This window comes from Gymnoscopelus braueri (assembly GCF_963280865.1).
Source record: "Gymnoscopelus braueri genome assembly, chromosome: 14".
Classification (NCBI taxonomy): Eukaryota; Metazoa; Chordata; class Actinopteri; order Myctophiformes; family Myctophidae; genus Gymnoscopelus; species Gymnoscopelus braueri.
Window position 1 is genome coordinate 48,312,110 of NC_137619.1, and position 288,358 is coordinate 48,600,467.

The following is a 288,358-nucleotide window of genomic DNA, read 5'->3' on the forward strand; positions in this document are numbered from 1 at the left end:
TCAATATGTATTTGGCCCCGCATGTGAAAATATTTTGTGCCAGTGAAAACGGTTTCGACCAATGGGCTCCACTCACAAGCTTACGCCCGAGCTTGCGCACGGGTCTGCGCACCAAGGTGACGCAAAACGCGTCACATAGGACCTGGGTCCTATGGACTTGGGTCCTAGGCCCCGCCCGTCACCTTTCCAAACCCGGAAGAAGGGGTGGAAAGGGAGTATGTGCTGGGTAGCTGGGCAACTCCATACAAGTGGATGGGCGGGGATTTCCGGTGCCCTCTCTACTATTGTTTAACTCTATGCATTCTACTCAGCCTCAGAGTGAGACAGGCTCCTCAGAGTGAGACAGGCCCTTCAGAGTGAGACAGACTCAGATTGAGACAAGCTCAGAGTGAGACAGGCCCTTCAGAGTGAGACAGACTCAGATTGAGACAAGCTCAGAGTGAGACAAGCTCAGAGTGAGGCAGACTCAAAGTGAGACAAGCTCAGAGTGAGGCAGACTCAGAGTGAGACAGACTCAGATTGAGACAAGCTCAGAGTGAGACAAGCTCAGAGTGAGGCAGACTCAGAGTGAGACAGGCTCAGAGTGAGACAGACTCAGAGTGAGAAAGGCTCAGAGTGAGACAGACTCAGAGTGAGACAGACTCAGAGTGAGACAGACTCAGATTAAGACAAGCTCAGAGTGAGACAGACTCAGAGTGAGACATACTCAGATTAAGACAAGCTCAGAGTGAGACAAGCTCAGAGTGAGACAGACTCAGAGTGAGACAGACTCAGAGTGAAACAGACTCAGATTAAGACAAGCTCAGAGTGAGACAAGCTCAGAGTGAGACAGACTCAGAGTGAGACAGACTCAGAGTGATACAAGCTCAGAGTGAGACAGACTCAGAGTGAGACAGACTCAGAGTGAGACAGACTCAGAGTGAGACAGACTCAGAGTGATACAAGCTCAGAGTGAGACAGACTCAGAGTGAGACAAGCTCAGAGTGAGACAGGCTCAGAGTGAGACAGGCTCAGAGTGAGACAGATTCAGAGACAAGCAGCAAATGTCTGCTGTCTGCATAGATGCTGCAGCTCTCCCAGGGCCCTTGAACTCCAACAACACACACAGGCCCACGCACTTGAACTGTGTGTGTGTGTGTGTGTGTGTGTGTGTGTGTGTGTGTGTGTGTGTGTGTGTGTGTGTGTGTGTGTGTGTGTGTGTGTGTGTGTGTGTGTGTGTGTGTGTGTGTGTGTGTGTGTGTGTAATTGTCCAATAGCCTCTGTAAGTGAATGCCTGGTATGATGGTTTCATTCAGAATGGAACCTCAAACATCTCCCCACCACCCTCTCTCTCTCTCTCTCTCTCTCTCTCTGAAGTTCAGGGTTGGTTTGGCAAGAAAACAGAGAAACATAGAGAGAGAGGGGCTGAGAGACAGAGCTGAATGTTATGTTTATCGTGGGAGACAGCAAAGATTCCAGAGAAGAGAGGGATGAAATATGGGAGAGAGGGATATGAGAGAGAGACGGAATGTCTGTTTTTCATCCTTCTCCACAAATGTCTCCTTCCTTCCACATCCCATTTCCCTTAAACCACTTAAACCCTTTATGCTTAGTAAACTGGACCTGAGTCGGCTCTTCACCGAAATCCTGTCTTTCTATCCCTTTCTTTCAAATTTAAGCAATGTTTATCAGAATCTATTGTATCTGTTTGTACCTTAAAAGGTAGAGTAAGTGATATTTTGTGCTGTTGTAAGGCAAGTTGATGTAGTGACAAAGTCCTGTACTTCACTGGTTGCTGACGGCCGGGAATGATTGTTTCGACGTGTGCTCAATGAAACTGATGCCCAAACGCTGACGTGCAGTTCATCATTATTATAGGATTTATTCTCTGTTCCACAGTTGTCCGTCACTTTCAGTGTGCAAAAATATCAAGGGAAAAAAACCAGTCCACAGATCTGACACAACACAGCCACAACCTTTTGTGGATCAGGGCCCACTTGAAAACCTTGGGAAAGTGTTCACGGACCACCAATCTGACCACGTAACACGGCAGCCATTCAGCTTTGAGTTTAGTGGTTCAAATAAGTGTTAAATAGCTCTCAGACAGTAATCATTGCTGTAGAGTGTATGTTGCAGTAACAGGGGTCTCCCTGTCTCTCCAGCTCTTTAGTAACCAGAAAATCAGGTCGGGATAATATCTCACAATCAGGAGAGAGAACTCACATAGGATACAGGATAAACATGTGAAATGGGAAATGATGACACGAATAAATGAGCAGACACAATTGAAACTGGAACACTATCAAATTGAAGCTGGTAAATGGGTACTCTCTCCTGCTTGGCAAAAAATGGCAACCCACCTAAACAATATATATTTTCTATTTATTATAGAGCTGGAGACCCCTGTTACTGAACAAACACTCTATAGCAATGATTATCAATTCTTATCTCATCAATGATGAGCAGAATACAGTGCTTTACACACACACACAACCTTTTTGTGTGTGTGTGTGTGTGTGTGTGTGTGTGTGTGTGTGTGTGTGTGTGTATGTGCGTGTGTGTGTGTGTGTGTGTGTGTGTGTGTGTGTGTGTGTGTGTGTGTGTGTGTGTGTGTGTGTGTGTCTCTCGCTCTCTCTGTGTCTCAAAGCTTCAGTGTATGTTTTTAATGTGCTCTGAAGGACTACAGTATGTTACTGTAACATAAACAGCAGCCCCGGTCCCACATGAAAAGCTTGGGAGTTGAATAACAAACAAACAGACAGACAGACAGACAGACAGACAGACAGACAGACAGACAGACAGACAGACAGACAGACAGACAGACAGACAGACAGACAGACAGACAGACAGACAGACAGACAGACAGACAGAGAAGACACACTTATTATACATATTCCTCAGGATCACAGCACAACCTAATGGTAGGAGGCAATTAAACATCAAAGGCTTATCAGAGCGAGGGCATGAGAAATAATTCAAAGTGTGCATGCGTGCGTGCGTGTGTGTGCTGTGCGCGTGTACGTCTAAGCCGGCACAGGCCACTATTACATAATGGTGCACGAAGCGGAGGCAGGAGGCAGGACCCAGAACAAAAAAGGAGAACAGGGAAGAAGTATGCATAATTAAAATAACGGGTCAATGTTTTACACTCTGTGAGGTAAATGAACACAGAGGAGAGTGTGGTCGGCAGACTCGGCAGCAGAGAGCCTTCTCACCATGCTCAGTGGTGGATACTTAGGGTACTTAGATTTGTTTTCCATTTTTGATACTTGATACTTCTTCTCCACTACATCTCAGAGGCAAATGTACTTTTTACTCCACTACAATTTTTTTTTTTACATAATTGTCTCCGCCAGGCCGAAGGCATGGCGAGAGAGTATGTTTTACCCCTTGTCCGTCCGTCCGTCCGTGTGTCCGTGTGTGTGTCCGTCTGTCACCAGCTAATCTTCGGCACCGTTGGCCCGGTCGCTCCGAAACTGTGCACACACACTCCCTGGATGCCAATTCAGAACCTCTGCCCCAAATCTTTCACATGGGCCTGTTATAGCGCCACCAGGAGGCCAATTTGGGCAAAACCCATTTTTTATATTACTCCTACAAATTTTATCCAAACGTCATGCAAATCGGTACACAGTATCACTATAGTCATGTGAACACGGGTCTGTCCGATTTCCCATATTCCATCCTCATTGCCTAAGGTTGGCTTCCAAAGTTTGCAGGATTGGTCCGTTTTGAACAAAAAGCCTCAAAGTATACACACAGCTTGGGATTTCCGTGAAATTTCACACGCACATTCCCACTAGGCCGAGGAAGAAATGCCACCCTTCTCACATTGGCCTGTTATAGCGCCACCAGCAGGTCTAATTTAGCAAAACACATTTTTGGAACAAAATGCCTCAAATCATGAATGCAGTGTCAATGCAAGAATAAATGGCACGGTTGGCACCCTTTTCACATTGGCCTATTATAGCGCCACCAGGAGGCCAGAATAACGTACCTGGCCTGGCGGAGACCTGTGCTCCGAGGAGCACTTTTTCTAGTTACTTTAGTTACTTAGCAAATTTAGATTATTATTACAAAACCCTATTTTATAACTCAGAGATATTCAAAGATAGCTGAGTTAGGTCCGCTATTTTCCAAAAAAAGATTTGACTAATTTGCCAATACTTTTGTTCTTCTACTGGAGTCAAATTGTGAATTCAGAACTTTAGCTTGTAACAGAGTATTTGTACATTGTGGTATTTGCTACTATTACTCATGTAAAAAGTGTAGTACTTTTCCCACCACTGACCACACTGTATCAATAGGGGACAATTTGAAAATGGCCTCATTCACACTTCAAAGAGCAGTTAACCAACTGTTTATGCATTATATACAACTTAAATCTGCTGTTTATGGATTATATACAACATACTGTAGCTACTTATGTGGCGTAAGTGATGGGTTTTTCTGTTGGTCGTTTGTTTGATTGTTTGTTTGTTTGTTTGTTTGTTTGTTTGTTTGCTTATTGTTAAAGCGCTATAATCTGATTAGTAATTGTTGCCATGTTTGTCCAGTAGCCTCCCCATCTGTTCAGCTCTTTGTGTAGAAAATACATTTTCAAGTCAGGATATTTATATATTTTCCATCTCTTCCAATGCCATTGTCCTGTGTCCTGTATGGGCTCTCTCTCCTGATTGGATCACATTGGAACCTCAACCTGAAAATGTAGTTTCCTATTAAGGGCTGGAGAGATGGGGAGACTCCTGTTACTGAACAAACACGCTATTACAATTTACAATGTAGACATTTAGCAGACACACTTATCCAGAGTGACTTACAATAAGCAAGGTAATCACATGCATAGAGGAACTCTGTACATTGAAACTATAGGATACCAGGTAAATTGATCTAGCAATGATTATTATCAGAATATACAGCTATTTAACACCTGTTTAAAAAGAAAAAGAAAGGCAACTAACAAACAAAAGTACTCTTTAACCACCTAAAATCCATACACTTTGTTGTATCGTACACCAATAGCAAAAGCTTGTAGATCTGCTATTTTCACCAAATGTTCACTTGTTATGACATGCTCAGAATAAGTAGGCCTACGCCAGGGTTCATGTGGTTGAAGCTTGTGGAATGCAAGTCCCTTCGCCTTTAGGGAAATTGACCGATTCTCTCTCTCCGACTCTGGCTAACTGAAACATACTGTATGATCTTTTTCTCAAAGCCAAGTTTCCTTATGTTTCTTGTTATGTTTGCCATGGCCATGGAGGAATGGCTAAAACCCAAGCATGTTCGTGTCGCTCCACCCAAATCCTCAGCTGTCCTTCCTTCTGTCTCAACAATCCTCTGGTTGTCCAGGGACTCGTTGGCTCCATATGACCTCAACATACTGCATTATGTCATTCTGTGTATTACGATGCATAATACTATGTCATATCCTGCCTAGGCAGCCATAGCTAAGTGGTTAGTGAGCCCGCCTGGGAAGCCAGAGGCCCTGCTTGTCCCAGGTTTGATTCCAGGCGAGGCCGGCAATGTCTTGATGTGTGTCCCTGAGCAAGACTCTTATTACCCCTAATTGCTCCCGAGCGCCGTAGAAAGGCGCGTATGCTACTATTTGTTATAGGATGGGTAAATGCAGAGGCCAAATTTCACGTACGTGACAAAAAAGACACCCCAATGAGTTCTATTCGATCTTCATTATTATCACACACACACATAAAGGCATACTGTAATAGACTGGTTCTCGAAGTGGGGTCCAGGGGGTCCCCAGCTACATGATTGATAGTAGGAACCAAATGGACCCTTATGGGTCCGTAACTCTGACAGTGTCCAAATGGAACCAAATGGACCCTTACGGGTCTGTAAGACAGATTTAGACAGATGCTAGGTTCATTTGTTTACCTGGCATCCTATAGTTTCTATAGATTCAATGTACAGATTATTCTTTTTTTTAATAGTTTATTTATTGTGTAGACTGATGCTACTTGGTTTACCTGTGATACTACATTACTGAGGCACTCCACTGTCTCTCTGCATTCTATGTGTTTACCCTGCTTATTGTAAGTCGCTCTGGATACAGACTGTCTGTTAAATGCCTCAATTGTAAATTGTAGATGGAATCTAATGGACCCTTACGGATCAATTTGGACACTCTCAGACTTAACCATGGGGGATTGTACAGTGTAGCCTGGAGTCCCAGATATAAGAAAATGGTTTCAAATGGGGGTCCGTGGCCTGATGCATATCCAACTGGGGGAATAAAACATAATAAAAAAAAGGTTGAGAACCACTGCTGTAATGCATCCAGTTGGTCTGCGGTCGGTGTCCACCCCAGGGTGTGACTGTGACACAGATAACAAATGCTGAACCACTAGAGCATGAAATCGTACTTGTGCAACATTTACTGTAGGATTTGACATGGAGGCTAAAGTTCATCCATTCCTCCACTGGGCTTTGGGACAGAACAGACACACAACACAACATTCCTGTGTTGTTCTTTAACTCATTAAGACCGGGAACGCATCTCTGTCATTTTAGATTTCTTTAGCTATTCAAAAATAGCAGCTATACAAGCTTATAGCTCATATATGAGCTTGTAGATCTGCTATTTGCCAGAAGCAATTTAGAGTTTTTTTTAGTTCAAAGTGTATATATATTAAAAGATTTGACATCATCAGGACTAAAACAACCTACTATCAGTAAGAAGTAATACTGTACGTGTTTCCTATTAGTGAGATACGCGGTCCCTGTTAGGGAGATATGATACCAGGGGGTCCCCGTCTAAATGAGTTAATATAGAATCACAATCATTTTAACCACTTTAACCATAGTTTATACTTTGGCAATTCAAAAATAGCAGTTATACAAGCTGTACAGCGCTGTGAGCGCTTGTACATCTGCTATTTTTGAAAAATGTTGAAAAATATCTTGAATATTTTTTATACTTTTCTAACATAACTCTTCTCTCCTGGGGGTCCCTAGCAAAACCTTTTTTCAGATGGGAGGGTCAAATTAAATTTTGTGGGGTCCTTCACATGAAAGACTTTGAGAACCACTGCTGTAGATGTTAAAATGGGCTATTATACAGATACACTGGTCTTGCCGACAGTATAAGGACACTACAGTACACCAGTCGACTCATGATAACAGATACAAATACAAAGTAAACTGTGACAACTGGATTGATTAAATGGAGTATAGTGTCATGCAGGACATTCATGCAGGACACTGAAGTCATGCATGCTATCAGCTGATCAGCTATCTGCTGATATACCATGAGAGTAATAGTTGACATATAATAATGAGGTCAATTAACGCCTGAGTTGTGCCAGACTCAGGAACAAGAGTCTTTGAAGACAGAGACCTAAAGACCCAGACACACATCTCCTGGTCTACACAGAACCACGGACCACCTACAGCAGGCCCCAGAGGTCAGAGGTCATCCAGCCTTGTTGCAATACCACCAAAGATCCTTAAAACATTATTGTCAGATCACAGGTTTACAGGTGTAAAGAAGTGGGTGAAACTTGATTTTGTGCAAGCTCCCTTATTGCTGTTATTTTCTAAAAGATACAGTAAAAGGAGAGGGAGGACAGAGAGTGCAAGGAGAAGAGAAAATATATCGACATAGTACATACAGTGTGTTAAACACACAACATATGATATCCAGCTGGTACAGTAGCTATGCACATGAGGTAATAGACATAAGGTGCATGTACATAGCAGCAGCAACATGGCACCTGAGGATCAGCTGGAAGGTAGGACAAACACACAGGGTTGGATTTGCTGCTGGAGGGATCCATGCCACTGCATTTGATGGCACGCAGGAATAAACCTGTTCTTTAAGGAGCTGCACGTCATGAAATGGAACTCCAGCGCGCTGCAGAGACAAAGCGAGCGCTCCAGAAACAAAGCGAGCGCTCCAGAAGCCATCTGAAGACGTACACAAGTACACAACGACCCAAAGTACACTATTTATTGTGTTTTAATATGACTGTCTCTGATCTAGGGAAAAACAATACAGAATATACTATAAAAAAACGTTTTTTTATCTCATCTGCAGCAAACGAGTTTCCTCGTCATCTGGCGTGTGTGCAGGTGCCCCCCCTACTTGATGCTCCCTCAGTGAATGATATGGTTCAACATCTTAATCTCAAATTAGAGTCAGCTCTCGACATAGTGGCTCCTATGAAAACTAAAAAGAAACTTAACTCTAGAGTAACACCCTGGATTGACGAGCACATGCGCTCACTCAAGAAAGAATGTCGTAAAGCTGAGCGAATTTGGAGAAAAAACAAACTCACTGTCCACCTAGAGATCTTTAAGAAGTCAACAGTGGCCTATAACAAAGCACTGCGCTTGGCAAGGCAGGCATATTTCTCACGCATTATCAATGACAACAAGCAAAATGCCAGAGTCTTATTCTCTACCATTGAACATCTCTTAAACCCCCCCCAGGCTTACAAGGAGTCGCTCCCTGCTTCTAAAGGTAAGTGTGATGAGTTCGCATCCTTTTTTGAAAACAAAATTTTTAGCATTCGAGCTGGTATTATGAATGCTGCTGCTAGCACTGCAAATGCGGCAAATGGTGCATGGTGCAAAAATGTAGATCCCTCCAGAGGAAGCCTAATATCATTCTGCGCAATTAATGAAGAGGAACTCCGTAAAACTATATCACAGATGACATCATCATCTTGCTCACTGGATGTAGTACCCACCCCGTTTCTCAAAGAGGTTTTAGACAGTGTTATTGGAGATATCCTAAGAATTGTAAACAGCTCTCTACTTTCAGGCGTCTTTCCAGACTCACTGAAAACGGCTGTAGTCAGGCCGCTACTCAAGAAACACAACCTTGATCCATTGGTGCTGGGTAATTATAGACCAATCTCAAATCTGCCATTTTTGGGCAAGGTCTTAGAAAAAACTATCTTTCATCAACTGGATGTGTTCCTACAGAACAATAAGGTTCATAACAAATTCCAATCTGGCTTCAGGAAAGGTCATAGTACAGAAACAGCACTTGTAAAAGTAATTAATGATCTTAGGGTGTCCGCTGACGACAAAAATGTATCTGTTCTCCTACTCCTTGACTTAACCGCTGCTTTTGATACGATTGATCACACAATTCTACTACAACGTTTGGAGTACTGGATTGGTTTGTCAGGCACAGCCCTGTCTTGGTTTCACTCTTACCTAACAGGCAGAAGCTATTTTGTCAGTCTAGCTAACTTTGACTCAGACAAACACAACATCTGTTCTGGTATTCCACAGGGCTCAATTCTGGGTCCCTTATTGTTCTCCCTGTATATACTACCGCTGGGAGAACTCATCGCCGATCACGGAGTGAACTTCCATTTCTATGCTGATGATACCCAGCTGTATCTTTCAGTAGCTCCAGACGACCCCTGCGCTCTAGACCCATTGTTGACCTGTCTGTCCAGTATAAAATGCTGGATGAGTGAGAACTTTCTTAAGCTAAATGAGGATAAAACAGAAGTTCTCATAATTGGCTCCAGTGAGCAGAGAGAATCAATAACAAGTAGACTTGGTAACCTGGCTGTAGAAAGTAACACCACAGTAAAGAACCTGGGGGTGATTATCGATTCTGAATTGAATTTCAATACACACATTAATCATGTCACCAAGATTGCTTTCTTTCATCTTAGAAATATTGCACGAATTAGAGACTATCTGTCGTTAGACGATGCAAAAACGCTGATCCACGCTTTTGTTTTCTCTCGGCTTGAATACTGCAACGCACTCTACTCTGGCCTGCCAAAGAAAACAACTGACAGATTACAACTTGTTCAAAATGCGGCAGCCAGAATTTTAACTAAAACCAGGATGAGAGAACATATCACTCCAGTTCTAGCTTCACTACACTGGCTCCCGGTTGTTTTTAGGATTGATTTTAAAATTATTTTAATAGTTTATAAAGCTCTAAATGGTCTGGCACCCTCCTACCTCTCCGACTGCCTAGAGAGATATGTTCCAAACCGGGCCCTCAGGTCTTCAAGTGCTGACCTGCTCGAGGTGCCTACAATGACATATAAAAAATACGGTGAAGCAGCATTCTGCTTTTACGGACCGACAGTGTGGAATAAACTCCCATTACACTTAAGACAGGCAGCCTCTGTCGATAGCTTTAAAGCACAGCTCAAGACCTATTACTTCACTCTTGCTTTTAGCTGATTCTTTGGTTGATTTTTAATTCCTCACTGTATTCTCTATTTTAATGTTGTTTTATGCCTTTGCTTTTGTTTTGTGTGAGTGGAAGAGAGAGTCACGGTAGTTAAAAGACAAGAGTCTGATAACTCCATCCGGAGGATTTAGTGAATTATCCTCTTGGGCACGTCGACACGTGGTGGACCCTCCAGGGCAGATCCTTTTGTCTATGTTTAGTCTATATATCTTGTATAACCCCGATATCATTCTCAGGGGTGTACGGTGTGTGGTTTGGATGTGATAAGTTAGCAGATCCCCTGGGCTAGTCCACACGTGGTAAACATGGTGAAAATATATTACTAAGGTGTAATATTACTAAGTGAAAATATATTACTAAGGTGTAATATTGACAATTGTGTGAAGATATATTACTAAGGTACACAAGGTACACATGTAATATTGGCAATTGTGTGAAGTGTGGATATTTCTTTAGCTGTGTTGTAGAGGACAGTGGCCACTACATTTAAGTTATATCCATTTGTGTTGTAGTTGTGTAGTGGCGAGGGCCACTGCATTTTACTGCATTTTACTGCTTTTATTTTATTTTTGTTTGCTTTATTGTTAAATTGGTTCTAACTGTAATTGTATTCTTGCTCTGTAAAGCACTTTGAGCTGCATTTCATGTCATGAAAGGTGCTATACAAATAAAGTTTATTATTATTATTATTATTAAAGGAGAGGACAGTCACACTCGCGGCAGTGGCTCAGGGTTAGAGTGGCCGGTAGAGTGGCTGGATGGGCCTATGAGGTTCCCAGTTGGATCTCGGGCTCCCCCAGAGTTAGTGTCAAAGTGTCCTTGAGCAACACGCTGAACCCCTAATTGCTCCCGATGAGCAGGTTGGTTCCTTGCATGGTTTCCTCCGCCATTGGTGTTTGAATGTGTGAATGTAATGCACAATCTATGTAAAGTGCTTTGGATAAAAGCACTATATAAATTTACCATTAACAATCGCTTCGAGTTGAGTGACGAACAGCTGACTTATATCAACCAATCTCATTCAAATCCAATCAAACTTCAATCAAAATGTTAATTTAAAACAACTGTGGTTAGCCAAAGTGCTGTACATGTTCAAAATCTATAAAAAAAAAAACACAACAGAAAACATTTACAGAAATATGTAAGGTAAAAACAGGTTACAGCAACAACCAGGGTCAACTAGGGGTGCAGAAGGCCAGGGAGAAAAGATGGGTCTTCAGTGTGGATTAAAAAACGTCTATAGACTATCTCTCTCTGATCTAATATGGAGGGGTAGGCCACAGCTGTACCCAGGAGGCCCCTCCATTCAAACCCCATTCAAGGCGGCACTGTGTGTAGAGGAAAGGCCATGGGGTCACCAGAATCAGTAGGGGTCATGGGGATCATGAAGGTGCACAGCTCCATGTTACTCCAGCCAGTAGTTTTGGATATATATATATAGGTGTGTTTATGCTGTACAACATGCATTACATTCACACCCATTCACACAGCGATGACAGGCGGAGGGAACAATGCAAGGCACCAACCTGTTCATCGGGAGCAGTTAGGGTTTCACTGTCTTGCTCAAGGGTGTATAGGGTGTATACATCTGCATAGTTTATTCGTATGTGTTTGATGGTGTCTTTATTGTCATGTACCCAGGAGGCCCCTCCATTCAAACCCCATTTAAGGCGGCACTGTGTGTAGAGGAAAGGCCATTTAAATTAAATGGGTTAAGTCCAGCACACAGGTAACAGGTGAGTTCACTAACGAAAAATGTTCTCTCCTACAGATACTTATCATCTCTCTCTCTCTCATCTCCCCCCCCCCCCCCCCCCACACACACACACACACACACACACACACACACACACCACACACACACACACACACACACACACACACACACACACACACGCGCGCACACACACGCACACACACACACACACACACACACACACACACACACACACACACACACACACACACACACACACACACACACACACACACACATTGGCAATAAACTCATTAACCGCCCCCCCACTGGCCAGACACCTGGCACTACAACTGCTTATCAATCATAAAGAGGCTGTGCCTCGAACAAGATAATAGAGTCTGCTGTACACTTAAAACATTAAGCTGCAGGACTACAGTCTGTGCATGTGCATATCTTCACATTCGGGTAGATGTCCTTGTATGTTTATATTTCAGGAAATGGGAAAAACAGAACCTGTGTTCCAATGGATCACCTTTTTTGCTCCTTTCATTGGTTTAGTATTTATAAAATCCACAGACACACTTACTTTATTAATTATTTAAAAAATAGCAAAGATAGCAGCTCATTGTGAGCTTGTAGATATGCAATTCTTTGGTACGTTGGCATGACACTATTGTATGACAAAGTTCGACATCCATCTACGAAAAAGATTGAACAAGTTGAAATATGGACATATTTTCTGCCCGACATTGTATGGTGTGTATATGACCATTTCTGTGTGTGTGTGTGTGTGTGTGTGTGTGTGTGTGTGTGTGTGTGTGTGTGTGTGTGTGTGTGTGTGTGTGTGTGTATGCCTGCGTGCGTGCGTTTAACTAGGTTAAACCCCTGTAGTGCCTGTCAGAAAAGTATCGGGAGATAAACACACAGAGAGAGAGAGAGAGAGAGAGAGAGAGAGAGAGAGAGAGAGAGAGAGAGAGAGAGAGAGAGATGAGCACTAATCCCGGATTGCTGCTGGATCCTCTAACTCAATTAAACATGTAAATCTTATAGGATATACATATGCATGTATCTACATTTAACTAAATTTATAGGATACACAAATGCACATCTACATCTAACACATGCATTTACTTCACTTGGGACTCAAACGCCTACCTGCTACGTAAACTACTGTAATGCCTGCCTTAAATCCTATACTCTCACTTTAACTTAACCCTAAATTTAAAGCATGCATGTATGGATACCCACCGGTATACACACATTCACAAACCCTCCCTCCCTCCCCGCACGCACGCACGCACACACACCCACCCATGACTGATGGGTATTACACACCCTACCCATTTCAGCTGCGGCCCATATTATAACATTATGTAACTCCCATATGCTGCATATTGTGTCTTTCAAGCACGCCTGCATTCTCAGCACATTATCAAAGTCGTTTGATGTAAGAAAATAATAAATCATAATAATAATTATTATCATCATAATGAATGAATGAATGAATGAATACAATTAAAGTCATGAATAATAAATGAATAGTTATGCAGAAATGCACTTTCACTAGTAAGAGACCACACCTTCTGCTTAAGTTAACGGGTTTTATTGAACGAAAATGGGTGGACGTGGAACCCGGGCGGGGTGAGACTCTGGGTGGGGGGAGTATGTCTCGGGAGCGGACGGCCATCGTTGCTCTACTCGGGGAGCGGTCGGTCGTCTAGGCTCCGTCACTGTCCCCCCCCGGATTCCTGGAGAAGTAGAGACAGAAGGGAGAAGAGCGAGAATCGAGGGGGAAGGAGGAGGTTGGGGTGGAGGAGGACGAACTTGAAGGCGATGAAAGGCAGAAAGAGCCGATCTACAAGCGCAGTACTCGCGATCCATGTTTGGTCTGTTGTGGAGCAGAACAAACAAGAGTTGAGAGATCGCAGGTGTATTTATACTGTGGTGATTGCAACAAGGATTGGCTGAGGTGAGTGGAGGCAAGTGTAGTGGATAGGGGTGATTATGAATGGGGAGTGGCTAATGACTGAAGGTAGTGTGGTAGACAGGGAAGCGATTGAGGACGGGGAGTGGCTGTGATAAGCAGAGGGTGGTCTCCACTCCTGAACCTACGTTGTATACAACTACATTAAAGGAACTGAATCGCATTTATGAAGGGTATGCAATGTAGCGATAAGTGTCACCTGGATACATATAGGCCAGTTATATCAAATGGTAAACGGTGTGTTTATGCTGTGCAACATGCATTACATTCACACCCATTCACACAGTGATGACAGGCGGAGGGAACCATGCAAGGCACCAACCTGCTCATCGGGAGCAGTTAGGGGTTCGGTGTCTTGCTCAAGGGTGTATAGGGTCTGCATAGTTTATTCGTATGTGTTTGAGGGTGTCTTTATGGTCATGTTATTCTTCTCTACCTACTGTACTTCTATGCCCTGTATGATGTATCTGTAACTTTTCCTGCTAATCAATAAAGGTATCTATCTATCTATCTATCAAGGACACTTCGACACTAACCCAGGCGGAGCCAGGGGATCGAACCCGGGAACCTTCCGCTTCCCCAAGCGGCCGCTTTACTTCTCCTGAGCCACTGCCAGCCCACATCATTTGACAGCCTATCGATGCGATGGCGCTGTGCACCGCCCATACATGACACAGTGAAATGATGGAAGGTGGGAAGTATACAGCTCAGCAGAACTGAAACACACACACGCACACACACACACACGTATATGATGTGCATGGAAACGGACACACGTGCATGTTCTCACACACACTCATGCATGATTTATGCTTAGTTGTACACAGTGTAACGCAACGGAAATAGACAATTCATAAGCTCACAGCGTGTCGCACCATCCCAGTTTGTAGATCAGATATTTCGGTGCGCGACACACATCAGGATTCATACACACTCCTATACTGCACACACACCCACACATGAGACACATTTGTGCACATGCCCAAACACACGAGTGCACATGCACGCACGCACGCACGCACGCACGCACGCACGCACGCACGCACGCACGCACGCACGCACGCACGCACGCACGCACGCACGCACGCACGCACGCACGCACACACACACACACACACACACACACACACACACACACACACACACACACACACACACACACACACACACACACACACACACACACACACACACACACACACTGTATCATTTCTCCATCCGTCCTAAACCAGACTGACACTGAAAAACAGATGTGTTTTCACTGCTGAGGCCTGAAATTGCATTTTCCTTTCTGCTGTTGATTGTGTAACCATGAGCATGACACATTCTATACCTGTGTGTGTGTGTGTGTGTGTGTGTGTGTGTGTGTGTGTGTGTGTGTGTGCGCGCGCGTGCGTGCGTGCGTGCGTGCGTGCGTGCGTGCGTGCGTGCGTGCGTGCGTGTGTGTGTGTGTGTGTGCGCGTGCATGCATGCATGCATGCATGCATGAACACGTGTGTCCGCGCTGCATTCCCTGCTTAATATTTTTTTTGCAATCTTTGCAGGAACTTGAAGGAGATTAATATGCATTGATATGCTGCTAGCATGTAGTACTCCACAAGAAAGAAAACCCACACCAACCTGTTGTTAGTTCAACTAGGCCCATGCCCCTCCGGTTATGCAATACCCGTTGTACCCACTGTCCCCGTCTGTCTGTCTGTCTGTCTGTGTCCACTTTATGCCCATATCCCTGACATCTAGGGTTGGGATCCTTTAGGATTTTAACGATTCCCTCTCAACGGTTCGATTCCTTAACGGTGCCCTTTAACGATTCCTGTTGTTGTACACTTTCGTTTTTGTACACTTTTGTTTTTGTACACTCTCAAAGTCATGGTGGTCTTTGAAACGAAACAGTTTCAGAACCACCGGTATTGCAATTGTATAGCAGACGTGAAGTCCACATACCAGCTCTGACACTGTGCTAAACTTGTTCCGGAAACGGTTCCACATGTGATGGAACCGATTCGGTTCCATCACATGGTTCCTCAATGTTGGATCCGGTTCTAACAAAAAAAGGGGTATTTACTGGTGACCCATAAAAATGTGTCTGTGACCCACATATAGGTCCCGACCCACTGTTTTGGAAACAGTGGTGTGTAGAACAACGGTGTCGCTTGTTCTTTTCGGCAAGAAATGGTGCAATCCGAAAACTATCACGTCCTAGTACCCGAGATTAGAACCCCAGTCTGCCTGCTGGCAGTGTGCACAACACATCTGCATTGATCGGTCCAGTGGTTTGTGCGATTAGCTCCGGACGCTAACCCTCTTCTAGACCAAGGGTTCCCAAACTTTTCACAGGCTGTGAGCCTCTAAAATATTCATATTTGAACTGGGGACCCCCCACCCTGACAAGCACTTGGAATTGTAGGCATTACATTTCGGTTGACTCGCTTCCACAGATAAATATTGTGAAAATATTGTACTGTACAATACTCAATACAATACTCATAACGCTGTGTGAGCTTGAACATCAGCTATTTTCACAATGTTTGCCTCTTTCTTACGTAATATTTGACAATTTGGCCAATTTGGTATTAAAAAGGTCTTAAAAGTTATTAAATTGTCACTTTAGAAATGTGCAATTACCCTGTATCATACACATATGCTGTATGTTGGTTTGTTTACTGTTGAGTGAGAAAACAATGTTGGACATTAAGCTAATCATCTGGGGACCCCCCCAAATTTATTTGGCGACCCCCCGGCCCCCAGGGTCCCGACCCCCAGATTGGAAACCACTGTTCTAGATGACTCGACTCCTGCAGAGCCACACCATAACTAGTAACAACAACCTCATGAAACTTTTAAATGAAATGAAATAACATAAAAAAAACAAGTGTTTGCTTCAAGTTGGTGGCAGGTTTTTTTTTCTTCTCACAACACAACTGTAACTGAAAGTCTGGACAAACACGTGAAAGGCACGTCAAGGTTACATTAAGCAGGTACTATTCGCTTTGACGACTTATTATAAGAGAACCATGTGATTCATCCTCATCAATCATGGTAAACCCCACCCCCGTAGCACTCCAATCAAGTTAAAACACAAAGAATGATTTGCAAATACCGGCTGACCCAGGTCTGAGCTTCACAATCCCCCCTCACCATCATAAATATAGAAAGGTAATCCTGTCACCCAGATGTTATCCAGGCAGCCAGAGGTTTTATCAGCCGCCTCTGAGCTGTTAGCTGAGAGAGAGAGAGAGAGAGAGAGAGAGAGAGAGAGAGAGAGAGAGAGAGAGAGAGAGAGAGAGAGAGAGAGAGAGAGAGAGAGAGACACCTTGCTGTCAATACTAAGGCCTAGACAGGAATATTTTAACTCAATTAGATCGCTTACATCTTAGTGTGTGTTGCTGTCTTGAGATTATCCCCCCAGCTGTTAGGGTTCAGAGGCAGATTCTGTCAGCAGGGTTAAAGAGAGAAGTCATAGCTTAAATACAAAGACATTGTGACCAGTATTATATGAGCAAAATTAATAATACTATGGCCAAAACAGGTCATATATTTTATACATGATTACTTTAGAAAATATTTCAAAAGTAGCGGAAATAGCCGATCTACACATTGTGAGCTTGTAGGTCTGCTATTTCCGCTATGTATTTATTTTTTGAAAAATGTCATACGATTTACAATTACAGTTCTCATACATTCAGTCATACATTTCTAATCCCATGATTGTTTAAAATAATTGTGATTATCTCAAGTAATTGTGCTCAGGCCAAGGCTGGGTAGAAGTGTTTTTTTTAAATAAACGACCTTTGAGAATTAGATGATAATATTAAATGCTTATGTCCTTTACCCAACTGTTTCCCAAACATTGGGCCGGGACCCATGCTTAGGTCGCGGACCAATTTGTATGGGTCGTGAGTAAATATCCCCTTTTTTGTTTCCTACATACAGTATGATTGGAAAACCAGTCAGATTGAAAACGGTGAGCTCGTTTTCACCGTCGGAGGCGCGCCATCTGAAGGGGACTTGAGCCACCGCATATATATATATATATATATATATATAAAAAATATATAAAACATTCAAAAGGGTCCCGGGCAAACATCTAATTTCTCTTTTTGGGTCTTTGAGCTAAAAAGTTTGGGAACCACTGCTTTACACAGTCGGAATGCAATTGGAATGCATACAGATGTGCAAGCCAAGGTTTTCTATAAGCAGGTTGCGTCCTCTAGTGGTAGAGTAGTGAATTTACATTTTATGTAACAGTCTGAAAATAAATAGCAGTATAGATACAGTATGTGTCACCATAACTGCAGGAATGATACCTGCCAGGCAGGGAGTAACATACATATCCACAATAAAATCAGCTGTTACCTCTGAAAATTTACCTGTAAAGGTCAGTCTTACATGTTCAGAGCTGAATTAAAACACACTTTAACAAGTCTAGCTCTGATTCATAGTGTTATTTAGTGAGTTCTATACTATAACTATAACTATAACTATAACTAAACAATGCACTTACAGAAATCAAAGACGCACACTGGCACTGTAGTGCTGCACAAATGATACGGTAGTTTGTAGCAGGTGAACTGGGCTGGATTCACCGTTCTCTCTGCTGCCACTACTGCAATGAATGAAACACCCACAATGCATTGCGTACTTAACGTGGCAGGTGCATATTACTCTGAACACAGTTCTTAAGGTAGTACATACTAGTCAAATGATAGTCAACTTATATTAGGCTTGGAGCCTTTCTAACAAATACACATACAGTATCTACTTGAGTGAATAACAATTCAATGGAGGTTTATTTGGCGTGAGAAAACATACGTTTAGATTGCAAACGCAAGTTGAAGTGTTAAATACCAAATAACACGACACCAGTGGTGTAAAGTAACTAAGTACATTTACTCAAGTACTGCACTCAAGTACATTTCTGAAGTATTTTTTACTTTACTTGAGTATTTCCAATGTCCAGTGCTTTTATTTCTACTCCAATACATCTCAGAAGCAAATATTGTACTTTTACTCCACTCTAATTATTTGAAAACTTTAGTTACTATTTACTTTATTGATTTTTATTATTACAAAACATACATTAACCTCTTCAGCCCTGTACATTTCGTCCATTCAAAAACAGCCCATCTACAAGCTCACAATGCCATGCATTGCAAGCTTGTAGATCTGCCATTTTCAAATGATTTTATACATTTGAAAACTTGTGTAAAGAGGCGTTCTGCATAAGGATGTTTTTAGTTTTGGTACTTGAAGTACATTTTTATACCAATACTTTTGTACTTTAAATCATGCACATTTTTAATACAGGACTGCTGCTTTGGTATTTGATACTTCGATTGGACATATCTATGACGAAAAAAGATTACAACCAGTGTCACAAAGTGCGCATACATGTCTTCAACCAAAGGAAAGAGAAGTGACTCTTTAGATGACATAGTGTGTGGCTCTTAAAAGAGCCTTTGTGGGATTTATTCAGTCGAATTAAGGAGATTTATTTCTTGGCGGCTTTCTCAGTCTTCTTGGGGAGTAGAACAGCCTGGATGTTGGGCAGCACACCGCCCTGAGCGATGGTCACTCCACCCAGCAGTTTGTTGAGCTCCTCGTCGTTGCGGACGGCCAGCTGGAGATGACGGGGAATGATACGAGACTTCTTGTTGTCACGAGCAGCGTTTCCAGCCAGCTCCAGGATCTCAGCGGTCAGATACTCGAGAACAGCCGCCAGATAGACCGGGGCGCCGGCACCGACACGCTGGGCATAGTTGCCTTTACGCAGCAGCCTGTGGACACGACCCACGGGGAACTGGAGCCCGGCACGGGATGAGCGGGTCTTGGCTTTTGCCCTGGCCTTTCCGCCGGTTTTGCCTCTTCCAGACATGGTTGTATTATAATATTAGAGATAATGCAGCTCGAAGAAAATCAAGAAAGAAATGCGCTGGAGGTGAGGAACACAGGACTATTCATGTAGGCGGGGTTACGTTTGTAAATGCTCTGCTCCAATCGGTGCCGATGACGTACGGTTCCTCCCCAAAAAAGGAGGTTCCTGACCACTGACCAACCAGAGAATTAGTATCACATAAAGCTCCCTTGCACACCATGCACATCTATATTCTATCATTATGGTTATACGCTCATATGCTCGCTATATATTTATATATTGATAAATATATTCGCATATAAAATACATAGGCTACCTATAAATACCATATTTATTTATCACCCTGGGCAGTCTTATCTGTATTTAAAACTCACGTCACACCCAATGCTTTTGGCTGTTTATTTTTTTAATATTGTGTTGTTGTTTGTTGCACTGTTGTTTGTCTAGTCTTTAGGAGTTGAATGTTTTAAATGGACCACAATGGATTTCATCCATTTGGTGCTTATTGATGCACTGTGTACTTGAAAGATAGGATACATTCAAGATTGTTTCATATACGTATCCATGTCACTGCATGTCAGTGACAACCATGCACTTGAAACTGTTTTTAGATATCATGCTGAATGTGATTTGAGCATTTCTGCCTTCCGTCGTTCTGTCTGGACAATGCAACGAATGGCTCGTTTAATGTTATGCTGTTCTGATGATTTGATTTCCCCTTATAGGGCGCGTTCGAAAATACAGCACTGAGCGCACTGGCCAATACAAACTAATAGGCGAGTGTGCTCCGGTGCGTAATTTCCGAACGCGTAACGTGCTGTGCGCTTCATACATCTTATGGGGATGGTAATATAATAATCACATTTGTTTCCGTGATGCTGAAGGATTTTGTTTCCCCGAAAGTAATAATCACATGGATTTGGCTCAGTTACAACCATGGGTCTCAATTTATGATTATAACCAGAACCAGTGAAGTTTCTTATGTATTATACTGAAGCTAATCTTGAAACAGTTCTTACTGCTGCCAACCATTTCGTCATTTCCCCTCACTATGCCTATTACATGCCATAAACACTAATCTGTTCAATGCCAGGTAATAACATTACACCACAGCCCCCTTACTTGAAAAGCTGCATAATAACACAACTCTCTCTATATATATATATATATATACATACACACACACACACACACACACATACATATATAATATAAAGGATTTCTTTAAATGAAGTTGTGGGTGGCTCTTAAAAGAGCCTTTTTAGAGTAAACAGGCTACTGTGTGGGGTGTTTACTTCTTCTTAGTGGCTGCCTTCTTGGGTTTCGCCGCCTTAGACTTGGCTGCCTTCTTTGCTGGTACTTTCTTAGAGGCAGCGGGCTTCTTTACCTTCTTGGGGCTTTTGGCTGGTTCCTTTGCAGCTGCAGGTTTCTTTGCCTTCTTGGGGGATTTCTTGATGGCAGCTGGCTTTTTGGCTGGTACCTTCTTGGGGGATTTCTTCACGGGTGCTACTTTCTTTACGGGCGTTTTCTTTACGGTTGCGGGCTTCTTAACCACCTCCTTCTTGGGAGATTTCTTAGCGATTGCGAGCCTAATGGCTGCTGTCTTCTCTTTCTGAATGGCCTTCTTGTTGAGCTTGAAGGTTCCGGTAGCACTGCTTCCCTTAGTCTGGAGCAGGGTGCCCTTTTTTACCAAGCTCATCAAACCGATCTTGACGTGTCGCTCGTTCTTCTCCATGTCGTATCCGCCGGCGACCAGAGCCTTCTTGAGAACGACCAGCGACACGCCGCGTCTGTCTTCGGAAGCGGCCACTGCCTTAAGAATGAGCCGGTTCAGCCGAAAAGGTCTGTCGGGGGGCTTTTTGGCTGCTTTAGCCGCGGCGGCAGCGGCCTTCTTGGTTAGTTTAGCCGGGGGGGCGGTTGGAGCTGGGGCGACATCCGAGGGATCTGGAGCCGAGGCGGCATCCGAGGCAGCTGGAGCCGAAGCGACATCGTCTTCATTGAGTTTTAAGGCGGCAGGGGCGACCTCGTCTTCATCTTCAATGGGTGGAATGGCGGCGGAGGCGTCATCTGCCATTCTCTCTGCCTGTGAGTAGAGACTGGTAGTGAGAGCTGAGCAGGGGGTGGAACTTAAAGGATGTGTGAGAACCATGTAGACTCAACCTACCAACTCAGTACTATGTGCTGCAGAATACTGGGACACTTGTGTTTTCTCCACAACTAAAACCGACTAGAAGACAGACAGGGAAATGGATTAAAGTCAAACAACAAATGGAGCACATAGTAGACTTGTTTCACTTCATAATAAAATCATGTAGAGCACTGAGGATTCTTTGGAGACGTTTAAAACATCACCTATACACCGTTATACTGAGAGTTGTTTGACAACTTTCCCCTGTCATCTGTCTTTTAAAAGTGTTTTAACATACACAATGCCGTGCAATATTTACTGCATATCAAACCGAGATGTCTGGCTATGTAATAAAAGTAAAACGAGTCACCTGTGGCAAAGCGTTTGTTTTAAAATCAAAAGGTTTTCTGTGTCTGCAAACACAATCTTCTGCTGTTGGCCTGTGGCATTACAGCACACTGTAGTTCTTGTGTTGTGATTGAAAAGGGATAAATATGAAATATATTACATACTCTATAAGGAACCTTATTCGTAATTTCACATCTATATTTAACGTTGCACATATTCAATGAGGGTTGAATACAGGCAATCATTGATGGCTAGATATAAGTTAAGTTCAGTTGATGCATTAATGACTGGGATCATGGGATGGGGGCTTACTGAACCACAGAAAGCAGGCCCCGTTTTCTTTTTATATTGTTTTGTTGTTTTTGTAATGTTCTTACATATATTTTTCATATTGTTACTATGTATAGTGTACTAATTGCTGTTTTATTAAGAGTACAAAAATTAGGCATTTTAACATAGTAGCCATACTGCTGATATGACAATACATTCACGACTTTCATAGATATCATTGTATAAATGTTTAACTGCTTTATGTATGGGCTAAAATGATTACTTATGAACCCATTGAACGTGTACAATTTGCGAAATAGACTCTTTAAATATAATGTGGGTGGCTCTAAAAAGAGCCTTTGGGTTGTTGGTAGGAGTCAGTTATTTTAACCTCCAAAACCGTACAGAGTGCGCCCCTGTCTTTTCAGAGCATAGACAACATCCATGGCGGTCACAGTCTTTCTTTTGGCGTGCTCGGTGTAGGTGACGGCGTCACGGATCACGTTCTCCAGGAAAACCTTGAGGACACCACGGGTCTCCTCATAGATCAAACCGGAGATACGCTTCACACCGCCACGGCGAGCCAGACGGCGGATAGCGGGCTTAGTGATACCCTGGATGTTATCACGAAGCACTTTGCGATGACGCTTAGCGCCTCCTTTTCCAAGACCTTTGCCTCCCTTCCCTCGGCCGGACATTTTGTTATCGCTGTTGATTAAGAACAGAAGTAATTCCAACAGTCGAAGCCATGCTTATTTATCTGTGTTCTGAGGACGTATAGGAAGACAGACAGCCTGCTCTGCACTGGGCGTTGCCTAAAAAGCTGCAGCCCACCCCCTTTATGCTGCGTGACAATAACATCTCCAACTCCAACGGTTATATTGGGCATGGTTATAAATCAGAGACTTGGTGGTAGTAATTGACTATTAAAAAAGCTACTATCTATCTATTTACACTGCTATTTTAAAACATTGGTGAAAATGGAATCCACGTTGACTGTGTGCAAAAGTTATATCTGATCATGTTTTTATAACAATATATGTTACTGTTTAAACTTTGTGGTGCTGCTATTCTTGTCTCCCTTATAAAATAGAACATTTCTTTAAATGGGACAAACATGGATAATCTATTCTAGATATTCATTTTCACGGAGCTCTAGAATATTTCAAATGCATCACCTGGGGATGAAGTGACTAAAATAGGCTACCTAATTAGACCTTAAATCAATAAGACATTTAGAAAGACCAACTTAAAACAGTGGACTGGATAATACAATTATTATTTAAAAAAATATTATATTATAAAAAATCAACCAGTCACTCTAGTTTTTGTTTTCATTTGGAGACCTGGCTCTATTTTAGTTGGTTTGTTTAACTAATTAGCGTTCATTTTTTGGGCTTTCATCTGTCTCGTCTCCCTTGTCTTTTGTAATGGCTTCTAGGTAAGGGTTATAACCATCTGGTTATACTATTTCGGTTATAACAGCATCCCTTTCTGAGTTTGTCCTTACCCTTCACAGAGTTCACACTTGCAAGTAAGCACAAGCACAAGTGTGCGTGCTTTTTGTAAAACATGTCCATCTTGTGTTTTTAAATATATATATATATATATATATATATATATATATATATATATATATATATATATATATATTTATATATATATATATATATATTTTAAATAATTTATTTAGGGGATTATGTATGTGAATAAATGTGGATATATTCTATGCATTGCTGTGTATGCATTACTTTGTTGTACTTCTACATTGCGTTATTGCTGCTTTTATTTAAAGGGCCACATCAACCATTTTCATATAATTAATAATACTTATAATCAATAGTTAGCTCAAGGTTATTGTTGGGGGGGGGGGGACATTTTCAAGCCGCAAGCCTTTACTCTACAGAGTGCTGACGGTGGAGACAGGATCTTAGACGCAGCTAACAACAAAACATGTTGCGAATGGTTTATGGTCATTAAACAAGTGAAAATGAGGAAATGAAAACTCTTATAAAAAGTTGTGGGTGGCTCTTAAAAGAGCCTTTTGTGGATAAAGCTGGGACAGGTTTATAATAGTTTACTTCTTTTTGGGAGCTGCCTTCTTTGCTGCCTTGGGTTTGGCAACCTTCTTGGCTGGGGCTTTCTTGGATGCTGCAGGCTTCTTGGCTACTTTCTTGGGGCTCTTGGTGGCCTTCTTCGGGCTTTTAGCTGCTACCTTCTTGGCGGCAGGCTTCTTGGCTTTCTTCGGCGATTTCTTAGCGGCTACAGGCTTCTTTGCTGCCACCTTCTTCTTTGGCTTTTTAGCCGCGGCGGGTTTCTTGGCAACAGCGGGCTTCTTTGCTTTGACAGCTTTCTTAACAGCAGGCTTCGCCTTCACTGCTTCTGATTTCTTGTTAATCTTGAAAGATCCAGATGCGCCGGTACCTTTGGTCTGAACCAGAGTACCTTTTGCTACCAGGCTCTTGACGGCGATCTTAACGCGGGCCTTGTTCTTCTCCACATCGTAGCCGCCGGCAACCAGAGCTTTCTTGACCGCAGCCAGGGACACACCGCTCCGTTCCTTGGAGGCGGACACGGCCTTGATGACAAGCTCAGCGACGCTGGGGCCGGTCTTCTTGGGTCGGGGAGCTGCCTTCTTCTTGGCGGCCTTGGCCGGAGCCGGAGCTGGAGCTGGTGCAACTTCTGCCATGATTCTATCAGATACAGGTAGCAGCTTGGTATGGTAGACTAGACTGGTGAAGAACACGCTGAAGGGGCTGGACTTAAACACAACATGAGAACCATGTAGAGTCATCGCACACGGAGCCCCTCTTCTCTAGGAGGCTTAATGTGCCACTTGTGTTTTCTCCTAGACAAAAACAAGATATTATAAACGACTGTGTATATTATAAAATATAACAAAAGGCAGACCTGTTAGCACACTTGTGCCTTTTTGTCATGAACATTATCTGAGACGCGAAGAACGCTCTCGTTTTGTATTGATAGGCTCAACATCTGACCCTTCAATGGGCGAAACACAATTCCTCCATAATTTTTCTTCTAAAACGATGTTAAACTATGTTACATTAACACCAACCCTCTTAATCCTCTTAGCAGACATACCCGACGACAGGATAACATAAACTTTACTCTTGTTTTATTATCCGTTTAATTATAAATAGAAGGTTTTCTGACCTTAGTAAACACACTCCAGTTGATGGCAGCGACTCCCATTGACAGCTATTGAATGGTGGAAATCTTCCATTTGTGGACGAATAATTCTAATATAAAAATCTGATCAAACTAAAGTAAGAAAAATAAAGCTTATTATTAATAAGGTATTTTTTACTTTACTGGTATTTGCAATTTTCTGTACTTTTACGTCTACTCCACTACATCTCAGAGGCAAATATTGTAGCCTACTTTTACTCCACTACAATTATTTGAAAACTTTAGTAACTAGTTACTTTGTACATTTTGATTATTATTACAAAACCACTTGCCCTATACATTTCGGCCATTTGAAAATAGCCGATCTACAAGCTCGATGCTTCACCATGCAACATTGTGAGCTTGTAGACCTGCTATTTTCAAAAGATTTTCATACATTTTAAAACTACTGAAATGGGGACATTCTACATAAAGAGTACTTACATCCTTTTGTACTTTTACTCAAGCAAATTTAGAATTCCGGACTTTTTAACAGAGTATTTCTACATTGCAGTATTAAAACTTGTACTTAGATAAAACATGTGAGTACTTTTTCCACCACTGACTGTCTGTACCTTGCTTAAGGAGACGGACATGCAGGTACACAAGCCAGCATATACCCTTCACATATTGGGTGCGTTCGGAAATACAGCACTGAGCACACTGGCCAATACAAACTAATAGGCGAGTGCGCTCCGGTGCGCAATTTCCGAACGCACCCTTTAAAACATCATGATGCAATTTATCCTGCTTTATGATTAACTCATTGCGTTCTGTATGAAAACAGTGGGACTGCCATAGAAACAACAAATATGTCCATCCCCATATCAATTAGGCCTATACCTTTATAGAAGCATGGGACAGAACTGTACAGCAAATATATCACAAGTTAACTGTTGCTGTAAGTTATTTTCTTTGGTATAAAGCTACCTGGGAGCAAATATGTATTACTCATATATTTGAATTGACACATCGTCTGATTTTGATTGAATACTTTATTAACAGTTTGCAAATAGCACAGTGGTACAATTTTACAATGATGCTAAAATGATAACACAAAAAGCCCTATAGGGCCTTGTTTTATGATACAAGAGAGAGAGAGAGAGAGAGAGAGAGATAGAATTCCATGGATACATGGTTATCTGTAGGTGTCTTAATATTTGTACTTTTGCAATTCCATATCCAATAATGTTAATGCTTCATTACATTCGGGTGTTCTCTCCATTCTGTTGCATTTTGTTGCATCAACACCCTTACTGAGGAAGAGCGACCCAGATGAGCAACTAGATCATTCTGTAGTCTACAAAATACATGAACAATGGTTCTACAGACAACTATATTCCCTTTGCATCATATAAATGTAACAGGATAATGCATGTGTGACGGGGATACAAATCGATTGTTTTATTTTCATTTTTAATTAAGAAATAATTGTGTGAATGCAGTGTTTTCTACTGTTGCAGACAAAATGTCCATCTCTGGTCATTGTAATATGCCTGTTAATTAGACCGGTGACCGGCCTCAGGCCTACTCGGGAACAATGCCAGTTGGGATTGCATCATGCCCCCACCTGCAATGACCGTTGGCATAATACCCGAATACCCGCCTGTCTGTGTCCGGGTCCTATAATGCCTATGCAGATGTCGTAACCCATTATAACTCAATTGAGAATGCTATACTCATTGAAAACACACATCCATGGTCCTGGTGACTGATCTTATTTTTTCATAAAATATATGTTTGAATTGGGGAGAGAAATTTTTTTTATATAGCAGTCACCAGAACCAGGGGAAATAATGGTAATAAGAGGGCTCTGATTGATTGATTGATTGATGTACTTTTATTTAGTAAGACATGAGAATCACAGTACATGGAAGTACAAAATTCACAATACAAGGTCTACTAAACTGGAAGACTCAGTTAAGCACGCAGCTTGTTTAAGATGAGAACCCCATGCACACAAATCATGATGACATATATGAGACAGACAGATATACACACTACTATACAGAATGTCATACAATCACCAATACTGGTATGAAGAGAGAAAAAATATATATACAAAAGAGGAAAATGAAAGAGGGGGGGGGGGGGGGGGGTAGGGTAAGACTTAGACAGGGGCCATTTTCAAATTGCAGCCTCCTGAAGGTGTATCTTTAGGGCAGTTTTGAAAGTGAGTAGGGTTTTACACTCCTTTACTCCTTTTGGTAGGGCATTCCACATTTTTGCTGAATAGCATGAGAACGAGTTCATTCCCCTAGTTGAGCCAAATCTGGGTTGAACATGATTTGTGGAGCTGCCTCTGGTGTTATGATCATGGACTTCATTAACATTTTGGAAGTATTTTGACAAATACAGGGGGATCCCAATGTTGTGGTGTATCTTGAAGGCCAGGCCCATAGCAAGTTGCTGTACTCTGTCCTCAACCCTAAGCCATCCAATCCTAGCAAAATGAGCAGGGGTTAGATGGGTTTTGTGATTGAGGCCAAGAAGTAGCCTTACAAGTTTGTTTTGGGATGTTTGGAGCCTTGTTTTTAAGGCCTTGGAGGTGTTGTGATACCATGAAGTGCATGCATAATCATAATGACCTTGAATGAGGGCCCCTGCAAGAATCTTCAGAGTATTCTTACTGACTAGACGATCAATCCTCGACAAATAGCGTGTTGTTTGGTTGACATTTTTGATCACTTTTTCGGCGTTTTTGTTACCAGAGAGGTTTGCCTCCAAGATAGAGCCCAGGTAGGTAATTTCATCCTTTCTTTTGATGACATCATCACCCACTTTGATCGTGAAACTCTCTACATTCCCACATTCCTGTTTCTATATTAAAGGAGCATTACACCCCTGGAAGAACTTGCAGTCACTCAATGTTAATCATATATATATTAATGATCTATTATAATATAGTAGATAACAGTAGCAAAATTTCAAATTTGCACCCTATGGCCAGAAAAATATAGAAGTCTTGACTTTGACTGGATGACTGGGGTTTGGCTGCATTACTACAATGACCACAATGCTTTGGGGCACTGCACTTCCTTGTGGGGAGGAGGCTGCGTGGGGGCGTGGTCTACGTTGTAACTTTCCCCTCCCAGTTCTCACTACAACAACATCAACAAACACATACAGCACATTGCATTGGCCAGTGTTGCCATGTCTGCTTATTATAAGTGGCTGGTTTCTAAAATGTAGTTGATATTTGGGCTCGTTTCCAAATGTTTTGGTTGTTGTTTAAACCAGTGGTTCTCAAACATGTTCATGTACTTTTCCACGGACCCTCATCTGTGCACTGCGCGCCAACATATTTGCCAGGGAGACCCTACCAAAAATGTGTTGTTAAAATGTCTAAAAAATATTCCACATTTTGCACTTTTTTCCCCTCAAGATTTTTTGGAAAATAGCAGATCTACAAGCTCACACTGCGTCACATCGTTACGCGTTGTGAGCTTGTAGATCGGCAATTTTCAAATAACCCATGTCTAGGTTTCAAGTGCTCTTGGCACAGGTATTTTCTTTTGGGCTTGTTTTCATATACCTGGTTGCTTATTTCTCTCACAAGATCTGGCAACACTGAATGTTACGTTCCAACTTTTCCGACTTTTTTGTCTACCTTTGGATCACAAAACACGACATCGAAGCCATGTTCTTTCTTGGATCACGTGAAATACCCATTGCAAGTTTGCTATATCTATACCAGGATGTCAGTCCCATCATCACCGTGTCTTTGTTGCGCCAGCAAGCCAAGGTGAAACTATTAGTCTTGGCTGCTGTTGTATTGTGTTCTGTATTGATTTGATTGTATCTTATAGTAAACTAAATATATCATGTATAAATTAGCATAGTAACACTAAACGTGTGTGTCTGTGTGTGCGCGCGCAAGTGCATCAATTTTTTTTCTACATTCCATCCCACCATGTAGACAGTCCGGTGCTGGTGACATGACGTCCATCTTCTACTTGGGAGTCGGGACATCCATGGACATGCAGCATAGTCAACGATATAATAATAAAACAAAACGTTTCATACTCATGTCATGTGTGACTCCTTATTTCTGAGAGCATAATGTTTCACTGTCATTTCCAGTTATATTGTTTGGACTAAACTTATAGAAAACATGGGCATTACTTTAGAATGACATGCTAATGTTCAAATACTCTTGTCATACACACAGCCTAATCGTTTTTTTTCTCTTTTTTCAAATGAGACCGTTTCATGCTTTCAATTGGTGTATATGGATAATATTAGGTTTTACTATAGCCTATTGTATCTAAGACCAGTAAAGTTGAATCCAATGTGCCGGTCCCCAGAAAAATTATGATTACATGTAGAAGTAAATACTAACAGAATGTACAAGAGTTTTTCACTATTATATCTGTAATGCAATTATGTACCATTCTGCCAAATGAAAGACCATCTCCTATCATGAAACAGTTCAAAAGAACCCTTATAGAATTGGGGTTCACATTTTGTCATTATGAATGCTTATACAATGTAGAATGTACCGTGATCAATGAGTAGAGCAAGCAGGGTGTAAATGTAATCGTTTTATTTAGAAAAAGAATATGGTTGTATCTCAAAAGGCGAGTCCCAGGGGTCTTCATCAGCCGAACGTTACTCCATTTCCGCAGGCAGGCGAAACAACATTCTGTCCTGTTGAAAAGAACACATTAGATTACACTTGTAGATTAAATAGATATCATCCCACGTGAAGCCTAATCTATACTAATATTGCATGCAAGCCGCAAATAGCAGACCTACAAGCTCACAAAGTGTCGAGTCTGACGCGTTGTGAGCTTGTAGATCATGCATAATGCGCTTATGAGGTCTGATCACTCGTATTTAGCAAAACTAAACAATAAAGGCCCGGAGATCGAGGCTAGATCACTCGCTATATGCGTGTGTATAATAACTACATAATGTACATATAGGTGCCTTTAGCTTAGACTTATTTTCTGCAACATTAGTCAATAATGTAATTGCATTAACACAATAGGCTATAGTGTACTGAGTCATGCACTCATGCATCATATGCTTATGAGGTCAGCTATATGCCTGTGTAACTACATGTATATTTGAAAGTAATACATATAGGTACATGTATGTATTATAATATATAGGCCTACTCATTGGTAAATAGTTAATTTGCCCACAATCACCCATTGCATGGACAGATCTAAACATCAGATCATACCCAATACTTTGAAATGTTTTAACGTGTTTGTCTAGTCTCTTTTAGGTGTTGAATGTTTACACATTAGATTATATCCATTTTGGGTGATTTTTTGCACTGTGTACTTTAAAAGTGTATCCATGGGCTTGAAAGTGTTTTTATATACATTGCTGATGGGATTTGCACGAGGAGCATTACTGCCTTCTGTCGTTGTTAGGACAACGCCACTAATGGTCATTTATATGCACTTCATACATGGGGATTGTGGTGTGCAGATTCACATGGCTCAGTTTCCGATTATAACTATTGTCAGGTTTCTCACCTGATAATCTATACATTAAGGGACTCAAACCATTCATTGACATAGTTCTCACTGCAGATACACTAAGGAACTTTCCTTTAATGAAGTTGTGGGTGGCTCTTAAAAGAGCCTTTGTGGGGTAAACAGGCTGTTATGTGGATGTTTACTTCTTCTTAGCGGCTGCCTTCTTGGGTTTCGCCGCCTTGGGCTTTGCTGCCTTCTTTGCTGGTGCTTTCTTGGCGGCAGCGGGCTTCTTCACTTTCTTGGGGCTCTTGGTCGCCTTCTTGGGGCTCTTGGCTACTGGTTTCTTTGCAGCTGCAGGCTTCTTTGCCTTCTTGGGAGATTTCTTAGCGGCTGCGGGCGTCTTGGCTGCTGCCTTCTTGGGAGATTTTTTTGCAGCGACGGGTTTCTTGGCTGCTGCCTTCTTGGGTTTGACTGCCTTCTTAGCGGGTTTCTTTGCCTTCTCTTCAGCCTTCTTGTTGAGCTTGAAGGATCCGGCAGCACCGGTACCCTTGGTCTGAAGCAGGGTTCCCTTTGCTACCAGTTTCTTCACAGCGGTCTTGACACGGATGTTATTCTTCACCACGTCGTATCCGCCGGCAGTTAGAGCCTTCTTGAGCGCGGCCAAAGACACACCGCTCCTTTCCTTGGAAGAGCTCACAGCCTTGACGATGAGCTCCTGGACGCTGGGAACAACCTTCTTGGGTTTGGCGGCGGCCTTCTTCTTGGCTGCTTTGGCTGGGGAGGCTACAGCTGGAGCTGGGGCGACTTCTGCCATTCTTTTCTGGCTCGTATTTCAGATGCACTGAACTAGGTCTGAGCAGACTGGTGGTGTTGGAGAAGGAGGGGTGGAATTTAAAGGACATGTGAGAACCATGTAGACTCAACCCACTAGGTCAGCGCTCTGTGCTGCAGAATACTGAGACACTTGTGTTTTCTCTCCAACTAAAACCAAATAAAATACAGACGGAGAAATATATTGAAGTCAAATAACAAATGGAACAGATAGCAGGCACGTTTCACTTCATAATTAAATCATGTGGAGCGCTGAATACTCCTGCGTTTTGTTTGGAGATGTTTAAAACCTCACTTATACTGCATTACATGAGGAGTAGTTTGCCAGCTTTCCTCTGTAATTTGTCTTTTAAAATAGTTTTAATATAGAACACACAGTTCCCTATTTGCTGCAGAGCAAGCTGAGATGTCTGGCTTTGGAATAAAAGTAAAACAGGTCGTCTGTAGCAAAGCGTTTTGTTTTAAATGTAAAACTTTTCAGTGTCTGCTAACACAGTGCTGCTGTTGGCCTGCCATGTGGCATGGACACTTATGAGAGGACATTGGTCATTTATCTGGCTCTGCTACGCTCTTGTTTTGTGAATAATTATGAAAAACCTGACATGTTTCAGTTAATTTCACACTTACATTTATTATTTATATTTATTCAAAGATGGCCAGTTGAGAGCAAGCTCCACTTTTCCAATGATGCCATTTACAAAACATTTGGCATACTGCTCTACACAATGTAAAATTGATAAACACAACACACCACACAGTATATAGGCCTACCTAAATGACCTATATGGAAATTAATGCCATTTTCAGTTGTGTTCAGCTGTCAAAATGACTGCTGTGAAAGGGGTCTGTCTGCTAGTAGCTCTGACTATACTACATACTAAGTTTTAATTAAAAAGTATGAAGTAAAATGATGCCATCATCCCAATCCCATCTTCCTTTTGCCTATGCATACGATTGCTGAGTAAATCGACATCCAGGCCAGCCAACATTAATAATCTTTAAGGTATTACTCTGGCATCAAAATAAATTGAGTCAGGGTATTTTTTTTGGTTGATGCTTCATTGTCACAATTACCTGACAAACAAAACAGAAGTTATCATAACAGTTCAATAGCGTTAGAAAATAAAGTATATATACATGTGTAGTGAAGTGCAGTGAGCTGGGATTAAACCCGAGGCTCCCACTCGCCAGTCCGACGTGTTACCAGTCATGCCAATAGGGCTGAGCCCGATTGGCAGGTCTTTTGCACGCCGGTTCTGGCTACTATGACTGTGGGGGCTACAATCACCCCCCTGATCTTTGGAGCGCGTCCTCGCGCTTCGCACTTCACGCCGCGGACCACCGTGCACGACGTCCCTCATGTTCCTCACGCAAGGATATTACGCTCCTCGTCCTGCCGACTACGCCAGATTGTAGTGAAGTGCAGTGAGCTGGGATTGAACCCGAGGCTCCCACTCGCCAGTCCGACGTGTTACCAGTCATGCCAATAGGGCTGAGCCCGATTGGCAGGTCTTTTGCACGCCGGTTCTGGCTACTATGACTGTGGGGGCTACACATGCATCTCTATAGGGTGCCCATGTTAAAATGTCAATTTCAAACTCAATTATTAAAATACTTTTGATTCAAAAAATAATTGGCTGGTGATAAATGCGGATCAACTCTTTCTTGAAAAGATGGGTGGCCCTTAAAAGGACCGTTGTGTTTATGAAGACTAGGAAGTTTATTTGGAGCTGGTGTACTTGGTGACAGCCTTGGTGCCCTCAGACACGGCGTGCTTGGCCAGCTCACCTGGGAGCAGAAGGCGGACGGCGGTCTGAATCTCCCTGGATGTGATAGTGCGGCGCTTGTTGTAGTTAGCCAGTTTGGCGGCTTCACCCGCGATACGCTCAAAGATGTCGTTGACAAAGGAGTTCATGATACCCATGGCCTTGGAAGAAATACCGGTGTCAGGGTGAACCTGCTTCAAGACCTTGTACACATAGATGGCATAGCTCTCCTTCCTGGACTTTCTACGCTTCTTGCCGCCCTTCGTAGCAGTCTTGGTGACGGCTTTCTTGGAGCCCTTCTTGGGCGCTGGTTTCGCAACTTCGGGCATTTTCTCAATCCTTGTGAAGGGATCAAAGACGATGTAATTTGCAGCCGGTGTTGCACCAGTATTTATACCAACCCCATGCAAATGTGGTGTGCTACTCCCACCACATGATTGGGTGATTCTGCCACAAGGAGGTGTCTTTGTTCAGTGATGGAAGAAGTACTCAAATGTTTTAATTAATTAAAAGTATCAATACTGCAATGTAGAAAATAAATAATCTTATTTACAAATCTGTTAGTACAAGTCCAGTATTAAAAATGTACTTGATTAAAAGTACAAAAGTTTGGCATCAACATGTGCCTACTTAAAGTACCAAAAGTAAAAGTAAAAGTTTTCAAATGTGTAAAATGTATTTAAAAAATCCTTATATAGCAGATCTACAAGCTCATAACTTCTGAGCAGGCGTTGTGAGCTTGTATTTTTTTCTTTTTCTTCAAATAGCCAGAGTAGGCTATAGGGCTGAAACATTAATGTATGTTTTGTAATAACAATCAAAAGCTATAAAGTAACTAGTAACTAAATATTTCAAATAATTGTAGTGGAGTAATAGTGCAATATTTCCCTCTGAGATGTAGTGGAGTATGAGTATTGAAAATACTCCAGTTACGTAAAAATACCTAAAAAATTTACTTGAGTACATGTACTCCATTACTTTGCAGCACTGTCTTTGTTTTCCCTCCTATATGCTCTATTGTCCCTCTAAAAATGAGAGGGACAAAGTGTATTACATGGGTCCACATTCAGGGTATAATTATAATTTTCATCATTTGATTTATCACATTTGTATGAAACATAAAAAAAACATTAAAATATATAAAGGAAAAATGCCAGGGGGCATAAAGCCCAAAGGTCATTTTGGGGGTGAACTAGCCCTTCTGTGTTCTGAGGACGTACAGGAAGACAGGCAAAGCGAGCTGTGTGGGCGTTGCCAAAAAGCGCACACAAGTGTGTGCACAAACACGCGCGCACGCACGCACGCGCACACACACACACACACACACACACACACACACACACACACACACACACACACACACACACACACACACACACACACGCACACGCGCACACACACACACGCACGCGCATGCACACGCACACCCACACTGCGCTAGTCAACTCCTCTACTTCATATTACATTAATGCTGTTCATGTTTCCCCTAATATCCTTGTCAATTCAAGACACTGATGCAATCATTTATTTCCAACATTGGTTATATTATCCATTTACAATGTTCTGGGCCTTATGTATCTTTTAGACTTTCAGACATAAACATACATAATTAAAAGTTATTAAAGGGATATTTCACTTTAAAAAAACTTTGGGTAATTGTATCGTCTACTCAGGCTTTTGTGAGCCCCCCCAGACCGTTTTTAAGTTGCTTGATTCAGTATTTAGATATTTGATATTCATTTTATCAGACACGCCCCCTTCCTATGCAAACCCATTATAACTTAAAACTACATTTTTAACATGTTAGATTCATCAAAAACACCCATCCTTGGTTTTGGTCACTCACCCTGCCCTCCTAATACTCAAGGGGCCATGTTTTTTTGAGAACCTTTTTAATTTATTTTTTATATTATTTTTGGGGGGGGGGGGGGGGAAATGAAAAAGTAATCAAAAAAACACGGTCCCCTCGCCCTGCCTTGGCTCCTCATAAAAGTATAGAGGACCTCTATACTTTTATGAGGAACCAAGGCAAGGAGTTCCCGAAATACCATCCTCAATGGATCACCTCTCAACTTCACCTCTCTTAACCCCCCCCCCCCCCCCTTAGTGGCCCATCTGCTATTAGAATGTGCTGGGGGGGGGGGGTTAAATATGCCTGCATTTAAAGTAAATATAGGCATATGAATACATGAAAATGAATGAATTGTATCTGAGAGAGAGTTTACACCAAATGACCTCGGCACGTAGAAATAATGTACAAATCAACAGACTAGAGCAACTGCCTTTAATTACATTTGAATAAATTGCTGCTATTTTTTGCTGAGGTTTTATACCGAGTGAATGCAAAGCATTGAATTACTGCTGTCAACTGTTCAAAAGTGTATACCAAGCTAACCTTTCCTCTATGGATGTACAACTATTTCTGACAGAAAATTTACAATTTTCATAGTTTTGTAAGATGGTCTTCCCTCTAAGTTGCAATGTAACACAGCTCTGTTTACACTTATATTTATTCCCATTTATATTTAATTGTACATACATTTGATTGTTTTGTTCCACTTTTGCTTTGCCAATGTAAACATGTTTTCTCATGCCAATAAAGCTCATTTGAATTGAACTGAGAGAGAGAGAGAGAGAGAGAGAGAGAGAGAGAGAGAGAGAGAGAGAGAGAGAGAGAGAGAGAGAGAGAGAGAGAGAGAGAGAGAGAATATAGTGCTTTAACTTTCTTCCAATTTTTGTTTTAGTTTTTAATCAAGGAATATCACTTACAGCACATTGCAGGCATTATTTGTCTTCTGAAAATACTCATGTGATTTTTGAATATCTTCCAGATCGACGACCGCAGCCACAACCACCCTTGTCAGTGACATTTCATCACACATTGACACACATGGGTAAGAGTATGTACGTTATGTCTTTAACATGAGTTTGTACTGTACTTGTAAAGCTATATGACAGCGACATAAATCATCTTTATGGGTTTGTGCTGCAACATCATTATTCATAATTTAAGGGGTATGTAAGGAGTATTTTGCAGATAGAAACTTATGTCACAATCCTTCACATTTCCTACACAGCTAATAGTGATGCTGTCTGCCTGTCTTAAGCTAGCTAGCCTGATTATCAGACTGAAGCTTGAAGCTTCAGTCCACTCAGAGAGTGGGCGGGGTCTATGGTCTGGAACCAGGCTAGTCTTAGGCTACTGTAAATTGGTTTATTTCAGAAACAGACCTAATATAGGCCTACTGAAGCCCTTCATTAAAATTCATAACATTTAATAAAAATGCATCTAATTCCTATTTTCTAATCCTTTAGTGGAGACATCTCTGTAGACCCTAATGATGACTACTAATATGAAGATTACCCTGATGAAGACTTTGGGAGATGTGAGTATGGACGTCATGGTTCATACTTTCCCCCAGTGCTCTATTCTCTGTTCTTCATTGTGGGTCTTCCAGGGATTGTGCTGGTCTTCTGGGTCATCATATTTAGGGAGAAGCTCCGCACCATGATTGATGTGTGCCTCCTCAACCTGGCCTTTGCTGACCTTCTCCTAGTGTGCTCCCTTCCCTTCCTAGCCCACCAAGCCCGGGACCAGTGGCTGTTTGGGGATGCTATGTGCAAGGTGGTCCTAGGTGCTTACCACATTGGCTTTTACTGTGGGATGTTTTTCATCACGGTGATGAGCGTTGATCGCTAACTGGCTATAGTGCACGTGGTTTACGCTCTGAGAACACGAACATGCTCCGTTGGAATGGCTGTAGCTGCTGTTATATGGGTTGCTGGAATCCTCGCCTCTTTTCCAGATGTAGGTTTTCTTCAGGTACAAGAGGTCCCAAGGTCAAGTAATGAAACAGTTTTGTTCTGTGCTCCCTTATACACCGGACATCATGAGAATGGCACCGCGACACACAACAGGCACTATCACTCTGGAGCATCTTCGGCCTTTTCAAAATGAATATTCTTGGCTTACTGATTCCGATGGCCATCATGGGTTTCTGCTACGCACGCATCGTTAGGAGGCTCCTGTCCAGCCAATCATCCACGGAACAGGCCATCCTCTCCAGCCAATCATCAATGGAACAGGCGATCCCCTCGAACCAATCATCCACGGAACAGGCGATCCCCTCGAACCAATCATCCACGGAACAGGCCATCTGCATGGTTGGCGTTGTTGTACTTGTGTTTTTCTGCTGCTGGGTGCCATATAACGTCGCATCGTTCTTCAAAGCATTGGAATTACTTCAATCAAATTTACTCTACAAGTCACAGAGGCCGTCGCTTACTCTCACAGCTGTCCCAACCCCATCCTGTATGTTTTTGTGGAGAAGAAGTTCAGGAGGCACCTCCAGAAGCTGATGTGTCAGGTTATGAAGACCCTCATCTCTCAGAACAGAGACACGGGGTCTGTTTGTTCACAAACCGACAGTTTGGATGAAACGTCCACTGTTGTGTGAAGTGACAGTTGTGGAATTATTTGGGCGATGATAGTAATCATTGCTATTATAGAGTGTTTGTTCAGTAACAGGGGTCTCCCCATTTGTCCCACTCTTTAGTAAACAGAAAAAACATTTCAGGACAGGATACCAATTTGATTCAATCAGGAGATATAATTCATACATGATAAACAAGTCAAATTGGAAGTGATGGGACAGGAAAACAATTGGAACTGTTACGCAATAAAACTGAATCTTATGCATGATTTATGTGGGGTTCTCTCTCCTGATTGGATGAAACTGATGGATGGAATAGCAGCAGATACTTTACCCCCCCCCCCCTCTCTCGCTCTATATACTGTAGGGCATATAGAGTATATATTTACATTGAGATTTTTTTAGATGTCTTGTCTGTGTTTACTGTATGCATGTTGCACTGAGGAGAATGACAAGTTGCTCCTACATTAATGTTCTATGGGAATGACAATAGCAGCCACGGCCTCAAGGTCTGGAACAGCAGCCTGTGTGACAGCTTTTAACACCAGGCAACCGGGTTCATGAACACAGCCTGTCTGACAGACAGATCTGCGTCTGCAACGCATCACAATGTGATGTGTTGTGAGCTTGTAGATTGGCTATTTTCAAATAGTCGATAGATAAAGTATAGCCTACAATATGGTTGAAGTGGTTAAACTGATTTTGATGCTATATGAAAAAGAAATCGCTAGGGACCCCCTGGAACCTCCTCAAGGAACCCTGTAGGGTCCCCGGACCCCACTGTGAGAACCAATGATTTATGTTACTACTTTATGTTATGTCTCTTTTACTTCTAGAGCACAGCATGTCCTTTCAGAGGTCCATACTGACTTTGATAAAGTAAGTGTAGGGCCACACATTGGACAACTGAATTGAAACTTGAAATGTTGCTAAGTCGTGTTCGCTGTCTGTCTGTCTGTCTGTCTGTCTGTCTGTCTGTCTGTCTGTCTGTCTGTCTGTCTGTCTGTCTGTCTGTCTGTCTGTCTCTCTGTCTGTCTCTCTGTCTCTCTGTCTGTCTCTCTGTCTGTCTCTCTGTCTGTCTGTCTGTCTGTCTGTCTGTCTGTCTGTCTTTCTCTCTCTCTCTCTCTCTCTCTCTCTCTCTCTCTCTCTCTCTCTCTCTCTCTCTCTCAAATACAGGTGAAATGCTAGCCTCGCGTGGCCAGACAATATCACACGACATACTGCGTGGATATTAGTCTGGTCCCTATCAACGATAGATTTTTTTCCAAGGGGCGGTTACAAAAAGATCCAAACGGACTCTATTGGTTAGACCTAAACCAATCAGAGCAGTGCTTCCTTGTTCACGAACTAATCAGAGCAGTGCTTCCTTGTACGTCATTGCTCCAAATAAGGTGATAAGCCCGCCCACATTTGGATACTGGGCCCTGGTTGGCTCCACACCACTGCGGAGGGAGAGAATTGGAATCTCTATGGAGGGGGGCCAGACCTAATCTGCCGAGGGCTAAAGTGCGATGCGATTTTGCAAAGGCAGATTCGGCTGGAACCAGGCTAGTGAAATGCAGCAAAAGATGTCTAATCCCACGATTGTGTAAAATAATTGTGATTATCTCGCGTAATTGTGCTCAGACTAGAGTTGGGTAGAAGGTGTTGAATAATAAACAACATTATGGGAATTAGATGATCATAATAGTAAGTATAAACACAATGATTTGAACGCATACAGATGTGCAAGCCGAGGTTTTCCATAAGCAGGATGCGACCTCTAGTGGTAGAGTAGTGAAGAACATTGTACTGTCACAGTCTGAAAATAAATAGCAGTATTATTAAATACACACCATGAAGGAATGTTAGTTGACAGGGAGTAACATAAATGTCCACACAATCAAATCAGATGTTATTAGTGAGTTCTCTCTCTACGGTATGCCACACACCTTAGCATCTGTTATCTTCTGCTATTTAACTGACATGGCCTCATTCTCCATGCATCATATATTTTACACGACTCATATTACGATTATTTTACATAGCCTGCCCTAGGCTATATCTGAACCCGTTTCCCCTGTTCCCGTCAACCCCGTGTTTCTAGTATTTCACCCACTTTTCACTTTAAAAAAAACACACACATGTGAATTATTGGTTATAGGACTATAATGGCAGAATAAATTGTATTTTATTTTATTTAAGTAGCACTATTATAAACATACCAGGTTTAATGTTTCAGTTCTGCTATCCTAGTTGCTTTATAATACTAAGTTTGTAGTAACTGTCCTTTATTTACGCGACCATTTACTAAGTCGTCTCTGATCATGCACTTTGAAAATCACACTGGATAAACTGAAAGTTATAGACGCTGAGAAGAAGTAATTCTCTGATTGGTCAGTGGTCAGGAACCTCCTTCTCTGGGAGGAACCGTACACGCCACTAGTAGTGATTGGAGGGGAACTCCAGTCCACACTCACCCCACGCTCTCATTCACATTTATGATTGGTGGGGCGCTCACAGACAGTACTAAGTTGAGATATAAAATGCACTGTCACTGTTCCCCAGCACATATCTTTGTTATTAAACTCTAGAAATATAGCTAAATCATGAGTGGAAGAGGTAAGACCGGAGGAAAGTCCAGGGCGAAGGCTAAGACCCGCTCATCTCGTGCCGGGCTCCAGTTCCCCGTGGGCCGTGTCCATAGGCTGCTGCGTAAAGGCAACTATGCCCAGAGAGTTGGTGCTGGAGCCCCGGTCTATCTGGCGGCTGTTCTCGAGTATCTGACCGCTGAGATCCTGGAGCTGGCTGGAAACGCTGCTCGTGACAACAAGAAGTCTCGTATCATTCCCCGTCATCTCCAGCTGGCCGTCCGCAACGACGAGGAGCTCAACAGACTGCTGGGTGGAGTGACCATCGCTCAGGGCGGTGTGCTGCCCAACATCCAGGCTGTTCTGCTCCCCAAGAAGACCGAGAAAGCCGCCAAGAAATAAATCAGCTTCTTTCGAAAAAAAACACAAAGGCTCTTTTAAGAGCCACCCACTATTTCAACATAAAGAGTCCATACTCCATTCTAATGCCCTCGAGGGGAGGGGGGGTGGAGGAAACGTGTATATGCTAATACTAAATAAAGGTGCCAGCATACTCGGCATGCCCATTTCTAGACACAACAATGGCGCACGGACAATCTAAGTCTGATAATTAACACTCCATTCACAATATATTGTTCCCATCATCTTCATTTTAACAAGCTTCTGAAGTCTCAGCCAAAAGCAGAATTTCATATGCCTCCATTCTGCTCCTCCATTTTGCACACTGTAGATGAAAAAGGTCACGTTATATAACAATTACTAAAAGTAGCATCAGGTGCCAGGTTTCATATACACCTTACTCCTGCTCCCTTACTTTGTAGGTCATCTCTGATGCAATGTGTAGGTCATGTCATGACATGATGTCTGAATGACAGTAATGACAGGAAAAATAGTTTACATTTGCTTTGTATTCGGATCAACTCTCACTTGAAAATGTGGGTGGTCCTTAAAAGGATCTTTGTGTTTTCTTAGCAGACTATGCAGTTTGTTTTTCAAAATAAAAACACTCACAACATTCACATTATCATCATGGTCATGAGTAGGTTCACAGTAAAAAATAAATACAAAAAAAATGATATCCAGACTTCAACATGAATATTGAAAGATATACATAATATACAGCAATAGAGAATATACAGTCATATCATTTATACTATTTGCTAATGACAAATAAATGTTACAAGTAGAGTAATTAGTAGCTGAAATGATGTAGTAAAGACAGACTTCTCAGACAACGGCACAAAAACAGTATGTATCTATCTATACATCTATTTACACTGCTATTTTAAAACAATGGTGAAAATGGAATCCACGTTGACTGTGTGCAAAAATCATTATATGTTTATATCATATTTAAACTTTGTGGTGCTGCTATTCTTGTCTCCCTTATAAAATAGAACATTTATTTAAATGAGACAAACGTGTCATGGATCATCTATAGATGTTCATTTTCACTGAGCTCTATTTCAAATGCATCACCTTGGAGCCTAAAATAGGCTACCTAATGAGACCGAATCGATAAGACATTTAGAAAGACCAACTTAAAACAGTGGACTACCACCCTAAAATGTAATTTTATTTGAAGACTGGGCTCTGATTTAGTTGGTTTGTTTAACTAATAACATTATGTTTGTCTTTCCTCCGACTCCCTTGTCTTTTGTAATGGCTTCTAGGTAAGGGTTATAATATACGAAACACGTTACCAATGGTTATGGTCAAACATGGGAAAATGAGGAAATAAAAACTCTTGTAAAAAGTTGTGGTTGGCTCTTAAAAGAGCCTTTTGTGGATAAAGCTGGGACAGGTTTATAACAGTTTACTTCTTTTTGGGAGCTGCCTTCTTTGCTGCCTTGGGTTTGGCAACCTTCTTGGCTGGGGCTTTCTTGGCTGCTGCAGGCTTCGTGGCTACTTTCTTGGGGCTCTTGGTGGCTTTCTTCGGGCTTTTAGCTGCTACCTTCTTGGCGGCAGGCTTCTTGGCTTTCTTCGGCGATTTCTTGGCGGCCACAGGCTTCTTTGCTGCCACCTTCTTTGGCTTTTTAGCCGCGGCGGGTTTCTTGACAACAGCGGGCTTCTTTGCTTTGACAGCTTTCTTCACAGCAGGCTTCGCCTTCACTGCTTCCTTGTTAATCTTGAAAGATCCAGATGCGCCGGTGCCTTTGGTCTGAACCAGAGTGCCTTTTGCTACCAGGCTCTTGACGGCGATCTTGACGCGGGCCTTGTTCTTCTCCACATCGTAGCCGCCGGCAACCAGAGCTTTCTTGACCGCAGCCAGGGACACACCGCTCCGTTCCTTGGAGGCGGACACGGCCTTGACGACAAGCTCAGCGACGCTGGGGCCGGTCTTCTTGGGTCGGGGAGCTGCCTTCTTCTTGGCGGCCTTGGCCGGAGCTGGAGCTGGTGCGACTTCTGCCATGATTCTGGTGGTAGCTTGTTTTAATGTTAAGTCTCGGTACGGTAGACTAGACTGGTGGAGAACACAGTGAAGGGGCTGGCCTTAAACACAACATGAGAACCATGTAGACTCATCGCACACAGCCCCTCTTCTCTAGGAGGCTTAATGTGCCACTTGTGTTTTCTCCTCAACAAAAACAAGATATTATAAACGACTGTGTATAATATGAAATTTAACAAAGGGCACACCTTCTAGCACATAAGTGCCTTTTTGTCATGAACATTATCTGAGACGCAAAGAACACCCTCGTTTGTATTGATAGGCTCAACATCTCACTCTTCAAAGGGCAAAACACAATTCCTCCATCATTTTCCTTCTAAAACGATGTTAAACTATGTTACATTAACACCAATCCTCTTAATCCTCTTAGCAGACATACCCAACGACAGGATAACATAAACTATACTCTTTTTTTATTATCCGTTTAGTTATAAATAGAAGGTTTTCTGACCTTAGTAAACACACTCCAGTTGATGGCAGCGACTCCCATTGACTATTGAATGGTGGAAAGCTTTGTTCATTTGTGGACGAATAAATTACTGTGAATAATTAACATCTGATCAAACTAAAGTCAACAAAATAACATCTGATCAAACTAAAGTCAACAAAATAAAGCTCATCTTGTACAATCAACTGTCGCTGTCTGTACCTTGCTTATGGAGACAGACATGCTGGTACACAAGCCAGCACGTACCCTTCACATTTTAAAACTTCATGATGCAATGTATTCTGCTGCATCCCGTTGTATGATTAATTAATCAGAAAACAATGGGACTGCCATAGCAAATATGTACCCATATCAATTGGGCCTATACCTTTATAGCAGCAGGGGACAGAACTGTTCAGTAAATATCTTTGGTATAAAGCTACCTGGGAGCAAATATGTCTGATTTTGATTGAATATTTACTTTATTAACAGTTTGCAAATAGTACAGTGACCAGTACAATTTTACAATGATGCTAAAAGGATAACACAAAAACGCTAGGGGCTTGTTTTACGATATACAATTGCATCATCGGGGCGTCCTTATTTGTTTTAGCTCTTGCTCATTTGATTTTCCTATTTGTCTCATCTGTTTAAGAAAGTAGGTAGCTGATATATTGCACTTTTACCTTAGCGCTAGTGAGGCTATACTCTATAATTGCTGGTTTTAAAAGAGAATGCACTTAAGACTTCTGGTAATTAGTAGTTTCGTTCCCTACCTGTGTTGAATGCACTTAGTGTAAGTCGCTTTGGATAAAAGCGTCTGCTACATGACTGTAATGTAATGTAATGTAATGTCAGTGGGCTTCCCTGAATAAATAAAGGAAAAAGAAAAGATGCAGACTAGGAAAAAGTAATTCGCCTTATTATTACCTATGTCACCTAATCACTTTCTGATCAAAGTACAGTAGAGAGAGAGAGAGAGAGAGAGAGAGAGAGAGAGAGAGAGAGAGAGAGAGAGAGAGAGAGAGAGCGAGAGAGAGAGAGAGAGAGAGAGAAATATGTGTGTGCGAGAGATTCATTTAGTATGCTAATGTACCAACGTGGGACTTTGACTCTTTCACTAGTTACAAAACACAATCTGTGTGTGGCTCAACATGGTTATCCTCAAGGATTGTTTTATTTTCATTTTTAATAAATAATAGTGTGAATGCAGTGTTTTCTACTGTTGCAAACAAAATGTCTATCTCTGGTCATTGTAATAAGCCTGTCAATTAGACCGTCGACCGGCTACTCGGGAACAAAGTTGGGAATGCATCATGCCCCACCCTGGTTATGCAATACCCGTATTATACACATTACCCGTTGTACCCATCTGTCTGTGTCCCTATAATGCCTATGCAGATGTCGTAACCACATTGAGAATGTTATAGACTATTAGAGTCAGTGAAAACACACATCCATGGTCCTGGTGACTGATTTTATTTTATATAAAATATATATAGTTTTGAATTGGGAAAACAAACTATATAGCAGTCACCAGAACCAGGGGGAATAATGGTAATAAGAGGGCTCTATATTCCTTTATCAATCATTCGTTTTCTTTTGTGTTTACCAAGGGCTAGAGATGGAGAGGAGAACCATGTCACTGATCCAATAGCCCAGTAGGGCGGACCATTGTAGTCATTACATGTTTACCTTTGAGAAATAATAAGAACACCAGCGCCGTTTAAAATATCATGAACTAATATACTAAACTTACTAAAGCCTACATTTTCACTGCTATAGTTTCAGTCATAACTTTATGATGAATGGAAAACAGTTTTCATAAATGGAAATCTTTTGAAGAAAAAGTGGGTGACTCTTAAAAGAGCCGTTTTGGGGTTTGTCAGTGATCTACAAGTTTAAGCACGTTCTCCACGGATACGACGGGCCCCACAAAGGCTCTTTTAAGAGACACCCACTGTTTCTATATTAAGAGTACATTCTTGTAGAAAATAAATACTGTTACACAAGTACAAATACAGTATTAAAAATGTACTTGGTTAAAAGTACAAAAGTTTTGGCATCAACATGCGCCTACATAAAGTACCAAAAGTACCATTAGTTTTCAAATGTGTAAATTGTATAAAAAATCACTTGAAAATAGCAGATCAACAAGCTCATTACTTCTGTGCAGGCCTTGTGAGCTTGTATTTCAGCTTTTTTCAAATAGCCAAGGTAGGCTATGTAGGAATGAAGCATTAATGTATGGGTTGTAATAACAATCTAAAGTAACTATTAACTAAAGTTTTCAAATAATTGTAGTGGAGTAATAGTGCAATACTTCCCTATGCGATGCAGTGGAGTAGAAAGTATTGAAAATACTCCAGTTAAGTAAAAACAAAAACAAAACTACAAAATGTACTTGAGTACATGTACTCAGTTACTTTGCAGCACTGTCTTTGTTTGCGCTATTTGTTTTCCCGCCTATATGCTCTATTAAGTTTATTACATGGGTCCACATTCAGGGTATAATTATAATTGAATGGAATCATTATATGTAACGCTCCCATTGAAAATTCCAGTTTTAACACAGTTTCTACCAATGCAGAACATATAATCTATTAATCCCATATTGTCTGGTCTAGCGGTTCGGATTCCTGGTTTTCACCCAGGCGGCCCTGGGTGAAACGTTTAAATATATATAGAAAAATGCCAGGAGGCTTAGAGCGCAAAGGGCTAAAGACATTTTGGGGATGAACTATCCCTTCAAAACCAAGTACATAGGATTTATATTTAAGTCGAGAATTAAAGTAGATATGTTTGTGTTAGATTCAGTGATCATGTTTGCAGCATACTTTTAATGCATTGTCGTATGACAAAAAAAAATCACATTTCTACTATATATATAGAATGTATTTGTTAGGTATCTGATAACACTCAAATTCACAATATATTGTTCCCATCAATCTTCATTTTAACAAGCTTCTCTGTCTGAAGTCCCAGCCAAAATGTGTTCATGCAAACATTGGAATGGACCCTGCATGTTAAAAACTCTTTTCTCGTTTCATAAGCTTCTACATCTATTCTGCTGCCACTTGGTCACACAAATACTAGACGTATTTAAGTAAGCATTACAGATGCCAGGTTTCATACACTCATCATCCTAATTAGTTATGGCCCCTTACCATGTCGTCTCTGATGCAATGTATAGGTCATGTCAACACATAATGATGACCAGGGTTTGCTCAGTATTCGGAACAACTCTCACTTGAAAATGTGGGTGGCCCTTAAAAGGACCTTTGTTTTCTTAGCAGACTATGCAGTTTACTTGGCGCTGGTGTACTTGGTGACAGCCTTGGTGCCCTCAGACACGGCGTGCTTGGCCAGCTCACCGGGGAGCAGCAGGCGGACGGCGGTCTGAATCTCCCTGGATGTGATGGTGCGGCGCTTGTTGTAGTTAGCCAGTTTGGAGGCTTCACCGGCGATGCGCTCAAAGATGTCGTTGACAAAGGAGTTCATGATGCCCATGGCCTTGGAAGAGATACCGGTGTCAGGGTGAACCTGCTTCATGACCTTATAGATGTAGATGGCATAGCTCTCCTTCCTGGACTTCCTGCGTTTCTTACCGCCCTTGGCGGCGGTCTTGGTGACGGCTTTCTTGGAGCCCTTCTTGGGCGCTGGCTTAGCGGGTTCTGGCATGGTTCTATCTTATTGAGTTGAAGTAACAAGTAACGGATAAACGGCGTCGCACCAGTACTTATACCAGGCCAATGCAAATGAAGTGTGCTACTCCCAGCACATGATTGGTGCCACTGCTTATGTGACCACCCACAGAGGGAGGTGTCTTACACCATCTTTGTTTCTGCACAATGTGTTCCCTCTTACACTTGCATCATCCATCCATTCCATTTGTCCCGCTAAAATGTAGACTAGGGATGAAGTATAATAAACGTTTAGGGTAAATCTACATTTTAATTGGAATCAATAGTTCTATTCCACGCTCCAATTTCAATCCAGTTGTAACACACTTTCTATCGATGCATAATGTATACAGTATAAGCTGGTTTATTTTCTTCGTAGCACCGTGAAAACTATAGAAAAAATATGACATAAAAATATGCATGAACGTCAGGTCTATAGTATCACAAAATACAATTAAGTCAACAATAAAATCAAACAAAAAATACAAGCTTAACTTGACAACAAACAAATAATATACTCCTTAAATGAGACGTCTTAGCACAATGAAACGACATTAGACATGAAATGAAACCTTTGTAAACAAAATATGCCTAGACATAATATATACCATAACATAATACATCTGATACATTTCTCATGGTTGGCACTGAAGTGGTTATTAAAGCAACAAAAAACAATATTTTTAACTGGAAATACACACACACTCTTGGCACACTAGGAAATGGTCAGCTCACAAACCTCATTCTGCCTTCCAAGGGGTGTGTTAAACATGAATTAGAATGTATTTATTCTCAAACAAAGGTTCGTTTTGAACTAGTTGTCGCCATCTTGGGTTTATATAAACTCTCGCGAAATTGCCACAACGTGACTATATAGACTGAATGTATAGAAAAATGGGGAAACACTGCCACTCAGTGGACCTTTTCGTAACCACACATACAAAATCAGTCTAAAAATGTAGCAATAAAACAGAACCCATGGCATCACAAAGGTAGACAAACAACCATCAATCAACAAAGATGAACAACTACAACTGTACAGTAAATATCAAAAAACCTTTGGTTGGTGGTCATATACAGTCTATAGCGGTTAGGATTCCTGGTTTGAACCCAGACTGGCCGGGTTCGACTCCCGTTATGGGAATCCATTCTATTCCAAACTAAATCAGGGAGTATGACATGATGCTGGCAAGTGGGTGTGAATTCAAACTGTTTTAGTCCCCAACAAAAAGTGTCTAGACTAGACAATATAGAACATGTTGGACCAATGGACATTGGTTTCCCTATCTTAACTCCAGTCCTTATCTTAATCTTGACTATATAAAGCGTCTTGCAACAACTACATTCGAGTTATATTACTCATCCTCCTGGAATGTATTGTGTAGCTTGCTGGAAGATCACAAGTTCAATGTGCAGAGTTGTACACCCTCAACTTTTACTGTCTTGATAAGTGGCATGTGCATGTTGAATCATGGCCACACCAGTCTACTTTCCTTGATCCAACCCTGCCCCCCACTGGCGACTCTGAGCAGCGCACATACAGAAGAAGAGACATGCTAGCTTGGCTGTTTTTAAGAGTTTATAAATGACCCCCTCAATGTGTTTGTATGACATTTTTTTTAAATAACACAATAAACGCATATATACTTAAATGTAATTATAGAAGTAAACTCTGTATGGAAAGTGTGGGTGGCTCTTAAAAGAGCCTTTGGGTTGTTGGTAGAAGTCTGTCAGTCATTTACCCGCCGAAACCGTACAGAGTGCGTCCCTGTCTCTTCAGAGCATAGACAACATCCATGGCGGTCACGGTCTTTCTCTTGGCGTGCTCGGTGTAGGTGACGGCGTCACGAATCACGTTCTCCAGGAAAACCTTGAGAACACCACGGGTCTCCTCGTAGATCAGACCGGAGATACGCTTCACACCGCCGCGGCGAGCCAGACGGCGAATAGCGGGCTTAGTGATACCCTGGATGTTATCACGGAGCACTTTACGATGGCGCTTAGCGCCTCCTTTTCCAAGACCTTTTCCTCCTTTCCCTCGACCAGACATTTTGTTACTGTTGGGTTGTTGATGGGTAAGATATAACTGCTGAAACTGAAGCCATGTCTCTTTATGTGTGTTCTGAGGACGTATAGGAAGACAGGCAGCCTGCTCTGCACTGGGCGTTGCCTAAAAAGCTGCATCCCCACCCCCTTAATTCTGTCTTCTGCATGACAATAACATCTCCAACGGTTATATTGGGCATGTTTTTTTAAAGCAGAGAGAGAAAAAAAACTATTTCCCGCCATTATGTATACCATGTCTTTTTAAGAATACCATATTATAAATCATTGTAGGCCAGTCATGGGGGTAAAGCGGTGAACATAACAAATACATGTTTTTGTTTATTGTGTACATTTATTTTAGAAAAACACTCACAACATTCACAGTATCACGGTCATCTCATGAGTAGGTTCACAGTCACAAAAAAATAATTTCCAGACTTCTACATGAATAGTGAAAAATATACATAATATACAGCAATAGAAAATATTTATACTATTTGCTAATGACAAATAAATGTTACAAGTAGAGTAATTTAAATAGTAGCTGATATGATGTAGTAAAGACAGACTTCTCAGACAACAACACAAAAACAGTATCAGTACAATGTAGGAGGATTTCTATGCATGTACAGACTAAACAAGTTCCATAGTCCAGTAGATTGCTACTATATCAATCAATCAGTAGATTGCTACTATCAGTTTCAATCAATCAATAGATTGCTACTATCAGTATCAATCAATCAATAGATTGCTACTATCAGTATCAATCAATAGATTGCTACTATCAGTATAAATCAATCAATCAATAGATTGCTACTATCAGTATCAATCAATAGATTGCTACTATCAGTATCAATCAATAGATTGCTACTATCAGTATCTATCTATCTATCTATCTATCTATCTATCTATCTATCTATCTATCTATCTATCTATCTTGCCTGCCTGCCTGCCTGCCTGCCTGCCTGCCTGCCTGCCTGCCTGCCTGCCTGCCTGCCTGCCTGCCTGCCTGCCTGCCTGTCTGTCTGTCTGTCTGTCTCTATCTATCTATCTATCTATCTATCTATCTATCTATCTATCTATCTACACTGCTATTTTAAAACAATTGTGAAAATGGAATCCACGTTGACTGTGTGCAAGTTATATCTGATCATTATATATTTGTTTATATAACATCATATGTTACAGTTTAAACGTTGTGGTGCTGCTATTCATGTCTCCCTTATAAAATAGAACATTTATTTCAATGGGACAAACATGGATAATCTATTCTAGATGTTAATTTTCACTAAGCTCGAGAATATTTCAAATGCATCACCTGGGGCTGAAATGGCTGAAATGGACCTAATGAGACCTTAAATCAATAAGACATTTAGAAAGACCAACTTACAACAGTGGACTCTGTAATTAATAATTACATTAGTATTAATGCATATAAAATTAATCACCCTAGATTTCATCCGTCACCCTTGTCTTTTGTAATGGCTTCTAGGTAAGGTTTATAACAGCATCCCTTTCTGAGTTTGTCCTTACCCTTCACACTTGCAAGTAAGCACAAGCACAAGTGTGTGTCCTGCTGTTCGTTTGTAAAACATGTCCATCTTGTGTTTTTCCCCTTTAATATATTTTTGAATATCTAAAAAAACTTATTTATTTAGGGGTCTATGGGAATAAATGTGTATGTATATTATGCATTGCTGTGTATAGTAATAGTGTAGCTGTACTCAAGTAACATTTTGAATGCATTACTTTGTTGTACTTCGACATTGCGTTATTGCTGATTTTACTTAAGCCACATCACCCATTTTCATATAATTGGTCCTCTATTGCTCATTGTGTGGTACAATTTTTGTCTCCGACTGGCACTACTCCATGTAATTTTGGATTTGATCCAAAACGTAGGCCTACATGTCATCAATAGCAAAACCAAAGCAGCCAAGAAGAAGGCAGCCGCAAAACCCAAGAAGGTCGGTCCCAGCGTCCAGGAGCTCATCGTCAAGGCTGTGACAGCCTCCAAGGAGAGGAGCGGTGTGTCTCTGGCCGCTTAGTCTGGTTCCTTATGCTTTGATTTAAAATGTTGTTGGATTTTTTTTTAAGATTTGCAAAACTATACATTTTTGGAAAGGTTATTGTCTAAGGAATCAGAAAATCAATGTTTCCATTTGCCCAGATGTGTATATGGCGGCCATATACACATCTGTGTATTACAAAATGGCCACCCTAAAATGTACGTTTTTTAATATCTCTGCCTCTAAATAAGCTGGAACATTGATTTTAACTCCTAAACCTACATTTTCAGTGTCGAGGAATCCAATGGTGGTAATTATAAAGCTACAAAACTTTACAACATTAACCCTTAGATGCATGACTGAGTCCAAAATGACCAGATGTGGTTGTTTTCTTGCAATATCTTTGTAATAAAAAAATATTTTATCAATTCATATTCCAGCTGTTTCTAAAAACATGTTTCACTTGCTCATTAAAATTAAAGAAAATGTTAACTTACCACTGATACTTTTAAAGACATTTTAGTTTTTGTATTATTGCTACTCTAAGCTTCCATAAGTGTGTCCAAAATGATCAAACTGTGGCTGATGTTTATTGCGGAAATTATTACAAAGACATGCACATCCCAATCCTACTAGGATGGGTGCTGAATCAAAAGGTGTAGCCTACACTTAGTGTATACTTGAGAGTAGATCCACACACCAAGTAGTTCCCGTTGCAAGCATTTTATTTGCAATGACTGTACAAAAGGCCAGTAATCATTGCCCTCGGACTGTATTTGTTAATTATTTTACGTTGTGGCATGTTCAGGCATTCCAGACCCCCGCGCGAGGGTGCCGGACAGAACAGTAATGATCCTTCCGCAGGTTCACCTACGGAAACCTTGTTACAACTTTTACTTCCTCTAGATAGTCAAGTTCGGGCGTCTTCCGAGCACTCCGCCGGGGCCGTGACCGACTCCGGCGGGGCCCGTCCGAGGACCTCACTAAGCCATCTGATCGGTAGTAGCGACGGGCGGTGTGTACAAAGGGCAGGGACTTAATCAACGAGAGCTGGTGACTCGCGCTTACTGGGAATTCCTCGTTCACGGGGAATAATTTCAATCCCCAATCCCCATCACGAGCGGGGCTCAGCGGGTTACCCGCGCCTCTCGGCGAAGGGTAGACGCACGCTGATCCGCTCAGTGTGAAGAATGACTGTATAACATGCATCCCACCGGGATGCACAATTACATTATAGAGCTTATATACCTGCAAGGTGTCAACAAACAGCTCCATGTCAATTGTGAGGTGAATAGGGCCTGCTGTACATGTCAACCAGTGACCATATCTGCTGCCTGCTTGGACACCTGGTTGGACGATAAGGTGCGAGAGAGACCTTGACCTGACCTGACCTTTAGCACATAGGCCAAAGACTGACCAGCAAGTCAAAATATAACATTAGAAATAGATTCTACACCTATGAATGCCCCCCCCCCCCAGGTCCCCATATGAATCACGTTCACGAAGTTCACAGATTCCCTCACACAACTGCAATATTTTGTTGTTTTTAACATAATTTAGTACAATGGAACATCACCATGGGATGGACACCATCTTTGATTTGGCAATAAAAAATTAACTGATGGTAATTTCACTGATTCAGCCATATTTCTTGAACCCTAAGACCTAGTTTTAGACACCAAAACCACCTTTCTAGGTTGAACAGTATCATAAAGCCATTTAAGCTCCTGGCAGTCATATTGGACGCCATCTTGAAAATGATGGCTTTATGAGAAATATAATTTCCTAGATTTTTTTGTATGTTCTTAAGCATGCCTAGACGTACCAGAACCAATTGAAAAACCTTTTGTATATTTTTTTGGGGGGGGGTTAATAGTATGTTTTCATATATTGACCCATGTAATTTTCGCCTAGTGTTATAACATAAAATGCATGATAGCACCCATAAAGCTACCATTGGTGCAAGGCTATCACATATTTTCTAACTCTAGACATGCATACCTTGACAAAAATCACTATGAGCATTATTCCCCTCAGATGGTAATGACCAACCCCCCTGGCTCACGGACTATTATGTATATTATCAGTTAAAGCTCATCATAACTCAAAAAGTTGTCTGGTCAAAGAAATAGTGTGGTTTAGATATCTGTTAAGTGTAAAGCATTTAATAAAATGAAAGTTTGTCTTTTGTCTCTGTTGTGTGTCCAGTCCACTGCAAGTTCCTGAAGGCAAAACGGGGGTGGTCCATAAATCCCCTTTGGATTTGAGGTACTTCATTTGTTTACAGCCCTGAACACCCAGACACACACTACACATTCCACTCATCCATGCATTCAACAGACCCCCCCCCCCCCCCAACGCACACACAAACACACACGCACGAGCGCACAGAGAGAGAGAGAGAAGTGAGAACTTTTGGGAACGCTGGTGGAGGAGGTTACGTTTTCCCTTTTAGTGGATGGCCATTAGAGGGCAGTAAAGTCAATCTTTTGAAGCCCCAGTGCAGTGTCCTTTGCGGACAATATTATTTTTAGATGCAAAGGGGCCAATTGCTTTAAAAGTTTTTAAAATACATTTAAAATCAATTCAGCAATCAATGGGTAACCAATGTAATGCCACTAGCACAGGTGTAATATGTGCCCTGCATCGCGTGTTGGTTAAAAGCATTCATAGTCCATGAGCCAGACAAGATTTGATTATCAAATGGGCAAAACCGTACCTGTATTAAATTGTTTATTATAGGGTCAATATAAGTAAATAAATATTTGATAACCTTTCCACAGGAGCAGCTTTTTCATATTTATCATACATTTTGTTATTTTCACCATACGTACAGGACAGGTGAAAAAAATTACAAAATAAAAAGTTATATTGAAACTTCCCAAGTGATTACTTACATGAACACAATGATCTATCGTGTTACAAGTTTTCTGAAATTGTATATTGAGCCATGATTATCAAATGGGTGGGCAAATCCAGGTTTGATTTTTTGACTAGCTGTACATCTCTAGTTTGGCATGATAACCATTGCAGACTAGTAGCTTAGTGGTAGTTAACCGTTGCAGACTAGTAGCTTAGTGGTAGTTATCATGCATTGAATATTTGGACCCCTATATTGTCACATTGTATGAACTTTTGAACCTTATTTGTGTAGAGACCTATGAACCCACTTTCCTGCATAGTTCAAGTATGGGGAATTGTTTAGAATGGTTATTTTATTTCTTCAACACTTCCATATGCTTAAATGGCCTTTTAATGCAATATTTCACACACATATAATAATTTCAAAATAAGGCTAGCAAATATCCCCATTTTGAAAGTGTGTGCTGAGAACTAACACCATTGCAGACTAGTAGCTTAGTGGTAGTTATCATGCATTGAATATGTGGACCCCTATATTATCACACGCAAATTGTTACAAATATATTATCAACTTTTGAGCCATTATTGTGTAGAGACCTAGGAGTACACTTTTATGCACAATTCAAGTATGAGGAATTGATTGGAAAGGTTATTTTACTTATTCAATACTTCCATATATGCTTAAATGGCTTTTTAATGCAAGATTTCACACACAAATTGAATAATTTGAAATTAAGTCTTGTAAATATCCAATTTGAAAGTATGTGCTAAGAACCAACATGTTCCTAATGTCTATTAAAAAAAAGAGGACCTGACTGTGCTTTGCCTCTGATGTGTCCCAGAACACCCAAACCTTCTCCTGCCATATCCCTCCCTTGGCCTCGTCATACACTCCTCCTTTGTATCCGTCTCTATATTTTTTGAAAAGTAAAACTGAAATGTTCACCAATACAACAGTCTCCGTCTGCCTTCTGGGTCCCCACTCTCCTTATACATTTATAACTATGATAAAGTGATCATTTGGTCCTTCAAACTCTGTGTCATATGAAACGAACTCATTAGTTAATTTTGACTTTGAGTATACGAAGGTAAAAGAAACAAAAAAAAAATAGAACTTGGCCTCCAAAATGTGTTTTTTTTTATGCCTGCTCGCAGTATTTTCTTATGGAGTGATACATATTGAATATTCCCTCGTTAAAAACCTTTAACTCCAACATGTTAACAAAATGAAATAAGAATGTTGACTCAGGCAGTCCAATGTGCCAATGTTGATTCTGGAAAGTTATGCAAATTCGAGCATATTTTCCTATATAATGCCTAATCTGCATATTTAAATATACAATTTCAGAAAACTTGTAATACGATAAATCATTGTCTTCATGTAAGTTGTCATTTTTTCACCTGTCATGTACGTATGGTGAAAATAACAAAATGTGATAAATATGAAAAAGCTGCTCCTGTGGAAAGGTTATCATATATATTTATTTACTTATATTGACCATATAAACAATTTAATACAGGTATGGTTTTGCCCACCCATTTGATAATCATGACTCAATTTTGGAGCTCTGGCTCATGGACTATCAGTAACAACTGGAGTCGACGCACCGAGGAGCGACTCAAAAAAATAACTTGCCACAAAAACGATTTATTGCAGTTATAGTATGAATAACAATGTTTTATTTATCAATTACATATATTAACACATTGGCAATGCTCATGGAGTTTCAACCCAACGGCGACAATATGAAATGTAAGGACGCAGAGAGACAGTAATGGTCTGTCACAGAGCAACACTGTTGGCGATCTTGTCAGGGGACAGGTAGGAGAAGGACAGCCTCTTTCCCTCGTTGCGTTTTTTAATGCCGCTGCCGATGTCTGCCAGCTCCCTCCTGAAGCTCTCCATGGCCTCTTTGACTGGCTTCTCTATGAAGTGCTCGTCAGGGTACATGCCTAGATACAGCTGAAAAGGGCAAACCACAAACGGACCTTATTTCGGGGCAACATGGAGGCCATTTTCCTTTTACGGTACATCATACCTGTACTTCTGCTCTTGATTCATACCCCCTGGGTATGAAGTAAAACAAATAGGCCTCTGTGTGAATCTTATCTATAAATGCACAAAATCGGTGTCTGTCTTGCGCCGAACTCGAGAACTGTCCAACCGATCGACTTCAAACTTGGCGTGTGTGTGACAGAGTACATGATCGCTGTGTTGTGCTGATTTTGAATTTGGTCTGTCTGGAAGATATTGCAGGTGCGCGTCCTCTGGAAGCTTTCATGAGCAGTGGTGGGTGCTCAGCCACAGGAACAGCTAGTTAGAAGTTAAGTTACCAAAATAAGAGAATGCGGGACAAAGGCTCAGTTGATCACTTTTTATTAGGGGCTAACGCGTTTCAGTTCATTCTTTACTAGGGGCACTTTTTGGCACCAGCCTTAGTCAGAGCCTTCTTTTTGCTCTGAGGAACTGGCTGAGGGGCACTGAGGGCCCACACGGCCCCCAGCTGTGTGTAGTGTGCAGTATTTATGTAGTGTGTACATCGTTGTCCTGGTACTGTCTATCGCAGTGTGCAGTAGTGTGTAGTATTTAGTGTGTACCTCGTTGTCCTGGTACTGTATATTGCAGTGTGCAGTATTTAGTGTGTACCTCGTTGTCCTGGTGCTGGCTGAGGGCCCACACGGCCCCCAGGTGCCAGCAGGAGCGGCCACGGTCCGGCAGGCAGTCTACAATGAACTGGACGTCTACTACCCCCTTCTGGGCAGGAGGGGGCTTGCGCATGGTGGAGGGAGCGTTGGGAATCCACGAATACCAGTCATACTGAGAAATACACAAACACATAGACGCCCATTATACTGAAATACACACAAACACCAGCCATACTGAAATACGCACGCACACTAAACATCAGTCATACTGAAATACTCAGTCATACTGAAATACACACACACACACAGCTGATGTAAGTGGTAAATGGTGCATTTATATAGCGCTTTTATCCAAAGCGTTTTACATAGATATTGCATTACATTCACCCACCGATGGCGGAGGAAACCATGCAAGGCACAAAACTGCTCATCGGGAGCAATTAGGGGTTCAGCGTCTTGCTCAAGGACACTTCGACACCAACTCTGGGGGAGCCCGGGATCAAACTGGGACCCTCGCGGTTCCCATCCGGCCACTCTACCCCTGAGCCAATGCCGCCCGATGTATATAGGGTTTAAGTGGTTAACTAATTTTGACATTATAAAGTACTGACAGTAGTAAGTAATTTGGCTGGGGGGACCCCATGAACCCCCTCAAGGACCCCTGGGGGGTCCCCGGACTCCACTTTGAGAAGCACTGTGGTAAAGAACCCACCTGTCCAGAGTTGACGGCTGCGTGCTGCGCTGAGACTGTGAAGATGGCCACCGTCAGGTACTCTGTCAGCTCCTCACGGCTTTTAAGCGACTTGGGGAACGCTACAAATGTTGACACAAAACCAATATTAATTTTGTCGACAAGCTACGACGAAAAATGTTCATCGACTACCTTTTGTCAGTGACAAAAACCAAATAAAAACTAAGTAAAAAAGCAATGAAGAAAACTTTGACTAAATATACAGTATATTAACAATTTTGTCAAATAAAAAAATAGACTTGGTTGTGTGCGGCTGTTACTCCAAAAATAGTTCACAACGCGTCACAGCGTTGTGAACTTGTAGATCGGCTATTTTCGGCACACACATACATAATTATTAGTCAATAATAAAACGGCTGAAAACACGTGACAATTCACATACACTGAGGTCAAGGTCAAATCCTTGACCATACAAATACCCTCTAAATCTAGTTCTCACACTTTCAAGATTTTTCCTAAATTTTCGAAAATAGCAGATGCACAAGTGAGCTTGTATTATCTGCTATTTCTGACTTGCCAACGCAAAAATCTAAAATGGCAGAGATGCTTTCCCGGTTTTAATGGGTTAAAAAAAAAAAAAGTTGCTTGATTCAACATTCAGATATTTGATATCCATTTGACACACTCCCCCTCCTATATAAACCCATTCAACTTAACTCAATTTTAACCATGTTAGACTCATTGAAAACACAATTAAGTCCCTGGTTGTCTTTTTAATGTGTGAGGGGATTTGTCCTCTGTCTGTCCTCATTGTACAGTACAAATCAATGATGACACATTGAAAAGGGAATGCAATTTGTTTAAATTAAAACCCACCACAGTAGTCGAAGTCCTGCATGCCAAAGCTGCACACGTCTTTAACGAAGGCTTGTATCTCCTCGTCTCCCACTACTGTTTCATCACTGTAGTAGTAGATGTTCACCACAGCTGACACGAAGCTGCAGGGGGCAAAACACTGCTGTTACATTCCCTGGAACATTGTTTCCCAAACACTGGGTCGGGACCCATGTTTGGATCGCGAACCAATTTTTATGGGTTGTGAGTAAATATCACCTTTTTTGTGTCTTGCATTAAAAAACTAATTTATATATTATTTCAAAAGATTAAAAAAGTTACTTTTCATCACTTAAGGGTTAGTTCAGATTTTTTTAGTATTTTCTGTAGGAAATACTTCGTTAATGTAGTGGTTGCAAAGGTATTAATTGATTGCCCGAGTCCCGTGGTCAGAGTTATGGTCCGGTTCTGATGAATATGAAGTAGTTCCGGTAGATTAGTAGATTTGGTGGGGGCCGCTCATTAAAAATAAATAAAAACTAGCATCATTTGTATTGTTGACCCATTTCTACCATATAGAGCAGGTTTCGTTCAATTTTGACCCCTCCGTCACATGGTACTAATGTTTGTGTCCAGAATCACTACGCCGCGGCAGCCTACTCACGCACAAAATATATGACACAAAAAAAATAGTACCATGTGACAGAGGGGTCGAAATTGACCGAATCTACAAGCTCACAATGCGGCACGAAGGAACGCGTTGTGAGCTTGTAGATCTGCAATTTTTACTAGTTTTGGGTCCCTAAAAGGTTTTGGAACCACTGCTCTAGAATATTCACTACAGCTGACACAAAGCTGCAAGGGACAGAAACTAATGTCACATTCTCTCACAGACTCTAGAACAGGGGTCTTCAACGTTTTTCAGGCCAAGAACCCCTTAGCTAAGAGAAAAATTAAGCAGGGACCACCTCCACAACATATTGTATAATATTGTGTTGCAGATTCAACTTTGTTTTATAGATTTCCATAGATAGCTTCATCTTGCTTCATCAATCAGTGTTGGAGTCATGTTAATATTAATATGTATTTTTCAGACATAATGTATTTTTCAGACATAACTAGGCTCTGTACTTGGTCAGCTCTCTCCCCCCCCCCCCCCCCCCCCCCCCCCCATCTACGTCAAACCTCTTCGCCAAATTAGATGATCTACAAGCTCTACAACGCATCACAGGCCGATGCTGAACGCAACCCCCTTTACCTGATTGCAATATGTTGGGTTAGAAAACGGCAAGATAAAACCATAGCATGATGCTATGAATACATGATAACCTTCCTTTTAAAAATTTAAGAATACAACATTTCAAATATGAAATGGTATGATATGAAAGAGTTAAGATTAGCGTCTCCTGGGCAGATTGATTTTAAACTGTTAAACAGTTTTCAGAAATTCCAGTTTTTACTTCAATATTGTCTAAACAAAACACCAGATTGAAAGGGGTTAAAGAGATAGTTCACCCCCAAAAAAAAGTTTTTCTATCGATTAGTCACCCCCATGGAGACCATGAATTCAAGTCTCCATGGGGTGACTACTTCTGATGGCATTTGATATCCTTTTAAAGCTTTAGTTATTACTAGTTGGTATTATAATAAGAATATGTGATTGCTTTAATTACTATTGTTTCATTGCTGTCCTAATAAAGACTAAAAAGAATATATTAACAACAAATGAAATCAATAAGATAAATATAATAAATGTGCTCATGATTGTCATGCACTTGAATCCATTTAATGAAAAGGTTATCTCAGAACAATGACAGTGGAAAGCCCCATATATGATTTAAATAGTAAGAGTGGCTTAACTTACAGAAATATAGAACTAATAACAGGATATGATTAAGCAACTTTAAAATGTCAAATGGCCCCGCCGTTGGGGTTAGGAGAGGGTCATCTGTCTGTACAAGTGTCTGCATTTGTGGTGTCTTTTCCTTGGTACTTCTCTAAGTCTTTAAGATGCAGGTTGCTGGAAGTTCCCTACCGATGGCTTGCAGAGAAATGCGGAACCAGATGGCAAGGGGCAGACAAGGAGATGGCGCTCCCAACTGGAAGAACCACCCATTATTATTCTATGTATTAATAAGGCTCCAGGGACATGTTAGTGGGGCTCAGACTTCGTGAACTGACCTCGATGCAACTTGTTGCTGATAAGGAAAGCTAGTGTGTGAGCCCAGAGATCTGTTAATTACATTACATTTCTATATTCAATCTGTATTACTTTTAACTTACTGCTTGATTAATAAATACACTTAATTTTACAGTCTTGTCAGCTCTTAATTTCACCATACAACGGACGCGCGGAGATGGCGTGATCCTAAAGGGTAACAAATTATCTCACTGCACAATTTGTCTGTTGTTTAACACATTGAATGCCAAAAACGGTCCGGACCGTTTTTGAGGATCCAAACAAGAAGTGCCGAAAACGGTCCGGACCGTTTTTGACCCAATTCTATTTTTATACATGTGGGCCACGTGGGGCGCTAAAACGAAACTTTGACATCACCCAAGGAGTTTCTGAGAAGAAGAGGCTGGATCTGGCTCCATGTCAAAAATCCTTCCGGTCGGCGTTTTCAATGTTATCTCCTTGACTAAAAGCTTAATATCTCCATTTCTTTTTAATCTGGTGGAAACGAGCCGTTTTCGATCGGCGATCACGCTGCAATGGAGGATCGCGTTAGAAATATTATTGTTCCAGGCGTTAGTCGGGACCCTCCGCCGTCTCGCACGCACGCTTTGTTTACATGCACTTCCGCGTCAGGGCTTCTTCAGCACGAAACGTATAACGCAAGTGGATGGAAGAAATGCAGGCACTCAACGTATAATATTTTAATAAACCTCTGGCACCCAATGTGTTAAATAGCCTTGAATCTCCAACACTTGATAGAAAAAAAGTCATTTTGGGGGTGAACTATCCCTTTAAGTCTGTCTGTGGGGTTTGAAAATATTGTAGTAACGGCTTTAGACATAAAAAGGTTTTCCCCAATAGCAATGAAATACTGAATAATTATTTTAAAAAATCCAATAATATAACAATAATGATGAGTACATCCTTAATTATTAAACTGTGAATATGAACACACCTCTTAATGGCGTCCCACACTTTGTATCCGTCGTCTCTGTAGAAGTAGGTGGGCAGCTCCTCGGTGTTGTCCATGCCGCGGGCTCGGATGGCGTCGGGGAAGCACAGCGATCGGAAGGTTAACGTCTTCATGGCCTTCTGGATCATCTGGACGTGACCTCCTCCACCTGTAGCGTTGGCCTGGATGGATGAGGACATGGAAAAGGATATCGTATTTTTCCAGGTGCAACAGTGGTTCAAGTACCCCCAAACTGAAAAGGTTTTGTGAGAGGGACCTCCAGAAGCAAAGATTTGAGTAAACAATTTTCGCTTTAAAAATATTATTATAATATATATATATATATATATATATATATATATATATATATATATATATATATTCAAATATAGCAGATCTTCAAGCTCATAGCGCGGCACGAAGGGGGGGGGGGGGCTGTGTTCCTATGGCTGGAGTTATGATTTATAGTCACAAGCTCTTGTTAATACTTTTCATTGGTTCAGTCACAAGCTCTTGTTAATACTTTTCATTGGTTCAGTCTACAGTATTCCAGATATGATTTTCACCTTTCCTTAGAGCCCTGCCACCACTGGTGAGGCTACAAATTATCAACTGACATTAACAAAGGCTTCAGGGCTGAATGATGGTCAGGCAATGCTGCTCCGCACGTCTACGACGCAACAAATGGGTGTAGACAAAGTCTACACATCCTCAGACCAGCCGTGAGATCTGAGCGGTCAAGTCAAAGTCACTATAGAATGATAAATGCAGACAAGCGCGGTGATCTCAGCGTATGCCCATTAATTGGTCTACAACACTTAGATAAATGAGGGCCATTATGTCTCTCTCTCTCTCTCACCTTGTCAAAGATGCCACCCTCACAGATGAGCTGATCTCTGGCCTTGGTGTTGATGGCGATGGAATAACGACTGTGTGGGATAAGTAACTAGAAGAAAGCAATTAATCAATCAGCAAATAAACCAACCAAACAAATATCTATGTGTAGAATAATATTAATCCAAGTGCAGTGGTGGAAGCAGCACTACAATTATTTATTTACGGTAAGTAAAAGTAGCAGTAGATATCTGTTACAAGTCCTGCAGTAAAAAATAGGGCTCAAGTTAATGTATGATTTCTATCTGTTACAAGTCCTGCAGGCAAAAATAGGGCTCAAGTTAATGTATGATTTCTAATAATACTAAACCTACAAACTTGTAACTCATGTTTTTTTTATATAGTAGAGTAAAAAGTACAATATTTGCCTTTGAGATTTAGTAGAACTAATAAAGTATTGAAAAACAGACAATCAAGTAATGTAAACTTCACTAAAATGGTTAAAACCGGGAAAGCATCTGTGTCATTTTAGATCAGCGCTACTCAACCCGCGGCCCGCATGCGGCCCCAACGCAGCGTCTCTGCGGCCCCTCATGGTCAAACCAAAAGATTATATATTTTTTTTAAGAACAGGATAAATACATTTCCGTTCAAATATATGGGTTGCTTAATTTTTTTTCAAAAACAAACACACAGACATATACAGGTGCGTCAATTGTTACAGGTATAATGCATAGTTTTCTATGCATTTCGTTTTTTGGGGGGGGTTTGACCCCCATTTTTTTTCGGCCGCGCGGCTTTGCCGCGCACCCAGGATAGGTGTCCCTTAATTCAATCTCTGGGAGTTGGCAACCCTAACCTTGCCATACCTTAGCTTTTGCTGAACTGATGCCACTGGATATACACACAAAATAAACAGCTACAGTGAAAAGAATATGATGTCAAAATGTACATTTTCTTATAACAATGTGTAGTGTGTTACAAAATCAAAAAATCCAAAATAGGACCGACATTTTTAGCTTGCAGCCCTTGGACTTTTGGTATTTTTCTGAGTGGCCCCTGAGCCATCTTAAGTTGAGTAGCCCTGTTTTAGATGTTAGCGTTGGCAATTCAAAAATAGGAGATACAGGCTCACAGAGCGCCACTTTGTGCCACGCTGTAAGCTTGTACATCTGCCATTTTTGAAAATCTGGAAAGTGTGAAAACTACTGATTTAGAAGGCATTTGTACAATCGGCCTCAAGTCTTTATGGGTTAAGTACTGTACTTGAGTAAATGTACTTAGTAGTTACTTTCCACTTCTGATTACCTTGAAAACGGGGTGGACAGCAGGCAGCTGCCTGAACATGGCAACAGCAAACACCTCAGACATGAGGTGGGTCCTCAGCAGGTGTGTGTTGGTCTGGTGGACGTGGTAGTCTGCAGAACGAACCCAGATCTTGGCCAGCAGCCAGTCACACTCATCGTCACTGGGCAGGAAGATGGGACTGTCCTCCCCTGGAGTCTGTCCCAACTGGGGGCAGAGGAAAGAGGGACACGCTTGATCGATTCATTCATACAAACAAACCTTTGGGGTTGCCCTCATTTACAGTGCTGAGATACAATACAATTTAAAATACACTTTTTTTCTCCCCTTCACACGATTAATAATATAATCCTATAACCCCAACGGAAACAAGTCCGCAAGGACTTTTTTGGTCGGACCTTTTAGACACATTATAAATGTAACCGTGTTGTTTTACATTATTTTGCCGAATACAAATTTAAATCAATCAATAACCACTATATTATAGGAGAATGTATCTTTAGTGTGAGCTGTAGATCCTTCCAAGAGGCTGGAGCAATAAAGCAAAAGGCAGCTTTTCCCAATTCAGTCTGCACTGAATACAACATCCATAAACATATCGCCTTCACAGACATATCAGAACCGTAAGAGGATCTTATACAGTTACCCTTTAGTGTGTGATACAACCTGATTTCCAAATTGATTAAGTTTTTTTTAATTTCTATTATCCCTTAGTCTGAGCCCACCTTGGAACGCTCAGCCAACTGCTAGTTCATGGTTTTCCATGACTTTACACAGCAGAGTAGTTTCCAGTGATGGAAAGTAACTAAGTACATTTATCTAAGTACTGTACTTAAGTACATTTCTGAAGTATTTGTACTTTACTTGATTACCAATTTCCAATACTTTTACTCTACTACATTTCAGAGGCAAATATTGGACTTTTACTCTACTACAATTATTTGAAAACTTTAGTTACTAGTTCCTTTTCAGACATAAATCATGCTATTATAAAACATACATTAACCACTTAGCCCTATTTTATACCTACTGTAGGCCATTTGAAAATAGCAGATCTACAAGCTCACAACGCGTCACATCGCGACGCGTTGTGAGCTTGTAGATCTGCTATTTTCAAATGTTTTAGTACTTTTACTTTTATGTATTTTAAATTTTGATGCCAATACTTTTGTACTTTTACTCAAGTAAATTTAGAATTCTGGACTTTTACTTGTAACTGAGTATTTCTATTTTGCAGTATTGGTACTTTTACTTAAGTATAACATTTCAGTACTTTTTCCACCACTGCAGTGATGTTCCATGATACCCACCTGTATGGCCAGAGGCATGATCTTGTTGTGAGCGTTCCTGTACAGCAGACAGATGGGCGCTGCCAGGTACTGCTGGGTTCTGGGGTCTGTGCAGTTGGTACTGATGCCTTCTAGCGCCTCATAGTCTGCTATGTACATGTTGCCTGCCTGGAAACACAGGATAACGTGAGTGTGTGTGAGAGAGAGAGAGTGAGTGCGCTTGCACATATGTGCTGTACCTCCAAAAGTCCATGTATTCTGATAGTTACCCGAGTCTGAAAAATGCTCAAATTGAAATTCAAAAACACCCAAAGTAAACCCCACTCTGTCCTATTGGAAAATAAATGGTTAATTACGCTAATTTCTCAACACTCAACGTTGAATATCATACACTAGGCCTATAGATTACATTTCATCAATACAAGTTCATAGAAAACCACATTTCTGGGTCCAAGACATTTCCACTAGTCTATTTTTGTAATAGAGCGGTATGGTAAAAAAATATATATATATAATATATATATACACACACACACACACATGCGTGTGTCAGAGTGAGAGTGAGGTCTACACAGTACCTCTATCTCCTGCTCCAGTGTCATGTCCCTCTCCAGACGGGTAGCCACCATCTCATGGGTGACGGGGAACTTGTCTGGGAGTTTGAGGCATTTCCGGATGATCACTGGGTTGACGCCATTCAGGAACTGGTAGCCAAAGATGAAGTCCTCCTTCCAGTGTTCCATCATATACTCTGTCATGATGATTATATGATTATAAGACCGACATCTCATGCTTGACCCAGTACACACATGTGTTGAATCACTCTCATCTGCATTTAAGGACAAGTCCGGACTAAAATAACATAGCCTTTTGTTCCTACTATTTGCAAAATTGCAGTCAAAAGTGAAGTTCCTCATGAATCTGTTATTAGTTGTCATTACACACGCATCCATGCCTTGGTTGTCCCACACGAGCCGCCACAGTACGATTCATAAAAACAAATAGCATAAGTAGCGATATGCTTATGGCTCTGCTCTACGCTATGGGGCCTGTTGTGTAAACTGGAAAACAGGGGCAATTCTGCAAATAGACCCCATGGGCAGTCATTTGGGATCAATATAAGTAGGGAAAAAAGGCAATATGTTATTTCAGTCCGGACTTGTCATTTAAGCACATACTGATACACTTGATACCATGACAATCAACTACTTTATCAGATGTTCTGATGCATTGATAATGCAAAGAATGGAAAAGCGGCTGGAATAGAGGGCCTTTATAATGAAGTTCTTAAGGCTCCCAATATATTACCAGTTTTGTTTATTTCAGACATGTTTCAAATATATTATCCCTTCCCTTTGGTATAAGTCTATCATTAAACCGATTCCTAAATCAGCTAAGAATAACCCAAGGGTCCCTTTAAATTATAGGGGCATTAGCCTCATGAGTACGGTTTACAAACTATATTCAAGTATCCTGAACAGCAGGCTCTCTTATTATTTGGAGGTATCTGATGCACTGGCTGATGAGCAGAATGGATTCAGGAAGCACAGGGCCTGTATTGATCACATCTATACTGTAACCACTGTGATTAGAGAAAGAATTGAAGAGGGAAAATCTACTTATGCATGTTTTATAGACTTTCAGAAGGCTTTTGATTGGGTTAATAGAGATTTGCTGTTCTTTAAACTACTCCAGAGTGGTGTTGATGGTAGATTTTACAAAGCTATTAAAGCATTATATCAGGTTCCTGTAGCATCTGTTCAAGTGAATGATTTTACTACTGGTTGGTTTTCAACACCATTTGGAGTGAAGCAGGGAGATATTTTATCTCCCTCTTTATTCGCTATTTTTGTTAATGATCTAGTCCAGGAGATCAAAAACTCAGGTTTAGGGGTAATCTTGGATGATATTGTTGTAAACTGTTTACTTTATGCGGATGACAGTCCTTCTGGCAGAGTCTGGAGATAATCTACAGAAGATGCTGAATATTGTTCAAGTCTGGTGCTCAAAATGGAGGCTTATGATCAACCAGAGTAAAACTCAGATCATGCACTTTAGAAAAAGAAAAAAAAAAGTACAGTAAGATCTTCTCAGATTTTCTCATTTGGTACCCTGGCGCTGGACTATACTGATGCATATAAGTACTTGGGCTTTATGCTAGATGAATTTATGTCTTATGATTTTGGAATTGGAATTTTGGCAGACTCTGCAGGTAGAGCTGTTGGGTCAATTATTAGTAAAATGAAATTCTGTAAAGATATTGGTTATTCCACATACTCACAGCTCTATGATGCATGCCTTTGTCCTATTCTTGTTTATGCAGCTGGTGTTTGGGGTTTTAAGGATGTCAAAAAAGTCAATTCTATCCAGAATAGAGCCATAAGGCGTTTCCTTGGGGTACATGCATTTGCCCCTTCTCTTGCAATCCAGGGAGATATGGGTTGGGAACCGATGGAGATTAGGCAAAAGGGAGAAGTGATACGGTTGTGGAACCGTCTCATTAATCTGCCAGAGGGTAGGCTAACAAAAAAGGTCTTCAACTGGGCTAAGGCTCACAATGACCCCTGGATAAAGGAAGTTTTTTCAATTCTCAGAGAGGCAGATTTGGCTTATGTTTCATAATATGCTTCGTTGTAACATTAACCTGTAATAAAATAAAATATTTTGTAATTACAAAGAGAAATGGTCAAACGACATATGGTCTAAGCCAAAACTTAGATCACATGTCCAGATTAAGCAGTGTTTTGGTACTGAGTCCTATGTCAAATCCTTTTTAACCAGAAACCAGCGGTCATTGTGTGCTCAGCTGAGAGCTGGTATCCTGCCTCTTGCTATTGAGGTAGGTCGGTTCTCAGCTGTGCCAGAAGAGAATAGGATATGCAATGTATGTGACCTGAAAGATGTCGAAAATGTTATGTTTTATTGTACTCGTATGACGATTTGAGGGTTGCTTTATTTGATGTAATGCAAAAACAAAGAACCTGATCTATTCTGGCAAGATGATGGCCAGAAGTTGGAGTGGTTGTTTAATTATGAGGTATTTAAGACGGTACATTTTGTTTCTAGTGCCTGGAGTAGAAGAAAATCTCATCTCTTCAAATAGGTTCTTGTCCGGTCCTCTGTTAAGATGTGAGGTAACAGGCCCAATGTTGTATTTTAAGTTGTATTTTTGTAATCTGCCATGGGCAGGAAGCTTGAGTGTTTTAGTTTGTTGTTATTGTTTTTGAATTATTATGTCGGTTCATCGTTTGTCAAATGAAATGCTAGTGTCCTGTAAGTCCATATGGGCTGGGCTTCCTTTGGAAGCATGACACTTTAATAAAGAAAAAATCAAATCAAATCATGTTCTAAGTGATATTGTTTTGTTAAAACATGAAGATAGATACTCATTGCTATAGAGTGTCAGTAACGGGAGTCTCCCTGTCTCTTTATAGCTCTAACAGAAAATTCATTTTCAGGTGGGACACCAATTTCATCAGGATAGAGGTCAGATTTCTCAGCTTCAATTTATAGCATTCCCGTTCCAATTTAATCTTCTAATTTATTTATTTCATAATTTCCAATTTCACTTTATCCTGCATCAGTTCCATCTCCTGATTGGATGGAATTGGTATCCCCGATCTGAAAATCTATCTTCTGTTTACTGAAGATATGGGGAGACCCCTGTTATGAACAAACATGATAGCAGAATCTGAATCATCTTTATCAATGATTACAAACATAACACATTTTAACAAAAGAAAAGCACCATTAAGAATGTTAATTAGACAGCCATGTTGTTTAGACAGTTGCTAGGTTCATTGTTTACCTGGTATTCTAGTTTATTTGAGGCACTACAGTACATCGTTTTCTCTGCACTCCACTTATGTCACTATTTAACTTGTTGTCCATTGATAGAGCTTACGTTTACTCTGCTTATTGTGATCGTGCACTTGTAAGTCGGTCTGGGTAAGAGGCTCTAAGAGCATAGATCTGCTAAATGCCTAAACTACAAACTGTATGCAACATATAAATGAAGTGTATAAATCTATAACTTTAGCTAAATACCTATTCAAATGTGAGAATGATTAGTATTTGTTTGCGTACATTGTCGACACCAGAATGTGACCAGAAATGCCTTATGCATAGTGATGTGAGACTGACCTAGGATGGTGTTTTCGATTCTGAGAAAGATCGATTTAAAGTCATCAAAGTCGCTCCAGGAGGACTGGAACATCTCCCAGAACTTATTCACGGTCAGGTTCCTTATTCTGTAGAAGAAGAATGATACCACCACCATCATAATCGTCATCATCATCATCAATCAAAAAGTGAGCTTGTAGTCCTGCTACTTTTGCCTTTTTCAAAATTCCCCCAACGTTTTCGCCTGCCCAAAATAGGGAGGCCAGGTTCCAACTTCCAAGTGGTTAAAATATAGTAATACTGTATATTCTGGTGGCTCAGTCAGCCATAGGATGCGGACAAACTAAAAACCAAAGCATAAAAGAGGAAAAAGCCCTTTATGTCCACACTCAATGTCTCTTTATGCCCTTTATGTCCTTTATAAATGCATTTGCCTCACTAACACAAAATCTGACTAACCGAGAGCTGGCTTATTGCCCTCTTTTGTTTATTTTTAAAATATTAATATGCATCTCCTGTCATACAGTAGGTGTGAAAAGGTCAAAAAATATATAGTGGAGCACAGGTCTCCGCCAGGTCAGGTAGGTTATTGTGGCCTCCTGGTGGCGCTATAATAAGGCAATGTGAAAAGGGTGCCATTTCTTCTTAAGCCTTGCATGGCAATCGGACACTGCATTCATGATTTGAGGCATTTTGTTCCAAAAATGTGTTTAGCTAAATTAGACCTGCTGGTGGCGCTATAACAGGCCAATGTGAAAAGGGTGGCATTTCTTCCTCGTTCTAGTGGAAATGTGCAAAATTTCACAGAAATCGCACGTTCATGATTTGAGGCATTTTGTTCAAACGGACCTATCCAGCAAACTTTGGAAGCCAATGTTGGCCAATTACAATGGAATATGAAATATCGGACACTTCCATCTTGAACACATGACTATAGAGATACTGTGTACCGATTTGCGTGATTTTTGGACAGAATGTGAAGGAGTAATAGCAAAAAAGTAGTTTTCCAAAAGTCAGCCTCCTGGTGGCGCTCTAAAAGGCAGATGTGAAAAATGCATGGCAAAGGTTTTTCCTTTACCTCTAGGGACAATGCTTGCAAAGTTTCACGCAGATCCGTGCAGTTATAGTTAAAAATGAAAATCGGCCTGTTATAGCGCCACCATGAGGCTGATTTGAAAATGTTCAAGTGGCATTTCTTCCTCGGCCTAGTGGGAATGTGCATGTGCAATTTTATGGAAATAAAATAAGCTGCGTTCGTTATTTGAGGCAGTTTGTTCAAAACGGACCAATCCTGCAAACTTTGGAAGCCAACCTTAGCCAATGAGGATGGAATATGGGAAATCGGACAGATCCGGGTTGATCACATGACTATAGAGATACTGTGTACCGATTTGGATGACGTTTGGTTGAAAGCTGTAGGAGTAATGGGAAAAAATAGGTTTTGCACAAATCAGCCTCCTGGTGGCGCTATAACAGGCCCATGTGAAAAACGTGGGGCAGAGGTTCTGAATTGGCATCCAGGGAGTGGGTGTGCACAGTTTCGCAGCAACTGGGACAACGAAAAATGCACCCATGAAAAAAATTTAATTAAATAACATAAGCCTAACCTAACCCTAACCCTACAACCGAAATAAAGTAACAAAAAACGCCCACAAAGCGCGGGTCGTGCATGCATGTGCCCTGGGGGGGGGGGGGGGGGGGGGAATATGTCCGTTGCCTAGGGCGCATTCTGACATTAACACGGCCCTGGGTTTATTGAATAAACAGCCTTACTTTAAGGCATAACAGGGGCAGCCAGAGACTCAATCCTCTGAAATGCATACTGAATAAACTTTATTCAGTAAGCATTTCAGAGGATTATGCGTCTCTGCCTGGTGGAAAGGCAGTTGCAGTGAAGATCTTGAGCGATACAGGCGCATTATAAACATACATCCGTCAAGCCGTAATTCCATCTCTCCTCAATATCAGACATGGGTGATTTTATTTCAATGCGAGTTATGGAGATTAAAATCATTCCAGTACCCGTGCATAGAGTGATATTAGTCTGTGGTTTGGTTGCTGGGGAGGTGGTGGGTGTGCGCCCTGAGTTGCCTGTGGAAGGGGTATAATCCTGGGTATTGATCTTGCGGTTGATAAATTGTGGGCTGAGGCTCCATCACCTACTGTGGTTACACAGGTTCCTGTATCGCAGCCTTTATTCAGAAGGGTTGAAAACAGAGGTGTCTGAACATGTGGACTATTAGGTTTTACAGACTTGCATGGTAAAGCACACTATGAGCCCTGGAAAAGGGTGTGTTCAAGGTAAAAGTCCATTTCCAGGACGACTTAGTTCAAGAACAAAAGTTTGATCCCTCTGTGAATGCTCTGTGTCTCCTGCGGAAGACAGGGAAATTGCAGCACAGGGCTATTTTGTGCACACTGAAGTCCTCTTGCGTAAATGGTGTGCACAGGGCGAGAATGGTGTGGGAACCCCCATTTTGCAAATTGTGGTGCCAGCAATATTCAGGGACATGGTGTTGAAAGCCTCCTATGATGTGTAGCTGGGTGTATGGGGGTTAGAAAAATCTACAAGCAAATCCGGCAACATTTCTTTTGGCCCCGGGTGAAAAGGGATAGTATTTGGTCTCATTAAAACATGACACACTTGTTCAATACGAATTACTAACCCATGCTTGCGACCAAATGCATATAATGTTGGGGGTCCTTGACATGAAAGTTTAATAATTTCTGTCTAATCACTCCGTCTCAGAGGGGGGCTGTGGACAGTTCAGAAACCTGACATAATTGGTAGGTAATTTCAAAGGAAATGTTTCACTTTTTTTTAATGCAAGAACAATGGCCTCTTTTTCAGCATGCTAACTTTTCAGAAAGAGAGGCTGTAGTTTCAGTTAGCTCGTAATCCCCATTAATGATGTCATTGGCTAGGCAGGTTTCTGAACTTGTCCACAGCCTACCAATGAGACACTGAGCGAGTGAATAGACAGAAATGGCACCATCTTATAATGAACAATAGCAAGGACCACTTATATGAAGAGAAGTTTGAAAATGGGCAAAGAGCTCCTTCAAGATGGTGTCAACTACAGACAGTAGGTACAGGCAGTACGTACGCTCTGCCGTAGTTCTGTGTGAAGTCCACTTCTTTGTCGTTGTCGAACTGGACGTCCTGGGGAAGCTCACTGTACGTCTTAGCATCGATGTTCATGGGAAAGCCTGGCTGCCACTCACTCCATCTAAAGTAGAGTCCACACTTTAGTCACAATGTTCACTACACCAGTGGCTCTCAACCTTTTCAGGCTGCGACCCCCCAAAATAATCATATTTTTTACTGGGGAACCCCCACCACAAGCACTTGGAATTGTAGGAGTTGAGGCATTACATTTAGTTTGACTCTGTTCCCACAGATACATATTGTGAAAATAGCAGATCTACAAGCTCACAACGCCTCGGGTGGCGAGGCGTTGCGATTTTGTAGATCGGCTATTTTCACAATTGTTGATGCCTCTTTCTTATGTTATATTATTTGACAATTTGGCCAATGTTTGACCAGTTTCAGTCAGGAACAGTAGATTTATTGCAACAAATGGAACAGTTAAGCTTGGCGTTAAAGGCTCCGCTCTTGGAGATATTCCCTGAATTTTGTCCAAGCAGCATGCTAAGCAAAACCCCCATAGGGATACAATATCAAACAATAAGTAATACATTGAGATATTAGTTTGAATTAGCAAATATAAATGATAATCATAAGTATTTGAATCAGGCAGCAAACAAGCAGCTGTGATTGGAGTATGAATGTGTGACGTAATGACCAGCAGAGCTGTGAATGGGGAAAGCTGATGTTCACATCAGCTGACTGACAGCTGAGGCGTGCAATACTTCCGTGTCCTGCATGAACTAACGCTATGCTTAATTTTTAAAGTATTAAAAAGGTCTTATAAGTCTTTAAATTGTCTTTGGGGACCCCCCCAAAAAAAACATGTAGGGACCCCCCTGGGTGTCCCGACCCACAGGTTGAGAACCACTTATCTACTAGACTCAACACTTTAGTTACAATGTTTAGCACAAAATGTACAACATTGTTGCTGCTGCATTGGTCGCCCCAAGCAGCAGGATACAACATCTCAAATGTGCTGTATGGAAATTGAAGGTGTCGTTTCAGTGATTCAACTTCTCTGTGAAGTAAACGTGGATCTTACCTGTACACTTTTCGCCTCCATTCGAGCTCCTTGCATCGGTGCTGTTTGACCTGCGTTGTCTTGTCGTCTTTTGGCAAACGTGCTAAAAAAAAACAGATAACAAACAAGTCAGACTAGTGGAGGAGATATGGATCAAAAAGACATGCAGACATACTGTCATGTAGGCAGAGACTAGAGCCCTACCAATGTCCGGTTTTGGAGAGAGTCCTAATGATATTTTGACCCATATTTTGTGAGAATTGCAACATTTTATAATCAATTTAAACAAAAATAAACATTGATTTGATTAAAGTTTCTATTTCAGAAAATGTGAAGTGAAGTTACTCAAAAGGTTTCAAATACAGCAGACCTACAGCTTGTAGATCTGCAATTGTTTGAAAACTTGCGAAATTTTAAACCTATAATAGCATTGAAAATCTGGACAAATCAGCTGCATAATTGCCGATAACGATTTAATAAAAAAAAAGTCTAATAATGGCCGATACAGCGGTCAGACCGACATACTATCTGCCTCTACAACAGACAAGGCAGACAGTCATGTAGGCAGAGGTGATGATGACTAAACCAGTGGTTCTCATGTCATGGACCCCCAAATTGATATGTATTTTGGCCGGGGACCCCCAGAAAATTGAATGAAATTCAAGAACATTCAAAATGTTCCAAATATCTTCGATATTTTTCATAAAATGTTCAAAAATAGCAGATGTACAAATTCGCAGCGCGGCACGAAGTGACGGCTGTGAGCTTGTAGATCTGCTATTTTTTAAATAGCCAACAAAAATAGATTAAGTGGTTAAAGGGATAGTTCACCCCAAAAAAATATTTTTTCCTATCGATTCGTCACCTCATGGAGACTTGAATTCATGGATACTTTTTTGTTTTTGTTGCATTCCTAAGCCAATAATTTGATGATCAGTGGACCAGTAGGAGACAAGGAAACTCAGTGTCTCCTACCGGAACCGCTGCCGGTCATCGAATTATTGGCTTAGGAATGCAAAAAAAAAAAAAAAAAAAAAAAAAACACGATTCATTCAAGTCTCTATGGGGTGACTAATCGATAGAAAAAAAGTCATGGGGGGGGGGGGGGTCCCTTTAAAATGACCCCCGGGGGTCCCAGGAACGACCCACTGGGCTAAACGACGCACCTCGCCCGTCCCGGAGCTGCACTTCCATGTCGCCCACCAGCCAGCGGAAGCAGGGGAACTCCAGGTATTCCCCGGCCGGGGTCTTCACCGCGATGTACCTGCAGTACCAGCCGTACTGCACCAAGAGCATCTTCTTCTTCTCGAGCCGCACCATCTCCACGTCGCCCAGGTCCTCCCCTACGCTCACGTCGTACAAGCCCACCTGCGCGTATACAGCCAATGGCCACACAGTACATAAAGACACACGTCGCGTTAGAACTTAGATTTACTTTGTTTGTTGTAGTTGATGTGGCTGGCTGGCTGACAGTGGTGGAAAAAGTACATTTTTTCTCTGACGTTCATAGTGACAGAACACTATGCAACCATTTTTTTTTCCACTGTCAAGTTCTCTCTAAAAAATAAAAAAAAATACACGATCTAACGCAAGGCCTATTGGCGCACGTTTTAAGCTGTGGCGGACCCGGGATGGAGTTATGACATTTTTCTACTGTACCATTCATCCTAAGATATCATAGAAAAGGTAAGAAAACCGTGGTAAAAAATTCCACGGTTTTAGTAAAAGTATCAATACTGTATTGTAAGAAATACTCTGTTACAAGTAAAAGTCCGGAATTCAAAATTTACTTGAGTAAAAGTACAAAAGTATTGGTATCAAAATGTACTTAAAGCACCAAAAGTAAAGTAATAAAATGTTTGAAAATAGCAGATCTACAAGCTCAAAGCTTCGCGATGCAACGCGTTGTGAGCTTATAGATAGTCTATTTTCAAATAGCCCATGTATAAAATATGGCTGAAGTGGTTAATGTAAGTTTTAAAATTGTATAATTTATATCTGAAAAGTAACTTGTAACTAAAGTTTTCAATTAAGTGTGGTGGAGTAAAAGTACAATATTTGCCTCTGAGATGTTGTGGAGTAAAAGTACTGAAATTGGACAGACTCCAGTAAAGTAAAAGTACCTCAAAATTGTACTTAAGTACAATACTTGAGTAAATGTAATGAGTTACTTTCCACCACTGCTGACTGACTGGTTGCCTGGTTGACTGACTGGTTGCCTGGTTGACTGACTGGTTGACTGGGCGGCACTGACTGGCGGCACGATCATACGATGAAGAATAGATCAGGCTTCCGTGTCAGGGAGTCACATGCTTAGTGTTTTTTATGCTGTTCAGACTTGAACTGCACATTCCAGAGGGCAGTGGAATGTGCTTATTTTATACAGTTTGATGATTTTTCCACCCACAGTGGTGTCAGTGTATTTTGTTGTTGTCCCGTATTCCCTGTAGTAAATCTATACTAGCATTTAACCAACGTTAGTTACACAAGCAGTGTTGTTTCATCAGTGTTGCCTTTGAGGTTACGGTCAGTTCTGCTCAACTGAAAAAAACATTCCAAGGTACTGCATGTAGACATTTGATCCCAAACTATAAAAGAGAAAATTCCAGGGTAAAGAAATATATATTTTAAAGATTTTAAGCATCCTTGCAGTGTCAGTGTAATTTTCTCAATAGGTAAAACTGTTCTAGGCGGTTTACGTTTTTAACTGTTTGATACTGTAATATGTTATGCAATGTATTTTCTTTGTGTGTGGACCCCAGGAAGAGTATAGCTGTTGCTATTGAAGTAGCTAATGGGGATCCAAATAAAATAAACAAGAACGGTGCAAGAGACCAGTGGTGGAAAAAGTACTCAAATGTTTTACTCAAGTAAAAGTATCAATACTGCAACGTAGAAGTACGCCGTAACAAGTAAAAGTCGGGAATTCAAAAAGGACTTGAGTAAAAGTAGAAAAGTATTGGTATCAAAATGTACTTAAAGTACTCAAATGTTTGAACATAGCAGATCTACAAGCTCAGTGCTTGTAGATCGGCTATTTTCAAATAGCCTAAGAATAAAATAGGGCTAAAGTGGTTAATGTATGTTTTATAATGTAATATATTTATATCTGCAAAGTAACTAACTAGTAAATAAAGTTTTCAAATAATTGTAGTGGAGTAAAAGTACAATATTTGCCTCTGAGATATAGTTGAGTAGAAGTAAAAGTATAGACAATTGAAATACTCGAGTAAGGTAAAAGTACATCAAAATTCCACTTAAGTACAGTACTTGAGTAAATGTACTTAGTTACTTTACACCACTGCAAGAGACATACTGTACATCATAACACTTCCATAACATAAACGTGCCAACTTACGGCCCCCCTATTGAAGTCTTTCAGAGGCATGCCCAGCTGTGTTCTGTCACTGCAGCCCTCCGTGCCCACCAGGGTGATGTAGACGGGGTTCTGAGTGCCTGCACCCGACTGGCTGCCTGTGACCACTGTCACGGTGTAGGAAGGCATGATATGGCACTACTGCTCACACTGCATAGACACACAATGTAGAAATACTCAGTTACAAGCAAAAGTTTTCAAAAGTACAAAAGTGTTTCACAATGCATGTACAATTATCTAGCCAGTCACACAATTAATGCAACTAATTAGATCTCCCCTTGTAAAGGGTATTGGAGCAACAGAGTTAGCGGACACAACTCAGACCCGTGTCTTTGATGATTTTATTATACTAACATTACAAACATACTCTACCGCCAATAGGTTATAAACCTAGTTCAGTCAGACAACTCCTGGATTAGATTATATATTTATTGAGCATATTTGAGCATATATATATATATGAAGCATATAAGAAGCATATATGAAGGATAGTTTGGCGTCTGAATCTATTCATTCCCTGTAAGCATGCACATTTTAATAAATGTTACATGCCAAATAGAATTTACAGGGAATGAATAAAGACCCCCATGGGGATCTGTGGGGAGAGCCTACAGGTGGATGCCGGGAAGGCGGTGGGATTAAGAATATTCATGGACAGCAGCATACAGCAGTTAAGCGACGGCAGCAGATACGGCAGGATATGACAGCAGCCCAACAGCAGCAGCCCAACAGCAGCAGTACAACAGCGCAGCCAGAATGAGCAGGTAGGCAGAGAAGCTTAAATAACCATCCAGATCAGGAGAAGAGTGCATGTGACTGGTCACCTGATCGGGATGGCGCGCTCCCTTGAGTTGCCTGCCTGAACTAGCTCCGCCTCATTTCAGTCAGACAACTCTTGGATTAGATTAGAATATATATTTATTGAGCATATAAGAAGCATATAAGAAGCATAGTTTGGCGTCAGGGCTCTGAATCTATTCATTCCCTGTAAGCATGAACATTTTAATAAATGTTACATGCCAAATAGAATTTACAGGGAATAAATAAAGACCCCCAAAACGGCTTGAGAACACAGAGCCCGACGCCAAACCAACCATCTGAGAATGGTGGAGCTCCATTAATAAGACTAAGCTTAATCCGTTACAATTAGCCTTACTGTAATTGCATTAGCAAAGCACTTTTTTTTTCTTTTTCAAATCTTTTATAAAGTTCATGTCACAGTGAAAAGTACTTGCTTTACACAAATCTTCACCCATGGCTCGTCTGTCTCATGATTAGCGAGTCCTTAGCGCCACTGCCATTTAAAAACGTACTTATCTGTTGACATGACCTTTAATCTAATTCTGAGAATATAAACGGTGTCCTAAAGAAATCTGAATCATTACCCAGCATTACCTGGAGCAGCAAATACCAGAGGTGGGGACTTGGACTCGAGACTCGAGACTCGACGTCCCGATTTTGATGACTTTAGACTTGCTTGACCAAATCAAAAATAGACTTGGACTTGCTTGGGACTTGAATGCCAAAGACTTGAGACTTGACTTGAACGCTAAAGACTTGAGACTTGACTTGAGCCCTCTTGACTTGAAAATACTTGAATTTTCAAGTCACTTAAGCAAGCCAAAAATGTTTAAAAAGTGTGCATCAACTATAATGTTATTAGTCAGAAATCCCGGCCGTCAGTGACACCTAGTATAGTGTTGCCAAAGCTGCTTATTTACCCTAACTTTTGGACAAACTTTGGCTTGTTTTTGGCTTGTTTTTGGAAGTCGGTTCGCTTGTTTCTCTCCCGATACTTGGCAACACTGGCCCACATGTTGCACGTTACCAAACAAACAACACACCGGCTTCACTCCTGCCGTCGCTGCTGGAACTGAAGCCAGGTGGAATAAAATGTCAACTCCAGCAGTTATAGCTTTCGGTTTTAAAGATTACAAGGTGGAAGACAAGACGAGAAAAGCAGTATGCAAGGCAAGACCTATACTTCACATTAACATTACGGCGTGCTAAGAGCAAACTACAGTATAACCAGTGGTGGAAAGTAACTAAGTACATTTACTCAAGTACTTTACTTAAGTACAATTTTGACTTATTTTTTACTTTAGTGAAGTATTTGCAATTTTCAGTACTTTACTTCTACATTACAGTCATTTAGCAGACGCTTTTATCCAAAGCGACTTACAGTAAGTGCATTCAACATAGGTAGGGAACGAAACTACTAATCACCAGAAGTCCTAAGTGCATTTTCTGCAAAAACAAGCAACCAAGAGTATACCTAGCGCTAAGGTAAAAGTGCAATATATCAGCTACCTACTTCTACTCAACTACATACATATCAGAGGCAGATATTAGCCTACTTTTACTCCACTACAATTATTTGAAAACTTTAGGTACCAGTTACTTTGTAGATTTTGGTTATTAATACAAAACATACATTGACCACTTCAGCGCTATATACATTTCCTCTTCTACCCCGGATTTGAACGCGGTTTCCAGTGCAATTGCTGAAATTTCACCATTGTGATAATAGAGCCTGCCTGCTTGATCAGAGGATACACTGAATTTGTGTCAGATCCTGTGTCTAGGTGAGACATGGCCTTTGACATTATCGAAATGTCTCAATAGAAGAGCAGGGAGACAAAATACAACCACCCTGATTGTATAAGTTATATTGTAGTAACATACTCTACCATACAGATTGTACAAAATTACATTATATTCATTAAAAAGGGCCCTTTTAAACCCTGTCCTCAAGGAGGAAATTAAAAGTACAGTATCTGCGTTCTGTTGGCCTGGAAGAAACCTTGTTTTAAAACAAATGCAAATTGTGAAAAATGCTCATGATTTATGTAAATCTTTACATATCTTGAATTAACATTTTGACTTGTTTGGGACTTGAAACAAAAGGTTAGGACTTGTGTGGGACTCGAAAAAAAAGGTTAGGACTTGTTTGGGACTTGAAACAAAAGGTTAGGACTTGTGTGGGACTCGAAACAAAAAGCTGAGAACTTGGACTTGACTTGGGACTTGGCTGTGTTGACTTGGACTTGACTCGGGACTTGAGACTCGACTTGGACTTGCAACATAGGGACTTTGTCCCACCTCTGGCAAATACTAATAAGACTGCGCTATGATTAGCCTGACCGCATTCCCATAGGAATAACCCAATTTTTTTTAGCGCCATAGGAATAACCCAAAAAATTTTTAGCGCCATATCACCACCAAACTAATCACCAGCAATCCACCAGATCTGCAAAATCAAAGCAAGCAATATTGCAGCAAGCAGCATTTATTGAATTAGCAGCTTAAACAGCATGAGCACTCAATGCAGCTCAACAGCTTTTGAGCATGCAAATTTAATTCTTAATAAACAAATATATCTAACGTAAGCTCCTGAGGACCATCGCCCCAGAGATTTAAGAGAAGCGGAAGGAACAAGCAGCGCTGCAGTTGTATAGCTGCGCCAACGCGGAGGGAGTGCGCAGTGTAGACGCTTGGAGAAAACCTGCAGCTTGAGCAGATCTCGCAGCTTGCAGTGAACCAGGTTCTGGCCGCGACTAGGATCTAAAAGCATTCTATATATTTTTTTCCTGAAATCGGTACCCAGCACTACCTGGAGCAGCAACTTGGGCCAGCTTTGGCAACATATCAAGTTCAAGACCTACAGATGGAGAGACGAAACAATGTTATTGCAATTCTGGATTAGTCCGGCCATCCTATAACCAATAATATGCAATGTAAACACTATGTGACAGCATATTAGCATCATGGCAGTTGATGCAGAAAAAATACAGGTATACAAGCTTAAATTATAGCTTGCAGAGCTTGACGCAGACTAGCCATGTGTATAGTGGATAATACTGACTGACTGACACAGATATCCCTCTCCATCCATAGCCTAATAGATTTAGCACAATTACAATGCTATTGCAAGTAAGAAGCTGTACGTGATGCAAGTGTTCCCCAGAATTCCCATGACCAAAAGGATAGAGTGCCAGACACCAGAGGGTTAGCAGTATTGATTTAGCAGAGTTAGCAGCAAGGCTGTAGGCAGCGCAGTAGATGTTGCAGCATAGGTGATGTAGCAGTGCCGAGAAGACATTGAGAAGCCCACATCTCAAGCAGCGCTCACGCTGCCTTGAGAGCTCACAGTGCAGCCGAGAGTGTAGGTAGCCCAACATGGAATCTGATGAATCTCTTTAGAACCACTGAATGTCTTCTGCTGGGGACAAAAATAAGTGCCAGAGGCTGGGGCAGGGACAATGCTCCAGGCAGCGTGAATCACAGCAGATGACATCATGGGTTCAGAGTGCACTGCGGAATCTACACTGCAGTGTTAGCTTGTGCTAAAACAAGCCAAAGCCTTCCACATGGGAAGCAAGCATGCCGTGTTAGCTTGTGCTACAACAATCCAGAGCTTTCCACATAAGCAAGTATGCCGAGTTAGCTTGTGCTACAAACAATTTGATAGCTTTACACATGGGAAGAAAAACATGCTGCGTTTAGCTTGTGCTACAAACAATCCGAAGCTTCCACATAAGCTTCCACATGCTGAATTAGCTTGTGCTACGAAAATTCCAAGCTTCCACATGGGAAGCAAAACATGCTGTGCTACAAACAATCCAGCTTCCTCATAAGAAACGAAACATGCTGTGCTAGCCTGTGCTACAAACAATCCCAAGCTTCCACATAAGAAGCGAAACATGCTGCGATAGCTTGAGCTACAAACAATCCAAAGCTTCCACATAAGCAAAACATGCTGTGCTAGCCTGTGCTATAAGCAATCCAAAGCTGCCACAAAAGCAAAACATGCTGTGCTAGCCTGTGCTACAAACAATCCAACGCTTCCACAGAAGAAGCAAAACATGCTGTGCTAGCCTGTGCTACAAACAATCCAACGATTCCACAGAAGCAGCAAAACATGCTGCGTTAGCCTGTGCTACAAACAATCCAAAGCCTCCACATAAGAAGCGAAACATGCTGTGATAGCCTGTGCTACAAACAATGCCTCCACATAAGAAGCAAAACATACTGTGTTAGCCTGTGCTACAACAATCCGAAGCCTCCACATAAGAAGCGAAACATGCTGTGATAGCCTGTGCCATAGATATATATAAAGGCTAAATGACTCACCCGCGCTGCTGGCCAATGGAGTAAGACGTTGCCACATGGCGGCCATCTTGGGACAGTCATTCATAAGATTATGTCTATGGTGCATATACTTTGAAATAACCATAGCGTCCGAAGGCCTTCCACATGGGAAGCAACTGATGTGCCTAGCAATTCACCCTAAGAGGCACATGTTCAGCCTAAGTAGTAGCAGTAAAATACTTAAGTGAAGAAAAGTAGTTGTGGCATAAACACTAGAATGTTGCAGCATTAGCCATAGAACTATTGAAGAAGTATCAATAGCAGCAGCACATCACTATACGAAACATTAGTGTTAGCAGTAATAATAGAGTTAGCTTTGCTGCTGTAGAAAACGTAGGCTACATCAGATGGAAATAGCTATAGCCACCAATCAGCACATACTGTACTAGCTGCAACATAAAATAGATTCCCACAATATAATGAACAGTCTGCACACTATAGTCTACTTTAATTAATTATAAAACGTTTTATGTGCACTATGAGCCATAAATCTCTTTACAGCATATATTTTCTAGATTGAGATACTGCTGAAAGAATGAACACAAATATATATAGCCTATATATGTATTAACCAGCTGTAGACTTACTTGGAACATTAATTCCTACACTGAGATACTTGGCATTATGCTGCTTACTCAAGAAATCTGCATACTACTGTAACTGCAACACTAAAGCGAGATCAAGATAAATCACTTGTGACTTATAATAAGCAGACATGGCAACCCAAGCAGACATGGCAAACCAATTGCGGTCCCATAGCCCGGAGGGAACGCACTGAGATTGGTCAATGAACCACCACACTAAAAGCACAAGTTAACTAGCTCTTCATCCACAAGTGTACTTCCTTATTCTACTCAAGATGACGGCCAGACTGTGCTTTACTCGTTTTTAACCAGTACAAAATATGAAACGAGTTGAGCAATGCTCTACATAAAAGTGACGCTAACTAATGATCCTCAATCCCAAACGACTACACCCCAGAAGTAAGCCAAAAACGCAGCCACCAATATTAACAAGCCAAGCGATTTTACAGAAACCAGCCAAAGATGCTTATAATAACAGACATGGACATGGCAACGTAGGTAAAAAATACGTTGAGTTGAGGCCCCATAGCCCGAAGGGCCAACAGAAAACTCACCCTGAGCTAGTAAAGCTATATGTTGTTAAGAATATTCTTGGAAAGCAGCATACAGCAGTTAAGCGACGGCAGCAGATACGGCAGGATATGACAGCAGCCCAACAGCAGCAGTACAACAGCGCAGCCAGAGAGAGAAACCAGAATGAGCAGGTAGGTAGGCTTAAATAGGCTCTATGCACAGCAGCCATGCTATGAAGACATTCACAGGTGTTACCAATGATACTAATGAAGGCTCTGTTCCATTGTGGTCAAACAGAGTCAGGGTCCTGATGTTGTGCATGTTGGCTCACTGGAAACACTCTGCTACACCAGTGGGTCTAACATTTGGGTCTAGTGACCCTCATGGTTCCTTAAGGGGTTTTCAAATGGCCCCTTGCGGGTCCATTTGGTTCCATTGTATGATATGTTCCAATGCTCATGATATTGAGCATTGGAACACACATTGTATTTATTTTTTATTATGTCCATATGATTTCACATACTATATTCAGAATTTCAGTTTATCAGTTTTTAGAGCATCTTATGGGGACAGAGCATAGAGTTAAAATCTAATATAATAATGAAATATAATACAAGGGACAGAGCCCTCTATGTCTCGTCCGTCAGACTGCAGATGGACCGAGATGGACCCTTCAGATGAGATATCTCCCCAAATCTCGCGAGAGTGTGTTGCTGGGATAGAGAAAAGTCGATAACAAAGTTGATTTTCTCCTCATTTGTGTCACAAAAAAAATGCCATTTTAGTATGAAAATCTTGTACATATTGTGTGTCTTGTGACGATCGGGTCCGATATTTAGTTCAGTAACCATGGAGCTAAAGAATGGTTCAGAAGCTGTGTTCACGTTCACTCTTCCATTGGAATCAATAGACTCCAAGCTGCTTCCTGTCTCCTAAAAAGGCGTCCACCTACGTCACGCAGAAACGGGAAGTAAACCGGAGAATGCGACTCTTGCTATTTCCCTCTTGGCCTATAACCATCTAGATGGAGAAGTAGTCAGGGGATATTAGCAGAAAGATTTCCAATTTTGGAATAAATTCCTTACCAAAAAAAATCTTCACCAATGTGTTTGTAAAGGTGTCTAGTAACACATCTCACAAAGACTGAAATTCAGTTTCCCTAGGAGAATTTTTGACAGCTGCTGAAAGTTGGGGTACCCACCATTTCCATGCAGGGCAAAACAAATCAAATTTTAATTCTGTTTTAAGTAGCATGTGAGGGGTCAAACTAGGGTGTTTTTATGATTCTGAATCCATTGCAAGCGTTTGTTTTGCACCAAAACCACTCCTTGGGCTAAAAACAGCCCAATCTCAATCGGCTTTTTACACAAAAAGTATACCTGGACAAGGATGGCTATGGCCGTTTTTAGGGTTTTATTTTTTGGGTTCTATGTTCCCCTTTTACCTAAGAAAAGGTTCTATGTTCCCCGTTTACCCCAAAAAAGGTTCTATGTTCCCCATTAACAAAAAAAAAGGTTCTATGTTCCCCGCTCACCCAAAAATGCAGGAAAAATACATTTTTGATTTCCAATTATTAATAACATCTCTGAACACACACAACTGAACATAATGGGGAGAAATTACTATCAGAAACTTGCCCGCCCCTTTCCCCTGGCGGCCATCTTGGACAAAAATTGTACCATATGATAATAAGCATTGGTGAGGACCAATTATATAAAGATATGTTGAAAATGGGTGAAAATGGGTTGTCCTTTAAGCTTGCATAATTGTCTCCACCAGGCCGAAAGGCATGGCGAGAGAGTATGTTTTACCCCCTGTCTGTCCGTCCGTCCGTCCGTCCGTCCGTCCGTCCGTCCGTCCGTCCGTGTGTGTGTCCTGTCCGTGTGTTACCAGCTAATCTCCGGCACCATTGGCCCGCTCGCTGCAAAACTGTGCACATACACTCCCTCGATACCAATTCAGAACCTCTGCCCCAAATTGTTCACATGGGCCTGTTATAGCGCCACCAGGAGGCCGATTTGTGCAAAACCCATTTTTTTACATTACTCCTACAGATTTTATCCAAACGCCATGCAAATCATTACACAGTATCTTTATAGTCATGTGATCAACCCGGATCTGTCCGATTTCCCATATTCCATCCTGATTGGCTAAGGTTGGCTTCCAAAGTTTGCAGGATTGGTCCGTTTTGAACAAAATGCCTCGAATCATGAACGCAGCTTGCAATTTCCGTGAAATTTCACACGCACATTCCCACTAGCAGTGGCGGAGCGTCCGGGGAGGCCAGGGAGGCGGCCGCCTTTTTTTACCGATTTATTATCTGACGGCACGGGCCCGCGAGGGTCGCGGGCCCGTGCCGTCAGATAATAAATCGGTAAAATCAGGCAAAAATAAGAATTAAACAACATAACCCTAACCTAACCCTACCCTAACCCTAGAACCGAAATAAAGTGACAAAAAGCCCCCCAAAAAGTGACCGAATCCGCCGAAAACCCGCAAAAAAATTTGCGCGCGCAGGATTTGCACCCACGCACGCGCGTGCGTGGTTGCGCAGGGGGGGCCTGATCACTGTGCTGTGCCTCCCGGCCCGGCTTTCAGTTGTTCCGCCACTGCCCACTAGGCCGAGGAAGAAATGCCACCTATTTCACATTGGCCTGTTATAGCGCCACCAGCAGGTCTAATTTAGCAAAACACATTTTTGGAACAAAATGCCACAAATCATAAATGCAGTGTCCGATTGCCGTGAAAGGCCTAGGAAGAAATGGCACCCTTTTCACATTGGCCTATTATACCGCCACCAGGAGGCCACAATAACGTACCTGACCTGGCGTAGACCTGTGCTCCGAGGAGCACTTTTTCTAGTTGTATTTATTTTTGTGTGTAAAAAACTTTTTTTATATGCTTTATAAATTAAGCACTTTGAAACTGAAGATGATGGTCAATGTTGATGATAGTAAAAATTATAATAATATCGTATCGTGAGCCCAATATCGTGTATCGTATCATAAGTACCGTGAAATTAATGTATCGTGACACCCCTAAATAGATTTTGAGTCATGTCAAAGAAGTTTTCAAAACATGATATTTTGACACTTTAAAAACTGAAAAATTACAAATAACTAATGGGTATAAATACATGTATTTCAACCTTTTTAAATGTCTCACCATTTCCTGCATTTTTGGGTGAGCGGGGAACATAGAACCTTTTTTTGGTTGAGTGGGGAACATAGAACCTTTTTTAGAACCTTTTTTGGTTGAGTGGGGAACATAGCACCTTTTTTTTGGATGAGTGGGGAACATAGAACCCTTTTTTGGTTGAGCGGGGAACATAGAACCCGGGGAACATAGAACCTTTTTGGGGGGGAGGGGAACATAGAACCTGGGGAACATAGAACCTGGGGAACATAGGTACGGTCCCAATCAATCAACTCTCTCAACACTGAACACTCTCATGTGACATGTACAAAGTCCCCTGGTTTCAATAGTGTAGTCACAGCTGTAGCTTCTTAGAATTGCATATATTTGTACTTATTATGGCTAAATATCCTGAAACATTCTGAAAATAAGATGCAGGAATGAGCTAGAAGGCCACATGTGCAGGTAACATGCCAATACTAACGCCACCGTTACATCATAATAATGGATTATAATGGATGGAGAATGCGACTCTTGTTAATTTGCGCAATCAGCCATTGCATGGACAGATCTAAACATCGCTTTTAAATGTTTTAAGTTTATTTTTGTGTTTGTCTTGTCTTTTAGGTGTTGAATGTTTAAATTGGCAGATTTTAGACATTTGGGGTGCTTTTTGTAGGTGTAATCGATGTCACTTTAACCATGCACTTGAAAGCGTTTTTATATGCCTTACTGATGTAATTTGCACGAGAAGAATTCCTGCCTCCTGTCGTTTGGACAACGCTACGAATGCGCTTCATACATCTTGATTATGGGGGTTCATCTTTTAACGCTACCCTTTTCAAAGTGATTTAAATCAGAATTAATAGCTCATATAAAACTATGAGGATAAACTCTTTCTTGAATAGATGGGTGGTCCTTAAAAGGACCGTTGTGTTTAGAGTGTACTATTTGACAATGTAAAAAAATCCAAAACTATTGTATGTATCAGTATACAGTACATATTGTTTTCCTTGCTCAACAGAAAGGTCTGCATTGTTACCTTGATACGTTTTTACGCACACACACACACACACACACACACACACACACACACACACACACACACACACACACACACACACACACACACACACACACACACACATGAAACAAACACAGGCTGGTAACAAGTGTGGAGAGGACATTGCTTTCTTTTAAAGTCTCTTTGAATTTTTTTGAACTTTTTATCTTTTATAGAATTGAAGTACTTTGCTAGGTGTTTTAATTGTGGTGTTTATTTTTGTATTGTCTTGTTGAATGTATGCATTGACCTGAGCAAAACAATTTTCCCTTGTGGATAATAAAGACATCTAATCTAATCTAATCTAAATTACAATTTAACCTTTGCATAACACTGCATGGTCGTCAAGGCTATAGGTCAAGTGCTACGGGTTAAAGTGGAGTCTGAAGAGATGAGTCTTCAGATTACAGTGGAAAATTGGCAGTGAGTCTGCAGTTCTGACTGCAATGGGGATTGTTCCACAGTTTGGGAACCAGAAGGGAGAAGAGTGGAGCGCTGTCCAGGATGTTTTAGGGAAGGCTCAGACAGTGAGAAAAAGACAATTTAAAAATAAGGTTTAAAACGGTTAGGAATAGGTAAAGACACACGCTAACCCTAATTAAAACCCACGTAGGCTACCGTAGAAGCAACGGGGAATGTGCAATGGGGGAAAATTACAGGGAAGTAATGAGTATAATAGAATGCATGGTGAAGTAGTTTGTTACAGATAGTTACAGATGAATGCAGCAGCTTGTGTCATTCATTAATTTCCTTTTCTAGTTTGTTTAGTTTTTCCCATGTCAGTGTTCAGGGTTCTGACAGGTGCAGGGAATACATCTCTTCCTAAGCCCTAAGCATTCAAACTGCCCAAACTGTGGGACACCTCCAGTGATTGCTGAGACGTATGTGCCCCTCCCATCCTTTGTAGCTTTTTCAAAAAGCCTCCTTACCTTCTCTTTCCTGGCTTGGAACAGGGGGCTCTCAGAGACCAACAAGGCTAAGCTGCTGAGGGAAGGTGACCACCTTCGGGTCTGAGCTCTGTGGGGAGCAGTGCTCCTGCCCTTCAGAGTCTCCACGACCAGAGGCCAGTGAAGATCGCGCGAGACTTAACACACAAGACTCAACGCACAAACTTAACACCTGCTTCAAGGTCCTGCCTTGGGTAGGAGATAAGCTGCTCCTTTATTCAAGAAGACAAAGGGCAGTGCCAGTTTCATCCCCTCTGCCATTAGGCTCATTAATGAATAGCCTATAATCCCCCTGATTTATAATTTTTTTACTTATTGTCCGAGCAAAATGATTTTCCTTTGATAATAAAGGACATAGAATCTAATCTAATCAAATCATTGGAACAGTTATTTCCATACGAAACGGTGATGACCCCCATCAGGATGCTCTGGGTCAGTGATCTTTGGTGCCTTCCAAGGAGGGCCCGGAGCCCAGATTGAGAAACAGGGCTCTGGGTGGTAGTGGAGTAGAAGGCTCTCAGGACCTTCTGTGACACCTTTTGAGGTGGAACAGGCATTGTCTGGCCTTCTTTGCCACGGTCTGTTGTGCGTCCTCCAAGCCATCCTCACTGATGTGCATTCTGAGTGGCTACATAGACTGTCTGGTAATCTGAAGGTCAAACAACTACAGCGGACTAAATGTTTGTATTATTAAAAAGCAATTATTTTACAATTCAAAAATGAAATTCTAGTCTGTACAACTAGATTAAAACATGTGGATGCATGGAGATAAAACATGATAAAATACAACAACAAAAAATGTTAAAAATAATAATTAGGAGTATAGGTTTACTTTTATGTATAGTGTTGTATTTTCCATTTCAGGTTGACTAGATGTGTGAATGATAAAAGCTTAACTGTTAGAATGTGGGTGAGAAAACTGTGAGAAACCACAGCCTGAGGTGGAAAAGGTACTCGAGTACATGTACTCTAATGAGTACGTCAATAACACGTCAATGACACGTCATCTTCTTCATCATCATCATTATCATCACTTATTTATTTATTTAAAAGCTTGAAAACTCATTGAGGGTGAGGCATCATTTTCGATGGTGCCGACTCTGAGGTACAATACAGGTAATTCAGACAGAAAACCCTGGGGTGATGGAAGCCGTGAGGTTTCCATTTCGATCCCGGGCCAGAAGAGTCAAAGTGTCCTTGAGCAAGACACTGAACCCCTAATTGCTCCCGATGAGCAGGTTGGTGCCTTGCCTGGTTTCCTCCGCCATCGGTGTATGAATGTTACATAAATGCACCATTTAAAAAAAAACCACAATAGATTGCTGTATCAAATTAAAACAGTTAAAATAAAGCATTAATTAAAATTACATGGAAATAAAATACATTTAAAACAACTTATTGGACAACCAAACACGTGGAGCATAGTAGCAAAAAGCAAATCCAGATAATTCTGTAAATAATTATGAACCTACATGGTGAGCGATGTTTGGCAGCGAGTACAGTACAGTGGATAGCATAGCATCATTCCAGCTAAGCATTGCTGACAGATAGCAGGGGAACCTTCCTAAAATGGCTTCATAATTGTGTTTAACCACATGAACCCTAGGGTCCCTATAGTGGGGCAAACATTTGGCAAAAATAGAAGCTCTACAAAATCACAAGGCGCAGCAATGCAACTGGTTGGGAGCTTGTAGATCGGCAAAGATATTTGGTGTAGATGGAAAAAAAGGAGGGGGCCTCGTATGGACCCCTGGTGGACTCCGTTCAACGAAGTGTATAGGGTTTAATTTGTTTAGGGGTTAAATGGATTTGTGGCTTTATTTTACGTTGTGAACGCTTAAGTTTCAGCTCATTCAGGGCCGAACAAACTGTTCCCAGTTAAAACTAAACATGCGAGGCAGAATTTAGGGGGTGACCATCAATTATTTTCTTACTGATTATTCTATCAATTACCTTTTCGATTAATCGATTAATCAATAAATGTGGTTTTATATATATTTATTTTTTTATTATTTATCGATTAGCCAAGCATTATTTTATACTTCGTCATAACAGTTCATAACAGTCTTGAGCAAAAGATAATGAAAATAGCAGATCTACTTGGCTATTTTCACTAGTTTGGGTCCTGGGGAGACATCAAATTCCCCTTTTGGGTCTTGAGCTAAAAGGTTTGGGAACCAGTGCTTTATAGCAGTGGTTCTGAACCTTTATAAATTCATGGACCCCCAGTTTGATATGCAATAGACTACGGACCCCTATTTGATGCCATTTTTAATCCTCTGGGACCCCATTCTACACTGTAAAATCATCACTTAATTTCACTCTCAGAGTTATAGACCCATAAGGATCCATTTGGCTCCTCTAACTATCAATCATTTGGCTGGCTGGGGACCCCCTGGAACTGCCTCAAGGACTCCTGGCGGTCCCCGGACACCACTTGGTGAACCACTGCTGTATGCCTGTATGCCTAAAAACAAAATCAAATGTGTACATCATTTTGTATTGTCATGTCATCATGTCATAACATAGAGATATTGGGCCTCATGCAGCAATAAGTTCCTAATGTTTCCTCTTACATTTCTTCCTAAGTGAATTCCTAAGAGAAGTTGAGTCAGATTCATGAGACGTTCTTAAAAGGCAGAATTGTTCGTAACTATGTTCTTGATGATGATGAATCCCAATCCTCGTAACTTGAAGGGGTGTGCCAGTTCATCCTAATTACCATAGGGAGCCGCCCCACCAATCCCCATATAAGGCATGACTGCATGGCTCTGCCTGCAGTCACACCTGTGTGTGATTGCTGCACACAGAAATCACAGGAAATCACACACAGAAATAAAATTGAGAGAATGAAGTAAAGAATACCTAAACTATGGTGGAACACCAGACTCCAAACATAAAAATTAATTAATTAATAGTTATGTGGAGCTACTTCTGAAGTGAACAGCAAATTATTTTATTGAATTAATTAATGTATTTTATTATTTCTCTCACATTAATCAACATATCACCATTAGACATCAATGTACATTTGCTGAAATTAGCTGTTAAAAATGTTATCCATATTTCATGTTCAGGAGTAGCGTTAGTAGTGGATATAAAACATTTTATTACTGAAAGCTGGTGGGTGGATATGGAGGGTCTTTAAGGTAGCAGCTGCTTGGTATGTAATGGGGTGGAAATAGGGGTGTGGTGGGTGATATGGTGGTGCAAGGAGGGGTGTAGGGGGCTATGTGGGGGGGATGGGTATGACGGGTGGGTATAGGGGGGCTTTCAGGTAGGAAGGGGACTGGAAAATGGGGGTGTGGCGAATGTCGGGGATATGGGGGTGGGGGTATGGGGGGTGATGAGGTGGGGTGGGTGGGGGGTTATGGGGTAGGTATGGGGCTTGGGCTTCAACTCAACTGGGTCCGTTTGGGTTAGATTGTAATTTCAGACCCGTCTCAAACATTTTCATTTCAAGGACCCCCAAATTGACATGCATTTGGCTGCAGACCCCCACCTGAAAATATTTTCTGCCAGGGAAAATGTTTCAAGATTTATCAAAATGTCTCGAAAATAGCCGATCTACAAGCTCAAAATGGCCAGTAATGGGACGTGTTGTGAGCTTGTAGATCGGCTATTTTCAAACAAAGTATAAAATAGGGTTAAAGTGATTAAACTGTTCTTCGTTTGCTGTGGACCCCCTGAAACTCCCTGATGGACCCCTGGGGGTCCCCAGACCACACTTTGAGAACCACTGCTCTAAAGATATGATACAAATATTATTGTAATTTAAATCCTATATTATACAACTGTAGAATTGAAGAAACTTCGAGAATTAATTATTTTTGCACAAATATGTCACACTTAAGAACTCAAAGGCCAGCCTAAGAGTGCTCATCAGTGTGTGTAGATTCTGTTCTTACCTGAGAACAGATCACAGCTAAGAAAACATTGGAGTATACCTAAATCTTCTTAAAAACCTCTTAAATGGGTCTAAGAAAAAAAATCCTCTTAAGAAAGTATGCGTAGATTCTGTTCTTACCTAAGAACAGATCACAGCTAAGAAAACATTGGAGAATACCTAAATCTTCTTAAAAACTTCTTAAGTGGGTTTAAGAAGAAATGTCCTCTTAAGTACCGTTGCTGAATGAGGCCCATTGTTATTATTTTGGTCATGGATAATGTTGATATTGCCATGCCGTCTTTAGAACTTAATAAATAAATAAAATCATGTCATTGTAGATTTTGTATAATATTTCTTTGTTTATTTTTGTGTGACCTGTAATTGACCAGATGACTGTAGGGTTACTTATTTTCTAATATCTTGCACACAGTCTAATGTAATTTTGAGTCAGCGCAAATGAACTGATTTAGCAGGAACCATGGTGGTACAGAAGTTGAAGAGCAGAGACTGTGAAGGTAGTTGGTTCAAATCCACCGTTTGAATGTAGATCTGATAAGGCTAGGTAATTACCACAGTCATAACTGTTTTCCACATGTCTGTGGTGCAGGGGAAACATTTATGTTTTGTAACCAGAAGTTCCCACAAGTTTGTGCCTGGCTCTAATTCTTCTTGCACACTTTTCTAGTATTTAAAATGTAGTAAGAGTGGTGATTGAACTCTTAACCTTGAGGGCATCAAACATCAAAGACAAGTGTCCATTTGGGGATTTGAACTCACATTTTTCATGTCACTGGCAGCTGCACTAACCAGTTTGCTAAAGCACCAGCCCCACTGGCTGACATGCAGATGTTACATTTATACTAAACTCATGGAAGCAAATGTCATTGGGGATCCAGTTGTCAATCTCGACTCTAGTCAGCCTAGAAGGTGGTGGGACTTAAAATAGAGGAAGGGAGGTGAACACTAATATTTCAGTTTAAGTGCTGGTTATAAATTCAATAATCTGGTAAATGTTGTCACCAAATGAAGAGTCATGGATTAATATCAGTGTGGATATATCAGAATGTTTGTGCGTTTAGAGCTGGGTTTTCACTCAGTATGCCTACCATAACCTAGTCTGTGAGCCAGGCCCCCAAAATTGAGGTCATCAGTATCATCTGGGGGGAATAATTCTCATAGTGATTTTTTGGAAGGTACACAACCCTAGTGCTAGGATATATGTGATAGCCTTGCATCTGTGGTAGCTTTTCTGTCAGCCAGTAGAATGGAGATGTGCGGTGTCCTACCTAGGCTACTGATGTATCTGTTCAAATGTCTTTAGCCCAGTTGACTGATGCAGGCGGGAAAGCATTATGCCGAAACAAAGACAGTGTAAGACACCTCCCTCTGTGGGTCACATAAGCAGTGGCACCAATCATGTGCTGGGAGTAGCACACTTCATTTGCATTGGCTTGGTATAAATACTGGCGAGAAGACGCCACTAGGACACATATTTCTTTGTTTAAACGCTTCGAGGAAGAACCATGCCTGAACCTATGGAATCAATTCACTGCCAATACTCCTAACTTCAAATAAAGGTTTCAGAACCTTGAAAACCTTTTTTGCAAGACTGAAAACTCGTTTCGAACCTCTGAAAAAAGTGTTGAATCTCTGAAAAAAGTGTTGAATCTCTGAAAAAAGTGTTGAATCTCTGAAAAAAGTGTTGATAGGCCGAAAAAAAATGTCAAAACTCTGAACAAATATTTTACAGTGTTTCGCCAACACATTTTCAGAGTTTCAAATTTGTCACAAACACACTTTCAGAATATGCATTTTGGCACTGTTCTCCCTGGGTATTATTTTGTTTTACATGTGTGAAACCTTGTAAACTCCTGACTTAAAATAAAGGGTTCAAAAGGCTTGAAAATAATTTCAAGACTGAGAACTGGTTTTGAATCTTTGAAAAAAGTGTTGAATCTCTGAAAAAAGTGTTGAATCTCTGAAAAAAGTGTTGATAGGCCGAAAACAAAATTCAAAACTCTGAACAAATATTTTACAACGTTTCGCCAACACATTTTCAGAGTTTCAAATTTGTCACAAACACACTTTCAGAATATGCATTTTGGCACTGTTCTCCCTGGGTATTATTTTGTTTTACATGTGTGAAACCTTGTAAACTCCTGACTTAAAATAAAGGTTTCAAAAGGCTTTAAAATAATTTCAAGACTGAGAACTGGTTTTGAATCTTTGAAAAAAGTGTTGATAGGCTGAAAGTGTTTCTCAAATCTCTGCAAACACATTTTACAGTGTTTCGTCAACAAGTTTTCAGAGTTTCAAATTGGTCACAAACACACTTTCAGAATATGCATTTTGGCACTGTTCTCCTTGGGTATTATTTTGTTTTCCATGTTAGAAACCTTTTAAATGGGAATCGTTTTTGAAACTAGCAACTTTATTGTTGAAAGACTGAAAAAAAAAATCAATGGTTAAACTTTATTTTGAAACTGTGATTCAGCGTCACACACACAGCAGCACATTCTCCTCAAATCTCTGAACACACACACACACGCGCGCGCGCACACACACAGCAGCAGCGGCGGCAGAGGCATGCCATAAGTGTTGAAACTCTGCAGCATTCTGACTGCTACTCGAAACCTCGCAGGGAGGCGGGGGGGGGGGGGGGGGGGGGGGGGGGGGGGGCGGAGGCGGGAGCAGAGGGACAAAACTCATTGTGTTGTGTACTTTGTTATTGATGAATTGGTAACATAACATTTTTCTTGCAGGATGGCGAAGTCCGGAGCAAAGCCCAGGTACGATACTATACAATATACTTTATTGTCTCTGTGGGTAAACATGTCTGGGAGTGGACTCGTGCTGCACACACATGGCTACCTACATAGTAAGGGGAAAAAACAACTACACATAAACCAAGTAGCACATGCCATAGCAAATCACAACCATGAATTACACGTATAGATTAACCAGTGATAAGAATAACATGAAGCTGTCATACAATCCCTGTAGACTCCAACAGCAATAAGATTTTGATTGAGGTATGTCAAAATCAATTTTTAAAACTGTCGTTTGTTACTCTCTATTGTCTGCCGTAGAGCAAGAGCTCCTAATCTGTGTGGAGAATATGAGGTGGTCAATAACAAAATTCGAATGAACAGTCTGCCAATGTATTGTTTATACATCGAAGATGTAACAGCGTTCAAGTATATGTCAGCTTTTTATTTCTCTCCTGATTGTATGAAATAGTTATCCCTCAGACATGGGACCCTGAAGAAGGCAGCTTTTCTGTCCGAAACGTTGGTCTTTGTCTCGTGTCCACAATAAAATGCATCGGCAGCTAAGAGTGTATACTCTATTATTATTTAGTGTTTATTCCGTTGGCCGGCACCTCACAAGGACCGGTGTGTTGTGCACCTTTTTGATAATCCCTCAGACAAGAACATTTATTTTCTATCCACTCACTAAAGAGCTGGAGAGACGGAGCTATTCAACACTCATTTTAACAAAGCTAACACTTAACGGCCCATTTAACCTGATCATATACCTCAGTAGTTTAAAAAAATGTATAACACCACGCTTTTCAGAATTATGGAGTTGTCTTACATTTATTTAGCTAAACTATTCAGCTACTGTACATGGCATTGACATTAGAGGTCAAAACTATAGCTAAACTTCTGTAGAAGAACATGATGTAGCACTGAGCAGCCTCCAGCCTAAATACTTTCACTATGAAGTTGTACTGACTTCATTCATTTGTTCCTCCTGAGATGTATTGATCTGTCTTTTAATTTAATGTCAAATTTCTGTGACAACTAGGTCATGATTGAGCTCATCACCTGGCCATCAGCAACCGAGGATGAAGAGGACGAGGACTATCCACTTGAAACGAGATCAAGGATTGGAACCTACCTTAGGCAGTTCATTGAAACAGGTATATCATGTCCATATAGAAGATACGTTTTAAGAGGGTTACTGTCCCCCATCAGTGGTTCTCAAACGTTTTTGTCTCAGGGCACCCCTGTAAATAACGTTTTCATCCACGGCACCCCTGAATTACATTGTTACTGTGTAGCTCCTTACATTTGTCATATTACACTACGTAAATATTTCCCTCTAAGATACAATATGTCACAAGACAATCTTGAGAGAATATCTGTTTCCATTAGGATAAATAACTTAATACTTGACGTTTAACCACTTGAACACCAGCATCCCTTTTCTGGAGGGAACATACACCAAAATGAGCAGATCTACAAGTTCTACGAGTAGATCTGCTATTTTGGGGGAAGAGATTTGGATTGAAAAAGAACGCACAAAGTGCAACTCAGGTCCGTTTTTACTAAGTAGACCTTTAGAGGGTCTAAGTGGTTAAACTGAAGTGATATTGATCAATTCCAAATATTATCAAATTATTATGCGGCACCCCTGGACTTGGGTCACGGCACCCACTTTGAGAAACGCTGGTCTACATTATATCGTGCGGCTGGCGAGTGGCGACTTCGTTTTTCTTTCCCTCCTTTACATTGGCGCCCAGCTTAAAGCTACAATATAGGATTTACTATCTAATCTGTATGGTAGAGTATGTTAATACAATATAACAGACGGTACCCCGGATTGGACATTAGATGCTCGGCCATAATTACTGTACTTCAGATATCATTGCAATTACCTCTCAATCTGTAGATAAATGCTCTAGTTCTAAAGTTGTGATGAAATTATTAACAATTGTACCTGGGCTGAAACTTATCGAACAGCAACCAAGCCCATCATTTTCCAAATCACCTTGATCAGTTACCATTATATTACACACATGGTTTCAAAGATTTAAGTTTGTGATGGTTACTCTTTCCTGCAGTACAACTGAAATGTTGTTTCATTAATATGAAGGTATGATAATAATTAAACGCATATTAGTAAGCTTTCCTTTTTTTCGTCTAGCTCCAGCAGACTCTCTTGATGACCTTCTGAAGTTTTGGACTGGCTGGGGGGTCCTCCCTGGGCCTGGGGGGCTCATAGTGGAGGTCATGAGTAGGCAGTTCCCAACATCCCGTACATGCTTCGCGACCCTCCGTCTCCCAGGCCATTTCAAGACTTATGAAGATTTTGAAAAGGCTCTTCAAGCATCCATCAGCACAGTCAACACTGGTTTTGGAATGCACTAATGCCGTCTCCTGGTTGCTCTTAATGTCATCGTTCCCTCTGATTTAAGCAATGCTTTTATTTTTTCTTTAAACACTGCCTGGTGTATTTTGTAGTCCAGTTCACCCTGTCTCAAGCCTTGGAGGTGGAAGGTTACAAACCCAATATGCTGGTAGTCTCATCTCAATGTCTTAATTACAACACATCACTGCTGCCTAAGGACTCCTTCCCAAAGCACATGTGTTTTGCCTGGCTTTAACAGGACAGTTTCTCTCTTTCTCTGATCTGTTTTATTTCCCTATTGTAAGGCTAACACTTGAACTTCAACAGACAGGAACATTGTACTGGTCCCTTGTTTAAAATCAGATGCACTTTAGGGGAAAGATGTTTTTAATGTTCTCTGATCTGTTTATTTCCCTTTTACTGTTGCCTTGTTTACAAACTGTTGTTGTTGCTGAAAACCCTGGGTAATGTAGCCTGGGATCCAGCCTGATTCACTACGTTCGGCAGATTTCTTTTAAGCGAAGTGAGAGAAAAAGAGAACCAGCCGAACGTAGTGAATCAGGCTGGATCCCAGGCTACTGTTGTTAATACACTTTAGGGTAAAGATGTTATGGATCTGGAATGGTGCATAGCAGTGGTGGACATTTTCCATTATTCCAGACCCCATTCACTCATAGAGATTTCCAAAAATATTTATATCAATTAATTTAAGCCTATAATCAAGCCATCCAGGATCCTGGTGAATCATGACCATAAAAGGTTTGATTCTGTTAAGAAGGGGAAAAAATGAATATATACATTTTTCCCTCTTATTCACAGAATCAAATGTTTTATGGTCATGAATCACCAGGATCCTGGATGGCTTGATTCTAGGCTTAAAATAATTGATATAAATATTTTCTGAAAACGTAATGTGGTCTGGATCGCTGGAACCAGAAAATGGCCTGTTATGCCCTTAGCACTTTTATAGATGCACTATTTTTGAAAATTGGCTTTTTTGAAGGCCCTGACTGACTTGTTGTTTGTATTTCAAAATAAAAAAATACACTGTTCAGGAAATGTGTTCTGCTCAGCATGTTTTTAGTCACAGTATTTTGTTAGTTAGACTTCAAATAGCCAAAGTATGGCTGAAGTGGTTAATGTATGTTTTGTAAAATAGGAAATACTCCAGTAAAAATAACTAATTATACTTGTACGGTACAGAGTAAACATACTCAAGTTACTTTCCACCACTGAAAGTAAGCATGTCCTATCAACAGTGATATGAACATATAGATAAAAGTATCTATGTACACTGTTTACTTCTAATGACAACCAACAGCTACAGTGTTACTACAGTGACAGTGTGTATTGTACAGTCTCAGCTGCAACAATGTTATGACAAATTTGTCAGTATAGTCCAGCAGCCGCTGATCTAGTCCATTCCTATCACATTTTGTGATTTACTGGGCTGGGTGGGACCAACAGCGTTCGGCCAATGAGTGACACTCACAGGGGATTGGCAGACTGCTCAGCCAATAACAGCCACATTGCCAAGGCTTTATGTCATCACGTTAGCATGCACAGCAGACATTAAAGAAATAGGACAACTTTATTTACCCCTATTGCTGTGTTTTGTCTTGTGTATGTGTCAGATACCATGAAGCAAGCACATTACTGTTCTTTCTGAAATTCTATTTAGGGGTCCAAGCTTAAAATGCTTGTGTTTGTTACATTAAATCTCATGTTTAGGACCTGCAAAATCCAGAAATGGACTGGGAGGATGGCCTGATGACCCCCGAGACCTCTGTTGGAGTTCAGGTCCCAGAATTTCCGGTGCCCATCTCTGACGAAGATCTGTCAGCACTTCAGTCTGCAATTGACCCTCTAGCAGATGATGACTCAAATTGCTATAACCTTTATAACCAGGTGCTAGCTTTTGTCACAGAAACACTACAATATGACATGGATTAAAGTTCTCATTTCATTAATTTCGATTCCATACTAGAAACCAGCATGTCTTCAATGGAAGCATGTTGCGCACCTTAAATTTTAGACACATTGAGAGCTTGTAGGTATTTTTTTGTGATTATTTTAAGATTAGAGCATTTGAAGTGTTCAAACTAGCAATATGTTCAAAAGCATCTTCCATACAACTATAGTCTCGGATGTTTCATTTAAAAGCAAAGGTTAAAGCCTCAATCTGTGATTTCTTCACCTGGTTGGCAGTAGCCTATGTAGAACAGCAGGAACTATATTACTAGAACATCATAATTTCACATATTGTGTTAATTGTTTAGGAATGAGCACTGATGGTGTTGGGGGGCTCCTTTCACACTGTTTCACAAATCGCACCTTAGGACGTGTCCCCGGACCCCACTTTGAGAACCAATGGATGAAGTAGTACGAAAGACTGTAACAATAAGACTTTGTAAATAAATAAAAGCTCAAATGCAACATTGAATGTACAGTATTGTCTTTACCGTTCATTATGAATATAAATTTCAGAATCTGTTATCATTGTCTGTTTTCTTGGGTGGCTAGAGAGGAATTTTTGCTTTGTACACATGGACTACTGGTACTGGTGCTGCTACCTGTATACCTACAGGACAGTTACCTTCTTATGTTAAGTTAACTGGCAAAGCCAAAGCCCCTTTTTTGGCTGAAGTGGGAAAAATGGTATATCTTCTTTTTTTGTATTGGTCCAAAATATTGTCTATATATATATACGTTAATGAAACCACCTGCTGATCAGCATTGAGCAACTATATTTTAGGGGGGTATATGTGACCATACCTCTACTACAAAAGACATAACCATTTATTGGCCAATTAAAGTCCCAACAGGACCGATTGGGGTAACTTTGGGTATTCATTTTTTTCTAATGGTGGTTTTAAGTCATTCAATGCTTTAATAACAATAACAAGAATCAGGTAATTTTATTAGAATACATGGATGTTTGGAGGTATAAGCACAGCTTTCATTCCTATATGGTTTCTCTCATTTAGAAGAAAAACATACATTCCTGTCAAATATGACTAGGATGCTATTAAACAATAACCAGTGGTTGGTATGGAGATATCTAGTACAGTTTTATTTCAAATGAGATTTCTTTAGATCCCTCCCCTGAAAAAGACAAATTAGGTTATTCTGAATGGGAGTTAGGTGACAGAAGATTGATAAGAATAAGCCATAAGTTAATGATGGTCATTTTTGGGGAGGGAAAGTTCAAGTGGCAGTACTGTAATACATCACCAAACTTTCAGAATGTGAATAACGTAATGTAGTTTATCTAAAATTACTAAAACGAGCAAAACAGAAATGCCTTTTTACCTACTACTAAGTCTCCCATTCAAGTTGCGCACCCAATACATTCAGAAAGAGCAGAGAGATCTTTCTAGAGGGTGCAAGGGCAACATAATGCTGTCTGGCTTTTCAAGACAAGGTCTCATCTTGCTCAAACTGTGTTTGTAGTCAGGTGGCAAGTGCACATGCACCAATGAAAGGTTTGTTGATAATATCACTTGTGTACTTTAAGGGGGGGGGGGTATGGAATCCATATTGAAAGGCAATATGGAAACATGACCTTACATTCAAAAAACATGCTCTTTGCATGTTCTCTCTCAACACCAGGTTGGTCATGAACGCCAATGAGGGCATGGTTGGTTCTATAGTAGTCCATGTGCGCCAGAGTCAAGCAGAAGTCAGTAATCCCAAAGAACAGAATAGAATATAATGGGGGTCATACTTGGTTGTAGAGCCTAATGGCTTCTGGCACAAAGGACTGACCAAATCATATTGTGCTGACCTTTGGAGGATCACTTTGTGGTTGACTGTGCTCCTCATCCGCCATTCACAATCCCACCGAAAAGACAACCTGCACCAGACTTCATCATGAAGATAGTGTTGAAGAAGGCAAAACCAAGATCTGTAGTTTCACATCAGCCAATCTAGCTTGCACAATGTTTTGCAAATAGCAAGGTAGATCTGTGTGTAACAATGAGAAAACAAAGCAACTACAAGTCGAATATTCTGATGAGGAAGAAAGTTGATAAACGGTCGGTGAGCAATGTAATTTGGACAAAAATTACACACACTACCTAAAGAAAGGTTTATTCCATACCATAATACTATAAGTAATACAATATTAAATATGTGATGGTGCCAGTATACTGTATGGCTACTTTTTCATTCCATTTCCTTAGGTTGCCCTCAGATGAAACCTCCAGTGTTGTCTTCAGTCATCTTGGTTCTCCATGCATCTAGCTAGTTCATCACTACTTTCTGCTTATGCATCCTTCATCAGAATGTCTGGGTGCCTTATTTGAGTGTGGTGCAACAGCACAAATGTTTTGAGTTATTAGATCCACTGTCTTATCTGGTGGTACAGTACGCTACGAAGCATTTCTATTTTGGATTAAAACACAGGAAAACCATGCATTTCTGGCACCTTCATCTGGACACCCCCTTTGGACAGAGTATGTGTTGTCCCTGCTTGTCACAGCGAAGTGGCCAATGTCCACAGTTGTCATAGTGCACATCTGGTTGTGGTGGTCTTGTTTAGCGTTTCTTCTGAAAAGGCATGCACCTGTGCTGGAGAGGAAGATGATGGCTAACCAACTATGAATGCTGGCTTGTTGACTTGCTTCAAACTGTGGACAATTGCCAGCAATAACCTTTTGAGAGACATTGGTTTCCCGTTCAGTAGAACACAATCCCACTTGTAGACCAGCTAGGAATTTGAGATGCACAGGTCAAGGATGTATCCTAACAGGGGAAAGTACCATTGCCTCGACTTGCCTGGGACTGGGGTCTTGTACCAGAAAGACAGAAAGATCAATGTCTCCCATATGTTCCCCAGTCTCTTCTGCTTGTGAGAGTTGATCAGTATCATCTGTTTGGTCATCTTCTTCATCACTCAGATCATCAAAATGGTCCATTTATTATTTCAGCACCACTGCCTTTACCACTAAATGACAATTCACCATGTGTTTTTAGATAGGAATAAAATCGTACTAATACAATAATTTCAGCATATAATTAAATAACATTATATGTATTATATTAACAACACTGAATCACCAGAAGCCCTATTTATCCATAGCAAATACTACATTGTAATTACTTATAGTACATTACTATTACCATAAAGTGACAAACAATCCGTTTGGTAGAGTATGTTTTCAGAAATGTCTTAGACCATGATTAGATTTGTTTTAAATTGTATCAAGTTACATAATCATGTTCAGTAACACCTTTGAGATGATATGACAAAATAAATAATCTTACCTATGAAATTTCAACCAAAAAGAGCCCACATTTCAGGAGTTACTTTCTAAAAGGTGGCTACCTGAGAATCCATGTGACTGGGAAACAGTGACATCTAGTGGGCCATAACATACCTCAACCAAAATAGAAAGGGTTGAGTTAAGTTCAGCATCGTTTTCAATGAGAAATAGTGACTTAAACTGTGCTCTACCAATTGGTCGACCAGACTGTTAAAGGGATACTGTTACATTTGTCATAATACATTGTTGCAGCTGAGACTGTACATTACACACCTATGAACACTGTAGCTGTTGGTTGTCATTAGAAGTAAACAGTGTACATATTGATACTTTTATCTATATGTTCATATCACTGTTGATAGTTGGACATGCTTACTTTCAGTGGTGGAAAGTAACTTGAGTATGTTTACTCTGTACCGTACAAGTATAATTAGTTATTTTACTGGAGTATTTCCTATTTTACAAAACTTACATTAACCACTTCAGCCATACTTTGGCTATTTGAAGTCCATCTATGACTAACAAAATACTGTGACTAAAAACATGCTGAGCAGAACACATTTCCTGAACAGTGTATTTTTTTATTTTAAAATACAAACAACAAGTCAGTCAGGGCCTTCAAAAAAGCCAATTTTCAACAACTAGTGCATCTATAAAGTGCTAAGGGCATAACAGGCCATTTTCTGGTTCCATCGATGCAGACCACACTATGTTTTCAGAAAATATTTATATCAATTATTTTAAGCCTAGAATCAAGTCATCCAGGATCCTGGTGATTCATGACCATAAAACATTTGATTCTGTGAATAAGAGGAAAGCAATTTATATATATATATATTCATTTTTTCCCCTTCTTAACAGAATCAAACCTTTTATGGTCATGATTCACCAGGATCCTGGATGGCTTGATTATAGGCTTAAATTAATTGATATAAATATTTTTAAATCTTTATGAGTGAATGGGGTCTGGAACGATGGAAAATGTCCACCACTGCTATGCACCATTCCAGATCCATAACATCTTTACCCTAAAGTGTATTAACATCAGTAGCCTGTGATCCAGCCTGATTCACTACGTTCGGCGGGTTCTCTTTTTCTCTCACTTCGCTTAAAATACATCTGCCGAACATAGTGAATCAGGCTGGATCCCAGGCTACTGACTGTCCTGTTAAAGCCAGGCAAAAACACATGTGCTTTGGGAGGGAGTCCTTAGGCAGCAGTGATGTGTTGTAATTAAGACATTGAGATGAGACTACCAGCATATTAGGTTTGTAACCTTCCACCTGTAAGGCTTGAGACAGGGGGAACTGGACTACAAAATACACCAGGCAGTGTTTAAAGAAAAAATAAAAGCATTGCTTAAATCAGAGGAAACGATGACATTCAGAGCAACCAGGAGACGGCATTAGTGCATTCCAAAACCAGTGTTGACTGTGCTGATGGATGCTTGAAGAGCCTTTTCAAAATCTTCATAAGTCTTGAAATGGCCTGGGAGACGGAGGGTCTGGAAGCATGTCTGGGATGTTGGGAACTGCCCACTCCTGACCTCCACTATGAGCTCCCCAGACAGGACCTCCCATGCAGTCCAAAACTTCAGAAGGTCAACAAGACAGTCTGCTGGAGCTAGACAAAAACAAGAGAAAGCTTATTAATATGCGTTTAATTATTCATACCTTAATATTAATGAAACAACAGTTCAGTTTTACTGCAGGAAAGAGTAACCATCACAAACTGAAATCTTTGAAACCATGCGTGTAATATAATGGTAACTGATCAAGGTGATTTGGAAAATGATGGGCTTGGTTGCTGTTCAATAAGTTTCAGCCCAGGTACACTTGTTAATAATTTCATCACAACTTTAGAACTAGAGCATTTATCTACAGATTGAGAGGTAATTGCAATGATATCGGAAGTACAATAATTATAGCAGAGCATCTAATGTCCAATCTGGGGTACCGTCTGCTTCAAATAACTTTGATATTGTCAACCAGGTGTCCTACCGACTCCAGGGTACTCTAAATGTCTCAATGGAAGAGTAGGGAGACTACTTCCAACCACTGCACAATGCACATGTACTAGTTATATTGTATTAACATTCAATAGCATACTTGATTTAATATGTTGACAGTTATATTGTATTAACATATTCTACCATACAGATTAGATCAAGTAAATCCTATGTTGTAGCTTTAAGATGTGTGCTAATGTAAAGGATAATAAGTGGCCAGTCACATGATAGAATGTAGAGAACTAATTTGCATTTCCATTACCAGTAACCCTCTTAAACATTATCTTCTATATGGACATGATATACCTGTTTCAATGAACTGCCTAAGGTAGGTTCCAATCCTTGATCTTGTTTCAAGTGGATAGTCCTCGTCCTCTTCATCCTCGGTTGCTGATGGCCAGGTGATGAGCTCAATCATGACCTAGTTGTCACAGAAATTTGACATTAAATGAGACACAGATCAATACATCTCAGGAGGAACAAATGAATGAAGTCAGTACAACTTCAGAGTGAAAGTATTTAGGCTGGAGGCTGCTCAGTACTACATCATGTAGGTAGGTAGCTATGTGTGTGCAACATGAGTCCCAGACATATTTATCCACACAATAAAGTATATTGTATGGTATCGTACCTGGGGGCTCAACCCGACCATTTTTGGGAAGACAGTTTCAGCCACATCCTTCCGCCCCGTCAGTATTGGCCACACTCCAGTTTCCTTTAATCCCTTCCTCAGCTGTCGGACTTGAGTTGTTCTACCCAGAACCTGCATTGCAACACAATACACACATTTGCAAAAATGTTAAGAAAACAGAGAATTTGGGCAAACGTTAAAAGATGGCTGGTTCTGTAACATCACAGCTTCTGAGCTCCTTTGGAACAAACAAATAAAAATAGATTACATAGGTCATAGGACTCATAATGGTTTAATAAACTGGTTCACCATTGACAAAGAACTCACTTCAATCTCCATGATACCTCCCATGAGATTAAAATGACTGTTTAACTACCATCATCAGAAATGTGAATTGCAAGGGGGGACATGTTAACCTTCATGATACTTCTGTGCCAATTTCAAATGCATTCATCTTCTAAATACTGCAATTGGGAGTATTGCAAGTTGATAATTACTGTTATTTATACTACCACCAAGGCTGCACCATGGTGCAAAATGGACCAGTTACTGGCTAAGTAAGTTGTAATATTTCTGCTTTAATGTAATGGTATGTAACACAATACATTGTATTCTGTTCATCAAATTGTTGTATTTGACCTGTAATAAGTGTATTCTTTATACTCATGAAAAACTCATTCAAGGAGTTAAACTGTTGCAACCATTATCCTGCTCACAGCATTATTAGCCTCACTACAGTAGGTATTGAGTTAACTGGTTAGCTAGCGTGTCTTCTATTACTGTGAACACACAGATAATGCCATTTAGTGTGATTTCAGTGTGCTGTAACCAGATTTGTTACTGCTTCAGTTGATATTATTTCAGTGTGATGACAATGTTACTTTAGTTCATTTAAACCGTTTATGTTTAGTATTCATGTAGATATTATTTACAGTCGTCTATTTACAGTCGTCATGCTATAGTTAATATTGTTTATCAACATTATTCATGTTTCTTTCTACATTCTTACCACTTGTTGCAGAAGTGTCTGATGAATATACTTTCGGTTTTCATCAGTCAGTGGTGGCAGTTGAAACTGGTCAGTAAGGTGTCCGACATCCGATTTCTGGTCCTCCGACAGCTCCTCGTTGCCCTCCAGCTGTAGCAGAGAAGAAAAGGCCTCTGTTAGAAAGGCCACACTGAACCTACCTCATAATTGTGTTTAATACCTCAGGGTCACACCGACCTTACCCGATCTTTCATACTAGTTCACTCTGATCACAGGTCTCATTGAATTAAGCTAATATATATGTCACAGGGTGAATGGAGAACCAGGTAGATTGAAGACAGAGCGCTCGTTTTTAGGCACAGGGCTTCGGGGCGAGGCGGGGCTTTTAGCGAGGCTCGCGAGGAGGAGAAGGAGGACGCTGCGAGGCGGGGGTTTATTACGTGAGGCTCGCGAGGAGGAGCTCCTCCTCGCGAAATAAACCGTCCTCCTTCTCCTCCGAGGAGGAGGAGAAGGAGAACGCGGAGAGGCGGGGCTTTGATGTGCCGACGCGGACCTGTCTTTTGTTGTTCCCCCCCACATAGCAACCAGGAAGCTACGCTAGGGGAACGCTGAACACGCGTGCACACGCACACGCTTGTCCACGACGTAGGCGCGCCGACTTAGTGGAGCTTGAGGCCGAGGAAGCGCGCCCTCGCGCCTCCAGGCGCGAGTGCCCGCGCTGACCGGCCGATGCTCTACTAGTCGACTCAGCGCCGTTTGAGCTGTAAACCGATAGGGACAGAATAGTTCTTTTCATGGATCACTGTGTGTGTGTGTGTGTGTGTGTGTGTGTCAGGGAGAAAGTAAAACAAAAGCCAGAACACAATAAAAGTATCTTAACAGTCCTGCTTTCAATAAACCAAAAAAAGCATGAGCGCGTGCGCGTGTGTGTGCGCTTGTGTGTGTGTGTGTGTGTGTGTGTGTGTGACTGTGTGTGTGTGGTCGCAGCCATATACATGTTTGTGCACAAGCCTGGCTTGTGGCTCCCTCTAGTGTTGCTTCTACAGAATTGCTGGGTGGGTGGTAAAAACGAACGCGCCTTCTTCAATCTACCTGGTTCTCCATTCACCCTGTAACATATATATATATTTGTCACTCTCTCTGTTCAGTTTACCGTGTGCGACAGTACCCTTTATTATTTTGCTGTGCGTGAATGCACAAAAGGTATGCGTTTGCTGTTGTGGATTCCTAGACATTGCACTGTTTGTTATGTATAAAATGTATACGCCTTGTTTGTATAATATAAGAATTATTTGTTACTAAAGTTACCAGCACATGTTTGTTGTACCTCATTATATATTATATTTGTTGCCATTTTATTGTTTACATATTTAGTAAGATGTGCATTATGTGTTTCAGACCACAGCTTTAATGAACCCCCTCAACTGGGAAAGTCAGGTTTCTTCCCTGTCCTCTAACCGGGACACACCTCCATACCTTGCCCCACTCTAAACCACATTCCCTGGAGACCCCAGTCTCCTTTAAAGCCTCCATATTAGTCCTCTTTACCACGGACACAAAGACCTGCACAAAGACACTTCACTTTTTACCAGTGGTAAGTAAATACTATAGTATTCAAAAGTACAAATTAATCCCCCCCCCCCCCCCCCCAATGTTCAAAAACTGTGAAAATAGCAGATCACTCTGTGAAGCATTGTGAGCTTGTAGATCAGCTATTGTCACTGTATTTGAAACAGGGCTCAAGTTGTTAATTCATAATATATTTTTGTACATTAGTCTCAAGAGTCCCTTCCTACAATATTTCTATCTAAAATGTAGCAGTCATCAGCTTGGCAAAAAGAAAAAGTACTGAAGTACAGTACTCAAGTAAATGTACTTAGAGACTGTACACCACTGCTTCTTACCAACTGTATTGTGTTCCTCTGATCAAAATCAGGGCAATCCTCCAGCCCCAATGTTGCGGTCTCCAATGGGCCCCCGAGCAGAACATGGACGATGGCTGGACTGATCCCTGCCAAACCAGGTCCACCGTGAAGGAATGAATGGCCAAGTATTCTGCCAGCCATCAGGAAAAGGTCGGAATCAATGAGTGGTTGAGATGTACAGGGGATGAGGTGATCCTGCTGTCCCTCAAACAGCCTCGTTATATCAGCAGTGCCTGCGTGGGGACAATGAAACCATAAGATGTACCATAAGATTTTTACCAGAATGGCTTTCATGAAATTGCTCACTCAGAATCACTTCTTATGACCAGACACTGATAGAATGTCAAGCATACAATTGTGAAGGTGCTTCCTTACGTTCTAAGACAGAGCTGTATATAGCACCAACACTGTTCAATAAAAGCACAGCATGAAAACATTTGGCAGACTTGAAAGGAAAAGCACACTAACATACCAAAATTCATGTGTAATGCACTCTGCAAAATATGCATGGCAAAGCTGATGAAAAACTGCTTCACACCTTTACCGATCGCCAGATCACCTAAACGACAAATATAGTTAAAACAAACATGGTTGTGATCTGCTGTCTAGGACCTTGAAACAGTCAATTATGAGTAATGCAATTTATATGGTTTCTCAGACATTGGTTGGCCCACATGTTAAGGTTTAGTGGCATAGAATTTGATTTGGACAACAAAGCACCAATATTTATTTGAAGCTGTGTTTTATTTGCACCTGAAGGAAGCACTGACTATTTTATGCTGCCATCAGTTGAAATGCATGTGCTGTACATTGAAAAGAACAAATTGCTACTGGAATCTTTAGCGTGATACAGTACCTCAATTTAATATAACTAGCAAATGATTAGTGGCATAAATAACTGAACTGAGAATGTACCAACTGTGTACTTGGCATACTTGAAATAGCTGGTTCAATTACTGTATCACGGCCCATATACATTTATGTCTAATAGAGGATTAAATCAATACCAATTTCTTATGTGGTTTTGCCAAACTGAGCAAACGGCATATGATGGCTACATTGTCATATTACCAACACAATGTCTGCAGAAGCAGTAACCCTATAAATTCTTTCCCAATTTTCATGGGATCGCAATGTGTCATTTGTGACTGAAAGACCCCTTTACAAATTTGACCATATATTATATTTGAAAATAAATATTGCTACCTTCCAGCACACAGAAAAGTTCTGCAGCCCATTTCGGTCTCTTTCGCTTGTAGAATGCGATGACAGAGGATTCTCTGTGTGTGACATCGGAACGTAGATCCAGTGTGACGCGAAGAGCTGGCTCCCCCTGTTGCTCCCTGAACATGCGTGTCCTGAACAGTGCTGCGGCCCTTGAAGCAACTTCAATTTCCTGCCAGTCTACGAAATACACCAAAATAAACAATGTACAGTCAGTGATATTTAACATTTAAAGCTACAATCTTAATGTACTGACTAAAACGTGTTAACCAATCTGTAGAGTTTGTTAATACAACTAATGCATCTCAACATTTTCAAAGTTATAAACTGGTTGATAATGCCACCATATTGGATGGACACTAGATGCACCGCCATTTTTACTGTAGTTCAGACATGGTTGTAATTACCTCTTAGCAGAGGGAATCAACTGACATAACTATTGGATTGCAAATTTAAAGGAGGTTGGGTATTTGAGGGTTCTAATTAAATGCAATTAGCTGAAGATACAGATTGTGTAAAATGGCAATACCTTTCAATAACTGAAACCTGCAAAGTGTAATATAAGGGTGTGTTTGTTAGGTGTGACTGGTACCTGGAACAGCAGGACCAACCGATGTGTGACTGGGACCCGCAGCTGATGTGTGACTGGGACCTGGGGCAGCTGATGTTCCAACTGCAGCAGTGGGACTGGTCCTTCGTGGCACTGTATAGAACTTGGGGAACATAGATACTCTCCCACTTGAACCAAAGGGACTGCTGCCTGCTGAAATTCTAAAGATGTACATACACGTTTACCATGAGAACCTCTGCTGTAATTATTTCTGTAAAGAACATCACATTAGTGAAATGTAAAGGCATGCTTAAGTCAAATGTATTAGTACTAGGGGTGTAACGATACGTTTTAACAACGATTCGATACGTATCACGATACTTGGTTGTCGATACGATACATGAACGATACAGGTTAATTTAGAACGATACGATACGTTTCGATTCAGCGATTTAGTCGATACATGAACGATACAGGACAGGTTAATTTAGAACGATACGATTCGATTCAATGATTTAAAATCGATATAGTAACTATTTATTTACCCAAAAATTCTGTGTGAAAAATAAATACCTGGATACTGGATATAAACCCCTCTTTCTCTTTTCTTCTTCTTAAAAGTACTTAGTATTGATATAATTGATTATTTGCATTGCAGAACGATTCGATACGATTATTTGCATTGCAAAACGATTCGATACGATTCAAAGTCAAACGATACGATATTTAGCTGTTTGCATATCGATATAGTAGATCGTTGAAAATTCAAAACGATGCATCGATGCAGTTACTGTATCGTTACGGGCCTAATTAGTACCCATCTCCACAAGAGCTGGCATGCCAGGCTATGTCCTCTTTGGGAAATGGTTCACCACAGATTGGACATTTCCTGAAATGAGAGAAGTTTGTATTTATTTATTATTTTAAAGTATTTCAACCTGACAAGACATTGCGGGTATCAAGTAAAAAAGGAAATGTATAATACCTCAAGTGTAGCACTGTCTTCGTCTCCTCATATATAGCAAAGTCTTCATTCTCGTCCTCAATTATAGCAAGGTCTTCATCATCTATACTTTGTGGCACATCACTGATCTGTGAATAGAGCAAGAATGTATTTTAGGTATAGGCTTGGGTATGTAATTAAGAAACCAAGACAGGGTCATAGAACAGGGTGCTTCCATGTGGATTCTAGACTTCATTTGGCCTGCCACCTGTCTATGACGTCAGTACCATGATCGAATTATGTCATCAGTTATCTACATATTTGGGCCAAGTTTCAGTCCACTCTAAAATGCATTTCCTTGGCCTACAGGCACAAGACATTTGGCACCCAGCTTTTTGCTGATTAGCCCCGGACACACTGACAAAGAGACGACTCTGCCCCTACACTGCAATGAAGTAAAGAAGCCTACATACATGTAATCAACTAAACGGTTTTCTGTTACAGTGAATAATTTGAGTGTTACTTACCTCTTCAACAGCACATGATTTGATGTGTAGTGTCAGGAACTGCAATGGCATAACAACGCCACACCTTTTGCAGCAGGCCTTTGGCATTTTGGAAAACTCCTGAGCATCATGGGGAAGTGGCGTTACATCCAGCTCCTCTTGTATTGGGACGATGTACAGGATGTATCTGCCGTTACTTGTGACACTCTTCAAGAAACTTCCTGTGTAGCCCTCATCGTCTCCAGTCACCTGATTTAGTTTTCTCTGCCCTTGACCACCTAAATACAGAATCAGAATGTTGTCACAGGTTTATAGGTGTAAAACAGTGGGTGACATTTTTGTACAAGCTCCATCATTTACAAAAGGGGGGGGGGGGGGGGGGCAGAGGGGAGAAAGAAAAAAGAATAGTATCACTAACTACTTTAGTATTTGAGAAATGTGAAATTCCAAATAACACTGGCATGACATTTATGAAACATTATGCAACAGACAAAAAAATACTATAAATTAGAAATTGAGCCAACCATTATATTATTATTGAAAAAATAACATTAGAATTGCCACTTAAAGCATCATTGAATTACAGAAGAAACACTGACGATATCTTATGGACAGACTGAAGTAATAAGTGCATGTTTCCCTTTCTATTGGTTTTAAGAGTGAATGAATTCATTCGATGCATTAAAAGCTCCAGTAGGATTACCTGTCGCTTTGTGATAAAGCCAGGCTCCTTCCAGCTTCTTCAACTTGGAGTAATGCGCTTCTAGTAGGCTGACAATCTAAAAAAGGTTTCACATGAAAAACAGTGTTTAGGGTCATCCACACAGATAGTAACTATAAAGACAACTCAATAATCTACCTCTTGAGAAACTCGGATATAGTGTGTGTGTAGAGCCTGCAACAACTTAGCTTGGAATCCCTTTGTAGATATTGTTGAAGAATGTTCCTTTAATTAAACTGTTGATTAAATGTTTCTACTTTATCCGTGTCCGACTTAATACTGTTTATGATGTGGCAAACTGGATGTGGAAGTCCCTGTTATATAGAAATGAGGAGAGGTATCTGTCTAAAATTGTGTTTTGATTTGTAATCTTTGTCCCACTGCTTTGTTTTTTTTTTGGGGGGGGGGGTTGTATGTGTGTTTTATGTGGTCTTTGTATGTTATACCTATGTGTGTTTCTGTGATCTTTTTGTATGATATGCTATAACTTTGTGTATGTATGTAACATAAAAACTGTAAAATAAAGTTTTACTAAAAAAAAGCAGTAGTTTTAAAAAAGATATTATAGAAAGAGCAACAGGTCAAGGGTTAACCATTATACTCAAACTGATTAACCAAAACAAATTGGAAATGTTTGAAAACCTCTGTCTACTGCACATCATATATTAAGGTTACCTCATCATGGCCAGCATCCTCTGCCACAGTTCTTTTCCCCAAGCCTGCCTCGAGGAGTTTGATTTCTTCGCTCGCGTTTGGTGTGCGGTCGGTAGGACCAGGAACGAGAAAGAACTGAAGCCTGACGTATTTCTTGCAAATCGCTGGAGAGAGTTTTGACAGAGCAGCAGGTCGTTTCTTGGAGCGAACCACATTGCGTCGCAGATACGCAAATGAGCTACAAAAGGTACAAAGGGAGAAACAGTGTGCAATATTAAAATCACAATAAGCTTTAGTTCTACACTGCATTCATAAAACCATGCATATCAGTGAAAAAAAGAATATTAATAACAAGTGAACAAAATATATTTAAGAATTACAGTAACGCAATTAGGATGTTGTTTAAGTCTGTAGCAGACACTGAAGCTAGAAAGCATATGTAACGCCCAAGAATCGAACCCTGATCTCCCACGTGGAAAACCAACACCTTATCCACTAGCCCATCTACAAGCACACAACACCTGCAGTGCGAGGCGTTGTGAGCTTGTGGATCGGCTATTTCGGCAAAGAGGTTTTGGTGTAGAGGGGAAAAAAGAGCTGATCAAGTACAGCGCAACGGTCAAGTTTACTAGTATTAAGGGTTTCAGTGGTTAAATGTCTGAAATAAACACTGATAGTCTATGAAAAGGTTTAATCTGCAACACAATTTTATACAATATGTAGTGGGGGTCCCTGCTTCATCTCTCTGATCTATACAATATGTAGTGGGGGTCCCTGCGTCCCATCTCATCTATACAATATATAGTGAGGGTCTTTGCTTCATCTCTCTCGGCTAAGGGGTCCTTGGCATGAAAAACGTTGAAGACCCCTGCACTAGCCTAAAGGGGAATTCTCCCTTCTCCTGGCGATGTTAGGCTCTGAGCCACTACTGCTATACATAAGCAGTAAAGATAACAGTTGTAATGTTCTGCCCAAAAGACACATAAAGCAACTGACTGTATACAATGCAGTTCCAAGTCAGCAGAGTAATGATTCACATAAAGAGTAGACAAATGTTAGAGCTATAATTAATTGCATTAATGGGTGGCGGCCACTACCTCTGCATGTCTTGGTTGAATGCTTGTTGCTGGAATGCTGGTAACGGACTTGACACAGCTGATGTAGTGGGCAGAGTGGTGTGCCTACTGCTGGGGCTGGGGGACTGCAGACTTGGAGGTGGCCAATTTGTTGAGGCTAATCTTGGCACAACACTGTGCCCACTGCTGGGGGCCCTTCCTGGCGTCGGAAGTTGTTGGGGTCGTCCTCGTCCCATTCCTCCTTGTCGTCTTGCTGACAGATATCTCATGACATCCTGAGATGTCTCAGTAATATCGTCTATATCGTCCTGCAAGAAAAATGTTTTGTTACCAATTCATCAATAACAAAGTACACAACACAATGACACCAATTACTCAGAATTAGGGTCAGTTTTGTCCCATATAGAATAAGAGTTCACCAAAGGGCTGAAAAAAATTGAAACATGCCACAACAACATACAAAGGTATATTAAATGTAGTACATCATACGATTCATTTTTTCCCCACAGAATCAAATGTTTTATAGTCATGATTGACTGGCTTGATTCTAGGCTTAAAATTATTGATAAATATTTTTGGAAATCTCTACTGGGAAAAATGTATGTGGTCTGGAACAATGGAATCAGAAAATGGCCGTCACTGCCAGTGGTGGAAAGTAACTAAGTACATGTACTTAAGTACATTTCTTTGGGTTACTTTCTACTTTAGAGTATTTACAATTTACAAATATTGTACTTTTACTCCACTACAATTATTTGAAGACTTTAGTTACTTTGCAGATATAAATTATGATATTATAAAAAATATACATTAACCACTTTAGACCTATTTCATATATAGGCTATTATAAAATGGCAGATCTACAAGCTCACAAAACATCAAATCACGATGTGTTGTGAGCTTGTAGATCTGCTAAATATTTATATTTTAATTATTTTGTACTAAGTATATTTTGATGCAAATACTTTTGTACTTTTATTCAAGTAACATTTTGAAGACTTTCTATATTTCTATGTTATGGTATTGCTACTTTTACTTAAGTAAAATATCTGTTCTGAGTACTTCTTCCACCACTGGCTACTGCTATGCCGTGATGATTTCATAACAAGATCAGATGTGATTACAAACCGTGACAAATACAAAATCTTTGAAAACGGCAGTCGGCAGCTAATGTTTTTGTCAAGCTTTGCACTGGTGCTGTTACACCAGAACTGGTGACTTAATGAATTCTGTCACCGTAGTTTGAACTGCTTCACCGTCGCAGTTAAACTAATACTTAAAAGAGTTCAATTTCAAACACATGCTCAGTTAGGTATCGAGTACATAGATAATAGCTTTGTTGGTGGTTGATTTATACAAAATAGACATTGGTATTCGATCTATTTCATGCTTAGTTCGGTTGTGTTTCGAAACATAACAGGAAATGCAACAATGATGTGTTCTCTTCTGCTCTAGTTTTAATCAAAAAGCATGAATTTTAACGCATACAACACGAAACAAGTATTAAGACAATTGCTCACCTGTAACCCGGGCATGTTGAAATGAATTAGAATTATTTTGTGCGGCTGCCTTTCTCTCTCCCTGTTCCGTGCCTGCTGGTGCTGCTAATCAGCTGTTCTCTCACAACAAAAGACCGCGCATTCTTCTTTATCACGTGTCCTAACGTGATGACGTGTAGGCTATCTTGTAGCTGTCATTGGCTGAGCAGTCTGCCGGTCCCGCCTCTGGTCCCGCCTCCGCTCCCCCCCCGCCTCCCTGCGAGGTTTCGAGTAGCAGAATGCTGCCTGCAAAGTTTCAACACTTATGACATGCCTCTGCCGCCGCTGCTGCTGTGTGTGTGTGTGCGCGCGCGCGCGCGCGTGCGTGTGTTCAGAGATTTGAGGAGAATGTGCTGCTGTGTGTGTGACGCTAAATCACAGTTTCAAAATAAAGTTTAACCATTGAATTTTTTTTCAGTCTTTCAACAATAAAGTTGCTAGTTTCAAAAACGATTCCCATTTAAAAGGTTTCTAACATGGAAAACAAAATAATACCCAAGGAGAACAGTGCCAAAATGCATATTCTGAAAGTGTGTTTGTGACCAATTTGAAACTCTGAAAAGGTGTTGACGAAACACTGTAAAATGTGTTTGCAAGGATTTGAGAAACACTTTCAGCCTATCAACACTTTTTTCAAAGATTCAAAACCAGTTCTCAGTCTTGAAATTATTTTCAAGCCTTTTGAACCCTTTATTTTAAGTCAGGAGTTTACAAGGTTTCACACATGTAAAACAAAATAATACCCAGGGAGAACAGTGCCAAAATGCATATTCTGAAAGTGTGTTTGTGACAAATTTGAAACTCTGAAAATGTGTTGGCGAAACGTTGTAAAATATTTGTTCAGAGTTTTGAATTTTGTTTTCGGCCTATCAACACTTTTTTCAGAGATTCAACACTTTTTTCAGAGATTCAACACTTTTTTCAAAGATTCAAAACCAGTTCTCAGTCTTGAAATTATTTTCAAGCCTTTTGAACCCTTTATTTTAAGTCAGGAGTTTACAAGGTTTCACACATGTAAAACAAAATAATACCCAGGGAGAACAGTGCCAAAATGCATATTCTGAAAGTGTGTTTGTGACAAATTTGAAACTCTGAAAATGTGTTGGCGAAACACTGTAAAATATTTGTTCAGAGTTTTGACATTTTTTTTCGGCCTATCAACACTTTTTTCAGAGATTCAACACTTTTTTCAGAGATTCAACACTTTTTTCAGAGGTTCGAAACGAGTTTTCAGTCTTGCAAAAAAGGTTTTCAAGGTTCTGAAACCTTTATTTGAAGTTAGGAGTATTGGCAGTGATCCGATTCCATATGAACCCGCTAAGCCAGCGCCCAAGAAGGGCTCCAAGAAAGCCGTCACCAAGACCGCCACCAAGGGCGGTAAGAAACGCAGAAAGTCCAGGAAGGAGAGCTATGCCATCTACATCTATAAGGTCATGAAGCAGGTCCACCCTGACACCGGTATCTCTTCCAAGGCCATGGGCATCATGAACTCTTTTGTCAACGACATCTTTGAGCGCATCGCCGGTGAAGCCTCAAAACTGGCTAACTACAACAAGCGCCGCACCATCACGTCCAGAGAGATTCAGACCGCCGTCCGCCTGCTGCTCCCCGGTGAGCTGGCCAAGCACGCCGTGTCTGAGGGCACCAAGGCTGTCACCAAGTACACCAGCGCCAAGTAAACTGCATCGTCCGTTAAGAAAACTCAAAGGTCCTTTTAAGGACCACCCACATTTTCAAGTGAGAGTTTATCCGAATACTAAGCAAATGTCAAAACTATGTTCTCATGTTGACTAATCTATTATGACTTACAATGTGCATCAGAGACATGATAAGTAAAGTACAGGGGAGTATAACGTTTCTACATGTTTTCCCACCCGCATCATCCATTTGTCCCGCTAAAATATAGACTAGGGATGAAGTATAAAAACGTTCAGGGTAAATCTATTTTAGTTGGAATTCATGTTTCTATTCAATGCTCCACTTTCAATCCAGTTGTAACACACTTTCTATCGATGCGTAATGTATAGTATCAAAACATGTGTAATCTAGTCAGTCCACTAGTTGTAGGCTACCACAAAGAAATTTAACATTTCACCATGTGTGGGGTCTCTGACTTCAAAATTAAATAGACAGTGTTTAGAATTCCTTATTTTCACGCAGGCAGCCCCTGGGTTAATTTATTCCAAACTGGAGTATGGCTCCGTGTCCCTGTGATAATGGTAGAGAGGGCTCTATTCCTATAGCAATCATTGGGTTTACCTAGGGCTAGAAATAGGGCATTGTGGAAATTAGCCTTTAGTGGTTAAAAAAAAAAAAAACCTGTAAAATATTATGAATTACTAAAGTTAATATTTTCACTGCTATATTTACAGCCATAAAGGTATGGCTGATATGACTATAAGTGGAAATCTTTTAAAGAAATAAGTGGGTGGCTCTTAAAAGAGCCGTTTTGGGGTTGTGACAGTGACGGATGAGTTTAAGCACGTTCTCCACGGATACGACGGGCCAGCTGAATGTCTTTAGGCATGATGGTCACCCGCTTTGCGTGGATGGCGCACAGGTTGGTGTCCTCAAACAAACCGACCAGATAAGCCTCGGCTGACTCTTGGAGAGCCATGACTGCGGAGCTCTGAAAGCGCAGGTCGGTCTTGAAGTCCTGGGCGATCTCCCTCACCAGGCGCTGGAAGGGCAGCTTACGGATCAGCAGCTCGGTAGATTTCTGGTAACGACGGATCTCTCTCAGAGCCACTGTACCGGGACGGTAACGGTGAGGCTTCTTCACTCCACCGGTAGCCGGCGCGCTCTTACGCGCTGCCTTGGTGGCGAGCTGCTTCCTGGGGGCTTTGCCACCGGTGGACTTACGAGCGGTCTGCTTAGTTCTTGCCATGGTCCCTTTCTGCAAAACGTAGATAAGAGTTGTACTCGAAAAAGCGCAAACTGCAGCTCTTTATTTCAGCGGCTCTGAGATGCCGTCATCCTCTGATTGGTCTCTGATCAGGAACCTCCTTCTCTGGGAGGAACCGTTCACGCCACTAGTAGTGATTGGAGGGGAACTCATACACACTCACCCCGCGCTCTCATTCATATGTATGATTGGTGGGGCGCTCACAGACAGTACTAAGTTGAGGATATAAAAAGCTTCGTGTCACTGTCCTCAAGCATATTTCTTCGTAGTTTGACGCTAGAATTGCAGCTTAATTATGAGTGGACGAGGCAAAACCGGAGGAAAGTCCAGGGCGAAGGCTAAGACCCGCTCATCTCGTGCCGGGCTCCAGTTCCCAGTGGGTCGTGTCCACAGGCTGCTGCGTAAAGGCAACTATGCCCAGCGTGTCGGTGCCGGCGCCCCGGTCTATCTGGCGGCTGTTCTCGAGTATCTGACCGCTGAGATCCTGGAGCTGGCTGGAAACGCTGCTCGTGACAACAAGAAGTCTCGTATCATCCCCCGTCATCTCCAGCTGGCCGTCCGCAACGACGAGGAGCTCAACAGACTGCTGGGTGGAGTGACCATCGCTCAGGGCGGTGTGCTGCCCAACATCCAGGCTGTTCTGCTCCCCAAGAAGACCGAGAAAGCCGCCAAGAAATAAATCTACTTCATTAGACTGACCAAACCCCACAAAGGCTCTTTTAAGAGCCACCCACTTTCTATATTAAGAGTTCCTCCTTATTAGCCGCTTTCTCCTCTTTACACTTATTTTCTGCAACAATTGTTAATAATGGAATTGTATTTGTCACATCACATCAGTATTTCATTTATAGCGTTTACAATTTATTCTCATGCTTATGGGGTTAGATCACTCGCTGTATGCGTGTGTATAACTACATAATGTGCATGTAGGTAAATATATGTACTAATGTGTATACTATATAGGCCACTCATAGTTAAATTGCCCACAATCACCCATTGGCTGGACAGATCTAAACATCACATCATACCCGATGCTTTTTAAAAATGTTTGTCTTTTAGGTTGAGTGTTTACATGGAACACAGATTATATCCATTTTAGGTGCTGTTTGTTGCACTGTGTACTTTTTAAAGGTGTAAATAATGTAAGGTCTATTCTCCCATCGTATGGCAAATAGGCCTAGTTGCTTGTTTTGCTTTGGTTCGTTTTTTTTTAAATGTAAGCGTCATTGGGTTCATGAAAGGCGCTATATAAATTTAAGCTGTCGTTATGGCGGTTCCAGCAATGCATAACGTCATCGTACTGTCTCAATTTTGTATCTAAAATCTAAAAATGTCTCCACTAGATAAAAATAGACTTTTGCTGTCCACTACATTGTTTTAAGTCAAGCCTGGTTACATCAAGGTCTATTTTGACTGAAGGACAATCAGCCGAAACGATTCCAGTCAAAATCAAGACAATCAATGGGACAATAGAACATGCAAAAGAGGAACCCTGATGGGGGGTAAAGTACATAGATATATATAAAGGCTAGATGGCTCAAGGGGGCGTCGCAAGCGTAGCTCAACCGCGGCCATCTTGCAACAGTCATTCATAACATTATGTCTATGGTGCATATACTTTGAAATAACCATAGCGTGCTCAATTTTCATCCGATTTTCAAACGGTTTAGTGTGTTGTAAACACCAAAGATGTAGTTATGATACTGCATACTTATAATTATAATCATGTTTTTTTTATTTTTATAATATTAAGTATGCAGTATCATAACTACATCTTTTGTGTTTACAACACACCAAACCGTTTGAAAATCGGATGAAAATTGAGCACGCTATGATTATTTCTAAGTACATGCACCATAGACATAATGTTATTCAATGACCGTCCCAAGATGGCCGCCATGTGGCAACGTCGTACTCCATTGGGCAGCAGCGCGGGTGAGTCATCTAGCCTTTATATATATCTATGGTAAAGTAGGCCACTCAAATCCTATTATAGTACAACTACTGTATGCTAATTTTACTTAGTGTCATTTGTGTCAGTAGCCAATCTAGCCATCATGCAATAAAACTAGCTTCAACCGGTTCTTTCTACAACTCAGTGGAGACAACACTTTCATTATTAGAGACACCCTGCAGGCAGTGTCGCGAGAGAGAGCGAGATGATGTTTTAAAGGCCCAAAAAACGCTTTTGTGATCAGTTCAAACAAATCGGGGGGGGGTGCAGTAAATAGAACTAAATGGCACAAGTAGCTATTGAGCTGATCTCTCTATTGGCCCTTATGTCGGTCAAGTATCCACTGATAAATGCCCCAGTTGAAATCTATAAAAAAAATATGGATAAACTCTTTTCTTGATAATATGGGTGGTCCTTAAAAGGACCATTGTTGAGCAGACTATGCAGTTCACTTGGCGCTGGTGTACTTGGTGACAGCCTTGGTGCCCTCAGACACGGCGTGCTTGGCCAGCTCACCGGGGAGCAGCAGGCGGACGGCGGTCTGGATCTCCCTGGATGAGATGGTGCGACGCTTGTTGTAGTTAGCCAGTTTGGAGGCTTCACCGGCGATGTCTCTTTCAATTACAGTGTACTCATGCATATCATCCCTATGAGGTCGGATCACTCGCTATATGCGTGTATAACTACATAATCTACATGTAGGCAAATGTATACTGTGTATACCATATGTAGGCCTACCTACATATTTTTGAGACATTTTAACACAAATCTTGTATGGGGGGGGTCCCTGGCACAAACTATTTTCCGATGGGGGTCCATCGTCCGTGGCCAAATACAACATTTTGGGGGTCCTTGACATGAAAAAGTTTCAGAACCACTCCCCTAGGGGGTCCTCAGAGATTACAGGGGGGCCACCAAATCTATGCGTGATAGGAACTTAATTTTTTTTTATTTTCTACATTAACCAGCTGAACCCTAGCATCCCTATTCTCATTTGGTGTAGACGAGAGGGGAAAAAGAGCAGACAAAGTACAGAGCCAACGGTCAAGTTTACTAAGTAGGCCTATCGAATGTAAAATACATATTAGCACAAACTATAAAAATATGGATAAACTCTTTCTTGATAATATGGATGGCCCTTAAAAGGACCTTTGTTTTTAGAGCAGACTAAGTAGTTTACTTGGCGCTGGTATACTTGGTGACAGCCTTGGTGCCCTCAGACACGGCGTGCTTGGCCAGCTCACCGGGGAGCAGTAGGCGGACGGCGGTCTGAATCTCCCTGGATGTGATGGTGCGGCGCTTGTTGTAGTTAGCCAGTTTGGAGGCTTCACCGGCGATGCGCTCGAAGATGTCGTTCACAAAGGAGTTCATGATGCCCATGGCCTTGGAAGAGATACCAGTATCAGGGTGGACCTGCTTCATGACCTTGTAGATGTAGATGGCATAGCTCTCCTTCCTGGACTTTCTGCGTTTCTTACCGCCCTTGGCAGCGGTCTTGGTGACGGCTTTCTTGGAGCCCTTCTTGGGCGCTGGCTTGGCGGCGGGTTCAGGCATGTTTCTTTTTCAAAGTGTTTAAGCGGAGAAGAGTATATGATGAGGGGTCGCACCAGTATTTATACCAGGCCAATGCAAATGAAGTGTGCGACCCCCAGCACATGATTGGTGCCACTGCTTATGTGACCCACAGAGGGAGGTGTCTTACACTGTCTTTGTTTCTGCTTAGTGCTTTCCCGCCTGCATCATCCATTTGTCCCGCTAAAATATAGACTAGGGATAAAGTATAATAAACATTAAGGGTAAATCTATATTTTATATTGGAATTCTATTTCTATTTCACGCCCCAATTTCAATCCAGTTGTAACACACTTTCTATCGATGTATACAGTATAATCTAGTCAATCCACTAACTTTAGACTATTGCTGATGATACTTCTGTGATCCATGTCCCTGACCAGTTGTAGCACAAAAAGCAATCAAACATTTAATTTGATCATGTTCATTATAGCTGGGATGAGTGGGGTCTCTTAACTCCTTATCTTGACTATATAAAGTGTATATTTAAAATAATGAAATTCGTGTTATATTACTTATCCACCTGGAATCTGTTGTGCAGCTTGCTGACGATTTTCACAAGTTCAATGTGCAAAGTGAGTTGTACAGCCTCAAACTTTTACCGTCTTGATAGTTAGATAACCTGTTATAAAACAATAAGTGGCATGTTGCATCATGGGGACAACGGTCTACTTTTCCCTGATCCAACCCTGTCCCCCTCTGGCAACTCTTTGAATAGCATACATATAAATGAAAACACACCGTCATCTTGGCTGTTTTTAAGCGATTATATTCTGACCCCATTATAACTAACCCTAACGGCAGAATGATGTTATGTCGGAATCAAAGCGGAACACCACAATACACATGTATGGCATTTTATGTCCAGCTCGAGTATGCACAACTAGGATAGGATGTGTACATGTTGGGAGATATATTAAGACACGTTCACTAGCCTCGGGAACCCATGCCTTTTATTTAAGAAAAAACCCGTTCACCGACCATGCATCGGTTATACGAGGCAAACTGCAACTTATTTGCTAAAATAAGTAAAACCTTAAATTGCTCACAATTTGTCAGTCACAATGCAATAACGGAATAAACTCTGTAAAGAAAGTGTGGGCGGCTCTTAAAAGAGCCTTTGGGTTGTTGGTAGAAGTCAGTCAGTCATTTACCCGCCGAAACCGTACAGAGTGCGTCCCTGTCTCTTCAGAGCATAGACAACATCCATGGCGGTCACGGTCTTTCTCTTGGCGTGCTCGGTGTAGGTGACGGCGTCACGGATCACGTTCTCCAGGAAAACCTTGAGGACACCACGGGTCTCCTCGTAGATCAGACCGGAGATACGCTTCACACCGCCACGGCGAGCCAGACGGCGGATAGCGGGCTTAGTGATACCCTGGATGTTATCACGAAGCACTTTGCGATGACGCTTAGCGCCTCCTTTTCCAAGACCTTTGCCTCCCTTCCCTCTGCCAGACATTTTGTTATAGCTGTTGGTTGTTGAATATGAACAGAAGTAATTCCAGTAGCCGACGCCATGCTTATTTATCTGTGTTCTGAGGACGTATAGGAAGACAGACAGACAGCCTGCTCTGCACTGGGCGTTGCCTAAAACGCCTTTATTCTGCATGACAATAACATCTCCAACGGTTATATTGGGCATGGTTATAAAGCAGAGACTTGGTGGTAGTAATTGACTATTAAAAAAAGCTACTATCTATCTATTTACACTGCTATTTTAAAACATTGGTGAAAATGGAATCCACGTTGACTGTGTGCAAAAGTTATATCTGATCATGTTTTTATAACAATATATGTTACTGTTTAAACTTTGTGGTGCTGCTATTCTTGTCTCCCTTATAAAATAGAAAATTTCTTTAAATGGGACAAACATGGATAATCTGTTCTAGATATTCATTTTCACGGAGCTCTAAAATATTTCAAATGCATCACCTGGGGATGAAGTGACTAAAATAGGCTACCTAATTAGACCTTAAATCAATAAGACATTTAGAAAGACCAACTTAAAACAGTGGACTGGATAATACAATTATTATTTTAAAAAATATTATATTATAAAAAATCAACCAGTCACCCTAGTTTTTGTTTTCATTTGGAGACCTGGCTCTATTTTAGTTGGTTTGTTTAACTAATTAGCATTCATTTTTTGGGCTTTCATCTGTCTCCCTTGTCTTTTGTAATGGCTTCTAGGTAAGGGTTATAACCATAGTTATATTATTTCGGTTATAACAGCACAAGTGTACGTGCTTTTTGCAAAACATGTCCATCTTGTGTTTTTTTATATATATATATATATATATATATATATAAATATACATATAATTACATACATTTTAAATAATTTATTAAGGGGATTATGTATGTGAATAAATGTGGATGTATTCTATGCATTGCTGTGTATGCATTGTTGTAGGCCTACTTCTACATTGCGTTATTGCTGCTTTTATTTAAAGGGCCACATAAACCATTTTCATATAATTAATAATACTTATAATTAATAATTAGCTCAAGGTTATTGTTGGGGATCTTAGACGCAGCTAACAACAAAACATGTTGCGAATGGTTTATGGTCATTAAACAAGTGAAAATGAGGAAATAAACTCTTATAAAAAGTTGTGGGTGGCTCTTAAAAGAGCCTTTTGTGGCTAAAGCTGGGACAGGTTTATAACAGTTTACTTCTTTTTGGGAGCTGCCTTCTTTGCTGCCTTGGGTTTGGCAACCTTCTTGGCTGGGGCTTTCTTGGCTGCTGCAGGCTTCTTGGCTACTTTCTTGGGGCTCTTGGTGGCTTTCTTCGGGCTTTTAGCTGCTACCTTCTTGGCGGCAGGCTTCTTGGCTTTCTTCGGCGATTTCTTAGCGGCTACAGGCTTCTTTACTGCCACCTTCTTCTTTGGCTTTTTAGCCGCGGCGGGTTTCTTGGCAACAGCGGGCTTCTTTGCTTTGACAGCTTTCTTAACAGCAGGCTTCTTCGCCTTCACTGCTTCTGCTTTCTTGTTAATCTTGAAAGATCCAGATGCGCCGGTACCTTTGGTCTGAACCTTTTGCTACCAGGCTCTTGACGGCGATCTTAACGCGGGCCTTGTTCTTCTCCACATCGTAGCCGCCGGCAACAAGAGCTTTCTTGACCGCAGCCAGGGACACACCGCTCCGTTCCTTGGAGGCGGACACGGCCTTGATGACAAGCTCAGCGACGCTGGGGCCGGTCTTCTTGGGTCGGGGAGCTGACTTCTTCTTGGCAGCCTTGGCTGGAGCTGGAGCTGGGGCTGGTGCGACTTCTGCCATAATTCTATCAGATTCGGGTAGTAGCTTGTCTTTGACTCTCGGTAGACTAGACTGGTGGAGAACACGCTGAAGGGGCTGGACTTAAACACAACATGAGAACCATGTAGAGTCATCGCACACAGAGCCCCTCTTCTCTAGGAGGCTTAATGTGCCACTTGTGTTTTCTCCTCGACAAAAACAACATATTATAAACGACTGTGTATATTATAAAATATAACAAAGGGCACACCTGCTAGCACACTTGTCTCTTTTTGTCATGAACATTATCCGAGACGCTAAGAATGCTCTCGTTTTGTATTGATAGGCTCAACATCTCACACTTCAAAGGGCAAAACACAATTCCTCCATCATTTTTCTTCTAAAACGATGTTAAACTATGTAACATTAACACAAATCCTCTTAATCCTCTTAGCAGACATAGCCTACGACAGGATAACATAAACTATACTCTTGTTTTATTATCCGTTTAGTTATAAATAGAAGGTTTTCTGACCTTAGTAAACACAGTCCTGTTGATCGCAGCGACTCCCATTGACAGCTATTGAATGGTGGAAAGCTTTGTTCATTTGACATTTGTGGACAAATGACTTACTGTGAGTAATTAACATCTGATCAAACTAAAGTAAAGAAAATATAGCTTATCTTACACAATCAACTGTCTCTGTCTGTACCTTGCGACTATGCACAGACATGCAGCAGGTACACAAGCCAGCACACCCTTCACATTTTAAAACATGATGCAATTTATCCTGCTGCATTCCGTTTTATGATTAATTCATCATTGCGTTCTGTATGAAAACAGTGGGACTGCCATAGCAAATACGTCCATCCCCATATCAATTAGGCCTATACCTTTATAGCAGCAGTTCAGTGGGCCTATATCACAAGCGAACTGTTGCTGTAAGTTACTTTCTTTGCTATTAAGCTTCCTGGGAGCAAATATGTAGCCTATTACTCATATATTTGAATTGACACATCGTCTGATTTTGATTGATTGAATACTTTATTTACAGTTTGCAAATAGTTCAGTGGTACAATGATGCTAAAAAGGATAACACAAAAAGCCATAGGGGCTTGTTTCCATTACAACGATATACAAGAAAGACATCATCATCAACACTAGTTTTAGGGGGAGTACCATTTCTGGTGTTAGGCTTTAATAGATTACTTTTCTAGGACCAGTTAACTTTAAATGCAGACTCGGACAAAGCCATTCGCCTTATTATTACCTACAGCTAGAGAATGAGATCACTCTCTGATCAAAGTACACTAAGAAGTGTGTGTGTGTGTGTGTGTGTGTGTGTGTGTGTGTGTGTGTGTGTGTGTGTGTGTGTGTGTGTGTGTGTGTGTGTGTGTGTGTGTGTGTGTGTGTGCGCGTGCGTGCGTGCGTGCGTGCGTGCGTGCGTGCGTGCGTGCGTGCGTGCGTGCGTGCGAGCGAGCGAGCGAGCGAGAGAGAGAGAGAGTGTTCCATGGATTCATTTCGTATTTATGAGCAACTAGATCAATCTGCAGTCTATAAAATACATTACAAATTGTTCTACAAATAACTATATTTGCTTGCATGTGTGATGGGGATACAAATCCTCAGGGATTGTTTTATGTTCTGCATGTTAATTAGACCGGTGATGGCCTACTCGGGAACAATGCCAGTTGGGATTGCATCATGCCCCACCTGGTTATGCAATGACCGTTATTAGCACATTACCCATTGTACCTGTCTGACTGTGTCCCTATAATGCATTATATGCAGATGTCATAACCCCATTATAACTCAAATGAGCAATGGACTCATTGAAAACACATCCATGTGCGTCCTGGTGACTTTTCATTAAAACATTTAAATTGGAAACAAAAACGTGACCCTCTTTGGTCCTCACATTAGGATAGATGTCACTAGAACCAGGGGACATAAGGCATTTAGGGGGCTCTATATTCCTTTATCAATCATTGGTCTAGACTCTAGAGGGCTAGAAAGAGACCCGTCACTGATGAAATAGCCCAGTAGGGCAGACCATTATGGGAATTGCAGATTATCCCTTTAAGGGTAAAAAAAAAAACACCAACTCCCTTTAAAATATTATTAACTACTTAAGATTATATTTTCACTGCTATAATTAGTCATAACGTTATGGCTGATATAACCATTCTTAAAGTGGAAATCTTTTAAAGAAATGAGTAGCTGGCTCTTAAAAGAGCCGTTTTGGGGTTGCGACAGTGACGGATGAGTTTAAGCACGTTCTCCACGGATACGACGGGCCAGCTGGATGTCTTTGGGCATGATGGTCACCCTCTTGGCGTGGATGGCGCACAGGTTGGTGTCTTCAAACAGACCGACCAGATAAGCCTCGGCTGACTCCTGCAGAGCCATAACAGCGGAGCTCTGGAAGCGCAGGTCAGTCTTGAAGTCCTGGGCGATCTCCCTCACCAGGCGCTGGAAGGGCAGCTTACGGATCAGCAGCTCGGTGGATTTCTGGTAACGACGGATCTCTCTCAGAGCCACTGTGTGTGTGTGTGTGTGTGTGTGTGTGTGTGTGTGTGTGTGTGTGTGTGTGTGTGTGTGTGTGTGTGTGTGTGTGTGTGTGTGTGTGTGTGTGTGTGTGTGTGTGTGTGTGTGTGTGTGTGTGTGAGAGATCACTGCCTGGTAGAAAGCAGACTGTTTAACCACAGAGGAAGATAGAATGGTTTGGTTCAGTAATATTCTGACTCACTACAAACGTACATGTTTACAATTTAGGCATTTAGCATACGCTCTTCATCCAGAGTGACTTACAGTAAGCAAGGTAAGGGTAGTAATCTACGATCATAGGTAGGCCTAAACCAAGAACCTAGCATCAGTCTAAACAGTATAATATCAAAATATATTGATATTTCACCACTCCTTTTCTCACTGTATACCAACAACCTGAGGGGCTCGGACAGTGCGAGCATGGCCATGAAGTTTGCAGACGACACTGCTCTGGTCAACACCTCAAACAGCCTTGCTCACTTTGAGGAGGAAGCACAGAAGATGCACAGGTGGTGTGAGGAGCACTACCTCCGGTTGAACGTGAGGAAGACTAAGGAGCTCCTCATAAGCCCCCGGAGGAAGGATGACCTCGACCCGATTCCACAGCTGACACTTGGTGGTGAGTTAGTGGAGCGGGTTAGTAGTTACAAATACCTCAGGACCACTATTGACAATTAGGGGTGTGCCGATACACTAATTTCACCAAACGATACGATACTTGGCTCACAACTTCGATACGATTTCGATACGATACGATACACACTTTTTTTATTATGAAAAATAAATGGGGGAGAAAAAAAGTAAATGCAAACAAATAATTCTGTTTTTGCATTATTCAGATATGCGAACTTGCAGCTTTTCAGCTACAATAGCCGTTTTGAATCCAAATAGGGCAATAGTGTGACACCTGACCCGAAAAAAAACAACATGTTGTCACCCTTTTCACCTCGGGGCTGTTTGCATGCCTGATTATTATTATTGTAAAAAATAAATAAATTTGAAAACGATATTTTTTTTCTCCAAAACGATACATATCGTCACGAAAACGTATCGCGATATATCGCGGGACGATATATCGGCACACCCCTATTGACAATGGATTGACCTTTAATGACAACACACAGGCCATCTTTGCAAAGTGTCAACAGCGGACCTACCTCCTACGGAGGCTGACACGCATGGATGTGGCCCCTCCCATCCTCCGCAGCTTCTACATCTGCCATATAGAAAGCCTCCTTACCTTCTCTTTCCTGGCTTGGTATGGGGGGCTCTCACAGACCAACAAGGCTAAGCTGCGGAGGGTGACCACCTTGGGGTCTAAGCTCTGTGGGGTACAGTGCTCTACCCTTCAGCATCTCTACGACCAGAGGACAGTGAAGAAAGCAGGAAAGATCACGAGAGACCCAACTCATAATCTCAGCACCTGCTTTCAGGTCCTGCCCTCGGGTAGGAGATATGGTGCCTCTCTATTTAGGATTGCATTAGGCTTCTAAACAAACACAAACCCCCTAATACCTGATCCACCTCACCTGATTGAACTGGACTTGCTCGCTAATGCCCCCCCCCCATGCGCACACACACACACACACACACACACACACACGCACACACACAGGCACCTGGATGAGCTGGACTCTGTGCTAATCGCTCCATGGACCTACATACACACACACACACACACACACACACACACACACACGCACGCACACACACACACACACACACACACACACACACACACACACACACACACACACACACACACACACACACACACACACACACACACACACACACACACACACACACACACACACACACGCACACACACACAGGGAGAGCATAGGATACCATGCAAGGCACCAACCTGCTCATCAGGAGCAGTTAGGGGTTAGTGTCTTGTTCAAGGACACTTCGACAGTAACAACGCCCTGGTGACTTCGGTTCCAACGGCCAAGAACCTTGGTGTTGTCCTGGACAGTCAGCTCTCATTCAAGACACACATTGCAGCGGTCACTCGATCCTGTAGGTTTACTCTCTATATAACATTCAAAGGCTCAGACCCTTCCTCACACAGGAGTCGGCCCAGCTCCTTATCCATCAGTCATATCAATTCAATTAAATCTTTATTTCAGACCCAGGGAGATCCATATCACAATAAATAAAATAAAATAACAGAAAGAAAAATATATATATATATTTTATATTAAAAAATATATATAAAAACTTGACTACTGTAAGTCACTCCTTACTGGCCTCCCGGCATGTGCACTTAAGCCCCGCCAAATGATCCAGAATGCCGCAGCACGCTTGGTCTTCAACCAGCCAACATTTTCACATGTCTCCCCCTTTCTCCGCTTCCCTCCATTGGCTCCCAGTTACTGCACGCAGAGAGTACAAAACACTGATGCCTGCCCTGCACAGCAACCAAAGGTATGGCACCCCCATATCTTCAAAGCCTGATCAAACCCTACAACCCCTCCCGCTCACTCAGATCAGCTAACACAGGGAAGCTGTCAGAACCTTCAGTTTAGTTTAGTTTATTTGATCATCTTCACCAGTATCAATAAATTCATACATCAACATAAGCAAACTGTTACATAGTTAAAGGTGATCAAAAGGCATAGGCATAAGCCAAAAATAGTGTTGTGTCTCTCTAATACATTGGATATACGTGTGGTCAAGATTATACATTATCTGTTGAAGCTCATCATAACTCAAAAGGTTATGTCTGGTCAAATAAATAGTGGTTTAGATATCTGTTAAGTGTAAAGCATTTAATAAAAGAAAATACAAGTTTGTCTTTTGCCTCTGTTGTGTGTCCAGTCCACTGCAAGTTCCTGAAGGCAAAACTGGGGTGGTCCATAAATCCCCTTTGGATTTGAGGTCATTCATTTGTTTCATTTGCCCTCAACACCCAGACACACGCTACACATTCCACCCATCCATGCAATCAACAGACCCCCCCCTCCCAACACACACACAGAGAGAGAGAGAGAGAGAGAGAGAGAGAGAGAGAGAGAGAGAGAGAGAGAGAGAGAGAGAGAGAGAGAGAGAAAGAGAGAGAGAGAGAAAGAAAGAAAGAAAGAAAGAAAGAAAGAAAGAAAGAAAGAAAGAAAGAAAGAAAGAAAGAAAGAAAGAAAGAAAGAAAGAAAGAAAGAGAGACAGACAGACACAGAGAGAACTTAATCAAACCTGGTGGAGGTTACATTTTGTTACAGGTTTTTCCTTTTAGTGGATGGCCATTAGAGGGCAGTAAAGTCAATCTTTTGAAGCCCCAGTGCAGTGTCCTTTGGGGACAATATTTAGATACAAAGGGGCCAAGTGCTTTAAAAGTTTTTAAAATACATTTAAAAACAATTCTGCAATCAATGGGTAACCAATGTAATGCCACTAGCACAGATGTAATATGTGCCCTGCATCGTGTGTTGGTTAAAAGTCTAGCTCTGCATAGTAACAACTGGAGTCGATGCACCGAGGAGCGACTCAAAGAATAACTTGCCACAAACACGATTTATTGCAGTTATAGTATGAATAAGAATGTTTTATTTACCAATTACATATATTAATACATTGGCAATGCTCATGGAGAATATATTTTTGAAATGATTACTATCAGAATATAGAGCTATTTAACAATTCTTATAACAAAATATCAATTAACACCACCTTTAACATACATGCATGAAAGAACATCCGATATTATGCAACATAGCACAAAAAAACAGCTAAATAACATAATTGGAGGAACGTCTACAATATTGTTGCTGTCAGGCAGAAACCTTTGTATCTCCGTTTGTATCTCCGTATTTAATTTGTTTTAATGTTTTTTTTGTAAATTAACGCCCTACTTCCTCCTACTACAGTGTCACGCTAAAATATCCGATCTACAAGCTCACACGTTGTATCGCAATGGATGGTGAGCTTGTAGATCGGATATTTTTAGTCAAAGTCAAAGTCAAAGTGAAAGTGGGCACGTGTATTTGCAGGTTTTATACATATTGAATCAATGAAAACTACTAACAAGAGCTTGTGACTAAATAATAACTACATTGGATCCATTTGGAAATTAGAACACAGGTTTTTTTTTCTTTTTTCTTCCATTTCCTGAAACTATATTGTGGACAAACAAGGTTTCAACACGACGGCGACAATATGAAATGTAAGGACGCAGAGAGACAGTAATGGTCTGTCACAGAGCAACACTGTTGGCGATCTTGTCAGGGGACAGGTAGTAGAAGGGCAGCCTCTTTCCCTCGTTGCGTTTTTTAATGCCGCTGCCGATGTCTGCCAGCTCCCTCCTGAAGCTCTCCATGGCCTCTTTGACTGGCTTCTCTATGAAGTGCTCGTCAGGGTACATGCCTAGATACAGCTGAAAAGGGCAAACCACAAACTGACCTTATTTCGGGGCAACAAGGAGGCCATTTTCCTTTTACGGTACTTCATACCCGTACTTCTGCTCTTGATTCATACCCCCTGGGTATGATGTAAAAGCAAATTGGCCTCCGTGTGAATCTTATCTATAAATGCACAAAATCGGTGTCTGTCTTGTGCATAACTTTAGGACTGTCCAACCGATCGACTTCAAACTTGGCGTGTGTCTGACTCTGACAGAGTACATGATCGCTGTATTGTGCTGATTTTGATCGATTTGGTCGGGTCAGCGGGTGTCCAGAAAAAACGAAATCCCCAAATATATGTGTCTGTCTGGTAGATATTGCAGGTGTGCTTCCTCTGGAAGCTTTCATGAGCAGTGGTGGGCGCTCAGCCACAGGAACAGCTAGTTAGAAGAAGTTAAGTTACCAAACTGAGGTGGAAGTGGCGACACTCCAAAATAAGAGAATGCGGGACAAAGGCTCAGTTGATCACTTTTTATTAGGGGCTAACGCGTTTCAGTTGTTCATTCTTTATTAGGGGCTAACACGTTTCAGTTGTTCATTCTTTATTAGGGGCTAACGCGTTTCAGTTGTTCATTCTTTATTAGGGGCACTTTTTGGCACCAGCCTTCCTCAGAGCCTTATTTTTGCTCTGAGGAACTGCCTGAGGGGCAGTGAGGGCCCACACGGCCCCAGGTGTGTGTACTGTGCAGTATTTATGTAGTGTGTACCTCGTTTTCCTGGTACTGTATAATGTCTATTGTAATGTGTAGTAGTGTGTAGTATTTAGTGTGTGCCTCGTTGTCCTGGTACTGTATAATGTCTATTGTAGTGTGCAGTAGTGTGTTATTTAGTGTGTACCTCGTTGTCCTGGTACTGGCTGAGGGCCCACACGGCCCCCAGGTGCCAGCAGGAGCGGCCACGGTCCGGCAGGCTGTCTACGATGAGCTGGACGTCTGCTACCCCCTTCTGGGCGGGAGGGGGCTTACGCATGGTGGAGGGAGCGTTGGGAATCCACGAGCACCAGTCATACTGAGAAATACACACACACACATAGACACCCATTATACTCACTCACACACACACACACACACACACACACACACACACACACACACACACACACACAATTGACAGTAGTAAGTGCAGGAACCCCCTCAAGGACCTTGAGATCCACTGTGGTAAAGAACCCACCTGTCCGGAGTTGACGGCTGCATGCTGCGCTGAGGCTGTGAAGATGGCCACCGTCAGGTACTCTGTCAGCTCCTCACGGGTTTTAAGCGACTTGGGGAACTCTACACATGTTGACACAAAACCAATGTTAATTTTGGCGACAGAAGCTATGACAAAAATTGTTCGTCAACTACCTTTTGTCAATGACAAAAAACAAATAAAAAATAAATAAAAAAGCAATGAAGAAAACTTATTTTCCTTCTAAATCTTGTTCTCAGACTTTCAAGATTTTTCCAAAATGTTCAAAAATCAGCAGCTGTACAAGTGAGCTTGTATATCTGCTATTTTTTAATAGCCAACACAAAAATCTAAAATGACACAGATGCTTTCCCGGTTTTAATGGGTTAAAAACAATTAAGTTACTTGATTCAATATTCAGATATTTGCTATCCATTTGACACACTCCCCCTCCTATAAAAACCCATTCAACTTAACTCCATTTTAACCATGTTAGACTCGTTGAAAACAAAATTAAGATTAAATTAAAATTAAGACACACACACACACACACACACACACACACACACACACACACACACACACACACACACACACACACACACACACCAATGAATCTAAACCCACCACAGTAGTCGAAGTCCTGCATGCCAAAGCTGCACACGTCTTTAACAAAGGCTTGTATCTCCTCATCTCCCTCTACTGTTTCATCACTGCAGTAGTAGATGTTCACCACAGCTGACACAAAGCTGCAGGGGGCAAAACACTGCTGTCACATTCCCTGGAACAGTGGGTCGGGACCCATGTTTGGGTCACGGACCAATTTGTTGCAAGTAAATATCCCATTTTTTGTGTCTAAATTTGTGTGATTGAAAAATAAATATATATTATTTCAAAAGATTTAAAAAGTAACTTTTCATCACTTAAATTAATTCCAACATATTTCAAAAGTAGTTAATAAATAAAATAAAATAAAAAGAAATCATTACGAAGTAGTGAAAATAGCAGATCTACAAGCACACGTGTGAAGAGACGCGTTGTGAGCTTGTAGACCTTTTTACTAGTTTTGGGTCTTGAGCTAAAAGGTTTTGCTCTAGATTAGAACATTCACTACAGCTGACACGAAGCTGCAAGGGACAGAAACTAATGTCACATTCTCTAGAACAGGGGTCTTGATGGCAATTGATATCCCTTTAAAGCTTTAGTTATAACTAGTTGGTATTATAATAAGAATATGCGATTGCTTTGATTACTATTGTTTCATTGCTGTCCTAATAAAGACTAAAAATTATATATTAACAACCAATGTAATCATTAAGACAAATATAATAAGTGTGCTCATGATTGTCATGCACTTGAATCCATTTAATGAAAAGTTTATCTCAGAACAATGACAGTGGAAAGCCCCATGTATGATTTAAATAGTAAGAGTGGCTTAACTTATATAGAACTAATGACAGGATATGATTAAGCAACTTTAAAATGGCAAAATGTCAGATGGCCTGGCCGTTGGGGTTAGGAGAGGGTCATCTGTCTGTACAAGTGTCTGCATTTGTGGTGTCTGTTCCTTTATTTACTTCTCTAAGTCTTTAAGATGCAGGTTGCTTGAAGTTCCCTACCGATGGCTTGCAGAGAAATGCGGAATCAGATTAGCCTGGTAAACCCTCCCTCCAGAAATCTCATTTGTATTTTATTTCAGGAGTGAGTCTGGCCTGCAGACCTATATGGGCAATTTGGCTGTGGGCTGGAGCTGGGAGGGAGTAATGTAGCTTTGATGTCCAAGTGGCCCTTTGATGTCCAATTAAGCCACTTTAGGCTGCAGTGATTATCACCAGGAGTAATTGGTTTGTCTTTGATGTTAATGAGCAGCTTGTATGAAAGGTGTATTGATTAATGACGTGTGAACCACTCGGGTTCCACCTGATTGGCCTACCCCCGCTGTCAATCACAAAACAATGAGTGAGGACACTGATTGGCTCGGTTATTTGGTAATGCACTAGAAACGCCCATACAAGCCTTCATGCCAGACTCACTCCTGGAATCAAATGGAAATGAGATTTCCGGAGGGAGGGTTTACCAGGCTAGAATCAGATGGCAAGGGGCAGACAAGGAGATGACGCTCCCAACTGGGAGAACCACCCATTATTATTGTATGTATTAATAAGGCTCCAGGGACATGTTAGTGGGGCTCAGACTTCGTGAACTGACCTCGATGCAACTTGTTGCTGATAAGGAAAGCTAGTGTGTGAGCCCAGAGATCTCTGTTAAGTACATTTCTATATTCAATCTGTATTACTTTGAACTTACTGCTTGATTAATAAATACACTTAATTTTACAGTCTTGTCAGCTCTTAATTTCTCCATACAATGGACGCGCGGAGATGGCGTCATCCTAAAGGTTAACAAATGATCTCACTGCACAATTTGTCTGTTGTTTAAATAGCCTTGAATCTCCAACACTTGATAGAAAAAAAAGGAGGTGAACTATCCCTTTAAGTCTGTCTGTGGGGTTTGAAAATATTGTAACGGCTTTAGACATAAAAAGGTTTTCCCCAATAGCAACAAAATACTGAATAATTATTTAAAAAAATCTAATAATACAACAATAATGATGAATACATCCTTAATTATTAAACAGTGAATATGATCACACCTCTTAATGGCGTCCCACACTTTGTATCCGTCGTCTCTGTAGAAGTAGGTGGGCAGCTCCTCGGTGTTGTCCATGCCGCGGGCTCGGATGGCGTCGGGGAAGCACAGCGATCGGAACGTTAACGTCTTCATGGCCTTCTGGATCATCTGGACGTGACCTCCTCCACCTGTAGCGTTGGCCTGGATGGATGAGGACATGGAAAAGGATATCGTATTTTTCAGGTGCAACAGTGGTTCAAGGACCCCCAAACTGAAAATGTTTTGTGAGAGGGACCTCCAGAAGCAAAGATTTGAGTAAAAAAAAATCACTTGAAAATGTATTCAAAGATTTGTGCAAATTTTCACAATCATTCAGAAATAGCAGATCTTCAAGCTCAGTGTGCGAAGTGTCGCGCTATGAAATTGTATATCTGCTATTTTGTAATAGCCAATGTAGAAAATATGGATAAAGCGGTTAAAATGATTGTGACGCTATATTAACTATTGTTGGGGACCCCCTGGTGCTCTCCCAAGGACCCCCCCCCCCTTGGGAGAGCACCCAAGGGGGGGGTTCCTATGGCTGGAGTTATGATTTAGTCACAAGCTCTTGTTAATACTTTCCATTGGTTCAGTCTACAGTATTCCAGATATGATTTTCACCTTTCCTTAGAGCCCTGCCACCACTGGTGAGGCTACAAATTATCAACTGACATTAATGACTAAAGACTTGAGGGTTGAATGATGGTCAGGCAATGCTGCTCCGCAGGTCTACGACGGAACAAACGGGTGTTGACAAAGTCTACACATCCTCAGACCAGCCGTGAGATCTGAGCGGTCAAGTCAAAGTCACGATAGAATGATACATGCCGACAAGTGCGGTGATCTCAGCGTACGCCCATTAATTGGTCTACACCACTTAGATAAATGAGGGCCATTATGTCTCTGTCTCGCTCTCTCACCTTGTCAAAGATGCCACCCTCACAGATGAGCTGCTCTCTGGCCTTGGTGTTGATGGCGAGGGTGAAACGAACGTGTGGGATAAGTAACTAGAAGGAAGCAATTAATCAATCAATCAATCAATCAATCAATCAATCAATCAATCAATCAATCAATCAATCAGCAAATAAACCAACCAAACAAATATCTATGTGTAGAATAAGTGTAGTGGTGGAAGAAGGGCTACAATTATTTATTTACGGTAAGTAAAAGTAGCAGTAGATATCTGTTACAAGTCCTGCAGTCAAAAATAGGGCTCAAGTAGATGTATGATTTCTAATAATACTAAACCTACAAACTTGAAACTAGTGTTTTTTTTATATAGTGGAGTAAAAAGTACAATATTTGCCTTTGAGATTTAGCAGAACTATAAAGTATTGAAAAACGGACATACTCAAGTAATGTAAACGTCACTCAAAATGGTTAAAACCGGGAAAGCATCTGTGTCGCTCATTTTAGATTGTAGCAATTCAAAAATAGGAGATATACAAGCTCACAAAGCGTCACTTTGTGCCGCGCTGCAAGCTTGTACATCTGCTATTTTTGAAGATTTTTGAAAAATCTTTAAAGTGTGAAAACTACTGATTTAGAAGGCATTTGTACAATCGGCATCAAGTCTTCATGGGTTAAGTACAGTACTTGAGTAAATGTACTTGGTAGTTACTTTCCACCTCTGATTACCTTGAAAACAGGGTGGACAGCAGGCAGCTGCCTTAACATGGCCACACCAAACACCTCAGACATGAGGTGGGTCCTCAGCAGGTGTGTGTTGGTCTGGTGGACGTGGAAGTCTGAAGAACGAACCCAGATCTTGGCCAGCAGCCAGTCATACTCATCGTCACTGGGCAGGAAAATGGGACTGTCCTCCCCTGGAGTCTGTCCCAACTGGGGGCAGAGGAAAGAGGGACACGCTTGATCGATTCATTCATTCATTCATTCATTCATTCATTCATTCAAACCTTTGGGGTTGCCCTCATTTTGTCATTTACAGTGCTGAGATACAATTACAATCTACAATTTAAAATACACTTTTTTTCCCTTCACACAATTAATAATAATATAATACAAATAAAATGTTGTCTGTCTCCTATAACCACTATATATATTATAGGAGAATGTGTCTTTAGTGTGAGCTGTAGATCCTTCCAAGAGGCTGGAGCAATAAAACAAAAGGCAGCTTTTCCCAATTCAGTCTGCACTGAATATAACATACATAAACATACCGCCTTCCCAGACATATCAGAACCGTAAGAGGATCGTATACAGTTACCCTTAGTGTGTGATACAACCTGATTTCCAAATTGATTAAGAGTTTTTTTTTTAAAGTTGGAACACTCAGCCAAGCTAGAGGATCTTTTTTTAAATCAAACTAGAATGACATATTTCCATGACATGCTAGTTCATGGTTTTCCATACACAGCAGAGTGGTTTCCAGTGACGTTCCATGACACCCACCTGTATGGCCAGAGGCATGATCTTGTTGTGAGCGGTCCTGTACAGCAGACAGATGGGTGCTGCCAGGTACTGCTGGGTGCAGGGGTCTGTGCAGTTAGGACTGATGCCTTCTAGCGCCTCATAGTCTGCTATGTACATGTTACCAGCCTGCAAACACAGGATAACATATATGAGAGAGAGAGAGAGAGAGAGAGAGAGAGAGAGAGAGTGTCTAATAATTACATGATTCAAAAAAATGCTGAAATAGAATTTTGGACCAAAATTTTTAAATAAGATCAAATAAATAAACAATTATATACAATAATATCTACAGGCATGCAACTAAGTATAACCCAGGATTTGGGGTTAGAACATATAGGTGTGCATGCGTGCGCCGTGCGTACATGCGAGTGTGCAGGCATGCGTGTGTGCATGCGTGTGTGCATGCGTGTGTGCATGCGTGACAGACAGACAGACAGACAGACAGACAGACAGACAGACAGACAGACAGACAGACAGACAGACAGACAGACAGACAGACAGACAGACAGACAGACAGACAGACAGACAGACAGACAGACAGACAGACAGACAGACAGACAGACAGATGAAGAGTGAGGCCTACACAGTACCTCTATCTCCTGCTCCAGTGTCATGTCCCTCTCCAGACAGGTAGCCACCATCTCATGGGTGACGGGGAACTTGTCTGGGAGTTTGAGGCATTTCCGGATGATCACTGGGTTGACGCCGTTCAGGAACTGGTAGGCAAAGATGAAGTCCTCCTTCCAGTGTTTCATCACATACTCTGTGTCATGATGATTACATGATTATAAGACTGACATCTCATGCTTGACCCAGTACATGCATGTGTTGAATCACTCTCATCTGCGTTAAAGGCCAAAGTCCGGACTATAATAACATAGCCTTTTGTTCCTACTATTTTCAGAATTGCCCCTGTCGTCCAGTTTCCCCAACAGCCCCATAGAGCCATAAGCATATCGCTACTTACACTATTTGATGCGGTCAAACGTGAAGTTCCTCATGAATCTGTTATTAGTTGTCATTACACACGCATCCATGCCTTGGTTGTCCCACACGAGCCACCACAGTCTCGTAAATCATGTTTTGGGGTGAGAGTTCGGCACAACTGAGAATCAAAGTGACTACTGGCCAATCACAGCCCGTCTTTTCCGGAACTTGGCAAAATACATAACGACCTTATACATGTATACACCATTGGTCTGTTTAGCAGACTACGACGGCTTGTGTGGGACAACCAAGGCATGGATGCGTGTGCAATGACAACTAATAACAGATTCATAAAAATAAAATAAAAACTTTTGACCGCAACAAATAGCATAAGTAGCGATATGCTTATGGACTCTGCTCTATGCTATGGGGGCTGTTGGGGAAACTGGACGACAGGGGCAATTCTGCAAATAGACGCCATGGCCAGTCTTTTGGGATCAATATAAGTAGGGAAAAAAGGCTATACGTTATTTTAGTCCGGACTTGTCCTTTAAGCACATACTGATACCACTTGATACCATGACAATCAACTATACTTTATCAGAGAGACTGATGTCTGTTCATTCTGTTATTTTCCATGTCTCATATCTTCTGGTCACGTCCTGTATATATTGTCTATGTGTGTAATAAACTTTAGAACTTGTGGTGTTATACTGCCTGGTGTCAACTTGTTCTCCGAGCTCATCACTCAACTGAACCATATCACTCACCACCGTTAGAGGGAGACTCTTAGGACCACATGGTGGGCCAACTAAATTCGCAACACTCTGCAGGTTACGGCACGTCACAACGCGACACGATAAGACACAAATAGTATACTTTTGTCACCTTTTGATTATGCTATAACTAATATAGATTTACTGTATGTTGGTTACTTGTTAACATGTTTTTGTTATTTATATTTCACCAAAAATGTTAAAGATGTTGTAAGTGATTTTGTTTTGTTAAAACATGACGATAGATCCTCATTGCTATAGAGTGTTTGTTCAGTAACAGGGGTCTCCCTGTCTCTTTAGCTCTTTAATAAACAGAAAATACATTTTCCGGTGGGACACCAATTTCATCAGGATAGAGGACAGATTTCTCAGCTTCATTTTTGTAGCATTCCAGTTACAATTTAATCTTCTCATTTATTTGTTTCATAAATTCCAATTTCACTTGTTTATCCTGCATCCTGTATTAGTTCTCTCTCCTGATTGGATGAAATTGGTATCCCGACCTGAAAATGTATCTTCTGTTAAAGAGCTGGAGAGAAGAGGAGACCCCTGTTATGAACAGACATGATAGCAGAATCTGAATAATCAGAATCAGAATCACCTTTATCAATGATTACTAACATAATAACACATTTTAACAAAAGAAAATCACTTACAGCACCATTAAGAATGTTAATTAGACAGCCATGTTGTTTAGACCAGTGGTTTTCAACCTTGTTTGCGTCAAGGACCCCCAAATTGACACATATTAGCCCAGGGACCCCCATTTGAAAAGATATGCCAGTGACTCAACCATTTTGATTTTTGATTGAACCAAATGGTCCCTAACGGGTCCATTTGGTTCCATTTGTACACTCTCAGAGTTACAGACACACAAGGTTCAATTTGGTTCCTAACTATTAATTTGTCTGGGGACCCCCTGGAACCCCCTCAAGGACCACACGTGGTCCCCGGACCACTGGTTGAGAACCAATGGTTTACAGTTGCTAGGTTCATTGTTTACCTGGTATTCTAGTTTATTTGAGGCACTACAGTACATCGTTTTCTCTGCACTCCACTTATGTCACTATTTAACTTGTTGTTCATTGATAGAGCTTATGTTTACTCTGCTTATTGTGATCGTGCACTTGTAAGTCGCTCTGGGTAAGAGCGTCTGCTAAATACCTAAACTACAAACTGTGGGCAACATACATTAAGTGTATAAATCTAGAACTTTAGCTAAATACCTATTCAAATGTGAGAATGATTAGTATTGTTTTTGTGCACATTGTCCACACCAGAATGTGACCAGAAATGCCTCATTCATGGTGATGTGAGACTGACCTTGATGTGAGACTGACCTGAGATGGTGTTTTCGATTCTGACAAAGATCCGTTCAAAGTCAGCAAAGTCGCCCCAGGAGGACTGGAACATGTGCATGAACTGATTCACACACAGGTTCTCTATTCTGTGGAAGAAGAATGATACCACCACCATCATAATCATCATCATCATCATCATCATCATCATCATCATCACATTAATCAAAAAGTGAGTTTGTAGTTCTGCTACTTTTGCAATTCTCAAAATTTCCCCCAAAACATTGCCTGCCCAAAATAGGGAGGCCAGGTTGCAAGTGTTTAAAATATGGTAATACTGTATATTCTGGTGGCTCAGTCATCCATAGAATGGGGAAAAACTCAAAACCGAAGCATAAAGGAGGAAAAAGCCCTTTATGTCCACGCTTAATGTCCCTTTATGTCCTCAATGTCCTTTATAAATGTATTTGCCTCACCAGGACCAACACAAAATCTGACTAACTGAGAGCTGGCTTATTTCCCTCTTTTGTGATATTGTTTTGCCTTGCACCTTAAAAGCCTCTTGTAATTGTGAGCGTTGTACGCGTTGTCATTTCTCAAAGAATGCAGCATCAAATTAAATGTTAGAAATAAGCTACCATTACAGCTGCGCGGTACAGCGCACAAATTGGGAGCAGGAATCAATTTAGCATTTTGCACAAGCACTGTCCAGTAAATTGCAAATCATTTCTCACGGTTGTGAACAAGACATGATGCAACATGTCTTCATATCAACCCCAAACCAATTCCTCACACATGATCATTTTGAGCCACCATTTGTGTTTGATGGTGGGGGGGGACTTATTTTTAAATATGAATATGCATCTCCTGTCATACAGTAGGTGTGAAAAGGTCTATCCAAAATAATACATAAATAACTAGCCTTTCACATCTTATGAATGAAACAAAGGAACAAGCAGTTACTGTATGAATCCTTACTAATTCCACTGAGAAACAGTCTATCTGCACAGGTTAATTTCAAAACACTATGATTTCCACTTGACTGAAATAATACTGGCGAGTGATAAATGATATATTTTACGATGTAAACATCTGGGCCTTATGCCACGATTGGCCCCCAGGTCGGACTTTAGACATGTCTGCTGTAAAGGAAATGAAATGATTTGTTTCTAAATGCATTAAAAGTAATGTCTGAAACCAGGTTACGGTTAGTGTTAGAGTTAGGGTTAGGGTAATCTCTCAAGAACAGATTCTGCTCTGCGTTTGAATCTGTCGGTAGCCGTGTTGACAACCCGTGCACATTGGCTACAAGTGGGCGTGCCATCAGATGAGGAAGCAGGCCACCCAATCAAATGTAGTGGGTGGGATTTACGTGTGTGCCGTTCGTTCCCCACTGGAAACAAATCAAAACTCATTTAACAATAGCGTCCTCGAAGCCGAGAAAACCACGGAAAGTTAGTAACATTTTAAATTGCTAGAAACAAGTGGGCTTATAACCAAAACTATCCATGTTCTTTGGGAGAAATGGTGTTAGTGTTCCGTGGAGAAATATTGTTAGTGGGAATGAAAACATAGTCGCACCACCGGAAGTGAAAGGCTGAAGGCAGACCAAAACCCCGGTTTCCCTGAGCACGGGTCGTCCGTTCAGCTCCGCCCAGAGCCAAATGAATAAGTAAAAAACTGCAGAGGGCGCTGTTTTTTACTTGTTTTTTACTTTTACTTTATTTGGCGATGGGTTCCCAGATTGGGGTTAGGGCTGTAAGCGGGGAAGGGTGGTTAATAACACATTCTGTGGTGTGACAAACTCTTTACAGTAAATGCAAGCTTTATTTATAATCGATTGTGAAAGGGTGTCGCTCATCGTGAGCTTGTAGATCTGTTCTTTTGGCAAGCGACAGTTTCTTACTACAGAGAATACAGTCAATTATGCTTACAATCCGTGTTAAAAGTGAAGGCTGCTTTGTTTCAACTCTGTTTTGTTTTTTTGGATAGGCTTTATTATTATTATTATTATTATTATTATTATTATTATTATTATTATTATTATTTTATTTTTTTACATAATTGTCTTCATAATGGCAGCACAACAGCAGGAATCTTAGATGAACAAGCACTTTGTTTACTAGAATCATCATAATCATGTTTACTAGAATCATGAATGTTTACTCTGCTCATTCCGATCTCGCACTTGGAAGTCACTCTGGATAAGAGCGTCTGCTAAATGCCTACATTGGTAGATTGTAATTGTAGGATAGATCAACCAATATCCCCGCACATTGAGGGAAAGCATCCGTCCAGGCAGCATGCTGTTACATGTGCTCTTCCAGGTGCCATCTGATTAGTGTTTCTATCTGAGGCATGGCAAGCAGCTCTGTTATCACTGGAGATCAAAAGAGATATTTGATCCAAAATCCTATACTGTCATCTCTTCCCTTCTATACTGAATCTGTCACAGTAACAAACAGTTATGAGGTTCAGTCTTCAGGGCATCACTGGCACCATTCATTCATTCCTGTCTGTGTTTATCCTCTGTGGTTTCTCATGCACATATTTCAGCTGATTGTAACATAATAACTGTACTGTAATCCTGGTACTGTAGTACCTACTCCCTCGTTTTGTTCTTTCTGAAAGTAACAAATCTTGCGCAAAAACAAATGTCACCCACTTGTTTTACACCTGTAAACCTGTGATGTGACAATAACGTTGATTGTGATTCTGATTTTAACATGAACTGGATTACATCATGACAAAGGGTAAACGACACACATGGGTTTGTTTTTTTGTTTGGGGGGAGAGAGCAAGTTTATTTTGGGAACACATTTTTGTGCAGGTAAAGTACTTAGTGGGTGGTTTAGTTCTTGGGGTTCCAATTCCCGGTAGGCTAAGGCAGTGGGCTCATCCTAGGCAGCCCACTGTGGGGTGGTCAACTTTAGTGAGGTGTCCTCTGTGGCTAGTATAGCTACGTGCTTTCCCACCCTACTGATTTAGAGTGTGTCAGTACCCACCGTGGAGGCGTCTGGTTGAGATTAGTTAGGGGATGGGCTCTGGGGTCTTTGCCTCTTTTTTGTTCAAACCTTTGCACAATTTTTTTAAGTAATGTGTAAAAAATTGTTTTTTTGATACAGGCGTTTATTCAGGCTCCATCTGTGGAAGTGCTGGATAAATGCACAAACGAGAAGCTGTTAAACGTAGCAGAGCACTTCAAGGTGGAGGTCTGTGACAAACGTTCAAAGGTTATAGGGTCAAGATCTTTCTGATGGATTGGTAGCACAAGGCGTGTTACCGGAGGTTCCATCAGAGGATCCTTACAGACGCGACCGAAGAAGATGGTAAAACACCTCCGAATGTTTAGCCTTTGAACAGCAAAAGGAATAGCTGAAGATGAAACTTGCACTTGGGAAAGAGTTGAAGGAGATGAAACAAAAAACTGAATTGTTAGAATTGGAACAAGACATTTTTAAATGGAGTACTCGGGAACAAAAACAATTTGGTTCTAACTTGCAGTTACTTCCCTAGTTTTCAGAGAAAGATCCTGATTTGTTCTTTTCCCTGTTTGAGCGGGGGCAGACTCCAGGGGCTGGTGTGATGGTGAGCGCACCCTGCTGCTGCAATGTGTCCACAGGTAAGGCGCAGGAGGCCTATGCTTCTTTAACAGTAGCAGAGTAAAAATATGAAATACATACAAATGAATATCCGAAGCATATCGACAACGTTTTAGAAAAGGCAGGAAAATTGCACATCAAACGTATGTTAAATATGTGAGGGATATGTTGGTCCAGTTTAACCGATGGTGTTTGGCATCAGAGGTTAAAACTTTTAAAGAGCTTTGTGACTTGATAACTCTTTAAACAATTTAAAAACTGTGTACCAGTTAATATTGCTACTTACATAAATGAGAGAAAAGCTCAAACACCTCAAGAAGCAGCCATCTTAGCCTGTGAGTATCTTTTAACACACAAAAATGCAATAAACAATACAACAATAGAAAACAAGCGTTCGTATAACTAGTTAACAACAAGTAGGTCAGGCAGAGAGGAAGGGTAGTGTTTCCTGAAGAGGTGGGTTTTCAGCCTGCGGCGAAATATGGGCAGTGACTCTGCTGTCCTAACATCAGTGGGAAGTTCATTCCACCACTGTGGGGCCAGAACAGAGTATAGAGCTCTGAGGGACTCCGGTCAGCCATATCATGGGGTTTAAGCGGTTAATGTTTTGTGTAAAGCACATTGCCTAGGTAGGAGGACCTCAATTGGAAACAAGACCGCAAGGACTTTTCTGGACGGACCTTTTAGACAAAGTGTTTTAACTGTACGTGTGCTGTGTTTTTTACATTGCTGCCTAATACAATATTCAATCAAGCCTGGTTGAAATGTGCAATACAAATAAACTTGCCTTGCCTTTTTTCATATTTCATGTCAATATGGCTGCGGTGAAAAGGTTCTATAGAGCCAGGAATCAGGATAGACAATTGGCCGGTAGTTACCTGTCTGAGGATGACCCAGGGGCCGCTACACATGGGGCTGTTGCTGCTGTTACGTAACCACAGTCCAACGACTACAAGGTCCACTACATGTGCCTTAAAGTGAAAAACAAGCTCTTCCTGTTGGCCGCAGCTTAAAAAAGAAAAGAAAAGGAATGACTCATAACTGTAATACTACACGTGATGAAAACAATCACTTTGTGGAGCTGTAAACACTGACACATTCATAAATTGCCTGTGCTTTTGTCTGCATGCCATCCTGGCTGATGGGCTTATTATCAAGCTGTCTTCTACCCTCATTTCAAACAAGTGACTTATTGTTTAAGTGCCAGAACAGGTGTTTCTGTCTCTGCCAAGGAAGTGGCCACAATGGTGGAAAGTAACTATATGCACGTACTCAAGTATTGTACTTAAGTGAAAAGAGGTAATTTGACTTTTACTTTACTATTAAAATGTTCTTCATGTTCTTCAATTTAATCCATTACATCTAAGAGGCAAATATTGTACTTTTTATTCCACTACAGTTATTGTATTCAATCGTTTCGATTATAACTACAAAACACACAAAATTAAGCCCTACATTTATACTTGTCACAATGCAATGCGTTGTGAGCTTGTAGATTGTCAGTTTCGAAACATTTGAGTATACATATACTGGTATTAACGAAAAGTATATTTTGATGCCAATACCTATGTACTTTTAATAACATTTTGAAAAACTGCCCTTTACTTGTAACGGAGCATTTTTATATTGTTATATTGCTACTACTATAGTGTAAGTAAAGCAATCTGAGGGCGGTTTCAGACTGGATCCGTTTTCATTCTAAACGTTTCCCAGATCGAATGCTGGCCTGCATTCACATTGGCCAAGATCCAATCGCGCCAGAGAACACATGCATATATACCCCCGATCCTACAGGTGGCGGCATGCACATAGTGTTTCCCCTGTGGACACAGACGTCATCAACTATGCGACAATGTTTGTGCTAGTCGCACAGAAATATAGGGTTGCGGCTGGAGAGCTATGCTGGGGAGGGGAGGCGATCTATGTAAGTGCACGGTCTTTGGGGAGCCTCGCCCCGAAGCGGGGAGAACGCACTGAGCGCTCAACACAGTGAGCGCACAGAAGTCAAGCCACAGACTTCTGTGTTGTTGACGGACAACGGATGTACGCTTATGAGAAACAACACAAATAAAACCTGGTGAAACACTTGTGTGCATTAGCGCAAGATGAGGATACAGGAAACATTCAGTCAAAATGTCCAGTTTGCTAACCTTCACAACTACTAATACTTTTGTATTTGAAAATTTAAATTTCTCTAAATATTATAAACTTTCACGACAGCTTAAGTACAAAAATATATCATTTATGAAAAGGCAACTATAGTAGCCTATACAGTGAAGTCCGACTGAATGACTGAAACCTTGTATTGTGAATTGTACTTCCATGTACTGTTTCTCATGTCTCATGTCTAAATAAAGTACATCAATCCAACGTCTTTTCTTTTTTGACTCTTGGTGTGGGGATTATCTGGCACATGTATGTATCTGTTATGAAAGAGAAATTGCATCATGAGTGAAACGGCTATAGTCCTTGGGAAACTATAAACCTACGTAGGCCTACATCTAAATGAGTTACCATATTTACTTACAAATTTCAAATTACAAAGCCTTATAAGCTATATATTTCTGGGATGCATAGTAGCTGAAACTCCACAAGATACCCACAAGATATACTATATGCGCTGCTCGCGCACCTGAAATGCGCGATGGAGACCCGCCAATGTTTCATGACTGATAGACATGAAAGAAGGCCCTTCACAGCTAATAGAGAATTTTAAATTTTAAGAATCGGTTCAGAATTGAATGAGTAAAATTGTTAGAAAGGCTCCCATACAAGTTGATTATTATTTCAATTGTTATGTTCCACCTTAAGAGTAATATGCACCTGCCCACCTTAAGTGCGCAATGCATTCTGGGGCGTTTTCATTCATTCAGTAGCACCGGCTAGAAGAGCTGTGTTTTTGTTGGCTGTTTTTGTCGAGTTTATATACCGTCACCTATTCCAAATAGCGGGCCACTTCCGTCTAATGGTACGCTTGCTTTCACATTGCAGCGTACCGTACCCGAAAACGCATGATCCGGATCCGAAACTGCCTCCGGAGGTGGTTTCGGGAACGGAACGGTTACGTTTCGCGGGACGATTCGCAACATTCACACTAGCCAAGCGGTCTGGAGTGCGCACCCGGGACCCGAGTGTGAAACGGCTCTGAGTACTTCTTCCACCACTGCAGTCTTATTGTTACACTGTCAGCAGCAGGTGTGTCTCTCTGACAAAGGAAGTGTCCCACTTTACTTTACCTGAAGAAAGGTCACGTGACACTACGGTTGCCAACCGTCCCTTGAAATAAGGAATCGTCCCTTATTTGCAGTGGAAAAAGTACTCAAATGTTTTACTTAAGTAAAAGTATCAATACTGCAATGTATAAGTACTCTGTTATAAGTAAAAGTCCGGAATTTTTTTTTTTTCAGTAAAAGTACAAAAGTATTGGTATCAAAATGTACTTAAAGTACCAAAAGTAAAAGTACTAAAATGTTTGAAAATAGCAGATCTACAAGCTCACAACGTGTCGCATTGCGACGCGTTGTGAGCTTGTAGATCGGCTATTTTCAAATAGCCTAGGTATAAAATAGGGCTAAAATGGTTAATGTATGTTCTATAATGTAATATATTTATATCTGCAAAGTAATTAGTAACTAAAGTTTTCAAATAATTATAGTGGAGTAAAAGTACAATATTTGCCTCTGAGATGTAGTGGAGTAGAAGTAAAAGTATTGGAAATTGGAAATACTCCAGTAAAGTAAAAATATACTTCAAGGCATAACAGGGGCAGCCAGAGACGCATAATCCTCTGAATGCACACTGAATAAACTTTATTCAGTGTGCATTTCAGAGGATTATGCGTCTCTGCCTGGTGGAAAGGCAGTTGCAGTGAAGATCTTGAGAGATACAGGCGCATTATAAACATACATCCGTCAAGCCGTAATTCCATTCTCCTCAGTGTCAAACATGGGTGATTTTATTTCAATGATGGAGATGAAAATCATTCCAGTACCCGTGCATAGAGTGAGATAGTAGTGTGGTTTGGTTGCTGGGGTGGTGGTGGGTGTGCGCCCTGAGTTGCCTGTGGAAGGGGTATAATCCTGGGTAATGATCTTGCAGGTGATAAATTGTGGGCTGAGGCTCCATCACCTACTGTGGTTACACAGGTTCCTGTATCGCAGCCTTTACGTTCAGAAGGGTTAAAAACAGAGGTGTCTGAACCGCGTTATTATGGACCCCACGCCAGCTCTTGGCAAACCCCGCTGTGATTGGTCAGTAGTCGCTGTGATTGACAGTTCTCGTTTTTGCAACTATGCCTAAACCTAACCTTAACCCTAACCTTAGTAAAACTATGCCTAAACCTAACCTTAACCTCAGTAAAACTATGCCTAAACCTAAACCTTAACCCTAACCTCAGTAAAACTATAAACCTAACCTTAACCCTAACCTCAGTAAAACTATGCCTAAACCTAAACCTTAAAGGGTCTACACCATGAAAATCACTTTTTTCTTGTTTTTTTGTATTTTTTGGGGTCCCCAGTAGCCTGACACTCAGCCTGAATTTTCATTTCGTTTCACTCCATTATTCAGTCTGAAAGCCCTCTCAATGCAGAGGAGTTCTGAGATGGGGGCGTGGCCAAAGTGGGACTCCACTATGAGCCAACGCGATTGGTTCATACTGGATTGTCCCGATCCCGATTCGTCGGTCAGATTTTCAACCGAGCAACACCCGCCTTCGAAAGCGTCACCAGACCCTGAATGCTAGGCAAAGGATTCAGGGGGTGGAGCCAGGCTAGGTCCCCAGTGTCTCTTGTACCCAAAAAAATGTAATTTTTTTTAATTCAGTCATTCCTTCTCATTTCATGGATTTCCAGAATGGGCGTGTCTGAACAGGCGATCTCAGAATGGAAATGTTGATGATGTCACAAACATTTTTGATGGCAAACCCAATGTTAAATGAAAAGTGCCCGAATCGCTCCGAAACGTTTTCTACCCCCCCTAAGTGGGGGTCTACGAACAAATACTTCGGGCTCGGATTTTGGCTCCGCCCCCCGGAAGTGGGTGAAACAGGCACCTCAAACACTTGGTGGAATTGTTCAAAAATGTTCAAAGTGTTTTTTTTTCGATTTTGTATTTTTCTTAGATGCTTCTTTTTATGCAGAATTGTTCCATTTTTTTATAATAAAACAGACAGAATTGCTCAGTAGCCCCCCCCTGCCCAAGAGGACGTTTTGGTATTGCAGCTGAAAGTGCTGTATAAGCCAGAGACAATTGACTTGGGATGAGTATATCTGAGTGATGATTTAGGCTCAAACCTTTTGAAAAAGGTTTGAGGGACATACACCATATGATATTAAATATCAAATATTTTTTTTAAATTCATGGTGTAGATCCTTTAACCCTAACCTCAGTAAAACTATGCCTGCCAGGGAGCCAATCAGACAGGTAAGGCGGGTCTACAGTATATCCTGGAGCATTGGTGGGATCCATAATCATGCATCTGAACCTGTGACTATTAGGTTTTCCCAACTTGCATGGTAAAGCACACTATGAGTCCTAGGAAAGGGTGTGTTCAAGGTAAAAGTCCATTTCCAGGACTGACTGAGTTCAAGAACAAAAGTTTGGCTCTGTATCTCCTGCGGAAGACATGGAAATTGCAGCACAGGGCTATTTTGTGCACAATGAAGTCCTCTTGTGTAAATGGTGTGCACAGGGCGAGAATGGTGTGGGAACCCCCATTTTGCAAAGTGTGGTGCCAGCTATATTCAGGGACATGGTGTTGAAAGCTTCCTATGATGTGTAGCTGGGTGTATGGGGGTTAGAAAAATCTACAAGCAGATCCGGCAACATTTCTTTTGGCCCCGGGTGAAAAGGGATGTATTTGGTCTCATTAAAACATGCCACGCTCGTCGATTTCATAAAAAGTCTAATAATGGCCGATACATCGGTCAGACCGACGTACTATCTGCCTCTACAACAGACAAGGAAGACACACAGTGAGGTAGGCAGAGGGGATGATGACTAAACCAGTATGTATTTTGACCGCGGACTTGAATTCATAGATATTTTTTAGTTTTTGTTGCATTCCTAAGCCAATAATTTGATGACCAGTGGACCGTTAGGCAGCGGTTCCGGTAGGAGACACAAAGGAGACTCTTTGTGTCTCCTACCGGAACCGCTGCCAGTCATCCAATTTTTGTCTTAGGAATGTGACGAAAACTAAAAAATATCCATTCATTGAAGTCTCCATGGGGTGACTAATTGATAGGAAAAAAAGTCATTTTGGGGGTGAACTATACCTTTAAAATGAGTGTGATGCTTCATTAACAAATTTAGCTGGGGACCACCTGGAACCCCCCCCCCCCCCCCCCCCCACTTTGAGAACCAGGCTAAAACGACGTACCTCGCCCGTCCCGGAGCTGCACCTCCTTGTCGCCCACCAGCCAGCGGAAGCAGGGGAACTCCAGGTATTCCCCGGCCGGGGTCTTCACCGTGATGTACCTGCAGTACCAGTCGTCCTGCACCCAGTACTTCTTCTTCTCCATCCTCACCATCTCCACGACGCCCAGGTCCTCCCCTACGCTCACGTCGTACGAGTCCACCTGCGCGTATACAGCCAATGGCCACACAGCACATAAGGACATACGTCGAGTTAGATTGACTTTGTTTGTAGTAGTTGATGTGTGTGGCTGGCTGGCTGGCTGGCTGGCTGGCTGGCTTACTTAAAGAGGAATTTTGGATCACGGTTTTCTTACCTTTTCTATGATGTTATGATATCCTAGGATGAATGGTACAGTAGTAAAATGTCATAACTCCATCCTGTGGTCCGCCACAGCTAAACCAGAAGTCTCGCTAGACGAGATTTCAATCTCGTCTAGCGATACTTCTGGTGGGGCGCATTCAAGACAATCACATTGCATAGTGTTCTGTCACTATGAACGTCAGATCTAAAAAATAAAATAAAAAAAAAGCTTTCAAAATATGCAATCTAGCGCAAGACCTATTGGCGCGCGTTTTTAGCTGTGGCGGACCCGGGATGGAGTTATGACATTTTACTACTGTACCATTCATCCTAGGATATCATAACATCATAGAAAAGGTAAGAAAACCGTGGTAAAAAATTCCCCTTTAAGTAAAAGTATCAAATCTGCATTGTAGAAATACTCTGTTACAAAAAACGGAATTCAAAATTTACTTGAGTAAAAGTACAAAAGTATTGGTGTCAAAATGTACTTAAAGTATCAAAAGTAAAAGTACTAAAATGCTTTTTAAATAGCAGATCTACAAGCTCACAACGCGTTGCGATGCGACGCGTTGTGAGCTTGTAGATCGGCTATTTTCAAATAGCCTATGTATAAAATAGGGCTGAAGTGGTTAATGTATGTTTTAAAATGTAATAATTTATATCTGCAAAGTAACTGGTAACTAAAGTTTTCAAATAATTGTGGTGGAGTAAAAGTACAATATTTGCCTCTGAGATGTTGTGGAGTAGAAGTAAAAGTACAGAAAATTGGACATACTCCAGTAAAGTAAAAGTACCTCAAAATTGTACTTAAGTACAGTACTTGAGTAAATGTAATTATTTACTTTCCACCACTGCTGACTGACTGACTGGTTGACTGGCTGCACGATCATATCAGATTTGAGTCACATTTCAAACCACCATGGGAATGTGGTTCAAATGTTATTCACAAAAATCTGTTATCATGTGTTTTTTTATGCTGTTCAAACTTGAACTGCACATTCCAGAGGGCAGTGGATTGTGCTTATTTTATACAGTTTGATGCTTTTTTCCCCCCACAGTGTATTTTGTTGTTGTCCCGTATTCCCTGTAGTAAATCTATACTAGCATTTAACCAACGTTAGAGACTGTTGCACAAGCAGTGTTGTTTCATCAGTGTTGCCTTTGAGGTTAGTTCTGCTCAACTGAAAAAAACATTCCAAGGTACTGCATGTAGACATTTGATCCCAAACTATAAAAGAGAAAATTCCACTGTAATAACATATATTTTAAAGATTTTAAGCCTCCTTGCAGTGTCAGTGTAATTTTCTCTTTTCTCAATAGGTAAAAAGGTAAGACTGTTTGAGCTATTAACGTTTTTAACTTATGTTTTTATGTTATGCAATGTATTTTCTTTGTGTGTGGACCCCGGGAAGAGTATAGCTGCTGCTATTGTAGTAGCTAATGGGGATCCAAATAAAATAAACAAGAACGGTGCAGGAGACCAGTGGTGGAAAAAGTACTCAAATGTTTTACTTAAGTAAAAGTATCAATACTGCAATGTAGAAGTACTCTGTTACAAGTAAAAGTCCGGAATTCAAAAATGACTTGAGTAAAAGTAGAAAAGTATTGGTATCAAAATGTATTTAAAGTACCAAAAGTAAAATTACTAAAATGTTTGAAAATAGCAGATCTACAAGCTCACAATGCGATGTGATGCGTCGTGATGCGACGCGTTGTGAGCTTGTAGATCAGCTATTTTCAAATAGCCTAGGAATAAAATAGGGCTAAAGTGGTTAATGTATGCTTTATAATGTAATATATTTATATCTGCAAAGTAACTAGTAACTAAAGTTTTCAAATAATTAATTGTAGTGGAGTAAAAATACAATATTTGCCTCTGAGATAGTGGAGTAGAAGTAAAAGTATAGACAATTGGAAATACTATAGTAAAGTAAAAGTACCTCAAAAGTGTACTTAAGTACAGTACTTGAGTAAATGTACTTAGTTACTTTACACCACTGCAAGAGACATACTGTACATCATAACACTTCCATAACATAGACACGCCAACTTACGGCCCCCCTCTCGAAGTCGTTGTACAGAGGTTTGTCTAGCAGTGTTCTGTCACTGCAGCCCTCCGTGCCCACCAGGGTTATGTAGATGTAGTCATCAGTGCCCGCAAACCACTGGCTGCATGTGGCCACCGTCACCGTGTAGGAAGGCATGATGGCACTACTGCTCACACTGTAAAAAAGTAGTAGCAATACAACCAACAATGTAGACATACTCAGTTACAAGCAAAAGTCCTGTGTTCAAAAGTTTACTTGAGTAAAAGTACAAAAGTGTTTCACAATACAAAAACATTTCACAATATTTTTTTTCCAATACATTTCAAAGTGTGACAATGTTTTGAAAATAGCAGAGCTTGTAGATTGGTTAGCCAATGGCTTAATTGGTACCATGTGATGTAATAATTAATTCATTGTAATTAAAGGTGCCAAATAATTGTGGGCTAACAAGTAGGCTACAACGTTTGTCCACGTATCAAATTTAAAAGTAAAGTAAACATACCTCAAAATAGTTCTCCACTGAAGTTCAGGTGAAGATCAAACCTCCAGGAACGCTGAGCGGCAGACTGACTGACTGACTGAGGGACGCTGAACAAGACAAGCCTCCTCTTTGTACTCCAACACCCTCCTCCTCCTTCACACATTTCTAATCTAACACCATTTTGTGTGTGTGTGTGTGTGTGTGTGTGTGTGTGTGTGTGTGTGTGTGTGTGTGTGTGTGTGTGTGTGTGTGTGTGTGTGTGTGTGTGTGTGTGTGTGTGTGTGTGTGTGTGTGTGTGTGTGTGTGTGTGTTTGTGTGTGTGTGTGTGTGTGTGTGTGTGTGTGTGTGTGTGTGTGTGTGTGTGTGTGTGTGTGTGTGTGTGCAACAGAGCTGGAGGTGTGGCAGGTGTTTTACTTGACAGAGGCATCTAGAAATTGGTCTGTCTGTAGTGTCATATTTCAAGGCCAAGGTAGTAAATCCCCTTACATGTTTGAGATTTTATTTAATTTTTTCTAAATTTTTTATCCCACGATTTTGTAACCCAGTGCCAATTGTCTATGTAATCCTGGGCACTACCTTCCCTCTGCCAACCTAGGGAGGCCAGGGCCGAGCTCATGCCTCCTTCAATGCATGAGAGCCAACTGACCTTCTTGTCACCTGACAGGGGAGAGTTTCCCTGGTTGGACGTAGCGCGTGGAAGGAACACATTATTCCAACCAGTTCTCTTCCCCTCCATCAGGCGCCCCGGCTGGCCAGGGGGAGGCAGTATAGTGACCAGGATTACTGCATGTTTTTGTGAGGGTACCTACCCTAGGAGACAAGGGGAGAACATGCAAACTCCACACAGAAAGGCCCTTTCGCCAACCCCACCTAGGGTATGGGCACTGGTTTGAGATTTTATTAAAAGTGCTATGAGATATTTGCAGAACCGTTCTACTGTTTCACAAATGAATACAAATATCTCTTGTATGTAAAACAAATCCTACATGATGGAAGTGAAAGACCGTTGGATTGGGCTGAAACTTTGCCCAAGTATAGATTCATCACAGATCAGTGGTTCTCAAAGTGGGGTCCACTGACCCTTCTGGTTCCTTGAGCGGAGCTTGTAGATCTGCTATTTTCAAACATTTTAGTACTTTTACTTTTAGTACTTTAAGTACATTTTTATACCAATACTTTAGTACTTTTACTTAAGTAAATGTTGAATTCCGGACTTTTACTTGTAACAGACTCAGAGTACATCTATTGCATTGATACTTTTACTCAAGTAAAACATTTGAGTACTTTTTCTACCACTGCTGACGTGTACACAACATTTTTGAAAACGGTTATTCGAATAATCAAAAATAAATACATTAATTAATTTATTGAAATTAACACCCAGAAAACTGAGCACATTTCGATCTATAAGCCAAATCTAATTTGAAAAAAATATATTAAGAGTATATGAAAGCCAATTAAACTGTTTATACTAATGGAATCTTACACACCTGCTCCCAATAAATTACATCACCACAGCGCAAAAGTAGGTCAAATCAATCAATCTCTCTCTCTGGGAGCCACAACGAGAAACAGTGAATGTAGGTTTTCATAGACATTGTTTCTCTCACATAATCTGGCAACACCGACAGCCCTCGATGCGTGTTGTTGTCACTTCTTCTCTGCAACATGGCTACTCCCAGTCGGGCCCCAGTCGGCCAAAGAACTGAACATGTTCGGTCGGCTCTGGGTCGGCCGAAAAGGTCCCGACGGACCACCCGACGGACCCCTAACCGACTGGACGACTATATCGAACGCTTCCCGACGCCAAGTTGGCTCAAAGTCGGTCTGGTGGAGAGTGGGCTATAGATGACAGGTAACTAAGGGCTAAGCTGTTATTAGACGCTGTCTTGCTCGATAACAGAATATGAGCACAACTAGCTCTTCATCCACAAGTGTACTTCCTTATTCTACTCAAGATGACGGCCAGACTGTGCTTTACTCGTTTTAACCAGTATATTATATGAGAGTTGAGCAATCCTCTATGTTACACACTTGTATAGTAATGATCATTTTCCAGTGTGCAGGGATTTAAAGGTGATTTATTTCTCTCTGTAAACATACAGACAAAGGCACATTATAGCAACACTTCCACTCGTTGCCAACTCTGGTCCTAATCTGAACACACTATAATATCAATAAGGTGCATCTTCTTATTTGCATCTGAAACAACAGTCAATACTCTCACTCTTACTGGTAAACAGTATACAGAAACCACTCTCTTGTATCAAAATAATCACATCTATCATATACATCAAATATCACATTCACAACAGTATAACGTTTTACCCTTGTAAACAAAATAGATTCTCTTTAGCATAACTCTCACATTACAAAAATAATACTTGTGTTCCCCAAAACGAAATATATTAGCTGCATTACATTACTCTGGTTGCTAGAACCATAATGAAAACGTTTTACACAATACACCATTCCCATCTCATTCATTCAAGGCTACAGATGAGCTTCTTAGCCCAACTACAGGTCACAGTAGGTATAATAACAGGTAAGCATTTCTAATGACATCTAATGTGCATTCCACACACACATTTGCTTCACAGATACTCTTCTCTGTTTATACCTTCATTTAACATGTTCACTATCACTTTGATACACTTTATCTCATCATTTCTCACCTGTAAACATACAGACAAAGGCACATTATAGCAACACTTCCACTCGTTGCCAACTCTGGTCCTAATCTGAACACAGGCCCCTGCTGTCCAGCATGTGCCTTGCACAGTGCCCAAAGATTGCCTGTCCCAAATGCAATACCCAGAATGATAGACTGTTTCACAGCTTTAGTAAATGTATCTTATGTGCCACGCTTTAACCACAGTTCACAGAATAATGTAAACATCCTAATGAAATGAAATGAAATACAATAATGTTTCAAATGGAATAATAAATAATATATGGGGGTATGCCTGTTTTAGTAGTAAATAATATAATCATGTATCTCAATTCCCAATATAATCATGTATCTCACACTCTCCCCTCCAAAACAAATGTCGTCCCGACATCCCGTTTGTCCCAGAACACTCATGTCTTCAACAGGTGAGTAACAGTCACAGATAGGAGTCAGTGTTCATCTTCAAGGATACAGTTCTGCGCTAAGTCAGTAGTTCAACATCACATGTATCTCCCAGTTCCATGTAATGAGTCCATAGCTGATATCATCGTGCACTATGAATATCTGCTATTGTTCTCCGCCCAGTAGCGGGAAATGTGTATCCCCACTGAAAGGTTATTACCTCTTTCCTGTGCTATCACTCAATATTAGTGACCAACATTTTATGTTCTAACCATGTACTCAATACATATAGTAAATGTCACTGATCTTACGTGTCTGGCACATTTCAAATCAAAACAAAACAAATGGATTACACACACTGAACACTTAGTTTAACTCATGTTCTTGCTGAAAATTAAGTAAAATTGTAAACAAACTGGACTATATTCTGAACTTCACTTGTGTCCAGGAGCGACGCTGGGCCGTCCCAGCGAATGCAACAGCCGAGAAGTGCATGCCTCCTCTCACTTCCTCCACTCCTTGCTCCAGTCGTTCAACCACTTCATACAGCTCAGTGTCCCGTTGACTCGTTGCTGCTGCCACTTGACGCCCCTTGGTCTTCTTGGCTGCAGCTGCGTGATCTTGGACCTCTGGCCGAGCATCTTCGCCGCCATGACTCTGCTGATGAATTCCTACTTCTGTCTGCATCTCATGCACTCTTGTTACTTTACTGCTTGCATTCTTTTTCAGCTTATTTATATGAAATTCTGCTACATCTGACTCTTCTTTTTCAATTACAGTCTCAATAGATTCATTGATAAGGCGGAGTAACACGTGCCTCTTCGTTTGCTTTTCAGCTGACACTTTAACTTCAATGCACACTTTCTTCAATTGCTCCACACTCAGGTCTAGCAGCTTCTCACCCAACAGGTCTTGCAATACTTCCAGCGCCATTTTCTCATTAGTGTCCACTGTCCAGTCTCATCCATGTTGAGGCACTTCTCCGGTCCTGGGGCTGGTTCGCCAAGTTTTGTTACACACTTGTATAGGAATGATCATTTTCCAGTGTGCAGGGATTTAAAGGTGATTTATTTCTCTCTGTAAACATACAGACAAAGGCACATTATAGCAACACTTCCACTCGTTGCCAACTCTGGTCCTAATCTGAACACACTATAATATCAATAAGGTGCATCTTCTTATTTGCATCTGAAACAACAGTCAATACTCTCACTCTTACTGGTAAACAGTATACAGAAACCACTCTCTTGTATCAAAATAATCACATCTATCATATACATCAAATATCACATTCACAACAGTATAACGTTTTACCCTTGTAAACAAAATAGATTCTCTTTAGCATAACTCTCACATTACAAAAATAATACTTGTGTTCCCCAAAACGAAATATATTAGCTGCATTACATTACTCTGGTTGCTAGAACCATAATGAAAACGTTTTACACAATACACCATTCCCATCTCATTCATTCAAGGCTACAGATGAGCTTCTTAGCCCAACTACAGGTCACAGTAGGTATAATAACAGGTAAGCATTTCTAATGACATCTAATGTGCATTCCACACACACATTTGCTTCACAGATACTCTTCTCTGTTTATACCTTCATTTAACATGTTCACTATCACTTTGATTCTCACTTTATATCATCATTTCTCACCTGTAAACATACAGACAAAGGCACATTATAGCAACACTTCCACTCGTTGCCAACTCTGGTCCTAATCTGAACACAGGCCCCTGCTGTCCAGCATGTGCCTTGCACAGTGCCCAAAGATTGCCTGTCCCAAATGCAATACCCAGAATGATAGACTGTTTCACAGCTTTAGTAAATGTATCTTATGTGCCACGCTTTAACCACAGTTCACAGAATAATGTAAACATCCTAATGAAATGAAATGAAATACAATAATGTTTCAAATGGAATAATAAATAATATATGGGGGTATGCCTGTTTTAGTAGTAAATAATATAATCATGTATCTCAATTCCCAATATAATCATGTATCTCACATCTACATAAAAGTGAAGTAATGATCCTCAATCCCAAACGACTACACCCCAGAAATAAGCCAAAACCGCAACTGATAGGTATATTTTGTCGACAATATTGATGTATATGCCATTGTATCCTATTTTAGTGTGCCATCTCTGCATAACTCAAGTTTGCCTACCAATCCTATGATTTTATTAAGTTCAAGGTGGTCTGGAACTAATCCTAGTATTAGTTCTCTCCTTTCCTCTAGAGACTGCATGTGTTTTGAGTTGCACAGCGCACAGGCCCAGCCGAGGTCACTGATTATCTCTGGAGGAATACAATAACAGCTCATTGGAGTTAACTTGACCATCTATGACAAAGCCACAACACCTCCAGCGACGCCGGCCAAGGTCTCGCCAAAGTCTCAACCTACGAGCAAGGCTCCTCATGGCCAGATGTCATTGTCAGAGCTGATAACAACTTAATTTGTGTATAACTGTTGTGATCATTGACTGTTTAGGCAGAGAGATATTTTTGCTGTACGGTGCCTCGTGGATTGATTCTTTCTCTTAATACAATGTCAACCTTTTAATTTGAGAACCGGCCTGTGTCTGTCTTTGATTTCGTCTCATCCGTTTTACACTGGGTTTTCAGCTGTTTAACTACAAATAGTTTTAATTAACATAGAGCAGGATTTACGACCCTTATCAGCTCTTTTATCTACTTTATCAGCAACCACCAATATTAACAAGCCAAGCGATTTTACAGAAACCAGCCAATGATGCTTATAATAACAGACATGGACATGGCAACGTAGGTAAAAATATGTTGAGTTGAATGAATGAATGAATGAATGAATTTTATTTGTTTAGCGCTTTTCCAAACAAAGTTACAAAGTGCTTTACATACATGATTAAAAACCGCAAACATCAGCAAGAGAAAGAATAAAATAAGAAAACATAAGAAAACATAAACAAAAACATAAAAACATCAAATAAAATAAACAGCATTTAAAATCAGTCCATAAAACAATCCTTAGGAAAAACACTTTATATACAAATGTGTTTTCAAAAGCGATTTAAAAGAGGACACTGACTCTGCTAACCTAAGGTCCGAGGGTAGGGCATTCCAGAGCAACGGTGCCCGGGCCGAAAAGGCCCGGTCCCCCCGTGTGACAAAGTGTGTTGTGGGAGGATCCAGGAGGGCCCAATCCGAGGAGGATCTAAGCTGGCGAACGGGCTCATGAGGTTTTAGCATGTCCACAATGTAACTGGGGGCCAGTCCAAATCTATTCTGTAGCTCACGGGCAGCCAATGTACAGTAGGGCAGCCAGGATGGGTGTGATATGCTCTCTTTTCTTTGTGTTGGTGAGTAACCTAACAGCAGAATTTTGCACCATCTGGAGACGGGATATTGTTTTTTTATTGATACCTGAGTAGAGGGAGTTACAGTAATCTAAGCGGGATGAAATAAAGGCATGTATGACGGTTTCCAGGCCTGCAGTGGATATGAATGATTTTTATCTTGGCAATGTTCCTAATCTGGTAGTAGCAGGACTGGACTACTCTTGTGACTTGAGTGTGAAAGGAAATGGCTGGGTCAAAAATTACACCTAGGTTACGGGCAGTGAGGGTGATATTTGGAGCTAAGTGCCAAGTTCAGAGTGGAAGGAGTGGGTGGAATTTGGGGGGCCGAATAAGATGATTTCAGATTTTGTTTCGTTGAGTTGTAAAAAATTCTGGGACATCCATTTTTTGATGTCCGAGAGACATTCAAGCAGGCGGGGTATATTTCCTGTGACACCAGTTTTTAAGGGTATGTACAGCTGTGTATCATCTGCGTAGCTATGAAAATGGATGCCATGGTGACGAATGATGTTGCCAATTGGCAACATGTAGATTGTGAACAGGAGGGGGCCCAAAATCGAGCCTTGTGGAACACCGCATTTAAAAGGAGCCCGTGATGAGGAGGCCTCCCCAATCACGACTGAAAAACTCCTGTCCGTTAGGTATGAGCGAAACCACTCCAAGGCTACCTCATTTATGCCGACTAGGTCTTTCAGGCGTTCGATTAAAATTGAGTGATCGACAGTATCAAAAGCAGAGCTAAGGTCTAAAAGGAATAAAATTGTACAGTCACCAGAGTCCGCATTAATTAAAAGATCATTAGTCACTTTTAAAAGTGCCGTCTCTGTGCTGTGCAGTGCCCTGAAACCCGACTGAAATTTCTCAAAGACAGAATTAAAATTCATAAAAGTAATCAGTTGCGAGGACAAATTTGTTTGATTTTCGATAAAAACGGCAATTTGGAAATGGGTCTAAAATTATTTAAAACAAGGGGGTCAAGTGATGGTTTTTTTAAAAGCGGTTGGACCAGGGCATTTTTTAATTTTGAGGGAAATATGCCAGTGGACAATGAACAGTTCATAATGGATACTATATTGGGGGCAACAGTCTGTATGTTCTCCTTCAAAAATTTGGTGGGAATGATATATGCCCTGAAGAACCTCATAACTGTTTGTTACTGTGACAAATTCAGTATAGAAGGGAAGAGATGACAGTATAGGATTTTGGATCAAATATCTCTTTTGATCTCCAGTGCTAACAGAGCTGCTTGCCATGCCTCAGATAGAAACACTAACAGATGGCACCTGGAAGAGCACATGTAACAGCATGCTGCCTGGATGGATGCTTTCCCTCAATGTGTGGGGATATTGGTTGATGTATCCTACAATTACAATCTACCAATGCAGGCATTTAGCAGACGCTCTTATCCAGAGTGACTTCCAAGTGCGAGATCGGAATGAGCAGAGTAAACATTCATGATTCTAGTAAACATGATTATGATGATTCTAGTAAACAAAGTGCTTGTTCATCTAAGATTCCTGCTGTTGTGCTGGCATTATGAAGTAATAATAATAATAATAATAATAATAATAATAATAATAATAATAATAATAATAATAATAATAATAATAATAATAAAGCCTATCCAAAAAAACAAAACAGAGTTGAAACAAAGCAGCCTTCACTTTTAACACGGATTGTAAGCATAATTGATTGATTGATTGATTGATTGATTGATGTAGTTTATTTAGAAAGACATGAGAATAGTACATGACAGTACATAACAGTACATGGAAGTACAAATTCACAATACAAGGTCTACTAAACTGGAAACCCTCATTAAGCATAACGCTTGTTTAAGATGAGAACCCCATGCACACAAATCATGATGAAATATAAGAGGCAGGCAGATATACACACTACTATACAGAATGTCATACAATCAGCTTTCAGGTTACTGGTATGACGAGAGAAAAAAATATATAAATATATACAAAAGAGGAAAATGAAGGAGGGGGGGGGGGTAGGGGGGGGTAGGTTAAGACTTAGACAGGGGCCATTTTCGAATTGCAGCCTCCTGAAGGTGTATCTTTAGGGCAGTTTTGAAAGTGAGTAGGGTTTTACACTCCTTTACTCCTTTTGGTAGGGCATTCCACATTTTTGCTGAATAGCATGAGAACGAGTTCATACCCTTAGTTGAGCCAAATCTGGGTTGAACATGATCAGTGGAGCTGCCTCTGGTGTTATGATCATGGACTTCATTAACATTTTGGAAGTATTTTGACAAATACAGGGGGATCCCAATGTTGTGGTGTATCTTGAAGACCAGGCCCATAGCAAGTTGCTGTACTCTGTCCTCAACCCTAAGCCATCCAATCCTAGCAAAATGAGCAGGGGTTAGATGGGTTCTGTGATTGAGGCCAAGAAGTAGCCTTACAAGTTTGTTTTGGGATGTTTGGAGCCTTGTTTTTAAGGCCTTGGAGGTGTTGTGATACCATGAAGTGCATGCATAATCATAATGACCTTGAATGAGGGCCCCTGCAAGAATCTTCAGAGTATTCTTACTGACTAGGCGATCAATCCTCCACAAATAGCGTGTTGTTCGGTTGACATTTTTGATCACTTTTTCGGCGTTTTTGTTACCAGAGAGGTTTGCCTCCAAGATGGAGCCCAGGTAGGTAATTTCATCCTTTCTTTTGATGACATCATCACCCACTTTGATCGTGAAACTCTCTGCCTTGCTAAGGTTAAGACTGGACCCAAAGAGGATGGATTCAGTTTTACCCAGGTGTAATGAAAGTTTGTTATCAGAGAGCCAGATGCAGATCTTGTTGAGTTCGGAGCTGAGAGTTTTCTCAACCTGCAGCCTGTCCCTGTCCGAGACTAGCAGGGCCGAGTCATCTGCGAACAGGAACAGCTTGCAGTCGCAGGCCGATGACATGTCATTCACATATATCAGGAACAGTAAAGGTCCTAGTATACTTCCTTGTGGGACACCACAAGTCACAGGGAGGGGGGGGGACTGGATGCCGTTTACTTCCACCACTTGCTCCCTCCCTTCCAGGTAGGATCTCATCCAGTTCACTGACGTATCATCAAAACCTATTGCTTTGAGCTTATTGATCATAATTGGGTGATTGACGGTGTCAAAGGCCTTCTGGAGGTCCAGCATGACCATGCCGCAATATTTGCCCTTGTCGACATCTTGTTTGATAGAGTCGTTCAAATAGAGAAGGCATGTGTCAGTGGAGTGGTTTGTTCTGAAACCAGATTGGAATTTGTAGATTAGATTTATTTCGGCAAGATACTTATTGACCTGTTCATAGACTATTTTTTCCATGACTTTCGAGATGGAGCTAAGAATAGAAATAGGGCGGTAGTTGCCAGGGTCTAATTTGTTTCCTTTTTTGTACAGAGGGGTCACCCTTGCTTTTTTGAAATCGTTAGGGACCCGTCCCTGTATGATGGAGAGGTTTATTATGTGGGTAATAATTGGAGCAATGGAGGCGGCCGAGTCTTTTAGAAATTTGGCGGGGATATTGTCGAGGCCTGTGGCTTTGTGTTGATGAAGAGCACTCAATTTTTTAAACACCTCTTCTGTTTTCACAGGGGAGAGTTTAAAATCATCTTTCCGTACACCCTGTTTTTCGTAAAATGAGTCAACATGCTCTTCACCATAGCACCCAGAGTGAGGGGGTAGTTTTTCAACCAAATCTGAGGTTATGGTCGTGAAGAATATGTTGAGGATTTTACTCACTTCATGTTTGGATGTGATGAGAGTGTCATTCACCTTGAGGCTTATGTTTGTAAACCTGGTTTTCAATTTCTTGCTGCAGCCTAGTAGGTTGTTGAATAGCTTCCAAAGCTCTCGTGGTTTGCTTTTATTTTCCTCAATTTTGTCATCGAGGAAGCTTTTTTCTGCTAATTCGAGCATGCGATTAACCTTGTTTCTTAGCTTGTTTCTTTCTTTTACAAGTTTAGCTACGTGGGATTCGAGACCTTTGTTAAAACACCTGGCGAGTTTGATCCTACCTTTATGAAGCTCAGAACACTTTTTGTTTCTGACCTTCATGGCAGTAAGGATGTCTGAATTCATCCATGGTACCGGGCGGGTTTTGACCCTGTTGGTTTTCATGGGAGCCACACTGTCCAAAATTTGAATGAATTTGGTTTTGAAACCAAGCCAAGATTCGTCTACCTGTGTGCTGTTTAGTACGTCGGACCAGTCCAGTTCCTCTAGCCTGTGATCTAAGTCCTCACTCTTATAGTTTTTGAGGTCTCTGATCGTGACTGATTTGTGGTAACCGTTCTTAGGTTTACGTTTCTTTCTGGTGCAGAAGATCATGTTATGATCAGATATGCCACAGGTAGAAACACCACTATTGAGGATTTTGTCCTTGTCCGTTGTTAGAATGAGATCTATGGTAGTTTGAGTGGAAACACACAGTCTTGTGGGCTGGGTGATTAGCTGGTGGAGTGAGTGCCGATGACAAAACCCCTTGAATGACTTACACACTGACGCTTCCTTACGGAGCATGTCTGTGTTAAAGTCACCAAGAAGTATCGTCTCCGCACACTCCACCTTAGCTAAACACTCCTCAAGTCTTTCATAGAAATCAGTCTGGTTAGGAGGTCTGTATATGGTACCGACTAGCACAGGCTTGGCATTTTTTAAAATGATCTCGACCCACACAGCTTCAATGGCTGCATCCTTCAGGTCTTCGCGAAGGATGCAGTCATTGTCCTTATGTACATACATGCATACACCACCACCGTTTCTCCCATTAATGCTCCTATCATTTCTGAAGAGTTTGTAGTTTTCAATTTCAATCTCAGAGTCCTCTATCGTATGATCAAGTTTAGTTTCAGAGAAAGTTAAAATGTCAACCTTACCATCATAAAACATCTGCCTGATTTGTGTTAGCTTGCTTCCTACAAGGGAATTCACATTGAGGTGAATCATGTGCAAGCCAACACCAAACGATTTGATCATTTGATCAATGGAGAGGTGTTTGTCCACAGAGATATCAAGTTGAGGAGCAGTATCGGGGGGGGAGGGGGGTGTTGTGGTGTTAGCGTCCATCAAAGCATCTGTTCCGTCGTAGGCAACTAGCTGTGGGGGTTGGGGGGCGGTGGGGGGCCTTTGTCTGGTTCTCGGAGGTAAGCAACCAGCTGTGGAGCTTGGGGGGTGGGGGGATGGGGGGGGCCTTCGTCTGTGTTCTCGTGGTCCATCCTGGTCCCTGCGCCGCCTGAAACCACCAGAAGATGTGTCCGTGGATCGGCTTCTTCGGTCGCGCAGCGTCTCTCCGTAGGACGTCGTGGTGCGTCGAGGACGGCTGCGGTGTCGATGTAGTCCGAGGGTGCGTTGGCTTGCTGGGACAGAAAGCTTGCGGTGTTAGCCTGGCGTTGTTGTTGTTCCCCGTTGCCGTTGGCAACGTTAGCAACGTTAGCAACGCTAGCTACGTTGGCAAAGTTTTCCTCCCTCGCCAGACAGGCAGAAGTTTGCCTGGTGGTAACTGGGCCTGGATTAACGTGGATATCACCCGACAGGAGAAGAAATAGGATGATTATATATCTTCGGTCCATGCGTCCTGTCGGGGGCGCGTTCTTCTTTCTAGCCGAATTCATGGCCAGGAGTGTATGGAGAGCTCCAGCTGCGAATCCCAGATGTTTCGTTGATTCTGTCGAGCCGATCAGATAGAAGTCGGAGTGTTTTTCATTTTTCATTTCCCGTGGATTCCCCTTTTCTGTCTCCATCAGGTGTAGATTCTGTGGATATTCGAGGAATGAATCCGTCGTCCACAGAAGGATGAAGATGAGAAGTAAATCCAGTGAAAAACTGGCAAAAATGTTGCCGTGAGTGCGAGAGCTCGTTCGCCCGAGAGCTCGTTCGTGAGAGCTAGGTCGGGAGCTAGTTCGCATGCGACCGTCCATCTCGGCGTCTAGACTAGAGCTGCAGTAGGGAGCGCCATGGAGTACGGCTGCTTTCGTCATCGCTCCGTAACGTCGCAACGTTTTTCCATCTTTTTAGTATTTTTTAGCCTTCTCTTTTTTTCCTACACCGTTGGGTGTCTGAGGAGTTATGACAGACAAGCACTTATGGACATCAGCACAGCGATTACACACAGAATTCCGGACTTTTTTGCGGAAAATCCTCCACTCGGTTGGATGGGGGGAGGGGTTCCCTTTGTCCCGGCCGGGACACTAGCACGGAAACGGCGAAGAAGGCGCCCAGGTCGACGAGGGAAAAGAGCGGGTCTCCTCGTAAGAACAACAAAACGTGGATATAAACCTGCACTGCCTTCAATCCTGCTAGCGAACGTTAGATCTCTGTGTGAATCAAGAACAGTGACCACTATGGACGACTTACTGGCGCGCGTTAAATACAACGCAGAGACGAGGAGCACTTGTATTGTTGTGCTAACAGAGACGTGGCTAACGGAGTTAGCATCTGATTCTTCCATCACTCCCCCTGGTTTCACCGTGTATAGAAAAGACAGAGACACTGTACTAAGCGGTAAGCAACGTGGGGGGGGAGTTTGTGCCTTGATCAACAACAACTGGTGCAAAGATGTTAAAATCCTAGATAGTCACTGCTCACCAGACCTTGAACTTTTAATCATAGCCTGCCGTCCTTTCTACCTACCACGCGACTTCAGCATTGTGATTGTAGCCGTTGTTTACATTCATCCTGGAGCTAATAAGGACACAGCTATGAGGGAATTACACCAGGCGATCAGTGCACAAGAAAATCGCCACCCGGACTGCGCAGTCATCTGCCTAGGCGACTTCAACCGGACAGACTTAAAAAAGGTCTTTCCCAAATTCCACCAGCATGTCGCCTGCAGCACCCGTGGTGACAATATTCTTGACCACTGCTACACGCCCTTCAAGGATGGATACAAAGCTCTCCGCCGCCCACCGCTAGGAAGCTCTGACCACTACGCCATCCAGCTGCTACCTGCCTACAAACAGAGGCTAAAAAGGGAGCCGGTCATTGAGAAGGAAATCCGAATCTGGTCTGAGGACACAGACGCTATGCTACAATCCTGCTTCTACCAGACTGACTGGGGGATGTTTAAGAACGCCGCTGGGAATAACATCAACGAACTCTCAGACTCAGTCACTGGCTTTATCAGTAAGTGCATAGATGACATAGTCCCAAAAAAGACAGTTCGGATCTATCCCAATCAGAAACCATGGATGGACAGCGGAGTACGTGCACATCTGCATGAACGGGATGCTGGTTTCAAATCTGGCGACGTGGAAACACGCAACACGACGCGCGCGGCCCTAAACAGCGCCATCAGGAAGGCGAAAAAGGCCTACACAAAAAAGATGCAAGACAAACTCAGCAATGGCGACATCAGGAGCACATGGCAGGCGGTACACACCTTGACAGACTGCAAAACAAGAACCAGAAGCGAGGTGAACCCGCCTGCCTCCCTCCCCAACGAACTGAACACTTTCTACGGCCGGTTTGAGATCAGCCCCAACCGCGGCAGCCAAGCGGGGCCATCAGCAGCACCAGCAGAGGAGAACCCTCTAACCATCTCGGAGATAGAAGTGCGTACAGCCTTCGCACGGGTCAACATCCACAAGGCAGCCGGACCTGATGGGATTCCAGGCCGGGTCCTTAAGGCATGTGCAGACCAGCTGGCGGGTGTCTTCGCTGACATCTTTAACCTCTCCCTCTCCCAGGCTGTGGTCCCTGCAGGGTTCAAAATGTCAACCATTGTGCCCATTCCCAAAAAGGCCAAAGTGACATGCCTGAACGACTGGAGACCTGTCGCTCTCACCCCGATCGTCAGCAAGTGCTTCGAGAAACTGGTGAGGGAATACATCAGCTCCACGCTACCTGCCTCGCTGGATCCGTGGCAGTATGCATACCGCAAAAACAGATCCACCGACGACGCTATTGCCATGGCTCTCCACACCGTCCTCTCGCACATGGACAACAAGCTGCTGAAGGACAAATATGTACGTATGCTGTTCGTGGACTACAGCTCAGCATTCAACACCATTGTCCCAGCAATACTTGACAAAAAGCTCAGAGACCTAGGGCTACACCCAAGCATGTGCGACTGGATACAGGACTTCTTGTCCAACCGACATCAGGTGGTGAGAATGGGCAGCATCACATCCGACCCCCTGACCCTCAACACCGGAGCTCCATGAACTGTACAAAAAGCGGTGCGTGGTCAAAGCCAAGCGCATCATCAAGGACAAACACCACCCAAGTCACAGACTGTTCAAACCCCTACAACGACCGCGACCGGGCAAGGGGCTCTACCGCAGTATCAAGAGTTCCACCACCAGGTACTGGTGTAGTTTTAATCCGGCTGCTGTCGGGATGCTGAATGAGGCATAAGCAGCAAGGCTTGTGCCTCATTCAGCAGCCTGACAGCAGGCGGTGCAAAACCTTTCTGGCTCTTCCTGAACACACCTGTGGATTATACCAGGGACAATGACTTGGACTTAGCTCCCCCTCGGACACACCTGTGGACTACACCAGGTACAAATGACTTTTTTGCTGCACTCCCTCATGGAGCTACTTGCGGATTATACTAGGGTCAGTCCACCCTAGGTGGACCCGCACTGACGTTTTGCACCTTAATCCCATGTATAACGCACTGACTTTTTTGTCTTTTTTATTGTGCTTTTTTTCTCTAAGCACCTTAACGTCCATATGTATATCATGCACAGTATAAGTATAACATGCACAGTATACATACATTGCTGCTATGCTCAGGCACCTTAGTTTTTTTTTATTATCTCAGGTACTTTGTAAATATGTAGATAACTTGTCTGGCCTTCTGTTGCTCTCTTGTTTTGATCTCCTTCCCACTTGCCCCCCACCCCTCTTCTTCTCCCCCCCCCCTCTTCTTTCTATGGAAATTAACGTTGCGATGGGAACGATGTACAAAAACGAATTTCACCCACTTCTTTACCTTGTAAACCTGTGATGTGACAATAAAACTGATTCTGATTCTGATTCTGATTCTGATTCTGAAAACTGCACTTTTCTGACCTCTGACCTCACTGGACGGTCCGCCACACTTTTTTTACATCTCTCGGGCTTATCCGAGAGTGTGGCGTTGTAGGGGAGGTGTCCCCGCACGCGTGCGTATGTCAGAAGTGTCGGCAGTGTCCGCCGGCGCCGGTCCAGTGTCCACCGTTGTCTGAAAACTGCACTTTTCTGACCTCTGACCTCACTGGACGGTCCGCCACACTTTTCATTACACCTCTCGGGCTTATCCGAGAGTCTGGCGTTGTAGGGGAGGTGTCCCCGCACGCGTGCGTATGTCAGAAGTGTCGGCAGTGTCCGCCGGCGCCGGTCCAGTGTCCACCGTTGTCTGAAAACTGCACTTTTCTGACCTCTGACCTCACTGGACGGTCCGCCACACTTTTCTTTACACCTCTCGGGCTTATCCGAGAGTATGGCGTTGTAGGGGAGGTGTCCCCGCACGCGTGCGTATGTCAGAAGTGTCGGCAGTGTCCGCCGGCGCCGGTCCAGTGTCCACCGTTGTCTGAAAACTGCACTTTTCTGACCTCTGACCTCACTGGACGGTCCGCCACACTTTTCTTTACACCTCTCGGGCTTATCCGAGAGTGTGGCGTTGTAGGGGAGGTGTCCCCGCACGCGTGCGTATGTCAGAAGTGTCGGCAGTGTCCACCGGTGCCTGTCCAGTGTCCACTGTTGTCTGAAAACGGCACTTTTCTGACCTCTGACCTCACTGGACGGTCCGCCACACTTTTTTTTACACCTCTCGGGCTTATCCGAGAGTGTGGCGTTGTAGGGGAGGTGTCCCCGCACGCGTGCGTATGTCAGAAGTGTCGGCTGTGTCCGCCGGCGCCGGTCCAGTGTCCACTGTTGTCTGAAAACTGCACTTTTCTGACCTCTGACCTCACTGGACGGTCCGCCACACTTTTTTTTACACCTCTCGGGCTTATCCGAGAGTGTGGCGTTGTAGGGGAGGTGTCCCCGCACGCGTGCGTATGTCAGAAGTGTCGGCAGTGTCCGCCGGCGCCGGTCCAGTGTCCACCGTTGTCTGAAAACTGCACTTTTCTGACCTCTGACCTCACTGGACGGTCCGCCACACTTTTTTTTACACCTCTCGGGCTTATCCGAGAGCGTGGCGTTGTAGGGGAGGTGTCCCCGCACGCGTGCGTATGTCAGAAGTGTCGGCAGTGTCCGCCGGCGCCGGTCCAGTGTCCACCGTTGTCTGAAAACTGCACTTTTCTGACCTCTGACCTCACTGGACGGTCCGCCACACTTTTTTTTACATCTCTCGGGCTTATCCGAGAGTCTGGCGTTGTAGGGGAGGTGTCCCCGCACGCGTGCGTATGTCAGAAGTGTCGGCAGTGTCCGCCGGCGCCGGTCCAGTGTCCACCGTTGTCTGAAAACTGCACTTTTCTGACCTCACTGGACGGTCCGCCACACTTTTTTTTACATCTCTCGGGCTTATCCGAGAGTTTGGCGTTGTAGGGGAGGTGTCCCCGCACGCGTGCGTATGTCAGAAGTGTCGGCAGTGTCCGCCGGCGCCGGTCCAGTGTCCACCGTTGTCTGAAAACTGCACTTTTCTGACCTCTGACCTCACTGGACGGTCCGCCACACTTTTTTTTACATCTCTCGGGCTTATCCGAGAGTGTGGCGTTGTAGGGGAGGTGTCCCCGCACGCGTGCGTATGTCAGAAGTGTCCGCCGGCGCCGGTCCAGTGTCTGAAAACTGCACTTTTCTGACCTCTGACCTCACTGGACGGTCCGCCACACTTTTTTTTTCTTTCTCGGGCTTATCCGAGAGTGTGGCGTTGTAGGGGAGGTGTCCCCGCACGCGTGCGTATGTCAGAAGTGTCGGCAGTGTCCGCCGGCGCCGGTCCAGTGTCCACCGTTGTCTGAAAACTGCACTTTTCTGACCTCTGACCTCACTGGACGGTCCGCCACACTTTTCTTTACACCTCTCGGGCTTATCCGAGAGTCTGGCGTTGTAGGGGAGGTGTCCCCGCACGCGTGCGTATGTCAGAAGTGTCGGCAGTGTCCGCCGGCGCCGGTCCAGTGTCCACCGTTGTCTGAAAACTGCACTTTTCTGACCTCTAACCTCACTGGACGGTCCGCCACACTTTTCATTACACCTCTCGGGCTTATCCGAGAGTTTGTCGTTGTAGGGGAGGTGTCCCCGCACGCGTGCGTATGTCAGAAGTGTCGGCAGTGTCCACCGGTGCCTGTCCAGTGTCCACTGTTGTCTGAAAACGGCACTTTTCTGACCTCTGACCTCACTGGACGGTCCGCCACACTTTTTTTTACACCTCTCGGGCTTATCCGAGAGTGTGGTGTTGTAGGGGAGGTGTCCCCGCACGCGTGCGTATGTCAGAAGTGTCGGCAGTGTCCGCCGGCGCCGGTCCAGTGTCCACCGTTGTCTGAAAACTGCACTTTTCTGACCTCTGACCTCACTGGACGGTCCGCCACACTTTTCTTTACACCTCTCGGGCTTATCCGAGAGTCTGGCGTTGTAGGGGAGGTGTCCCCGCACGCGTGCGTATGTCAGAAGTGTCGGCAGTGTCCGCCGGCGCCGGTCCAGTGTCCACCGTTGTCTGAAAACTGCACTTTTCTGACCTCTGACCTCACTGGACGGTCCGCCACACTTTTCTTTACACCTCTCGGGCTTATCCGAGAGTCTGGCGTTGTAGGGGAGGTGTCCCCGCACGCGTGCGTATGTCAGAAGTGTCGGCAGTGTCCACCGGTGCCTGTCCAGTGTCCACTGTTGTCTGAAAACGGCACTTTTCTGACCTCTGACCTCACTGGACGGTCCGCCACACTTTTTTTTACACCTCTCGGGCTTATCCGAGAGTGTGGCGTTGTAGGGGAGGTGTCCCCGCACGCGTGCGTATGTCAGAAGTGTCGGCAGTGTCCGCCGGCGCCGGTCCAGTGTCCACCGTTGTCTGAAAACTGCACTTTTCTGACCTCTGACCTCACTGGACGGTCCGCCACACTTTTTTTTACATCTCTCGGGCTTATCCGAGAGTGTGGCGTTGTAGGGGAGGTGTCCCCGCACGCGTGCGTATGTCAGAAGTGTCGGCAGTGTCCGCCGGCGCCGGTCCAGTGTCCACCGTTGTCTGAAAACTGTACTTTTCTGACCTCTGACCTCACTGGACGGTCCGCCACACTTTTCTTTACACCTCTCGGGCTTATCCGAGAGTCTGGCGTTGTAGGGGAGGTGTCCCCGCACGCGTGCGTATGTCAGAAGTGTCGGCAGTGTCCGCCGGCGCCGGTCCAGTGTCCACCGTTGTCTGAAAACTGCACTTTTCTGACCTCTGACCTCACTGGACGGTCCGCCACACTTTTTTTTACATCTCTCGGGCTTATCCGAGAGTGTGGCGTTGTAGGGGAGGTGTCCCCGCACGCGTGCGTATGTCAGAAGTGTCGGCAGTGTCCGCCGGCGCCGGTCCAGTGTCCACCGTTGTCTGAAAACTGCACTTTTCTGACCTCTGACCTCACTGGACGGTCCGCCACACTTTTTTTTACATCTCTCGGGCTTATCCGAGAGTGTGGCGTTGTAGCTGAGGTGTCCCCGCACGCGTGCGTATGTCAAAAGTGTCGGCAGTTTCCGCCGGCGCCGGTCCAGTGTCCACCGTTGTCTGAAAACTGCACTTTTCTGACCTCTGACCTCACTGGACGGTCCGCCACACTTTTTTTTACATCTCTCGGGCTTATCCGAGAGTGTGGCGTTGTAAGGGAGGTGTCCCCGCACGCGTGCGTATGTCAGAAGTGTCGGCAGTGTCCGCCGGCGCCGGTCCAGTGTCTGAAAACTGCACTTTTCTGACCTCTGACCTCACTGGACGGTCCGCCACACTTTTTTTTTCTTTCTCGGGCTTATCCGAGAGTGTGGCGTTGTAGGGGAGGTGTCCCCGCACGCGTGCGTATGTCAGAAGTGTCGGCAGTGTCCGCCGGCGCCGGTCCAGTGTCCACCGTTGTCTGAAAACTGCACTTTTCTGACCTCTGACCTCACTGGACGGTCCGCCACACTTTTCATTACACCTCTCGGGCTTATCCGAGAGTGTGGCGTTGTAGGGGAGGTGTCCCCGCACGCGTGCGTATGTCAGAAGTGTCGGCAGTGTCCGCCGGTGCCTGTCCAGTGTTCACTGTTGTCTCAAAACGGCACTTTTCTGACCTCTGACCTCACTGGACGGTCCGCCACACTTTTCTTTACACCTCTCGGGCTTATCCGAGAGTCTGGCGTTGTAGGGGAGGTGTCCCCGCACGCGTGCGTATGTCAGAAGTGTCGGCAGTGTCCGCCGGCGCCGGTCCAGTGTCCACCGTTGTCTGAAAACTGCACTTTTCTGACCTCTGACCTCACTGGACGGTCCGCCACACTTTTTTTTACATCTCTCGGGCTTATCCGAGAGTGTGGCGTTGTAGGGGAGGTGTCCCCGCACGCGTGCGTATGTCAGAAGTGTCGGCAGTGTCCGCCGGCGCCGGTCCAGTGTCCACCGTTGTCTGAAAACTGCACTTTTCTGACCTCTGACCTCACTGGACGGTCCGCCACACTTTTTTTTACATCTCTCGGGCTTATCCGAGAGTGTGGCGTTGTAGCTGAGGTGTCCCCGCACGCGTGCGTATGTCAGAAGTGTCGGCAGTGTCCGCCGGCGCCGGTCCAGTGTCCACCGTTGTCTGAAAACTGCACTTTTCTGACCTCTGACCTCACTGGACGGTCCGCCACACTTTTTTTTACATCTCTCGGGCTTATCCGAGAGTGTGGCGTTGTAAGGGAGGTGTCCCCGCACGCGTGCGTATGTCAGAAGTGTCGGCAGTGTCCGCCGGCGCCGGTCCAGTGTCTGAAAACTGCACTTTTCTGACCTCTGACCTCACTGGACGGTCCGCCACACTTTTTTTTTCTTTCTCGGGCTTATCCGAGAGTGTGGCGTTGTAGGGGAGGTGTCCCCGCACGCGTGCGTATGTCAGAAGTGTCGGCAGTGTCCGCCGGCGCCGGTCCAGTGTCCACCGTTGTCTGAAAACTGCACTTTTCTGACCTCTGACCTCACTGGACGGTCCGCCACACTTTTCATTACACCTCTCGGGCTTATCCGAGAGTGTGGCGTTGTAGGGGAGGTGTCCCCGCACGCGTGCGTATGTCAGAAGTGTCGGCAGTGTCCGCCGGTGCCTGTCCAGTGTTCACTGTTGTCTCAAAACGGCACTTTTCTGACCTCTGACCTCACTGGACGGTCCACCACACTTTTTTTTACACCTCTCGGGCTTATCCGAGAGTGTGGCGTTGTAGGGGAGGTGTCCCCGCACGCGTGCGTATGTCAGAAGTGTCGGCAGTGTCCGCCGGCGCCGGTCCAGTGTCCACCGTTGTCTGAAAACTGCACTTTTCTGACCTCTGACCTCACTGGACGGTCCGCCACACTTTTCTTTACACCTCTCGGGCTTATCCGAGAGTCTGGCGTTGTAGGGGAGGTGTCCCCGCACGCGTGCGTATGTCAGAAGTGTCGGCAGTGTCCGCCGGCGCCGGTCCAGTGTCCACCGTTGTCTGAAAACTGCACTTTTCTGACCTCTGACCTCACTGGACGGTCCGCCACACTTTTCATTACACCTCTCGGGCTTATCCGAGAGTGTGGCGTTGTAGGGGAGGTGTCCCCGCACGCGTGCGTATGTCAGAAGTGTCGGCAGTGTCCGCCGGCGCCGGTCCAGTGTCCACCGTTGTCTGAAAACTGCACTTTTCTGACCTCTGACCTCACTGGACGGTCCGCCACACTTTTCATTACACCTCTCGGGCTTATCCGAGAGTGTGGCGTTGTAGGGGAGGTGTCCCCGCACGCGTGCGTATGTCAGAAGTGTCGGCAGTGTCCACCGGTGCCTGTCCAGTGTCCACTGTTGTCTCAAAACGGCACTTTTCTGACCTCTGACCTCACTGGACGGTCCACCACACTTTTTTTTACACCTCTCGGGCTTATCCGAGAGTGTGGCGTTGTAGGGGAGGTGTCCCCGCACGCGTGCGTATGTCAGAAGTGTCGGCAGTGTCCGCCGGCGCCGGTCCAGTGTCCACCGTTGTCTGAAAACTGCACTTTTCTGACCTCTGACCTCACTGGACGGTCCGCCACACTTTTCTTTACACCTCTCGGGCTTATCCGAGAGTCTGGCGTTGTAGGGGAGGTGTCCCCGCACGCGTGCGTATGTCAGAAGTGTCGGCACTGTCCGCCGGCGCCGGTCCAGTGTCCACCGTTGTCTGAAAACTGCACTTTTCTGACCTCTGACCTCACTGGACGGTCCGCCACACTTTTCTTTACACCTCTCGGGCTTATCCGAGAGTGTGGCGTTGTAGGGGAGGTGTCCCCGCACGCGTGCGTATGTCAGAAGTGTCGGCAGTGTCCGCCGGCGCCGGTCCAGTGTCCACCGTTGTCTGAAAACTGCACTTTTCTGACCTCTGACCTCACTGGACGGTCCGCCACACTTTTCTTTACACCTCTCGGGCTTATCCGAGAGTGTGGCGTTGTAGGGGAGGTGTCCCCGCACGCGTGCGTATGTCAGAAGTGTCGGCAGTGTCCACCGGTGCCTGTCCAGTGTCCACTGTTGTCTGAAAACGGCACTTTTCTGACCTCTGACCTCACTGGACGGTCCGCCACACTTTTTTTTACACCTCTCGGGCTTATCCGAGAGTGTGGCGTTGTAGGGGAGGTGTCCCCGCACGCGTGCGTATGTCAGAAGTGTCGGCTGTGTCCGCCGGCGCCGGTCCAGTGTCCACTGTTGTCTGAAAACTGCACTTTTCTGACCTCTGACCTCACTGGACGGTCCGCCACACTTTTTTTTACACCTCTCGGGCTTATCCGAGAGTGTGGCGTTGTAGGGGAGGTGTCCCCGCACGCGTGCGTATGTCAGAAGTGTCGGCAGTGTCCGCCGGCGCCGGTCCAGTGTCCACCGTTGTCTGAAAACTGCACTTTTCTGACCTCTGACCTCACTGGACGGTCCGCCACACTTTTTTTTACACCTCTCGGGCTTATCCGAGAGCGTGGCGTTGTAGGGGAGGTGTCCCCGCACGCGTGCGTATGTCAGAAGTGTCGGCAGTGTCCGCCGGCGCCGGTCCAGTGTCCACCGTTGTCTGAAAACTGCACTTTTCTGACCTCTGACCTCACTGGACGGTCCGCCACACTTTTTTTTACATCTCTCGGGCTTATCCGAGAGTGTGGCGTTGTAGGGGAGGTGTCCCCGCACGCGTGCGTATGTCAGAAGTGTCGGCAGTGTCCGCCGGCGCCGGTCCAGTGTCCACCGTTGTCTGAAAACTGCACTTTTCTGACCTCACTGGACGGTCCGCCACACTTTTTTTTACATCTCTCGGGCTTATCCGAGAGTTTGGCGTTGTAGGGGAGGTGTCCCCGCACGCGTGCGTATGTCAGAAGTGTCGGCAGTGTCCGCCGGCGCCGGTCCAGTGTCCACCGTTGTCTGAAAACTGCACTTTTCTGACCTCTGACCTCACTGGACGGTCCGCCACACTTTTTTTTACATCTCTCGGGCTTATCCGAGAGTGTGGCGTTGTAGGGGAGGTGTCCCCGCACGCGTGCGTATGTCAGAAGTGTCCGCCGGCGCCGGTCCAGTGTCTGAAAACTGCACTTTTCTGACCTCTGACCTCACTGGACGGTCCGCCACACTTTTTTTTTCTTTCTCGGGCTTATCCGAGAGTGTGGCGTTGTAGGGGAGGTGTCCCCGCACGCGTGCGTATGTCAGAAGTGTCGGCAGTGTCCGCCGGCGCCGGTCCAGTGTCCACCGTTGTCTGAAAACTGCACTTTTCTGACCTCTGACCTCACTGGACGGTCCGCCACACTTTTCTTTACACCTCTCGGGCTTATCCGAGAGTCTGGCGTTGTAGGGGAGGTGTCCCCGCACGCGTGCGTATGTCAGAAGTGTCGGCAGTGTCCGCCGGCGCCGGTCCAGTGTCCACCGTTGTCTGAAAACTGCACTTTTCTGACCTCTAACCTCACTGGACGGTCCGCCACACTTTTCATTACACCTCTCGGGCTTATCCGAGAGTGTGTCGTTGTAGGGGAGGTGTCCCCGCACGCGTGCGTATGTCAGAAGTGTCGGCAGTGTCCACCGGTGCCTGTCCAGTGTCCACTGTTGTCTGAAAACGGCACTTTTCTGACCTCTGACCTCACTGGACGGTCCGCCACACTTTTTTTTACACCTCTCGGGCTTATCCGAGAGTGTGGTGTTGTAGGGGAGGTGTCCCCGCACGCGTGCGTATGTCAGAAGTGTCGGCAGTGTCCGCCGGCGCCGGTCCAGTGTCCACCGTTGTCTGAAAACTGCACTTTTCTGACCTCTGACCTCACTGGACGGTCCGCCACACTTTTCTTTACACCTCTCGGGCTTATCCGAGAGTCTGGCGTTGTAGGGGAGGTGTCCCCGCACGCGTGCGTATGTCAGAAGTGTCGGCAGTGTCCGCCGGCGCCGGTCCAGTGTCCACCGTTGTCTGAAAACTGCACTTTTCTGACCTCTGACCTCACTGGACGGTCCGCCACACTTTTCTTTACACCTCTCGGGCTTATCCGAGAGTCTGGCGTTGTAGGGGAGGTGTCCCCGCACGCGTGCGTATGTCAGAAGTGTCGGCAGTGTCCACCGGTGCCTGTCCAGTGTCCACTGTTGTCTGAAAACGGCACTTTTCTGACCTCTGACCTCACTGGACGGTCCGCCACACTTTTTTTTACACCTCTCGGGCTTATCCGAGAGTGTGGCGTTGTAGGGGAGGTGTCCCCGCACGCGTGCGTATGTCAGAAGTGTCGGCAGTGTCCGCCGGCGCCGGTCCAGTGTCCACCGTTGTCTGAAAACTGCACTTTTCTGACCTCTGACCTCACTGGACGGTCCGCCACACTTTTTTTTACATCTCTCGGGCTTATCCGAGAGTGTGGCGTTGTAGGGGAGGTGTCCCCGCACGCGTGCGTATGTCAGAAGTGTCGGCAGTGTCCGCCGGCGCCGGTCCAGTGTCCACCGTTGTCTGAAAACTGTACTTTTCTGACCTCTGACCTCACTGGACGGTCCGCCACACTTTTCTTTACACCTCTCGGGCTTATCCGAGAGTCTGGCGTTGTAGGGGAGGTGTCCCCGCACGCGTGCGTATGTCAGAAGTGTCGGCAGTGTCCGCCGGCGCCGGTCCAGTGTCCACCGTTGTCTGAAAACTGCACTTTTCTGACCTCTGACCTCACTGGACGGTCCGCCACACTTTTTTTTACATCTCTCGGGCTTATCCGAGAGTGTGGCGTTGTAGGGGAGGTGTCCCCGCACGCGTGCGTATGTCAGAAGTGTCGGCAGTGTCCGCCGGCGCCGGTCCAGTGTCCACCGTTGTCTGAAAACTGCACTTTTCTGACCTCTGACCTCACTGGACGGTCCGCCACACTTTTTTTTACATCTCTCGGGCTTATCCGAGAGTGTGGCGTTGTAGGGGAGGTGTCCCCGCACGCGTGCGTATGTCAGAAGTGTCGGCAGTGTCCGCCGGCGCCGGTCCAGTGTCCACCGTTGTCTGAAAACTGCACTTTTCTGACCTCTGACCTCACTGGACGGTCCGCCACACTTTTTTTTACATCTCTCGGGCTTATCCGAGAGTGTGGCGTTGTAGGGGAGGTGTCCCCGCACGCGTGCGTATGTCAGAAGTGTCGGCAGTGTCCGCCGGCGCCGGTCCAGTGTCTGAAAACTGCACTTTTCTGACCTCTGACCTCACTGGACGGTCCGCCACACTTTTTTTTTCTTTCTCGGGCTTATCCGAGAGTGTGGCGTTGTAGGGGAGGTGTCCCCGCACGCGTGCGTATGTCAGAAGTGTCGGCAGTGTCCGCCGGCGCCGGTCCAGTGTCCACCGTTGTCTGAAAACTGCACTTTTCTGACCTCACTGGACGGTCCGCCACACTTTTCATTACACCTCTCGGGCTTATCCGAGAGTGTGGCGTTGTAGGGGAGGTGTCCCCGCACGCGTGCGTATGTCAGAAGTGTCGGCAGTGTCCGCCGGTGCCTGTCCAGTGTTCACTGTTGTCTCAAAACGGCACTTTTCTGACCTCTGACCTCACTGGACGGTCCACCACACTTTTTTTTACACCTCTCGGGCTTATCCGAGAGTGTGGCGTTGTAGGGGAGGTGTCCCCGCACGCGTGCGTATGTCAGAAGTGTCGGCAGTGTCCGCCGGCGCCGGTCCAGTGTCCACCGTTGTCTGAAAACTGCACTTTTCTGACCTCTGACCTCACTGGACGGTCCGCCACACTTTTCTTTACACCTCTCGGGCTTATCCGAGAGTCTGGCGTTGTAGGGGAGGTGTCCCCGCACGCGTGCGTATGTCAGAAGTGTCGGCAGTGTCCGCCGGCGCCGGTCCAGTGTCCACCGTTGTCTGAAAACTGCACTTTTCTGACCTCTGACCTCACTGGACGGTCCGCCACACTTTTCATTACACCTCTCGGGCTTATCCGAGAGTGTGGCGTTGTAGGGGAGGTGTCCCCGCACGCGTGCGTATGTCAGAAGTGTCGGCAGTGTCCGCCGGCGCCGGTCCAGTGTCCACCGTTGTCTGAAAACTGCACTTTTCTGACCTCTGACCTCACTGGACGGTCCGCCACACTTTTCATTACACCTCTCGGGCTTATCCGAGAGTGTGGCGTTGTAGGGGAGGTGTCCCCGCACGCGTGCGTATGTCAGAAGTGTCGGCAGTGTCCACCGGTGCCTGTCCAGTGTCCACTGTTGTCTCAAAACGGCACTTTTCTGACCTCTGACCTCACTGGACGGTCCACCACACTTTTTTTTACACCTCTCGGGCTTATCCGAGAGTGTGGCGTTGTAGGGGAGGTGTCCCCGCACGCGTGCGTATGTCAGAAGTGTCGGCAGTGTCCGCCGGCGCCGGTCCAGTGTCCACCGTTGTCTGAAAACTGCACTTTTCTGACCTCTGACCTCACTGGACGGTCCGCCACACTTTTCTTTACACCTCTCGGGCTTATCCGAGAGTCTGGCGTTGTAGGGGAGGTGTCCCCGCACGCGTGCGTATGTCAGAAGTGTCGGCACTGTCCGCCGGCGCCGGTCCAGTGTCCACCGTTGTCTGAAAACTGCACTTTTCTGACCTCTGACCTCACTGGACGGTCCGCCACACTTTTCTTTACACCTCTCGGGCTTATCCGAGAGTGTGGCGTTGTAGGGGAGGTGTCCCCGCACGCGTGCGTATGTCAGAAGTGTCGGCAGTGTCCGCCGGCGCCGGTCCAGTGTCCACCGTTGTCTGAAAACTGCACTTTTCTGACCTCTGACCTCACTGGACGGTCCGCCACACTTTTCTTTACACCTCTCGGGCTTATCCGAGAGTGTGGCGTTGTAGGGGAGGTGTCCCCACACGCGTGCGTATGTCAGAAGTGTCGGCAGTGTCCGCCGGCGCCGGTCCAGTGTCCACCGTTGTCTGAAAACTGCACTTTTCTGACCTCTGACCTCACTGGACGGTCCGCCACACTTTTCATTACACCTCTCGGGCTTATCCGAGAGTGTGGCGTTGTAGGGGAGGTGTCCCCGCACGCGTGCGTATGTCAGAAGTGTCGGCAGTGTCCACCGGTGCCTGTCCAGTGTCCACTGTTGTCTCAAAACGGCACTTTTCTGACCTCTGACCTCACTGGACGGTCCACCACACTTTTTTTTACACCTCTCGGGCTTATCCGAGAGTGTGGCGTTGTAGGGGAGGTGTCCCCGCACGCGTGCGTATGTCAGAAGTGTCGGCAGTGTCCGCCGGCGCCGGTCCAGTGTCCACCGTTGTCTGAAAACTGCACTTTTCTGACCTCTGACCTCACTGGACGGTCCGCCACACTTTTTTTTACACCTCTCGGGCTTATCCGAGAGTCTGGCATTGTAGGGGAGGTGTCCCCGCACGCGTGCGTATGTCAGAAGTGTCGGCAGTGTCCGCCGGCGCCGGTCCAGTGTCCACCGTTGTCTGAAAACTGCACTTTTCTGACCTCTGACCTCACTGGACGGTCCGCCACACTTTTCTTTACACCTCTCGGGCTTATCCGAGAGTCTGGCGTTGTAGGGGAGGTGTCCCCGCACGCGTGCGTATGTCAGAAGTGTCGGCAGTGTCCGCCGGCGCCGGTCCAGTGTCCACCGTTGTCTAAAAACTGCACTTTTCTGACCTCTGACCTCACTGGACGGTCCGCCACACTTTTTTTTACATCTCTCGGGCTTATCCGAGAGTGTGGCGTTGTAGGGGAGGTGTCCCCGCACGCGTGCGTATGTCAGAAGTGTCGGCAGTGTCCGCCGGCGCCGGTCCAGTGTCCACCGTTGTCTGAAAACTGCACTTTTCTGACCTCTGACCTCACTGGACGGTCCGCCACACTTTTCTTTACACCTCTCGGGCTTATCCGAGAGTCTGGCGTTGTAGGGGAGGTGTCCCCGCACGCGTGCGTATGTCAGAAGTGTCGGCAGTGTCCGCCGGCGCCGGTCCAGTGTCCACCGTTGTCTGAAAACTGCACTTTTCTGACCTCTAACCTCACTGGACGGTCCGCCACACTTTTCATTACACCTCTCGGGCTTATCCGAGAGTGTGTCGTTGTAGGGGAGGTGTCCCCGCACGCGTGCGTATGTCAGAAGTGTCGGCAGTGTCCACCGGTGCCTGTCCAGTGTCCACTGTTGTCTGAAAACGGCACTTTTCTGACCTCTGACCTCACTGGACGGTCCGCCACACTTTTTTTTACACCTCTCGGGCTTATCCGAGAGTGTGGTGTTGTAGGGGAGGTGTCCCCGCACGCGTGCGTATGTCAGAAGTGTCGGCAGTGTCCGCCGGCGCCGGTCCAGTGTCCACCGTTGTCTGAAAACTGCACTTTTCTGACCTCTGACCTCACTGGACGGTCCGCCACACTTTTCTTTACACCTCTCGGGCTTATCCGAGAGTCTGGCGTTGTAGGGGAGGTGTCCCCGCACGCGTGCGTATGTCAGAAGTGTCGGCAGTGTCCGCCGGCGCCGGTCCAGTGTCCACCGTTGTCTGAAAACTGCACTTTTCTGACCTCTGACCTCACTGGACGGTCCGCCACACTTTTCTTTACACCTCTCGGGCTTATCCGAGAGTCTGGCGTTGTAGGGGAGGTGTCCCCGCACGCGTGCGTATGTCAGAAGTGTCGGCAGTGTCCACCGGTGCCTGTCCAGTGTCCACTGTTGTCTGAAAACGGCACTTTTCTGACCTCTGACCTCACTGGACGGTCCGCCACACTTTTTTTTACACCTCTCGGGCTTATCCGAGAGTGTGGCGTTGTAGGGGAGGTGTCCCCGCACGCGTGCGTATGTCAGAAGTGTCGGCAGTGTCCGCCGGCGCCGGTCCAGTGTCCACCGTTGTCTGAAAACTGCACTTTTCTGACCTCTGACCTCACTGGACGGTCCGCCACACTTTTTTTTACATCTCTCGGGCTTATCCGAGAGTGTGGCGTTGTAGGGGAGGTGTCCCCGCACGCGTGCGTATGTCAGAAGTGTCGGCAGTGTCCGCCGGCGCCGGTCCAGTGTCCACCGTTGTCTGAAAACTGTACTTTTCTGACCTCTGACCTCACTGGACGGTCCGCCACACTTTTCTTTACACCTCTCGGGCTTATCCGAGAGTCTGGCGTTGTAGGGGAGGTGTCCCCGCACGCGTGCGTATGTCAGAAGTGTCGGCAGTGTCCGCCGGCGCCGGTCCAGTGTCCACCGTTGTCTGAAAACTGCACTTTTCTGACCTCTGACCTCACTGGACGGTCCGCCACACTTTTTTTTACATCTCTCGGGCTTATCCGAGAGTGTGGCGTTGTAGGGGAGGTGTCCCCGCACGCGTGCGTATGTCAGAAGTGTCGGCAGTGTCCGCCGGCGCCGGTCCAGTGTCCACCGTTGTCTGAAAACTGCACTTTTCTGACCTCTGACCTCACTGGACGGTCCGCCACACTTTTTTTTACATCTCTCGGGCTTATCCGAGAGTGTGGCGTTGTAGGGGAGGTGTCCCCGCACGCGTGCGTATGTCAGAAGTGTCGGCAGTGTCCGCCGGCGCCGGTCCAGTGTCCACCGTTGTCTGAAAACTGCACTTTTCTGACCTCTGACCTCACTGGACGGTCCGCCACACTTTTTTTTACATCTCTCGGGCTTATCCGAGAGTGTGGCGTTGTAGGGGAGGTGTCCCCGCACGCGTGCGTATGTCAGAAGTGTCGGCAGTGTCCGCCGGCGCCGGTCCAGTGTCCACCGTTGTCTGAAAACTGCACTTTTCTGACCTCTGACCTCACTGGACGGTCCGCCACACTTTTTTTTACATCTCTCGGGCTTATCCGAGAGTGTGGCGTTGTAGGGGAGGTGTCCCCGCACGCGTGCGTATGTCAGAAGTGTCGGCAGTGTCCGCCGGCGCCGGTCCAGTGTCTGAAAACTGCACTTTTCTGACCTCTGACCTCACTGGACGGTCCGCCACACTTTTTTTTTCTTTCTCGGGCTTATCCGAGAGTGTGGCGTTGTAGGGGAGGTGTCCCCGCACGCGTGCGTATGTCAGAAGTGTCGGCAGTGTCCGCCGGCGCCGGTCCAGTGTCCACCGTTGTCTGAAAACTGCACTTTTCTGACCTCTGACCTCACTGGACGGTCCGCCACACTTTTCATTACACCTCTCGGGCTTATCCGAGAGTGTGGCGTTGTAGGGGAGGTGTCCCCGCACGCGTGCGTATGTCAGAAGTGTCGGCAGTGTCCGCCGGTGCCTGTCCAGTGTCCACTGTTGTCTCAAAACGGCACTTTTCTGACCTCTGACCTCACTGGACGGTCCACCACACTTTTTTTTACACCTCTCGGGCTTATCCGAGAGTGTGGCGTTGTAGGGGAGGTGTCCCCGCACGCGTGCGTATGTCAGAAGTGTCGGCAGTGTCCGCCGGCGCCGGTCCAGTGTCCACCGTTGTCTGAAAACTGCACTTTTCTGACCTCTGACCTCACTGGACGGTCCGCCACACTTTTCATTACACCTCTCGGGCTTATCCGAGAGTGTGGCGTTGTAGGGGAGGTGTCCCCGCACGCGTGCGTATGTCAGAAGTGTCGGCAGTGTCCACCGGTGCCTGTCCAGTGTCCACTGTTGTCTCAAAACGGCACTTTTCTGACCTCTGACCTCACTGGACGGTCCACCACACTTTTTTTTACACCTCTCGGGCTTATCCGAGAGTGTGGCGTTGTAGGGGAGGTGTCCCCGCACGCGTGCGTATGTCAGAAGTGTCGGCAGTGTCCGCCGGCGCCGGTCCAGTGTCCACCGTTGTCTGAAAACTGCACTTTTCTGACCTCTGACCTCACTGGACGGTCCGCCACACTTTTCTTTACACCTCTCGGGCTTATCCGAGAGTCTGGCGTTGTAGGGGAGGTGTCCCCGCACGCGTGCGTATGTCAGAAGTGTCGGCACTGTCCGCCGGCGCCGGTCCAGTGTCCACCGTTGTCTGAAAACTGCACTTTTCTGACCTCTGACCTCACTGGACGGTCCGCCACACTTTTCTTTACACCTCTCGGGCTTATCCGAGAGTGTGGCGTTGTAGGGGAGGTGTCCCCGCACGCGTGCGTATGTCAGAAGTGTCGGCAGTGTCCGCCGGCGCCGGTCCAGTGTCCACCGTTGTCTGAAAACTGCACTTTTCTGACCTCTGACCTCACTGGACGGTCCGCCACACTTTTCTTTACACCTCTCGGGCTTATCCGAGAGTGTGGCGTTGTAGGGGAGGTGTCCCCACACGCGTGCGTATGTCAGAAGTGTCGGCAGTGTCCGCCGGCGCCGGTCCAGTGTCCACCGTTGTCTGAAAACTGCACTTTTCTGACCTCTGACCTCACTGGACGGTCCGCCACACTTTTCATTACACCTCTCGGGCTTATCCGAGAGTGTGGCGTTGTAGGGGAGGTGTCCCCGCACGCGTGCGTATGTCAGAAGTGTCGGCAGTGTCCACCGGTGCCTGTCCAGTGTCCACTGTTGTCTCAAAACGGCACTTTTCTGACCTCTGACCTCACTGGACGGTCCACCACACTTTTTTTTACACCTCTCGGGCTTATCCGAGAGTGTGGCGTTGTAGGGGAGGTGTCCCCGCACGCGTGCGTATGTCAGAAGTGTCGGCAGTGTCCGCCGGCGCCGGTCCAGTGTCCACCGTTGTCTGAAAACTGCACTTTTCTGACCTCTGACCTCACTGGACGGTCCGCCACACTTTTTTTTACACCTCTCGGGCTTATCCGAGAGTCTGGCGTTGTAGGGGAGGTGTCCCCGCACGCGTGCGTATGTCAGAAGTGTCGGCAGTGTCCGCCGGCGCCGGTCCAGTGTCCACCGTTGTCTGAAAACTGCACTTTTCTGACCTCTGACCTCACTGGACGGTCCGCCACACTTTTCTTTACACCTCTCGGGCTTATCCGAGAGTCTGGCGTTGTAGGGGAGGTGTCCCCGCACGCGTGCGTATGTCAGAAGTGTCGGCAGTGTCCGCCGGCGCCGGTCCAGTGTCCACCGTTGTCTAAAAACTGCACTTTTCTGACCTCTGACCTCACTGGACGGTCCGCCACACTTTTTTTTACATCTCTCGGGCTTATCCGAGAGTGTGGCGTTGTAGGGGAGGTGTCCCCGCACGCGTGCGTATGTCAGAAGTGTCGGCAGTGTCCGCCGGCGCCGGTCCAGTGTCCACCGTTGTCTGAAAACTGCACTTTTCTGACCTCTGACCTCACTGGACGGTCCGCCACACTTTTCTTTACACCTCTCGGGCTTATCCGAGAGTCTGGCGTTGTAGGGGAGGTGTCCCCGCACGCGTGCGTATGTCAGAAGTGTCGGCAGTGTCCGCCGGCGCCGGTCCAGTGTCCACCGTTGTCTGAAAACTGCACTTTTCTGACCTCTAACCTCACTGGACGGTCCGCCACACTTTTCATTACACCTCTCGGGCTTATCCGAGAGTGTGTCGTTGTAGGGGAGGTGTCCCCGCACGCGTGCGTATGTCAGAAGTGTCGGCAGTGTCCACCGGTGCCTGTCCAGTGTCCACTGTTGTCTGAAAACGGCACTTTTCTGACCTCTGACCTCACTGGACGGTCCGCCACACTTTTTTTTACACCTCTCGGGCTTATCCGAGAGTGTGGTGTTGTAGGGGAGGTGTCCCCGCACGCGTGCGTATGTCAGAAGTGTCGGCAGTGTCCGCCGGCGCCGGTCCAGTGTCCACCGTTGTCTGAAAACTGCACTTTTCTGACCTCTGACCTCACTGGACGGTCCGCCACACTTTTCTTTACACCTCTCGGGCTTATCCGAGAGTCTGGCGTTGTAGGGGAGGTGTCCCCGCACGCGTGCGTATGTCAGAAGTGTCGGCAGTGTCCGCCGGCGCCGGTCCAGTGTCCACCGTTGTCTGAAAACTGCACTTTTCTGACCTCTGACCTCACTGGACGGTCCGCCACACTTTTCTTTACACCTCTCGGGCTTATCCGAGAGTCTGGCGTTGTAGGGGAGGTGTCCCCGCACGCGTGCGTATGTCAGAAGTGTCGGCAGTGTCCACCGGTGCCTTTCCAGTGTCCACTGTTGTCTGAAAACGGCACTTTTCTGACCTCTGACCTCACTGGACGGTCCGCCACACTTTTTTTTACACCTCTCGGGCTTATCCGAGAGTGTGGCGTTGTAGGGGAGGTGTCCCCGCACGCGTGCGTATGTCAGAAGTGTCGGCAGTGTCCGCCGGCGCCGGTCCAGTGTCCACCGTTGTCTGAAAACTGCACTTTTCTGACCTCTGACCTCACTGGACGGTCCGCCACACTTTTTTTTACATCTCTCGGGCTTATCCGAGAGTGTGGCGTTGTAGGGGAGGTGTCCCCGCACGCGTGCGTATGTCAGAAGTGTCGGCAGTGTCCGCCGGCGCCGGTCCAGTGTCCACCGTTGTCTGAAAACTGCACTTTTCTGACCTCTGACCTCACTGGACGGTCCGCCACACTTTTTTTTACATCTCTCGGGCTTATCCGAGAGTGTGGCGTTGTAGGGGAGGTGTCCCCGCACGCGTGCGTATGTCAGAAGTGTCGGCAGTGTCCGCCGGCGCCGGTCCAGTGTCCACCGTTGTCTGAAAACTGCACTTTTCTGACCTCTGACCTCACTGGACGGTCCGCCACACTTTTTTTTACATCTCTCGGGCTTATCCGAGAGTGTGGCGTTGTAGGGGAGGTGTCCCCGCACGCGTGCGTATGTCAGAAGTGTCGGCAGTGTCCGCCGGCGCCGGTCCAGTGTCCACCGTTGTCTGAAAACTGCACTTTTCTGACCTCTGACCTCACTGGACGGTCCGCCACACTTTTTTTTACATCTCTCGGGCTTATCCGAGAGTGTGGCGTTGTAGGGGAGGTGTCCCCGCACGCGTGCGTATGTCAGAAGTGTCGGCAGTGTCCGCCGGCGCCGGTCCAGTGTCCACCGTTGTCTGAAAACTGCACTTTTCTGACCTCTGACCTCACTGGACGGTCCGCCACACTTTTTTTTACATCTCTCGGGCTTATCCGAGAGTGTGGCGTTGTAGGGGAGGTGTCCCCGCACGCGTGCGTATGTCAGAAGTGTCGGCAGTGTCCGCCGGCGCCGGTCCAGTGTCCACCGTTGTCTGAAAACTGCACTTTTCTGACCTCTGACCTCACTGGACGGTCCGCCACACTTTTTTTTACATCTCTCGGGCTTATCCGAGAGTGTGGCGTTGTAGGGGAGGTGTCCCCGCACGCGTGCGTATGTCAGAAGTGTCGGCAGTGTCCGCCGGCGCCGGTCCAGTGTCCACCGTTGTCTGAAAACTGCACTTTTCTGACCTCTGACCTCACTGGACGGTCCGCCACACTTTTTTTTACATCTCTCGGGCTTATCCGAGAGTGTGGCGTTGTAGGGGAGGTGTCCCCGCACGCGTGCGTATGTCAGAAGTGTCGGCAGTGTCCGCCGGCGCCGGTCCAGTGTCTGAAAACTGCACTTTTCTGACCTCTGACCTCACTGGACGGTCCGCCACACTTTTTTTTTCTTTCTCGGGCTTATCCGAGAGTGTGGCGTTGTAGGGGAGGTGTCCCCGCACGCGTGCGTATGTCAGAAGTGTCGGCAGTGTCCGCCGGCGCCGGTCCAGTGTCCACCGTTGTCTGAAAACTGCACTTTTCTGACCTCTGACCTCACTGGACGGTCCGCCACACTTTTTTTTACACCTCTCGGGCTTATCCGAGAGTGTGGCGTTGTAGGGGAGGTGTCCCCGCACGCGTGCGTATGTCAGAAGTGTCGGCAGTGTCCACCGGTGCCTGTCCAGTGTCCACTGTTGTCTCAAAACGGCACTTTTCTGACCTCTGACCTCACTGGACGGTCCACCACACTTTTTTTTACACCTCTCGGGCTTATCCGAGAGTGTGGCGTTGTAGGGGAGGTGTCCCCGCACGCGTGCGTATGTCAGAAGTGTCGGCAGTGTCCGCCGGCGCCGGTCCAGTGTCCACCGTTGTCTGAAAACTGCACTTTTCTGACCTCTGACCTCACTGGACGGTCCGCCACACTTTTCTTTACACCTCTCGGGCTTATCCGAGAGTCTGGCGTTGTAGGGGAGGTGTCCCCGCACGCGTGCGTATGTCAGAAGTGTCGGCAGTGTCCGCCGGCGCCGGTCCAGTGTCCACCGTTGTCTGAAAACTGCACTTTTCTGACCTCTGACCTCACTGGACGGTCCGCCACACTTTTCATTACACCTCTCGGGCTTATCCGAGAGTGTGGCGTTGTAGGGGAGGTGTCCCCGCACGCGTGCGTATGTCAGAAGTGTCGGCAGTGTCCGCCGGCGCCGGTCCAGTGTCCACCGTTGTCTGAAAACTGCACTTTTCTGACCTCTGACCTCACTGGACGGTCCGCCACACTTTTCATTACACCTCTCGGGCTTATCCGAGAGTGTGGCGTTGTAGGGGAGGTGTCCCCGCACGCGTGCGTATGTCAGAAGTGTCGGCAGTGTCCACCGGTGCCTGTCCAGTGTCCACTGTTGTCTCAAAACGGCACTTTTCTGACCTCTGACCTCACTGGACGGTCCACCACACTTTTTTTTACACCTCTCGGGCTTATCCGAGAGTGTGGCGTTGTAGGGGAGGTGTCCCCGCACGCGTGCGTATGTCAGAAGTGTCGGCAGTGTCCGCCGGCGCCGGTCCAGTGTCCACCGTTGTCTGAAAACTGCACTTTTCTGACCTCTGACCTCACTGGACGGTCCGCCACACTTTTCTTTACACCTCTCGGGCTTATCCGAGAGTCTGGCGTTGTAGGGGAGGTGTCCCCGCACGCGTGCATATGTCAGAAGTGTCGGCACTGTCCGCCGGCGCCGGTCCAGTGTCCACCGTTGTCTGAAAACTGCACTTTTCTGACCTCTGACCTCACTGGACGGTCCGCCACACTTTTCTTTACACCTCTCGGGCTTATCCGAGAGTGTGGCGTTGTAGGGGAGGTGTCCCCGCACGCGTGCGTATGTCAGAAGTGTCGGCAGTGTCCGCCGGCGCCGGTCCAGTGTCCACCGTTGTCTAAAAACTGCACTTTTCTGACCTCTGACCTCACTGGACGGTCCGCCACACTTTTTTTTTACATCTCTCGGGCTTATCCGAGAGTGTGGCGTTGTAGGGGAGGTGTCCCCGCACGCGTGCGTATGTCAGAAGTGTCGGCAGTGTCCGCCGGCGCCGGTCCAGTGTCCACCGTTGTCTGAAAACTGCACTTTTCTGACCTCTGACCTCACTGGACGGTCCGCCACACTTTTCTTTACACCTCTCGGGCTTATCCGAGAGTCTGGCGTTGTAGGGGAGGTGTCCCCGCACGCGTGCGTATGTCAGAAGTGTCGGCAGTGTCCGCCGGCGCCGGTCCAGTGTCCACCGTTGTCTGAAAACTGCACTTTTCTGACCTCTAACCTCACTGGACGGTCCGCCACACTTTTCATTACACCTCTCGGGCTTATCCGAGAGTGTGTCGTTGTAGGGGAGGTGTCCCCGCACGCGTGCGTATGTCAGAAGTGTCGGCAGTGTCCACCGGTGCCTGTCCAGTGTCCACTGTTGTCTGAAAACGGCACTTTTCTGACCTCTGACCTCACTGGACGGTCCGCCACACTTTTTTTTACACCTCTCGGGCTTATCCGAGAGTGTGGTGTTGTAGGGGAGGTGTCCCCGCACGCGTGCGTATGTCAGAAGTGTCGGCAGTGTCCGCCGGCGCCGGTCCAGTGTCCACCGTTGTCTGAAAACTGCACTTTTCTGACCTCTGACCTCACTGGACGGTCCGCCACACTTTTCTTTACACCTCTCGGGCTTATCCGAGAGTCTGGCGTTGTAGGGGAGGTGTCCCCGCACGCGTGCGTATGTCAGAAGTGTCGGCAGTGTCCGCCGGCGCCGGTCCAGTGTCCACCGTTGTCTGAAAACTGCACTTTTCTGACCTCTGACCTCACTGGACGGTCCGCCACACTTTTCTTTACACCTCTCGGGCTTATCCGAGAGTCTGGCGTTGTAGGGGAGGTGTCCCCGCACGCGTGCGTATGTCAGAAGTGTCGGCAGTGTCCACCGGTGCCTTTCCAGTGTCCACTGTTGTCTGAAAACGGCACTTTTCTGACCTCTGACCTCACTGGACGGTCCGCCACACTTTTTTTTACACCTCTCGGGCTTATCCGAGAGTGTGGCGTTGTAGGGGAGGTGTCCCCGCACGCGTGCGTATGTCAGAAGTGTCGGCAGTGTCCGCCGGCGCCGGTCCAGTGTCCACCGTTGTCTGAAAACTGCACTTTTCTGACCTCTGACCTCACTGGACGGTCCGCCACACTTTTTTTTACATCTCTCGGGCTTATCCGAGAGTGTGGCGTTGTAGGGGAGGTGTCCCCGCACGCGTGCGTATGTCAGAAGTGTCGGCAGTGTCCGCCGGCGCCGGTCCAGTGTCCACCGTTGTCTGAAAACTGTACTTTTCTGACCTCTGACCTCACTGGACGGTCCGCCACACTTTTCTTTACACCTCTCGGGCTTATCCGAGAGTCTGGCGTTGTAGGGGAGGTGTCCCCGCACGCGTGCGTATGTCAGAAGTGTCGGCAGTGTCCGCCGGCGCCGGTCCAGTGTCCACCGTTGTCTGAAAACTGCACTTTTCTGACCTCTGACCTCACTGGACGGTCCGCCACACTTTTTTTTACATCTCTCGGGCTTATCCGAGAGTGTGGCGTTGTAGGGGAGGTGTCCCCGCACGCGTGCGTATGTCAGAAGTGTCGGCAGTGTCCGCCGGCGCCGGTCCAGTGTCCACCGTTGTTTGAAAACTGCACTTTTCTGACCTCTGACCTCACTGGACGGTCCGCCACACTTTTTTTTACATCTCTCGGGCTTATCCGAGAGTGTGGCGTTGTAGGGGAGGTGTCCCCGCACGCGTGCGTATGTCAGAAGTGTCGGCAGTGTCCGCCGGCGCCGGTCCAGTGTCCACCGTTGTCTGAAAACTGCACTTTTCTGACCTCTGACCTCACTGGACGGTCCGCCACACTTTTTTTTACATCTCTCGGGCTTATCCGAGAGTGTGGCGTTGTAGGGGAGGTGTCCCCGCACGCGTGCGTATGTCAGAAGTGTCGGCAGTGTCCGCCGGCGCCGGTCCAGTGTCCACCGTTGTCTGAAAACTGCACTTTTCTGACCTCTGACCTCACTGGACGGTCCGCCACACTTTTTTTTACATCTCTCGGGCTTATCCGAGAGTGTGGCGTTGTAGGGGAGGTGTCCCCGCACGCGTGCGTATGTCAGAAGTGTCGGCAGTGTCCGCCGGCGCCGGTCCAGTGTCCACCGTTGTCTGAAAACTGCACTTTTCTGACCTCTGACCTCACTGGACGGTCCGCCACACTTTTTTTTACATCTCTCGGGCTTATCCGAGAGTGTGGCGTTGTAGGGGAGGTGTCCCCGCACGCGTGCGTATGTCAGAAGTGTCGGCAGTGTCCGCCGGCGCCGGTCCAGTGTCCACCGTTGTCTGAAAACTGTACTTTTCTGACCTCTGACCTCACTGGACGGTCCGCCACACTTTTCTTTACACCTCTCGGGCTTATCCGAGAGTCTGGCGTTGTAGGGGAGGTGTCCCCGCACGCGTGCGTATGTCAGAAGTGTCGGCAGTGTCCGCCGGCGCCGGTCCAGTGTCCACCGTTGTTTGAAAACTGCACTTTTCTGACCTCTGACCTCACTGGACGGTCCGCCACACTTTTTTTTACATCTCTCGGGCTTATCCGAGAGTGTGGCGTTGTAGGGGAGGTGTCCCCGCACGCGTGCGTATGTCAGAAGTGTCGGCAGTGTCCGCCGGCGCCGGTCCAGTGTCTGAAAACTGCACTTTTCTGACCTCTGACCTCACTGGACGGTCCGCCACACTTTTTTTTTCTTTCTCGGGCTTATCCGAGAGTGTGGCGTTGTAGGGGAGGTGTCCCCGCACGCGTGCGTATGTCAGAAGTGTCGGCAGTGTCCGCCGGCGCCGGTCCAGTGTCCACCGTTGTCTGAAAACTGCACTTTTCTGACCTCTGACCTCACTGGACGGTCCGCCACACTTTTTTTTACACCTCTCGGGCTTATCCGAGAGTGTGGCGTTGTAGGGGAGGTGTCCCCGCACGCGTGCGTATGTCAGAAGTGTCGGCAGTGTCCACCGGTGCCTGTCCAGTGTCCACTGTTGTCTCAAAACGGCACTTTTCTGACCTCTGACCTCACTGGACGGTCCACCACACTTTTTTTTACACCTCTCGGGCTTATCCGAGAGTGTGGCGTTGTAGGGGAGGTGTCCCCGCACGCGTGCGTATGTCAGAAGTGTCGGCAGTGTCCGCCGGCGCCGGTCCAGTGTCCACCGTTGTCTGAAAACTGCACTTTTCTGACCTCTGACCTCACTGGACGGTCCGCCACACTTTTCTTTACACCTCTCGGGCTTATCCGAGAGTCTGGCGTTGTAGGGGAGGTGTCCCCGCACGCGTGCGTATGTCAGAAGTGTCGGCAGTGTCCGCCGGCGCCGGTCCAGTGTCCACCGTTGTCTGAAAACTGCACTTTTCTGACCTCTGACCTCACTGGACGGTCCGCCACACTTTTCATTACACCTCTCGGGCTTATCCGAGAGTGTGGCGTTGTAGGGGAGGTGTCCCCGCACGCGTGCGTATGTCAGAAGTGTCGGCAGTGTCCGCCGGCGCCGGTCCAGTGTCCACCGTTGTCTGAAAACTGCACTTTTCTGACCTCTGACCTCACTGGACGGTCCGCCACACTTTTCATTACACCTCTCGGGCTTATCCGAGAGTGTGGCGTTGTAGGGGAGGTGTCCCCGCACGCGTGCGTATGTCAGAAGTGTCGGCAGTGTCCACCGGTGCCTGTCCAGTGTCCACTGTTGTCTCAAAACGGCACTTTTCTGACCTCTGACCTCACTGGACGGTCCACCACACTTTTTTTTACACCTCTCGGGCTTATCCGAGAGTGTGGCGTTGTAGGGGAGGTGTCCCCGCACGCGTGCGTATGTCAGAAGTGTCGGCAGTGTCCGCCGGCGCCGGTCCAGTGTCCACCGTTGTCTGAAAACTGCACTTTTCTGACCTCTGACCTCACTGGACGGTCCGCCACACTTTTCTTTACACCTCTCGGGCTTATCCGAGAGTCTGGCGTTGTAGGGGAGGTGTCCCCGCACGCGTGCGTATGTCAGAAGTGTCGGCACTGTCCGCCGGCGCCGGTCCAGTGTCCACCGTTGTCTGAAAACTGCACTTTTCTGACCTCTGACCTCACTGGACGGTCCGCCACACTTTTCTTTACACCTCTCGGGCTTATCCGAGAGTGTGGCGTTGTAGGGGAGGTGTCCCCGCACGCGTGCGTATGTCAGAAGTGTCGGCAGTGTCCGCCGGCGCCGGTCCAGTGTCCACCGTTGTCTGAAAACTGCACTTTTCTGACCTCTGACCTCACTGGACGGTCCGCCACACTTTTCTTTACACCTCTCGGGCTTATCCGAGAGTGTGGCGTTGTAGGGGAGGTGTCCCCACACGCGTGCGTATGTCAGAAGTGTCGGCAGTGTCCGCCGGCGCCGGTCCAGTGTCCACCGTTGTCTGAAAACTGCACTTTTCTGACCTCTGACCTCACTGGACGGTCCGCCACACTTTTCATTACACCTCTCGGGCTTATCCGAGAGTGTGGCGTTGTAGGGGAGGTGTCCCCGCACGCGTGCGTATGTCAGAAGTGTCGGCAGTGTCCACCGGTGCCTGTCCAGTGTCCACTGTTGTCTCAAAACGGCACTTTTCTGACCTCTGACCTCACTGGACGGTCCACCACACTTTTTTTTACACCTCTCGGGCTTATCCGAGAGTGTGGCGTTGTAGGGGAGGTGTCCCCGCACGCGTGCGTATGTCAGAAGTGTCGGCAGTGTCCGCCGGCGCCGGTCCAGTGTCCACCGTTGTCTGAAAACTGCACTTTTCTGACCTCTGACCTCACTGGACGGTCCGCCACACTTTTTTTTACACCTCACGGGCTTATCCGAGAGTCTGGCGTTGTAGGGGAGGTGTCCCCGCACGCGTGCGTATGTCAGAAGTGTCGGCAGTGTCCGCCGGCGCCGGTCCAGTGTCCACCGTTGTCTGAAAACTGCACTTTTCTGACCTCTGACCTCACTGGACGGTCCGCCACACTTTTCTTTACACCTCTCGGGCTTATCCGAGAGTCTGGCGTTGTAGGGGAGGTGTCCCCGCACGCGTGCGTATGTCAGAAGTGTCGGCAGTGTCCGCCGGCGCCGGTCCAGTGTCCACCGTTGTCTAAAAACTGCACTTTTCTGACCTCTGACCTCACTGGACGGTCCGCCACACTTTTTTTTACATCTCTCGGGCTTATCCGAGAGTGTGGCGTTGTAGGGGAGGTGTCCCCGCACGCGTGCGTATGTCAGAAGTGTCGGCAGTGTCCGCCGGCGCCGGTCCAGTGTCCACCGTTGTCTGAAAACTGCACTTTTCTGACCTCTGACCTCACTGGACGGTCCGCCACACTTTTCTTTACACCTCTCGGGCTTATCCGAGAGTCTGGCGTTGTAGGGGAGGTGTCCCCGCACGCGTGCGTATGTCAGAAGTGTCGGCAGTGTCCGCCGGCGCCGGTCCAGTGTCCACCGTTGTCTGAAAACTGCACTTTTCTGACCTCTAACCTCACTGGACGGTCCGCCACACTTTTCATTACACCTCTCGGGCTTATCCGAGAGTGTGTCGTTGTAGGGGAGGTGTCCCCGCACGCGTGCGTATGTCAGAAGTGTCGGCAGTGTCCACCGGTGCCTGTCCAGTGTCCACTGTTGTCTGAAAACGGCACTTTTCTGACCTCTGACCTCACTGGACGGTCCGCCACACTTTTTTTTACACCTCTCGGGCTTATCCGAGAGTGTGGTGTTGTAGGGGAGGTGTCCCCGCACGCGTGCGTATGTCAGAAGTGTCGGCAGTGTCCGCCGGCGCCGGTCCAGTGTCCACCGTTGTCTGAAAACTGCACTTTTCTGACCTCTGACCTCACTGGACGGTCCGCCACACTTTTCTTTACACCTCTCGGGCTTATCCGAGAGTCTGGCGTTGTAGGGGAGGTGTCCCCGCACGCGTGCGTATGTCAGAAGTGTCGGCAGTGTCCGCCGGCGCCGGTCCAGTGTCCACCGTTGTCTGAAAACTGCACTTTTCTGACCTCTGACCTCACTGGACGGTCCGCCACACTTTTCTTTACACCTCTCGGGCTTATCCGAGAGTCTGGCGTTGTAGGGGAGGTGTCCCCGCACGCGTGCGTATGTCAGAAGTGTCGGCAGTGTCCACCGGTGCCTTTCCAGTGTCCACTGTTGTCTGAAAACGGCACTTTTCTGACCTCTGACCTCACTGGACGGTCCGCCACACTTTTTTTTACACCTCTCGGGCTTATCCGAGAGTGTGGCGTTGTAGGGGAGGTGTCCCCGCACGCGTGCGTATGTCAGAAGTGTCGGCAGTGTCCGCCGGCGCCGGTCCAGTGTCCACCGTTGTCTGAAAACTGCACTTTTCTGACCTCTGACCTCACTGGACGGTCCGCCACACTTTTTTTTACATCTCTCGGGCTTATCCGAGAGTGTGGCGTTGTAGGGGAGGTGTCCCCGCACGCGTGCGTATGTCAGAAGTGTCGGCAGTGTCCGCCGGCGCCGGTCCAGTGTCCACCGTTGTCTGAAAACTGTACTTTTCTGACCTCTGACCTCACTGGACGGTCCGCCACACTTTTCTTTACACCTCTCGGGCTTATCCGAGAGTCTGGCGTTGTAGGGGAGGTGTCCCCGCACGCGTGCGTATGTCAGAAGTGTCGGCAGTGTCCGCCGGCGCCGGTCCAGTGTCCACCGTTGTCTGAAAACTGCACTTTTCTGACCTCTGACCTCACTGGACGGTCCGCCACACTTTTTTTTACATCTCTCGGGCTTATCCGAGAGTGTGGCGTTGTAGGGGAGGTGTCCCCGCACGCGTGCGTATGTCAGAAGTGTCGGCAGTGTCCGCCGGCGCCGGTCCAGTGTCCACCGTTGTCTGAAAACTGCACTTTTCTGACCTCTGACCTCACTGGACGGTCCGCCACACTTTTTTTTACATCTCTCGGGCTTATCCGAGAGTGTGGCGTTGTAGGGGAGGTGTCCCCGCACGCGTGCGTATGTCAGAAGTGTCGGCAGTGTCCGCCGGCGCCGGTCCAGTGTCCACCGTTGTCTGAAAACTGCACTTTTCTGACCTCTGACCTCACTGGACGGTCCGCCACACTTTTTTTTACATCTCTCGGGCTTATCCGAGAGTGTGGCGTTGTAGGGGAGGTGTCCCCGCACGCGTGCGTATGTCAGAAGTGTCGGCAGTGTCCGCCGGCGCCGGTCCAGTGTCCACCGTTGTCTGAAAACTGCACTTTTCTGACCTCTGACCTCACTGGACGGTCCGCCACACTTTTTTTTACATCTCTCGGGCTTATCCGAGAGTGTGGCGTTGTAGGGGAGGTGTCCCCGCACGCGTGCGTATGTCAGAAGTGTCGGCAGTGTCCGCCGGCGCCGGTCCAGTGTCTGAAAACTGCACTTTTCTGACCTCTGACCTCACTGGACGGTCCGCCACACTTTTTTTTTCTTTCTCGGGCTTATCCGAGAGTGTGGCGTTGTAGGGGAGGTGTCCCCGCACGCGTGCGTATGTCAGAAGTGTCGGCAGTGTCCGCCGGCGCCGGTCCAGTGTCCACCGTTGTCTGAAAACTGCACTTTTCTGACCTCTGACCTCACTGGACGGTCCGCCACACTTTTTTTTACACCTCTCGGGCTTATCCGAGAGTGTGGCGTTGTAGGGGAGGTGTCCCCGCACGCGTGCGTATGTCAGAAGTGTCGGCAGTGTCCACCGGTGCCTGTCCAGTGTCCACTGTTGTCTCAAAACGGCACTTTTCTGACCTCTGACCTCACTGGACGGTCCACCACACTTTTTTTTACACCTCTCGGGCTTATCCGAGAGTGTGGCGTTGTAGGGGAGGTGTCCCCGCACGCGTGCGTATGTCAGAAGTGTCGGCAGTGTCCGCCGGCGCCGGTCCAGTGTCCACCGTTGTCTGAAAACTGCACTTTTCTGACCTCTGACCTCACTGGACGGTCCGCCACACTTTTTTTTACATCTCTCGGGCTTATCCGAGAGTGTGGCGTTGTAGGGGAGGTGTCCCCGCACGCGTGCGTATGTCAGAAGTGTCGGCAGTGTCCGCCGGCGCCGGTCCAGTGTCTGAAAACTGCACTTTTCTGACCTCTGACCTCACTGGACGGTCCGCCACACTTTTCTTTACACCTCTCGGGCTTATCCGAGAGTCTGGCGTTGTAGGGGAGGTGTCCCCGCACGCGTGCGTATGTCAGAAGTGTCGGCAGTGTCCGCCGTCGCCGGTCCAGTGTCCACCGTTGTCTGGAAACTGCACTTTTCTGACCTCTGACCTCACTGGACGGTCCGCCATACTTTTCATTACACCTCTCGGGCTTATCCGAGAGTGTGGCGTTGTAGGGGAGGTGTCCCCACACGCGTGCGTATGTCAGAAGTGTCGGCAGTGTCCGCCGGCGCCGGTCCAGTGTCCACCGTTGTCTGAAAACTGCACTTTTCTGACCTCTGACCTCACTGGACGGTCCGCCACACTTTTCATTACACCTCTCGGGCTTATCCGAGAGTGTGGCGTTGTAGGGGAGGTGTCCCCGCACGCGTGCGTATGTCAGAAGTGTCGGCAGTGTCCACCGGTGCCTGTCCAGTGTCCACTGTTGTCTCAAAACGGCACTTTTCTGACCTCTGACCTCACTGGACGGTCCACCACACTTTTTTTTACACCTCTCGGGCTTATCCGAGAGTGTGGCGTTGTAGGGGAGGTGTCCCCGCACGCGTGCGTATGTCAGAAGTGTCGGCAGTGTCCGCCGGCGCCGGTCCAGTGTCCACCGTTGTCTGAAAACTGCACTTTTCTGACCTCTGACCTCACTGGACGGTCCGCCACACTTTTTTTTACACCTCTCGGGCTTATCCGAGAGTCTGGCGTTGTAGGGGAGGTGTCCCCGCACGCGTGCGTATGTCAGAAGTGTCGGCAGTGTCCGCCGGCGCCGGTCCAGTGTCCACCGTTGTCTGAAAACTGCACTTTTCTGACCTCTGACCTCACTGGACGGTCCGCCACACTTTTCTTTACACCTCTCGGGCTTATCCGAGAGTCTGGCGTTGTAGGGGAGGTGTCCCCGCACGCGTGCGTATGTCAGAAGTGTCGGCAGTGTCCACCGGTGCCTGTCCAGTGTCCACTGTTGTCTGAAAACGGCACTTTTCTGACCTCTGACCTCACTGGACGGTCCGCCACACTTTTTTTTACACCTCTCGGGCTTATCCGAGAGTGTGGTGTTGTAGGGGAGGTGTCCCCGCACGCGTGCGTATGTCAGAAGTGTCGGCAGTGTCCGCCGGCGCCGGTCCAGTGTCCACCGTTGTCTGAAAACTGCACTTTTCTGACCTCTGACCTCACTGGACGGTCCGCCACACTTTTCTTTACACCTCTCGGGCTTATCCGAGAGTCTGGCGTTGTAGGGGAGGTGTCCCCGCACGCGTGCGTATGTCAGAAGTGTCGGCAGTGTCCGCCGGCGCCGGTCCAGTGTCCACCGTTGTCTGAAAACTGCACTTTTCTGACCTCTGACCTCACTGGACGGTCCGCCACACTTTTCTTTACACCTCTCGGGCTTATCCGAGAGTCTGGCGTTGTAGGGGAGGTGTCCCCGCACGCGTGCGTATGTCAGAAGTGTCGGCAGTGTCCACCGGTGCCTGTCCAGTGTCCACTGTTGTCTGAAAACGGCACTTTTCTGACCTCTGACCTCACTGGACGGTCCGCCACACTTTTTTTTACACCTCTCGGGCTTATCCGAGAGTGTGGCGTTGTAGGGGAGGTGTCCCCGCACGCGTGCGTATGTCAGAAGTGTCGGCAGTGTCCGCCGGCGCCGGTCCAGTGTCCACCGTTGTCTGAAAACTGCACTTTTCTGACCTCTGACCTCACTGGACGGTCCGCCACACTTTTTTTTACATCTCTCGGGCTTATCCGAGAGTGTGGCGTTGTAGGGGAGGTGTCCCCGCACGCGTGCGTATGTCAGAAGTGTCGGCAGTGTCCGCCGGCGCCGGTCCAGTGTCCACCGTTGTCTGAAAACTGTACTTTTCTGACCTCTGACCTCACTGGACGGTCCGCCACACTTTTCTTTACACCTCTCGGGCTTATCCGAGAGTCTGGCGTTGTAGGGGAGGTGTCCCCGCACGCGTGCGTATGTCAGAAGTGTCGGCAGTGTCCGCCGGCGCCGGTCCAGTGTCCACCGTTGTCTGAAAACTGCACTTTTCTGACCTCTGACCTCACTGGACGGTCCGCCACACTTTTTTTTACATCTCTCGGGCTTATCCGAGAGTGTGGCGTTGTAGGGGAGGTGTCCCCGCACGCGTGCGTATGTCAGAAGTGTCGGCAGTGTCCGCCGGCGCCGGTCCAGTGTCCACCGTTGTCTGAAAACTGCACTTTTCTGACCTCTGACCTCACTGGACGGTCCGCCACACTTTTCTTTACACCTCTCGGGCTTATCCGAGAGTCTGGCGTTGTAGGGGAGGTGTCCCCGCACGCGTGCGTATGTCAGAAGTGTCGGCAGTGTCCGCCGGCGCCGGTCCAGTGTCCACCGTTGTCTGAAAACTGCACTTTTCTGACCTCTGACCTCACTGGACGGTCCGCCACACTTTTCTTTACACCTCTCGGGCTTATCCGAGAGTCTGGCGTTGTAGGGGAGGTGTCCCCGCACGCGTGCGTATGTCAGAAGTGTCGGCAGTGTCCGCCGGCGCCGGTCCAGTGTCCACCGTTGTCTGAAAACTGCACTTTTCTGACCTCTGACCTCACTGGACGGTCCGCCACACTTTTCTTTACACCTCTCGGGCTTATCCGAGAGTCTGGCGTTGTAGGGGAGGTGTCCCCGCACGCGTGCGTATGTCAGAAGTGTCGGCAGTGTCCACCGGTGCCTGTCCAGTGTCCACTGTTGTCTGAAAACGGCACTTTTCTGACCTCTGACCTCACTGGACGGTCCGCCACACTTTTTTTTACACCTCTCGGGCTTATCCGAGAGTGTGGCGTTGTAGGGGAGGTGTCCCCGCACGCGTGCGTATGTCAGAAGTGTCGGCAGTGTCCGCCGGCGCCGGTCCAGTGTCCACCGTTGTCTGAAAACTGCACTTTTCTGACCTCTGACCTCACTGGACGGTCCGCCACACTTTTTTTTACATCTCTCGGGCTTATCCGAGAGTGTGGCGTTGTAGGGGAGGTGTCCCCGCACGCGTGCGTATGTCAGAAGTGTCGGCAGTGTCCGCCGGCGCCGGTCCAGTGTCCACCGTTGTCTGAAAACTGTACTTTTCTGACCTCTGACCTCACTGGACGGTCCGCCACACTTTTCTTTACACCTCTCGGGCTTATCCGAGAGTCTGGCGTTGTAGGGGAGGTGTCCCCGCACGCGTGCGTATGTCAGAAGTGTCGGCAGTGTCCGCCGGCGCCGGTCCAGTGTCCACCGTTGTCTGAAAACTGCACTTTTCTGACCTCTGACCTCACTGGACGGTCCGCCACACTTTTTTTTACGTCTCGGACGGTGGACACTGGACCGGCGCCGGCGGACACTGCCGACACTTCTGACATACGCACGCGTGTGGGGACACCTCCCCTACAACGCCACACTCTCGGATAAGCCCGAGAGGTGTAAAGAAAAGTGTGGCGGACCGTCCAGTGAGGTCAGAGGTCAGAAAAGTGCAGTTTTCAGACAACGGTGGACACTGGACCGGCGCCGGCGGACACTGCCGACACTTCTGACATACGCACGCGTGCGGGGACACCTCCCCTACAACGCCACACTCTCGGATAAGCCCGAGAGATGTAAAAAAAAGTGTGGCGGACCGTCCAGTGAGGTCAGAGGTCAGAAAAGTGCAGTTTTCAGACAACGGTGGACACTGGACCGGCGCCTCTGACCTCACTGGACGGTCCGCCACACTTTTCTTTACACCTCTCGGGCTTATCCGAGAGTCTGGCGTTGTAGGGGAGGTGTCCCCGCACGCGTGCGTATGTCAGAAGTGTCGGCAGTGTCCGCCGGCGCCGGTCCAGTGTCCACCGTTGTCTGAAAACTGCACTTTTCTGACCTCTGACCTCACTGGACGGTCCGCCACACTTTTCTTTACACCTCTCGGGCTTATCCGAGAGTCTGGCGTTGTAGGGGAGGTGTCCCCGCACGCGTGCGTATGTCAGAAGTGTCGGCAGTGTCCACCGGTGCCTGTCCAGTGTCCACTGTTGTCTGAAAACGGCACTTTTCTGACCTCTGACCTCACTGGACGGTCCGCCACACTTTTTTTTACACCTCTCGGGCTTATCCGAGAGTGTGGCGTTGTAGGGGAGGTGTCCCCGCACGCGTGCGTATGTCAGAAGTGTCGGCAGTGTCCGCCGGCGCCGGTCCAGTGTCCACCGTTGTCTGAAAACTGCACTTTTCTGACCTCTGACCTCACTGGACGGTCCGCCACACTTTTCTTTACACCTCTCGGGCTTATCCGAGAGTCTGGCGTTGTAGGGGAGGTGTCCCCGCACGCGTGCGTATGTCAGAAGTGTCGGCAGTGTCCGCCGGCGCCGGTCCAGTGTCCACCGTTGTCTGAAAACTGCACTTTTCTGACCTCTGACCTCACTGGACGGTCCGCCACACTTTTCTTTACACCTCTCGGGCTTATCCGAGAGTCTGGCGTTGTAGGGGAGGTGTCCCCGCACGCGTGCGTATGTCAGAAGTGTCGGCAGTGTCCGCCGGCGCCGGTCCAGTGTCCACCGTTGTCTGAAAACTGCACTTTTCTGACCTCTGACCTCACTGGACGGTCCGCCACACTTTTTTTTACATCTCTCGGGCTTATCCGAGAGTGTGGCGTTGTAGGGGAGGTGTCCCCGCACGCGTGCGTATGTCAGAAGTGTCGGCAGTGTCCGCCGGCGCCGGTCCAGTGTCCACCGTTGTCTGAAAACTGCACTTTTCTGACCTCTGACCTCACTGGACGGTCCGCCACACTTTTTTTTACATCTCTCGGGCTTATCCGAGAGTTTGGCGTTGTAGGGGAGGTGTCCCCGCACGCGTGCGTATGTCAGAAGTGTCGGCAGTGTCCGCCGGCGCCGGTCCAGTGTCCACCGTTGTCTGAAAACTGCACTTTTCTGACCTCTGACCTCACTGGACGGTCCGCCACACTTTTCATTACACCTCTCGGGCTTATCCGAGAGTCTGGCGTTGTAGGGGAGGTGTCCCCGCACGCGTGCGTATGTCAGAAGTGTCGGCAGTGTCCACCGGTGCCTGTCCAGTGTCCACTGTTGTCTGAAAACGGCACTTTTCTGACCTCTGACCTCACTGGACGGTCCGCCACACTTTTCTTTACACCTCTCGGGCTTATCCGAGAGTCTGGCGTTGTAGGGGAGGTGTCCCCGCACGCGTGCGTATGTCAGAAGTGTCGGCAGTGTCCACCGGTGCCTGTCCAGTGTCCACTGTTGTCTGAAAACGGCACTTTTCTGACCTCTGACCTCACTGGACGGTCCGCCACACTTTTTTTTACACCTCTCGGGCTTATCCGAGAGTGTGGCGTTGTAGGGGAGGTGTCCCCGCACGCGTGCGTATGTCAGAAGTGTCGGCAGTGTCCGCCGGCGCCGGTCCAGTGTCCACCGTTGTCTGAAAACTGCACTTTTCTGACCTCTGACCTCACTGGACGGTCCGCCATACTTTTCTTTACACCTCTCGGGCTTATCCGAGAGTGTGGCGTTGTAGGGGAGGTGTCCCCGCACGCGTGCGTATGTCAGAAGTGTCGGCAGTGTCCACCGGTGCTTGTCCAGTGTCCACTGTTGTCTGAAAACAGCACTTTTCTGACCTCTGACCTCACTGGACGGTCCGCCACACTTTTTTTTACACCTCTCGGGCTTATCCGAGAGTGTGGCGTTGTAGGGGAGGTGTCCCCGCACGCGTGCGTATGTCAGAAGTGTCGGCAGTGTCCGCCGGCGCCGGTCCAGTGTCCACCGTTGTCTGAAAACTGCACTTTTCTGACCTCTGACCTCACTGGACGGTCCGCCACACTTTTTTTTACATCTCTCGGGCTTATCCGAGAGTGTGGCGTTGTAGGGGAGGTGTCCCCGCACGCGTGCGTATGTCAGAAGTGTCGGCAGTGTCCGCCGGTGCCGGTCCAGTGTCCACCGTTGTCTGAAAACTGCACTTTTCTGACCTCTGACCTCACTGGACGGTCCGCCACACTTTTCTTTACACCTCTCGGGCTTATCCGAGAGTCTGGCGTTGTAGGGGAGGTGTCCCCGCACTCGTGCGTATGTCAGAAGTGTCGGCAGTGTCCGCCGGCGCCGGTCCAGTGTCCACCGTTGTCTGAAAACTGCACTTTTCTGACCTCTGACCTCACTGGACGGTCCGCCACACTTTTTTTTACACCTCTCGGGCTTATCCGAGAGTGTGGCGTTGTAGGGGAGGTGTCCCCGCACGCGTGCGTATGTCAGAAGTGTCGGCAGTGTCCGCCGGCGCCGGTCCAGTGTCCACCGTTGTCTGAAAACTGCACTTTTCTGACCTCTGACCTCACTGGACGGTCCGCCACACTTTTTTTTACATCTCTCGGGCTTATCCGAGAGTGTGGCGTTGTAGGGGAGGTGTCCCCGCACGCGTGCGTATGTCAGAAGTGTCGGCAGTGTCCGCCGGCGCCGGTCCAGTGTCCACCGTTGTCTGAAAACTGCACTTTTCTGACCTCTGACCTCACTGGACGGTCCGCCACACTTTTCTTTACACCTCTCGGGCTTATCCGAGAGTCTGGCGTTGTAGGGGAGGTGTCCCCGCACGCGTGCGTATGTCAGAAGTGTCGGCAGTGTCCGCCGGCGCCGGTCCAGTGTCCACCGTTGTCTGAAAACTGCACTTTTCTGACCTCTGACCTCACTGGACGGACCGCCACACTTTTTTTTACATCTCTCGGGCTTATCCGAGAGTTTGGCGTTGTAGGGGAGGTGTCCCCGCACGCGTGCGTTTGTCAGAAGTGTCGGCAGTGTCCGCCGGCGCCGGTCCAGTGTCCACCGTTGTCTGAAAACTGCACTTTTCTGACCTCTGACCTCACTGGACGGTCCGCCACACTTTTCATTACACCTCTCGGGCTTATCCGAGAGTGTGGCGTTGTAGGGGAGGTGTCCCCGCACGCGTGCGTATGTCAGAAGTGTCGGCAGTGTCCGCCGGCGCCGGTCCAGTGTCCACCGTTGTCTGAAAACTGCACTTTTCTGACCTCTGACCTCACTGGACGGTCCGCCACACTTTTCTTTACACCTCTCGGGCTTATCCGAGAGTCTGGCGTTGTAGGGGAGGTGTCCCCGCACGCGTGCGTAAGTCAGAAGTGTCGGCAGTGTCCGCCGGCGCCGGTCCAGTGTCCACCGTTGTCTGAAAACTGCACTTTTCTGACCTCTGACCTCACTGGACGGTCCGCCACACTTTTTTTTACATCTCTCGGGCTTATCCGAGAGTGTGGCGTTGTAGGGGAGGTGTCCCCGCACGCGTGCGTATGTCAGAAGTGTCGGCAGTGTCCGCCGGCGCCGGTCCAGTGTCCACCGTTGTCTGAAAACTGCACTTTTCTGACCTCTGACCTCACTGGACGGTCCGCCACACTTTTTTTTACATCTCTCGGGCTTATCCGAGAGTGTGGCGTTGTAGGGGAGGTGTCCCCGCACGCGTGCGTATGTCAGAAGTGTCGGCAGTGTCCGCCGGCGCCGGTCCAGTGTCCACCGTTGTCTGAAAACTGCACTTTTCTGACCTCTGACCTCACTGGACGGTCCGCCACACTTTTCTTTACACCTCTCGGGCTTATCCGAGAGTGTGGCGTTGTAGGGGAGGTGTCCCCGCACGCGTGCGTATGTCAGAAGTGTCGGCAGTGTCCACCGGTGCCTGTCCAGTGTCCACTGTTGTCTGAAAACGGCACTTTTCTGACCTCTGACATCACTGGACGGTCCGCCACACTTTTTTTTTACATCTCTCGGGCTTATCCGAGAGTGTGGCGTTGTAGGGGAGGTGTCCCGCATGCGTGCGTATGTCAGAAGTGTCGGCAGTGTCCGCCGGCGCCGGTCCAGTGTCCACCGTTGTCTGAAAACTGCACTTTTCTGACCTCTGACCTCACTGGACGGTCCGCCACACTTTTCATTACACCTCTCGGGCTTATCCGAGAGTATGGCGTTGTAGGGGAGGTGTCCCCGCACGCGTGCGTATGTCAGAAGTGTCGGCAGTGTCCACCGGTGCCTGTCCAGTGTCCACTGTTGTCTGAAAACGGCACTTTTCTGACCTCTGACCTCACTGGACGGTCCGCCACACTTTTTTTTACACCTCTCGGGCTTATCCGAGAGTGTGGCATTGTAGGGGAGGTGTCCCCGCACGTGTGCGTATGTCAGAAGTGTCGGCAGTGTCCGCCGGCGCCGGTCCAGTGTCCACCGTTGTCTGAAAACTGCACTTTTCTGACCTCTGACCTCACTGGACGGTCCGCCACACTTTTCTTTACACCTCTCGGGCTTATCCGAGAGTCTGGCGTTGTAGGGGAGGTGTCCCCGCACGCGTGCGTATGTCAGAAGTGTCGGCAGTGTCCACCGGTGCCTGTCCAGTGTCCACTGTTGTCTGAAAACGGCACTTTTCTGACCTCTGACCTCACTGGACGGTCCGCCACACTTTTTTTTACACCTCCCGGGCTTATCCGAGAGTGTGGCATTGTAGGGGAGGTGTCCCCGCACGCGTGCGTATGTCAGAAGTGTCGGCAGTGTCCGCCGGCGCCGGTCCAGTGTCCACCGTTGTCTGAAAACTGCACTTTTCTGACCTCTGACCTCACTGGACGGTCCGCCACACTTTTCTTTAAACCTCTCGGGCTTATCCGAGAGTCTGGCGTTGTAGGGGAGGTGTCCCCGCACGCGTGCGTATGTCAGAAGTGTCGGCAGTGTCCGCCGGCGCCGGTCCAGTGTCCACCGTTGTCTGAAAACTGCACTTTTCTGACCTCTGACCTCACTGGACGGTCCGCCACACTTTTTTTTACATCTCTCGGGCTTATCCAAGAGTGTGGCGTTGTAGGGGAGGTGTCCCCGCACGCGTGCGTATGTCAGAAGTGTCGGCAGTGTCCGCCGGCGCCGGTCCAGTGTCCACCGATGTCTGAAAACTGCACTTTTCTGACCTCTGACCTCACTGGACGGTCCGCCACACTTTTTTTTACACCTCTCGGGCTTATCCGAGAGTGTGGCGTTGTAGGGGAGGTGTCCCCGCACGCGTGCGTATGTCAGAAGTGTCGGCAGTGTCCGCCGGCGCCGGTCCAGTGTCCACCGTTGTCTGAAAACTGCACTTTTCTGACCTCTGACCTCACTGGACGGTCCGCCACACTTTTCTTTACACCTCTCGGGCTTATCCGAGAGTCTGGCGTTGTAGGGGAGGTGTCCCCGCACGCGTGCGTATGTCAGAAGTGTCGGCAGTGTCCACCGGTGCCTGTCCAGTGTCCACTGTTGTCTGAAAACGGCACTTTTCTGACCTCTGACCTCACTGGACGGTCCGCCACACTTTTTTTTACACCTCTCGGGCTTATCCGAGAGTGTGGCGTTGTAGGGGAGGTGTCCCCGCACGCGTGCGTATGTCAGAAGTGTCGGCAGTGTCCACCGGCGCCGGTCCAGTGTCCACCGTTGTCTGAAAACTGCACTTTTCTGACCTCTGACCTCACTGGACGGTCCGCCACACTTTTCTTTACACCTCTCGGGCTTATCCGAGAGTGTGGCGTTGTAGGGGAGGTGTCCCCGCACGCGTGCGTATGTCAGAAGTGTCGGCAGTGTCCACCGGTGCCTGACCTCTGACCTCACTGGACGGTCCGCCACACTTTTTTTTACACCTCTCGGGCTTATCTTATTCTTATTAGAAAAGTGTGGCGGACCGTCCAGTGAGGTCAGAGGTCAGAAAAGTGCAGTTTTCAGACAACGGTGGACACTGGACCGGCGCCGGCGGACACTGCCGACACTTCTGACATACGCACGCGTGCGGGGACACCTCCCCTACAACGCCACACTCTCGGATAAGCCCGAGAGGTGTAAAAAAAAGTGTGGCGGACCGTCCAGTGTGGCGTTGTAGGGGAGGTGTCCCCGCACGCGTGCGTATGTCAGAAGTGTCGGCAGTGTCCACCGGCGCCGGTCCAGTGTCCACCGTTGTCTGAAAACTGCACTTTTCTGACCTCTGACCTCACTGGACGGTCCGCCACACTTTTCTTTACACCTCTCGGGCTTATCCGAGAGTGTGGCGTTGTAGGGGAGGTGTCCCCGCACGCGTGCGTATGTCAGAAGTGTCGGCAGTGTCCACCGGTGCCTGACCTCTGACCTCACTGGACGGTCCGCCACACTTTTTTTTACACCTCTCGGGCTTATCCGAGAGTGTGGCGTTGTAGGGGAGGTGTCCCCGCACGCGTGCGTATGTCAGAAGTGTCGGCAGTGTCCGCCGGCGCCGGTCCAGTGTCCACCGTTGTCTGAAAACTGCACTTTTCTGACCTCTGACCTCACTGGACGGTCCGCCACACTTTTTTTTACATCTCTCGGGCTTATCCGAGAGTGTGGCGTTGTAGGGGAGGTGTCCCCGCACGCGTGCGTATGTCAGAAGTGTCGGCAGTGTCCGCCGGCGCCGGTCCAGTGTCCACCGTTGTCTGAAAACTGCACTTTTCTGACCTCTGACCTCACTGGACGGTCCGCCACACTTTTCTTTACACCTCTCGGGCTTATCCGAGAGTCTGGCGTTGTAGGGGAGGTGTCCCCGCACTCGTGCGTATGTCAGAAGTGTCGGCAGTGTCCGCCGGCGCCGGTCCAGTGTCCACCGTTGTCTGAAAACTGCACTTTTCTGACCTCTGACCTCACTGGACGGTCCGCCACACTTTTCTTTACACCTCTCGGGCTTATCCGAGAGTCTGGCGTTGTAGGGGAGGTGTCCCCGCACGCGTGCGTATGTCAGAAGTGTCGGCAGTGTCCGCCGGCGCCGGTCCAGTGTCCACCGTTGTCTGAAAACTGCACTTTTCTGACCTCTGACCTCACTGGACGGACCGCCACACTTTTTTTTACATCTCTCGGGCTTATCCGAGAGTTTGGCGTTGTAGGGGAGGTGTCCCCGCACGCGTGCGTTTGTCAGAAGTGTCGGCAGTGTCCGCCGGCGCCGGTCCAGTGTCCACCGTTGTCTGAAAACTGCACTTTTCTGACCTCTGACCTCACTGGACGGTCCGCCACACTTTTCATTACACCTCTCGGGCTTATCCGAGAGTGTGGCGTTGTAGGGGAGGTGTCCCCGCACGCGTGCGTATGTCAGAAGTGTCGGCAGTGTCCGCCGGCGCCGGTCCAGTGTCCACCGTTGTCTGAAAACTGCACTTTTCTGACCTCTGACCTCACTGGACGGTCCGCCACACTTTTCTTTACACCTCTCGGGCTTATCCGAGAGTCTGGCGTTGTAGGGGAGGTGTCCCCGCACGCGTGCGTAAGTCAGAAGTGTCGGCAGTGTCCGCCGGCGCCGGTCCAGTGTCCACCGTTGTCTGAAAACTGCACTTTTCTGACCTCTGACCTCACTGGACGGTCCGCCACACTTTTTTTTACATCTCTCGGGCTTATCCGAGAGTGTGGCGTTGTAGGGGAGGTGTCCCCGCACGCGTGCGTATGTCAGAAGTGTCGGCAGTGTCCGCCGGCGCCGGTCCAGTGTCCACCGTTGTCTGAAAACTGCACTTTTCTGACCTCTGACCTCACTGGACGGTCCGCCACACTTTTTTTTACATCTCTCGGGCTTATCCGAGAGTGTGGCGTTGTAGGGGAGGTGTCCCCGCACGCGTGCGTATGTCAGAAGTGTCGGCAGTGTCCGCCGGCGCCGGTCCAGTGTCCACCGTTGTCTGAAAACTGCACTTTTCTGACCTCTGACCTCACTGGACGGTCCGCCACACTTTTCTTTACACCTCTCGGGCTTATCCGAGAGTCTGGCGTTGTAGGGGAGGTGTCCCCGCACGCGTGCGTATGTCAGAAGTGTCGGCAGTGTCCGCCGGCGCCGGTCCAGTGTCCACCGTTGTCTGAAAACTGCACTTTTCTGACCTCTGACCTCACTGGACGGTCCGCCACACTTTTCTTTACACCTCTCGGGCTTATCCGAGAGTGTGGCGTTGTAGGGGAGGTGTCCCCGCACGCGTGCCTATGTCAGAAGTGTCGGCAGTGTCCACCGGTGCCTGTCCAGTGTCCACTGTTGTCTGAAAACGGCACTTTTCTGACCTCTGACATCACTGGACGGTCCGCCACACTTTTTTTTTACATCTCTCGGGCTTATCCGAGAGTGTGGCGTTGTAGGGGAGGTGTCCCGCATGCGTGCGTATGTCAGAAGTGTCGGCAGTGTCCGCCGGCGCCGGTCCAGTGTCCACCGTTGTCTGAAAACTGCACTTTTCTGACCTCTGACCTCACTGGACGGTCCGCCACACTTTTCATTACACCTCTCGGGCTTATCCGAGAGTATGGCGTTGTAGGGGAGGTGTCCCCGCACGCGTGCGTATGTCAGAAGTGTCGGCAGTGTCCACCGGTGCCTGTCCAGTGTCCACTGTTGTCTGAAAACGGCACTTTTCTGACCTCTGACCTCACTGGACGGTCCGCCACACTTTTTTTTACACCTCTCGGGCTTATCCGAGAGTGTGGCGTTGTAGGGGAGGTGTCCCCGCACGCGTGCGTATGTCAGAAGTGTCGGCAGTGTCCGCCGGCGCCGGTCCAGTGTCCACCGTTGTCTGAAAACTGCACTTTTCTGACCTCTGACCTCACTGGACGGTCCGCCACACTTTTCATTACACCTCTCGGGCTTATCCGAGAGTGTGGCGTTGTAGGGGAGGTGTCCCCGCACGCGTGCGTATGTCAGAAGTGTCGGCAGTGTCCGCCGGCGCCGGTCCAGTGTCCACCGTTGTCTGAAAACTGCACTTTTCTGACCTCTGACCTCACTGGACGGTCCGCCACACTTTTTTTTACATCTCTCGGGCTTATCCGAGAGTGTGGCGTTGTAGGGGAGGTGTCCCCGCACGCGTGCGTATGTCAGAAGTGTCGGCAGTGTCCGCCGGCGCCGGTCCAGTGTCCACCGTTGTCTGAAAACTGCACTTTTCTGACCTCTGACCTCACTGGACGGTCCGCCACACTTTTCTTTACACCTCTCGGGCTTATCCGAGAGTCTGGCGTTGTAGGGGAGGTGTCCCCGCACGCGTGCGTATGTCAGAAGTGTCGGCAGTGTCCGCCGGCGCCGGTCCAGTGTCCACTGTTGTCTGAAAACGGCACTTTTCTGACCTCTGACATCACTGGACGGTCCGCCACACTTTTTTTTTACATCTCTCGGGCTTATCCGAGAGTGTGGCGTTGTAGGGGAGGTGTCCCGCACGCGTGCGTATGTCAGAAGTGTCGGCAGTGTCCGCCGGCGCCGGTCCAGTGTCCACCGTTGTCTGAAAACTGCACTTTTCTGACCTCTGACCTCACTGGACGGTCCGCCACACTTTTCATTACACCTCTCGGGCTTATCCGAGAGTATGGCGTTGTAGGGGAGGTGTCCCCGCACGCGTGCGTATGTCAGAAGTGTCGGCAGTGTCCACCGGTGCCTGTCCAGTGTCCACTGTTGTCTGAAAACGGCACTTTTCTGACCTCTGACCTCACTGGACGGTCCGCCACACTTTTTTTTACACCTCTCGGGCTTATCCGAGAGTGTGGCGTTGTAGGGGAGGTGTCCCCGCACGCGTGCGTATGTCAGAAGTGTCGGCAGTGTCCGCCGGCGCCGGTCCAGTGTCCACCGTTGTCTGAAAACTGCACTTTTCTGACCTCTGACCTCACTGGACGGTCCGCCACACTTTTCTTTACACCTCTCGGGCTTATCCGAGAGTCTGGCGTTGTAGGGGAGGTGTCCCCACACGCGTGCGTATGTCAGAAGTGTCGGCAGTGTCCGCCGGCGCCGGTCCAGTGTCCACCGTTGTCTGAAAACTGCACTTTTCTGACCTCTGACCTCACTGGACGGTCCGCCACACTTTTCTTTACACCTCTCGGGCTTATCCGTGAGTCTGGCGTTGTAGGGGAGGTGTCCCCGCACGCGTGCGTAAGTCAGAAGTGTCGGCAGTGTCCGCCGGCGCCGGTCCAGTGTCCACCGTTGTCTGAAAACTGCACTTTTCTGACCTCTGACCTCACTGGACGGTCCGCCACACTTTTTTTTACATCTCTCGGGCTTATCCGAGAGTGTGGCGTTGTAGGGGAGGTGTCCCCGCACGCGTGCGTATGTCAGAAGTGTCGGCAGTGTCCGCCGGCGCCGGTCCAGTGTCCACCGTTGTCTGAAAACTGCACTTTTCTGACCTCTGACCTCACTGGACGGTCCGCCACACTTTTCTTTACACCTCTCGGGCTTATCCGAGAGTCTGGCGTTGTAGGGGAGGTGTCCCCGCACGCGTGCGTATGTCAGAAGTGTCGGCAGTGTCCTTCGGCGCCGGTCCAGTGTCCACCGTTGTCTGAAAACTGCACTTTTCTGACCTCTGACCTCACTGGACGGTCCGCCACACTTTTCTTTACACCTCTCGGGCTTATCCGAGAGTCTGGCGTTGTAGGGGAGGTGTCCCCGCACGCGTGCGTATGTCAGAAGTGTCGGCAGTGTCCGCCGGCGCCGGTCCAGTGTCCACCGTTGTCTGAAAACTGCACTTTTCTGACCTCTGACCTCACTGGACGGTCCGCCACACTTTTCTTTACACCTCTCGGGCTTATCCGAGAGTGTGGCGTTGTAGGGGAGGTGTCCCCGCACGCGTGCGTATGTCAGAAGTGTCGGCAGTGTCCACCGGTGCCTGTCCAGTGTCCACTGTTTTCTGAAAACTGCACTTTTCTGACCTTTGACCTCACTGGACGGTCCGCCACACTTTTTTTTACATCTCTCGGGCTTATCCGAGAGTGTGGCGTTGTAGGGGAGGTGTCCCGCACGCGTGTGTATGTCAGAAGTGTCGGCAGTGTCCGCCGGCGCCGGTCCACTGTCCACCGTTGTCTGAAAACTGCACTTTTCTGACCTCTGACCTCACTGGACGGTCCGCCACACTTTTCTTTACACCTCTCGGGCTTATCCGAGAGTCTGGCGTTGTAGGGGAGGTGTCCCCGCACGCGTGCGTATGTCAGAAGTGTCGGCAGTGTCCGCCGGCGCCGGTCCAGTGTCCACCGTTGTCTGAAAACTGCACTTTTCTGACCTCTGACCTCACTGGACGGTCCGCCACACTTTTCTTTACACCTCTCGGGCTTATCCGAGAGTCTGGCGTTGTAGGGGAGGTGTCCCCGCACGCGTGCGTAAGTCAGAAGTGTCGGCAGTGTCCGCCGGCGCCGGTCCAGTGTCCACCGTTGTCTGAAAACTGCACTTTTCTGACCTCTGACCTCACTGGACGGTCCGCCACACTTTTTTTTACATCTCTCGGGCTTATCCGAGAGTGTGGCGTTGTAGGGGAGGTGTCCCCGCACGCGTGCGTATGTCAGAAGTGTCGGCAGTGTCCGCCGGCGCCGGTCCAGTGTCCACCGTTGTCTGAAAACTGCACTTTTCTGACCTCTGACCTCACTGGACGGTCCGCCACACTTTTGTTTACATCTCTCGGGCTTATCCGAGAGTGTGGCATTGTAGGGGAGGTGTCCCCGCACGCGTGCGTATGTCAGAAGTGTCGGCAGTGTCCGCCGGCGCCGGTCCAGTGTCCACCGTTGTCTGAAAACTGCACTTTTCTGACCTCTGACTTCACTGGACGGTCCGCCACACTTTTCTTTACACCTCTCGGGCTTATCCGAGAGTCTGGCGTTGTAGGGGAGGTGTCCCCGCACGCGTGCGTATGTCAGAAGTGTCGGCAGTGTCCGCCGGCGCCGGTCCAGTGTCCACCGTTGTCTGAAAACTGCACTTTTCTGACCTCTGACCTCACTGGACGGTCCGCCACACTTTTCTTTACACCTCTCGGGCTTATCCGAGAGTGTGGCGTTGTAGGGGAGGTGTCCCCGCACGCGTGCGTATGTCAGAAGTGTCGGCAGTGTCCACCGGTGCCTGTCCAGTGTCCACTGTTGTCTGAAAACTGCACTTTTCTGACCTCTGACCTCACTGGACGGTCCGCCACACTTTTTTTTACACCTCTCGGGCTTATCCGAGAGTCTGGCGTTGTAGGGGAGGTGTCCCCGCACGCGTGCGTATGTCAGAAGTGTCGGCAGTGTCCGCCGGCGCCGGTCCAGTGTCCACCGTTGTCTGAAAACTGCACTTTTCTGACCTCTGACCTCACTGGACGGTCCGCCACACTTTTCTTTACACCTCTCGGGCTTATCCGAGAGTCTGGCGTTGTAGGGGAGGTGTCCCCGCACGCGTGCGTATGTCAGAAGTGTCGGCAGTGTCCGCCGGCGCCGGTCCAGTGTCCACCGTTGTCTGAAAACTGCACTTTTCTGACCTCTGACCTCACTGGACGGTCCGCCACACTTTTCTTTACACCTCTCGGGCTTATCCGAGAGTGTGGCGTTGTAGGGGAGGTGTCCCCGCACGCGTGCGTATGTCAGAAGTGTCGGCAGTGTCCACCGGTGCCTGTCCAGTGTCCACTGTTTTCTGAAAACGGCACTTTTCTGACCTTTGACCTCACTGGACGGTCCGCCACACTTTTTTTTACATCTCTCGGGCTTATCCGAGAGTGTGGCGTTGTAGGGGAGGTGTCCCGCACGCGTGTGTATGTCAGAAGTGTCGGCAGTGTCCGCCGGCGCCGGTCCACTGTCCACCGTTGTCTGAAAACTGCACTTTTCTGACCTCTGACCTCACTGGACGGTCCGCCACACTTTTCTTTACACCTCTCGGGCTTATCCGAGAGTCTGGCGTTGTAGGGGAGGTGTCCCCGCACGAGTGCGTATGTCAGAAGTGTCGGCAGTGTCCGCCGGCGCCGGTCCAGTGTCCACCGTTGTCTGAAAACTGCACTTTTCTGACCTCTGACCTCACTGGACGGTCCGCCACACTTTTCTTTACACCTCTCGGGCTTATCCGAGAGTCTGGCGTTGTAGGGGAGGTGTCCCAGCACGCGTGCGTATGTCAGAAGTGTCGGCAGTGTCCGCCGGCGCCGGTCCAGTGTCCACCGTTGTCTGAAAACTGCACTTTTCTGACCTCTAACCTCACTGGACGGTCCGCCACACTTTTCTTTACACCTCTCGGGCTTATCCGAGAGTGTGGCGTTGTAGGGGAGGTGTCCCCGCACGCGTGCGTATGTCAGAAGTGTCGGCAGTGTCCGCCGGCGCCGGTCCAGTGTCCACCGTTGTCTGAAAACTGCACTTTTCTGACCTCTGACCTCACTGGACGGTCCGCCACACTTTTTTTTACATCTCTCGGGCTTATCCGAGAGTGTGGCGTTGTAGGGGAGGTGTCCCCGCACGCGTGCGTTTGTCAGAAGTGTCGGCAGTGTCCGCCGGCGCCGGTCCAGTGTCCACCGTTGTCTGAAAACTGCACTTTTCTGACCTCTGACCTCACTGGACGGTCCGCCACACTTTTCTTTACACAACTCGGGCTTATCCGAGAGTCTGGCGTTGTAGGGGAGGTGTCCCCGCACGCGTGCGTATGTCAGAAGTGTCGGCAGTGTCCGCCGGCGCCGGTCCAGTGTCCACCGTTGTCTGAAAACTGCACTTTTCTGACCTCTGACCTCACTGGACGGTCCGCCACACTTTTCTTTACACCTCTCGGGCTTATCCGAGAGTCTGGCGTTGTAGGGGAGGTGTCCCCGCACGCGTGCGTATGTCAGAAGTGTCGGCAGTGTCCGCCGGCGCCGGTCCAGTGTCCACCGTTGTCTGAAAACTGCACTTTTCTGACCTCTGACCTCACTGGACGGTCCGCCACACTTTTTTTTACATCTCTCGGGCTTATCCGAGAGTGTGGCGTTGTAGGGGAGGTGTCCCCGCACGCGTGCGTATGTCAGAAGTGTCGGCAGTGTCCGCCGGCGCCGGTCCAGTGTCCACCGTTGTCTGAAAACTGCACTTTTCTGACCTCTGACCTCACTGGACGGTCCGCCACACTTTTTTTTACATCTCTCGGGCTTATCCGAGAGTGTGGCGTTGTAGGGGAGGTGTCCCCGCACGCGTGCGTATGTCAGAAGTGTCGGCAGTGTCCGCCGGCGCCGGTCCAGTGTCCACCGTTGTCTGAAAACTGCACTTTTCTGACCTCTGACCTCACTGGACGGTCCGCCACACTTTTCTTTACACCTCTCGGGCTTATCCGAGAGTCTGGCGTTGTAGGGGAGGTGTCCCCGCACGCGTGCGTATGTCAGAAGTGTCGGCAGTGTCCGCCGGCGCCGGTCCAGTGTCCACCGTTGTCTGAAAACTGCACTTTTCTGACCTCTGACCTCACTGGACGGTCCGCCACACTTTTCTTTACACCTCTCGGGCTTATCCGAGAGTGTGGCGTTGTAGGGGAGGTGTCCCCGCACGCGTGCGTATGTCAGAAGTGTCGGCAGTGTCCACCGGTGCCTGTCCAGTGTCCACTGTTGTCTGAAAACGGCACTTTTCTGACCTCTGACCTCACTGGACGGTCCGCCAACTTTTTTTTACACCTCTCGGGCTTATCCGAGAGTGTGGCGTTGTAGGGGAGGTGTCCCCGCACGCGTGCGTATGTCAGAAGTGTCGGCAGTGTCCGCTTGCGCCGGTCCAGTGTCCACCGTTGTCTGAAAACTGCACTTTTCTGACCTCTGACCTCACTGGACGGTCCGCCACACTTTCTTTTACATCTCTCGGGCTTATCCGAGAGTGTGGCGTTGTAGGGGAGGTGTCCCCGCACGCGTGCGTATGTCAGAAGTGTCGGCAGTGTCCGCCGGCGCCGGTCCAGTGTCCACCGTTGTCTGAAAACTGCACTTTTCTGACCTCTGACCTCACTGGACGGTCCGCCACACTTTTTTTTACATCTCTCGGGCTTATCCGAGAGTGTGGCGTTGTAGGGGAGGTGTCCCCGCACGCGTGCGTATGTCAGAAGTGTCGGCAGTGTCCGCCGGCGCCGGTCCAGTGTCCACCGTTGTCTGAAAACTGCACTTTTCTGACCTCTGACCTCACTGGACGGTCCGCCACACTTTTCTTTATACCTCTCGGGCTTATCCGAGAGTCTGGCGTTGTAGGGGAGGTGTCCCCGCACGCGTGCGTATGTCAAAAGTGTCGGCAGGGTCCGCCGGCGCCGGTCCAGTGTCCACCGTTGTCTGAAAACTGCACTTTTCTGACCTCTGACCTCACTGGACGGTCCGCCACACTTTTCTTTACACCTCTCGGGCTTATCCGAGAGTGTGGCGTTGTAGGGGAGGTGTCCCCGCACGCGTGCGTATGTCAGAAGTGTCGGCAGTGTCCACCGGTGCTTGTCCAGTGTCCACTGTTGTCTGAAAACTGCACTTTTCTGACCTCTGACCTCACTGGACGGTCCGCCACACTTTTTTTTACACCTCTCGGGCTTATCCGAGAGTGTGGCGTTGTAGGGGAGGTGTCCCCGCACGCGTGCGTATGTCAGAAGTGTCGGCAGTGTCCGCCGGCGCCGGTCCAGTGTCCACCGTTGTCTGAAAACTGCACTTTTCTGACCTCTGACCTCACTGGACGGTCCGCCACACTTTTTTTTACACCTCTCGGGCTTATCCGAGAGTATGGCGTTGTAGGGGAGGTGTCCCCGCACGCGTGCGTATGTCAGAAGTGTCGGCAGTGTCCGCCGGCGCCGGTCCAGTGTCCACCGTTGTCTGAAAACTGCACTTTTCTGACCTCTGACCTCACTGGACGGTCCGCCACACTTTTTTTTACATCTCTCGGGCTTATCCGAGAGTGTGGCGTTGTAGGGGAGGTGTCCCCGCACGCGTGCGTATGTCAGAAGTGTCGGCAGTGTCCGCCGGCGCCGGTCCAGTGTCCACCGTTGTCTGAAAACTGCACTTTTCTGACCTCTGACCTCACTGGACGGTCAGCCACACTTTTTTTTACATCTCTCGGGCTTATCCGAGAGTGTGGCGTTGTAGGGGAGGTGTCCCCGCACGCGTGCGTATGTCAGAAGTGTCGGCAGTGTCCGCCGGCGCCGGTCCAGTGTCCACCGTTGTCTGAAAACTGCACTTTTCTGACCTCTGACCTCACTGGACGGTCCGCCACACTTTTCTTTACACCTCTCGGGCTTATCCGAGAGTCTGGCGTTGTAGGGGAGGTGTCCCCGCACGCGTGCGTATGTCAGAAGTGTCGGCAGTGTCCACCGGTGCCTGTCCAGTGTCCACTGTTGTCTGAAAACTGCACTTTTCTGACCTCTGACCTCACTGGACGGTCCGCCACACTTTTTTTTACACCTCTCGGGCTTATCCGAGAGTGTGGCGTTGTAGGGGAGGTGTCCCCGCACGCGTGCGTATATCAGAAGTGTCGGCAGTGTCCGCCGGCGCCGGTCCAGTGTCCACCGTTGTCTGAAAACTGCACTTTTCTGACCTCTGACCTCACTGGACGGTCCGCCACACTTTTTTTTACATCTCTCGGGCTTATCCGAGAGTGTGGCGTTGTAGGGGAGGTGTCCCCGCACGCGTGCGTATGTCAGAAGTGTCGGCAGTGTCCGCCGGCGCCGGTCCAGTGTCCACCGTTGTCTGAAAACTGCACTTTTCTGACCTCTGACCTCACTGGACGGTCCGCCACACTTTTCTTTACACCTCTCGGGCTTATCCGAGAGTCTGGCGTTGTAGGGGAGGTGTCCCCGCACGCGTGCGTATGTCAGAAGTGTCGGCAGTGTCCACCGGTGCCTGTCCAGTGTCCACTGTTGTCTGAAAACTGCACTTTTCTGACCTCTGACCTCACTGGACGGTCCGCCACACTTTTTTTTACACCTCTCGGGCTTATCCGAGAGTGTGGCGTTGTAGGGGAGGTGTCCCCGCACGCGTGCGTATGTCAGAAGTGTCGGCAGTGTCCGCCGGCGCCGGTCCAGTGTCCACCGTTGTCTGAAAACTGCACTTTTCTGACCTCTGACCTCACTGGACGGTCCGCCACACTTTTCTTTACACCTCTCGGGCTTATCCGAGAGTGTGGCGTTGTAGGGGAGGTGTCCCCGCACGCGTGCGTATGTCAGAAGTGTCGGCAGTGTCCACCGGTGCCTGTCCAATGTCCACTGTTGTCTGAAAACGGCACTTTTCTGACCTCTGACCTCACTGGACGGTCCGCCAACTTTGTTTTACACCTCTCTGGCTTATCCGAGAGTGTGGCGTTGTAGGGGAGGTGTCCCCGCACGCGTGCGTATGTCAGAAGTGTCGGCAGTGTCCGCCGGCGCCGGTCCAGTGTCCACCGTTGTCTGAAAACTGCACTTTTCTGACCTCTGACCTCACTGGACGGTCCGCCACACTTTTTTTTACATCTCTCGGGCTTATCCGAGAGTGTGGCGTTGTAGGGGAGGTGTCCCCGCACGCGTGCGTATGTCAGAAGTTTCGGCAGTGTCCGCCGGCGCCGGTCCAGTGTCCACCGTTGTCTGAAAACTGCACTTTTCTGACCTCTGACCTCACTGGACGGTCCGCCACACTTTTCTTTACACCTCTCGGGCTTATCCGAGAGTCTGGCGTTGTAGGGGAGGTGTCCCCGCACGCGTGCGTATGTCAAAAGTGTCGGCAGTGTCCGCCGGCGCCGGTCCAGTGTCCACCGTTGTCTGAAAACTGCACTTTTCTGACCTCTGACCTCACTGGACGGTCCGCCACACTTTTCTTTACACCTCTCGGGCTTATCCGAGAGTGTGGCGTTGTAGGGGAGGTGTCCCCGCACGCGTGCGTATGTCAGAAGTGTCGGCAGTGTCCACCGGTGCTTGTCCAGTGTCCACTGTTGTCTGAAAACTGCACTTTTCTGACCTCTGACCTCACTGGACGGTCCGCCACACTTTTTTTTACACCTCTCGGGCTTATCCGAGAGTGTGGCGTTGTAGGGGAGGTGTCCCCGCACGCGTGCGTATGTCAGAAGTGTCGGCAGTGTCCACCGGTGCCTGTCCAGTGTCCACTGTTGTCTGAAAACTGCACTTTTCTGACCTCTGACCTCACTGGACGGTCCGCCACACTTTTTTTTACACCTCTCGGGCTTATCCGAGAGTGTGGCGTTGTAGGGGAGGTGTCCCCGCACGCGTGCGTATGTCAGAAGTGTCGGCAGTGTCCGCCGGCGCCGGTCCAGTGTCCACCGTTGTCTGAAAACTGCACTTTTCTGACCTCTGACCTCACTGGACGGTCCGCCACACTTTTCTTTACACCTCTCGGGCTTATCCGAGAGTGTGGCGTTGTAGGGGAGGTGTCCCCGCACGCGTGCGTATGTCAGAAGTGTCGGCAGTGTCCACCGGTGCCTGTCCAATGTCCACTGTTGTCTGAAAACGGCACTTTTCTGACCTCTGACCTCACTGGACGGTCCGCCAACTTTGTTTTACACCTCTCTGGCTTATCCGAGAGTGTGGCGTTGTAGGGGAGGTGTCCCCGCACGCGTGCGTATGTCAGAAGTGTCGGCAGTGTCCGCCGGCGCCGGTCCAGTGTCCACCGTTGTCTGAAAACTGCACTTTTCTGACCTCTGACCTCACTGGACGGTCCGCCACACTTTTTTTTACATCTCTCGGGCTTATCCGAGAGTGTGGCGTTGTAGGGGAGGTGTCCCCGCACGCGTGCGTATGTCAGAAGTTTCGGCAGTGTCCGCCGGCGCCGGTCCAGTGTCCACCGTTGTCTGAAAACTGCACTTTTCTGACCTCTGACCTCACTGGACGGTCCGCCACACTTTTCTTTACACCTCTCGGGCTTATCCGAGAGTCTGGCGTTGTAGGGGAGGTGTCCCCGCACGCGTGCGTATGTCAAAAGTGTCGGCAGTGTCCGCCGGCGCCGGTCCAGTGTCCACCGTTGTCTGAAAACTGCACTTTTCTGACCTCTGACCTCACTGGACGGTCCGCCACACTTTTCTTTACACCTCTAGGGCTTATCCGAGAGTGTGGCGTTGTAGGGGAGGTGTCCCCGCACGCGTGCGTATGTCAGAAGTGTCGGCAGTGTCCACCGGTGCTTGTCCAGTGTCCACTGTTGTCTGAAAACTGCACTTTTCTGACCTCTGACCTCACTGGACGGTCCGCCACACTTTTTTTTACACCTCTCGGGCTTATCCGAGAGTGTGGCGTTGTAGGGGAGGTGTCCCCGCACGCGTGCGTATGTCAGAAGTGTCGGCAGTGTCCGCCGGCGCCGGTCCAGTGTCCACCGTTGTCTGAAAACTGCACTTTTCTGACCTCTGACCTCACTGGACGGTCCGCCACACTTTTTTTTACATCTCTCGGGCTTATCCGAGAGTATGGCGTTGTAGGGGAGGTGTCCCCGCACGCGTGCGTATGTCAGAAGTGTCGGCAGTGTCCGCCGGCGCCGGTCCAGTGTCCACCGTTGTCTGAAAACTGCACTTTTCTGACCTCTGACCTCACTGGACGGTCCGCCACACTTTTTTTTACATCTCTCGGGCTTATCCGAGAGTCTGGCGTTGTAGGGGAGGTGTCCCCGCACGCGTGCGTATGTCAGAAGTGTCGGCAGTGTCCGCCGGCGCCGGTCCAGTGTCCACCGTTGTCTGAAAACTGCACTTTTCTGACCTCTGACCTCACTGGACGGTCCGCCACACTTTTCTTTACACCTCTCGGGCTTATCCGAGAGTCTGGCGTTGTAGGGGAGGTGTCCCCGCACGCGTGCGTATGTCAGAAGTGTCGGCAGTGTCCGCCGGCGCCGGTCCAGTGTCCACCGTTGTCTGAAAACTGCACTTTTCTGACCTCTGACCTCACTGGACGGTCCGCCACACTTTTCTTTACACCTCTCGGGCTTATCCGAGAGTGTGGCGTTGTAGGGGAGGTGTCCCCGCACGCGTGCGTATGTCAGAAGTGTCGGCAGTGTCCACCGGTGCCTGTCCAGTGTCCACTGTTGTCTGAAAACGGCACTTTTCTGACCTTTGACCTCACTGGACGGTCCGCCACACTTATTTTTACATCTCTCGGGCTTATCCGAGAGTGTGGCGTTGTAGGGGAGGTGTCCCGCACGCGTGTGTATATCAGAAGTGTCGGCAGTGTCCGCCGGCGCCGGTCCACTGTCCACCGTTGTCTGAAAACTGCACTTTTCTGACCTCTGACCTCACTGGACGGTCCGCCACACTTTTCTTTACACCTCTCGGGCTTATCCGAGAGTCTGGCGTTGTAGGGGAGGTGTCCCCGCACGAGTGCGTATGTCAGAAGTGTCGGCAGTGTCCGCCGGCGCCGGTCCAGTGTCCACCGTTGTCTGAAAACTGCACTTTTCTGACCTCTGACCTCACTGGACGGTCCGCCACACTTTTCTTTACACCTCTCGGGCTTATCCGAGAGTCTGGCGTTGTAGGGGAGGTGTCCCAGCACGCGTGCGTATGTCAGAAGTGTCGGCAGTGTCCGCCGGCGCCGGTCCAGTGTCCACCGTTGTCTGAAAACTGCACTTTTCTGACCTCTGACCTCACTGGACGGTCCGCCACACTTTTCTTTACACCTCTCGGGCTTATCCGAGAGTGTGGCGTTGTAGGGGAGGTGTCCCCGCACGCGTGCGTATGTCAGAAGTGTCGGCAGTGTCCGCCGGCGCCGGTCCAGTGTCCACCGTTGTCTGAAAACTGCACTTTTCTGACCTCTGACCTCACTGGACGGTCCGCCACACTTTTTTTTACATCTCTCGGGCTTATCCGAGAGTGTGGCGTTGTAGGGGAGGTGTCCCCGCACGCGTGCGTTTGTCAGAAGTGTCGGCAGTGTCCGCCGGCGCCGGTCCAGTGTCCACCGTTGTCTGAAAACTGCACTTTTCTGACCTCTGACCTCACTGGACGGTCCGCCACACTTTTCTTTACACCTCTCGGGCTTATCCGAGAGTCTGGCGTTGTAGGGGAGGTGTCCCCGCACGCGTGCGTATGTCAGAAGTGTCGGCAGTGTCCGCCGGCGCCGGTCCAGTGTCCACCGTTGTCTGAAAACTGCACTTTTCTGACCTCTGACCTCACTGGACGGTCCGCCACACTTTTCTTTACACCTCTCGGGCTTATCCGAGAGTGTGGCGTTGTAGGGGAGGTGTCCCCGCACGCGTGCGTATGTCAGAAGTGTCGGCAGTGTCCGCCGGCGCCGGTCCAGTGTCCACCGTTGTCTGAAAACTGCACTTTTCTGACCTCTGACCTCACTGGACGGTCCGCCACACTTTTTTTTACATCTCTCGGGCTTATCCGAGAGTGTGGCGTTGTAGGGGAGGTGTCCCCGCACGCGTGCGTATGTCAGAAGTGTCGGCAGTGTCCGCCGGCGCCGGTCCAGTGTCCACCGTTGTCTGAAAACTGCACTTTTCTGACCTCTGACCTCACTGGACGGTCCGCCACACTTTTTTTTACATCTCTCGGGCTTATCCGAGAGTGTGGCGTTGTAGGGGAGGTGTCCCCGCACGCGTGCGTATGTCAGAAGTGTCGGCAGTGTCCGCCGGCGCCGGTCCAGTGTCCACCGTTGTCTGAAAACTGCACTTTTCTGACCTCTGACCTCACTGGACGGTCCGCCACACTTTTCTTTACACCTCTCGGGCTTATCCGAGAGTCTGGCGTTGTAGGGGAGGTGTCCCCGCACGCGTGCGTATGTCAGAAGTGTCGGCAGTGTCCGCCGGCGCCGGTCCAGTGTCCACCGTTGTCTGAAAACTGCACTTTTCTGACCTCTGACCTCACTGGACGGTCCGCCACACTTTTCTTTACACCTCTCGGGCTTATCCGAGAGTGTGGCGTTGTAGGGGAGGTGTCCCCGCACGCGTGCGTATGTCAGAAGTGTCGGCAGTGTCCACCGGTGCCTGTCCAGTGTCCACTGTTGTCTGAAAACGGCACTTTTCTGACCTCTGACCTCACTGGACGGTCCGCCAACTTTTTTTTACACCTCTCGGGCTTATCCGAGAGTGTGGCGTTGTAGGGGAGGTGTCCCCGCACGCGTGCGTATGTCAGAAGTGTCGGCAGTGTCCGCCGGCGCCGGTCCAGTGTCCACCGTTGTCTGAAAACTGCACTTTTCTGACCTCTGACCTCACTGGACGGTCCGCCACACTTTTTTTTACATCTCTCGGGCTTATCCGAGAGTATGGCGTTGTAGGGGAGGTGTCCCCGCACGCGTGCGTATGTCAGAAGTGTCGGCAGTGTCCGCCGGCGCCGGTCCAGTGTCCACCGTTGTCTGAAAACTGCACTTTTCTGACCTCTGACCTCACTGGACGGTCCGCCACACTTTTTTTTACATCTCTCGGGCTTATCCGAGAGTGTGGCGTTGTAGGGGAGGTGTCCCCGCACGCGTGCGTATGTCAGAAGTGTCGGCAGTGTCCGCCGGCGCCGGTCCAGTGTCCACCGTTGTCTGAAAACTGCACTTTTCTGACCTCTGACCTCACTGGACGGTCAGCCACACTTTTTTTTACATCTCTCGGGCTTATCCGAGAGTGTGGCGTTGTAGGGGAGGTGTCCCCGCACGCGTGCGTATGTCAGAAGTGTCGGCAGTGTCCGCCGGCGCCGGTCCAGTGTCCACCGTTGTCTGAAAACTGCACTTTTCTGACCTCTGACCTCACTGGACGGTCCGCCACACTTTTCTTTACACCTCTCGGGCTTATCCGAGAGTCTGGCGTTGTAGGGGAGGTGTCCCCGCACGCGTGCGTATGTCAGAAGTGTCGGCAGTGTCCGCCGGCGCCGGTCCAGTGTCCACCGTTGTCTGAAAACTGCACTTTTCTGACCTCTGACCTCACTGGACGGTCCGCCACACTTTTCTTTACACCTCTCGGGCTTATCCGAGAGTGTGGCGTTGTAGGGGAGGTGTCCCCGCACGCGTGCGTATGTCAGAAGTGTCGGCAGTGTCCACCGGTGCCTGTCCAGTGTCCACTGTTGTCTGAAAACGGCACTTTTCTGACCTCTGACCTCACTGGACGGTCCGCCAACTTTTTTTTACACCTCTCGGGCTTATCCGAGAGTGTGGCGTTGTAGGGGAGGTGTCCCCGCACGCGTGCGTATGTCAGAAGTGTCGGCAGTGTCCGCCGGCGCCGGTCCAGTGTCCACCGTTGTCTGAAAACTGCACTTTTCTGACCTCTGACCTCACTGGACGGTCCGCCACACTTTTTTTTACATCTCTCGGGCTTATCCGAGAGTATGGCGTTGTAGGGGAGGTGTCCCCGCACGCGTGCGTATGTCAGAAGTGTCGGCAGTGTCCGCCGGCGCCGGTCCAGTGTCCACCGTTGTCTGAAAACTGCACTTTTCTGACCTCTGACCTCACTGGACGGTCCGCCACACTTTTTTTTACATCTCTCGGGCTTATCCGAGAGTGTGGCGTTGTAGGGGAGGTGTCCCCGCACGCGTGCGTATGTCAGAAGTGTCGGCAGTGTCCGCCGGCGCCGGTCCAGTGTCCACCGTTGTCTGAAAACTGCACTTTTCTGACCTCTGACCTCACTGGACGGTCAGCCACACTTTTTTTTACATCTCTCGGGCTTATCCGAGAGTGTGGCGTTGTAGGGGAGGTGTCCCCGCACGCGTGCGTATGTCAGAAGTGTCGGCAGTGTCCGCCGGCGCCGGTCCAGTGTCCACCGTTGTCTGAAAACTGCACTTTTCTGACCTCTGACCTCACTGGACGGTCCGCCACACTTTTCTTTACACCTCTCGGGCTTATCCGAGAGTCTGGCGTTGTAGGGGAGGTGTCCCCGCACGCGTGCGTATGTCAGAAGTGTCGGCAGTGTCCACCGGTGCCTGTCCAGTGTCCACTGTTGTCTGAAAACTGCACTTTTCTGACCTCTGACCTCACTGGACAGTCCGCCACACTTTTTTTTACACCTCTCGGGCTTATCCGAGAGTGTGGCGTTGTAGGGGAGGTGTCCCCGCACGCGTGCGTATATCAGAAGTGTCGGCAGTGTCCGCCGGCGCCGGTCCAGTGTCCACCGTTGTCTGAAAACTGCACTTTTCTGACCTCTGACCTCACTGGACGGTCCGCCACACTTTTTTTTACATCTCTCGGGCTTATCCGAGAGTGTGGCGTTGTAGGGGAGGTGTCCCCGCACGCGTGCGTATGTCAGAAGTGTCGGCAGTGTCCGCCGGCGCCGGTCCAGTGTCCACCGTTGTCTGAAAACTGCACTTTTCTGACCTCTGACCTCACTGGACGGTCCGCCACACTTTTCTTTACACCTCTCGGGCTTATCCGAGAGTCTGGCGTTGTAGGGGAGGTGTCCCCGCACGCGTGCGTATGTCAGAAGTGTCGGCAGTGTCCGCCGGCGCCGGTCCAGTGTCCACCGTTGTCTGAAAACTGCACTTTTCTGACCTCACTGGACGGTCCGCCACACTTTTTTTTACATCTCTCGGGCTTATCCGAGAGTGTGGCGTTGTAGGGGAGGTGTCCCCGCACGCGTGCGTATGTCTTAAGTGTCGGCAGTGTCCGCCGGCGCCGGTCCAGTGTCCACCGTTGGACACTTCTGACATACGCACGCGTGCGGGGACACCTCCCCTACAACGCCACACTCTCGGATAAGCCCGAGAGATGTAAAAAAAAGTGTGGCTGACCGTCCAGTGAGGTCAGAGGTCAGAAAAGTGCAGTTTTCAGACAACGGTGGACACTGGACCGGCGCCGGCGGACACTGCCGACACTTCTGACATACGCACGCGTGCGGGGACACCTCCCCTACAACGCCACACTCTCGGATAAGCCCGAGAGATGTAAAAAAAAGTGTGGCGGACCGTCCAGTGAGGTCAGAGGTCAGAAAAGTGCAGTTTTCAGACAACGGTGGACACTGGACCGGCGCCGGCGGACACTGCCGACACTTTTGACATACGCACGCGTGCGGGGACACCTCCCCTACAACGCCAGACTCTCGGATAAGCCCGAGAGGTGTAAAGAAAAGTGTGGCGGACCGTCCAGTGAGGTCAGAGGTCAGAAAAGTGCAGTTTTCAGACAACGGTGGACACTGGACCGGCGCCGGCGGACACTGCCGACACTTCTGACATACGCACGCGTGCGGGGACACCTCCCCTACAACGCCACACTCTCGGATAAGCCCGAGAGGTGTAAAAAAAAGTGTGGCGGACCGTCCAGTGAGGTCAGAGGTCAGAAAAGTGCAGTTTTCAGACAACAGTGGACACTGGACAGGCACCGGTGGACACTGCCGACACTTCTGACATACGCACGCGTGCGGGGACACCTCCCCTACAACGCCAGACTCTCGGATAAGCCCGAGAGGTGTAAAGAAAAGTGTGGCGGACCGTCCAGTGAGGTCAGAGGTCAGAAAAGTGCAGTTTTCAGACAACGGTGGACACTGGACCGGCGCCGGCGGACACTGCCGACACTTCTGACATACGCACGCGTGCGGGGACACCTCCCCTACAACGCCACACTCTCGGATAAGCCCGAGAGATGTAAAAAAAAGTGTGGCTGACCGTCCAGTGAGGTCAGAGGTCAGAAAAGTGCAGTTTTCAGACAACGGTGGACACTGGACCGGCGCCGGCGGACACTGCCGACACTTCTGACATACGCACGCGTGCAGGGACACCTCCCCTACAACGCCACACTCTCGGATAAGCCCGAGAGATGTAAAAAAAAGTGTGGCGGACCGTCCAGTGAGGTCAGAGGTCAGAAAAGTGCAGTTTTCAGACAACGGTGGACACTGGACCGGCGCCGGCGGACACTGCCGACACTTCTGACATACGCACGCGTGCGGGGACACCTCCCCTACAACGCCATACTCTCGGATAAGCCCGAGAGACGTAAAAAAAAGTGTGGCGGACCGTCCAGTGAGGTCAGAGGTCAGAAAAGTGCAGTTTTCAGACAACGGTGGACACTGGACCGGCGCCGGCGGACACTGCCGACACTTCTGACATACGCACGCGTGCGGGGACACCTCCCCTACAACGCCACACTCTCGGATAAGCCCGAGAGGTGTAAAAAAAAGTGTGGCGGACCGTCCAGTGAGGTCAGAGGTCAGAAACGTGCAGTTTTCAGACAACAGTGGACACTGGACAAGCACCGGTGGACACTGCCGACACTTCTGACATACGCACGCGTGCGGGGACACCTCCCCTACAACGCCAAACTCTCGGATAAGCCCGAGAGGTGTAAAGAAAAGTGTGGCGGACCGTCCAGTGAGGTCAGAGGTCAGAAAAGTGCAGTTTTCAGACAACGGTGGACACTGGACCGGCGCCGGCGGACACTGCCGACACTTCTGACATACGCACGCGTGCGGGGACACCTCCCCTACAACGCCACACTCTCGGATAAGCCCGAGAGATGTAAAAAAAAGTGTGGCGGACCGTCCAGTGAGGTCAGAGGTCAGAAAAGTGCAGTTTTCAGACAACGGTGGACACTGGACCGGCGCCGGCGGACACTGCCGACACTTCTGACATACGCACGCGTGTCTGAAAACTGCACTTTTCTGACCTCTGACCTCACTGGACGGTCCGCCACACTTTTCTTTACACCTCTCGGGCTTATCCGAGAGTCTGGCGTTGTAGGGGAGGTGTCACCGCACGCGTGCGTATGTCAGAAGTGTCGGCAGTGTCCGCCGGCGCCGGTCCAGTTTCCACCGTTGTCGCCTGCCTGCCTCCCCAACGAACTGAACACTTTCTACGGCCGGTTTGAGATCAGCTCCAACCGCGGCAGCCAAGCGGGGCCATCAGCAGCACCAGCAGAGGTGAACCCTCTAACCATCTCGGAGAGAGAAGTGCGTACAGCCTTCACACGGGTCAACATCCACAAGGCAGCCGGACCTGATGGGATTCCAGGCCGGGTCCTTAAGACATGTGCAGACCAGCTGGCGGGTGTCTTCGCTGACATCTTTAACCTCTCCCTTTCCCTGGCTGTGGTCCCTGCAGGGTTCAAAATGTCAACCATTGTGCCCATTCCCAAAAAGGCCAAAGTGACATTGCCTGAACGACTGGAGACCTGTTGCTCTCACCCCGATCGTCAGCAAGTGTTTCGAGAAACTGGTGAGGGAATACATCAGCTCCACGCTACCTGCCTCGCTGGATCCGTGGCAGTATGCATACCGCAAAAACAGATCCACCGACGACGCTATTGCCATGGCTCTCCACACCGTCCTCTCGCACATGGACAACAAGCTGCTGAAGGACAAATATGTACGTATGCTGTTCGTGGACTACAGCTCAGCATTCAACACCATTGTCCCAGCAATACTTGACAAAAAGCTCAGAGACCTAGGGCTACACCCAAGCATGTGCGACTGGATACAGGACTTCTTGTCCAACCGACATCAGGTGGTGAGAATGGGCAGCATCACATCCGACCCCCTGACCCTCAACACCGGAGCACCCCAGGGATGCGTGCTGAGCCCTCTCCTCTACTCCCTGTACACGTATGACTGCATAGCCACACATGTCTCCAACACCATCATAAAGTACGCGGACGACACGACAGTGATAGGCCGAATCGTCAACAACGACGAGTCTGACTACAGAGAGGAGATCAAATCACTAGCACGCTGGTGCCGAGAGAACAACCTCTCTCTTAACGTCGACAAGACCAAAGAACTGATCGTGGACTTCAGGAGGCCGCGGAGAGACCATGCGCCCATCCTCATCGACGGTGCTGCAGTGGAAAGGGTCAGCGAGTTCAAGTTCCTCGGAGTACACATCGAGGAGGACCTCAAATGGGAGACGCACTCCACACACGTGAGGAAAAAGGCTCAGCAGCGACTGTACTGGCTCCGCCGCCTGAAGAAGCTCGGAGTAGGACGTCGCATCCTCAGGCTGTACTACAACAGTTCTGTCGAAGGCATCCTAACAGGCTGTGTCACGGCCTGGTACGGGAACTGCACTGCCCGAGAAAAGATCAGCCTACAACGAGTAGTGCGATCGGCAGAGCGGATAATGGGAATCGAGCTCCCAGCGCTCCAGGATCTGTACAAAAAGCGGTGCGTGGTCAAAGCCAAGCGCATCATCAAGGACAAGCACCACCCAAGTCACAGACTGTTCAACCCCCTACAACGACCGCGACCGGGCAAGGGGCTCTACCGCAGTATCAAGAGTTCCACCACCAGGTACTGGTGTAGTTTCAATCCGGCTGCTGTCAGAATGCTGAATGGGGCATAAGCCTGAATGAGGCATAGGCCTTGTTCAGCAGCCTGACAACAGGCAGCGCAGACTTTTCTGGCTCTTCCTGAACACACCTGTGGATTATACCAGGGACAATGACTTGGACTTTAGCCCCCCCTCGGACACACCTGTGGACTACACCAGGTACAAATGACTTTTTGTTGCACTCCCTCATGGAGCTACCTGCGGATTATACTAGGGTCGGTCCACTCTAGGTGGACACGCACTGACCTTTTGCACCTTAATCCCTTGTATAACGCACTGACTTTTTTTTGGTCTTTTTATTGTGCTCCTTTTCCTCTAAGAACCTTAACGTCCATTGTCTATCATGCACAGTATAAGTATAACATGCACAGTATACAATACATTGCTGCTATGCTCAGGCACCTTAGTTTAGTTTTTTTTTGTTTTTATTATCTCAGGTAATTTGTAAATATGTAGATAACTTGTCTGGCCTTCTGTTGCTCTCTTGTTTTGATCTCCTTCCCACTTACCCCCCACCCTCTTCTTCTCCCCCCCCTCTTCTTTCTATGGAAACTAACGTTGCGATGGGAACGATGTACAAAAAAGAATTTCACCCACTTTTTTACCTTGTAAACCTGTGATGTGACAATAAAACTGATTCTGATTCTGATTCTGATTCTGAAAACTGCACTTTTCTGACCTCTGACCTCACTGGACGGTCCGCCACACTTTTCTTTACACCTCTCGGGCTTATCCGAGAGTCTGGCGTTGTAGGGGAGGTGTCCCCGCACGTGTGCGTATGTCAGAAGTGTCGGCAGTGTCCACCGGTGCCTGTCCAGTGTCCACTGTTGTCCGCCACACTTTTCTTTACACCTCTCGGGCTTATCCGAGAGTGTGGCGTTGTATGGGAGGTGTCCCCGCACGCGTGCGTATGTCAGAAGTGTCGGCAGTGTCCGCCGGCGCCGGTCCAGTGTCCACCGTTGTCTGAAAACTGCACTTTTCTGACCTCTGACCTCACTGGACGGTCCGCCACACTTTTCTTTACACCTCTCGGGCTTATCCGAGAGTGTGGCGTTGTAGGGGAGGTGTCCCCGCACTCGTGCGTATGTCAGAAGTGTCGGCAGTGTCCGCCGGTGCCGGTCCAGTGTCCACCGTTGTCTGAAAACTGCACTTTTCTGACCTCTGACCTCACTGGACGGTCCGCCACACTTTTTTTTACACCTCTCGGGCTTATCCGAGAGTGTGGCGTTGTAGGGGAGGTGTCCCCGCACGCGTGCGTATGTCAGAAGTGTCGGCAGTGTCCACCGGTGCCTGTCCAGTGTCCACTGTTGTCTGAAAACGGCACTTTTCTGACCTCTGACCTCACTGGACGGTCCGCCACACTTTTTTTTTCCCCTCTCGGGCTTATCCGAGAGTATGGCGTTGTAGGGGAGGTGTCCCCACACGCGTGCGTATGTCAGAAGTGTCGGCAGTGTCCGCCGGCGCCGGTCCAGTGTCCACCGTTGTCTGAAAACTGCACTTTTCTGACCTCTGACCTCACTGGACGGTCAGCCACACTTTTTTTTACACCTCTCGGGCTTATCCGAGAGTGTGGCGTTGTAGGGGAGGTGTCCCCGCACGCGTGCGTATGTCAGAAGTGTCGGCAGTGTCCGCCGGCGCCGGTCCAGTGTCCACCGTTGTCTGAAAACTGCACTTTTCTGACCTCTGACCTCACTGGACGGTCCGCCACACTTTTTTTTACATCTCTCGGGCTTATCCGAGAGTGTGGCGTTGTAGGGGAGGTGTCCCCGCACGCGTGCGTATGTCAGAAGTGTCGGCAGTGTCCGCCGGCGCCGGTCCAGTGTCCACCGTTGTCTGAAAACTGCACTTTTCTGACCTCTGACCTCACTGGACGGTCCGCCACACTTTTCTTTACACCTCTCAGGCTTATCCGAGAGTCTGGCGTTGTAGGGGAGGTGTCCCCGCACGCGTGCGTATGTCAGAAGTGTCGGCAGTGTCCGCCGGCGCCGGTCCAGTGTCCACCGTTGTCTGAAAACTGCACTTTTCTGACCTCTGACCTCACTGGACGGTCCGCCACACTTTTTTTTACATCTCTCGGGCTTATCCGAGAGTGTGGCGTTGTAGGGGAGGTGTCCCCGCACGCGTGCGTATGTCAGAAGTGTCGGCAGTGTCCGCCGGCGCCGGTCCAGTGTCCACCGTTGTCTGAAAACTGCACTTTTCTGACCTCTGACCTCACTGGACGGTCCGCCACACTTTTCTTTACACCTCTCGGGCTTATCCGAGAGTCTGGCGTTGTAGGGGAGGTGTCCCCGCACGCGTGCGTATGTCAGAAGTGTCGGCAGTGTCCGCCGGCGCCGGTCCAGTGTCCACCGTTGTCTGAAAACTGCACTTTTCTGACCTCTGACCTCACTGGACGGTCCGCCACACTTTTCTTTACACCTCTCGGGCTTATCCGAGAGTGTGGCGTTGTATGGGAGGTGTCCCCGCACGCGTGCGTATGTCAGAAGTGTCGGCAGTGTCCGCCGGCGCCGGTCCAGTGTCCACCGTTGTCTGAAAACTGCACTTTTCTGACCTCTGACCTCACTGGACGGTCCGCCACAGTTTTCTTTACACCTCTCGGGCTTATCCGAGAGTGTGGCGTTGTAGGGGAGGTGTCCCCGCACGCGTGCGTATGTCAGAAGTGTCGGCAGTGTCCACCGGTGCCGGTCCAGTGTCCACTGTTGTCTGAAAACGGCACTTTTCTGACCTCTGACCTCACTGGACGGTCCGCCACACTTTTTTTTACACCTCTCGGGCTTATCCGAGATTGTGGCGTTGTAGGGGAGGTGTCCCCGCACGCGTGCGTATGTCAGAAGTGTCGGCAGTGTCCGCCGGCACCGGTCCAGTGTCCACCGTTGTCTGAAAACTGCACTTTTCTGACCTCTGACCTCACTGGACGGTCCGCCACACTTTTTTTTACATCTCTCGGGCTTATCCGAGAGTGTGGCGTTGTAGGGGAGGTGTCCCCGCACGCGTGCGTATGTCAGAAGTGTCGGCAGTGTCCGCCGGCGCCGGTCCAGTGTCCACCGTTGTCTGAAAACTGCACTTTTCTGACCTCTGACCTCACTGGACGGTCCGCCACACTTTTTTTTACATCTCTCGGGCTTATCCGAGAGTGTGGCGTTGTAGGGGAGGTGTCCCCGCACGCGTGCGTATGTCAGAAGTGTCGGCAGTGTCCGCCGGCGCCGGTCCAGTGTCCACCGTTGTCTGAAAACTGCACTTTTCTGACCTCTGACCTCAATGGACGGTCCGCCACACTTTTCTTTACACCTCTCGGGCTTATCCGAGAGTCTGGCGTTGTAGGGGAGGTGTCCCCGCACGCGTGCGTATGTCAGAAGTGTCGGCAGTGTCCGCCGGCGCCGGTCCAGTGTCCACTGTTGTCTGAAAACTGCACCTTTCTTACCTCTGACCTCACTGGACGGTCCGCCACACTTTTCTTTACACCTCTCGGGCTTATCCGAGAGTGTGGCGTTGTAGGGGAGGTGTCCCCGCACGCGTGCGTTTGTCAGAAGTGTCGGCAGTGTCCACCGGTGCCTGTCCAGTGTCCACCGTTGTCTGAAAACGGCACTTTTCTGACCTCTGACCTCACTGGACGGTCCGCCACACTTTTTTTTACACCTCTCGGGCTTATCCGAGAGTGTGGCGTTGTAGGGGATGTGTCCCCGCACGCGTGCGTATGTCAGAAGTGTCGGCAGTGTCCGCCGGCGCCGGTCCAGTGTCCACCGTTGTCTGAAAACTGCACTTTTCTGACCTCTGACCTCACTGGACGGTCCGCCACACTTTTCTTTACACCTCTCGGGCTTATCCGAGAGTCTGGCGTTGTAGGGGAGGTGTCCCCGCACGCGTGCGTATGTCAGAAGTGTCGGCAGTGTCCGCCGGCGCCGGTCCAGTGTCCACCGTTGTCTGAAAACTGCACCTTTCTTACCTCTGACCTCACTGGACGGTCCGCCACACTTTTCTTTACACCTCTCGGGCTTATCCGAGAGTGTGGCGTTGTAGGGGAGGTGTCCCCGTACGCGTGCGTATGTCAGAAGTGTCGGCAGTGTCCACCGGTGCCTGTCCAGTGTCCACCGTTGTCTGAAAACGGCACTTTTCTGACCTCTGACCTCACTGGACGGTCCGCCACACTTTTTTTTACACCTCTCGGGCTTATCCGAGAGTGTGGCGTTGTAGGGGAGGTGTCCCCGCACGCGTGCGTATGTCAGAAGTGTCGGCAGTGTCCGCCGGCGCCGGTCCAGTGTCCACCGTTGTCTGAAAACGGCACTTTTCTGACCTCTGACCTCACTGGACGGTCCGCCACACTTTTTTTTACATCTCTCGGGCTTCTCCGAGAGTGTGGTGTTGTAGGGGAGGTGTCCCCGCACACGTGCGTATGTCAGAAGTGTCGGCAGTGTCCGCCGGCGCCGGTCCAGTGTCCACCGTTGTCTGAAAACGGCACTTTTCTGACCTCTGACCTCACTGGACGGTCCGCCACACTTTTTTTTACACCTCTCGGGCTTATCCGAGAGTGTGGCGTTGTAGGGGATGTGTCCCCGCACGCGTGCGTATGTCAGAAGTGTCGGCAGTGTCCGCCGGCGCCGGTCCAGTGTCCACCGTTGTCTGAAAACGGCACTTTTCTGACCTCTGACCTCACTGGACGGTCCGCCACACTTTTTTTTACATCTCTCGGGCTTATCCGAGAGTGTGGCGTTGTAGGGGAGGTGTCCCCGCATGCGTGCGTATGTCAGAAGTGTCGGCAGTGTCCGCCGGCGCCGGTCCAGTGTCCACCGTTGTCTGAAAACTGCACTTTTCTGACCTCTGACCTCACTGGACGGTCCGCCACACTTTTTTTTACATCTCTCGGGCTTATCCGAGAGTGTGGCGTTGTAGGGGAGGTGTCCCCGCACGCGTGCGTATGTCAGAAGTGTCGGCAGTGTCCGCCGGCGCCGGTCCAGTGTCCACCGTTGTCTGAAAACTGCACTTTTCTGACCTCTGACCTCACTGGACGGTCCGCCACACTTTTCTTTACACCTCTCGGGCTTATCCGAGAGTCTGGCGTTGTAGGGGAGGTGTCCCCGCACGCGTGCGTATGTCAGAAGTGTCGGCAGTGTCCGCCGGCGCCGGTCCAGTGTCCACCGTTGTCTGAAAACTGCACCTTTCTTACCTCTGACCTCACTGGACGGTCCGCCACACTTTTCTTTACACCTCTCGGGCTTATCCGAGAGTGTGGCGTTGTAGGGGAGGTGTCCCCGTACGCGTGCGTATGTCAGAAGTGTCGGCAGTGTCCACCGGTGCCTGTCCAGTGTCCACCGTTGTCTGAAAACGGCACTTTTCTGACCTCTGACCTCACTGGACGGTCCGCCACACTTTTTTTTACACCTCTCGGGCTTATCCGAGAGTGTGGCGTTGTAGGGGAGGTGTCCCCGCACGCGTGCGTATGTCAGAAGTGTCGGCAGTGTCCGCCGGCGCCGGTCCAGTGTCCACCGTTGTCTGAAAACGGCACTTTTCTGACCTCTGACCTCACTGGACGGTCCGCCACACTTTTTTTTACATCTCTCGGGCTTCTCCGAGAGTGTGGTGTTGTAGGGGAGGTGTCCCCGCACACGTGCGTATGTCAGAAGTGTCGGCAGTGTCCGCCGGCGCCGGTCCAGTGTCCACCGTTGTCTGAAAACGGCACTTTTCTGACCTCTGACCTCACTGGACGGTCCGCCACACTTTTTTTTACACCTCTCGGGCTTATCCGAGAGTGTGGCGTTGTAGGGGATGTGTCCCCGCACGCGTGCGTATGTCAGAAGTGTCGGCAGTGTCCGCCGGCGCCGGTCCAGTGTCCACCGTTGTCTGAAAACGGCACTTTTCTGACCTCTGACCTCACTGGACGGTCCGCCACACTTTTTTTTACATCTCTCGGGCTTATCCGAGAGTGTGGCGTTGTAGGGGAGGTGTCCCCGCATGCGTGCGTATGTCAGAAGTGTCGGCAGTGTCCGCCGGCGCCGGTCCAGTGTCCACCGTTGTCTGAAAACTGCACTTTTCTGACCTCTGACCTCACTGGACGGTCCGCCACACTTTTTTTTACATCTCTCGGGCTTATCCGAGAGTGTGGCGTTGTAGGGGAGGTGTCCCCGCACGCGTGCGTATGTCAGAAGTGTCGGCAGTGTCCGCCGGCGCCGGTCCAGTGTCCACCGTTGTCTGAAAACTGCACTTTTCTGACCTCTGACCTCACTGGACGGTCCGCCACACTTTTCTTTACACCTCTCGGGCTTATCCGAGAGTCTGGCGTTGTAGGGGAGGTGTCCCCGCACGCGTGCGTATGTCAGAAGTGTCGGCAGTGTCCGCCGGCGCCGGTCCAGTGTCCACCGTTGTCTGAAAACTGCACCTTTCTTACCTCTGACCTCACTGGACGGTCCGCCACACTTTTCTTTACACCTCTCGGGCTTATCCGAGAGTGTGGCGTTGTAGGGGAGGTGTCCCCGTACGCGTGCGTATGTCAGAAGTGTCGGCAGTGTCCACCGGTGCCTGTCCAGTGTCCACCGTTGTCTGAAAACGGCACTTTTCTGACCTCTGACCTCACTGGACGGTCCGCCACACTTTTTTTTACACCTCTCGGGCTTATCCGAGAGTGTGGCGTTGTAGGGGAGGTGTCCCCGCACGCGTGCGTATGTCAGAAGTGTCGGCAGTGTCCGCCGGCGCCGGTCCAGTGTCCACCGTTGTCTGAAAACGGCACTTTTCTGACCTCTGACCTCACTGGACGGTCCGCCACACTTTTTTTTACATCTCTCGGGCTTCTCCGAGAGTGTGGTGTTGTAGGGGAGGTGTCCCCGCACACGTGCGTATGTCAGAAGTGTCGGCAGTGTCCGCCGGCGCCGGTCCAGTGTCCACCGTTGTCTGAAAACGGCACTTTTCTGACCTCTGACCTCACTGGACGGTCCGCCACACTTTTTTTTACACCTCTCGGGCTTATCCGAGAGTGTGGCGTTGTAGGGGATGTGTCCCCGCACGCGTGCGTATGTCAGAAGTGTCGGCAGTGTCCGCCGGCGCCGGTCCAGTGTCCACCGTTGTCTGAAAACGGCACTTTTCTGACCTCTGACCTCACTGGACGGTCCGCCACACTTTTTTTTACATCTCTCGGGCTTATCCGAGAGTGTGGCGTTGTAGGGGAGGTGTCCCCGCATGCGTGCGTATGTCAGAAGTGTCGGCAGTGTCCGCCGGCGCCGGTCCAGTGTCCACCGTTGTCTGAAAACTGCACTTTTCTGACCTCTGACCTCACTGGACGGTCCGCCACACTTTTTTTTACATCTCTCGGGCTTATCCGAGAGTGTGGCGTTGTAGGGGAGGTGTCCCCGCACGCGTGCGTATGTCAGAAGTGTCGGCAGTGTCCGCCGGCGCCGGTCCAGTGTCCACCGCTGTCTGAAAACTGCACTTTTCTGACCTCTGACCTCACTGGACGGTCCGCCACACTTTTCTTTACACCTCTCGGGCTTATCCGAGAGTCTGGCGTTGTAGGGGAGGTGTCCCCGCACGCGTGCGTATGTCAGAAGTGTCGGCAGTGTCCGCCGGCGCCGGTCCAGTGTCCACCGTTGTCTGAAAACTGCACCTTTCTTACCTCTGACCTCACTGGACGGTCCGCCACACTTTTCTTTACACCTCTCGGGCTTATCCGAGAGTGTGGCGTTGTAGGGGAGGTGTCCCCGTACGCGTGCGTATGTCAGAAGTGTCGGCAGTGTCCACCGGTGCCTGTCCAGTGTCCACCGTTGTCTGAAAACGGCACTTTTCTGACCTCTGACCTCACTGGACGGTCCGCCACACTTTTTTTTACACCTCTCGGGCTTATCCGAGAGTGTGGCGTTGTAGGGGAGGTGTCCCCGCACGCGTGCGTATGTCAGAAGTGTCGGCAGTGTCCGCCGGCGCCGGTCCAGTGTCCACCGTTGTCTGAAAACGGCACTTTTCTGACCTCTGACCTCACTGGACGGTCCGCCACACTTTTTTTTACATCTCTCGGGCTTCTCCGAGAGTGTGGTGTTGTAGGGGAGGTGTCCCCGCACACGTGCGTATGTCAGAAGTGTCGGCAGTGTCCGCCGGCGCCGGTCCAGTGTCCACCGTTGTCTGAAAACTGCACTTTTCTGACCTCTGACCTCACTGGACGGTCCGCCACACTTTTTTTTACATCTCTCGGGCTTATCCGAGAGTGTGGCGTTGTAGGGGAGGTGTCCCCGCACGCGTGCGTATGTCAGAAGTGTCGGCAGTGTCCGCCGGCACCGGTCCAGTGTCCACCGTTGTCTGAAAACTGCACTTTTCTGACCTCTGACCTCACTGGACGGTCCGCCACACTTTTCTTTACACCTCTCGGGCTTATCCGAGAGACTGGCGTTGTAGGGGAGGTGTCCCCGCACGCGTGCGTATGTCAGAAGTGTCGGCAGTGTCCGCCGGCGCCGATCCAGTGTCCACCGTTGTCTGAAAACTGCACTTTTCTTACCTCTGACCTCACTGGACGGTCCGCCACACTTTTCTTTACACCTCTCGGGCTTATCCGAGAGTGTGGCGTTGTAGGGGAGGTGTCCCCGCACGCGTGCGTATGTCAGAAGTGTCGGCAGTGTCCACCGGTGCCTGTCCAGTGTCCACCGTTGTCTGAAAACGGCACTTTTCTGACCTCTGACCTCACTGGACGGTCCGCCACACTTTTTTTTACACCTCTCGGGCTTATCCGAGAGTGTGGCGTTGTAGGGGAGGTGTCCCCGCACGCGTGCGTATGTCAGAAGTGTCGGCAGTGTCCACCGGTGCCTGTCCAGTGTCCACTGTTGTCTGAAAACGGCACTTTTCTGACCTCTGACCTCACTGGACGGTCCGCCACACTTTTTTTTACACCTCTCGGGCTTATCCGAGAGTATGGCGTTGTAGGGGAGGTGTCCCCGCACGCGTGCGTATGTCAGAAGTGTCGGCAGTGTCCGCCGGCGCCGGTCCAGTGTCCACCGTTGTCTGAAAACTGCACTTTTCTGACCTCTGACCTCACTGGACGGTCCGCCACACTTTTTTTTACATCTCTCGGGCTTATCCGAGAGTGTGGCGTTGTAGGGGAGGTGTCCCCGCACGCGTGCGTATGTCAAAAGTGTCGGCAGTGTCCGCCGGCGCCGGTCCAGTGTCCACCGTTGTCTGAAAACTGCACTTTTCTGACCTCTGACCTCACTGGACGGTCCGCCACACTTTTCTTTACACCTCTCGGGCTTATCCGAGAGTGTGGCGTTGTAGGGGAGGTGTCCCCGCACGCGTGCGTATGTCAGAAGTGTCGGCAGTGTCCGCCGGCAGTGTCCGCCGGCGCCGGTCCAGTGTCCACCGTTGTCTGAAAACTGCACTTTTCTGACCTCTGACCTCACTGGACGGTCCGCCACACTTTTTTTTACATCTCTCGGGCTTATCCGAGAGTGTGGCGTTGTAGGGGAGGTGTCCCCGCACGCGTGCGTATGTCAGAAGTGTCGGCAGTGTCCGCCGGCGCCGGTCCAGTGTCCACCGTTGTCTGAAAACTGCACTTTTCTGACCTCTGACCTCACTGGACGGTCCGCCACACTTTTCTTTACACCTCTCGGGCTTATCCGAGAGTCTGGCGTTGTAGGGGAGGTGTCCCCGCACGCGTGCGTATGTCAGAAGTGTCGGCAGTGTCCGCCGGCGCCGGTCCAGTGTCCACCGTTGTCTGAAAACTGCACTTTTCTGACCTCTGACCTCACTGGACGGTCCGCCACACTTTTCTTTACACCTCTCGGGCTTATCCGAGAGTGTGGCGTTGTAGGGGAGGTGTCCCCGCACGCGTGCGTATGTCAGAAGTGTCGGCAGTGTCCACCGATGCCTGTCCAGTGTCCACTGTTGTCTGAAAACGGCACTTTTCTGACCTCTGACCTCACTGGACGGTCCGCCACACTTTTTTTTACATCTCTCGGGCTTATCCGAGAGTGTGGCGTTGTAGGGGAGGTGTCCCCGCACGCGTGCGTATGTCAGAAGTGTCGGCAGTGTCCGCCGGCGCCGATCCAGTGTCCACCGTTGTCTGAAAACTGCACTTTTCTTACCTCTGACCTCACTGGACGGTCCGCCACACTTTTCTTTACACCTCTCGGGCTTATCCGAGAGTGTGGCGTTGTAGGGGAGGTGTCCCCGCACGCGTGCGTATGTCAGAAGTGTCGGCAGTGTCCACCGGTGCCTGTCCAGTGTCCACCGTTGTCTGAAAACGGCACTTTTCTGACCTCTGACCTCACTGGACGGTCCGCCACACTTTTTTTTACACCTCTCGGGCTTATCCGAGAGTGTGGCGTTGTAGGGGAGGTGTCCCCGCACGCGTGCGTATGTCAGAAGTGTCGGCAGTGTCCACCGGTGCCTGTCCAGTGTCCACTGTTGTCTGAAAACGGCACTTTTCTGACCTCTGACCTCACTGGACGGTCCGCCACACTTTTTTTTACACCTCTCGGGCTTATCCGAGAGTATGGCGTTGTAGGGGAGGTGTCCCCGCACGCGTGCGTATGTCAGAAGTGTCGGCAGTGTCCGCCGGCGCCGGTCCAGTGTCCACCGTTGTCTGAAAACTGCACTTTTCTGACCTCTGACCTCACTGGACGGTCCGCCACACTTTTTTTTACATCTCTCGGGCTTATCCGAGAGTGTGGCGTTGTAGGGGAGGTGTCCCCGCACGCGTGCGTATGTCAAAAGTGTCGGCAGTGTCCGCCGGCGCCGGTCCAGTGTCCACCGTTGTCTGAAAACTGCACTTTTCTGACCTCTGACCTCACTGGACGGTCCGCCACACTTTTCTTTACACCTCTCGGGCTTATCCGAGAGTGTGGCGTTGTAGGGGAGGTGTCCCCGCACGCGTGCGTATGTCAGAAGTGTCGGCAGTGTCCGCCGGCAGTGTCCGCCGGCGCCGGTCCAGTGTCCACCGTTGTCTGAAAACTGCACTTTTCTGACCTCTGACCTCACTGGACGGTCCGCCACACTTTTGTTTACATCTCTCGGGCTTATCCGAGAGTGCGGCGTTGTAGGGGAGGTGTCCCCGCACGCGTGCGTATGTCAGAAGTGTCGGCAGTGTCCGCCGGCGCCGGTCCAGTGTCCACCGTTGTCTGAAAACTGCACTTTTCTGACCTCTGACTTCACTGGACGGTCCGCCACACTTTTCTTTACACCTCTCGGGCTTATCCGAGAGTCTGGCGTTGTAGGGGAGGTGTCCCCGCACGCGTGCGTATGTCAGAAGTGTCGGCAGTGTCCGCCGGCGCCGGTCCAGTGTCCACCGTTGTCTGAAAACTGCACTTTTCTGACCTCTGACCTCACTGGACGGTCCGCCACACTTTTCTTTACACCTCTCGGGCTTATCCGAGAGTGTGGCGTTGTAGGGGAGGTGTCCCCGCACGCGTGCGTATGTCAGAAGTGTCGGCAGTGTCCACCGATGCCTGTCCAGTGTCCACTGTTGTCTGAAAACGGCACTTTTCTGACCTCTGACCTCACTGGACGGTCCGCCACACTTTTTTTTACATCTCTCGGGCTTATCCGAGAGTGTGGCGTTGTAGGGGAGGTGTCCCCGCACGCGTGCGTATGTCAGAAGTGTCGGCAGTGTCCGCCGGCGCCGGTCCAGTGTCCACCGTTGTCTGAAAACTGCACTTTTCTGACCTCTGACCTCACTGGACGGTCCGCCACACTTTTGTTTACATCTCTCGGGCTTATCCGAGAGTGTGGCGTTGTAGGGGAGGTGTCCCCGCACGCGTGCGTATGTCAGAAGTGTCGGCAGTGTCCGCCGGCGCCGGTCCAGTGTCCACCGTTGTCTGAAAACTGCACTTTTCTGACCTCTGACTTCACTGGACGGTCCGCCACACTTTTCTTTACACCTCTCGGGCTTATCCGAGAGTCTGGCGTTGTAGGGGAGGTGTCCCCGCACGCGTGCGTATGTCAGAAGTGTCGGCAGTGTCCGCCGGCGCCGGTCCAGTGTCCACCGTTGTCTGAAAACTGCACTTTTCTGACCTCTGACCTCACTGGACGGTCCGCCACACTTTTCTTTACACCTCTCGGGCTTATCCGAGAGTGTGGCGTTGTAGGGGAGGTGTCCCCGCACGCGTGCGTATGTCAGAAGTGTCGGCAGTGTCCACCGGTGCCTGTCCAGTGTCCACTGTTGTCTGAAAACTGCACTTTTCTGACCTCTGACCTCACTGGACGGTCCGCCACACTTTTTTTTACACCTCTCGGGCTTATCCGAGAGTGTGGCGTTGTAGGGGAGGTGTCCCCGCACGCGTGCGTATGTCAGAAGTGTCGGCAGTGTCCGCCGGCGCCGGTCCAGTGTCCACCGTTGTCTGAAAACTGCACTTTTCTGACCTCTGACCTCACTGGACGGTCCGCCACACTTTTTTTTACATCTCTCGGGCTTATCCGAGAGTGTGGCGTTGTAGGGGAGGTGTCCCCGCACGCGTGCGTTTGTCAGAAGTGTCGGCAGTGTCCGCCGGCGCCGGTCCAGTGTCCACCGTTGTCTGAAAACTGCACTTTTCTGACCTCTGACCTCACTGGACGGTCCGCCACACTTTTCTTTACACCTCTCGGGCTTATCCGAGAGTCTGGCGTTGTAGGGGAGGTGTCCCCGCACGCGTGCGTATGTCAGAAGTGTCGGCAGTATCCGCCGGCGCCGGTCCAGTGTCCACCGTTGTCTGAAAACTGCACTTTTCTGACCTCTGACCTCACTGGACGGTCCGCCACACTTTTCTTTACACCTCTCGGGCTTATCCGAGAGTCTGGCGTTGTAGGGGAGGTGTCCCCGCACGCGTGCGTATGTCAGAAGTGTCGGCAGTGTCCGCCGGCGCCGGTCCAGTGTCCACCGTTGTCTGAAAACTGCACTTTTCTGACCTCTGACCTCACTGGACGGTCCGCCACACTTTTTTTTACATCTCTCGGGCTTATCCGAGAGTGTGGCGTTGTAGGGGAGGTGTCCCCGCACGCGTGCGTATGTCAGAAGTGTCGGCAGTGTCCGCCGGCGCCGGTCCAGTGTCCACCGTTGTCTGAAAACTGCACTTTTCTGACCTCTGACCTCACTGGACGGTCCGCCACACTTTTGTTTACATCTCTCGGGCTTATCCGAGAGTGTGGCGTTGTAGGGGAGGTGTCCCCGCACGCGTGCGTATGTCAGAAGTGTCGGCAGTGTCCGCCGGCGCCGGTCCAGTGTCCACCGTTGTCTGAAAACTGCACTTTTCTGACCTCTGACTTCACTGGACGGTCCGCCACACTTTTCTTTACACCTCTCGGGCTTATCCGAGAGTCTGGCGTTGTAGGGGAGGTGTCCCCGCACGCGTGCGTATGTCAGAAGTGTCGGCAGTGTCCGCCGGCGCCGGTCCAGTGTCCACCGTTGTCTGAAAACTGCACTTTTCTGACCTCTGACCTCACTGGACGGTCCGCCACACTTTTCTTTACACCTCTCGGGCTTATCCGAGAGTGTGGCGTTGTAGGGGAGGTGTCCCCGCACGCGTGCGTATGTCAGAAGTGTCGGCAGTGTCCACCGGTGCCTGTCCAGTGTCCACTGTTGTCTGAAAACTGCACTTTTCTGACCTCTGACCTCACTGGACGGTCCGCCACACTTTTTTTTACACCTCTCGGGCTTATCCGAGAGTGTGGCGTTGTAGGGGAGGTGTCCCCGCACGCGTGCGTATGTCAGAAGTGTCGGCAGTGTCCGCCGGCGCCGGTCCAGTGTCCACCGTTGTCTGAAAACTGCACTTTTCTGACCTCTGACCTCACTGGACGGTCCGCCACACTTTTTTTTACATCTCTCGGGCTTATCCGAGAGTGTGGCGTTGTAGGGGAGGTGTCCCCGCACGCGTGCGTTTGTCAGAAGTGTCGGCAGTGTCCGCCGGCGCCGGTCCAGTGTCCACCGTTGTCTGAAAACTGCACTTTTCTGACCTCTGACCTCACTGGACGGTCCGCCACACTTTTCTTTACACCTCTCGGGCTTATCCGAGAGTCTGGCGTTGTAGGGGAGGTGTCCCCGCACGCGTGCGTATGTCAGAAGTGTCGGCAGTATCCGCCGGCGCCGGTCCAGTGTCCACCGTTGTCTGAAAACTGCACTTTTCTGACCTCTGACCTCACTGGACGGTCCGCCACACTTTTCTTTACACCTCTCGGGCTTATCCGAGAGTCTGGCGTTGTAGGGGAGGTGTCCCCGCACGCGTGCGTATGTCAGAAGTGTCGGCAGTGTCCGCCGGCGCCGGTCCAGTGTCCACCGTTGTCTGAAAACTGCACTTTTCTGACCTCTGACCTCACTGGACGGTCCGCCACACTTTTTTTTACATCTCTCGGGCTTATCCGAGAGTGTGGCGTTGTAGGGGAGGTGTCCCCGCACGCGTGCGTATGTCAGAAGTGTCGGCAGTGTCCGCCGGCGCCGGTCCAGTGTCCACCGTTGTCTGAAAACTGCACTTTTCTGACCTCTGACCTCACTGGACGGTCCGCCACACTTTTTTTTACATCTCTCGGGCTTATCCGAGAGTGTGGCGTTGTAGGGGAGGTGTCCCCGCACGCGTGCGTATGTCAGAAGTGTCGGCAGTGTCCGCCGGCGCCGGTCCAGTGTCCACCGTTGTCTGAAAACTGCACTTTTCTGACCTCTGACCTCACTGGACGGTCCGCCACACTTTTCTTTACACCTCTCGGGCTTATCCGAGAGTGTGGCGTTGTAGGGGAGGTGTCCCCGCACGCGTGCGTATGTCAGAAGTGTCGGCAGTGTCCACCGGTGCCTGTCCAGTGTCCACTGTTGTCTGAAAACGGCACTTTTCTGACCTCTGACCTCACTGGACGGTCCGCCAACTTTTTTTTACACCTCTCGGGCTTATCCGAGAGTGTGGCGTTGTAGGGGAGGTGTCCCCGCACGCGTGCGTATGTCAGAAGTGTCGGCAGTGTCCGCTTGCGCCGGTCCAGTGTCCACCGTTGTCTGAAAACTGCACTTTTCTGACCTCTGACCTCACTGGACGGTCCGCCACACTTTCTTTTACATCTCTCGGGCTTATCCGAGAGTGTGGCGTTGTAGGGGAGGTGTCCCCGCACGCGTGCGTATGTCAGAAGTGTCGGCAGTGTCCGCCGGCGCCGGTCCAGTGTCCACCGTTGTCTGAAAACTGCACTTTTCTGACCTCTGACCTCACTGGACGGTCCGCCACACTTTTTTTTACATCTCTCGGGCTTATCCGAGAGTGTGGCGTTGTAGGGGAGGTGTCCCCGCACGCGTGCGTATGTCAGAAGTGTCGGCAGTGTCCGCCGGCGCCGGTCCAGTGTCCACCGTTGTCTGAAAACTGCACTTTTCTGACCTCTGACCTCACTGGACGGTCCGCCACACTTTTCTTTACACCTCTCGGGCTTATCCGAGAGTCTGGCGTTGTAGGGGAGGTGTCCCCGCACGCGTGCGTATGTCAAAAGTGTCGGCAGTGTCCGCCGGCGCCGGTCCAGTGTCCACCGTTGTCTGAAAACTGCACTTTTCTGACCTCTGACCTCACTGGACGGTCCGCCACACTTTTCTTTACACGTCTCGGGCTTATCCGAGAGTGTGGCGTTGTAGGGGAGGTGTCCCCGCACGCGTGCGTATGTCAGAAGTGTCGGCAGTGTCCACCGGTGCTTGTCCAGTGTCCACTGTTGTCTGAAAACTGCACTTTTCTGACCTCTGACCTCACTGGACGGTCCGCCACACTTTTTTTTACACCTCTCGGGCTTATCCGAGAGTGTGGCGTTGTAGGGGAGGTGTCCCCGCACGCGTGCGTATGTCAGAAGTGTCGGCAGTGTCCGCCGGCGCCGGTCCAGTGTCCACCGTTGTCTGAAAACTGCACTTTTCTGACCTCTGACCTCACTGGACGGTCCGCCACACTTTTTTTTACATCTCTCGGGCTTATCCGAGAGTATGGCGTTGTAGGGGAGGTGTCCCCGCACGCGTGCGTATGTCAGAAGTGTCGGCAGTGTCCGCCGGCGCCGGTCCAGTGTCCACCGTTGTCTGAAAACTGCACTTTTCTGACCTCTGACCTCACTGGACGGTCCGCCACACTTTTTTTTACATCTCTCGGGCTTATCCGAGAGTGTGGCGTTGTAGGGGAGGTGTCCCCGCACGCGTGCGTATGTCAGAAGTGTCGGCAGTGTCCGCCGGCGCCGGTCCAGTGTCCACCGTTGTCTGAAAACTGCACTTTTCTGACCTCTGACCTCACTGGACGGTCAGCCACACTTTTTTTTACATCTCTCGGGCTTATCCGAGAGTGTGGCGTTGTAGGGGAGGTGTCCCCGCACGCGTGCGTATGTCAGAAGTGTCGGCAGTGTCCGCCGGCGCCGGTCCAATGTCCACCGTTGTCTGAAAACTGCACTTTTCTGACCTCTGACCTCACTGGACGGTCCGCCACACTTTTCTTTACACCTCTCGGGCTTATCCGAGAGTCTGGCGTTGTAGGGGAGGTGTCCCCGCACGCGTGCGTATGTCAGAAGTGTCGGCAGTGTCCACCGGTGCCTGTCCAGTGTCCACTGTTGTCTGAAAACTGCACTTTTCTGACCTCTGACCTCACTGGACGGTCCGCCACACTTTTTTTTACACCTCTCGGGCTTATCCGAGAGTGTGGCGTTGTAGGGGAGGTGTCCCCGCACGCGTGCGTATATCAGAAGTGTCGGCAGTGTCCGCCGGCGCCGGTCCAGTGTCCACCGTTGTCTGAAAACTGCACTTTTCTGACCTCTGACCTCACTGGACGGTCCGCCACACTTTTTTTTACATCTCTCGGGCTTATCCGAGAGTGTGGCGTTGTAGGGGAGGTGTCCCCGCACGCGTGCGTATGTCAGAAGTGTCGGCAGTGTCCGCCGGCGCCGGTCCAGTGTCCACCGTTGTCTGAAAACTGCACTTTTCTGACCTCTGACCTCACTGGACGGTCAGCCACACTTTTTTTTACATCTCTCGGGCTTATCCGAGAGTGTGGCGTTGTAGGGGAGGTGTCCCCGCACGCGTGCGTATGTCAGAAGTGTCGGCAGTGTCCGCCGGCGCCGGTCCAATGTCCACCGTTGTCTGAAAACTGCACTTTTCTGACCTCTGACCTCACTGGACGGTCCGCCACACTTTTCTTTACACCTCTCGGGCTTATCCGAGAGTCTGGCGTTGTAGGGGAGGTGTCCCCGCACGCGTGCGTATGTCAGAAGTGTCGGCAGTGTCCACCGGTGCCTGTCCAGTGTCCACTGTTGTCTGAAAACTGCACTTTTCTGACCTCTGACCTCACTGGACGGTCCGCCACACTTTTTTTTACACCTCTCGGGCTTATCCGAGAGTGTGGCGTTGTAGGGGAGGTGTCCCCGCACGCGTGCGTATATCAGAAGTGTCGGCAGTGTCCGCCGGCGCCGGTCCAGTGTCCACCGTTGTCTGAAAACTGCACTTTTCTGACCTCTGACCTCACTGGACGGTCCGCCACACTTTTTTTTACATCTCTCGGGCTTATCCGAGAGTGTGGCGTTGTAGGGGAGGTGTCCCCGCACGCGTGCGTATGTCAGAAGTGTCGGCAGTGTCCGCCGGCGCCGGTCCAGTGTCCACCGTTGTCTGAAAACTGCACTTTTCTGACCTCTGACCTCACTGGACGGTCCGCCACACTTTTCTTTACACCTCTCGGGCTTATCCGAGAGTCTGGCGTTGTAGGGGAGGTGTCCCCGCACGCGTGCGTATGTCAGAAGTGTCGGCAGTGTCCGCCGGCGCCGGTCCAGTGTCCACCGTTGTCTGAAAACTGCACTTTTCTGACCTCTGACCTCACTGGACGGTCCGCCACACTTTTTTTTACATCTCTCGGGCTTATCCGAGAGTGTGGCGTTGTAGGGGAGGTGTCCCCGCACGCGTGCGTATGTCAGAAGTGTCGGCAGTGTCCGCCGGCGCCGGTCCAGTGTCCACCGTTGTCTGAAAACTGCACTTTTCTGACCTCTGACCTCACTGGACGGTCCGCCACACTTTTTTTTACATCTCTCGGGCTTATCCGAGAGTGTGGCGTTGTAGGGGAGGTGTCCCCGCACGCGTGCGTATGTCAGAAGTGTCGGCAGTGTCCGCCGGCGCCGGTCCAGTGTCCACCGTTGTCTGAAAACTGCACTTTTCTGACCTCTGACCTCACTGGACGGTCCGCCACACTTTTCTTTACACCTCTCGGGCTTATCCGAGAGTCTGGCGTTGTAGGGGAGGTGTCCCCGCACGCGTGCGTATGTCAGAAGTGTCGGCAGTGTCCGCCGGCGCCGGTCCAGTGTCCACCGTTGTCTGAAAACTGCACTTTTCTGACCTCTGACCTCACTGGACGGTCCGCCACACTTTTCTTTACACCTCTCGGGCTTATCCGAGAGTGTGGCGTTATAGGGGAGGTGTCCCCGCACGCGTGCGTATGTCAGAAGTGTCGGCAGTGTCCACCGGTGCCTGTCCAGTGTCCACTGTTGTCTGAAAACGGCACTTTTCTGACCTCTGACCTCTGACCTCACTGGACGGTCCGCCAACTTTTTTTTACACCTCTCGGGCTTATCCGAGAGTGTGGCGTTGTAGGGGAGGTGTCCCCGCACGCGTGCGTATGTCAGAAGTGTCGGCAGTGTCCGCTTGCGCCGGTCCAGTGTCCACCGTTGTCTGAAAACTGCACTTTTCTGACCTCTGACCTCACTGGACGGTCCGCCACACTTTCTTTTACATCTCTCGGGCTTATCCGAGAGTGTGGCGTTGTAGGGGAGGTGTCCCCGCACGCGTGCGTATGTCAGAAGTGTCGGCAGTGTCCGCCGGCGCCGGTCCAGTGTCCACCGTTGTCTGAAAACTGCACTTTTCTGACCTCTGACCTCACTGGACGGTCCGCCACACTTTTTTTTACATCTCTCGGGCTTATCCGAGAGTATGGCGTTGTAGGGGAGGTGTCCCCGCACGCGTGCGTATGTCAGAAGTGTCGGCAGTGTCCGCCGGCGCCGGTCCAGTGTCCACCGTTGTCTGAAAACTGCACTTTTCTGACCTCTGACCTCACTGGACGGTCCGCCACACTTTTTTTTACATCTCTCGGGCTTATCCGAGAGTGTGGCGTTGTAGGGGAGGTGTCCCCGCACGCGTGCGTATGTCAGAAGTGTCGGCAGTGTCCGCCGGCGCCGGTCCAGTGTCCACCGTTGTCTGAAAACTGCACTTTTCTGACCTCTGACCTCACTGGACGGTCCGCCACACTTTTCTTTACACCTCTCGGGCTTATCCGAGAGTCTGGCGTTGTAGGGGAGGTGTCCCCGCACGCGTGCGTATGTCAGAAGTGTCGGCAGTGTCCACCGGTGCCTGTCCAGTGTCCACTGTTGTCTGAAAACTGCACTTTTCTGACCTCTGACCTCACTGGACGGTCCGCCACACTTTTTTTTACACCTCTCGGGCTTATCCGAGAGTGTGGCGTTGTAGGGGAGGTGTCCCCGCACGCGTGCGTATATCAGAAGTGTCGGCATTGTCCGCCGGCGCCGGTCCAGTGTCCACCGTTGTCTGAAAACTGCACTTTTCTGACCTCTGACCTCACTGGACGGTCCGCCACACTTTTTTTTACATCTCTCGGGCTTATCCGAGAGTGTGGCGTTGTAGGGGAGGTGTCCCCGCACGCGTGCGTATGTCAGAAGTGTCGGCAGTGTCCGCCGGCGCCGGTCCAGTGTCCACCGTTGTCTGAAAACTGCACTTTTCTGACCTCTGACCTCACTGGACGGTCCGCCACACTTTTCTTTACACCTCTCGGGCTTATCCGAGAGTGTGGCGTTGTAGGGGAGGTGTCCCCGCACGCGTGCGTATGTCAGAAGTGTCGGCAGTGTCCACCGGTGCCTGTCCAGTGTCCACTGTTGTCTGAAAACGGCACTTTTCTGACCTCTGACCTCACTGGACGGTCCGCCAACTTTGTTTTACACCTCTCTGGCTTATCCGAGAGTATGGCGTTGTAGGGGAGGTGTCCCCGCACGTGTGCGTATGTCAGAAGTGTCGGCAGTGTCCGCTTGCGCCGGTCCAGTGTCCACCGTTGTCTGAAAACTGCACTTTTCTGACCTCTGACCTCACTGGACGGTCCGCCACACTTTCTTTTACATCTCTCGGGCTTATCCGAGAGTGTGGCGTTGTAGGGGAGGTGTCCCCGCACGCGTGCGTATGTCAGAAGTGTCGGCAGTGTCCGCCGGCGCCGGTCCAGTGTCCACCGTTGTCTGAAAACTGCACTTTTCTGACCTCTGACCTCACTGGACGGTCCGCCACACTTTTTTTTACATCTCTCGGGCTTATCCGAGAGTGTGGCGTTGTAGGGGAGGTGTCCCCGCACGCGTGCGTATGTCAGAAGTGTCGGCAGTGTCCGCCGGCGCCGGTCCAGTGTCCACCGTTGTCTGAAAACTGCACTTTTCTGACCTCTGACCTCACTGGACGGTCCGCCACACTTTTCTTTACAACTCTCGGGCTTATCCGAGAGTCTGGCGTTGTAGGGGAGGTGTCCCCGCACGCGTGCGTATGTCAAAAGTGTCGGCAGTGTCCGCCGGCGCCGGTCCAGTGTCCACCGTTGTCTGAAAACTGCACTTTTCTGACCTCTGACCTCACTGGACGGTCCGCCACACTTTTCTTTACACCTCTCGGGCTTATCCGAGAGTCTGGCGTTGTAGGGGAGGTGTCCCCGCACGCGTGCGTATGTCAGAAGTGTCGGCAGTGTCCACCGGTGCTTGTCCAGTGTCCACTGTTGTCTGAAAACTGCACTTTTCTGACCTCTGACCTCACTGGACGGTCCGCCACACTTTTTTTTACACCTCTCGGGCTTATCCGAGAGTGTGGCGTTGTAGGGGAGGTGTCCCCGCACGCGTGCGTATGTCAGAAGTGTCGGCAGTGTCCGCCGGCGCCGGTCCAGTGTCCACCGTTGTCTGAAAACTGCACTTTTCTGACCTCTGACCTCACTGGACGGTCCGCCACACTTTTTTTTACGTCTCTCGGGCTTATCCGAGAGTATGGCGTTGTAGGGGAGGTGTCCCCGCACGCGTGCGTATGTCAGAAGTGTCGGCAGTGTCCACCGGTGCCTGTCCAGTGTCCACTGTTGTCTGAAAACGGCACTTTTCTGACCTCTGACCTCACTGGACGGTCCGCCAACTTTGTTTTACACCTCTCTGGCTTATCCGAGAGTATGGCGTTGTAGGGGAGGTGTCCCCGCACGTGTGCGTATGTCAGAAGTGTCGGCAGTGTCCGCTTGCGCCGGTCCAGTGTCCACCGTTGTCTGAAAACTGCACTTTTCTGACCTCTGACCTCACTGGACGGTCCGCCACACTTTTTTTTACATCTCTCGGGCTTATCCGAGAGTGTGGCGTTGTAGGGGAGGTGTCCCTGCACGCGTGCGTATGTCAGAAGTGTCGGCAGTGTCCGCCGGCGCCGGTCCAGTGTCCACCGTTGTCTGAAAACTGCACTTTTCTGACCTCTGACCTCACTGGACGGTCCGCCACACTTTTTTTTACATCTCTCGGGCTTATCCGAGAGTGTGGCGTTGTAGGGGAGGTGTCCCCGCACGCGTGCGTATGTCAGAAGTGTCGGCAGTGTCCGCCGGCGCCGGTCCAGTGTCCACCGTTGTCTGAAAACTGCACTTTTCTGACCTCTGACCTCACTGGACGGTCCGCCACACTTTTCTTTACACCTCTCGGGCTTATCCGAGAGTGTGGCGTTGTAGGGGAGGTGTCCCCGCACGCGTGCGTATGTCAGAAGTGTCGGCAGTGTCCACCGGTGCCTGTCCAGTGTCCACTGTTGTCTGAAAACGGCACTTTTCTGACCTCTGACCTCACTGGACGGTCCGCCAACTTTGTTTTACACCTCTCTGGCTTATCCGAGAGTATGGCGTTGTAGGGGAGGTGTCCCCGCACGTGTGCGTATGTCAGAAGTGTCGGCAGTGTCCGCTTGCGCCGGTCCAGTGTCCACCGTTGTCTGAAAACTGCACTTTTCTGACCTCTGACCTCACTGGACGGTCCGCCACACTTTCTTTTACATCTCTCGGGCTTATCCGAGAGTGTGGCGTTGTAGGGGAGGTGTCCCCGCACGCGTGCGTATGTCAGAAGTGTCGGCAGTGTCCGCCGGCGCCGGTCCAGTGTCCACCGTTGTCTGAAAACTGCACTTTTCTGACCTCTGACCTCACTGGACGGTCCGCCACACTTTTTTTTACATCTCTCGGGCTTATCCGAGAGTGTGGCGTTGTAGGGGAGGTGTCCCCGCACGCGTGCGTATGTCAGAAGTGTCGGCAGTGTCCGCCGGCGCCGGTCCAGTGTCCACCGTTGTCTGAAAACTGCACTTTTCTGACCTCTGACCTCACTGGACGGTCCGCCACACTTTTCTTTACACCTCTCGGGCTTATCCGAGAGTCTGGCGTTGTAGGGGAGGTGTCCCCGCACGCGTGCGTATGTCAAAAGTGTCGGCAGTGTCCGCCGGCGCCGGTCCAGTGTCCACCGTTGTCTGAAAACTGCACTTTTCTGACCTCTGACCTCACTGGACGGTCCGCCACACTTTTCTTTACACCTCTCGGGCTTATCCGAGAGTGTGGCGTTGTAGGGGAGGTGTCCCCGCACGCGTGCGTATGTCAGAAGTGTCGGCAGTGTCCACCGGTGCTTGTCCAGTGTCCACTGTTGTCTGAAAACTGCACTTTTCTGACCTCTGACCTCACTGGACGGTCCGCCACACTTTTTTTTACACCTCTCGGGCTTATCCGAGAGTGTTGCGTTGTAGGGGAGGTGTCCCCGCACGCGTGCGTATGTCAGAAGTGTCGGCAGTGTCCGCCGGCGCCGGTCCAGTGTCCACCGTTGTCTGAAAACTGCACTTTTCTGACCTCTGACCTCACTGGACGGTCCGCCACACTTTTTTTTACGTCTCTCGGGCTTATCCGAGAGTATGGCGTTGTAGGGGAGGTGTCCCCGCACGCGTGCGTATGTCAGAAGTGTCGGCAGTGTCCGCCGGCGCCGGTCCAGTGTCCACCGTTGTCTGAAAACTGCACTTTTCTGACCTCTGACCTCACTGGACGGTCCGCCACACTTTTTTTTACATCTCTCGGGCTTATCCGAGAGTGTGGCGTTGTAGGGGAGGTGTCCCTGCACGCGTGCGTATGTCAGAAGTGTCGGCAGTGTCCGCCGGCGCCGGTCCAGTGTCCACCGTTGTCTGAAAACTGCACTTTTCTGACCTCTGACCTCACTGGACGGTCCGCCACACTTTTTTTTACATCTCTCGGGCTTATCCGAGAGTGTGGCGTTGTAGGGGAGGTGTCCCCGCACGCGTGCGTATGTCAGAAGTGTCGGCAGTGTCCGCCGGCGCCGGTCCAGTGTCCACCGTTGTCTGAAAACTGCACTTTTCTGACCTCTGACCTCACTGGACGGTCCGCCACACTTTTCTTTACACCTCTCGGGCTTATCCGAGAGTCTGGCGTTGTAGGGGAGGTGTCCCCGCACGCGTGCGTATGTCAGAAGTGTCGGCAGTGTCCACCGGTGCCTGTCCAGTGTCCACTGTTGTCTGAAAACTGCACTTTTCTGACCTCTGACCTCACTGGACGGTCCGCCACACTTTTTTTTACACCTCTCGGGCTTATCCGAGAGTGTGGCGTTGTAGGGGAGGTGTCCCCGCACGCGTGCGTATGTCAGAAGTGTCGGCAGTGTCCGCCGGCGCCGGTCCAGTGTCCACCGTTGTCTGAAAACTGCACTTTTCTGACCTCTGACCTCACTGGACGGTCCGCCACACTTTTCTTTACACCTCTCGGGCTTATCCGAGAGTCTGGCGTTGTAGGGGAGGTGTCCCCGCACGCGTGCGTATGTCAAAAGTGTCGGCAGTGTCCGCCGGCGCCGGTCCAGTGTCCACCGTTGTCTGAAAACTGCACTTTTCTGACCTCTGACCTCACTGGACGGTCCGCCACACTTTTTTTTACATCTCTCGGGCTTATCCGAGAGTGTGGCGTTGTAGGGGAGGTGTCCCCGCACGCGTGCGTATGTCAGAAGTGTCGGCAGTGTCCGCCGGCGCCGGTCCAGTGTCCACCGTTGTCTGAAAACTGCACTTTTCTGACCTCTGACCTCACTGGACGGTCAGCCACACTTTTTTTTACATCTCTCGGGCTTATCCGAGAGTGTGGCGTTGTAGGGGAGGTGTCCCCGCACGCGTGCGTATGTCAGAAGTGTCGGCAGTGTCCGCCGGCTCCGGTCCAGTGTCCACCGTTGTCTGAAAACTGCACTTTTCTGACCTCTGACCTCACTGGACGGTCCGCCACACTTTTCTTTACACCTCTCGGGCTTATCCGAGAGTCTGGCGTTGTAGGGGAGGTGTCACCGCACGCGTGCGTATGTCAGAAGTGTCGGCAGTGTCCGCCGGCGCCGGTCCAGTTTCCACCGTTGTCGCCTGCCTGCCTCCCCAACGAACTGAACACTTTCTACGGCCGGTTTGAGATCAGCTCCAACCGCGGCAGCCAAGCGGGGCCATCAGCAGCACCAGCAGAGGTGAACCCTCTAACCATCTCGGAGAGAGAAGTGCGTACAGCCTTCACACGGGTCAACATCCACAAGGCAGCCGGACCTGATGGGATTCCAGGCCGGGTCCTTAAGACATGTGCAGACCAGCTGGCGGGTGTCTTCGCTGACATCTTTAACCTCTCCCTTTCCCTGGCTGTGGTCCCTGCAGGGTTCAAAATGTCAACCATTGTGCCCATTCCCAAAAAGGCCAAAGTGACATTGCCTGAACGACTGGAGACCTGTTGCTCTCACCCCGATCGTCAGCAAGTGTTTCGAGAAACTGGTGAGGGAATACATCAGCTCCACGCTACCTGCCTCGCTGGATCCGTGGCAGTATGCATACCGCAAAAACAGATCCACCGACGACGCTATTGCCATGGCTCTCCACACCGTCCTCTCGCACATGGACAACAAGCTGCTGAAGGACAAATATGTACGTATGCTGTTCGTGGACTACAGCTCAGCATTCAACACCATTGTCCCAGCAATACTTGACAAAAAGCTCAGAGACCTAGGGCTACACCCAAGCATGTGCGACTGGATACAGGACTTCTTGTCCAACCGACATCAGGTGGTGAGAATGGGCAGCATCACATCCGACCCCCTGACCCTCAACACCGGAGCACCCCAGGGATGCGTGCTGAGCCCTCTCCTCTACTCCCTGTACACGTATGACTGCATAGCCACACATGTCTCCAACACCATCATAAAGTACGCGGACGACACGACAGTGATAGGCCGAATCGTCAACAACGACGAGTCTGACTACAGAGAGGAGATCAAATCACTAGCACGCTGGTGCCGAGAGAACAACCTCTCTCTTAACGTCGACAAGACCAAAGAACTGATCGTGGACTTCAGGAGGCCGCGGAGAGACCATGCGCCCATCCTCATCGACGGTGCTGCAGTGGAAAGGGTCAGCGAGTTCAAGTTCCTCGGAGTACACATCGAGGAGGACCTCAAATGGGAGACGCACTCCACACACGTGAGGAAAAAGGCTCAGCAGCGACTGTACTGGCTCCGCCGCCTGAAGAAGCTCGGAGTAGGACGTCGCATCCTCAGGCTGTACTACAACAGTTCTGTCGAAGGCATCCTAACAGGCTGTGTCACGGCCTGGTACGGGAACTGCACTGCCCGAGAAAAGATCAGCCTACAACGAGTAGTGCGATCGGCAGAGCGGATAATGGGAATCGAGCTCCCAGCGCTCCAGGATCTGTACAAAAAGCGGTGCGTGGTCAAAGCCAAGCGCATCATCAAGGACAAGCACCACCCAAGTCACAGACTGTTCAACCCCCTACAACGACCGCGACCGGGCAAGGGGCTCTACCGCAGTATCAAGAGTTCCACCACCAGGTACTGGTGTAGTTTCAATCCGGCTGCTGTCAGAATGCTGAATGGGGCATAAGCCTGAATGAGGCATAGGCCTTGTTCAGCAGCCTGACAACAGGCAGCGCAGACTTTTCTGGCTCTTCCTGAACACACCTGTGGATTATACCAGGGACAATGACTTGGACTTTAGCCCCCCCTCGGACACACCTGTGGACTACACCAGGTACAAATGACTTTTTGTTGCACTCCCTCATGGAGCTACCTGCGGATTATACTAGGGTCGGTCCACTCTAGGTGGACACGCACTGACCTTTTGCACCTTAATCCCTTGTATAACGCACTGACTTTTTTTTGGTCTTTTTATTGTGCTCCTTTTCCTCTAAGCACCTTAACGTCCATTGTCTATCATGCACAGTATAAGTATAACATGCACAGTATACAATACATTGCTGCTATGCTCAGGCACCTTAGTTTAGTTTTTTTTAGTTTTTATTATCTCAGGTAATTTGTAAATATGTAGATAACTTGTCTGGCCTTCTGTTGCTCTCTTGTTTTGATCTCCTTCCCACTTACCCCCCACCCTCTTCTTCTCCCCCCCTCTTCTTTCTATGGAAACTAACGTTGCGATGGGAACGATGTACAAAAAAGAATTTCACCCACTTTTTTACCTTGTAAACCTGTGATGTGACAATAAAACTGATTCTGATTCTGATTCTGATTCTGAAAACTGCACTTTTCTGACCTCTGACCTCACTGGACGGTCCGCCACACTTTTCTTTACACCTCTCGGGCTTATCCGAGAGTCTGGCGTTGTAGGGGAGGTGTCCCCGCACGCGTGCGTATGTCAAAAGTGTCGGCAGTGTCCGCCGGCGCCGGTCCAGTGTCCACCGTTGTCTGAAAACTGCACTTTTCTGACCTCTGACCTCACTGGACGGTCCGCCACACTTTTCTTTACACCTCTCGGGCTTATCCGAGAGTGTGGCGTTGTAGGGGAGGTGTCCCCGCACGTGTGCGTATGTCAGAAGTGTCGGCAGTGTCCACCGGTGCCTGTCCAGTGTCCACTGTTGTCCGCCACACTTTTCTTTACACCTCTCGGGCTTATCCGAGAGTGTGGCGTTGTATGGGAGGTGTCCCCGCACGCGTGCGTATGTCAGAAGTGTCGGCAGTGTCCGCCGGCGCCGGTCCAGTGTCCACCGTTGTCTGAAAACTGCACTTTTCTGACCTCTGACCTCACTGGACGGTCCGCCACACTTTTCTTTACACCTCTCGGGCTTATCCGAGAGTGTGGCGTTGTAGGGGAGGTGTCCCCGCACTCGTGCGTATGTCAGAAGTGTCGGCAGTGTCCGCCGGCGCCGGTCCAGTGTCCACCGTTGTCTGAAAACTGCACTTTTCTGACCTCTGACCTCACTGGACGGTCCGCCACACTTTTTTTTACACCTCTCGGGCTTATCCGAGAGTGTGGCGTTGTAGGGGAGGTGTCCCCGCACGCGTGCGTATGTCAGAAGTGTCGGCAGTGTCCACCGGTGCCTGTCCAGTGTCCACTGTTGTCTGAAAACGGCACTTTTCTGACCTCTGACCTCACTGGACGGTCCGCCACACTTTTTTTTTTTCCCTCTCGGGCTTATCCGAGAGTATGGCGTTGTAGGGGAGGTGTCCCCACACGCGTGCGTATGTCAGAAGTGTCGGCAGTGTCCGCCGGCGCCGGTCCAGTGTCCACCGTTGTCTGAAAACTGCACTTTTCTGACCTCTGACCTCACTGGACGGTCAGCCACACTTTTTTTTACACCTCTCGGGCTTATCCGAGAGTGTGGCGTTGTAGGGGAGGTGTCCCCGCACGCGTGCGTATGTCAGAAGTGTCGGCAGTGTCCGCCGGCGCCGGTCCAGTGTCCACCGTTGTCTGAAAACTGCACTTTTCTGACCTCTGACCTCACTGGACGGTCCGCCACACTTTTTTTTACATCTCTCGGGCTTATCCGAGAGTGTGGCGTTGTAGGGGAGGTGTCCCCGCACGCGTGCGTATGTCAGAAGTGTCGGCAGTGTCCGCCGGCGCCGGTCCAGTGTCCACCGTTGTCTGAAAACTGCACTTTTCTGACCTCTGACCTCACTGGACGGTCCGCCACACTTTTTTTTACATCTCTCGGGCTTATCCGAGAGTGTGGCGTTGTATGGGAGGTGTCCCCGCACGCGTGCGTATGTCAGAAGTGTCGGCAGTGTCCGCCGGCGCCGGTCCAGTGTCCACCGTTGTCTGAAAACTGCACTTTTCTGACCTCTGACCTCACTGGACGGTCCGCCACACTTTTCTTTACACCTCTCGGGCTTATCCGAGAGTCTGGCGTTGTAGGGGAGGTGTCCCCGCACGCGTGCGTATGTCAGAAGTGTCGGCAGTGTCCGCCGTCGCCGGTCCAGTGTCCACCGTTGTCTGAAAACTGCACTTTTCTGACCTCTGACCTCACTGGACGGTCCGCCACACTTTTCTTTACACCTCTCGGGCTTATCCGAGAGTGTGGCGTTGTATGGGAGGTGTCCCCGCACGCGTGCGTATGTCAGAAGTGTCGGCAGTGTCCGCCGGCGCCGGTCCAGTGTCCACCGTTGTCTGAAAACTGCACTTTTCTGACCTCTGACCTCACTGGACGGTCCGCCACAGTTTTCTTTACACCTCTCGGGCTTATCCGAGAGTGTGGCGTTGTAGGGGAGGTGTCCCCGCACGCGTGCGTATGTCAGAAGTGTCGGCAGTGTCCACCGGTGCCGGTCCAGTGTCCACTGTTGTCTGAAAACGGCACTTTTCTGACCTCTGACCTCACTGGACGGTCCGCCACACTTTTTTTTACACCTCTCGGGCTTATCCGAGAGTGTGGCGTTGTAGGGGAGGTGTCCCCGCACGCGTGCGTATGTCAGAAGTGTCGGCAGTGTCCACCGGCACCGGTCCAGTGTCCACCGTTGTCTGAAAACTGCACTTTTCTGACCTCTGACCTCACTGGACGGTCCGCCACACTTTTTTTTACATCTCTCGGGCTTATCCGAGAGTGTGGCGTTGTAGGGGAGGTGTCCCCGCACGCGTGCGTATGTCAGAAGTGTCGGCAGTGTCCGCCGGCGCCGGTCCAGTGTCCACCGTTGTCTGAAAACTGCACTTTTCTGACCTCTGACCTCACTGGACGGTCCGCCACACTTTTTTTTACATCTCTCGGGCTTATCCGAGAGTGTGGCGTTGTAGGGGAGGTGTCCCCGCACGCGTGCGTATGTCAGAAGTGTCGGCAGTGTCCGCCGGCGCCGTTCCAGTGTCCACCGTTGTCTGAAAACTGCACTTTTCTGACCTCTGACCTCAATGGACGGTCCGCCACACTTTTCTTTACACCTCTCGGGCTTATCCGAGAGTCTGGCGTTGTAGGGGAGGTGTCCCCGCACGCGTGCGTATGTCAGAAGTGTCGGCAGTGTCCGCCGGCGCCGGTCCAGTGTCCACCGTTGTCTGAAAACTGCACCTTTCTTACCTCTGACCTCACTGGACGGTCCGCCACACTTTTCTTTACACCTCTCGGGCTTATCCGAGAGTGTGGCGTTGTAGGGGAGGTGTCCCCGCACGCGTGCGTTTGTCAGAAGTGTCGGCAGTGTCCACCGGTGCCTGTCCAGTGTCCACCGTTGTCTGAAAACGGCACTTTTCTGACCTCTGACCTCACTGGACGGTCCGCCACACTTTTTTTTACACCTCTCGGGCTTATCCGAGAGTGTGGCGTTGTAGGGGATGTGTCCCCGCACGCGTGCGTATGTCAGAAGTGTCGGCAGTGTCCGCCGGCGCCGGTCCAGTGTCCACCGTTGTCTGAAAACGGCACTTTTCTGACCTCTGACCTCACTGGACGGTCCGCCACACTTTTTTTTACATCTCTCGGGCTTATCCGAGAGTGTGGCGTTGTAGGGGAGGTGTCCCCGCATGCGTGCGTATGTCAGAAGTGTCGGCAGTGTCCGCCGGCGCCGGTCCAGTGTCCACCGTTGTCTGAAAACTGCACTTTTCTGACCTCTGACCTCACTGGACGGTCCGCCACACTTTTCTTTACACCTCTCGGGCTTATCCGAGAGTCTGGCGTTGTAGGGGAGGTGTCCCCGCACGCGTGCGTATGTCAGAAGTGTCGGCAGTGTCCGCCGGCGCCGGTCCAGTGTCCACCGTTGTCTGAAAACTGCACCTTTCTTACCTCTGACCTCACTGGACGGTCCGCCACACTTTTCTTTACACCTCTCGGGCTTATCCGAGAGTGTGGCGTTGTAGGGGAGGTGTCCCCGTACGCGTGCGTATGTCAGAAGTGTCGGCAGTGTCCACCGGTGCCTGTCCAGTGTCCACCGTTGTCTGAAAACGGCACTTTTCTGACCTCTGACCTCACTGGACGGTCCGCCACACTTTTTTTTACACCTCTCGGGCTTATCCGAGAGTGTGGCGTTGTAGGGGAGGTGTCCCCGCACGCGTGCGTATGTCAGAAGTGTCGGCAGTGTCCGCCGGCGCCGGTCCAGTGTCCACCGTTGTCTGAAAACGGCACTTTTCTGACCTCTGACCTCACTGGACGGTCCGCCACACTTTTTTTTACATCTCTCGGGCTTCTCCGAGAGTGTGGTGTTGTAGGGGAGGTGTCCCCGCACACGTGCGTATGTCAGAAGTGTCGGCAGTGTCCGCCGGCGCCGGTCCAGTGTCCACCGTTGTCTGAAAACTGCACTTTTCTGACCTCTGACCTCACTGGACGGTCCGCCACACTTTTTTTTACATCTCTCGGGCTTATCCGAGAGTGTGGCGTTGTAGGGGAGGTGTCCCCGCACGCGTGCGTATGTCAGAAGTGTCGGCAGTGTCCGCCGGCACCGGTCCAGTGTCCACCGTTGTCTGAAAACTGCACTTTTCTGACCTCTGACCTCACTGGACGGTCCGCCACACTTTTCTTTACACCTCTCGGGCTTATCCGAGAGACTGGCGTTGTAGGGGAGGTGTCCCCGCACGCGTGCGTATGTCAGAAGTGTCGGCAGTGTCCGCCGGCGCCGATCCAGTGTCCACCGTTGTCTGAAAACTGCACTTTTCTTACCTCTGACCTCACTGGACGGTCCGCCACACTTTTCTTTACACCTCTCGGGCTTATCCGAGAGTGTGGCGTTGTAGGGGAGGTGTCCCCGCACGCGTGCGTATGTCAGAAGTGTCGGCAGTGTCCACCGGTGCCTGTCCAGTGTCCACTGTTGTCTGAAAACGGCACTTTTCTGACCTCTGACCTCACTGGACGGTCCGCCACACTTTTTTTTACACCTCTCGGGCTTATCCGAGAGTGTGGCGTTGTAGGGGAGGTAAGCCCGAGAGGTGTAAAGAAAAGTGTGGCGGACCGTCCAGTGGACACCTCCCCTACAAGGGGATGTGTCCCCGCACGCGTGCGTATGTCAGAAGTGTCGGCAGTGTCCGCCGGCGCCGGTCCAGTGTCCACCGTTGTCTGAAAACGGCACTTTTCTGACCTCTGACCTCACTGGACGGTCCGCCACACTTTTTTTTACATCTCTCGGGCTTATCCGAGAGTGTGGCGTTGTAGGGGAGGTGTCCCCGCATGCGTGCGTATGTCAGAAGTGTCGGCAGTGTCCGCCGGCGCCGGTCCAGTGTCCACCGTTGTCTGAAAACTGCACTTTTCTGACCTCTGACCTCACTGGACGGTCCGCCACACTTTTTTTTACATCTCTCGGGCTTATCCGAGAGTGTGGCGTTGTAGGGGAGGTGTCCCCGCACGCGTGCGTATGTCAGAAGTGTCGGCAGTGTCCGCCGGCGCCGGTCCAGTGTCCACCGTTGTCTGAAAACTGCACTTTTCTGACCTCTGACCTCACTGGACGGTCCGCCACACTTTTCTTTACACCTCTCGGGCTTATCCGAGAGTCTGGCGTTGTAGGGGAGGTGTCCCCGCACGCGTGCGTATGTCAGAAGTGTCGGCAGTGTCCGCCGGCGCCGGTCCAGTGTCCACCGTTGTCTGAAAACTGCACCTTTCTTACCTCTGACCTCACTGGACGGTCCGCCACACTTTTCTTTACACCTCTCGGGCTTATCCGAGAGTGTGGCGTTGTAGGGGAGGTGTCCCCGTACGCGTGCGTATGTCAGAAGTGTCGGCAGTGTCCACCGGTGCCTGTCCAGTGTCCACCGTTGTCTGAAAACGGCACTTTTCTGACCTCTGACCTCACTGGACGGTCCGCCACACTTTTTTTTACACCTCTCGGGCTTATCCGAGAGTGTGGCGTTGTAGGGGAGGTGTCCCCGCACGCGTGCGTATGTCAGAAGTGTCGGCAGTGTCCGCCGGCGCCGGTCCAGTGTCCACCGTTGTCTGAAAACGGCACTTTTCTGACCTCTGACCTCACTGGACGGTCCGCCACACTTTTTTTTACATCTCTCGGGCTTCTCCGAGAGTGTGGTGTTGTAGGGGAGGTGTCCCCGCACACGTGCGTATGTCAGAAGTGTCGGCAGTGTCCGCCGGCGCCGGTCCAGTGTCCACCGTTGTCTGAAAACTGCACTTTTCTGACCTCTGACCTCACTGGACGGTCCGCCACACTTTTTTTTACATCTCTCGGGCTTATCCGAGAGTGTGGCGTTGTAGGGGAGGTGTCCCCGCACGCGTGCGTATGTCAGAAGTGTCGGCAGTGTCCGCCGGCACCGGTCCAGTGTCCACCGTTGTCTGAAAACTGCACTTTTCTGACCTCTGACCTCACTGGACGGTCCGCCACACTTTTCTTTACACCTCTCGGGCTTATCCGAGAGACTGGCGTTGTAGGGGAGGTGTCCCCGCACGCGTGCGTATGTCAGAAGTGTCGGCAGTGTCCGCCGGCGCCGATCCAGTGTCCACCGTTGTCTGAAAACTGCACTTTTCTTACCTCTGACCTCACTGGACGGTCCGCCACACTTTTCTTTACACCTCTCGGGCTTATCCGAGAGTGTGGCGTTGTAGGGGAGGTGTCCCCGCACGCGTGCGTATGTCAGAAGTGTCGGCAGTGTCCACCGGTGCCTGTCCAGTGTCCACCGTTGTCTGAAAACGGCACTTTTCTGACCTCTGACCTCACTGGACGGTCCGCCACACTTTTTTTTACACCTCTCGGGCTTATCCGAGAGTGTGGCGTTGTAGGGGAGGTGTCCCCGCACGCGTGCGTATGTCAGAAGTGTCGGCAGTGTCCGCCGGCGCCGGTCCAGTGTCCACCGTTGTCTGAAAACTGCACTTTTCTGACCTCTGACTTCACTGGACGGTCCGCCACACTTTTCTTTACACCTCTCGGGCTTATCCGAGAGTCTGGCGTTGTAGGGGAGGTGTCCCCGCACGCGTGCGTATGTCAGAAGTGTCGGCAGTGTCCGCCGGCGCCGGTCCAGTGTCCACCGTTGTCTGAAAACTGCACTTTTCTGACCTCTGACCTCACTGGACGGTCCGCCACACTTTTCTTTACACCTCTCGGGCTTATCCGAGAGTGTGGCGTTGTAGGGGAGGTGTCCCCGCACGCGTGCGTATGTCAGAAGTGTCGGCAGTGTCCACCGGTGCCTGTCCAGTGTCCACCGTTGTCTGAAAACTGCACTTTTCTGACCTCTGACTTCACTGGACGGTCCGCCACACTTTTCTTTACACCTCTCGGGCTTATCCGAGAGTCTGGCGTTGTAGGGGAGGTGTCCCCGCACGCGTGCGTATGTCAGAAGTGTCGGCAGTGTCCGCCGGCGCCGGTCCAGTGTCCACCGTTGTCTGAAAACTGCACTTTTCTGACCTCTGACCTCACTGGACGGTCCGCCACACTTTTCTTTACACCTCTCGGGCTTATCCGAGAGTGTGGCGTTGTAGGGGAGGTGTCCCCGCACGCGTGCGTATGTCAGAAGTGTCGGCAGTGTCCACCGGTGCCTGTCCAGTGTCCACTGTTGTCTGAAAACTGCACTTTTCTGACCTCTGACCTCACTGGACGGTCCGCCACACTTTTTTTTACACCTCTCGGGCTTATCCAAGAGTGTGGCGTTGTAGGGGAGGTGTCCCCGCACGCGTGCGTATGTCAGAAGTGTCGGCAGTGTCCGCCGGCGCCGGTCCAGTGTCCACCGTTGTCTGAAAACTGCACTTTTCTGACCTCTGACCTCACTGGACGGTCCGCCACACTTTTCTTTACACCTCTCGGGCTTATCCGAGAGTGTGGCGTTGTAGGGGAGGTGTCCCCGCACGCGTGCGTATGTCAGAAGTGTCGGCAGTGTCCACCGATGCCTGTCCAGTGTCCACTGTTGTCTGAAAACGGCACTTTTCTGACCTCTGACCTCACTGGACGGTCCGCCACACTTTTTTTTACATCTCTCGGGCTTATCCGAGAGTGTGGCGTTGTAGGGGAGGTGTCCCCGCACGCGTGCGTATGTCAGAAGTGTCGGCAGTGTCCGCCGGCGCCGGTCCAGTGTCCACCGTTGTCTGAAAACTGCACTTTTCTGACCTCTGACCTCACTGGACGGTCCGCCACACTTTTTTTTACATCTCTCGGGCTTATCCGAGAGTGTGGCGTTGTAGGGGAGGTGTCCCCGCACGCGTGCGTATGTCAGAAGTGTCGGCAGTGTCCCCCGGCGCCGGTCCAGTGTCCACCGTTGTCTGAAAACTGCACTTTTCTGACCTCTGACTTCACTGGACGGTCCGCCACACTTTTCTTTACACCTCTCGGGCTTATCCGAGAGTCTGGCGTTGTAGGGGAGGTGTCCCCGCACGCGTGCGTATGTCAGAAGTGTCGGCAGTGTCCGCCGGCGCCGGTCCAGTGTCCACCGTTGTCTGAAAACTGCACTTTTCTGACCTCTGACCTCACTGGACGGTCCGCCACACTTTTCTTTACACCTCTCGGGCTTATCCGAGAGTGTGGCGTTGTAGGGGAGGTGTCCCCGCACGCGTGCGTATGTCAGAAGTGTCGGCAGTGTCCACCGGTGCCTGTCCAGTGTCCACTGTTGTCTGAAAACTGCACTTTTCTGACCTCTGACCTCACTGGACGGTCCGCCACACTTTTTTTTACACCTCTCGGGCTTATCCGAGAGTGTGGCGTTGTAGGGGAGGTGTCCCCGCACGCGTGCGTATGTCAGAAGTGTCGGCAGTGTCCGCCGGCGCCGGTCCAGTGTCCACCGTTGTCTGAAAACTGCACTTTTCTGACCTCTGACCTCACTGGACGGTCCGCCACACTTTTTTTTACATCTCTCGGGCTTATCCGAGAGTGTGGCGTTGTAGGGGAGGTGTCCCCGCACGCGTGCGTTTGTCAGAAGTGTCGGCAGTGTCCGCCGGCGCCGGTCCAGTGTCCACCGTTGTCTGAAAACTGCACTTTTCTGACCTCTGACCTCACTGGACGGTCCGCCACACTTTTCTTTACACCTCTCGGGCTTATCCGAGAGTCTGGCGTTGTAGGGGAGGTGTCCCCGCACGCGTGCGTATGTCAGAAGTGTCGGCAGTGTCCGCCGGCGCCGGTCCAGTGTCCACCGTTGTCTGAAAACTGCACTTTTCTGACCTCTGACCTCACTGGACGGTCCGCCACACTTTTCTTTACACCTCTCGGGCTTATCCGAGAGTCTGGCGTTGTAGGGGAGGTGTCCCCGCACGCGTGCGTATGTCAGAAGTGTCGGCAGTGTCCGCCGGCGCCGGTCCAGTGTCCACCGTTGTCTGAAAACTGCACTTTTCTGACCTCTGACCTCACTGGACGGTCCGCCACACTTTTTTTTACATCTCTCGGGCTTATCCGAGAGTGTGGCGTTGTAGGGGAGGTGTCCCCGCACGCGTGCGTATGTCAGAAGTGTCGGCAGTGTCCGCCGGCGCCGGTCCAGTGTCCACCGTTGTCTGAAAACTGCACTTTTCTGACCTCTGACCTCACTGGACGGTCCGCCACACTTTTTTTTACATCTCTCGGGCTTATCCGAGAGTGTGGCGTTGTAGGGGAGGTGTCCCCGCACGCGTGCGTATGTCAGAAGTGTCGGCAGTGTCCGCCGGCGCCGGTCCAGTGTCCACCGTTGTCTGAAAACTGCACTTTTCTGACCTCTGACCTCACTGGACGGTCCGCCACACTTTTCTTTACACCTCTCGGGCTTATCCGAGAGTCTGGCGTTGTAGGGGAGGTGTCCCCGCACGCGTGCGTATGTCAGAAGTGTCGGCAGTGTCCGCCGGCGCCGGTCCAGTGTCCACCGTTGTCTGAAAACTGCACTTTTCTGACCTCTGACCTCACTGGACGGTCCGCCACACTTTTCTTTACACCTCTCGGGCTTATCCGAGAGTGTGGCGTTGTAGGGGAGGTGTCCCCGCACGCGTGCGTATGTCAGAAGTGTCGGCAGTGTCCACCGGTGCCTGTCCAGTGTCCACTGTTGTCTGAAAACGGCACTTTTCTGACCTCTGACCTCACTGGACGGTCCGCCAACTTTTTTTTACACCTCTCGGGCTTATCCGAGAGTGTGGCGTTGTAGGGGAGGTGTCCCCGCACGCGTGCGTATGTCAGAAGTGTCGGCAGTGTCCGCTTGCGCCGGTCCAGTGTCCACCGTTGTCTGAAAACTGCACTTTTCTGACCTCTGACCTCACTGGACGGTCCGCCACACTTTCTTTTACATCTCTCGGGCTTATCCGAGAGTGTGGCGTTGTAGGGGAGGTGTCCCCGCACGCGTGCGTATGTCAGAAGTGTCGGCAGTGTCCGCCGGCGCCGGTCCAGTGTCCACCGTTGTCTGAAAACTGCACTTTTCTGACCTCTGACCTCACTGGACGGTCCGCCACACTTTTTTTTACATCTCTCGGGCTTATCCGAGAGTGTGGCGTTGTAGGGGAGGTGTCCCCGCACGCGTGCGTATGTCAGAAGTGTCGGCAGTGTCCGCCGGCGCCGGTCCAGTGTCCACCGTTGTCTGAAAACTGCACTTTTCTGACCTCTGACCTCACTGGACGGTCCGCCACACTTTTCTTTACACCTCTCGGGCTTATCCGAGAGTGTGGCGTTGTAGGGGAGGTGTCCCCGCACGCGTGCGTATGTCAGAAGTGTCGGCAGTGTCCACCGGTGCTTGTCCAGTGTCCACTGTTGTCTGAAAACTGCACTTTTCTGACCTCTGACCTCACTGGACGGTCCGCCACACTTTTTTTTACACCTCTCGGGCTTATCCGAGAGTGTGGCGTTGTAGGGGAGGTGTCCCCGCACGCGTGCGTATGTCAGAAGTGTCGGCAGTGTCCGCCGGCGCCGGTACAGTGTCCACCGTTGTCTGAAAACTGCACTTTTCTGACCTCTGACCTCACTGGACGGTCCGCCACACTTTTTTTTACATCTCTCGGGCTTATCCGAGAGTATGGCGTTGTAGGGGAGGTGTCCCCGCACGCGTGCGTATGTCAGAAGTGTCGGCAGTGTCCGCCGGCGCCGGTCCAGTGTCCACCGTTGTCTGAAAACTGCACTTTTCTGACCTCTGACCTCACTGGACGGTCCGCCACACTTTTTTTTACATCTCTCGGGCTTATCCGAGAGTGTGGCGTTGTAGGGGAGGTGTCCCCGCACGCGTGCGTATGTCAGAAGTGTCGGCAGTGTCCGCCGGCGCCGGTCCAGTGTCCACCGTTGTCTGAAAACTGCACTTTTCTGACCTCTGACCTCACTGGACGGTCAGCCACACTTTTTTTTACATCTCTCGGGCTTATCCGAGAGTGTGGCGTTGTAGGGGAGGTGTCCCCGCACGCGTGCGTATGTCAGAAGTGTCGGCAGTGTCCGCCGGCGCCGGTCCAGTGTCCACCGTTGTCTGAAAACTGCACTTTTCTGACCTCTGACCTCACTGGACGGTCCGCCACACTTTTCTTTACACCTCTCGGGCTTATCCGAGAGTCTGGCGTTGTAGGGGAGGTGTCCCCGCACGCGTGCGTATGTCAGAAGTGTCGGCAGTGTCCACCGGTGCCTGTCCAGTGTCCACTGTTGTCTGAAAACTGCACTTTTCTGACCTCTGACCTCACTGGACGGTCCGCCACACTTTTTTTTACACCTCTCGGGCTTATCCGAGAGTGTGGCGTTGTAGGGGAGGTGTCCCCGCACGCGTGCGTATGTCAGAAGTGTCGGCAGTGTCCGCCGGCGCCGGTCCAGTGTCCACCGTTGTCTGAAAACTGCACTTTTCTGACCTCTGACCTCACTGGACGGTCCGCCACACTTTTCTTTACACCTCTCGGGCTTATCCGAGAGTCTGGCGTTGTAGGGGAGGTGTCCCCGCACGCGTGCGTATGTCAAAAGTGTCGGCAGTGTCCGCCGGCGCCGGTCCAGTGTCCACCGTTGTCTGAAAACTGCACTTTTCTGACCTCTGACCTCACTGGACGGTCCGCCACACTTTTTTTTACATCTCTCGGGCTTATCCGAGAGTGTGGCGTTGTAGGGGAGGTGTCCCCGCACGCGTGCGTATGTCAGAAGTGTCGGCAGTGTCCGCCGGCGCCGGTCCAGTGTCCACCGTTGTCTGAAAACTGCACTTTTCTGACCTCTGACCTCACTGGACGGTCAGCCACACTTTTTTTTACATCTCTCGGGCTTATCCGAGAGTGTGGCGTTGTAGGGGAGGTGTCCCCGCACGCGTGCGTATGTCAGAAGTGTCGGCAGTGTCCGCCGGCTCCGGTCCAGTGTCCACCGTTGTCTGAAAACTGCACTTTTCTGACCTCTGACCTCACTGGACGGTCCGCCACACTTTTCTTTACACCTCTCGGGCTTATCCGAGAGTCTGGCGTTGTAGGGGAGGTGTCACCGCACGCGTGCGTATGTCAGAAGTGTCGGCAGTGTCCGCCGGCGCCGGTCCAGTTTCCACCGTTGTCGCCTGCCTGCCTCCCCAACGAACTGAACACTTTCTACGGCCGGTTTGAGATCAGCTCCAACCGCGGCAGCCAAGTGGGGCCATCAGCAGCACCAGCAGAGGTGAACCCTCTAACCATCTCGGAGAGAGAAGTGCGTACAGCCTTCACACGGGTCAACATCCACAAGGCAGCCGGACCTGATGGGATTCCAGGCCGGGTCCTTAAGACATGTGCAGACCAGCTGGCGGGTGTCTTCGCTGACATCTTTAACCTCTCCCTTTCCCTGGCTGTGGTCCCTGCAGGGTTCAAAATGTCAACCATTGTGCCCATTCCCAAAAAGGCCAAAGTGACATTGCCTGAACGACTGGAGACCTGTTGCTCTCACCCCGATCGTCAGCAAGTGTTTCGAGAAACTGGTGAGGGAATACATCAGCTCCACGCTACCTGCCTCGCTGGATCCGTGGCAGTATGCATACCGCAAAAACAGATCCACCGACGACGCTATTGCCATGGCTCTCCACACCGTCCTCTCGCACATGGACAACAAGCTGCTGAAGGACAAATATGTACGTATGCTGTTCGTGGACTACAGCTCAGCATTCAACACCATTGTCCCAGCAATACTTGACAAAAAGCTCAGAGACCTAGGGCTACACCCAAGCATGTGCGACTGGATACAGGACTTCTTGTCCAACCGACATCAGGTGGTGAGAATGGGCAGCATCACATCCGACCCCCTGACCCTCAACACCGGAGCACCCCAGGGATGCGTGCTGAGCCCTCTCCTCTACTCCCTGTACACGTATGACTGCATAGCCACACATGTCTCCAACACCATCATAAAGTACGCGGACGACACGACAGTGATAGGCCGAATCGTCAACAACGACGAGTCTGACTACAGAGAGGAGATCAAATCACTAGCACGCTGGTGCCGAGAGAACAACCTCTCTCTTAACGTCGACAAGACCAAAGAACTGATCGTGGACTTCAGGAGGCCGCGGAGAGACCATGCGCCCATCCTCATCGACGGTGCTGCAGTGGAAAGGGTCAGCGAGTTCAAGTTCCTCGGAGTACACATCGAGGAGGACCTCAAATGGGAGACGCACTCCACACACGTGAGGAAAAAGGCTCAGCAGCGACTGTACTGGCTCCGCCGCCTGAAGAAGCTCGGAGTAGGACGTCGCATCCTCAGGCTGTACTACAACAGTTCTGTCGAAGGCATCCTAACAGGCTGTGTCACGGCCTGGTACGGGAACTGCACTGCCCGAGAAAAGATCAGCCTACAACGAGTAGTGCGATCGGCAGAGCGGATAATGGGAATCGAGCTCCCAGCGCTCCAGGATCTGTACAAAAAGCGGTGCGTGGTCAAAGCCAAGCGCATCATCAAGGACAAGCACCACCCAAGTCACAGACTGTTCAACCCCCTACAACGACCGCGACCGGGCAAGGGGCTCTACCGCAGTATCAAGAGTTCCACCACCAGGTACTGGTGTAGTTTCAATCCGGCTGCTGTCAGAATGCTGAATGGGGCATAAGCCTGAATGAGGCATAGGCCTTGTTCAGCAGCCTGACAACAGGCAGCGCAGACTTTTCTGGCTCTTCCTGAACACACCTGTGGATTATACCAGGGACAATGACTTGGACTTTAGCCCCCCCTCGGACACACCTGTGGACTACACCAGGTACAAATGACTTTTTGTTGCACTCCCTCATGGAGCTACCTGCGGATTATACTAGGGTCGGTCCACTCTAGGTGGACACGCACTGACCTTTTGCACCTTAATCCCTTGTATAACGCACTGACTTTTTTTTGGTCTTTTTATTGTGCTCCTTTTCCTCTAAGCACCTTAACGTCCATTGTCTATCATGCACAGTATAAGTATAACATGCACAGTATACAATACATTGCTGCTATGCTCAGGCACCTTAGTTTAGTTTTTTTTAGTTTTTATTATCTCAGGTAATTTGTAAATATGTAGATAACTTGTCTGGCCTTCTGTTGCTCTCTTGTTTTGATCTCCTTCCCACTTACCCCCCACCCTCTTCTTCTCCCCCCCCTCTTCTTTCTATGGAAACTAACGTTGCGATGGGAACGATGTACAAAAAAGAATTTCACCCACTTTTTTACCTTGTAAACCTGTGATGTGACAATAAAACTGATTCTGATTCTGATTCTGATTCTGAAAACTGCACTTTTCTGACCTCTGACCTCACTGGACGGTCCGCCACACTTTTCTTTACACCTCTCGGGCTTATCCGAGAGTCTGGCGTTGTAGGGGAGGTGTCCCCGCACGCGTGCGTATGTCAAAAGTGTCGGCAGTGTCCGCCGGCGCCGGTCCAGTGTCCACCGTTGTCTGAAAACTGCACTTTTCTGACCTCTGACCTCACTGGACGGTCCGCCACACTTTTCTTTACACCTCTCGGGCTTATCCGAGAGTGTGGCGTTGTAGGGGAGGTGTCCCCGCACGTGTGCGTATGTCAGAAGTGTCGGCAGTGTCCACCGGTGCCTGTCCAGTGTCCACTGTTGTCCGCCACACTTTTCTTTACACCTCTCGGGCTTATCCGAGAGTGTGGCGTTGTATGGGAGGTGTCCCCGCACGCGTGCGTATGTCAGAAGTGTCGGCAGTGTCCGCCGGCGCCGGTCCAGTGTCCACCGTTGTCTGAAAACTGCACTTTTCTGACCTCTGACCTCACTGGACGGTCCGCCACACTTTTCTTTACACCTCTCGGGCTTATCCGAGAGTGTGGCGTTGTAGGGGAGGTGTCCCCGCACTCGTGCGTATGTCAGAAGTGTCGGCAGTGTCCGCCGGCGCCGGTCCAGTGTCCACCGTTGTCTGAAAACTGCACTTTTCTGACCTCTGACCTCACTGGACGGTCCGCCACACTTTTTTTTACACCTCTCGGGCTTATCCGAGAGTGTGGCGTTGTAGGGGAGGTGTCCCCGCACGCGTGCGTATGTCAGAAGTGTCGGCAGTGTCCACCGGTGCCTGTCCAGTGTCCACTGTTGTCTGAAAACGGCACTTTTCTGACCTCTGACCTCACTGGACGGTCCGCCACACTTTTTTTTTTTCCCTCTCGGGCTTATCCGAGAGTATGGCGTTGTAGGGGAGGTGTCCCCACACGCGTGCGTATGTCAGAAGTGTCGGCAGTGTCCGCCGGCGCCGGTCCAGTGTCCACCGTTGTCTGAAAACTGCACTTTTCTGACCTCTGACCTCACTGGACGGTCAGCCACACTTTTTTTTACACCTCTCGGGCTTATCCGAGAGTGTGGCGTTGTAGGGGAGGTGTCCCCGCACGCGTGCGTATGTCAGAAGTGTCGGCAGTGTCCGCCGGCGCCGGTCCAGTGTCCACCGGTGTCTGAAAACTGCACTTTTCTGACCTCTGACCTCACTGGACGGTCCGCCACACTTTTTTTTACATCTCTCGGGCTTATCCGAGAGTGTGGCGTTGTAGGGGAGGTGTCCCCGCACGCGTGCGTATGTCAGAAGTGTCGGCAGTGTCCGCCGGCGCCGGTCCAGTGTCCACCGTTGTCTGAAAACTGCACTTTTCTGACCTCTGACCTCACTGGACGGTCCGCCACACTTTTCTTTACACCTCTCAGGCTTATCCGAGAGTCTGGCGTTGTAGGCGAGGTGTCCCCGCACGCGTGCGTATGTCAGAAGTGTCGGCAGTGTCCGCCGGCGCCGGTCCAGTGTCCACCGTTGTCTGAAAACTGCACTTTTCTGACCTCTGACCTCACTGGACGGTCCGCCACACTTTTTTTTACATCTCTCGGGCTTATCCGAGAGTGTGGCGTTGTAGGGGAGGTGTCCCCGCACGCGTGCGTATGTCAGAAGTGTCGGCAGTGTCCGCCGGCGCCGGTCCAGTGTCCACCGTTGTCTGAAAACTGCACTTTTCTGACCTCTGACCTCACTGGACGGTCCGCCACACTTTTCTTTACACCTCTCGGGCTTATCCGAGAGTCTGGCGTTGTAGGGGAGGTGTCCCCGCACGCGTGCGTATGTCAGAAGTGTCGGCAGTGTCCGCCGTCGCCGGTCCAGTGTCCACCGTTGTCTGAAAACTGCACTTTTCTGACCTCTGACCTCACTGGACGGTCCGCCACACTTTTCTTTACACCTCTCGGGCTTATCCGAGAGTGTGGCGTTGTATGGGAGGTGTCCCCGCACGCGTGCGTATGTCAGAAGTGTCGGCAGTGTCCGCCGGCGCCGGTCCAGTGTCCACCGTTGTCTGAAAACTGCACTTTTCTGACCTCTGACCTCACTGGACGGTCCGCCACAGTTTTCTTTACACCTCTCGGGCTTATCCGAGAGTGTGGCGTTGTAGGGGAGGTGTCCCCGCACGCGTGCGTATGTCAGAAGTGTCGGCAGTGTCCACCGGTGCCGGTCCAGTGTCCACTGTTGTCTGAAAACGGCACTTTTCTGACCTCTGACCTCACTGGACGGTCCGCCACACTTTTTTTTACACCTCTCGGGCTTATCCGAGAGTGTGGCGTTGTAGGGGAGGTGTCCCCGCACGCGTGCGTATGTCAGAAGTGTCGGCAGTGTCCACCGGCACCGGTCCAGTGTCCACCGTTGTCTGAAAACTGCACTTTTCTGACCTCTGACCTCACTGGACGGTCCGCCACACTTTTTTTTACATCTCTCGGGCTTATCCGAGAGTGTGGCGTTGTAGGGGAGGTGTCCCCGCACGCGTGCGTATGTCAGAAGTGTCGGCAGTGTCCGCCGGCGCCGGTCCAGTGTCCACCGTTGTCTGAAAACTGCACTTTTCTGACCTCTGACCTCACTGGACGGTCCGCCACACTTTTTTTTACATCTCTCGGGCTTATCCGAGAGTGTGGCGTTGTAGGGGAGGTGTCCCCGCACGCGTGCGTATGTCAGAAGTGTCGGCAGTGTCCGCCGGCGCCGTTCCAGTGTCCACCGTTGTCTGAAAACTGCACTTTTCTGACCTCTGACCTCAATGGACGGTCCGCCACACTTTTCTTTACACCTCTCGGGCTTATCCGAGAGTCTGGCGTTGTAGGGGAGGTGTCCCCGCACGCGTGCGTATGTCAGAAGTGTCGGCAGTGTCCGCCGGCGCCGGTCCAGTGTCCACCGTTGTCTGAAAACTGCACCTTTCTTACCTCTGACCTCACTGGACGGTCCGCCACACTTTTCTTTACACCTCTCGGGCTTATCCGAGAGTGTGGCGTTGTAGGGGAGGTGTCCCCGCACGCGTGCGTTTGTCAGAAGTGTCGGCAGTGTCCACCGGTGCCTGTCCAGTGTCCACCGTTGTCTGAAAACGGCACTTTTCTGACCTCTGACCTCACTGGACGGTCCGCCACACTTTTTTTTACACCTCTCGGGCTTATCCGAGAGTGTGGCGTTGTAGGGGATGTGTCCCCGCACGCGTGCGTATGTCAGAAGTGTCGGCAGTGTCCGCCGGCGCCGGTCCAGTGTCCACCGTTGTCTGAAAACGGCACTTTTCTGACCTCTGACCTCACTGGACGGTCCGCCACACTTTTTTTTACATCTCTCGGGCTTATCCGAGAGTGTGGCGTTGTAGGGGAGGTGTCCCCGCATGCGTGCGTATGTCAGAAGTGTCGGCAGTGTCCGCCGGCGCCGGTCCAGTGTCCACCGTTGTCTGAAAACTGCACTTTTCTGACCTCTGACCTCACTGGACGGTCCGCCACACTTTTTTTTACATCTCTCGGGCTTATCCGAGAGTGTGGCGTTGTAGGGGAGGTGTCCCCGCACGCGTGCGTATGTCAGAAGTGTCGGCAGTGTCCGCCGGCGCCGGTCCAGTGTCCACCGTTGTCTGAAAACTGCACTTTTCTGACCTCTGACCTCACTGGACGGTCCGCCACACTTTTCTTTACACCTCTCGGGCTTATCCGAGAGTCTGGCGTTGTAGGGGAGGTGTCCCCGCACGCGTGCGTATGTCAGAAGTGTCGGCAGTGTCCGCCGGCGCCGGTCCAGTGTCCACCGTTGTCTGAAAACTGCACCTTTCTTACCTCTGACCTCACTGGACGGTCCGCCACACTTTTCTTTACACCTCTCGGGCTTATCCGAGAGTGTGGCGTTGTAGGGGAGGTGTCCCCGTACGCGTGCGTATGTCAGAAGTGTCGGCAGTGTCCACCGGTGCCTGTCCAGTGTCCACCGTTGTCTGAAAACGGCACTTTTCTGACCTCTGACCTCACTGGACGGTCCGCCACACTTTTTTTTACACCTCTCGGGCTTATCCGAGAGTGTGGCGTTGTAGGGGAGGTGTCCCCGCACGCGTGCGTATGTCAGAAGTGTCGGCAGTGTCCGCCGGCGCCGGTCCAGTGTCCACCGTTGTCTGAAAACGGCACTTTTCTGACCTCTGACCTCACTGGACGGTCCGCCACACTTTTTTTTACATCTCTCGGGCTTCTCCGAGAGTGTGGTGTTGTAGGGGAGGTGTCCCCGCACACGTGCGTATGTCAGAAGTGTCGGCAGTGTCCGCCGGCGCCGGTCCAGTGTCCACCGTTGTCTGAAAACTGCACTTTTCTGACCTCTGACCTCACTGGACGGTCCGCCACACTTTTTTTTACATCTCTCGGGCTTATCCGAGAGTGTGGCGTTGTAGGGGAGGTGTCCCCGCACGCGTGCGTATGTCAGAAGTGTCGGCAGTGTCCGCCGGCACCGGTCCAGTGTCCACCGTTGTCTGAAAACTGCACTTTTCTGACCTCTGACCTCACTGGACGGTCCGCCACACTTTTCTTTACACCTCTCGGGCTTATCCGAGAGACTGGCGTTGTAGGGGAGGTGTCCCCGCACGCGTGCGTATGTCAGAAGTGTCGGCAGTGTCCGCCGGCGCCGATCCAGTGTCCACCGTTGTCTGAAAACTGCACTTTTCTTACCTCTGACCTCACTGGACGGTCCGCCACACTTTTCTTTACACCTCTCGGGCTTATCCGAGAGTGTGGCGTTGTAGGGGAGGTGTCCCCGCACGCGTGCGTATGTCAGAAGTGTCGGCAGTGTCCACCGGTGCCTGTCCAGTGTCCACCGTTGTCTGAAAACGGCACTTTTCTGACCTCTGACCTCACTGGACGGTCCGCCACACTTTTTTTTACACCTCTCGGGCTTATCCGAGAGTGTGGCGTTGTAGGGGAGGTGTCCCCGCACGCGTGCGTATGTCAGAAGTGTCGGCAGTGTCCGCCGGCGCCGGTCCAGTGTCCACCGTTGTCTTAAAACTGCACTTTTCTGACCTCTGACTTCACTGGACGGTCCGCCACACTTTTCTTTACACCTCTCGGGCTTATCCGAGAGTCTGGCGTTGTAGGGGAGGTGTCCCCGCACGCGTGCGTATGTCAGAAGTGTCGGCAGTGTCCGCCGGCGCCGGTCCAGTGTCCACCGTTGTCTGAAAACTGCACTTTTCTGACCTCTGACCTCACTGGACGGTCCGCCACACTTTTCTTTACACCTCTCGGGCTTATCCGAGAGTGTGGCGTTGTAGGGGAGGTGTCCCCGCACGCGTGCGTATGTCAGAAGTGTCGGCAGTGTCCACCGGTGCCTGTCCAGTGTCCACCGTTGTCTGAAAACTGCACTTTTCTGACCTCTGACTTCACTGGACGGTCCGCCACACTTTTCTTTACACCTCTCGGGCTTATCCGAGAGTCTGGCGTTGTAGGGGAGGTGTCCCCGCACGCGTGCGTATGTCAGAAGTGTCGGCAGTGTCCGCCGGCGCCGGTCCAGTGTCCACCGTTGTCTGAAAACTGCACTTTTCTGACCTCTGACCTCACTGGACGGTCCGCCACACTTTTCTTTACACCTCTCGGGCTTATCCGAGAGTGTGGCGTTGTAGGGGAGGTGTCCCCGCACGCGTGCGTATGTCAGAAGTGTCGGCAGTGTCCACCGGTGCCTGTCCAGTGTCCACTGTTGTCTGAAAACTGCACTTTTCTGACCTCTGACCTCACTGGACGGTCCGCCACACTTTTTTTTACACCTCTCGGGCTTATCCAAGAGTGTGGCGTTGTAGGGGAGGTGTCCCCGCACGCGTGCGTATGTCAGAAGTGTCGGCAGTGTCCGCCGGCGCCGGTCCAGTGTCCACCGTTGTCTGAAAACTGCACTTTTCTGACCTCTGACCTCACTGGACGGTCCGCCACACTTTTCTTTACACCTCTCGGGCTTATCCGAGAGTGTGGCGTTGTAGGGGAGGTGTCCCCGCACGCGTGCGTATGTCAGAAGTGTCGGCAGTGTCCACCGATGCCTGTCCAGTGTCCACTGTTGTCTGAAAACGGCACTTTTCTGACCTCTGACCTCACTGGACGGTCCGCCACACTTTTTTTTACATCTCTTGGGCTTATCCGAGAGTGTGGCGTTGTAGGGGAGGTGTCCCCGCACGCGTGCGTATGTCAGAAGTGTCGGCAGTGTCCGCCGGCGCCGGTCCAGTGTCCACCGTTGTCTGAAAACTGCACTTTTCTGACCTCTGACCTCACTGGACGGTCCGCCACACTTTTTTTTACATCTCTCGGGCTTATCCGAGAGTGTGGCGTTGTAGGGGAGGTGTCCCCGCACGCGTGCGTATGTCAGAAGTGTCGGCAGTGTCCGCCGGCGCCGGTCCAGTGTCCACCGTTGTCTGAAAACTGCACTTTTCTGACCTCTGACTTCACTGGACGGTCCGCCACACTTTTCTTTACACCTCTCGGGCTTATCCGAGAGTCTGGCGTTGTAGGGGAGGTGTCCCCGCACGCGTGCGTATGTCAGAAGTGTCGGCAGTGTCCGCCGGCGCCGGTCCAGTGTCCACCGTTGTCTGAAAACTGCACTTTTCTGACCTCTGACCTCACTGGACGGTCCGCCACACTTTTCTTTACACCTCTCGGGCTTATCCGAGAGTGTGGCGTTGTAGGGGAGGTGTCCCCGCACGCGTGCGTATGTCAGAAGTGTCGGCAGTGTCCACCGGTGCCTGTCCAGTGTCCACTGTTGTCTGAAAACTGCACTTTTCTGACCTCTGACCTCACTGGACGGTCCGCCACACTTTTTTTTACACCTCTCGGGCTTATCCGAGAGTGTGGCGTTGTAGGGGAGGTGTCCCCGCACGCGTGCGTATGTCAGAAGTGTCGGCAGTGTCCGCCGGCGCCGGTCCAGTGTCCACCGTTGTCTGAAAACTGCACTTTTCTGACCTCTGACCTCACTGGACGGTCCGCCACACTTTTTTTTACATCTCTCGGGCTTATCCGAGAGTGTGGCGTTGTAGGGGAGGTGTCCCCGCACGCGTGCGTTTGTCAGAAGTGTCGGCAGTGTCCGCCGGCGCCGGTCCAGTGTCCACCGTTGTCTGAAAACTGCACTTTTCTGACCTCTGACCTCACTGGACGGTCCGCCACACTTTTCTTTACACCTCTCGGGCTTATCCGAGAGTCTGGCGTTGTAGGGGAGGTGTCCCCGCACGCGTGCGTATGTCAGAAGTGTCGGCAGTGTCCGCCGGCGCCGGTCCAGTGTCCACCGTTGTCTGAAAACTGCACTTTTCTGACCTCTGACCTCACTGGACGGTCCGCCACACTTTTCTTTACACCTCTCGGGCTTATCCGAGAGTCTGGCGTTGTAGGGGAGGTGTCCCCGCACGCGTGCGTATGTCAGAAGTGTCGGCAGTGTCCGCCGGCGCCGGTCCAGTGTCCACCGTTGTCTGAAAACTGCACTTTTCTGACCTCTGACCTCACTGGACGGTCCGCCACACTTTTTTTTACATCTCTCGGGCTTATCCGAGAGTGTGGCGTTGTAGGGGAGGTGTCCCCGCACGCGTGCGTATGTCAGAAGTGTCGGCAGTGTCCGCCGGCGCCGGTCCAGTGTCCACCGTTGTCTGAAAACTGCACTTTTCTGACCTCTGACCTCACTGGACGGTCCGCCACACTTTTTTTTACATCTCTCGGGCTTATCCGAGAGTGTGGCGTTGTAGGGGAGGTGTCCCCGCACGCGTGCGTATGTCAGAAGTGTCGGCAGTGTCCGCCGGCGCCGGTCCAGTGTCCACCGTTGTCTGAAAACTGCACTTTTCTGACCTCTGACCTCACTGGACGGTCCGCCACACTTTTCTTTACACCTCTCGGGCTTATCCGAGAGTCTGGCGTTGTAGGGGAGGTGTCCCCGCACGCGTGCGTATGTCAGAAGTGTCGGCAGTGTCCGCCGGCGCCGGTCCAGTGTCCACCGTTGTCTGAAAACTGCACTTTTCTGACCTCTGACCTCACTGGACGGTCCGCCACACTTTTCTTTACACCTCTCGGGCTTATCCGAGAGTGTGGCGTTGTAGGGGAGGTGTCCCCGCACGCGTGCGTATGTCAGAAGTGTCGGCAGTGTCCACCGGTGCCTGTCCAGTGTCCACTGTTGTCTGAAAACGGCACTTTTCTGACCTCTGACCTCACTGGACGGTCCGCCAACTTTTTTTTACACCTCTCGGGCTTATCCGAGAGTGTGGCGTTGTAGGGGAGGTGTCCCCGCACGCGTGCGTATGTCAGAAGTGTCGGCAGTGTCCGCTTGCGCCGGTCCAGTGTCCACCGTTGTCTGAAAACTGCACTTTTCTGACCTCTGACCTCACTGGACGGTCCGCCACACTTTCTTTTACATCTCTCGGGCTTATCCGAGAGTGTGGCGTTGTAGGGGAGGTGTCCCCGCACGCGTGCGTATGTCAGAAGTGTCGGCAGTGTCCGCCGGCGCCGGTCCAGTGTCCACCGTTGTCTGAAAACTGCACTTTTCTGACCTCTGACCTCACTGGACGGTCCGCCACACTTTTTTTTACATCTCTCGGGCTTATCCGAGAGTGTGGCGTTGTAGGGGAGGTGTCCCCGCACGCGTGCGTATGTCAGAAGTGTCGGCAGTGTCCGCCGGCGCCGGTCCAGTGTCCACCGTTGTCTGAAAACTGCACTTTTCTGACCTCTGACCTCACTGGACGGTCCGCCACACTTTTCTTTACACCTCTCGGGCTTATCCGAGAGTGTGGCGTTGTAGGGGAGGTGTCCCCGCACGCGTGCGTATGTCAGAAGTGTCGGCAGTGTCCACCGGTGCTTGTCCAGTGTCCACTGTTGTCGGAAAACTGCACTTTTCTGACCTCTGACCTCACTGGACGGTCCGCCACACTTTTTTTTACACCTCTCGGGCTTATCCGAGAGTTTGGCGTTGTAGGGGAGGTGTCCCCGCACGCGTGCGTATGTCAGAAGTGTCGGCAGTGTCCGCCGGCGCCGGTCCAGTGTCCACCGTTGTCTGAAAACTGCACTTTTCTGACCTCTGACCTCACTGGACGGTCCGCCACACTTTTTTTTACATCTCTCGGGCTTATCCGAGAGTATGGCGTTGTAGGGGAGGTGTCCCCGCACGCGTGCGTATGTCAGAAGTGTCGGCAGTGTCCGCCGGCGCCGGTCCAGTGTCCACCGTTGTCTGAAAACTGCACTTTTCTGACCTCTGACCTCACTGGACGGTCCGCCACACTTTTTTTTACATCTCTCGGGCTTATCCGAGAGTGTGGCGTTGTAGGGGAGGTGTCCCCGCACGCGTGCGTATGTCAGAAGTGTCGGCAGTGTCCGCCGGCGCCGGTCCAGTGTCCACCGTTGTCTGAAAACTGCACTTTTCTGACCTCTGACCTCACTGGACGGTCAGCCACACTTTTTTTTACATCTCTCGGGCTTATCCGAGAGTGTGGCGTTGTAGGGGAGGTGTCCCCGCACGCGTGCGTATGTCAGAAGTGTCGGCAGTGTCCGCCGGCGCCGGTCCAGTGTCCACCGTTGTCTGAAAACTGCACTTTTCTGACCTCTGACCTCACTGGACGGTCCGCCACACTTTTCTTTACACCTCTCGGGCTTATCCGAGAGTCTGGCGTTGTAGGGGAGGTGTCCCCGCACGCGTGCGTATGTCAGAAGTGTCGGCAGTGTCCACCGGTGCCTGTCCAGTGTCCACTGTTGTCTGAAAACTGCACTTTTCTGACCTCTGACCTCACTGGACGGTCCGCCACACTTTTTTTTACACCTCTCGGGCTTATCCGAGAGTGTGGCGTTGTAGGGGAGGTGTCCCCGCACGTGTGCGTATATCAGAAGTGTCGGCAGTGTCCGCCGGCGCCGGTCCAGTGTCCACCGTTGTCTGAAAACTGCACTTTTCTGACCTCTGACCTCACTGGACGGTCCGCCACACTTTTTTTTACATCTCTCGGGCTTATCCGAGAGTGTGGCGTTGTAGGGGAGGTGTCCCCGCACGCGTGCGTATGTCAGAAGTGTCGGCAGTGTCCGCCGGCGCCGGTCCAGTGTCCACCGTTGTCTGAAAACTGCACTTTTCTGACCTCTGACCTCACTGGACGGTCCGCCACACTTTTCTTTACACCTCTCGGGCTTATCCGAGAGTCTGGCGTTGTAGGGGAGGTGTCCCCGCACGCGTGCGTATGTCAGAAGTGTCGGCAGTGTCCGCCGGCGCCGGTCCAGTGTCCACCGTTGTCTGAAAACTGCACTTTTCTGACCTCTGACCTCACTGGACGGTCCGCCACACTTTTTTTTACATCTCTCGGGCTTATCCGAGAGTGTGGCGTTGTAGGGGAGGTGTCCCCGCACGCGTGCGTATGTCAGAAGTGTCGGCAGTGTCCGCCGGCGCCGGTCCAGTGTCCACCGTTGTCTGAAAACTGCACTTTTCTGACCTCTGACCTCACTGGACGGTCCGCCACACTTTTTTTTACATCTCTCGGGCTTATCCGAGAGTGTGGCGTTGTAGGGGAGGTGTCCCCGCACGCGTGCGTATGTCAGAAGTGTCGGCAGTGTCCGCCGGCGCCGGTCCAGTGGCCACCGTTGTCTGAAAACTGCACTTTTCTGACCTCTGACCTCACTGGACGGTCCGCCACACTTTTCTTTACACCTCTCGGGCTTATCCGAGAGTCTGGCGTTGTAGGGGAGGTGTCCCCGCACGCGTGCGTATGTCAGAAGTGTCGGCAGTGTCCGCCGGCGCCGGTCCAGTGTCCACCGTTGTCTGAAAACTGCACTTTTCTGACCTCTGACCTCACTGGACGGTCCGCCACACTTTTCTTTACACCTCTCGGGCTTATCCGAGAGTGTGGCGTTGTAGGGGAGGTGTCCCCGCACGCGTGCGTATGTCAGAAGTGTCGGCAGTGTCCACCGGTGCCTGTCCAGTGTCCACTGTTGTCTGAAAACGGCACTTTTCTGACCTCTGACCTCACTGGACGGTCCGCCAACTTTGTTTTACACCTCTCTGGCTTATCCGAGAGTGTGGCGTTGTAGGGGAGGTGTCCCCGCACGTGTGCGTATGTCAGAAGTGTCGGCAGTGTCCGCTTGCGCCGGTCCAGTGTCCACCGTTGTCTGAAAACTGCGCTTTTCTGACCTCTGACCTCACTGGACGGTCCGCCACACTTTCTTTTACATCTCTCGGGCTTATCCGAGAGTGTGGCGTTGTAGGGGAGGTGTCCCCGCACGCGTGCGTATGTCAGAAGTGTCGGCAGTGTCCGCCGGCGCCGGTCCAGTGTCCACCGTTGTCTGAAAACTGCACTTTTCTGACCTCTGACCTCACTGGACGGTCCGCCACACTTTTTTTTACATCTCTCGGGCTTATCCGAGAGTGTGGCGTTGTAGGGGAGGTGTCCCCGCACGCGTGCGTATGTCAGAAGTGTCGGCAGTGTCCGCCGGCGCCGGTCCAGTGTCCACCGTTGTCTGAAAACTGCACTTTTCTGACCTCTGACCTCACTGGACGGTCCGCCACACTTTTCTTTACACCTCTCGGGCTTATCCGAGAGTCTGGCGTTGTAGGGGAGGTGTCCCCGCACGCGTGCGTATGTCAAAAGCGTCGGCAGTGTCCGCCGGCGCCGGTCCAGTGTCCACCGTTGTCTGAAAACTGCACTTTTCTGACCTCTGACCTCACTGGACGGTCCGCCACACTTTTCTTTACACCTCTCGGGCTTATCCGAGAGTGTGGCGTTGTAGGGGAGGTGTCCCCGCACGCGTGCGTATGTCAGAAGTGTCGGCAGTGTCCACCGGTGCTTGTCCAGTGTCCACTGTTGTCTGAAAACTGCACTTTTCTGACCTCTGACCTCACTGGACGGTCCGCCACACTTTTTTTTACACCTCTCGGGCTTATCCGAGAGTGTGGCGTTGTAGGGGAGGTGTCCCCGCACGCGTGCGTATGTCAGAAGTGTCGGCAGTGTCCGCCGGCGCCGGTCCAGTGTCCACCGTTGTCTGAAAACTGCACTTTTCTGACCTCTGACCTCACTGGACGGTCCGCCACACTTTTTTTTACATCTCTCGGGCTTATCCGAGAGTATGGCGTTGTAGGGGAGGTGTCCCCGCACGCGTGCGTATGTCAGAAGTGTCGGCAGTGTCCGCCGGCGCCGGTCCAGTGTCCACCGTTGTCTGAAAACTGCACTTTTCTGACCTCTGACCTCATTGGACGGTCCGCCACACTTTTTTTTACACCTCTCGGGCTTATCCGAGAGTGTGGCGTTGTAGGGGAGGTGTCCCCGCACGCGTGCGTATGTCAGAAGTGTCGGCAGTGTCCGCCGGCGCCGGTCCAGTGTCCACCGTTGTCTGAAAACTGCACTTTTCTGACCTCTGACCTCACTGGACGGTCCGCCACACTTTTCTTTACACCTCTCGGGCTTATCCGAGAGTCTGGCGTTGTAGGGGAGGTGTCCCCGCATGCGTGCGTATGTCAAAAGTGTCGGCAGTGTCCGCCGGCGCCGGTCCAGTGTCCACCGTTGTCTGAAAACTGCACTTTTCTGACCTCTGACCTCACTGGACGGTCCGCCACACTTTTTTTTACATCTCTCGGGCTTATCCGAGAGTGTGGCGTTGTAGGGGAGGTGTCCCCGCACGCGTGCGTATGTCAGAAGTGTCGGCAGTGTCCGCCGGCGCCGGTCCAGTGTCCACCGTTGTCTGAAAACTGCACTTTTCTGACCTCTGACCTCACTGGACGGTCAGCCACACTTTTTTTTACATCTCTCGGGCTTATCCGAGAGTGTGGCGTTGTAGGGGAGGTGTCCCCGCACGCGTGCGTATGTCAGAAGTGTCGGCAGTGTCCGCCGGCGCCGGTCCAGTGTCCACCGTTGTCTGAAAACTGCACTTTTCTGACCTCTGACCTCACTGGACGGTCCGCCACACTTTTCTTTACACCTCTCGGGCTTATCCGAGAGTCTGGCGTTGTAGGGGAGGTGTCCCCGCACGCGTGCGTATGTCAGAAGTGTCGGCAGTGTCCGCCGGCGCCGGTCCAGTTTCCACCGTTGTCGCCTGCCTGCCTCCCCAACGAACTGAACACTTTCTACGGCCGGTTTGAGATCAGCTCCAACCGCGGCAGCCAAGCGGGGCCATCAGCAGCACCAGCAGAGGTGAACCCTCTAACCATCTCGGAGAGAGAAGTGCGTACAGCCTTCACACGGGTCAACATCCACAAGGCAGCCGGACCTGATGGGATTCCAGGCCGGGTCCTTAAGACATGTGCAGACCAGCTGGCGGGTGTCTTCGCTGACATCTTTAACCTCTCCCTCTCCCTGGCTGTGGTCCCTGCAGGGTTCAAAATGTCAACCATTGTGCCCATTCCCAAAAAGGCCAAAGTGACATGCCTGAACGACTGGAGACCTGTTGCTCTCACCCCGATCGTCAGCAAGTGTTTCGAGAAACTGGTGAGGGAATACATCAGCTCCACGCTACCTGCCTCGCTGGATCCGTGGCAGTATGCATACCGCAAAAACAGATCCACCGACGACGCTATTGCCATGGCTCTCCACACCGTCCTCTCGCACATGGACAACAAGCTGCTGAAGGACAAATATGTACGTATGCTGTTCGTGGACTACAGCTCAGCATTCAACACCATTGTCCCAGCAATACTTGACAAAAAGCTCAGAGACCTAGGGCTACACCCAAGCATGTGCGACTGGATACAGGACTTCTTGTCCAACCGACATCAGGTGGTGAGAATGGGCAGCATCACATCCGACCCCCTGACCCTCAACACCGGAGCACCCCAGGGATGCGTGCTGAGCCCTCTCCTCTACTCCCTGTACACGTATGACTGCATAGCCACACATGTCTCCAACACCATCATAAAGTACGCGGACGACACGACAGTGATAGGCCGAATCGTCAACAACGACGAGTCTAACTACAGAGAGGAGATCAAATCACTAGCACGCTGGTGCCGAGAGAACAACCTCTCTCTTAACGTCGACAAGACCAAAGAACTGATCGTGGACTTCAGGAGGCCGCGGAGAGACCATGCGCCCATCCTCATCGACGGTGCTGCAGTGGAAAGGGTCAGCGAGTTCAAGTTCCTCGGAGTACACATCGAGGAGGACCTCAAATGGGAGACGCACTCCACACACGTGAGGAAAAAGGCTCAGCAGCGACTGTACTGGCTCCGCCGCCTGAAGAAGCTCGGAGTAGGACGTCGCATCCTCAGGCTGTACTACAACAGTTCTGTCGAAGGCATCCTAACAGGCTGTGTCACGGCCTGGTACGGGAACTGCACTGCCCGAGAAAAGATCAGCCTACAACGAGTAGTGCGATCGGCAGAGCGGATAATGGGAATCGAGCTCCCAGCGCTCCAGGATCTGTACAAAAAGCGGTGCGTGGTCAAAGCCAAGCGCATCATCAAGGACAAGCACCACCCAAGTCACAGACTGTTCAACCCCCTACAACGACCGCGACCGGGCAAGGGGCTCTACCGCAGTATCAAGAGTTCCACCACCAGGTACTGGTGTAGTTTCAATCCGGCTGCTGTCAGAATGCTGAATGGGGCATAAGCCTGAATGAGGCATAGGCCTTGTTCAGCAGCCTGACAACAGGCAGCGCAGACTTTTCTGGCTCTTCCTGAACACACCTGTGGATTATACCAGGGACAATGACTTGGACTTTAGCCCCCCCTCGGACACACCTGTGGACTACACCAGGTACAAATGACTTTTTGTTGCACTCCCTCATGGAGCTACCTGCGGATTATACTAGGGTCGGTCCACTCTAGGTGGACACGCACTGACCTTTTGCACCTTAATCCCTTGTATAACGCACTGACTTTTTTTTGGTCTTTTTATTGTGCTCCTTTTCCTCTAAGCACCTTAACGTCCATTGTCTATCATGCACAGTATAAGTATAACATGCACAGTATACAATACATTGCTGCTATGCTCAGGCACCTTAGTTTCGTTTTTTTTAGTTTTTATTATCTCAGGTAATTTGTAAATATGTAGATAACTTGTCTGGCCTTCTGTTGCTCTCTTGTTTTGATCTCCTTCCCACTTACCCCCCACCCTCTTCTTCTCCCCCCCCTCTTCTTTCTATGGAAACTAACGTTGCGATGGGAACGATGTACAAAAAAGAATTTCACCCACTTTTTTACCTTGTAAACCTGTGATGTGACAATAAAACTGATTCTGATTCTGATTCTGATTCTGAAAACTGCACTTTTCTGACCTCTGACCTCACTGGACGGTCCGTCACACTTTTCTTTACACCTCTCGGGCTTATCCGAGAGTCTGGCGTTGTAGGGGAGGTGTCCCCGCACGCGTGCGTATGTCAAAAGTGTCGGCAGTGTCCGCCGGCGCCGGTCCAGTGTCCACCGTTGTCTGAAAACTGCACTTTTCTGACCTCTGACCTCACTGGACGGTCCGCCACACTTTTCTTTACACCTCTCGGGCTTATCCGAGAGTGTGGCGTTGTAGGGGAGGTGTCCCCGCACGTGTGCGTATGTCAGAAGTGTCGGCAGTGTCCACCGGTGCCTGTCCAGTGTCCACTGTTGTCTGAAAACTGCACACACTTTTTTCCGCCACACTTTTTTTTACATCTCTCGGGCTTATCCGAGAGTGTGGCGTTGTAGGGGAGGTGTCCCCGCACGCGTGCGTATGTCAGAAGTGTCGGCAGTGTCAGAGGCAGTGTCCGCCGGCGCCGGTCCAGTGTCCACCGTTGTCTGAAAACTGCACTTTTCTGACCTCTGACCTCACTGGACGGTCCGCCACACTTTTCTTTACACCTCTCGGGCTTATCCGAGAGTGTGGCGTTGTATGGGAGGTGTCCCCGCACGCGTGCGTATGTCAGAAGTGTCGGCAGTGTCCGCCGGCGCCGGTCCAGTGTCCACCGTTGTCTGAAAACTGCACTTTTCTGACCTCTGACCTCACTGGACGGTCCGCCACACTTTTCTTTACACCTCTCGGGCTTATCCGAGAGTGTGGCGTTGTAGGGGAGGTGTCCCCGCACGCGTGCGTATGTCAGAAGTGTCGGCAGTGTCCGCCGGCGCCGGTCCAGTGTCCACCGTTGTCTGAAAACTGCACTTTTCTGACCTCTGACCTCACTGGACGGTCCGCCACACTTTTTTTTACACCTCTCGGGCTTATCCGAGAGTGTGGCGTTGTAGGGGAGGTGTCCCCGCACGCGTGCGTATGTCAGAAGTGTCGGCAGTGTCCACCGGTGCCTGTCCAGTGTCCACTGTTGTCTGAAAACGGCACTTTTCTGACCTCTGACCTCACTGGACGGTCCGCCACACTTTTTTTTTCCCCTCTCGGGCTTATCCGAGAGTATGGCGTTGTAGAGGAGGTGTCCCCACACGCGTGCGTATGTCAGAAGTGTCGGCAGTGTCCGCCGGCGCCGGTCCAGTGTCCACCGTTGTCTGAAAACTGCACTTTTCTGACCTCTGACCTCACTGGACGGTCAGCCACACTTTTTTTTACACCTCTCGGGCTTATCCGAGAGTGTGGCGTTGTAGGGGAGGTGTCCCCGCACGCGTGCGTATGTCAGAAGTGTCGGCAGTGTCCGCCGGCGCCGGTCCAGTGTCCACCGTTGTCTGAAAACTGCACTTTTCTGACCTCTGACCTCACTGGACGGTCCGCCACACTTTTTTTTACATCTCTCGGGCTTATCCGAGAGTGTGGCGTTGTAGGGGAGGTGTCCCCGCACGCGTGCGTATGTCAGAAGTGTCGGCAGTGTCCGCCGGCGCCGGTCCAGTGTCCACCGTTGTCTGAAAACTGCACTTTTCTGACCTCTGACCTCACTGGGGAGGTGTAGGGGAGGTGTCCCCGCACGTGTGCGTATGTCAGAAGTGTCGGCAGTGTCCACCGGTGCCTGTCCAGTGTCCACTGTTGTCTGAAAACTGCACACACTTTTTTCCGCCACACTTTTTTTTACATCTCTCGGGCTTATCCGAGAGTGTGGCGTTGTAGGGGAGGTGTCCCCGCACGCGTGCGTATGTCAGAAGTGTCGGCAGTGTCAGAGGCAGTGTCCGCCGGCGCCGGTCCAGTGTCCACCGTTGTCTGAAAACTGCACTTTTCTGACCTCTGACCTCACTGGACGGTCCGCCACACTTTTCTTTACACCTCTCGGGCTTATCCGAGAGTGTGGCGTTGTATGGGAGGTGTCCCCGCACGCGTGCGTATGTCAGAAGTGTCGGCAGTGTCCGCCGGCGCCGGTCCAGTGTCCACCGTTGTCTGAAAACTGCACTTTTCTGACCTCTGACCTCACTGGACGGTCCGCCACACTTTTCTTTACACCTCTCGGGCTTATCCGAGAGTGTGGCGTTGTAGGGGAGGTGTCCCCGCACGCGTGCGTATGTCAGAAGTGTCGGCAGTGTCCGCCGGCGCCGGTCCAGTGTCCACCGTTGTCTGAAAACTGCACTTTTCTGACCTCTGACCTCACTGGACGGTCCGCCACACTTTTTTTTACACCTCTCGGGCTTATCCGAGAGTGTGGCGTTGTAGGGGAGGTGTCCCCGCACGCGTGCGTATGTCAGAAGTGTCGGCAGTGTCCACCGGTGCCTGTCCAGTGTCCACTGTTGTCTGAAAACGGCACTTTTCTGACCTCTGACCTCACTGGACGGTCCGCCACACTTTTTTTTTCCCCTCTCGGGCTTATCCGAGAGTATGGCGTTGTAGAGGAGGTGTCCCCACACGCGTGCGTATGTCAGAAGTGTCGGCAGTGTCCGCCGGCGCCGGTCCAGTGTCCACCGTTGTCTGAAAACTGCACTTTTCTGACCTCTGACCTCACTGGACGGTCAGCCACACTTTTTTTTACACCTCTCGGGCTTATCCGAGAGTGTGGCGTTGTAGGGGAGGTGTCCCCGCACGCGTGCGTATGTCAGAAGTGTCGGCAGTGTCCGCCGGCGCCGGTCCAGTGTCCACCGTTGTCTGAAAACTGCACTTTTCTGACCTCTGACCTCACTGGACGGTCCGCCACACTTTTTTTTACATCTCTCGGGCTTATCCGAGAGTGTGGCGTTGTAGGGGAGGTGTCCCCGCACGCGTGCGTATGTCAGAAGTGTCGGCAGTGTCCGCCGGCGCCGGTCCAGTGTCCACCGTTGTCTGAAAACTGCACTTTTCTGACCTCTGACCTCACTGGACGGTCCGCCACACTTTTCTTTACACCTCTCAGGCTTA

At 48.0% G+C, this 288,358-nt stretch overlaps 17 protein-coding genes and 2 pseudogenes across 20 annotated transcripts; 4 read left to right on the plus strand and 15 right to left on the minus strand.

Annotated features, from left to right (window-relative positions):
• Positions 1 to 19,345: 19,345 nt before the first annotated feature.
• On the minus strand, positions 19,346 to 19,729 carry LOC308100431 (histone H2A-like; the record flags this gene model as incomplete). The annotated part of the gene is made up of 1 exon (XM_080449479.1): positions 19,346 to 19,729. The coding sequence occupies one exon, from the start codon at positions 19,727 to 19,729 to the stop codon at positions 19,346 to 19,348; it is 384 nt and encodes a 127-aa protein (XP_080305605.1).
• Positions 19,730 to 22,861: 3,132 nt separating this feature from the next.
• LOC308100958 (histone H4) lies at positions 22,862 to 23,173 on the minus strand (the record flags this gene model as incomplete). Its single annotated transcript, XM_080450163.1, has 1 exon — positions 22,862 to 23,173. One exon carries the CDS (start codon positions 23,171 to 23,173, stop codon positions 22,862 to 22,864), a length of 312 nt encoding a protein of 103 aa, XP_080306289.1.
• A 1,379-nt stretch (positions 23,174 to 24,552) lies between these two features.
• Positions 24,553 to 25,164, minus strand: LOC308100934 (histone H1-like; the record flags this gene model as incomplete). The annotated part of the gene is made up of 1 exon (XM_080450138.1): positions 24,553 to 25,164. One exon carries the CDS (start codon positions 25,162 to 25,164, stop codon positions 24,553 to 24,555), a length of 612 nt encoding a protein of 203 aa, XP_080306264.1.
• Positions 25,165 to 31,298: 6,134 nt separating this feature from the next.
• LOC308100931 (uncharacterized protein) lies at positions 31,299 to 43,112 on the minus strand (the record flags this gene model as incomplete). Its single annotated transcript, XM_080450135.1, has 2 exons — positions 31,299 to 31,487; positions 42,609 to 43,112. The coding sequence occupies 2 exons, from the start codon at positions 43,110 to 43,112 to the stop codon at positions 31,299 to 31,301; spliced, it is 693 nt and encodes a 230-aa protein (XP_080306261.1).
• LOC308100949 (histone H2B-like) lies at positions 33,651 to 34,025 on the minus strand (the record flags this gene model as incomplete). Its single annotated transcript, XM_080450154.1, has 1 exon — positions 33,651 to 34,025. The coding sequence occupies one exon, from the start codon at positions 34,023 to 34,025 to the stop codon at positions 33,651 to 33,653; it is 375 nt and encodes a 124-aa protein (XP_080306280.1).
• LOC308100002 (C-C chemokine receptor type 8-like) lies at positions 36,587 to 38,153 on the plus strand (annotated as a pseudogene). The gene is made up of 3 exons: positions 36,587 to 36,590; positions 37,056 to 37,860; positions 38,025 to 38,153. The product of its transcript is annotated as a C-C chemokine receptor type 8-like (transcript).
• LOC308100946 (histone H2A-like) lies at positions 40,718 to 41,101 on the plus strand (the record flags this gene model as incomplete). Its single annotated transcript, XM_080450151.1, has 1 exon — positions 40,718 to 41,101. The coding sequence occupies one exon, from the start codon at positions 40,718 to 40,720 to the stop codon at positions 41,099 to 41,101; it is 384 nt and encodes a 127-aa protein (XP_080306277.1).
• A 3,772-nt stretch (positions 43,113 to 46,884) lies between the features above and the next one.
• LOC308100951 (histone H2B-like) lies at positions 46,885 to 47,259 on the minus strand (the record flags this gene model as incomplete). Its single annotated transcript, XM_080450156.1, has 1 exon — positions 46,885 to 47,259. The coding sequence occupies one exon, from the start codon at positions 47,257 to 47,259 to the stop codon at positions 46,885 to 46,887; it is 375 nt and encodes a 124-aa protein (XP_080306282.1).
• A 1,740-nt stretch (positions 47,260 to 48,999) lies between these two features.
• LOC308100955 (histone H4) lies at positions 49,000 to 49,311 on the minus strand (the record flags this gene model as incomplete). Its single annotated transcript, XM_080450160.1, has 1 exon — positions 49,000 to 49,311. The coding sequence occupies one exon, from the start codon at positions 49,309 to 49,311 to the stop codon at positions 49,000 to 49,002; it is 312 nt and encodes a 103-aa protein (XP_080306286.1).
• Positions 49,312 to 55,961: 6,650 nt separating this feature from the next.
• LOC308100678 (polyunsaturated fatty acid 5-lipoxygenase-like) lies at positions 55,962 to 153,854 on the minus strand (the record flags this gene model as incomplete). Its single annotated transcript, XM_080449744.1, has 15 exons — positions 153,794 to 153,854; positions 153,298 to 153,466; positions 150,902 to 151,100; positions 73,224 to 73,305; positions 72,138 to 72,260; positions 69,052 to 69,158; positions 65,487 to 65,659; positions 64,930 to 65,076; positions 63,623 to 63,826; positions 62,340 to 62,426; positions 61,484 to 61,662; positions 58,392 to 58,513; positions 57,537 to 57,637; positions 56,826 to 56,996; positions 55,962 to 56,141 (listed from the first exon to the last, which is right to left on the minus strand). The coding sequence occupies exons 2-15, from the start codon at positions 153,445 to 153,447 to the stop codon at positions 55,962 to 55,964; spliced, it is 2,025 nt and encodes a 674-aa protein (XP_080305870.1). The 5' UTR covers positions 153,448 to 153,466; positions 153,794 to 153,854.
• LOC308100922 (uncharacterized protein) lies at positions 102,882 to 115,113 on the minus strand. 2 transcript variants are annotated; one of them, XM_080450120.1, is made up of 15 exons: positions 115,010 to 115,113; positions 113,511 to 113,797; positions 112,435 to 112,651; positions 111,742 to 111,817; positions 111,060 to 111,316; positions 110,575 to 110,681; positions 110,407 to 110,478; positions 109,632 to 109,810; positions 109,022 to 109,219; positions 108,288 to 108,374; positions 107,795 to 108,048; positions 105,912 to 106,040; positions 104,903 to 105,034; positions 104,578 to 104,692; positions 102,882 to 103,886 (listed from the first exon to the last, which is right to left on the minus strand). In XM_080450120.1, exons 1-15 carry the CDS (start codon positions 115,022 to 115,024, stop codon positions 103,669 to 103,671), a joined length of 2,343 nt encoding a protein of 780 aa, XP_080306246.1. In that variant the 5' UTR covers positions 115,025 to 115,113; the 3' UTR covers positions 102,882 to 103,668. The 2 variants fall into 2 exon arrangements, with proteins under 2 accessions (XP_080306246.1, XP_080306247.1); XM_080450121.1 differs by lacking the exon at positions 110,407 to 110,478.
• On the plus strand, positions 115,157 to 116,706 carry LOC308100003 (histone H2B-like; the record flags this gene model as incomplete). The annotated part of the gene is made up of 2 exons (XM_080448903.1): positions 115,157 to 115,163; positions 116,306 to 116,706. The coding sequence occupies 2 exons, from the start codon at positions 115,157 to 115,159 to the stop codon at positions 116,704 to 116,706; spliced, it is 408 nt and encodes a 135-aa protein (XP_080305029.1).
• LOC308100940 (histone H3.2) lies at positions 117,504 to 117,914 on the minus strand (the record flags this gene model as incomplete). The annotated part of the gene is made up of 1 exon (XM_080450143.1): positions 117,504 to 117,914. The coding sequence occupies one exon, from the start codon at positions 117,912 to 117,914 to the stop codon at positions 117,504 to 117,506; it is 411 nt and encodes a 136-aa protein (XP_080306269.1).
• LOC308100945 (histone H2A-like) lies at positions 118,228 to 118,611 on the plus strand (the record flags this gene model as incomplete). The annotated part of the gene is made up of 1 exon (XM_080450150.1): positions 118,228 to 118,611. One exon carries the CDS (start codon positions 118,228 to 118,230, stop codon positions 118,609 to 118,611), a length of 384 nt encoding a protein of 127 aa, XP_080306276.1.
• On the minus strand, positions 121,063 to 121,440 carry LOC308100947 (histone H2B 1.2-like; the record flags this gene model as incomplete). Its single annotated transcript, XM_080450152.1, has 1 exon — positions 121,063 to 121,440. The coding sequence occupies one exon, from the start codon at positions 121,438 to 121,440 to the stop codon at positions 121,063 to 121,065; it is 378 nt and encodes a 125-aa protein (XP_080306278.1).
• LOC308100956 (histone H4) lies at positions 122,609 to 122,920 on the minus strand (the record flags this gene model as incomplete). The annotated part of the gene is made up of 1 exon (XM_080450161.1): positions 122,609 to 122,920. One exon carries the CDS (start codon positions 122,918 to 122,920, stop codon positions 122,609 to 122,611), a length of 312 nt encoding a protein of 103 aa, XP_080306287.1.
• Positions 124,134 to 124,740, minus strand: LOC308100935 (histone H1-like; annotated as a pseudogene). The gene has a single exon. The product of its transcript is annotated as a histone H1-like (transcript).
• On the minus strand, positions 126,968 to 127,243 carry LOC308100004 (histone H3.2-like; the record flags this gene model as incomplete). The annotated part of the gene is made up of 1 exon (XM_080448904.1): positions 126,968 to 127,243. A coding segment is annotated over one exon (276 nt), but the record flags the coding sequence as incomplete, so codon positions are not given.
• Positions 131,185 to 141,340, minus strand: LOC308100926 (polyunsaturated fatty acid 5-lipoxygenase-like). The gene is made up of 10 exons (XM_080450129.1): positions 140,960 to 141,340; positions 138,507 to 138,679; positions 137,896 to 138,042; positions 137,122 to 137,325; positions 136,404 to 136,490; positions 135,467 to 135,645; positions 133,441 to 133,562; positions 132,817 to 132,917; positions 132,484 to 132,654; positions 131,185 to 131,618 (listed from the first exon to the last, which is right to left on the minus strand). Exons 1-10 carry the CDS (start codon positions 141,132 to 141,134, stop codon positions 131,439 to 131,441), a joined length of 1,539 nt encoding a protein of 512 aa, XP_080306255.1. The 5' UTR covers positions 141,135 to 141,340; the 3' UTR covers positions 131,185 to 131,438.
• Positions 153,855 to 288,358: the final 134,504 nt, after the last annotated feature.

Coding starts and splice junctions, on each gene's coding strand:
- LOC308100922 (XM_080450120.1), bottom strand. Junction 108,049..108,287: donor TGCATTACACATGAATTTTG/GTATGTTAGTGT, acceptor GTCCCCACGCAG/GCACTGCTGATATAACGAGG. Junction 106,041..107,794: donor AGAGGAACACAATACAGTTG/GTAAGAAGCAGT, acceptor TCTCTGCTACAG/CTGGAGGGCAACGAGGAGCT.
- LOC308100926 (XM_080450129.1), bottom strand. CDS start 141,134: ATGATGATGATGATGATGATGATGATGATGATGATTATGATGGTGGTG. Junction 138,680..140,959: donor AATCGAAAACACCATCTCAG/GTCAGTCTCACA, acceptor ATCATGACACAG/AGTATGTGATGAAACACTGG. Junction 133,563..135,466: donor GTGTGGGACGCCATTAAGAG/GTGTGATCATAT, acceptor TGCCCCCTGCAG/CTTTGTGTCAGCTGTGGTGA.